This window comes from Phymastichus coffea, unplaced genomic scaffold (genome assembly GCF_024137745.1).
Source record: "Phymastichus coffea isolate CEN01 unplaced genomic scaffold, Cenicafe_Pcof_1.1 PCOF00047, whole genome shotgun sequence".
In the NCBI taxonomy this organism is placed as follows: domain Eukaryota; kingdom Metazoa; phylum Arthropoda; class Insecta; order Hymenoptera; family Eulophidae; genus Phymastichus; species Phymastichus coffea.
The window spans coordinates 1,101,723-1,387,214 of NW_026706858.1; the positions used below are offsets into that span (position 1 = coordinate 1,101,723).

Here is a 285,492-nt window from a genome sequence, read left to right on the forward strand (position 1 = left end):
AGAATATCACGTAAAAGAAGATGCTTCCTTGTTCTCTTGTCTTACTTTGACATCAATCGCCACATCGTCTTTTCTGCTTTATCAGGCGCTTTTGCAAAATTTCAGCTATCCGTCATCGATGCTAAGCATCTGCTATTCAATACGGAAAAAAAATATGTATACAAAAAAAGAAAAAAAAAGAATTTCGCCTCATTAGGTTTCCAAGGAAAGCAATTAAAACGTGCACTATCGCCTCGTTGCGAAGATTAACGTCTTATAAGAAAAACCCGATGAACCGTCTAGCGAATGCGCTCGTATTATTAATCACGATTAAAAAGTTTCCGTGCTAAAGGAAAGATAAATCAACTCGCTTTGTCTAACTTGACTGCAGGGTTTTGATGCTTAAATACCTTTCTAGCAGAAATGCGCTAGCACTAGCAGGAGAGGATAATATATTGATCTAAAGTTTCACGAAATGAAACAGCTCTATAGATAATATTTATTGCTGGATGAACTATCATATTAGATCGACTTTCATCTACTCGATAACTATACTGGTATGCGCCACATATTTCATTTCACAACATTTAATAAAAGAATTTGGATAAAAGGAGAGGTCTCATATATTCTTTCATGACGATGAATAATCACGATTTGAAGATGATTTTTGCTAAAATCGTATATATCGTTGCAGCATTACATCAACTTCCATTTTTTCTTTTTAGTTTGTTTAGCCATCAAAAACTTCCATTTTTATACATGTTTTACTTTCAATAGTTTACAATCGTGGAATACTGTAATTGATCCTGGCGTCATTGCAATGAAAAATTGACAGGACAGTGAACAATCTTGAAATAAGAAATATTTGAGATTTTTCATATAAAACACATCGCCGAAAAGCAGTTTTTAGGTATATGTACATTGCGAGCACTTTTTAATAGCAAGAAAAAGCGATGAAAAACAAAAAGCTTTTTCAACCTGATCTTTCATTCAATCGCTATCAACTACGAAGCCATCGAATAAATACGTTTTTGCTTTTGCTTTTACGAACATATTGTTATTCATTACATCCATTGCTTTACTTTTACAAGGCAAATAATGATTATGTCACAAAATAAAATAGCATTTTACAAATTTATAACTCATATACATTTAATGTCTTACCTGCATCATATAACTGTGCAGATTTTATTTTCATTGGTAAGACATTTACTTTTTTCTTAGATACAAAATACATAATTTTGCTAAATATATCTATCGTCACTTTCATTGCTCTTTATATTGGCATTTTTTCTTGTTGTACGTTATATTTCGCGGAAATTTCCGTTAGTATTTGAAACAAGGTTATTGAAAGTTCACAAAGGAAACAACAATATGCAAATAAAATAATGACTAAAAATATATACTGAAAACGTATTTATGAAAAATGGGCCAATCTCGTGTACAATTGGACTTATGCCGTGGTTCATATCCTCTGATTTCTCGCATTGAAAACATACATCGGAAACTCTTATACCATTACTAATTGATTCTAGATTTTTTTATAAATCCTTTTCTTTGTCAGAGCAGTCTTCTGTGAAATGATTTAATAGTTTTTATTATAAAGCTATCTTAAATATAAAACTTCACATTCGTTGAATAAATGATTGAAAAAATATAGCAAAATACCAATTTTTGAATCCAATGCTGAAAGTAACCGAATCAATCACAGATTTCAAATATTTAATAACGCGTAGGCAATATATCATTACACAAAATAAATTTCAAAACGAAATTTACGAACCTAAAATTTATTTGTCTTGAAAGTACACTTTCCATGATTACTATTATAAATTATTTCACAATATAAAACAAAAAAAAAACTGTTAATACATTTTTCTATCAATTCTTTGGAATCATAGCCTTTTTGTAATAAAATTACTTAAAATTTAATTTTTCAAAATATATCTCTTAAATAATATAGAACTTTTTAGTTCATGCTACTTCTGCACAACAAGCAGTATAACTTGGAGGCATTAAATAACCTAGGTCATGAAGAAAAAAGAAAGTTTTGATGCAACAAAATGTTTTATATATATTATAAAAGTCTTATTTCAGACTCTTATAGAGAATTTTTTTTAAATATGCGACAATTTTTTATGCGATTAAATAGAACAACATAATCAAAAATGTTAAATATATATGCGACAATTTTTTATGCGATTAAATAGAACAACATAATCAAAAATGTTAAATATATAACTACTACACATACAAATGAATTAGTAACAAAAAATGGTAAGTTCATAATATTAGATATTAAAAATTATTATTTTATAAACTTCCTTCTAAAATAGTAGTAGTTACCGTATAAAGCGATATAGAAAATAAGACTATTTCAATTATATGCATAATTCAATCTAAATTAAGATAAACAGAACATTTTTTCACGTTTTTAAAAACAAAAAAGTAAAAAAATAATACCAATTATTCTAAATTTATCAAAAATTAACTTTATTAACTATCGTTTTACATGTTTGAGCATAGCTATTTATTCAGAGTAACAACATGTGCATACGTAAAACCAAAAACTCCGATATCGTAATTAATTATATGTTAGGTACAAAAATGAGTACATTATTTAAAAATAGAAATGCAACATAAAATTAAATATAAAGTCATTTGCTATCTGATATTACAATCAGGTATTGTTAGTTTTAATATTATACATTCATTTTTGTACTTAACGTTTAATTTATTGTGATATCTACTCGAACATGTGAAACATTGTACAATAAAGATATAATTTTTTGATGCAATCAAATCTTTTATTCATCGAGAGTATTGATAAAATATTTTTATACTTATAAATTATAGTAGAATAAAGGGACTTGTAGAATAAAGAAGTTGGTTCAACATTAGTATAGTCATCCACCTTGAATTAAGACGATTAATTTAATGATTTGTTGAATTATTATTATTTTTTATTGATCAAAATCATAAAATTTCAAAAGAAATATTAACCCATTACTAGTGGAATATCGTTTTTTTTTTCAAACTTCAATCATTTCTTTTCCTACGCGGAGTACGTTTGAAAATGAAATGATATTTTTATTCAAGTTCCTACTCATTTTTTATTTTTTATCAATATAAACATGTTTTTTCTGTATCGATTTAAACTGAGAATTGTCTAAAAGTGATCGAATGCTAATGCCTTTATCCTACTTATATTTCTTAACACATCAAAATTTCTAATATGAAAAATCTTCTATTAATATTAATACAATTGAGACTAATTAATTTGTTAATTACTATTAATATTAATAGTAGTTAATGAATTCATAATAATAAATAAACTAATTACTATTAATCTATCATTACAATTAAGACTTTATTTAGTGAAATATTTGTTTATCTTAACTTATGCGTGCTGGAACTTGGGCTTGCTGCATTATTTTTAGTGTCTTAATTGTTCTCAGTGAAATACCCATCGTCTTTTTGTCTTGCTTTGCTGCTAATGTTCTCCATTTTGATATGATTTTTCTCATATTGGCTCTTTGTGCTTTTCTTATTTTGTATAATCTATATTCATGAAACACTGTATAACAGCAAAGTATAAATCCTACCAATATTATCAGACCACTGAATATTCTGAAAATAATTTAGTTGATTAAAGATTTAAAATTCTTGATATTTAATTATACAGTATAACCTACATTTACCTTGAAAGCTTGATTATCACGTGTAAATATTTTATTTTCTTTACAAAGTCACTCGGTAGAATGGTTACTTGATCAATCCATCCGACCGGTAACATCGCTTCAGGGAAATTTGCCATTAGTCTGTACTTTGACAGTTTTGTTAATGCAAAATTGTATTGCATTCGAAACTGCGTACGTATTGGCCAACCAGTTAGTGGATCAAAGTCAATAGTTGTCAAATGTTTCTCCTTTATTTGGATACACATAAATCAAACTGCTGTCACTCTATGAAGAATAAAAATAGTAAATAAATAATTATTTTTACCTTTACTGGTTTAAGGCCCTTAACAGAATTAATGAAATATGGATCAGCAGCATAGAAATGAGGATTAGAAGCTACGTAAGCATTTGAGAGGCATTTCCATACTTCGAATACACCATTTTTATGACAACGATCGGGCGCTAAGCAAAAACATTTATCTTCAGGATTCGTCTGCGAGTTAGTTCCCAGACTAGTTGTATATCGAAATAATTTTAGACCTGCAAACGATTTGGAATCTTAATACCAAAGTTGAATCCACACTTGGTTTCTCGTACCGGCGAATTGGACTTCAGAATCGTAGCTGTAAGTAAGTCTTCGACAGAAGAATGTATTAGTTACGTATATATTTTTCCTTTTATTAATGAACGGATGAAATAGTGTCCCATCAGTGCCGATAAATGCATCACATTTATCATCATCCCAAACAGACATATTCTTCATGTCATTAAACTCTATGAGGTCGCCGACTTCCATTATGTTCCTAATTCCTCGTCGTATGCGTGTTTTTCCACTGTAAGTATCTGTTAAATTCAACTAAGAAGAACAAGGAATCACATCTAAACGTTCTTATGAAATATGTCATTTAATTACTTTTAAATAATTACATAACCCCACATAGAGTACTTATATACATCATCTGATGCTTTGATTGTTTGATATTTGACATAATTTTCCTTTATATCATTGCAGGCTGATTTTGCCAAAAAATCGTCAATTCCGCTGCAATCGACCGCGAAACCATCGAACAAATAATCCTTGACTTTGGCTCTCACGAATACACTCTGCGGATTATTTACGATTCCATCTACTACTTTTGCTAAATAAAAAGCAGATTATAAATTTACAGTATAATAGATATTAGACAAATAAAAATAGATGCTACTTTAGAATTGAATTATTTACTTGTAACTGGGATTAGATGAGGTTTGGTTATTAAAAAATAGTTTGGTATACCTAGCGAAACAAAATGACCTAAAGTCAATTCGTCATCATCAGAAAGACATCTACTCTTTTCATCATTAAAGAAGAATGTATTTTTCACCGAGTAGGTCAGCGTATCATCAGTTTCGTGATCTTCTATGTTCGTTTTTTCTTGCCATACGCTAAACTCATATTTTGTTCAAGAAAAAGACACAACAAACAATCATGAAAATTAAACGATCCGAAAAAATGCACAACTTACTCATAAACATATGGTCCAACTTCTTTTAATGTTGGCTTGTCACCTTTAGCAATTTCTTCTGGATTTGTCACATTGAATAAATAAACATGAAACTCGTATGTTGATTTCCTCCACATTTTTCTCATAAACCAACCTTTTTTTAGAGCAGAGTGCTAAATCATTTGAAAGACAAGTTTAATGATGCACGTAGGTTGATGTTTACTGTAATAAAATCAGCGTTCGATAATAAATATTACAAACCTTCTGAATGAGCGATTCAAGAATTATAGGAAAAATAACAGTCAGAAAAACAATACTGAAGATTATCGAAGAGACACCGTTGATCCCGATTTTTCGATGACGCGCTGATAGACCATCTTTCCCGAAGATGTATTTCACTGTATCAATAAAATTGTGATACTTTGCTTTTACCTGTGCCATAAGTTCGTTCGGCATAGTTAATTAATTGGAATATATAACAACTGATTCTACTCTTGATCAGTGTTTATTATATTAAGGTTTATTTATATATGTTTAGAAAATGTCTAGTTTAACAATCAAACTAGCTTCACACCTCGAAACAATTGTAATTCGAAATATGATATCTGATTTGCCTTTTTATTTTTCAAATAGAAAACGTTCTGCGCACGACCAGCACTTCGGTGTGCCGTACGCAGCAGTGAAAACTGTATTGAAGGAACTCAACGCATTATTATTGATCAAAGACTTGAAAACGGCAATGAAAATACTTATAGCATTATTAAAAGTTTGATATATGTAAATACAGCCATCGTAACATTCGATTATTGTGAAAAAATTGAAAAATAGGCTAAGCTGTTCCGAGTCTATGCAATTGTAATTCTTGAAGAAAAAAGATAAAGATTGTACACATCTTTATGTGTATGCGCGTGTAAACCAAGCTGCAAATGAGAAGTACAGACTTTAAACTTGTTTTGTTCGGCGTGCGAAGGTAACTTAGAAAATTTCATAAATATGTAATGAAGATTCGATTCGCTGCTCGGTTGTTTCAGCTTTTCGGGTCGATACGTTGAAATGTGTTTGCAAGTTAGCGAAAAGTACGGGGCTTTTCGTCAGAGTCAGTTTGGGCGCGTTTACAGGGGCAGCACAATCCGGTAATAAATAATTGCAATGAAATGACACAAAGATGTTGAAGCGTATGTTGGCCGCGACGATTAATTCATACGCAGCATGCTTGGATGGAAACCGCAAAGCGAGCTGCAGCCGCAGAGTATCAGGGGCAGTTTCTGACAGAGAGAGAGAGAGAGAGAGAGAGAGAGAGAGAGAGAGAGAGAACGAGTAGATGGATAGATGAAGCCACGAGGTGGTAGCTCCGGCATAACTAATCTCCATCTTAGGCAAGTCTGCGGGAGATTTGCATAGTTCCGTATATCTGAAGCTTCGCTCACTCCGGAGACGTTGAAAGTGCGCTTTGTCTCTCTTTTATTCTCATTCGTGTTCGTGCGGTGCGCGCGCTGACTGCCACCTTGTCTTTCATTATCGGCTTAGACGCACTTCGCTTTCTCTCACTCCCCCCTCCTTCCCAGGATATCGAACGGAAAGTTTCGAGGAGATTGAAAATGCGCTTTTCATAGTTATTACGCTAGGCGAGCTTTGAGCTTTTGTTAGAGGGAAGGCGGCGACGTCGGTTAGGTGAAAGCGCGCTCGCCGATCAATCGGCGGGATTAGGCTGAGCTTCTTTCCCTGGCCTGTGAGTTCCGCAGTCGATGCTTATTTTCTCGCCGACCAGCATAAAGACAGGAAACGCGGTTTCGCCAGGCGCACGGTCAAAGGTGCGATGCGCTTCTCCCGAGCGTGACTTGCCTCTATTGATTGGAAAACTTTCAATGTTGAAATATAGTATACATTGATTTTTTGTTTGCCCCTATATAGTTAGGGTAAGTGTATAGCCAACTTTTTCGCCAGTAATGGAAGGAGTCAAATGAGTTTACAGCATATTTCTTTCAATCTAGCTGAAATTTCGTTTTGACAATGTCATCGAGTTCGTAAGGATGAAAAGGAAAGCCGACGTAAATTGACGTACAGAGAAGGCAATTGATAAGCTCGCTAACACGGCCGGTATCGAGTTTCCAACAATATAAATCGGTGCCCTACAAGTAAAAACTGTTCACTGAGCATGATAAACTGCAAGCTTGATTGTCTCGACTGGGCATTTTGCTCCATGTATTATAGTAATAGCGGAAACAATTTTCACGGTATGCATCGACTTTTTAAACCACCTATGTTATACGTGTATTCATGCAATAAATACAAATATAAATCTTTATCATAAATAAATTTAATTACTCCAACGATAATTTGCATTGCAATCACGTCATATAATTGAGTAAATGTTCAGAAATGTAATTAGGCATGTGATGACATTACCACTGTGAGAAATTCAGATGACGAGATACTCTATTTTTTTCCATAAAACATAGATTCACAAAACTGTTATTATTAAATTAACTATCATAACGTCGACTAAATTATTGATATTTGAAAAATCGATAATGCGGTATTGCTGGTATGCTACTGATTAGCACATGGTACTTCCTCAATTACCATCATAAGGTAATCAGACAATACTAGAAATAACAGATTGAATTATCAAATAAATGTGATTGTGATGTAATGCAATTTGGATTAACGATATTTAAAAATAAATAGCCGTCGCGCCAAATTGAAATTCAAAAGAGCCCATGTTTCATTTTCCGTTCTATTTCCGCTTTCCTGCATTCGGCATAAGACATGGGTCATGGAGTTGGGGTAATCTGTGGCAGCAGCAGTAGTAGGCTAGGCCAAAGATTAGAGCTGCAAGTGCAAACGAACGGGAAATAGCCTCGCACGTCGAGAGAGCGAAAGAGAGAAAGAGAGAGAGAGAGAAGCATATTAGTTGCGTGCCTCCCGAATGAAGTTTTTCGTGTTGCGTCTCTCCGCACGAAAAGACGCTACACAACTCGGACGAAAAACGCATCGTGCGTGACGTCGGAGAAAGCCTAACTACTCGTCGTGGTCGTATCTGTTATTTTGCTTGTGGACTGTGTAGACTTGCTTACGCGCACGACGGACGACTGCATTGCCAGCGAAGATCCCTTGGCCTCCGCTGTGGATTTTGCCGTCTTGTCCCCGACCCGTCTGCAAAACGAAGCTCAAAATGCCAATGGTAAGTCAACTCAACCTGTCCTCCACAATTTTAGCCACTCCTTGGCCTTCTGATCTCTACGAATGTTTTGCTAATGCTAATGAGATTGTGTGATTTGCTCGCGCAAGTAACGTGTGCCCAGGGTGCGGTTAGTCAATTTTTTCAAAGAGTGCTCTGCTGATTGATAGTCTTGTTATTGTGATCTTGAGCTGTTCACAAGCTTCTTAGTGATATACTCTCATTTTGCTTATAGTGTGACATTTGTATGAGATACAATAATCAATGTTATGTATTCATTGAAAGAGTGGAGTATTGTTTATTAATTCAATTGATTGTTCCAGAGCAATCATGTACCTTTGGAAGACGTGTCAGCTGGTCGAGGACAAGGTGGCGGAGGGTCTCCACAAAATTGTCAGAAAGTTTTTATCCAACGAGATTATGGCGAGGGCACTATGGTTAAATTCCAAACTAGGTTTCCTTCTGAACTTGGTGAACGGGTATGTTTCTACTATCCTGTTGTTTAGTGCAACTAAATTCTACATTAATCATTAGATTTAAGAACTGATATTGAATTTGCTCAGGGCAGGTATGATCAATAGATTTGTTGATTAAAATGCAGATATTTTAATTAGCAAGTCTATGATAACTATTATGAAATCAAAAAGTTATGCCGTCATGTATCATAATTTTGTTGAATAAATTAAATTAAATTAATTCAAAGATAAAAGGATTTTGATGAATATAATTAGCTGTAGAGAATGTGGAGCTTGTAGAGATATCAGGTTGTATAATCACAAGTTGTAATGAACAATATGATGTTTTTGCAGTTGGACCGTCAGTCTTTTGAATATACAATCAATCAATTAAATACATACTTTGCTGAGGCAGAAAGAGCCAGCTGTTCAACTTATTGTGAGGGTTGTTTAGCTTGCTTGACAGGATACCTCATATATATATGCACGGAGACCCACTACGAAAAGTGTCTACGTAAGGTTGCCAAATTTGTGAGTGAACAAAACGACAGAGTTTACAGGCCTCGCGGGCTTTTATTGACTGATCCAACGACAAGAGGCCTCAGGTTAATAGAAATCTCGGTGCTTGACAGGCCCGCGTCGTGACTGCATATTAGCCGATCTACTGAGATCTTCATGTGACCTTAACGCATCTGCCGTTTTTTTAAAAAAATATAATGAAAACAAAATGTTAAAAAAAAAGAAGATAAGTAATCCACACCTTCGCGCCTAGGGCTATGTGGTGTCTCTGTTTTACGAGACATCATGAGCACCGTGATTCAAAATTGTCGATATGTCTATGCAAAGTGTCGCAAGTATTATGCGGTGTGCGCGAGAAAACCGAACGATATCGACACTCGTGAATAAAATGCGTTCGTTTTTTCTTTGCAGCATGGTGGTCACTTTGTTTGAATCATCTCAAGTACCTGAAAGTGGATTTTAAAACAAAAATATAGCTGATGCTTTCTCAATATTAGATATATTTCTTGATTCTATTTGTAGATAGAATAGCTTAGAGTCTTGTTATATAAAATTATCTGAACGTAATATGATGTGACTAAACTATAAAATTATAATGGTCCTACTTAGTTATGACTCATACATGTGTTATCGCTATCTATAATTATCTCGATGCTATTATATCTTTGCTTTTTCATAAAGATTTTAGTTCAAGCAAAATGTTCATTAAAACATAAAATATTTTATCGCTTATAAAACCAAGAAAATCTAATATGTCAATGAACTTAGTTAATATGAATTTATTTGTTTTGTTATTTGCATATTATATTTTTATTTGTGGTTAATAATGTAATAAAGCTAAAAAGACTAATTAAAAATTCAGGAACTTTTGAAATAAAAAATATTGTGGCTACCATGTTTGAGTGATGGATAATCCTAAGCTGCAACAAAACCTACTACGTATGTACCAGTGGTGACAAAGAAGTTCTGCATGACTGAGCCAATTCTATTCAATAAGCAATTTGTAAGCTAAGTCAACAGATCTTCCATAATTTTATGTTCGCAGATTTTTAACAAATAAGCAAAATCAAAATATAATATTGAATATCAGGAATTCTCTCATGTTATTGAAGTGAATGAATTCATGTATCTTACAAACTGTTAAGAATGCTGTTTCTTTGCTGCCACTGCTTCTTACATTTACTTTTAATTCAAAGCTGTAGAAAAAAGTACAGATATGCTAATTTTGCATTTATATTACAAATTATGTTTCAGATATATACAGTAGTAAGCATTTTTAGTTTTGTAAAAATTTGTCACTGTGTATAGAAATGACACTGCATTTTATCTTATTTTTTATACAATGCTATCAACAGATTGCTGCTTAGTATTTAATAATGTTTTGCATATTACAGTCGAATTGTATCATACTTCCAGATGTTATCTTCCGTCACCCTCACTTCTCTGTTGCTTACAGAACAAAGACAATGTTAGCGTCATTACGTGACTAAGGTGCAGTTTTAAAATCTATCAAATAAACTCAAGAAACATTTTTTTCTATATACAATGAATTGAATGGTGTGTGATAAGTTTGCGACTGGATTAGTTATCAAATAAATATTTTCTTTACATTTTGTTAGATGATCCACGGGTCGGCTAGAAATCTACTGTTATATTACGATTCGAGAAGGGAATGGAAAACATAATATTAGCTTGTGAGTTGATTGAAAATATTTATTCAACGATCGATCATTCAGTTACGTGGTGGATAGAAATATTTCATTTAAACATGAATTTTGTTAGATTTTGTCACCAAAAAATGCATATAAATTGAAATAGTAACATGTATTAGACTAAGTATATTTATATTTACTATTATTATTGCTATTACTGTCATGATATATTATTAAAGCGAAATTGTTTTTTTATGGTAGCCTACAAAACTTCGTAGCTTGCTTCAAGCGATTTCGACCAGTTTGCCAAGATTTTGTTAAACAATAAGCTTGTTGATTTAAACATTTTTGGAAAATACTTTATTTTTTATCCAAATGAACGTTAATCCTTTGAAATTTTTACTTCGGTTTGCATTTACGTTGCCAAACTTTTAATATAATTAAAAATCTTACGTTTGTTTACAACAAAGAAATGGTAATGATATTATCTATGGAAAAAAGTATATTGAATAGCCCCGGAGCTCTGTAAATAATTGACTGTAAAAGTACCTGATATGTCTTATTTTGCATTGCTGTAATCTTGGCTGAGTGCACACTTTTCCGCAGTGGTGCTCTAATTCCTGACGATAACAGATCGAGGCAATTGGTGCGTGCAAGCTCGCGATAACGAGAGAAAATGTCTTGAAGCTAGGCTAATGATAATGTCCTTGCGAGATGAAAGTGTATGAGGTACATAAAGCGTGTCAGGCAAAAAAAATCTAACTATGCAGAGATTAAGGAAGTGGAAAAAATCATAACAATGCGTCACTGCCGTGGACTGAAATGGAAAATTTCACATATTCGTATTTGTATCTTTTTCGTTTCGTTGTTTTATTTGTAAGCCTCATTCATTTTCATTATTCATTCTCGTCGACTGTTATATGGAGTCACAAAAGGTATAAACACTATAACATGCGTTTTCTCTGTGTGCTGGAGACTGTGCAAAAACAAGAAAAAAAAACAAAAAAATAAATGAGTACTGTGAAACAAAAGCGCCCGGTGTATGGATTCAAAGACAAAATTAAAATGCAGATAAAAAAGTGAGGTAATTAAAAAAAAGATGAATCGAAAAATTGTTATATACTTCATTTACTAGTAGGACCAAATATCTTCAAAGTTAAAAATAACTGTAAGCGATTACCGGCGTTCGAATGTAATTTCTAAGTGTTTTATTAATAAAATCGACGCAAGTCTGATAAACTTGCTTCAATCATCTTTAATTGGAGCGTTGAATCATTGAAAGATTTTTCCTTGAAAACTTCCTAGTATTATTATGTATAGATAATCGAGAACTTGAATGTATGATTAATCAATCACATAATCGCATTTAAATACACAGAAAAGAACAAATAAGTAGTTTTTTTTTAAGGTGGAAGAATCTTATAAAGTAAAGGACATTACTGATTTACAGACGTTGATACCTGTAAATGAAAATAGAAAAAAAAATCAATTGACAAAGCGCTCAAGTTAGGAATGATAGGGATTATTATACTAAAGTTTTCTTTTATTACTCATCTTAATAATAATGAATTTGCTGAAACACATTGAATGTTTAAAAATATACACGTATATCGTTAATTACACGAGATATCAACGTCGTTATAGTACAGAATTTGTCTGAAAAATCGAGGCTTACGAAGAGCTTTAAACAATTTTATTAATGTTTTTGTTTTGCAGAGATAAAAATAACTCGTTACGCGTACTTTCTCTTAGAAAATACAACGAGGATAAGGGATCGACAAGGACAGTTTTACATCGAAATTGTATTTTTTATTGAGTCTCCTCTCGCTGCAAGTGGCACGCACCTAGTGTTGTATCTTTAGTTTTAATGCCATCTAAAAGTAAACCAAGACTCGATCGATCGGCTGTTTGTTAAATCTCTTTTGCATCGACTGTTTTGTGTTTTTTTAATTGACCAAGCAGAATGTTATTTTGTACAATAAACTTGAACTACGTATTGCGTACTTTCATTGTTGCTTTTTCTCATAAAAATCAATCTGGTTGCGTAGAAACGATTGCCTCGTTAAGATGATTTTTATGATTGCTCAATTTCATTGTACAACTACGTTCCCTTTGCACGTTAATTTTACATTCACGAATAGCATGATGTGCGCACTTTCATTGCAATAATTCTACGAGTCCATAGTAATCATTTGCCGGCGGCTGTGTAATACATAATATTCGACACACATAAGTTCTCTCTCCTACGATATTTTTTTTCAAATTATACAAATAGATTGTCGAAATTCGAATTCTACGTCCACTTTTATTTTCGTTTTTGTTTCTCTTGACACACACACGCGCACACATACAGCGCACAGCCACATTATTTTAATTATTACTACCTTACGTTTTTTTGCTTTACTTTTATTGTTGTGACAATTAGTTTAGTTTTTTTTTGCTTACACTCTATGTTAGATGCACACTCACACTCGATAGGTATCCTGGAAAAAGTCGAAAAAATAGCGCGCGCTATACCTTGTTATTAGTTATAAACTTTGAAATGACGAAAATCTGGTATTCTTATATAACTTTTGATTTCACGGTGTCGGTAAAGTTTTTGCGTTATGCCAAAAAATAAACGTTGCCACTGTGACAGTTCAGTAGCTCTCTATGGAATATCCAATTTTCATGGTTTTTCAACTAGCTCAGGCATTATACCACCCATTTAATCAATATTTTCAGCTATGCGAAGTTCTTTTTAAAATCTAAGAATGTTTTACGTATGCTTTCTGGTTTTATAAGTATTTTTTGTAAATTCCATTTTGCACGATTTGTTAAGTACTGGAACGGACATCGGCAGGTATATACGGTATTATCACTCAAACTCTTATTTAATAATCCATTTCAAATCCGAAAAATAAAAGGAAAACTTTGAAGAGATCTATTCCATTCCGCATGGTTTAATTCACAATCCGCGGCCTTTTGATGCATCAACTTTGAAAACATTTCAGGCAAAAGCGTCCGACTCCTACTTCGCTTCTCATCAAATAATTGATCGCGTTTTTTTTCTGTTTAGTTTTTCCACTTTGATTAATGAAAGGAACCGAATAAAGAGATGAAAAAGAACTTAACACGACTAGACAGTGAGGCTACGAGTAAAGAACGAAGACAAATTCTTTCATGAATTTGGCGTATCAAATATCCGCATTATTAAATGCAAGTGCTGGGCAATGCAAAATTAATTATGGAAATTGTACTTGTGCTTATCGAGACATCCGGCGCCTTTCATCAACAGAGCTGGAAGAAAAAAACAAGATTCAATCCTGATAAACATCTGTCATAAAATACATATCCATAACAACGAACGGAGAATTAGAAAAAATAAAGATATATATGTATGCTATGTTTGTATGTATAACAATGTACACGCGGCATTATAATAATACTCATTTTGATTGAACAGCTTGCGTCGTCGTGGTCGCAATGAAAAAAGGGAAGGGACGAATGAAAGCGGGCGAGGGAGGAGCGAAGAAAGGGAAAAAATTTGTTGTGCTTGCGAAGTAATCTGTCGCGTCACTCGGGAATGCTCTCGAGGGTCGACGAGGTCAGTCGTCATATGAGCAGGCACAGCTTGTTGCGGCTCTTTCTCTCGGGTACGAGCGCCTTGCTGCTGGCGGTGGTGGCGGCGGCGGCAGCAGAGCCCTTGCCCGACTCCGGATTCTGACTGCAGCTGGCGCCGGCGCAGGCCGGCGGACTGCTCGCCGCGTCTTCGGAATTGCTGCGCGAGTAGAGCGACCGACTCAGTCGGCTGCGCATGCCCTTGCTCAAGCTGCGCCCGCCCTTGCGCAGCGAGGCGAAGCGCCCGAGCGCTGACTTGACGCCGTCCTGCGATTGCTGCTGTCAAAAACCGACACAGGGTCACAAACACGCAGGCACGCAAGCGCGCTGATTGATCGCTTGTTTATTCGCTCGGCTTTGCGCCCCTTGCTTCACGCAAATCAAGGACGCCTTTTTGAATAATTCGCCACTCTGGCTCATTTGTCCCGCGCCGCGGCGCTGTTCTCGCCCTCGGCACTTGGCTCGCTCGTCGATCGATCGATCGATCGATCGATGGATCGACCGAAACTGAATCGCTCGCGAAAGCTGGTGCCGCGCGCCAAGCGAGCGAGCAATCAAAGCAGATTAGGCGCGCCCAAGCGCGCTCCTTTTCGTTTGGCCGAGAGAAGAGCTGAACGGGCGCGGAGCCGATGAGCCAGTCATCTCTCCCGAAGTGCCAGAGCACGTGTGGATAAAGGAACCCATCGCTCCGAGCAAAAACATGCATTTTCCATTAAATTTTGGTCGCATAGCCTCGGTAAGCATAACGAGCATGCGACAACGTCTCCCGCGAGTCATGACACCTGACCGTCGCGTACCCGTAGGAAAAGCGCGCAGATAATGGCATTACAGCGCTCGTTTCGAGTGAAAGTACCCTCGTAAAAGGCGAGTCGACGCGGACGACAAAGTGAGAAATTCTGGGGAACAGTCAACGGGGAGAAAACTCACCGCGTCCTTTTTATCCGCTTGAGCGCAGTTTAGGGTAGTGACCGTGAACTCGATGTCTTTTGGCTCGATGGACACGAACTCCTCGACGGGCTCCTCGATGGTGTCCCTATCGATCCAGGTGAGTCCCATCTCAACCTTCTCCGCCAAGTCCTGCCAGTGCTGCCGGTTCTCCATAGTGCCTTCATACAGTGGTTTCATCCAAGGGAAGGTCTCGGCCATCACCTTGTACAGGGGCAGGCAGATGAAGTCGATGAAGTCGACCTGCATCTGCGGCAACTCGTCTCTCTTCTCGCGATCCATCATCGCCACGGGCTGCTGATTGAGTTGCAGTCGTTCGAGGTCACCCTGATCGAAGAATTCATCCGCCACCAACTTGGCGACTCGATGTTGAATCTCCCAAGGCTTTGCGATTGCGCTAACGTCGCACGCCGTCATCATCATACCGCACAGCACTGAAAAGGAAGCACACAGCACGCGGCCGGCTGATCGCATCGTATGCTCGTTCTACTTGCGATAGCGAAGCCGCGCGCTCGCGAGACACCGGCTGAGCTCAGTTTTCACCTCGAACTCGCCTGCGAGAATACTCTTTTCGCTTACTTTATCTTTCAGATACCAATGATGTTTCGGCTTCAAAAGTGAACTAATGATGCGCGGACTATCGATTGCTTTTTGCAAAGAAGAAATATGTGTTGGAAATTTCTATTCCGTCGATCCACTTTGATTAATCGCGTTATTCGAACTGGCGCGTAAATATCAAAAAGTAAGATAAATTTGTAGCTTTGTAGTCTTGCGAGTAAAATCGACGTGACAAATTTTCAAGCTAATAAGCTGCGCGAAACGCTTTTCCGTCACGACAAGAACAGCTTGATCGTGTTTCAAACAGGTGTACATTGCCGCTTTCAAAAAGCTTCGACAGTTTCAAAGTAATACCGTTCGCAACTCTGGCGAAGCGCGCGCCACGCCGTAAACTCGTCAATCTAAAGCGAACAAAGTGTATCTTAATGGCAATGGTACAGAATTGGAAAAATAAGAAAGTTAGTCGATAGGAACTAAAGTTGGTGGAATTGTATTTACAAGGCGATTCGGACGAAAGTTTCAGCGATCGCGCTTTTTGTCAATTGGAGTTGGTATTGGCAAAAATGGTAGTAAGGAAGGCAGGTGACGGCAGGACTTTTATGAAAAAGCTCTGGCCAGCTAGAATATACTCACGTTCCTTCTTCTCCTCGCTTTGCCAGTCGAATTCGCCCTCGTCGATGAGCTTCATGAAAAAGTTTTTCTTCTTGAAGTAAACGGCAAGGTCGGTGGACAGTATCGAGTTCTCGACGACTCGCATCACTTTACGATAATCCTCCATCGGCAGATTTTGAAAGATATTGTTGCTGTCGGAGTTGAGAATCATCACGCACTGATCAAAGTGATGATGCTCCATGGTGCTGGTGGAGTAAAGTATGGCCAGGGGCGACTCGGTTTTCATCTGGAAGGCGTTATTGGTGCCGCGATGATCGAGGTCGTGACAGAGACAGGCGACTAGTAATCCGAGTATCTCGATGTCCGTCATGAATTGTTCCATCTTGCCGGTCTTCAGCATGGCGAACATCGTTTGGGCGACGTTGAGCGCGTGCCGCCAGTTATGATACTTGACCGGTCTGTAACATCGCGTTTTCTCCTATTGATTTCTCATTTTTCGTTCGCGCGAATAAATATTTATTAGCGCACAAGGCTCAGACTCAAATCAATACTCTCTCTCTCTCTCTCTCTCTCCTTCTGCCGCTCTGACGGGATATTTTCAATGTGATATTAGTATCGATTTCGTGGTGAATGCCAACGCGTAATCCGATTACAGATCTCTAGACGCCGTCAATTGTGCATGACTATCGGCATTACATTGAATAATCGCAAAGCTCGTCAGCTTTGCAATCACACGACTCTCAATGGAGTTCCCTTATTTTTCAGTTTAGCACGGTTGCCACCGATTCGAGGAAATTTCATCTGACGCGTAAGGCTTGTTAATAAATGAAACTGAAAGCCGATTTTGTCGATATTTAGATTTATTTTCATTGTCACACGTGAGATGTTTTTCCGAGTCCCCTTTTTCCTCCGACCCCAAAGCTTTTTCTCCCGGCCCCTCTAGCGAATCTTAAGTAATTTATGGACAACCCGTAAGCGAACCTTATTTAGTATGAAAAATGTTTGTACGTATCGTGCAATTTCGCTATTGTTTTTTCGAGCAATATATTTATGAGATGCAGCTCGTTATATTGATCGGGTATCGAGACGCAATAAATCTCTCGGCGAATAATAAGCAAACGATATAATTAAAATAAAAATAACGACCGTTATTTAAATGGGAGTACTGGTCATATCTGACATTTTGATATTCATGCCCGACTAACTTTCAGCAGTTCTCGTGCAGAAGCTATTGATTTTTCCGGGCTAAAACATTCCACATGTAGCAAAAACGAACCGTACGGAAAATTATAATGTTAACGTAGTGAAAAAAAGTGGATAAAGTGGTTTTCATGCCAAGTGACCATTTCGCTTCCACTTTTTCAAACTGCCTCGTCGAGCGTTTTTATCTTTGTCCATCTCGCAATCAAAAAATATTTTTATTCCATCGGGAGAGAGAAAAAAAATTGCAACTCACCTGTAATTCTTTTTGACGCTGAGTATCCACCTACAGAGGACGTCGTACGGTATGTGAAACTTGTTGATCAGATTGCAGGTCCTGAACATACGAATGGTGGCTTTGCATGTGTCGTCGTCGGTGAGATCGAAGTCAATGAAGGTAAAGCTGTACAGATTGTACAGCTCGGCTGGGGCGATCTCGTCGGACATGAGTTTCTGTGCATCGTCGTTGGAAGCGGTCGCGTGGTAACTGAGGCATTCAAGGGCGACCTTTTGCTTGGCCATGAGCTTGCAGGCGGACTCGTACATCTGAGTGTTGTGAATGCCCAGGCCGCAAAATATGGCGAATGCTTCGAATATGGTGACGTCCGAATCTGTGAAGGAGAAACCGTTGTCCTTGTTTATCAGCTGGGCCACTCCGATCACCTGGCGCTGCCCGTTCACTATCGGCATGCACAGGATACTCCGCGTCGGCTCGCTGCCCACCTTTCAACCAACATTTTCGAGTAAGCATACCGGTTATCGCACACTACACGCAAGCTCAATTTTCAAATCCATATATAGATATATATTTGAACAACTGCTCTTTTGCGATAAGAGACTCAATTATGACAAGCATTCCATATTGATCGACTCTTCGAAGCTTTCATTGCTCGAGCTCGAGCTCTCGATGCTGTCAATCTTCAATGGCGCTTGTTTCAAAGCTTCGTCGATGAAATATTCCGCAACGGGAAAACCTACCTGAAAAACTTGCCGCTTGGACCAGGTAGCAACGTCGCCGATATTGAGGATTTGGCCAGTGGCAGCGACGTAGCGCGCTATTTGCCCCAGCGGACTCTTAAGGTTGCCCGTAGTTGGTCTGTATATCTTGGCCTCTTGTGTGCCATTCTCCATCTCGAATACCATTGTGAACTTGGTGTCTTCACCCGACTGTAATCAATGAAGAACGAGAGCGAATTCTAGTTAGATTAATTTGAAATAGGCTCGCGCGCGAGAAAATCGTCGAGGTCGATTAACTTACATGCTGTTCTAGTATGTCCTCCATGTCGATGTTGTTGCTCTGAACGTTGAAATAGTTTCGTTAATGCGTTTCTAAAGTCGAAAGAAAAATGGAATACGTACTTCTCTCCTTGACAGGGGTTTTCTTGACTCCTGAATGGACTTCCCCGGCCTCTGAACGATCTTCTCTAAGTGTCCCTGCAAAGAGGAAGAGGAGATGACTAAAAAATATGTGGAGAGAGAGAGAGAGAGCGCGTAGAGTCGGTGGTGGCTGGCTGAAATATTGAACAATGAACAAACGAAATTACCGCTTCGCCGCAGTCGAGGTCAAGCAGATAGACAGCGCAGCGTTCGCACTTAAGAAGCTCCTTAGCCTCGGTCATAATCTTGGTAACGAGGCACTCGAGGTTGTTCTGTTCCTCGAAGATGCTCCTCGCCAAGTTTAGTAAAATCTGATTGCGACGGTACTCCAGTACCGACAGCTCGAACAGCTGAGCGTTCTGGATGCCGATGCCACAGAACGTCAGGTAGCGTTGGAATATCTCGACGTCGTGATCAGTGAATTCGTGGCTGTCATTCGTCTTGTTGATTATCTGCGCGACGCCGATCACGTCGCCCTCGTAATTGCAGATCGGCATCGACAGGATCAACGTCGTCTTGTAACCGGTGCGCCGGTCGATCTCGCTGTTGAAACGCGGATCCTGCAGGTTGGCACCTTGCGTTAACTTCCATTCGGTCTTTTCCGCTTACGTTTATTTTAATCCTCGTACTGATGATCTAGGTCAATAACTTTTACGAGATTGTCGACACATTACAAAGAGAATCAAGAGATATCGCGTTAGAATCAGCAAGCATTGAAGGAAAATCCGTGAGTTGTCATTTTACTCGAGAAATAATCCAAAGTTACGTGGAATTTAGTTTTCTTTTTGCGCTTTATCGCTGATTAGAGAGAAAGCCGATTTTGCTGAGCTGGTTGGTCAATGCCAAGTTAACAAATGGTCTGTCTTCGCTGGCGGCACGAAACGCAGTTACAGTCGTTGCACTCGTCCGCCGCGCGCGCCAACCTAAGTAGTACATGAGCGCCAAGACTAATCGGCTTTCCTTCTTTCTCTCTCTCTTGGCCCTTGATTCGGTTAAAAATTCCTCCGAGTGTGCATGAGAGACTCCATTTCCTGCGCTCTTTCGAAAATAAATAAAAGCAATCAAGTACGCTCAAAGCGAGCGTGCCGTTCCTTTTCTTTCTCTTTTCCAACCGGAATTAATTTGGTCTCCATGCTTCCACGTGCTCGCAAACGCCACTCGGACTAACAAGATTGAGCTCAAGATTAAGATCGGGATTTATCGTCGAAATTCCGCGACAAAGTCCACTGCCTCGCTTGGCCTTGTTTGTTCCCATTTTTCCTCTGTCTTTTCTCCTATTTGCGAGCTGTGATGTTATGTAAATTGGGTTAATTAAATGGAAATCCCGAGACACCCCAGTCGAGTAAAAATCCGCGCGTAATGAAGGCTCGCGTTAGCGTGGCCGGGCGTAGCAATCGCGCGACGTTTTGAACGAGACACGATAAACAACAGCGGCACATCGAGCATCCATCACGCGGAATCCAATATATGGCAGCGAGGCGGCAGCTCGAAGGCAACTCGTCGTGAGCGTAAGTTTTTTTGTTCGCTCTCTCTCCGATGGATGCGCTCGAGATAGCATAGCGAGAAATATAAATTTATCAAGAGTGAGTTCGCGTTTATTCTCTTCTATGTCGCGTGTACGTGTCAGCACAGGCCAGCAGGAGGAAGGGAGAAGAAGTTATCGGCCTGTTTCGGTATCTCCTGACTTTAACAGATTTTATTTGCGCGGCAACAGCTGGCGCATTGGTATTGGCAATATGGGTAATTGGCAGCAATGCAGCCATTATAGGTATGATTCTAGGTACGCGCTGTTGACGGAGTTGAAGAAAGGCGCTGTATTAACGTTCTTTGAGTATGGTTGTTTGAGCTTATAACTGGTGCTCCGCGACATGCTTCGAATTCTACGGCGCACCAGCGCCAAAGTGTTCTCAAAGTAAACTTGGTTAACTTTTGCAAATTGGCGCAAGCGAGAGCAGGGCCGTCAGGATTTTGCTGGAATAATTAAACGCGGCACCGAACTCCGTCGACTCCGAAGCGAGAACGCCGTAATCTTTCGTTTGTTCACGATAAGCCGTCGTCCTACGAGTTTATCGCTAAAAGTATCTCGCTCCGGAGGATTGATTGTCGAGCGTTAACATGTTGGCGTCTAGCATTCCATCTGCAAGATCGACGACCGGGAGCTCTCGTTAGCACGGAAAGCTCGCAGGGTAGCTCATCGATTTCACTGGCTGAATCGATTGTAACAAACCTTGTAAGCATCCTTGATGTTGATGATCTTCTTGGTTTGCGCAACGTATCCGGCGATGCCGACGCCGAAGGGTATCCGAATCTCCTCGCTCCTGGCTCGCTGCACGGCCTCCTCGAACTCCGTGTCCTGCGTGACGTCGAACAGCTTGGCCGTCAGATACCTGTCGTCCGCGGTGCCTTTGGCCAGGAACAGGCTACCGCGATCCGCGTGCGTTAGCAGGCTCACGTTCACGAGGATCTTGTGGCAGAGCACGTTGATGTCCAGCTCGTTGGCGACGTCGCGAATCAGCTCCATGAACAGGTCGTTCTCGCCGAGCCTCGTCAGCTCCTCCCTGCGGTCCAGCAGCGTGCTCGACGATCTATGAGCCATAGATAGACGTGCGCACCCACGTGTTTTGCCGTCGTTGCTGCATTTGCCACAGGCCACACACATACGTGCGAAAAGGGGGAAACGCGTCTGTTCGTGTTTGCAGTGTGCAGCCGCGCCGTGCGCGCTCTCGTGTTTTTCTGTTGCGGACGGGAACGGATGTTATCGCGGCGAGAAAGAGAGAGAGAGCGCACGCGAATCCGGGGTTTTGTTGATTTTTCCTGTTTGCGATACATTTTCCAGGGGAGCAAACGCGTCAAATATTTGACGAGGTTATTCGACAAGTGCTTTTTTTCACGTGTACTTTATCCTCAGTAGTCGACGACTCGATCTCGTCGCGCGTGGCTGGCTTTCTTTTCGTGACTGCGGACGAAAATTCGTGCTGGGTTCGATAAAAAATGAAGGCAACAAATGGGACGGTGCAGAGCATTAATGGGTTCAGCAAGGCGACGAGCATTTACCTGCTGGGACTACGACTGTGTTTGATGGGCGAGTTGGAGGCGAGCCATGATTGGAATAGGTCAGACGTAATGCTGTTCCGTTTGCCGCGATTGTGTGGGTCGTCGGGTTGAAGATTCGACGTTATGTTCCTCGTCGTCGGCTCAAGGCAGCATGTTTGCAGGCGCAGCTTCAACTCAGTGCTCGCGTTCTCGCGGATCCACGCCTCCGCTCGTACTGGATTCGCTTCTAGGTACCTGCGTGTTCAAATTTTTTTATGCTTTATTTAATGCTCAGCTGTAGACATTTTCACGAGCATGCCGTGGTGATTATGTTCGTTGTACATTTATCCGGCATGAATGTTTTCAAAGTATGAATTTTGTATTGGATATGAAAATTTGATAGATGTGAAGAAGGATGCCTTTACAATTTAGATGAAAGATTTTATCAGACGTGAACCTTATTGGAAGGAAATAGTACTTTCTACTCGCGCGCGATGGATTTTTGTTAGTGGAAACGAAGAGGTTCATAAGACTACCTTGGATATTTATCGACTTTTTGAGGATATTCAAGTTTTGTGTAATATAACAACAATGTCATGATACATTGATACGCACTAATTTAATAATTTTATTATTAAGTGAACTTCAACAAACGAATCTTTCAAAAAAGTATTTATTTGAAAAATTATGATATTTATATTGAAAAATTCAATCATTTCTATGATGATAAATAAGCAATTAGATTTTCCTAAACTAGCTTAACTTAACTCGCTTCAGAACATAAATTCCTTTGTAAAAGTTGATCTTACTTACGAGAAGTTTGCTTTTCTCATATCCGCGCACGAGTTGAAATTCAAATCGAAACTTCAAGCGGAAGAAGTATAAAATGGAAACTGTGCCATAAATGAAAAATTTTATTTCTGTCTATGCACGCATACACAAATTGGTATTCCTCTCAATCTCGAGGGCGAGGAGGTTTCGTGAAAAATAAAAAAAAGCAAGAGACGTAACGAAAGATAAGAAGTGCTGACCTGCCGATTTTTTCCATATCGATATCATCGTCCTCGGGTATAGGCTCGTGACAAGAATGACTCTTGAGCCGAGTAGGTATCCTGTCGGCGTCAATCTTGTTGGCCGAGCTTGCGGGCGTTTTTGATTCTTCCTGCCAGCGACACGACTCCTGCTCGACTCCCCCGCCGACTACTCGCTGCTGCTGTATGTTCATCACCTTCAAGGACGTTGGCATGGCCGAGATTTTCATTGTTTCCGTGCTGCTCTGGACGTTGTTGTTCTCGAGGCATGCCTAACACGCGTGGCAAGTCAAACAAGAAAAAAAAACGCAGGTTGTCGCTGCAGGCTTCTACTTTCGTTCGCCACGTTGTGGAAGATATCAATCTCCAGAATATTCTCGACTCTTACAACTCGCGCAAAGTCAAAGTGTCTCTTTAGGATGGTCTTTTATTTTTTAATTTCCAAGAGTTGCAGTAAAATCACTTTATTCACGAATATGTACACTGCTTAACCTAGATAGGCAGCAATTTTTGTCTTTTTGTAATTAAATCCTTTAACGGCAGAGAAGTTAATTTTATCGGAAGGAAATCTATATTTTGTATTTCAAGGTAGAAAAATCCGAAAATTGCACAAGCATCGATTTTGCTAAAGCTAAAGGTTTCGCTTCGGTTAACGAGGATAATATTGCAAAATTAAAGGTTGTGTAAAAACTTCGAATTCAATACGGATTACAAAAGCCGACCAATTTATCGCTTGTTTCGATCAGCTCAAAAGCCAATTTTGCAACGCTTCCATTATCCTTCAATATTCAAATGAAGCAGCAATTTTTCTCTCTGTAATCTGCTTTCTTCAGCGGAGGGCTAGACCATTATTTCCGAGTGTTAATCAGACTCTTCGAAGCGTCAAGAGAGTTAAACAGGAAGCGAGTGATTACACGGACAAAGAGAAAAAAAATATTTGAGCTGAACCTGATCCATCGGTGGCGGCACGGAGTCCTCGTCCAGCTCGTCCCCTGACTCCATATCATCTGCTCGTTCTCGCCATGGAGTTGGTTGCTCGACTCGTTACCCTATCATCGGCCGAGACGTGTCGCCGCCGACTCGACTATCCTACCCTCCGCCTCCCTCCTCATTATGCACCGCCGCGTGTCTGCCGCCGCCGCTGTTATCTGGACTACGGAACAAAGGCAAAAAAAATTAACAGTCATTGATTTCATATTCCAGACTCGTTGGTTGTGGTTTTGAAGTGACTGTAACCGATATCACCTGGATCTTTTGTACGTTCGCGAAAAATAATGGCGATTGTTGATTAAGGCATTCCGCTATTCAAACGCGTTGCACCTTGCGCGACTCACTGGTGATTAACGAGAGAAATTTCGCAACTCTCGGGCTCTCATCGCTGGTGGCTTAGTTGAAACAGTTCTCGATTGCAATGGGAGCTTTTGAAACGTGCGAAGCTCCCAACGATCAACATTTCTCATTAAAACTTTTCACCGAAAAAACTACGCATCGCAAGTCCTTTTTTCTGCAAGAATACAATGAGTTGTTGCGTTGGAGAGGCATGTTAATGATTTCCCGACGGGCAGCAGTAGCAGCAGCAGCATCAATTTCAGCGCTTTAGTACTTGTGTATTTTCGCAAACCAGAGGTTTTTCGGTAAAGATATTAGCGCACTTTTCCGTTAAAAAACAACCAGTGGCTCGAAAAATATACGTCCGTGTGTATCAAATCTTAAACGTTCTATAAATAAATATTTCGATAGCGAGTGGCCGTTCAAAAACTGCATAGCGTAGACATTCCTCTTCCCTCTCTCTCTCTCTCTCTCTCTCTCTCTCTCTCTCTCTCTCTCTCTTTTTCTCTGACGTAAATAATTTTTCATTAATTGTAGAGAAAAGTCTGTTGCATGTACGTAGATACAGACAACTAACACAGCATATCAACGCTCGTCCAAGTCAGAGAGTGAGAAGTTTTTTATCGGTTTTTTCCGCGGAACGAATGACGCATGCGAGGGCTTGCACGTCTCTGTTTTGTACCTCGTGCGAGCTAGCCACTTTGTAAGCTGGATTTTGTCCCAGCGAAACGATGCAGAGGGGAAAGAGAGAAAGAGATAAATATGATAAATCAAGCATCCATAGTAGTTTGTCGTGTAGGGTAGTAGGTCAGAGGGGCCGCTAAAAGCGAGGAGACGAAGAAGAAAAGAAAAGCTTAATTGGCAACAGTTTCACCCTATTCTCGCTTAGCATTAGTCAATGACAAAATCGTCCGTTGGCATTTATTTGTCCCTATCTCACCGCTAGCTCGGCTTCGTCCGACCGAAAGTTTATAGTTTAAGGAGGAGCGTCGCTTCGTACCAGCACTTCCGTCCTATTGACAGCAATGCGAGTCTGGCGGCTAACAAGCTTTAACCGAACAAATGAGCTTGCGGCCGAGCTTAGCTGGCCGCTCAATTCATTTTTGTCCGCTGGCGCCGCCTGCCGAGAAATTGGCCTGTGTTATACTAGGAAATCGTACGAATAACCGCAGCGCCAGTCTACTTGCTTAAGTGGAATAGGTCGCTGCTATAGTCCGACTTACGCGCACTTTTATACGTTCGATAGATTCACGTAGTCGCGCGGACAAAATACGCGTAGCTGCCTGTCGGGGCAAATAACTGTACGTTGTAAAAGTCGACAATGAGTGGACGAGATGAGGGACGAAGCAGGTAATTAGTCGGCAAACTAACGAGCGTGCTTGTGTATGTAATCCAGCCAAGTGGCCACTGCGAGTCACTCTTAAACGCCTCGAGTGACTTTGTTGCCGTCACGCGCGACGACTTGTCTCTCTCTTTTTCTCTGCTCTTTCTAATGTGCCCGGATGAAATGCCATTCTAACGAGTAGTATCGCGCGCGCTCTTTTATAGATGTTCGATCTCGTCTCTCGATCGCGATGTAAATACGATGCTTCCAGCTTTTGCCGGAGCTTTCTGTTATGACTTTTTTTATCGATCGCGCAAAGCGCAACTAAAAGATTAAGCCTTTATTAAAGCCGCTAGTCGCCAATATCCGTTTTAGCACCTGGATTCGCGGTTTAATTAACACGAGTGAAAGCGAAGCGGGAGAGGTGAGCTCGCTCTAATTAAAAATTGATTGAGGGAAAAAGCTGAATTCTCTTGTTTACGATGGAGCTTGTGCGGCTCGACGGCGTGCTCGTGCAACGAAACAAATAAATAATGCACGCACGGGTCGCAGCGCTAATTAAGCCTGAGCGATATCGAGGCTTAGACCAACGGCAAACGCGGTTCCGTAATCTTGGCAATTATTCAAACGCTTTGGGGATGCCGGCTGTGCAAAAATGGCAAACTTTCCGGCGGAGTATCGATTGCTCGGCTCCCGAGTAATTAAACGTCGCGCAAAGTGGTCTTTTCATCGGCGCCGAGTGAGAGAGACGAACGCCCGCCCGTTGGAGGTGCCTGCCGTACCGTAGCTAATCGATGAAGATGACACGAGGCGACGCCGGGCGCCGTTGTCTCAACATTGTGACATGACTCCCGGGCGTCGAGCTTTCAATCACTCACACTCGCGTCGCACGACAACCAAATGAAAATGATACAGCGGATGAGAGAGCGCGCGGCCGATCGATCGATCAGTGCGGCCAGCTATTTCAATGTGTTTTTTGAAAAAGCAGCGCCAGGTGCTTGTTGGCGCGGCACAATGTGCATCAATCTTTCCCGCTCGTCGGCCTCTTGCATAATTCTCCTCGGCACTTTACATTGGAAAACAGATTCGATGCATGCGCTCGCGACAGTGAGCTTATGCTTTTGAAAGCTTTTCCGCAAGTCAATAAAAAAACCGTGAATTTTTATATATTTGTTTAATGACGCTGTATGGCGTTTTAAAAAGACGTATCGAGTAAACGATTCCGCCCTTTCTTCCTTTTACTGTGATTACGCACGCTTTAAGGCGTTTTTCTATTCTCTTTATATTATTCATTTACGTGATGACTTTTCCGCGGACTTTGAAATGGAGTCCGGAAAATTAGTCCTCAATTTGACATTAATCTCCGTGGCAACTGCGATCGATTATTTTAGCACGCGTGCGCGCACTATAATGTCGATCGTCTTTATCCGATGACAGATAAAGCAAATTGCGTTTGATGGTGTTCAATCTTCTTACAAGCTTGGGCAGCGAGCGAGGACCGAAGCTACAAATTCATCGTTGGCAAGTTCGCCAAGAACCGTCAATACCCAGGCCGTCTTCAGGCTGGGAGCTGGAAGTCTCGAACGGCGAAAAAGAGGGAATTTGATCTTGCAGATACTGTAAGTGCAGCGTCAGCGCGGCAGCCTAGTCAGAGCGCGATAGAGTAATCCCAGCCAACTATGAATTTTATATACTCGTGCAGAGAGAGAGAGAGAGAGCTTGATTTCCTCGGCGGAGACTTAACTGTGAAACAGTCCCTTGGGAAATGTATCGGTAATTGCTTGCCTCCTCCCAACCTCCCTATTGTGTGTAATGCGACCACTTGATTGAAAACGCCGATCGTGTGTGTTGGCTGTGTCCGAGTGGATCGATTAAGGAACCATACACGATTTATTTTTAACGCGGATAGAAATTTCCTAGATGTATGAAACTCATATTATCTGCAAGACCAAGCTGAAAATTAATATTATTCACACGGCAGCCAGCGGGGGACGTAACTTTGAACGTAACCGTGCACACGCGCGTCACTCTTCGTATTCAACTTCTCTCTCTCTCTCTCTCTCTCTCTCTCTCTCTCTCTCTCTCTCTCTCTCTCTCCCTCACCATGAGACTACGCGGACTTTCATACTTAGCAGGGGTTTTTACTGTGCATAAGCCCAGGCCCACTAGTAAGGACAACAGCTTGAATATACTGTTCCCAGGGTGACCACGGTAACTGGGACTGGGTGTTATTTCAGGTTGTAGGGGCTCATCTCTAGAACTCTTTGTCATTGACTATTCGTAGTCTCCCGTCGATGGGTGAGTTTAAGAGGACGGTACGTAACCCTCCTCGGAACCGTAACCTTCTCCAGTATGGCTAAAGGAGACTAGCTAGGGGCTGACTCCCCAACCGTCTAGAACTATTTGACTTGATTGTTCCACTGTATTCTCATCCTGGCCGCATTGTCTTCACTGCATTTAAATTGAACTGCTCCATGGGACTGTCAAATCTTCCACTTCTGTGACTGAGAAAAACTCTATCTCTAGACTTACTGTGATAGGTCTTCGACCAAATTCTCTTTGTATTGCCTTGATTTAATAAAATGTTTTACATAACAAGCTTTTGCTATCTGACAATGCGCAAGCAGTTGTTTATACGAAAGTTAGTTTTATCGCACTTGTTCGTACAAAAATATCTATAACATATATTCTTTTATTTTTTACCACTGGTAAAATAAGGGTTACGATCAATCTATCTCTCTCTTTCTCTCTTTGTCATTAATATTCCAAATTCGGTCAATTCCCCGATGGTGCGAAGGCTGATTGTCGAACAGTTGCTTCCTAGAATATTATGTGATCACTCTAGATCCCATACAAATTCTCTTTATTTATCACCAACAGAAACTTACTGCTCGTAACTTCGTAATTTATGGCGAGTATTAAACTTACTTTTTTATTCAATATTCAGATATTCGTACGCAAGCAGCTGGTAGTTATCAAACGTACGATCGTTAACTTGTTACTGCTTCTCTTGCGATGAGTGCCAATTTTTTTTCGCGCCACGATAGTTTCTTTCCCTTCACTATCCGTAAAAAGCCGAGCCGACGTTATCAAATACGTACTATGGGTTTGCCAATTTCCAGGTCGTGGTGTGCATACTACTTTTTTGTCCAGCGAGGCCGAAATTAGCATGTTAGCGACCGAGCCACCGCTGGAAAAATGCTACTTTCAGACCACTGGGCAAAAAACAAATATATGTCGTATCAATGATTAATGCAATGAGGTAATAGTTGAGCTAGCCACGTAACTACGATATAGTTTAAAGTTTGTTATAGAACAAGCATTGATGCGATATCTCGAATTTACTGTAATAGCTGGGCTAAAAATCAAGAATTCCATCGAAACTTGGTCGAAACTCCAATTTGAGTTTTTGAAACTTGCGCGCAGGCAATTGCAATACCATGATCCTTCAAAAAAAGAACTTCTATCCCTCGTTCGTGCTAGTTCTGCCGACAAGCCTTCCAACCATGCCCGTCAATTGCCGCTATAGAGTCCTCTCGCGCGAATTTATATTTTTAACAGGAGACGACCATCGCCGCTGCCACTACTGTTGCTGCTCACGCACGCGATAGAAAGATCTGGCGATTTTCGAATCGCGAATATAAAGCTGAGCAATGATCGACGACACTGTTTACCCAGTTATGACTTGAAAGCAATCTCGCGGGACTCGTATCGGCTGCGATTAGCCGATCGCGTGCTGCACCTGCAAATTTATTATTGATTCGCGTGTGCTTTACCTCTTTCCGCATAAGTGAGACTTGTATCTATAAAAATACTCTTCGAGTACGTTCCGAGTGGCATTTTTCTTCTCGATAATTGCACGCCTAATTGATCGCGAACATTTGCATGAGCAAACTGGAAAGTGGTGTCGAGCTCGCGGGGGGTAGGAGCGGACGAGGCAAATGAAAGGACTCGCCGCAAAGGCTATAAATAATGTGCGCCTAAAATCAAGAGGAAGCGCTGTCCTCCTCTACCTCTTTCACTGTCACAACTCACCGCGCGTAATCTTGCCAGCGGCTTTAAAGCATGCAAATGCACGCAGGGTTCTCATTTCCACGGACGTTAACTAAATATACTGGTTTTGGGAATTCCAGGCTCCGCTACCATTTACCAGCTTCATTTGGAATATAACTTGTTACTGCAAAATGGTCTTGCGGAGTTTCGTAACGAATGCTTTTAGATGAAAGTCGAAAAGCAAGCAAGAAAGGGAATCTGTGAAAATTGCAGTTTGACCGTGCAATAGCGGCATCCGGATGAATTTGATTGACGATAATGCGCTATGCTTTCACCGTGCGGTCCTTTATTCTGCACGTGGGCACGCGGGAATACAGAAAGAAATATACGTATATAGGATCCAGCATACAGAGCTCGACTCACTTTCGAGAGGCGGCTTTATCTGAAAAGCTGTAAAACGTGAGTGTTCCAGCGCCAGCAAAAATGGTATTTCAAAAGCGAATATGCATATATACAGGTAAGACTTTGTGCACCGTTCGCAGCTTCACTTGATTAATTTTTTCCCTTTTTTCTTCCTATATCTCTTTCTTTGGTCTCTTCAACGTCCATGATTCAAGTTTACTTTTCATACTTTTCGACGTAACACTCGCTCGCGAGGTATTCCAGAATAGCCGAGATGCCCGTATAATCAAGTAGTATAGGTCAAGATTAGATCGACCCTCCGCGAACACGTCTGCCTTTGAAAACTGTTCTCAGCAAACTGGTGCAATCAAAAATACTAGGCTCGCGCTGGGTCTAGCATCAGTGATTCGTGTTATCGGACATTTTAAATCCAATTTTAAAACGTATAAAAGGAGCGAAGAGAGGCTACGTGAAATCAGCGCATCGAACACGACGAATTCCTCGTTGGCTCGGGAATGCCTGCAGAGAGAGAAAGAGAGAGAGGGCGAGTGCTGAGAGTGGGCAGCGTTTCGCGTGAACGAGGGCAGCGAGTGAAAGAGAGGAAGGCGAGAAAGCGTACCAGAACAAGGGCTCGAAGAAGAGAGAGCGAATAGGCTTGTCTTTTCTCGTCGCTAAGACGCTGCGGCGCCGGACTGCTCATCTCCCGTTCTCTTAATAAAGCCGACACGAGGCTAGGAATGTCCCTCGCGTGCCTCGTCCTCGTTAGCTCGGCGCTGTTGTTTCCGCGTGCCGCAGCGCGCGCGCGCCAGTCGACGAGTATCGAATTTTTCGCGCCGGGAGCAGCACGGCGAACATTTGTTTTGAATGCCTCGCGCGCAACGACAGCCAGGGGGAATGACGAACTTTCGCCGAGGGATCGTTAGCCTCTGGCGGGACGTTTCGCCGAGAAACGGAAAAACCGAAATCCGAGTGAGATTAAGCAAAGAGAACAGAAAAACATAAGCCAACCTTATGACTGGCGCTCGTTTCTTCTTGTGCGGCAAAGCAATCGGCTACTGTTCCTGCGGCTGCGGCTGCTGCTGTGTTGCCTTATCGAAACCAAGACGGCGCCCGGCTGAACACGAGAGGACCAGGCTTCGCTTGAACGAGGTCGCGTGCTCGCACTGTACTCTCGACGCGCGTACACGCGATGCGAATAAGAGGATGCGCGCGCGAGGGATCGAGAGCGAGAGTGAAGGAGAGCAGGGCGACGCTCGACAGCTGCAAGCTCACTGAACGAGCAAGCCGCCAGGCGCACTTGTCATCCGAGCTTGCGCCGCCGACTCCGCCGCGGGCTTTCCCTCGGCTGCTTCTCCCTCTACCCTCTCGCTATACCGCTTCTCCACTATTGCAAGCTCGCGCGCCTCTCCCACCGACTTTTCCGTACGCTATGCGCGCCAACAGCTTCGTACGAGCTTTCGACGAACTTCTTCCGCGCTGAAATTCGTTTGACAATTTTTTTTCAGTAAAATATTAAATTGTTTCGGGCGATGGAGGTTGCGGGTTGGAAAGTCGGCATAAGAGCGCGAGCCAGTGAGAGGGAGTGCTGCTAAGCTCCCGCCGGCACACTAACACAGTGCCGGCCTGGTGGTAGTTGGTTGGGGGCAGTCGGGGAGATCGATAGCAGCAGAGCGTACACTCGGCGGTGGTGGTGGGCTCACTCTCTCTCTCTCTCTCTCGCTATAGCAGTACCCCGGACGTAGCATCCAACCTCTCTTTCCCCTTTCGGCGGCTTTTGCACATCTACTCCCCCTCCCCCCAGAACCAATCGCTCTCCATGTGCGTATGCTCTGTTTTCCTTTTTTCTCTTTCTTGTGCCCACGCGCGCAACTTTATTGAATGATGAGGCTCCGATGATTGATCATTATTGTTGCAAGTGGTTTTCCTGCATTTTTCATGAGATCGCTCGAACGATTGTGAGCATTGATTTCGGTGAACTGACTTTTGATACCATTCGGTGATCCGGCTCACAGAGAGATTTCTTTTTTTCAATTTTCTTACGGGGGGTCGTTATAACTTTCTTTTTTCCTTTTGTTTTGTCTTTTCTACTAGTTGCGTGATGAAATCATAATTATGCCAAGTTTTTGGTACCAAAGTTTCAATTTGAGTGCAAAATTTTTCTCGATGTCGAAATTACAGAAAAAGGAAAAAGTTTTGAGAGAGCGACAGTTCTTTTTAAAGGGAAAAAGGGATAAAAAGACATTAAATTCCTTGGAAATATCAACGGGCAAAGAGAGAAAGAGAGAGAGAGAGAGAGAGAGAGAGAGAGAGAGAGAGAGAGAGAGAGAGAGAGAGAGAGAGAGAAGTCAAACGGTTCCCTATTCCCGAGGGCTGAAAATGAAACGTCAATTTGAGAGGGATAGCAAGAATTTGAGGGAGCCCGTTGGATATCTCTTTGCGTTTCACTGGACGGCGACGTCCGCATGTTTTCACCTTTCTAGTTGCCATCGAGAAAGCTCCGACTTTTCGGCACTGACCCATTTAGCAAGCAGTATGACGGTGCTGAGATCGTCGGCGCTTACACCAAAGTTAAAGGAAAATGAACCGAGCAAGCGTGGAGGATAAAAGAGAGATTATGTGAAATATTGACGCGGCTTTCGAAATATTTTAGGTATAGTGACGAGGAAGTTAAGCGCGCGCTTTGCCTTGCTCTTAATGCACAATGAATTTTAAAAGCGTCGTCAAGGATAATCGAGGAAATCGTACGCGGAACCTGAGTGAAGCGGAGAAGATAAAGAAAGAAGAAGAAACTAGAGTCGCAGGGGCAATAAAGCCGAATGCATTAAAGCACAATGGTACACGTGACGGTATGTAGCACCCTAGCAGCGGAAACAGCAGCTGCTGACCTCATGAAAACTTGACGATAAATTTGTTCTCCGGTATCGCTCGAGACAAGAGAGAAATCCACGCCGCCACGCCGATCAAACATTCATCGCGCGTGCAATAGATAGGAGAGAAAGGCGAGCAAAGCACGAGGCGTGCGCTAGAGTACAAGGCGAAGACTGCCCAGACGCGAATGCAGTGAATTGCTGTCATTTTTCCACGTAGTGCTCGGATTATGGTAATGCGCGCAGCTGTGGGAGTAGGAGGCCGCGCGAGCTTTTTCATGCACCACTAACTGGCATCATTCTTTCCGCACGCGATGAAAGAGGGCAAATTGCAGCGTTCCACCCCCCCCCTCTCCTCCTTCCCTCTCGAGCGCCTTTCGCAGCTCAAACAGAATAGTTAGGCGGGCTTTCGAGGCGCGATATCGCGCGCTGATTTTCGAAAAGCATCCAGTGACCCGAGCGCGGTGTTCTCGCGTTACGCTCTCCACAGACGGATTGATTAATGAACGGACCGACGACGAGCTCTTTGTGCTGGAAAATTGAGACAATGTCTGGAAAGTTGATTGATTGTAAAAGAGCCCTTGTTTTTCTCGGCAATATATACGTTTTGATTAATCATCTGACTCGCTTCCGCAAATGAAATTTCCCGTTTAATGTTCATCGCTATGTACGCGTTGCAAGGAAAAATAATATATATATATATATCTATATTCGTTCGTTACAAAGCTTCGGAACAACAAAATAATAAAGTACGCCTAGCGTAAGATGGCGACAAGCTGATTGTAAATCCGCTGTCGAGTTGTTTCTTTTTATGGACCGATGTGCTGATAGGTGAAACCGCCGATGGCTTTAATAAGTTATCATAGCCCATGGCGTGCTCCAGTCGCCCACGCTATTGCTTTAAAAGTTCGCCGACAGGAGGAAAAAAGTGCAACGTTCAACGAGCATTACTTACCGATGGAAAGTTTGATAAAGTGCTCGAGCAATCATTTCCCAGCCTTTATTGCAAATACTGTCACGTGCACTTTTTGCGTTCGAAAATAATATATCTTTGAATCCAACCCGAACCCCCATGCAAAGAATCTGAAAGTAATTCACTTTTATTTTTGTCAGTGCTTCATTGCTGAAAGTATACTTATATTGATATATTTTTATGAGTAAAATCTCGAATATGAATTCTTTATTTTGAATATTGTATGACATTGAATTACAGTCTCGCCATTCGTAATTTACAATAAATGGCAGTCCTCTCCTTTGATGCACTTATTGTCAAGAAGTAGATAGCCATCGCTGCATTGGCATTTCGGCTCGCCACATATCTGTAAAATATGTATAACGTGTTAAATTATTTTGTCTTTCTTTCTGCGTTGTAATTAAATTGATTGAATGGTATAGAAAAAGCAAAGTATACTCGTATGAGGCACACGAAATGCACTTTAGAGCATCTGGGTGGACATATCAAACTGCAAGTACGATATGTTTGATTTACCGGACAAACAATCGGAGCCATTCCGGTTATTTCTTCACCTGGTAACATTTATTGAGATTCGGTAAAACCTACTGCAATAAATCTGTGCTACTGATGGTTTATAGCAACGAACTACTTACTTTCGATATTCTGTATGACACTGACGGTAATCAAGAGCAAGAGATACAGCCAAATAATTTTAAACATTTTAATTTTCTTTTGCGAGATACTAGACGTATGTGGTATCAGAAAAACTTGTATACTCCAACAGACAGTCTCTCATTAAGGCAATGACTTCATCCAAAGTCACCGTGGCAGATAGCACTGTTTTACAACGACTAACAACGAAAGTATTTAGCGTCTTCTTAAGATATCTGTGCAGAGTGTTATTGCATGTGTCATTGTTGGTACGGGTTTTTTTCCTCGTGTACATTATCATAACCAGTTTTACAAAGTTCACTTTTTAAACGCACTAAGAAAATATCTCTGATTGTGAAAACGAGACAAGGTAGGAAAGAATAATTAGACTTACATAAGAAAAAAAAATAACTCACTGTTTATGAATACCACGGTGTACGTTTAATATTCAAAGTTAAAAATATTCCGATTAACAATGTAAACTTTCCCACAACATATTCGTAGTCTATTGAAGCTGAATTTAGAAAACGGCTTCATCTGATTGAAGCTGACAGTTTCATTTTTCTGCACACGTGTGTGTGCTTAACCCACATTTTAAACATTCACTCCAGATGATCGCTCAGCTCTCGGCAAGAGAGGACCTTTAAACGACCATTAGAAATCACATCGCGTATTGGAAAAATCCGGTGAAGTCTCTTGTTGCGCGGAAACAAAAGAAACGAGCGGCGCGAGCCTGGAGTGTCTTTGGAAAATTATACACAGCGTGGGCGAACGAAACAAAGGAGCCGAGTCTTAATCTTTTTTCCTCTTTTGGACCCCTTTCGCTTTTCTTTCACTTTATCTCACGGAGTAATGTACTTTGAACCTCGACTGACATGCCAGCAGCTGGTTTGATCTGTCATTTATAATCCTTTCTACGTATACGCGCGACATATGCCATAAATCCGCTCTATTTTACGGTTTCAAAGCATGAAATAGTTATTAAATGAGCCAGATAAATATAATGCCTGTGGTTGATTGTATAAGATGTTCACCTAACTGATCTATTTTCAACAATGTATTTTAATTATTCCAGATCGGTTAAACAATTATCAAGATATATTCGACATTCTTTATGATTTGAAGACTTTCTTTAAGAAATCACAAGCTTCAATAAAATTTTGTTGACAACTATTTATTGTCACGCATTTATGACCTTTAAAAGCGTAAAATACACTGCAAGTACGACCTGGAACGTAGTTCTAAAAAAGAAAAGGGAATTCAATATATCTTAAATAAGGATGTACATACAACATATTATTTATTAGAGTACTGAATATTAGCACGCTTTTGTCGTAGTTTAAAGTATACATGCCAACGAGCATATGGAATAAGTTTAATTAAATTAACTAATCATCGATGTTCAGCTATTTGAATTGATTGCATGTTATTACTAATTGAATAATATTTAAAATACAGATTATCCGCTATAGAAACAATAATTATTTGTACTAGGATTTTTAAACGCATGAAGACAGCTTACACGTAACAGACTCTTTATTTCTTATTTGGAGTTTTTGCGAATGAAATCAAATAGAATCATAATTGTTCCAAAAATAATAAGCTTCAAAGCTACGATCGTAAACAATTAATAAAAAAGTTCACATATGTAATTTTTGTTATCAAAGCTCATGCAGACAAAGAATATTATGACTTACCATTTGCTTCAATTATTTTACTGAAAGATACAGTAAGAGTCTAATTATAAGATTCGTAATATTTTACTCGTATAAAAGAAATAATTCAGTCGCAGAACTTGCCGTTTTAATAGCCCATTTAGTCAAAATATTCAGTATTCCACAACTTGCGTTAGCTGATAAGGAATGTTTTGTAGATATATAAACAATACTTAACTTGTATTTTTCTTCAATTTTCTTGTTTGATAATAGCCATAATTAATTTTGAAGGTAACATTAGCTATAAGTTGTTTTTTAAGCAGCTTTCATTACAAAGTTCTTTAAAAGAATTGATTGAACATTCAAAATATACTTTAGTTTTAATTATACTCTTAAAATCAGATTCTCTATATACTAAAATACAAGAATGATAATTTTTAGAAATTTTCTAGAATATGAGGTTTCATTGTTTAATTATTCTTTATTTTTCTATATATAATTTGACGTTGATCTCCGAAAATTCGACGAAATTTCTAAGACGTACCATATTTCTTCATAATTTACGTGAAAGTTAATGAAACTTACCAAATATTCAGTGAACAAAGTTTAACGACGTTTAATTGAAAACAATAAGCATAAATTTAAAAATGTTATTTTATTCAATGGATTAACAGTCTTGAGGTTTAATGCATCTTTTAGATCTTTTTGACTTTAAAATATAACCGGGAGAACAATAACAGCCAGGTTTTTCAACCTGCGAATTGTAAAAAGTGAGACTTAGATCGCTTATGCATAACTTGTTCTTACGTATCATTTTACTTACAATGGATTGACAGGTCAGCGTTGCACGTTCTACGCGTAACACTATACACGCTGCGGGACATCCAGAAACAGTCTGAGCATACGTGTGGTTAGCAGGGCACTTCGGTGTGCTTGCTTCATCTGATATTAAATATTATAAATATTAACTGATGAATAAGAAAACTTATTTAACAATTGAATTATAACATACTCACTTATAACAATTAAATGACTGACAACCAACGTTGCAAAATACAAGAAAAACATTTTCGTTATCGCGGTTGGGGTGTTGCTTTAGAAGTGAATCGAATCAGCACAAGGTTTTTAGTAAGAACACTCTCATATTGTGAGTGACGTATTTTGATTAATAACGTAAATTTTCCTTATTTGCTTCCGTCTTATGATACGGTAAAAGTTTATCTTATTCTCTCTTTTCTCAAATAACAAATGCAAATAACAATAGTAACGTAGACTGGAATTATTCAAATTTCTTTTTTCAAATTAGCACTTTTAAATTGTAATTTGTTGAATAACAACAATTAAACATTAATAATTGATTACATGTTTTCATCGTATATTTCTTCATAAAACATAAATAAAAATATTTCTTTTTCGTAAAATTACTACAAATGAATTATTATGATATTTCTACATGCACGTATTTTAAAATATCAATAGAATGATTTATAAAAATAAATAATAATTATTGAAAGATTTTAGAACACGATTTCATCAGATTTATTGATTTGATCTATAAAGTTTTATTAGTATGTATTAATTTTTTTATTTGTTTTTTTAATATACAATTAATAGATTTGCACGTTTGTATAAAATTATTTTTGGTCAATGTTCAACAGTCTTCTCTTTTAATGCAATCATTTCCTTTCCTAAAGAAACTATTATTACAAATGTAGGTAAACGGTAAACATATCCTGTAATATATAGAAGTGCAAAGTAATTATGATATTTGTATGTTGTGTGATGTAATACATATCACTTACTGCGAGGTAAAATCTAGGTATTGGTTGTCCACAAATTGTCGAATATGGATCTCCACAGGGAGTACGAGTTTGATGAGGTCGGCATCCATCGTTGCCTGCATTAATTTAATAAAGAGATTTCATAGGAAATATTTAGCATCGTACACACTTTACTTGTAGTATTTAAGAATTAAAAAGTTTACTTGTAGAATTTAATTAAATACCACTATATATTTCTATGTAAATTAGTGATTTGCTAGAAACTTCATTAAACTATTATTACCCAAGCAACACTCAGGACACATAGCACTAAATTGACGATTGAATCACTATCAAAACGGAAAAAGAAAACATCGTATATTTTCTTTTTGCGATTCCAATTGTTTTGCGAAGTTATTTAAACAAAATAAACAAAATGTTGCGATTTCAAAAAACTGATCATGCCAATCGATTCTACAAGAAAAACACATCTAAAACCTCTATACCATTTTTCCGTCAGATTCTATTTTGTTAGTGTATTATCATAATAAACAATGACATCTCAAACAGAGATGCTGTACTTCGTGTTATTCCAAGCTGAATCTACGCTAGGTATCACCAAACTAACTACAAGACCACTTTCCACACGATAAAAAAAACCGTGTTTATCTTATTACGATTCTAATTGTTTATACGAAATTATATAACTAAATTATAATAAACTTTCCACTTTCAAGAAACTGGTGATACCAATCGATTCTATGCAGAAAAACAAGTAGAAAATCTTTTTAAAATTTTTTTATATAACTATAAATCGGTTAAAAAAATCATGCCCAAATGTCTCATGCTATTGGTTAGAATGAAATCTTGATTTCCAAATAAAGCTGAATATTTGATATTCTGACGATAATACACTAACAAAATAGAATCTGACGGAAAAATGGTACAAAGGTTTTCGATGTGTTTTTTTTTGTCGAATCGTTTGGCGTTATCAGTTTATTGAAATCGTCATTGTTTATTTTATTTAAATAATTTCACAAAACAATTAGAATAGTTAAAAGAAAAAAACACGGGTAAATTTATTTCGTTTTAACAGTGATTTAATGGTTAGCTTGGTGCTATCTGGCCTGGATTTTGCTTGCGTAATAATGGGTTAAAAAAAGCACGTACCTTGTAGCATAGAATATGCATTAATATATATTGAGATTGTTTAAGATGCTGTTATCAAGAACTTTAGATATTATTAAATACAAGAAATACTTATATCTTCTAAATAAAATGAAAAATGTTTCTTTCCATCTTGTTAGCAGATAAGATTATTTGGAATTTGATTCATCATGTCATACTAGCTTAAACTACAAATAAATAATAAAGAAAGTAAATCCCAATTTACAACGTCGAAAGTGGATCGTTACGGAGTAGAACCTCTGATTATGATATTCGAATATAAATTATTCCCAAGTTTTAATTCAAAGAACAAATCTTTGACCATTTGTGTTGATTTAAATACTTTACACTTTTGTCTTTAGGCGATATAAAAATATAACAAGATCATATTTAATTCAGTATAGCATTAAAATTATTTCATATACATTAAGTATTATTATTATTATATTTTACAATATTTATATAATTATTATTCAATAGATTATTACTTACTAATAAACGCTACATCTATATTTTTAAAATATAAATCTACCTTTGAGTAATACGTATTGCCAATTTCTAAATATAATAATGAAATTTATAAGGTTTATTATGTAATATAATCTCTTATATAATTTATCGTTTTCAAAGGTATTTTGTGGATCCACTTTGTTTTCAGTGTATTCAAATGATGTGGCGAAATGTACTTGTTCTCCACAAATCACAGTAAAATTTATGTGTATAATATATAGAATTTCTACAGATAATAATTATCTGCATAAATATTATACAAATAACATATTGTATTATATAATATAATACATAATACTGTAATATTATCTATTACAGTATAATATATCGTCAGTTTTTATAAATAGATGTAAAATAGTTTATAAATAGTTGAAAAATATTAATACATTTAGAAAAATATAACTTTTTCGATAATATATATTTATGAGCAACTAAAATAAAATTTTTACAAAGTCGTTAAGTTTAATAGATAAATGTAGACTGTGTTTCATATATAAAAAATTTAATAAAAACAGGAGATTTTTATTTGATTGAAAGTTGTATAATATAAACGGAACTAGAAAACTTTTATCACGAATAATTGCAAATTACAAGTTTTGAGAAATACAAAGTATAAGAAAATATATTTTATTTAAAATATTGCAAGTAAAATGTGTAATGCAAAGCAATGAAATAAAATAAAGAGAGATCTAATTTAATTTTATTCAAAAAGTAATGTATAATGTAATATTATTTTTCAAATGTAATTAAATACTTATGAATAGAGAAAATATTGACCATTAATACCACAAGAGAGAAAGAAAATGTTCAATATCATTGCAGTATTACTTTACAAATGAATTAAGATGTGAAACGATAATTATATATAAATAGCTGAATTGCTTCACATGACACACGTTAATCAATTAAATGATTTTTCCTTATTTTCTTTTTGTTTTGTGAAACGAAATGATATATTTTAGCATCCATTACCTAATTAGTTGCATGTAGAATATTATACGCTAAGAAGTATTACTTTTCTTATATTTAATCGCTACTTACCTTGTATTACAGTTTCGACTCAATAAAAAAACAAAATATGAAGAAATACGACATTTGTAGTATTGAAAATTAAATGAAAATAATTTTACCATTTAGAAAAAATACGAAGTGCGAAAATAACTTTGATTATACACATTTCTCTCATATTTCCGAAGTTGTATTTAAAATTTTATATATCTATACTATCTAGTTTTTTTTTGAATGGTATTATGTTAACATCATTTCAGAATATTCGTTATCATTGAAATTATTTCATTAATCATTGCTGAATTCATTGTTTTTTATAACACATATTTTTCTTAGATATATACGATTAAATAATATAATGATATATAATATCTCGTAATATAATAATTGCAAGAACTAATAGTTGATTGAAAAAATATTTATTTCGAACATGAATATTTACAGCGTTATGATTAGATTGAAGATTGGAGGTAATATCGAACATTTGTAAGATATAATTTATGAATTTGAAAAAACTGAAAATTGAATTTTGAATTTCAGCTGTAGTTTTTTGAAACATTAAGACACGTTAATACTTTCTACGAAGAATGGTTCATTTAGAATACATGATAAAAGCAATTTTTCAGTTCTTACTCGAAGTTCAAAAGAATTTTAATGGTACGACAGGGAATACTAATACATGAAATGAAAGAGGCAAATGTAAATACAACCTTACGTATACGTATTTATAATGGATTGAAATTCTAGGATTAATTTATCACAGCTCTGATTAATAGAAGTGAAATTGCTTTAAAACCAAAACGACTCGTACAAATACAACGGTAATAGGAGGCTTAATTTTTCACGGCATTTGACACGAAGCATGCACGGACAGCGTAAATATTTTAAGAAAAACCAGGAAAAGAGAAAAAAGAGGAATAAATAAACGCGGAAAGAAGAAATAGCTCATTAGCGTATACATAATGACTTGGTAGAGAGCGGCAGAAATATTCTGTGATAATAAACAAAAATAAAAGAAGACGGCGTGGATAAGCGTATGCGTACCACGTCACGCCACCGGTATTAGCAGGCAAACAGGCAAGCGAAACGCGTGCTAGCGTGACACGCCAATTTTTTGCTCGAGCGAGCATCTAATTCGCAAATCATACAATTATCTTGGGAGGAGGGGGGGGGGGGGCGCAGCTGGCAGTGGTAGTTGCGTACCGTGTGCTCGGTATGCGAATGGTCCCTTACCGCTGGCTGCCGCGAGATTAAAGCTTAGAGGCTGTCGTCCGAGTCATAGAAGCGCTGATACTGGCGCGGCTTCTCGAAGGAATCGTACTCGCGGCCCGAAGAGTTCACCAGGGTTGGCTCCGTGCGTCGCCTCAGGGCCAGATAAATCAGCAGTGGGCAGTAGGCTACGTTCGCCAGACCAGCAGCGCGCATTACCCATGGGAAACCGACGCTCCGCACCAGCTCGCCGCTCGCTATCGGACCTGTGGACGTGACGAAACTGCTTTACTGGTTGGCCACTCTAACATGTCATGGACACACTTATCCACACAGATCAGCGCTGTCAATGTAACGTTGCTAGTTGCTAGAGCGGATACTTTATTTCTCCAATGCGTTTATTTGCTGATAAATTTGCTCATCTCGGACATTTCATTTCGTCTTTTCATATCTTGTATGCTTTTCTCTGTTATTATTGAATATCGCGGAATGAATTATAAATAGTTATACGAAAGATATTTCTATGATGAAAAGCTTAGCTTAGATACATTCGCAAATTGATAACTTAATTGCTCTCTTAAAGCTGTTGTTTCAGCACGTTTAATTATTTCAAGTCTTCACAAATGTACGAGCTCATTGAACAATTATCGAATCAGCAGGCAACGTATTATTTATTCAACCAAATAGTATAAATGAGTCAGCATAAACGCACAAGAACAAATGAACGGTAATGAGAGTCAGTGCCCGGCAACGATAATCTAGCGAGGTAAGTAGTACAAGCGCGTAACTGATCAGACGTGTCTCTCGCGGGTCGAAGCGACAGACTCACCTAGAGAATAAGCCAGACTGACGGCAATCTGCTGGATGGAGTAGACTGGTCCGTAGCCGCCAGTTTGATCGACCAGCGAAGCGAGCAGCGGCACGAGCGCCGCATCCGCCACGCCGATACCCAATCCAAGGCCTAAATGCGGGATGATCAGCTGGGACATGTTGCTCGCCGCGGGTATCACGGTTGCGCTCAAGCCTACTAACAGCATTGCCAACACTGCCGTTTTATACCGGCCGTAGTAGTAGGCTATCATGCCGAAGAAATTCGTGCCGACCAGGTAGCCCACGCTGTCCGGGATGAATGCCGCGCCCAGCTGCCATTTCTGAGAGAAAAGTTTTGCTCTGTTGCAAGCTCTCTCTAGGTCCAGCACGTTTGCTTCGAAAGATATTTCCTTCCTTGGCAAGCATGCGCTACATCGTCGAGTTACGGATTTGTTTCATGAAATAGTAATGATTAATAACCTTCGCCTTGATGTGGGTCCTGAGCCAGATGGGCAAGCAAGGCTCTAAAATAGCCATGGGTGTTGTTGAGAACCATATGGCTCCCGCAATTATAAGAATGCGAGTGTCGAGTAAGAGGTACATCCAGCTTGACTGTTCGCCTTCGCCCTTCTGCAACAGAAGTGAGCTAGCGCGCTTTACAATTTGCCTCGAGCCATGCGCGTAATCCGAATGGCGTAGCGCTCACCTGCGTCACTGGATCGAAGTCCAACGCGAACAACTGAAGTCCTGTGAGATACACCTCAAAAATATTTAATTGCGAAACGAGACTATCTCGGTTCTTTACTTTGTTTTTCTCGACATGAAATTCCCAGGAATAAGCCAAATAAAAAATTTATCTCTGAACTCTGTTTCTTAGACGTATGAATCCGCGAGCGAAAAAAAAAGAAAAAAAAAGCCAGGAAAAGAGATCAGCAGCGGCTAAAAACGGTTAATCCGCTGGAAAAGCTGCGTTAATAATTGATTACCAACGAAGCGTAAAACATTCAGCGCCCAGAGCGAGTGAAACACGAACCTATGAGTAACACGATGAGAGCTGCCACGAGCAAGAACGGCGCCATTTTGCCCTCGAGGTCGTACAGTACCGAGCCAATGGGGTAACCAGCTAAAACTCCCAGGGCGATGCTGCCGAGGACGAAGCCCATGACTTTCGAGCGTTTATCTTCCTCGGGATACTGGAAAGCCACCAGCGACATTCCCGAGACGCCGATACACGCTGATGATACACCTTGAATGCTGCGCGCCAAGAATAGCGTTTCGTACGTCGTTCCCACGGCAAACACTGCGCACAATGTTTGAAAAATTGTCGTTATATCAAGGAAATAATCAATAGACTGTCATTTGCTGGCAATCGCCGCAAGCCATTTTGATAAATAATCGTTTGCTATATCGTTGCCAATTTTCCCCTCGTTTCTCGTCAATTTCACAAGTTCATAATCATTCGCGTGTACACGTGCACGTGGCGAAGCTTAAATAGTTTTTTAAGTGTTCTCTAGCCATTCTACATAATTCTGCAAATTCACCAGCTGCTAAATTACACTCGTCGTCAATTCTATGTACCGTTGAAATTACGACCACATCTGCATAATGGATAAAACCGCTATTCATATGCATCTGACGCTGCAATTACACATTTTCCAGTCAGAATAGCCCAAAAATTTAGTACGCTGACATTTTGCTGAAGGTCGCGTATGCCCGGAGTAACAGCACAAAGTAAAATACTTACGCAGAGCAGCCAGCAGTAGGCTCAGATTGCCAAGTAACAAAGGTTTGGCGTAACCGAAAGTGCCAGTAAGAATGCCAACGGCGGGGTTGAGAAAGAGCTGCACGAAAGCCTTGGAGCTGAGCAGTAAACCCACCCGGCCGTTTTCATCCTCCTCGCCGTTGAGACTCGAGTTGCCCTCGAGGGTGTAGAGATAGTCCGGTATTATCGGCACTAAAATTTCGAACACACACACGACAACTACAGCGACCTCGGATTTCTCCATTCCAGTGAAGGGAAAATGGAGAGCCGCTTGAATTTTATTACGAAGCCCCGCCGCACTCGACGCGCAGTCATGGGGAATTTTTTTTAAAAGCGCCCGCACGCCTTCTCCTATAATTATTCTCGTTAAAGGATTTAAGTGCTCCGCGAGCGCGCCAGCGAGGAAGACATTTTTTTAGTTCCATTACTTTTCTTTTTCAATTAGTTAGTCCTCTTTATGGTAAAGCTGCAAGCTTGTCTTGGTCGCGTCATACGTATGCGTGTAATGGGACTGTACTGCGCGATGTGAAATTGAACTGGTCCGTAATGTTTTAGTAAAGGAAAGCTGATTAAATGCTAAGCTTTTTCAGGGAAAACTTAAGAGCGTCCGAGTTGGCATGTAATTATGAAAGGGAATTGGCATGAGAGCCATTCAGACGTATAAAGCGCAGCTGGAGCAAATGCTCAGCTCGGCCTTGTTCGTTCATTTGGGAGTACTGAGCTCCAGAGAAGACGGAGAAAAAGGAAACGCGAGTCAGCGAGCTGCAAGCTAAGAACAAACGAGGGAGGGGCAACTGACAGCGCAGTATCCTCGGCGCGGAAATCCGGACTTACCGACGACTGTAAGGAGGATGTTGTCGAGCAACAGGCTGAAGTAGACCGTCGTCACTAGCAGGAATCTTGAGTTTTCCATCAGCTCGTACATGGCCAAAAAGAGTAACTAATTGCTGACTGCCGACCGGAGAGCGAAAGTGATTTTCGATATGAAAAATACAGCTGGCTTGCGTCTAACGAATGCTAAGTCGTCGCATGGGGCACACAAAGGACGGTCGAGCGAAAGTGTCATCCTGTACTGGAAACCGATCGGTTCGCCACTCTAACTTTATATCCTGCGCTGAGCGTGGCGATGGCGTCCCTCGGCTGAAGGCGCGCATGCGTGCGATCGCTCATTTCACGACTGCCTGCACTTTTCGATTTCTTCGCGCCTCGATCACGCGTGCCACACGCCCAGCAGTGGCAGCGTCTGCCGGCTTATCTGCCAGCGACAGACTTAGTTCCGGAGCTCATGGACTGGAAATAATAATCGTGCGAGCTCTCTTACTGGCTGGAGGCTTATCTCAGCGATACACCTCTCTCCTTGCTCCTTTCTTTAACAGCGGCACAGCAGACCAAAGACAGCTCCCACGAAGAATCCATTATGCCGCTCTCTAACTGCGTGCCAACCAACTACACCTGCGCCCCGATCGACTCTCCGCTTTTTCCTTTTTTCTTTTATTTTAGTCTCCCTCTGCTCTGCGCTCGCGCTCCAGCAAATTCGATCGATTACGTCGACCCGATGTATTCGATTTTCCGCTAATTAAGCTCGATTATTGCCCTTTCGCACTGCCGCATGAATGTTGTGCTTGCACCGACGATAAATGCGTCAACCACATAGGTAAAAAAAGCCTTAATCGAGAGAGAGCTTTCAATTAAAAATGCCGATAAGCTGGAAGTGTGGCTAGGATACGTTAAATAGTTAAAGCTTATCAAGCGAAAAGATGATTTATGTATCATCATTATAGCTCGACAGTTTACATTGGATGGCTTTCTTTTTGAGAATTAACGTTATTTTTTTAACAATTCTGCGCAGCTATCCTATATACACGTTATATACACAATTAATATCATTTTTCATATGATGATTTCATAATAATCAGATATTGATTTTCAAAAGTACCAAATATATCAAAAATTTTTTGCAGTGTTCAAAAAATTTAATCTTTCTAAAAATATCACGCATGTTTGATCGAAAAATTTCATGTCTTCCAATAGAATGAACATTCATCAAATAAACTTCTTATGTTTCTTATGATAACATTAATGAGGTTTACTTAATATTATTTTTATATATTAATCAATCCACCTATAATATAGCCCTGGATCTATCAGTTCAGATTAGAGTGAGATTATTTATTCAGTCATTCCGTTCAACACATATATTGATATTCCATCCAAACTGAGTAATTGAGTAAACTTGTGAAAGTGGTTAAAGTATTGAGTATGATAGATTTAAAATATAATAATCAACTTCATAATCGTAATGTTCCTAGTGATTGAAGTAAAGTAACAATATAATAACCAATCGATCATTAAATAAAATATGAATTACTTTAAAGTTAGACGTATCGAACTTATCTTCGATTTTGCTTGTTTGAATTTGAACAGCTACAACATAAACGACTAGATTCATTTCCAAAGAGCGGCAGTGTTCCACTTATTTCTGTACAGAACAGTCGTAGTCTCGTAGTCTTTTTGTTCGAGTATGCGAGCCGGCAGAGGCAGTCTCAAAATAAGTTATCTTCTCGAAACAAATCTTCAGAATTGGTCATAGAATTGGACTTGGTCCTTAAGAAACTAATCAGCGAAACAATCGAGAGCAACGACAAGTCAGTTGGTCTTTCGGAAAGTGCTTAGAAGCGGGTAATCCTGTTGTAGTCGTGAATCTCGTCCTCCTCGCGTATGCTGGTGTGAGTCGGCGTTAATTTGGGACTGGGGCTCCTGAGGGGTGGGAAGTGCTCGTCAGGCCCTAGGCGCCGGGGAGAGATTCGATCCTGAACGTAGACCTCGGTCTCGATGGGCCGGTTGTTGCGGGCGTTGGGATTGCTGGTCGGTTGCTGCTGCTCTCCTCGTCCGCTGACTTTCCGGTTGATGCTGCCAGCCAATCCTCGGGCTTTCCGCAGCAGAGATCTGGGCAGTGCGTAGCGGGCTTCTTGAGCGGCCGGCCCTTCCAGTGGCTCCTCGCTCTTGACCACCGATTGGATACGGCTAACCTTCGACAGATAGGTCCCGGATCAATGTTTGACTTGCCTCGAGTGCGTGCGTGCGCGAGTCGTTCGTGAGCTGCGTGCTGCTCGTTCGCGCTCGGTCCGCGCCAAGTTGAGGCTGAGAGCGAGTGCGCCGCGCAGCCCAAGTCGCGTGACTGGATTTTTCTGGCGAGTGCTCGTGCGAACGGCAGTGAGCGCTAGTTTCTCTTCGTTAGCGCGTAAATTAGTCAGGCGAGCAAGAGAAAAAGCGCACCCGGGCAGCGTCCGGCCCGGGAGCCAAACAGCTGCGTAGCTGCAGGCACATATGAGCGCGACGCGGCTCCGTGTGTACTCACGTTCGGGTCGTCGACGTAGAGTCGTGGTATGACGTAAGCCTGCTCGAGCTCCCTCATTTCCGGCCGAAATCCGTAATTGTTGTAGCCAGGCGTGCGCCTCGGCTCAGGACTGCGCTGGTTGCGTCGGCCTCTCGCGCTGCCAGGCTGCTTGTTCGGGCTGGTGCTGCCGTAGTAATTGGCCGACGGCGGCTGCTGCTGCACGTACTCGTAGAACGGCTGACGAGACTGCAAATCCAACGCCTTTACAATGGGAGCACGTCGCTTCCGTTAGCACCTCGTCAAACTTGCCTGCCCCCGCCACCGAAGGCATCGCGATAGCATCTAATTAGCCAGCGCGCGCTAATGGACTTTTGCTATAAGCTTGCCCGCGTTATTGCAAGCTTGCTTGTGCACACGCGCCGAAGCTCGCGCGCACGATCAATTTCTCTGCTGATCATCGCGTGCGTGCTGTTGCGACTGGGGCGTCATTGTTTTCTTTTCTTCAAACTAGCAATTAGTGGTTTTCATCTGAACGCGTTCTGCGTACCCGTCGCACCGCCATCATTCATTCGGTTTGCTAATCTAGACAAGCTAGGATGAGTATTTCAACTGTCGACATATTTGGAGCGACAAATGAAACTGAACGCGACAATGGATGAGCGTATGTTCAATTATAATTTGGTATAAGTAATTATCGGAACATTTATATCAATTGACATTTCGATCAAATACAGCAGCGAGCACAATAGCGTCATATCGCGTCAACGAATGAACGGAAAGAGAAAGACGAAACGAGATTTGATGCCACAAAGAGAGAGAGAGAGAGAGAGGGGGGGGGGCGGTGGCGCCGATAATTTGCTGGTCGGAGTCTGCTATCTCGTTGAAATTTTTGCCTCGGCAGCACGGACGCGTATACGTGCGTACGCGATATGCAAAACAGCATCGTGCACTCAGCAGCACAATAAACTTGTCCCACTCGGGTGTAGCAACACGCGGTGGCTCGAAAATGCGAAACGCTATCTCGAGCACCGGAGGCGCTGGGTCACCTATCGCGTTGAGTTTCGTCGCAAGACTCTTTCTCGCATCGAATTCCGATGCCGCGGGTTCGACGAGAATTTCGCGCTCGTGCGAAGACAGCCGGGGTATACGATGACGATGTACCGTGAGTCGTATACGCGATCGCGGAAACGCGATTCGGCCAAGTATTCGCTCCGTGGAGCAGCGAGCGTTGATCGTAGGCAGGAGCGGCGGGCGCGCACCGGTGCTCTTGGGAACTGGCGCGCGCGCGCGCGCGCTCACTCGCCATCTAATTGCAAATAGATCCGGTAGCGCGCGAGGCATCAAGCCACTTCGCGAAAGCTTAACGAAGGCAATTTCGGCGCGCGAGCGAGCCTCGTGGGCGCTCTCTCGCGGGTGCGAGTTGCCCGCGGAGCGGCCGACGATCCGCATTACCTGACGCGCTGCATTATTCATCCTTGGATCCGGCAGGTCGGCCACCTCGAAACGGCCCATGAAATCCTTGTCGCCGGTTCGTGAATAATGCGACAGCATGAAGTAAGTGCGCGGCACGAGGATACCGACGATGATGAGGCAGGCGGTGCCGAGGATGCCGTAGCAGACGATCACGTCTCGCTGCTCGGCCGACATCAGGAAGAAGCAGGTCAGCCAGACCGCCCAGGTCATCAGCAAGCCTATCGCCGTGCCGAAGAAGCACATGCCCTCACGGTAGTTGCGCGGGATGTGCGCGATGAAGCAGCACGTCACGAACAACACCACCAGCAGGAATATGTCGTAGCCTGTGGACGGGCGAGGCGGCGAACCGCCGGCCTGTCGTTAACTCTGCCAGTGATCAGGTTACTGCGGTGAACTCACCCAAGAGAGCGATGTACACGGGTCCCCGCATAACGCGAGCCGCGTCGTTGGTGCTCAGCGCGAAGTACATGGTGGAAATGGCGATCTCGACGCCCGCCATGAAGAGCAACATGCAGCCCTGCAGGTAGCCGTTGATGTGGCTGGTGAAGCTGGGACTACAGCTAGTGAAGGCGAGGAACAAGGCTCTGGTCAGCATCACCGAGAAGGCCAGACCGAACGACAAGCTCGACACGTAAATCTTCCTCGCGTTCAGATGCTGTGCGCCCATAACCTTGTCCTCTAAGCAGAACGGCACAATGCTCTGCAGCATGAGGACCGTCGCGACTATGAGCACAAGCGTCATCAGGGGATTGCCGTCCAGTATCTCCTCGACGAAGTAGCGATAGACGATGAAGGCCCCGGCGCAGGCGCATGCCAGCGTGCCGCAGCTGACGATAGTCAGGAAGATCGGCACCCAGACATTGGGCTTTAGGTTGTGTAACGTCGAGTTGTCCCCGTAGTCGTCGTCGTCGTATTCGTCCTCGTCGTGCGAGCGGATCTGAAAGTTGATGCACATGTCGCATCTCGAGGCGAGCTTCTTCACGCACAAACGTGGCATTCTGTGCATCTCTCTCTCTGGCATCACTCGGTAGCGCGCGCTCGTCGCGTCGATCATGTAGCTGGCTATCTCCACCACTGCGTCCCCTAGCTTTCGGGCTATGATGTACCTGCGAACATTTGCGAAAAACAAAAGTCCATGAGAGAGAGGGAGAGACTTTCGTTAAAATTATAGAAGAGAATGCGGTTATTGAATTCCGATAAGGGGAGTCTGGATTGTTGAGGAGCATGGGATCAGCCGTTAGAATATCGGTGAACTACGTCAGCATTGCGCCGACTGTAGCTACAATGATTGCGTCGAGACTTATTTGTCGCTACTTACTTGGTCGAGTGCGACTTAGCAGGTACTCGAAGTATTTCATAGAGATGCGCATTGCTGATGGAGGCTCTCTCGGGCAGGCTGAATCGTGGTAAGACGCAACCCGTTGTTCCGTAAGGACAACTCTTGGTTTGCAAGTCGAGCATAGATTTGGCAATCTCGACTATGGCCTTGCCCACACTCAGCAGATGGGGCGAGTGCAGTATTGTGCTTACGGATATTTCCGACATGTCGAGCTCCGGCCCGAGGTCCACTTGGAACTGCTCGGGTTTCACCACGAACGAGCTTTCTGGTATCAAGTCTGCGAATTGCAGTTAATCGAACTTTCATCGTCAAGCGCCGCTGCAAGGCCTATGATTATCTTTGAAAATGACGCGCAGAGAGCTCACCGTCCACGTGCGAGTTGTCGACCGGTAGGATGATCCAAATTTTCTTATCGTCGTGGTCGCCAATCTGCTCTTCGTCGAGCCAAGCGGATACGTCGTCGTAGTCGCCAATGGCGACGACGACGAGGTCGGTGGCGTTGCCGTCGGGCTCGTGCATCTTATCGCTCTTGACGCAAATGCCCGCCTCCTTGCTGGCGTCGAGAAATCGATCGAGCAGCCGACGCGAGCTGCTCAGTACCAGATCGACGACTGAGTATCGGCTCGCGATAAAGTCTACGAGCACGTCGATCAGCGGCCGCGACAGGTTAGCCGAGGCATAGGTGTTCACCGGGATTATGTCCAAGTTGCGTAGTGGCTCGAGCACCTCCGAGTAGCGCTCCGGCGCTAAAATGCCAAGGTCATAGTGCGCCGAGCAGTCCATTTCCATTGCCGACAGCAGGGCCTGCTTGTACACCGAGATACGGTCGTTGCACGTGTCGTACAGTCGCATACCTTCAACATGCGTGCCGCTTTCTTACAAGTTCGCGCATCGCGAAAGGTACGCCCGGTGTAGCCGTGAGCTATCAAAGCTGGGCAGCTGAGTGCCGAGTGCCGACCTACTCCAAATTACTTACCTATCGTCACTCCGGGTACGTATCCCAGCTTGTTGAGAGATTGCGCGACGAACATCGCCGTGGCTACCTCCTGGATGCTTTTTGGCGATGAAATATTGCATTCGGGCCCGTAGTCTGTGTCGACGAACACTGCGGAGGCAAAGATGCACCGTCGGTCAATCGCCGCGCAATCACGCGCCACCGTGCCTACGCGGGCGAACAACCCGAAGCTTTTGGAGCTTACCTGAAAGGACGGCATCGCCGCTCACCTCCACCACCGAGTGGTTCTTCGAGCAGACTAGGTCTTCGATGGCTAAAGCGAGCCCGAAGAACGAGAGCAGCACTAGCTGCCAAGTGCCTGGCAGATTCATGCTTCTCTCCTCGTGACAGATGCTGCCACAAGCGACAAAGCCAAAGCCCGACTTCTCTCTAGAGCGGCGCGCGTGTTTAGTCGATATCCACGAGGAGACCGGAGAGAGATGGCAACCCCCTCGATCACCGCACGTGGCTTCGGCAGCACATCGTACTACCGCGCAACTTCTTCATTTTTTCGTTCACCGATGCACTCGCCAATTCGACGATTCGTCGTCAATTCTCCGTTTTGGCTCCACATCGATCGACAACGACAACCATCAATCTAGAGTCTGACTCAACTCGAGACACGGCTCTTCGAGTCAACTGCAAAAAAGTGTGTCAATTTAAAGCGGAAAGCCCCTGAAGTGTGAGCGCGAAAACAAAGCAGCGTGAGCTGCAAAGCAATAAAACCGAAATAAATTGGCGTGAAGGGGCACGGTGTACGTGTAGCTGGCCCTCTCTCAACTCGACCGCTGCAATATTCCGAGGCTCGTCCGCATATCACACGCTCACTCTGGTAGCCGGTTCCGCGTGCTCTATCGTCTCAGTCACCTTCCATATCCCGCTTTGGCGGGCGTCCAGCTGGAACGGGGCAACGTCGTCGCCGTTGCTCGAAACTCTCTCTTTCTCTCTTTGGGGAGAAAGAGAGGAGAGAGATAAAAAAAGAAGCTCGGCACTCGGCTCGCTCCGGTCGCAGGTGATGGTCGACTGCATTAGCGAAGCCATATTCCTCTCCAGGCCGCGTCCTAGCGTCTTAAACGAATTATAGCTTGGTAGTCACGTTGGATTGCGAGCGAAAAGGGGGCGCTTTAATTGACAGCCGCACCCTACCACGGCTGCCACCACCGCTACTCTTGCTCGATGCATAAGGGGCAAATCAGTTGCGCAATCGACCGCGATCGCTGTTGTTAAGGCCAAGATTGAAAAGAGCTCTCAATCTTGGCCTCTCGAGTGCTCTATTTTTCTTTCTTTTTTCTCTTTTTTTTTCTTTCTCGTAGAAGACTGAGAAGACCGACAGCGTGCCCGAGTGTTTATTACAGCTCTTTCACAAACGTGCCTTTGGCGTCTTTCAAAAGAGCAAAGCTTGCTAGGAAGTTCTCGAACCAATAGTTACAGTTTTCACGTTTTATCGGAGAGAGTAGATGATCGCATATGCATTGGAAATTCTTTTGATCCCCCGCGGATACTCTGTTTTTTCAATCATCTTCACTTTTTGCTCGTTCACCGCAAGTATTTAGTGAGAGCGAATTCATTTCTCCTGACAAAAATTCAACTTTCACGGAGCGCTTATTTTCAAAAAGGAGAAGAAGATGAGCGAACCAAAGGGTGTTGCCACGAGCTCACGTTAGATGCATTTCAATTAAAACAATTTCCTTTTTCGTTATCATCTTCACATATTGACGTTAGCAGCGGAGTTCACGTTTGTAGAACCATCTATTCAAGCGGACGAATCTGTCGAGAAAATAAAACAAATCTGTAAAGAAAAAGAAGAGAGACTAAGCTTCGAATTTCTCAAATCAACTCATCTCCTTAATCTTTCTTGAGTATTACCAAACGACATTGTTCAGATCTGATGGGGTTCTCGTTCGCCTTCACGAACTATAAAAATGCAATTCTTAAGTAATCTGTTTAAAAACAATCTATCAACGTTTTTACATTTGTGCGTGCGGGTTTTGCGTCTTCCTTCAAGTGTAATGAATGCACATTTCATTAATTAAACGTACTTATGTGCACTTTTCAATGTTTTCCGCGCGTTTTAATTTATGCGCGTACTTAATGCAACACACGCGCGCTCGCGTGGAGAAAGGCTCGTAAATAATAAATTAGGACGATGCTCGTCTCGTCTAAAATATAAATCAGTCGCGGACTATGTAGTAAGAAAGCACGCGAGAGCAGAAAATAAAAGATAAAGCGTAAACGTATAATTTGTATCCAATTTTCTGCGTATATTGGTACATATCTCGCGAAAAAAGAGAGAATGAAATCTTTTATTTGATTAATAAAATCAACGAGATGGACTCTTGCACGCGAGTCGCACTAACTTTAAAATTATTATTCCGTTAAATCAATTCGTATCGGTAGAGTTATAGCACAGCATGAATACATTCACCTCTCGTCCATTACTCAGGTTACCATCAGGCATTTACTCATATCTAACTCGTGGCTACGTTATTAATTCGCACGAGCGAGTACAATAGAGTAATCACGTCCATTTAACTCGACCGGCAGAGAATATTCACGCACTCATTATCGGCCCAGGCGTTTCGCTCATTTTCCAATTTCCCCCTCGTCACCCGTTATCGGATTAATTTGCAGCTTGCACGCGGTCTCGCGCTGGCTCGTACGTCGCTGGTCGTAAACTCGCGCGCGTTGCTTTTGTTTGCCTTCTTCATAGGCAAAAACGCGCAATCACAAATTTAACGCGAGTGAGGTAAATATAGCGGTTGTCATGGTGTACAAGGGACACTTGGCGCTGGCAATTGCCAGGGCTGACGCATATTGTTAAACTACTCAGCTCGAACGAGGCTCGTTGCGCACGGCTCTACGCTTAATGCATAATTGCACGCATAATAGCGTCGAGCTTGACTCTCTATCTTTCCGGTAATGTGTGTGTACCCGCGCCTGTGTGTACGATAACACCGATGCGGACCGACTTCTACTCTTCCGCATCTCGCTGCTCTCCGCTCTATGGCAATCGCGCACGCGTTCGACCGAGTTTTGCGGTCGGCGTAGTCAGTGTATGCGCGCGCCTGGGCGCCAGCGTTTATTTTGAAATGTACCTTGTTTCGGCTCGACGTGCGGCTTGATACGTCGGCGTGTAAATGTTACGCAAATGCCTCCACATATATTCTTTTAGCACGAGTGGACAAGATGAGAGATCATGTTTTAGCATGGATCGCGAATTCGATATTTTATCGATACCCGTTTAGAAAAGTTTTTGTGCTTGGCAAAATACGTTCGTTGGAACCCACTGTGGATGCTGCACTTGAATGCGCCCTGTAATTGATCGAGTAAGCACATTGAAAAGACGTTTTCTGATAGGATGCATCTTCTCGAAGACTTCCGATAAGATTGCGAATTGCGAAAGGAACTTGTACCTTTCGTGCGACGGTCTCCTTTCAAGTTTTTTCCTATGCTCACTCAATTACTTTTATTGAGAATGTCATGCATTAGACTATTTTGTTCGAACATCAATTTTTAGTCAGTCAGAAAGAAGTTTGAAAATATTCTTCATTACTGTACAACGGTAACATATTAAATCACAAGTAATACTATGTAGCATCTGCATCAAATTCAACTTTAACCATTAGAAGAAAGCCATCTTATTAAAATTGTCTAGAGAAACCATTGAGTGATTAAAATAACTTGTAACATTAGTAATCCGGAGTCGTCAATAACATATTGTTGTCAATAAAGATGCCTTTCTTTATCAATACAAAAAGATTGGAGAAAAAAGTTCTTCTTAAGCCAATCCTCTTGTCAGATCCCCTTATAATAAGAACAAATCTCTTTATGACAAGACGAAATTTTCTCTCGAGAGGATATTTTTCAAAGCGTCCAAATTTTTAGATCATTATTGATAGTACGCCAATTGGATTAATCTTCTGAATGATGTTCCTTGATTGCTAATTAAAATAATAAACGCTAATCGCTTTTCGAAAGCACTTCAACGACAGATAGTTCATTGCTTATTTCAAAAACAGATGGATTGAACAATGAAGGTAACACTTATTTCGTAATAAAAATGTATTAGATACAAGTAAAAAATCCGCCATTGGTACGCAACAAACTCGCGCACAATAAAGGAGGAGAGGTAGCTTTCGCAATCGCGAGCAGCATCGAAAAAGGGTAGGTGTATGAAGTTGGTGGCGGGCAGTGCTGGGCGTATGGCAGGGCATCGAGGTCAATATTGTAAGCCTCGGCCACACAGTGGCACGCGCATGTACGCAGCGCGCGGCACACAGACAGGTGCAAAGTCAGCGAGACGCGGTGTCGACAAAGGGGGTCGCTCTCGTTAATGGCATTTACAATCGAATCTGCTCTCTCGATATATGCCTGCGCGCTCTGTGCAAGTGTGAGTCCATTAGGGTCTGCCCATCACGCAGCTATGGACTTTGGCGAACGTCTCGGCGTAGAGGAGCTTGCACGTGGCGGCGTTATTGTCGAACGACATCTCCCCCACCTTCGCCTCCGGATTCACCGCGACCTGCAAATTATCGCCCAGCGTATGTATTGATCAATCTCGATGCGTGCCTATCGCTCTGCTCATTAACGAACTCGTTAATTACACTCGGCGCCGATCAAATGGCCCAGCGCGAGCTGGCGCTTTATAACCGAGGTATCAACGATACAAATTATAATACGGTTCATCTCCTGCTTGCCATTTGGTTTTTCATTGGTATAGCCTTTATCGCTCTCGTTATTCGCAGGTACGAAATCACAAATAGCAATATCGAAATGCAACCATGTTAACCGAAAGACCACCTTGATTATTATCATCATTATCAATAAAGATCTATGAACATCATCTCGGGAGTGAAGGGTTGCTTGATTGGATTACGGAACGTTAATTGATTATAAATAAGCCTTGAATGGCCACTCGAGCAATATCAATCGCAATAAACAAGAATAGCGCGAAATCAAATTAATTATCCGCGCGGGCAATAACGTCAGAACGCTCGCGCTCTCCTATAGGTGAAATGAATCATCGGTGGCGTGCAAACATTATCGGGCGAAGTTGGCTCAGTTACGCCGAGTATAGCAGCCCATTAGTGGCGGTGCGTAAAAATTACCTTGAGCGTGTAGGATCCCGGAGCAAGCTCTGTTATGTCGATCCACTGGCAGTCGATGTTGTGCCGGTAAATATCACTACAATTCACCGAAATTCCCTGGTCGCCGTAATGCGCGCATCTGTACCTGCACGTAAGCGCCAACAAAATTGGGTCAAACGCTCGCTTTTAACGAGATGAAGGATTTTGCCTTCTTGCTGAGGCACATATATACGCTCACCTAGGCCATATACCTGGTAAGCACTGATTATCCTCAAGGCAAAAGGAAGCCTTGTGACCCTCGGCCACGCGCCTGCCCTTCGAATCGATGATGTCGAATGTCGCGAATACCTCCATCGAGTGGTAGTGCCTTTGACATGTGTTTTCTTTCTTTTCACCTCGTTTCATCAGTGGAACCGTTCGTGCTGTAGCGGTTCTTTTTAATTAATAGCGTGCATGTATAAGACTAAAGCATTCGTGCGGATGCATAATTATTCCTGAATAAAAATGGAAGTTCTGCGCGTTTTTTAGAGCGTAGAGTAGTACGCTATTTCCATCGCTTTTTGTCGTTAATGAAGTGCACTCGATGATAAATTTAGTTAATAACAGTCGAATTGTTGAAAATGTTGATTCATTATTACTTGGAACAAAGCCATTTGAATCTCATGAGTATAAAATTAGCGTTATAACGAGCGATCCGCACGATAATAAAGTGTTAGTAACATGAGCGTATAATTTCGAACAACTTCCATATGTCGCCCAGCCAAGCAGGCAACGCTCAAAAAGTCCGGTAGTAACGATCTTGTTTACGTTTACCTTTTTTCTACATCTTGGAAAGTTTCGCGGAAGCTGCATTTTCGAGTTATCAATGCCACTAGAATTCGAACTCTCGATAATAATGGAAGCGAGCTACTCGAATGCAGTTCGAAACTGTGCTGGAGGAAAACTTTGGCAAAGAGCAATTAATAAGGCTCCCTCTTCGCGGCAACGAAAAAGCAGCTTCACGAGCACTCGCGACGCATGCATCAGGCTCGCAGGACAAAAAACCAAACTCAGCAGTAGCAGCAGCAGCATGCAACTCTCGAGTGAAAATGTGCTTGATCCAGATTTCGCAGCTAGCGCCATAAAATGCAGTGCGCGAAAAAGCCAAGAACACGTGCACCGCGTTGTAACCACGTACGTACATATGACACATGTGCCATTCCCAGAGGTGTTTCGGAAGCGCGGGTCGGAAGTCGGCCGAGCCCAAATTCAGCACCCTCGCGGTGAAACGCAGCAGCCTTCGGCTTTCCCAATGCCAATCTCGGTTTTCGCGCTGCGACCGATATGCCTGCGATGCCACGCAGTTTTCCTCCATGGCGCACTGCAAATTATACAATGGACGGTCTTCCAGGTGGGCAGTGCGCTCCAGCTCAGTGTGGTCCAATACCAAGTCGGCGATGCGTTGAGTGCACGTCACTCCGGCGACGTTCTCGCCCACCCCTGTCAGCCATAAATTTTCCAAGTTAAACTTCGCTACCTCGTTTTTCTACTTTACGGCTGGCGATGCTCGACACGCGCGTTGTCCCGCTAGGAAAGCTGAAATTTTTATCCTTAGTCGGAGTTTCATGACTTCATAGTGAGGATATAAGTTCCTTTTTCTTTCTATCCAGATGAAAAGTTGTGTTATTCCATGTTCCACTGCAGTGTAGATTTTGAACGAGCGTCTTTAACTGTATAAATTAGAACTTTGCATAAATTTCATTTATCACAGCGATACTAAAATTGACAATGAATTTAATCGAGAAGCATTTTGAAAGCATTCCCCACTATCTGACGAATGCGAGACAGGAATTCGAAGATAAAATACCATTGATTTTCGGTAATCCAACGCAGAGCATAGCAATTGATTTTCGACAAACAGGCAAAATTTCAATTAAAACGGTAGCAGCAGCTGTAAGCTCGCGTGTTTTTCACATCCTCAAAAACTCGAAATTTCGCGCAAAAAATACGTGCACAGCAAAGGGTCGTAATGTAATGAAAGTGCGTCAATGCAAAGTACGCTTGGTTCGTTTCGCAAAGCCATGCGACTCAGTTTGCCAACGTCACTCGTCAGTCACTGTCACGCGGGAAAAAATCGACAAGCCATCAAGAGAGATTAGCAACAAACCAGGACAATCAAGTACGGTGTCATGGCTGCACTCGGCGAGCTGTCTCTCATCGCCACGGCAATTAATCCCACTGGCGGCCATGGGGACGCGCGCCGCGCCGAAGACGTTGCTCTGATAGGCCTGGGCAGCGAATCCAAGTCCCAGCTGTCTGCAGACCACGGCGGCTTCCCGCAGAGACCAGCCGTCGCCGCAAACTGCAGCCCAATCTGTCGACAAAATGCCAGAGAGCCAGGCACGTGAGTCGTAAAAATCCGGCAGCCCGTACTCACCCGAGTCGGCAAATCTCAGCTCGACACGGCCTTGACGAAAGCTACCGGCGACGAGTCTCAGTGCTACACCGCCGCGGGGACTGTCCCCTATCCGGCTCTTGCGCTTTGTCTGGTTAAAGCTCACGTTCGACGCGCGGCCCTCAATCGTCGTCTTGCCGTCGCTATCGTCCTCGCAGCTCACGCCAGCCGCCTCGCTGGCTTTGCAGTGAACTTGGCCCCAGCCGTTGAAGCGACATCGCGCCAGCTCGCGTTCATTGCCCTCGCACAGCAGATTCGTCATCCAGTAGCGTCCTGCGCCGAAGCTCTGTTTCTTAACCATGTGTCACTCGTATTTTGCCGGTGTACGGATGGAAAATGTGCCACGCAGCTCGGAATGCACAATCATGTTTTCACCGAGATGTGATTGCCTGCGGAAATATTGACCAACTCGGCGACGGAAACTCCTTCGGCTAATGTATTCAGCAACGAAATAATTGATTCTCCGTCATTTGAATTTCGTGAAAGAGAACCAACCAGCCGGGATTGAGAGCTCAGATTCAATTTGTAGAGTAATTAAACAGTTTCTGCATTGATTCTCAATTAATCGCTTCGTATAGACTGACTCTCGAGCGCTCGGCGCAAGAATTCGCGCATTCGGAAGCATTAAGTTGTTATGCTTATCGTACAATGAATACCTATTGACAAATATGTCACTGAATGCTCGAATCAGAATTTGCTGCTTCATTTTGTCAAATATCGTCAACATCTAAAGAAAGCATTTCTTTCAAACGTGATATTACCATTTCTCCTATTTTTTTCTATTCATTCGCCGTACTATGATGACATAAGGTAAATCTATAATTGGACAAGTACTTATTCACTGTATTAAATTGAATACTCGGAAAAGTAATTTTCTCAAATAATCTCAGCGTGAAAATCCGGTTGCTGAATAAATTTTCTTCTTTCCAAATAAAAATTACTTTTCATGAGAAGAATTGTAATACGCATGGCTGATTAAGTTTCCTCCGGAAAATGTAATATTAAAATGTAACGAATGCTAATGGAAATAGCGGAGTAGAGCGCTGCTTCGAAAAATTCATATTTCCACGGAGCGCGCGGCAATCTTATCGTTCAAGATTCGCGTGTAATAAGCAATTTAACTTTACTTCTTGCCTGTCCGAAAAAGGCGTCGTAGGTAGGCTTGGCTCTGCCAGAAGTGTATCCGAGCTGCTTGCAGACGACCCTTGCTTCCATCTCGTCCCACTCGTCGTCGCATACATTGCCCCATCTGCCCTTGTGTAGGATCTCCACGTTGCCTGCGCGCACACAAATATGTTCGTCGTTCGACACTTGTTCGCTATGTGCGGCAGTTTTCAATGGATGCTGAACTGCCAACTGCATGCGAAGAAGAAAAAGCTTGCGCAGGAACTGATCGATGCATCTTGACGACAGCTAACCAATTTGAGCACATGCTCACAGACAGTAGCGTGCATACGCGAAGAAGCAAGAAGCGGAGCAAGAGGAGGAGAGACCGAGTGGAGAGGAGAGGAAAGAAAGGCTAATCTCAGCGAGCAAGTGAATAGCTCGCTCCGCTGACCCCCTTTTAATTGCTCGTCCGCTCGCTCGATGCATACTGCGTTCATTTGTGCTCGTATGCGTATTTAGCTTCTTTTTCACCATTGACGGACAAAATAGCTTTTCCTTTCCTCCCGAACAAGGTCGAGACTCGTTCCCTCGGCCTGGCCTCCCTTTCTCGATGGCGCGAAAACTCAGAGTCACGACAATGTTCAACGCGATGCGATTCCCTTTGGTGCGACGGCAAAACAAGGAGAGCGCCGTGATTTCCGGACAGATCGACATTTACTCTGACATCGCGCGAGCGACCGAGGCAAGCGAGTAATTGTAGTATCGAAACAAACGGGCTGACTCGTCTATATTCCCTTTGAGCCGCGCCCCTCGTCGTTAATAATTCGCCAGCGCCGGGACCTGTATTATATTGTCTTTGAGCGCAAGCAAGAAAAACAGCCGAAGAGGAGTTTGGCGCACGGAGAGTCGGGCAAATTCGTGCATAATGAAGCACGTGGAGCCGAAAATTGACGAGCTGGCGGGGCAGAGAGAGAGAGAGAGAGAGAGAGTCGCGCGGGCGTAGACATTCGCCGGTCAAACTGCGCGTCCCGTTACACAAATCCAGCCCAATAAAAGTCCCTTGCTAGCTCGACACAGATATACTAGTCTCGCGGCCATGGAGGCGAGCGAGATCGATCGATCCCGTCCGGGAGCTTACGTAAGGGGCTCTCTCTTCGCTCTGCTCTGTAGTCTGGAAAATATCTCCGTCGAGAGAGCTAAGTAGTCAACGCGATTGTCATCTGCGCGCGAGAAAGAGGAAATATTCGTACCTTCTGCAGGTCTCTCGCCGCCTACCAGCTTGATCGCGCCGTCCTGCTTCTTCAAGCGGCGATAATCTTTCTTCAAGGCGAAGTGCTTGGCCTGCAGGAATACGCGACGTAACTCTGACTTTGACATTGTCTCCACGAGTTCCTCTGCGGCCGTTGCGCTGACGAGCAGCGTGCATAGCAGAATCTTCATTGGAGCTTTCATTCTTTCAACAGGCCTGTTTCCTACGGTATAATTGACTGCTACGCTGCGTACAGTTGTTGCGGCACTTTCAATGATTATCGGGTCAATCGTTCTTACAGTTGACTTGCTCGCTCATTTGATTTGTTATTATGCCTTTTATGATTTTCTTTATCATCGCTGGATTTAGCTCAGCCGTACCTAGACTACTGCATTTATCACGCGGCGGAGCGCCACGGACAAGTTATAAATTTCGCCTGACACATCAATATTGTTCGTTCAGGGTTAGCTTGCTTTGGCGATATCTTACTTTTTAAATAATTTCTGATTGAATCGCAAATTGTTGGATTATTATGGGACAGACTATTATCCAAATAAAGGACCCCCACTGATGGAACACAATTACTACTGATACGTTTGACCGTATAATGATAAGGTTTCGTATTAAGAATGAAATTTTTTGTACGTATTCAAACGTTTGCATTGAAAACACATGTAATCTCTGTTCAACGTCAATTTGGCGTGAGTAAATAATTATTATAATTGTCTCGTGAGGTATACTGAATGTAATCTTTCATTTTGCGATTACGCGCGTTGTTATTGAATTACCGTAACACTTTGCTGGAATTTAGTAATAGGCATTCCACTAGTATAGTACTAACAATTTATCGATTTCAAACGCTTCATTGCGCTTTAGAATGTGAAAAATTTTCAATTTGTCGTAAAACACTCACGTACTCCAACCCCTTTTAAACGTCACAGCAGCGCAATTCAGTTCTTCTATTCTTTCATCTCTGCCTTCACAATTTATGGAAATTTTACTTGGGCAAGCTAGATTTATTCCCAATAAGCAGGGGCTATTGAAGTTCTGAAGGGAAGTTTCTCGAAAAAATATTAATTTTTCAAAGGATAAAGATTCTAAATGTCATAATCCAACAAGCTGCAGTAGCACGCGACGCGAGATTTATTTTACTTTGTAAAAACATGTGCTCAAAGGTTACATCAAGTCTTCGAGTATTTCACGATAACGTAGAAGATATTGCAAAGTGTGCAGAAGTCAAATTTTGTAATTGGAATGATTGTTGGGTGACAAAACGGCAGTGCGTGGCTTACCTCAGCAGTAGCGAAAAAAAGGAAAAAGAAAGTCGGCTGGCAAACGATCGGCAGTGCAGTGAGGACGGAGTCAGTTAGCGGTAATCACTGCCGATCTGCTTACACCAGCAGTTAGTTGACGCGTGCGCGCTCTCGCGATGATTACGAAAGAAGCGGTCACTGCATCTCGCGGTCGCGAAACTGGCACTCGGCGCGCACTCGCCGCGATACTTAATAAGCCAGTAGTGCGACGCGTACGTGAGCCGATTCGTCATCGGCGTCAGCGCGAGAAGGAGGATCTGTCATGCTCGCTCGTTCTCGTTCTCCGGAGACTGCGAGGGTGGATTAGATCTTTCTTCTGGACGCGCTCGTGGAAGGGAGACAACTGCGTGACCTCACGCTCGCTTGGCGGAGTATTCATTGGTCGCGCGCGCGAAAATGGCAATGCGCTCGTAACCAGAGCTTTCAGCCGCCGCGCTGCGCTATATGCATTTCCTTGCGGCGAGTCCCTCTCAACTTGTCACGCTCCGCGCTCTGACGAAAGCGATCGCTCGTTCTTGCTCTCTAGTTTGCGACACTCACTTCACTCGACTGTTTTTTCTTTTGTTATTCGAGTCAACTTGACGTTCTACGAGTGTTATACTCTGCGAAAACTTGCTAATCGACTCACTACTCGGCGCAACTTTGTTTGCTTTTCATTTGATTGCCCGCGTCAGTTCTATTTCGCCAATTTTCGTTTGCCACTGTAATTATCATAATTTTTCTACTTCACGAAGTTTAATTGGAGTCAATATTGCCAATAAAGGTGAAAAATATTAAGTTTGCACACAAAAGGAAAGATAAAAGTATTAAAACGGTCAAAGACTCGCGAGATTGTTGCTGTTGCATCTGTGTGTGCGTATCTGTGGTTTTTTTTTCAACGACGTACCACAAGTTTCTCTCGGCAACAGCAATTGTCTTTCTCCTTCTGTTTCCCTCTGCAAAAGTTTGCTTTGTACACGTGTACACGATCGCAAAGATAATGTTTATCATTGTTCTTTTTCATCGCCTTATGTAGGTCACGTCTCTTTCTCTCACTAAAGCCAAACACGCTTACACACGCGAGAGATAGAAAGAGTGAGAGAGAGAGAGAGAGGGGGGGAGAGAGAGGGAGCAAATACGCGAAAATTCCTTTTGTATCCCCGATCAATTATTCTTCGTTTATCGGCCGTTTGTAAATTGAAGAAAAAAAACGAGAAAGCAAGCAAGGAGAAAGCTTCCGACGCAGCAGCCGACACACGTAAAGTACACAACGTTAAGTTGACGCTGTCATTGCAGCACGCAACAAGCGCATAAATAAATCTCTTTATTTACAATTCCACTCTCTCTCCTGCGAAGCAGTGGGCAATCCGCTCTCTCTCTCTCTCTCACTGAAATGAAAAGAGAAGAGTGAGACAAAAAGCGAAAGCTCCCGGGCTATAAAGGGACTGACGCTGCTTCTGCTGAAAAATTAATCCGCTCGCAGTCCATAAAACTTTATCCTGGCAGCTCGCGAGAGCCAATATTTTCGTTTTCAGACCCGTAAAAATGTACGAGCGTTACATTTCTCATTGGCTGTCCGCGCTCTGTCTGCTCGTTCTCGGCTAATGCGGCTCGTGACGGTTGATATAGCGTTGCGTAAGCTCCTCTCTGATATTTGCACGCACGCCAATTTACAACGCTCAATCACGCCCGTTTTTCGAATCTCGACGCGTCCCTGACACGCGTGCACGCCTCATCGGGATTTCTGATTTTTTTTTCTGCTTCGCCCTACTGAAATTATATCTGACTCAATTTGCACGCGGGAAGCAGGAGGAAAAAAATTGATCTAGAAACCAAGTTGCTGTTGCGGCCTTCTTCGGCGAGCTGCCGAGGCGAGCCCAACCCGTGCGCCGATGGCTTTGGCAGAAATTGCGTTTCGTTGTAAACGAGTTACCGCTCGAGTAGATTTCCACACGCGTGCGTATACTTTTAGAAGGCAGTATTTTCGAGCACGCATTGCCCTCGAATCATTCATTCGAGCCGCCGCCGTTGACGGTGTGAACGAATAAATCGCGCACAGCAACGAGAGCTACATCAGCCAGATAAATCTCGGCTCGCATTGTTCTCGTTAATTATCTCACGGCGATCCGTACTGGATATGATGAACGGCACCGGCGCGAAATATCCTGGTGGTCTTTCACGCGCTCAAAGTTTATCGGGCTGATCTCTTCTGTCGTTCTCTTTCCTTGTCGCTCGAATCCTTGTGCAACAGACGTGAGGCCAAGTCTATCCCCGAGCTCTTGAGACGGAATATCTCACTCTTGAGCTTCTTCCAAGTTCGACGAGCGCGTCGAACGTGTCTTGCGACCTCGCTGAATCCAGTTCTAGTGCGGGACTGAGCTTTTGTCCGCGGACAATGCTCGCCGCTCCGATCTTAGCCTGATCTTGTCCATGTTCCTTATTGCTGCTCGTTGAATCCTGTTGACATATTGCTGGAGGATGACGGGCAGCACTGCTTTGCCTGGAGTACCCGAAAGCTTCACAAAAATCACGTATTCACTCAGCTTCATCAAATACCGACAATTTTTTATATTGAAAAACACAAAACTTTTTTTTTGTTAACGACTATAAACTTATAACTTACTTCACTTTAAAGATGTTTCTTGCTCAAATTAAGAAATTCAAAACAGTATTCCAAATTATCAAATACAATAAATGTATTTGTATCTCAGCCAATTACCAGATTACGTTTATACTAATTTTACAATATCGATTAATGAACCCGTGACTCAGTTGATATAAATTTAACCTTCGCGAGCGTTGTTGTCTCTTTTTATTACATAAAATAAACGTAATAATTTATGGCCTTGTCTAAGTGTTCGTAATGTCATTTTGCTCGAAAATCAAATGCCAATCTCGTTTAAAGAATATTGAACGTAATACAAAATTGAATGAAAAATTATTCAGACCAATTAATAATTGAAATTGAACTAATTTATTTAAACATGTTTTGTAGGCTTGATAGGTGACTATTTTATATTTCAATATCAATATTGATTGCCAAATAAATATTTAAAGAAACGCGTTTAAATTATTTATCACGACGGCAAAGATAAATACGAATCTTAAAAGTGCAAGTGTTCTAAAAAAGCATAAGTTTGTTCGACGGTATGCGTGAACTTCTCAAGATTCTGGCGCTTTTTCTAGTCCACAGTACGAACTTGGTGGTTTCGTCGGCAGATGTAGCGACCAGTCAGCTAGACTACGAGATGGCAGTCGGCAGGGATCTACGCGTAGATCTACGGAATCAGTGGAGAACTGCCGACTGTGTCGAACGTACGCTTGCCAAGTGCCGGGCCGACTCGCTTGATACCCCCTCCCTTACCGCTCGCGAGCTCGTTTACTCCATGCCGGCAAGGAAGTTTCTGCTCCGATTTACGATCGAATCGCGTGTTGACCAGCACTCTCAGCAGCTCGAAAGCGGCGTAACAGCAAAAGCCAGGTTTTCCCAAGCCAGTCTCCTCGACAGTTGAGATTCGCGCAAAAGATGAAACGTGTGTGAGTGTATCCCGCGGGTTGTCGCCGTGCGTAACGTTTGTGCGCTGCCTGTGATCCCGACTCGGAGGTATCCATCCCACCCACACAGTCGCGCGCCGATCACACAGTCGAGCGCAATTGCGCGCACACACGTACAGTCGCAGTCGCGCGCCTCTTTCTCCTCTCTTTATTGCGTGGGGAGCGAGTGAGTGGCGGCCAAGGTACACGACGACGCGCATAGTAGTGTGCCGCACGTCGAGCAGTCCGATACGTCTGCGCCGCTCTTTCTATCGTTCTCCCTCTCGCTCTCTCTCTCTCTCTCTCTTTCTCTTCGAGGAGTGTTGCTCTCCGAGTTAGTCGCTTCCTCGTGCTGTGCAGTCCCCGCGCGAGTGTGTAATCTGTGCACGATCGTCAGTCGTGAGAGCGCCAAATCACGACGGCGTAACCGGACATTCCGGCGACCGGGGAGAGAAGCAAGTTGCAGCAGCAGCGTGGACGGTGTTTCGGAGCGGCGGAGCAGAGTCGGAGCTGCAGCAGCAGCAGTGGAGAGTAAGTATCTGCCGCGTCGTCGCCGTCGGCCATTGTGCTCTCGGTCTCCTGCCAACGGCGCCGCAACTCTCTCTCTCTCTCTCTCTCTCTCACTCTCTCGCTCGCTCGCTCGCACGCTCTTCGTGTGTCCCGTCTGTCTGTCTGTCCAACTGTGTGTGCGTGAACACGTCCTCTGCTCTCGGAAGGAAGGAGAGAGCGAGCGTACACGATACTCTCTCTTTCTCTCGCTCTCGCGCAGGGACTCGTGTATGTTAGGTATAATCAGCATTTACGCCCACTCCAGCGGATAACAGCAGCGACGGCGGAACAACCTTTTGTACATATAAATAATCGATCACGTGTACGGAACTATCTACTCGGGGCTTTAATGATCAGGTGGTGGCGGCGGCAGTGGTCGGCTAGCGACGCGGAATTCCTTGACAGCGGCGTGGCGGAGGAGAGGCGCTGAAATTTCACCGCAGGGGGGAATTGACCCCCGACGAGAGCGAGCGAGCGAGCGAGAGAGCTTCCGGGAAGTGCAATTGCGAGGGGTCCTAGTGCTACAGCAGCGGCTCTCCTGCGGTAATTAATTGATTGGCCAACGGTCCTCTGCTCGAGGAGAGATTCCGCCGACAGCATCTTCGTGGCTGCAATTCTCGCCCCGCTGCTTTGATTCAAAGGTCGTTCGATCGGGGGCTAGGGGACGCTGCCACCAGCAGCGCCCGTTGTCGCGTCTCGTGGACCGATGTTCGGAGACGCGATGTTTCCCATTCAAATGTTTTGCTGCTGGAGCCGTAGGGGGAGAGGAGCGCGAGCGATCCGCGTACGCGAGTTATTGTTGGCGCGCACTGACTCATCGATTTTCCCGAAAAAGGGGACTCCATTAACGATCCTAACTATGTTTGGGAAAGCGTCGGAATTCTTGTATGGCCGCGCCGATGTGTACTCGATTAGCCGTCGGCGCACACGTAGCGCTCGTTTGGTCTAGCGAACACGTGCGGCCTGCAAAAACGAAAGAAAATCAAAAAGTAGCGCCCGCGCGAGCGAGAGAGCGCGGAAAAGCCCGGCGAAAGGGTTTATTGCCTGGCTCTAATATTTGCCTTTTGCTCGCACCAACTAAAAGCTTTTTGATCTCGCGGGTTTTCGGCTGCGAGTTCGGATTTCAAAGTGGTGCATGCACTCTTTGCCAAGTGAAACTTCACTTGTGAAGCCGCGGGCGCGCTAATGGCTTTCCCCGAGGATTCCGAATTCTTCGAGCTGCAAACTTATGAGTGGGCTCTCCTCTTGTCATCTAACTTTTGGATCGATTTACATCGTGCCGTGCGATTCCGTCTTTCAAGCTGTCGAGCAAGAGCAAACTTTTGCCACTTTGCTCACGGTCGCGGACAATCCGAGCGTTGACTTTGACACGTCGGCTCGATTGATATTGAAATCTCGCTCGTTCGCCGCCGCGAACGAGATACGACCCCGGATAAATTCGCCGCTAACTGTACCGACTCATGTGCAAGCGCGTCGATCGCAGCCGACTCTTTTATTCGTTTTTCCGCGCACAGACGCGACGACGCGAGTCGTTAATTTATATATATAATGCGCCATCTATTACCAGCGCACAAAGGAGAAGAAGAGGGTACGTTGTTCGCGACAAACTGCGAAGAGCCCGATAAAGCGTAATTGCAGCTTTGTGCCTTTTTCTGCGCGTGAAAGCCAAACGCCAGACCTTTTTTTTAACAAACCGGGAACAAAGGCAACGCTCATGAAAACTTGACGAGGAGCCGAGAGCACGAGCGAACTTTTATAATTACTGGCCGCGCCGAATCAATAGTGTAAATATCGAATTGACGGTACGACGTTCCTCCTTGCGGTCGTCTGGCCAAGTCAGTAGACTGAAGCTCACCGCGCATCGCATCTCTCCGCACGGAGCTTCGAGCCTCGCTCGCAAGTGCAAAGTAGGCGCTCGTTTTTTGACGAAAAAGTTGTCGCTTTCGGGACGCCGCCAGCTGACATTCCAGACAACTCGTTGCAGCAGCAGCAGCTCGTTAGCGATGCGCACTGTCGCACATGGCTTTGATAATCGTCGTCTGCTGCACACACGCGCGCTCGTGTTGTAATGGGCTATTAGCCTTGCGAAATATAACGATCCTTCCGAGTATAGTTTTTCGCGAACATGTTGCGTCAGCAGCACCAACTGCGGAACAATACTCATTACACAGAAGCAGCCGGGCCCGGTACGTCGAAAGCTCAGTCGAGCGACGACAATTAACTTTCACTCTCTCTCTCTCTCTCTCTCTCTCTACACTCATCGCCCCGTAAAAATTTAACGAGATCCGCAAATCGAAGTTTACATTGTCTTATTCGAGCGCTTTTGCTGCAAGCCATTCTTTCTGTCCTTTCGCGAGCTAATTGACTCGCCAGCTCTATGAGCTTCGGTCAATAAAGTCGCGCGCGCGTTTCTACACGACCAGTTTTTCGCCAGATATAAAATCCAGTCTCACCGCCTCCCCCCGCCCGAAATCTCGCTGGTTCGACAAGGCATACGCGCGCGGACATACCACAGGCTATATTTAGGTGTACGTTAGAAAGGCTCAAAGGAATATACATCACCCTCGTCAGCGGACAAAAAACAAATCCTGCTCAACCGGCAAAAATATCCAATGAGACGTTTTTCTGCTGTTTCTTCATCCTTTTTTCCTTGACGCGGCGCTCGCGCGGACGAAAGAGAAAAAGGACGAAATTCGGCATAAAGCGATTACGCTCTTGCCGAAGCGCGAAGAAAGGAACCGAAGGGCTCTCTCTCTCTCTCTCTCTCTCTCTCTCTCTCTCTCTCTCTCTCTCTCTCTCTCTCTCTCTCTCTCTTTCTTTCTCTGCGTTATCTCCAAGCTCGCACCTGTCCCCGTAAACTGGTTTTCCAACATCAAATGCGCCAGCGCAAGAATCTCAATCTCTCTCTCTCTCTGCCCCTATAGCTTAGTGCTTCCTTATCTCCGCGGTTCTGCGGGCGACGCGCTGTTTTGCCTTCGTTAGCGCACTTCTCGCTGCTCCGCGACCAATGTTACGCGGAAGGTCCTCGATTCACGATGAAAACACTTTTCGCCTGATCTACAACCGGACCTCGCTCTCTCCTGTATTCGTCGGACCTCTCCTCACTCTTCTGATTTTCTCCACGCACACTGATTTTCCAACGTCCGCGCGTGACAATTCGCATAACCGATCCTCTCTCTCGCACTCGAAAACACTGATCAATCACTTCGCTCGACTAGGCATTCGATCGTTGGAATTAATGATAGCAGCCTTCCAATACGTACGATCCAAGTTGCGACGCGGCAAAAGCCAAGCAATCTGTAAAAGCGAGAACGTGGAATTTTGATGTTGTAGGTCAGGCAGCCGGAGCAGATCAAGCCAAGATGAATCGCCTGAGCAGGTCGTGCAAGTTCAGCTCGGCATCCGGCCACCGGAGGCCTTGAGCCGCCGCAAGAGATTAGGCAGCAGCATTGTGGTCTGAGCGTGCAGGCGGCGACAGCAGCACAGAAGAATAGCCGGCGTCCGCGAGGTAGCCGAGCCGAGCCGAACCGAGCCCAGCCCAGAGCGAAGCAAGCCGGAGAAGGAAGCGCAACGGCGAGGCAATAGTGCTCGGGGCCGTTTGGCAGATGGGAGAGGCTCTGGCCGGGCCAGCAGCGGCCGGCACCACTCACACTCGGCCGCGCAATCACCATCAAGCTGGAATTGATGGAGTTGGAGAACATCGTAGCCAATACCGTATACCTCAAAGCGAGAGAAGGTCAGACGCCGGCATCTCCTCGCCGTCATCCCAGCCCTACACACATCGCCCCTTTATCAAAGCTCCCTAGATCGCGCACCCCGATAAACCCCTGCTGCGGAGGAATCAGAGGCTGGAGATGCTTGCCTTACAGCGAGAACGGCAAGTTCTGCTCGGACTTGTATTCGCGAGTCGAGCCACGCCGATGAGCTTTCGTTTGCGCGCCGAAATGAATATTCAGCGCCAGCCGTGGCAGCGAGCTTCTCGACGACATTGCTGCTGCGAGGCATGGCCGCGCGCGGACGAGAAACGACGAGGGTCAGCCTGTGATTCGACGACGGCGGCCTTTGATCGAGTGCGCGAACTATTTGCCTCGGCGTGCGCGGCTAATGAGGCAATAAAGAAACGATGTTTGCACAACTGAGCTAATAACCTCTCTCACGATCATCAATGCGAATCGAGCGCTACGCGAATTTTTCAATCTTATCGCGCGGCTAATTGCTCGCGATAAGGTATTAATCGCGCGCCAATCCGTATCCGTCCGTATAGATGCCCTCCGTGATTTTTTATGCTCTCTCTTTCTCTCCATGGAAATGCGCTCGTTTGGCACTGTGCTGAGTAAATTAACAAAGAGCCAATCGATCTGTCGATTAATAATAGTCGAGAACAAAAGAATATTTGGATGGGAAAAATCGAGGCCAATTTGTCAATTAGCAAGCGGCGGGCGAACACGAGAAAGAGAGAGAGAGAGAGAGAGAGAGAACCATGTGCGAGCGCTACTCTCGTCGGTCTAATGGAATTCCGCAGAAAATCAAACAAATGCGCGCGAGCTGCGCACACGTATATATAGCCGCAAGTGCGCGGCTCGAGTACAGAATATTTCATGGCAGACCGTTACTTCTGGAACAGCCGTGTGTGCGTGTGCGTGTGTGTGTGTGTGTGCGCGCGCGTGTGGATATGTATCGACTTACTGGCGTAATGGACGACTCGACGAAAGTGAATTAATGACGATTTAATGACCTGGAAGCTCGGCGTATACACCCACCACTCTGCCAAATTGAATCCCCGGGGATTCGAGTGGACGGGCGCTTTTTTTCGGAATAGACCATCAGCGACTTCGCTGGAAAATTGCGTTATGGATAATTTGATACGTTCGGCAGTAGGGACGGCGGTCCCGAGATTTTTTCGCGGATAAACAAGACGAATTACCTGCGCGGCGTAATGGCGAGATGGGCAAAATTATTCGTCCATTAGGTAGATTGGAGCGACCGTGCGTTTGCTTCGACTTCGCTTGCTATTTTAATTGCTGCTTTTACCTTCGACAATTACGATCGACAAGCAAAATAGTCGTCACTTATGAAAATAATGCGCAAGTGCCGAGCAATTAATTTTTTTCTGTGTAATTGGATGAGCGCAGCGCGCGACATAAATACGAAATAGTCATTTCGTAATGAAAGAGTGATAATTATTTTGCCTAAAAAACCGAAGGCTGTCAATTGTTTTAGAGGGATCCGTCGACTAAAACCAACGCTCGGGATTTCTGCTCGGGATTTCTGCTCGGGATTTTTGCTTGGAATGAATTTCCATCTGCGAAGGTTCGTTTGCAAGGTAATGGTCAGGCATCATGTCACTTAGAATTAGCCGCTAATAGAAAAAACACTTGAGCGACGAAAATCAATTGCGTGTACTGTCGGGTTATAAATAGAAATTGGTGTGTTGTGCTCCAGTGTGGTCAAAGAAAGTCACACCTGCGGTAAACACACGTCTTACCAACCAATAAACTGTCGAACGCGAATACCCGATGAGAAAAAAAGAAATAATCGAGAAAGAACATTTATCCCGAAACAAACATTTCGCTCTCACGACACCGACTCTCATTGTCATCGTCGCCCATGTTTCTGCTGCACAAGTCGGAAAAGAGGCAATAACGAGCGACGTTCTATCTTAATTCGCGCCGATTGAAACTGGATTTCACGCGCAGGGGATAAAACTAAGATGGAGCGCACGTGGTGCGCTGGAAAAAACGAAACGCGGAAGTAACGTCGAGGGCAAAGAGAGTAACGCGTGCAAGGGGAAAATGGCCAAACAGGGACGTCCTTGGGACTCGAGCCGCGGCATAGGAGAACAAAATGAAATTTAATATAAATATTTCCTCGTTCGCACTGATGCTGCGACGCTCGACTCAAGCATATTGAAAATTACACACGATGCTTGTTCGGAGCCTCATTTACGCAGCTCGACAGTGCAAATCGACCTCCTCTTCCGGCAGGCAATGTCAACTTGGCAAACGTCATCGACGCGTGTGCTCGATCAGCAACATTGAGGAATTTCGTAAATTGTCGACGGATCATTCGAATTAGCGTGACATGGAAAAGTAAAGCTGCCCGCCGTCGACTTTTTTTCTAATTAAATTCTTTGGTATGTTTGAAGGGGAGGAAAAAACGCGTGGTTTGGCCGCAACGCCATTTCGAGGATGATAGAGAGGGCTGCAAAGAAATTCCATTAGTGAGCTCGGGATTTTAAACGCTCCGATGAAATTTCATTTGGAGCGAGCGGCTTTTCATTCGGCAGAAAGAAAAAAAAATTCGTCCCAATCGATCTAGATTGAAAGATATATATGTATAGCAATTGAAGCAATGAAATGTCAAAGAACCGCGACAATTAAATTGTCGCGCTTAGTAAGACCAAAAGAAAGTGGATCGCGTCGTTCATTAAATTTCCCGAGCCGCGCTCGATGCACTCGCATCATTTTTCCTCAGCACTTGCTGCAGCAGCAGTAACTGAGCGAGGGAGAGAGAGAGAGAGAGAGAGAGAGAGAGGAAAGGCAATGCGACGTATTACGCAGCTCGTAATATCGCATGCCGACGAGTCGCGGCTCGAGCTACGCCGGGAGCATTATGCATTTTGCCGCGACGACGAGCACGTGCTGATTTTGATAAGTGACTACTGCCGCCGCCGACGACGACGATAACGACGTAGTCGCAATGACACTGTGTATTGATCGGGCGAGATCGATTGCGGTCAATTATTTTATGGTTGTGCCTATAGTCGCAGTCATCTTCTTCGTTACGATCTCGTTATTATTTGATTTTTACGGCTCGTCGATTTGCCCGCTGTTGTAAGGAGCTTGGCAATTGAGCATCCGCACTGGAATACAAAGTCGTTCCGGTTATGAGATCGAGCAGTTGTAAAACAGAGAGCGAAGCTTGTGTATTTGCATATTTATCGAGGTGAAAAAGTGAGCCTCGCAACACGAGTCAGCTCGCTTCGCCTGCGTAAATTCTGTGTTGGCATTGTCGAATCCACTGATTTGCATGACATTCGATTGCGCCAAGTATTATTTATCACGTGACGAGTGCTCGCGACTCGAATATCGAGCGTGATTGTAAAAAAAACACGTATAACGTTTGTACTGATTTTCATATCATTGACTTGCACCGATCCAATGAAAAAAAAAAAAAAAAATTCGCGAAACTAGAGAGTTACGTCCGAGAACGAGCGCGAGCGACGTTATCGCGTTGCCAAATTAACATTAATCATCGTCGTAAGGATTTAATTGGAGTGCCGTCCTCACGGAGCGCGAGATAAAACCGCGAACGGCGAAGGCAGCGCGCACGGTCGCGCGCGTGCTCACTGATGCGCCTGGCAACGAAGCGCTAAATGCGCCTGATCCCCGCTTCGGACGCCAAGATAATGATCTTCGGGAGGGAGGCTTGTTCTGCGTGCGCGCGCGCTCTCTCTCTCTCTCTCTCTCTCTCTCAGCGATAATGCGGAGAAAGAAATGAAACGTTCTTGTGATCGGCGATAATGAAAGCGCGCCGGCTAATTGCAGCGAGAATTTGTTGTTGTTGGCGTGACGCTTCGCGCGCGCTTATGCACGGACGTGGGAGAGAGATAAGCGAGGAAGAGAGAGAGAGTGTGAGCAGCAAGTTCGGTCGAATAGGCACGCGATGTACTGTAATTGGAATGACAATTATCGCCGCCGCGATTCTGTTCGCTCTTCCGTCGAGATTACGGCTCGCCGAACATCTGTACCCCGTCCCTCGCACTGCTCCTCCGCCCTCGTTTTTCAACCAACTCGGGGCGAGTGAATTGCGGCGTAACCGTTTTTATGTGTATGCTTGCAGGTGGTGGTGACAGCAACAAGGGCAAGAGTAAAAAATGGCGCAAGATTCTTCAGTTCCCGCACATATCACAGTGTATCGGACTCAAAGATAAGCTCGGTAAGTCAGTCAAGCTCGTTTGCTTTACTCACAGCGCCAGGTCGATTGTACGCACGGCTCTGTTTCTAAGCGCACGTAATTAGTCACGGCAATAGCGTGCACTTCTTTCCTTTGCTGAGAGGAATGGATAAGTCTCGAAGAAGGACCAACTTCCCCCTTTGATCAATCATCCTCGCGGTTACTTATCGTCGTCTTAAAGCCAAGTCAAACGGGGGTCACGAGTGATGACGCACGAGCTAGGATTGGGATGGGCAAATGGATGTCACTTTTGCTAGGATTCGCTGAGGACATGCACAAATCAATTTCCATCGATATAGGACGTGGACAAATTTTACCTTTAACGAACGCGGGCGCTATTTTATTCCAAATATACCAGCAATTCATCTAAAATCGGCAATTGCTTTTCCGTTAAATTATATAAAGTTGCGACGAAATGCATCTCCGCTTGCTCGTCTTATTGATTTTCGATTATCTCGGAGAAGAAACTTTGCAAGTTTTATGTTTTACCACAGTCAGCTGAGCTTGAAAATCTTAGCAAACTTCTGTGTGCTACCTTATAGATTGTAATCGAGTTAGCGTTCTGCAGTGCTCTTTTATTTTTTGCATCGAATAGGCGACAGCGGCGATAGAGTCACTCGATTTGCGTGCATAACATTATCGATTGCAACTGGCTATATTTGAAAGTCCCACGCTTGCAGTATTTCATTGAGTAGACGTCGACTGATAGAGTTGTATTTAGCGCAAAAATTAATATTTATTTCCATCGGCTTCACCAGCAATTTACTTTTTATTGACCATTCTAAATGATGTAGCTATGCGAGATAAGATAAGATTAGATTTATAGTGACGTATTATTTACGCGAATCTCGACAATGCCAGAGTAGCGCTATTGCTGGAAGCTGGGAGTTCGAAAGCAGTTTTTCTTTTATTTTTTCGAGAATTTAATTGAGTTAGCGCCGCGACTCGATCAACAATATCCGTGAAAAGGAGGTCAAGTGTATTGAATAACAATAAAAGTGCAGATTGTAAAGTTGCCGGAATCCAATTAGATTTTTAGCACTCTAGGGTGTACTGCAGAGTAGATACGTATTGTACTCGTCTGGCATTTGCGCCCATTTCCTATGAGCAAGCACGAGCGCGAGAGAGACGGAGAGAAGCTGCGCGAATGCGTCGGCAGTGGCGACGAGAGTAAATCTGTCAAAGCAAGGCTCGGGCGTTAATGCGAAAAACGTCGGCTGCAAACAAGTCGGCGACGTTGGCTGCGTGCGTCTTTTAGCTGCGCGAGCAATGGACGATGGCGTGTCGATCCGAACTTTGGCGAGGCTCGCAAATGGTGTACGCGCGAAGAAATGGATCAAGGCGAATAATGAAAATTGATCGAGAAAGGTTATCAGCTCGCGCCTTGAACTCGATTGATAAATAAAAAGAAAGAGGAACGAACGGGAGAGGAGGAGGTGGCGCATCCCTTTGAGGCTGCGAGCGCGGATGCGCTTGTCGCGACTGGATTACGAGTCTGTTGCCCATTATATCGATTGATTTCCGGGCGCGCGGCGGTGCCCGAGAGCATATCTGCGAGTGGCGCGCAGCATTGGTTTTATTCGGCCGATCGATCGCCCGCAGCCGAGATTATCTTCACGAATCGCTTGGTTCGCGAGCTCGCACGCTAGCGCGCCTTCTTCTCCTCACCGTCTCTCTCTCTCTCTCTCTCTCTCTCTCTCTCTCTCTCTCTCTCTCTCTCTCTCTCTCTCTCTCTCTCTCTCTCTCTCTCTCTCTCTCGGATCGATACGATTACGCGCGCGCGACCACGATCTATTTTCGAGTCGGGATCATTATAACGCTATAATTGGCAAACTATAGCGCCGCCACGGCAGCCTTCAATCGAGCCGCTCACATCGCGTTCGCTAATTCAAATGTCTATAATTAAATGGCAGATAAAGCGCGCGAGTTGCCCACCGAGAGACGAAAAATTCAATTTTCCGGGGGCGTAAGTAGGCCAGAGAAATAACGCCAGCTGTACCTGTAAGCTAATTGTTCGCGGAATAAGGCTTCCAGGGGACCAGCCCCCGCTGCCCTCCCTAGTTTCATTCACGCGATAAATAAATTTCAAGTTGGTCCGCTTAGAGAGAGAGAGAGAGAGAGAGAAAGAGAGAGAGAGAGAGAGAGAGAGAGAGACGCCGATGATTATAACTCGGCTGTGCTGGGAACTTTAGCCGTTAGGAGCGCGTGTAACGCGTTTTCTGAAACTCGACAAAACTTTCTCGCTGCCGCTGAACGACGCCACGACTGCAGGGGAATTCAATTGTAAGGTGTAGCTACGGGAATTTGCTTGACGGGCGCGAGCGTGCGAGGAAAAAAGCCGAGAAGAGCAGTGGCCTCGTCGTTTCGGCGCAGTTGGCTGAAACGTCGCTCGACCTAACGAGCTTTCGCGGGATTACAGGACCAACATAATGAGAGCCAGCGCTCTGCTCCGCTCGCGCGCATCGATCGCTGATAAGGGGATTAGCCCGCGCGCGGGAGATCGAGTCGCAAGTGCTTTTATGAGCGGACTTGGCTTTTATTCTCCGCCTTTCTCTCCCTCCGAGGGCGATTTCGCGCTTCGCAAAATTTCCAACGAGCGACGACGGCGTCGCGAAAACTCGACCGACCGAGCTTCTTTCTCAGAGTTCTTCCTTTGCTCCGAGACGAGACTATTTCAGCAGCTTCCACTGAAATACAGTTGATTTTCGCAGCCAATCTTCCAGCTCGCAAACGTAAAAAGCGCATCGTTACGTGAGCGTTAAGGCGAAAATTTATAGAAGCCGTTGCCTGCGTTGCGTCGCGTCCCAGTTGGCAGGGTAAACAAGAGGGCGTCAGAGAGAGCATCGCGATCGACCTGCTTGATATCTCACCGAGAATAGAAGCGTAAGGCTCGATCGGAATGCCACCCGATGACTGCGCGATTCGGGTGTTGCGTGTTACTTGTCTGCGTCATCCTGTTTGCTCAGAGACAATCTGCTATCGATGATCACTTCTGCTCGAATTATACCTTTTCCGATCAATTTATTTTCCTACTTTTTCTCTCTTTTTTGACAAGCTGTCGGTCTTTGGAATTATTTTGCGCAGGCAGGCTCGTTTATTGATTGTTTACTCAGCGACCTCGCATTGTTATCGACAAAAGCGAGGTCGCGCGCGCGCGCACGTATATATTCTTATCCAAGTTAAAAATCATATCTCCTGCCACGTAAGTCACACATGATAAGGGACAATTTGCAGTTGGAATCGGGAAAAAGAGTCGGAGCGAGACGAGCAGCACCAAGTTGGCTGTCTACTAGAGTTGTCGCAGGTCACGGATCAGATTTAGCGGAAAGGCTCGCGACGCAGTGACGTGGTGTAGGTAATTAGGCATCTGTCGCGCGCGCGATAATTAAAGCCATGCGGGTGCCTCGCAATACATGACTAACGAAATAAGTAGCGAGAGAATGACAACTGGTAACGACGTTAGTCAATACCCAAGGAGTTTAGTCGTTAGCCGGGTCGCTGGCTCGCAAGAGCAGCAATTAGCGTGTCTTCCGAAATACCGTGGGCCTCGGCTGCACTCGCCTCGGGAAGCAGCCTCTGAAGTGGTGTGTTTGCGCGCTGTTTCAGACATCCGATACGGCTATGTGGTCGACCAGCAGCCGATCGGCCGACTGCTGTTCAGGCAGTACTGCCAGGACAAGAAGCCGGCCTACCACCGTTACAATCTCTTCCTCGACGCCATCGAGAAGTACGAGGTGGAGATGGACGAGAACCGCACGGAGTTGGCCAAGCGTGTCTTCGACCAGTTCCTCAAGCACGACGACTCCGGCGTGGTTGACATACTCAACAACGCCCTTATCGCCCAGTGCGAGGAGAGGCTCGGCAGTGCCGGCAAGGAGATCTTCGCCGACGTCGCACAGATCGTCAAGAACTTTTTGGCCAGCGAGCCCTTTGCCTCATTCCTCACGTCTTTCTACTTCTACAGGTAACTACAGTGATCCGTCGAGAAACGGACGCCGCGCGACACCTGCTATTCGTAGCGATTTCGCCCGTACCAACTTGGCTTATCGATGATAAGTACTTCGCGGAGCTGCAAGTTTTTATAACTGCGCCAATTTTTAGTGGCGTCGAATGCTTGGTCTATTGAAAAGATTGAAAAGCGGAATCGGGGGGACAAAATAGCAAAGTTTTATATAGGAATCCTTTCTCGCTCCTTGAACCTTTGCCTACGTAACTAAATGTTGTTTCGAGGGAAATGTAGGTACATATATATCCATGCAAGTTTCTACGCGTAGAGCTCACGTCATTCTTTTGATTGTTATTAATCTCATTTCGCAGTGTTGCGTAAACTCGGCGGCATTGGTACAGAACAGCACTGCGCGGGGGAAAAGACGTCTTGGCGTGTGAAAGGATAAAAAGTGGCATTTGAACAAACACGAGGAAAAAGTAATTTCATGCTCTTCGGAGCGCGCGAGAAACGACATTCATTAAAGCAACTTTATTAAAAGGTCGGAGGGGCACGAGCAAAGGAACGCTAACCGGCTTGCGTGCTTTCGGTTGGCAGGTATTTGCAGTGGAAGTGGTTGGAGGCGCAGCCAATAACGTACAAGACATTCCGCATGTACCGAGTGCTGGGTAAGGGCGGCTTCGGCGAAGTGTGCGCCTGTCAAGTGCGCGCCACCGGCAAGATGTACGCCTGCAAGAAGCTGGAGAAGAAGCGGATAAAAAAGCGCAAGGGCGAGGCAATGGTGCTGGTCGAAAAGAGCATCCTGCAGAAGATCAACTCGAAATTCGTGGTCTCGTTGGCCTACGCTTACGAGACCAAGGATGCGCTGTGCCTCGTGCTGACTATCATGAACGGCGGCGACCTCAAGTTCCACATCTATAACATGGGCGGCGAGCCTGGCTTCGACATCAACAGGGCGAGGTGAGCAACGGATATGCGTTCAAAGTTTGCCTCGCGCCATTGTGCGCCCATCCTCGGCAGAAGGGGCATCGCGCTCTCGCTGCTGCTTTATTGCTGCCCGCGAGCTTGGAATTTGATTATAAGTTTGACAAACTGTAATAATGCCATCGTAAACCGCCCGTGCAATATTCATTCACGCGCTACTCTATGGACTAGATTTTCAATTTGCATTGAAAGTATGCTTCTGAATATTAATTAGCCTCCTTTTTCTCGCTGCTGCTACTGCTGCTTCTTATTGCGCTCGCTTTTTCACCTGGCGCACTAGCAGTTTTCAGACTCTGCGATTTTCAAATTGCCGCGCCGCCTTCATTCATCTGATCACTCGTTTCCTACATTTCGCGCATTCTCTTTCACCTCGACGATAAACTTGCGAATAACTGTCAAAGTACATAGCCAAACGCCAATATAACAACCGACGTCGTTAAGTGATTAGTAGCTAAATTTTTTAGTTTCAAGGACTCTCCGATTAGACACTCGTTATCATTGCCGCGATGACACGTTCGCGCTGAAATGTTTTCGGAATAATTACCGCACTCCGTCATTTCTTGCGCGAGTGTGAATAATAAAGTTTTGGTGAGCAGGTTTCTCGACCTCGACGGTTTTCCATGATTCTGTCGCATCTCGTTGCCAGCTAAGCGCAGCCTAGACCTCGATGGGCGCCGCCAAGATTTTTTGCGCTTACTTTGAGCGCTTTCTTTTTAATATTTCCCAGGCTTCAATTGAATGAGATTAGCCAAGAGGAAGAGCTAAAGAAAGCGCGTCTCGCGCGCGTTTTCGCTGCTTTCGCTAAGCTAACTGTTATTTTTTGGCGCAGGTTTTACGCGGCAGAGGTTGCCTGCGGACTGGAGCACCTGCACCAACAAGGCATAGTGTACCGAGACTGCAAGCCAGAGAACATACTTCTGGACGACCACGGCCACGTGCGTATCTCGGATCTGGGTCTGGCCGTGGAAATCACCGAGGGGGACATGGTCAGAGGTCGAGTCGGCACGGTGGGCTACATGGCGCCGGAGGTGATCGACAACGAGAAGTACACTTTTTCGCCCGACTGGTTTAGCTTCGGCTGTCTCATCTACGAGATGATCGAGGGCCAGGCACCTTTCCGCGCACGTAAGGAAAAGGTGAAGCGAGAGGAGGTCGACCGACGAGTCAAAGAGGACCAAGAAAAGTACTCGCACAAGTTCAGCGACGACGCCAAGAGTCTCTGCCAGCAGCTGCTGAAGAAGAACCCGAAGAACCGACTAGGCTGCAAGTGCGGCAGGCACGGCGCAAAGGAGGTGAAGATGCATCAGTTCTTCCAGTGTTTGAACTGGAAGAGGGTGGAGGCAGGCATGTGGGAGCCACCCTTCATTCCCGACGTGAGTACTGTTTGCACTTGCCGGGCTGCGTGCACGCTCGCCATTCAATTTGCTTTTATCTTGCTTCGGACGAGCGGCGTTTGTAACTTTTTTCATTTGTCGCGCTCGCATGCGCAGCCCCACGCGGTCTACGCCAAGGACGTGCTGGATATCGAGCAATTTTCCACAGTGAAGGGCGTCAATTTGGACGCGCAGGACGACACGTTTTACAGCAAATTCAATACAGGAAGCGTGTCCATACCATGGCAGACCGAGGTAAGCGAAGTAACGTATTAGGAATCGGAAATATTTCTAGCTATCGTCCCGACGTTTTTCCAGTTTTTCTCGTACTTCTATTATCAATTTCTGCTGCTACGTCAATTGCTGCTGACTTTATCAATCATATGACAGTCTTCGAATTTCCAATATCAAAGTAGCTTACGCACGAGTGCTACTTTCAAATTTGTTGATTTGGCAAACTGACGTCCAACGAGTGCCTCGACATCGGCAGTTCGAAAATAATTTTTCCTTTCTCGCCGATTAATTTTGTCGAACAACCTGCGTACATATCCTTTTCGTGCCACAAAGCGCCTTATCACGCAAATATTGCGGACGAACGCGATAACAAAAAGCGAAGAGAAAGCCTTTTCAATTGCAATCCGTACCAACAGTCGCTCACCCAGCCAAGAGCGCGAGATGACATGCGTTGCCATTTTCGTTTTTTTGCCGGTTGTGTTTCAGATGATAGAGACCGAGTGCTTCAAGGAGCTCAACGTGTTCGGCCCGAACAATACGCCCACCCCAGATCTGCTGATAAACCATCCGCCGCCCAACAATGAGAACCGAGGCTGCTTTCCCTTCCGCAGAAAGGTACCCGTTTTTAATGAAAAACTCGTCGTCGCGCACCAACACATCGTTCACAATCTCCTGCGAGTTATAAGCTCCGACGGGCGTGCATTGTTGAGAGCACACTTTTCAGATTCTTTAATATCCGAGCCACTGCTTCTGCTGCGTAATCGCGAAAAATTCGCTTTGTGTGTTTTCGCGGTATCCGCCATTTCCGCGGCTCGCGCGCTACATGTTCTGTTTCAAACTCTCTGCTCGCTAGTGTTGGCACCAACGTTCAGGTGTGAATTCCCACGTGATCGTTCAATTGGTAAGCAAACGCACGGCCGCTGCTCCAATTCAAATAACTTGGAAATGTTCCGATATCGTGAACAATTTAATCGTTGCAATATTTATACATAGTTGCGTATTCCAAAATGAAATAGTTTTGTACGTGACTGCACTGCCGTGTGTTGCGAATCTCGAGGGACTCGGGTGAAACTTGGGATAACTAAAGTTTTTGAATTACCTGTATTATCATGCCCGTATTTAGCTACACGGAAATTCCTAATTGCGACAGTTCGAATTAGCAAAATGAGTAAATTAGCAAAGTTCGTTTATTTCCCTGAACTTGCAAATGCAGTATAATACGAAGCTGTTTTCTTCTCGTTCCACGAGAGCCTCGCGAATTAAACGTTCTGGATTGGTGTTTCGCTTCTCGAGCCCGTGATTAGACAATAAAGTCGATTAAGTGCAGGAGTGTCGAAGAAAATCAACGAAAAATGTGTCGAATGTTGCAGAAGAAGCAGAGCGCGCGAACCCGTGAGATTCCGCTATCAGAGTGCCATTTGCTAGAACTATCACAAAGCCAAAGCTCGGAGATGCCGCTCAGCTGATCCAGGATGAACTCGGCCAACAACGGCAACGCAGTGATGACGGCGACGACTGCGACGATAACGGAGGAGTCGTCAGCGCCTCCAAGGCAGCTCTGCTGCGGCAATCTACGCCGCCACCTCGCCTGGAACTCGGACAAGCCCGACGACGCCTGATTGCTTCCGTAGTCACTCGACAACGGGCCAATGTGTCTCGTGATTACTGGAACGAGCTGAGCTCTCAACCGCAAACAGATAGGCCGAGAGAGAGATTGACACAGAGCGAGAGAGTGGAGGGGAAATTCCTTTTTTATTTTGCCTGTATTCTCTTTTTATTCATGCTAACGACACTTGTTGTTTTTTTTTTGTTTTTTAATACTGAGAACGAAGAATCAAAGATTGGAGCACAAATAGTCAAGTTATATACAAGCTTTGGATATTCGTGTGCGCGCGCGTTGTATATCCTTCTCGATGCCCCAGGTGACATTTTTGCATTTTTTTTCCTAAATTTTGCGTAAAAACATTTTAAAGATAAATATTATTGTTCGTGCGATCTGACGCGACATTGTTATCCCAAGTAAAACAGGGCTAAACAATTTAGAACAAATTACGTCTTAAGCGGGAGAAGTTGGTTTAGTCTAAATAAAAAAAAAGCGTTCTTGTTACGATAAACCAAGATCCTCGGGGATTGGAATAATAAATACTTACTTACTGTCGAGGCATTGTGAGCGCGACATTAATTAAGGTCGAGAATGTACCTCTTGATACAAAAATATCGTTGTCGTCGCTGTTCTTTTTTTAAATATACATTATTCGAAAAATTCCCATTTTATATACGTATATGCATACATATATGCGATGTATAGGACATGCACGAATAATTTTGCAAAATTTTGAGTGCAATACTATATTAACAGTTTATACTTCATAAGCTAAGAACAAAAATAATGAGATTATTTTATGTAACGTATTTTTATCGATATTTTACCACTATATAATGAACTACATCATATTACCACGGTAAATTGATAAACTTTGTTTAAATTGTGTCCTCAAGTGACCGTAAAGTCATTTCATTGAAGAAAGAAAGCACGATAATTAGTCGAAAATTAGTGAACAAAGGCGATGTCAGCTGTGCAGGGTGCCTGTCGTTTATCCCACAACTGAAATTAGTTTTATCAGTGTGTAACGCGGACTACGTGTACGGTACATCTCTTAATACAAAGCAAATTTCTTCATTTTCGTAATGTTTTATTCGAGGTCGCTACGTATTTCGCTAGACTAGCTCATTTCGTAATGCTATTTTTGCCGAATACGTACCTATCTACGTCTCTCAGTAGTCATTTTTTATAAGATACGATCTTTTTTGTGATGACGCGAGAAAAGCTCAAAAGGATAATTTCGTTTACACTCGGATACTCGCGTCTAAAACTTTTCTAAATATATATTCAAAATTTACAAGTACATAAGTAGTGAACAAAAAACAATTTGTCAAAATTGCACCCGTCCGTTAGGAAATACAGAAACCTCGCGTTTTTTTCGCGGCTCATGCAATTTATCGTGAAATATAACAGAGATCACTTACAAGCGGACGAGACAAAAATTCTGGGAGCGCACGTTTTCTTACTTCGGCTCATGGCACAAGTTAAACGAAAAAAAATAACAATGTTTACGTATAAGCAACTGCAATTATAGTAACTTAATGAACAAAAAAAAATTACCACACTAAGAAAACAAGAAAAAGAGATGAAAGAATGAAGGGATTTGGCGACTGGCGTTTAAAATGAAAAATTACTCCTCGTTCTCGTTTGATTTTATATAAATATATATCTTATAGATTTGTACGCCTTGTACAAGATAAAAATGTGTGTTCATCCTACTTGTATAACCGTGTAATAAGCTGATTTCAATATTCGTTAATGTGTCGCGAAGATGGTCGAGCACCGTTGAGAGGTTTTTACTCGTGAACTTCCTGCTTTCGTATGGTTTACATTTTATTTTTATTCTCCTCGGGAGTGATAATGGAAGTGTTACACAAGGTTAATACATTCTTTTTCTAGAAGCTATGGTAACTGATAAAAGTCAATGCTGCAAGAACGTACAAAAGAATATCGAATTATTCATATTTTTTGAAAATGCAATTTGATATATTTCAATTGAGTATGTGTTCATAAATAAGTGTTGTACGCTATGTAAATTAATCTTTCCCGCACAGACAAACATAAAAGTATGTATTTTTCATGAAATCTTAACAAAAACAAAAAAAACACGTAATTTTAAATTGATATGATCGAAAATCCATGATACTGCCTGGATACACTCATTAGCAGTAAAAATAATTCATTTGATTTATATCAATTCGTGGCAGTTCTTTGTGATAATTAAATTGAACAGCTAGAATATTTAGCGATTGAGAAAAAAAGTACAGAAGTTGATGTGTTGAACAATGTTTATAAAGCGCAAATCTAAACCATATGTAATATTAAACGTACGTATGTTCTCCTCATTTATAACAACCTCATCGTCAACAACAGAAAGCTGCGACAATCCCAGGAAGCTATCATATTCCAGTACCTCTTGTAATGTAGTCTTGTTGTGCAAATATGCGCCTGGTATAGCCACTGTAAATTATCATAATCACAGTTTTGAGCGAGAGGAGGAGTGCGAAAGAGCAAGAGCGATAAACTGATCTTTGTACACAAAAGCCTGTTCTTCCAAAAGTGAAAAAAAGCGCTGCGTATGCAAGTCAGTGAGAGAGTGAGAAAGAGAGAGAGAGAGAGAGAGAGAGAGAAAGAGAGAGAGAGGGAGAGAGAAAATGAATGAGCAACGAGCTCTCCGACAACTTATCGAATCTCATTAAAAGAATCTACGTAAACGACTGGACAATTTTTCTCCGTTTATTAGTGTAAATCAACAGGTGCGTAACTTGCAAATACGTAAAGCGCATGCGAACATGTTATTTTTTCTACGCTCGTCGTCTTCAATTGAATTCAACCTTCGTTTTTTTCCAACGTCAAAGTATGAACTTCGTAAAGTTTCTTCGCCAACTCGTTAATATGTCACGCAAAGTAAAAAAAAGGAGAAAAAAAGAGAAGCTTAATGTTCACATTATCGTAAAGCTGTCTTGCTTTCACATCAACTGTATAAGTGAGTGTTTAAGCCCTTACTGATTAATAAATTTGCTTTCTACTTGGACAACGCCGTCAACAATATCGGTTGCTGCTGAACTTTTATCGCAATTGATTTTTTTTATAATTTGTTAAGAAATATTTGTATAGATGTAACGGAACCGTCGATAAATATTTGTTTTTTTACTAATTTTAGTTTAAAAATCTCTTTTTACGATCGAAAGTACACGTGTTTAGTGGACTGATGATGAGTTGTCGAAAGTGCACGGATACTTATTCTTACAAATAAGCTTCCGAGACGACGTAATCGTTACAACGGCACATCTAAGTACTTTACAAACGACATTCCTTAGTGTATTAATAGTATTGAATGTTCTGCAACGTCATGTTATCTTTGATGTAATTTCTATTCCTGACAAGCAAGCCTAAGGAATTTTATAATTATTGAGAAGAAAAATATGTTTTGTAGTATTTAGTTTTTATATCTTTGAATAGTGATGTTTCATCAGTCAATTGAAATTATTGTTTTGAAATTCATCTCTTTATTTTACGTTTTGATGTTGATTTTATGGAATTCAATATCGAATAATATGTAAAAAAGAATACCTCATTACTTTGAAAGTATTTAGACGTGTCGAAATTTTCGCAAAGGGCTCAATTTGTACCATTCCACCAAAATGTCTGTTGCGTTTTAAATGCCAATGTGTGATTGTGAAAAAATGTTATGGTAAACTTTAACGATATTTATTTTCCCATTTGTTTAACTTTAAATCAACAGAGTGACAACAAAAATGCAAAAAGCGAACGTGAGAAAGATTGTGTGCGGGTGGTGCATAGTATTATAGTTGATGACGTGTGATTTTAATAAAAAATGAACATGAAATTGCTTAAAACATAAATAAATGATTGAAAATTCCTCGACTTGAAAATAATTTAAAATCCTTATAAAATATTGAAACTCGATCAACACTGAAACTCGAATGACGGTAAAAAATCGATATGGAAGAGCATGTGAAATAAATGAAGCTGCATGAAATGCAATGTGTATGAGTATTCAATTAAAAACTTTTCATATAGACTTCATAATATATTTGTAGATTATATATATTTGTACATGAAAATATAAACACATACACATATAACATTCAAAATATGCTTTTCTATTTATTTCATCAACAAGGAACTCGAAATTCAATTCGTTGATAAGCAAATGCTATATATTTCTTGAGGTTTTTTGCGTACATTTTTTTTCTATCACATTATTATACTTCAGCTTGTTATTGAACGATACTGTCAAAAATACATTTCATTCTCTCATGAAGTACTGAACGTAAAAATTGGTATCCATTACTGGAAGAACAATAAATTTGCTAGATGTTTACAATTATGTACATATTGTCACAGGTCATTTATTCAATTTTTCTTTCAAGTTCTCAGCTTCTAAACTACAGTAATCTCCGTGAGTTAATCTCAAAATCTTGTACACGCACAATCTATTTTTTTTAAATTGTGCATACTTGATTAGATATTTCTGTAGTCATGATTTATGCACGTATTACAGATTTCTTTGACAATTTTTATGTATGTACAGCAATTTATTTGTATTCTCAGAATTAATCTATCAGATGAAATAATTTCAATCGAGTAGCATTTTAATATTTTCACCATTAGAACGAATTGTAACTTAAATATGAAAAATTTATTATCCGACACATTATGCACACAAAGTGATACGATTTCAAATTTTTAAATTTTTAACGACGTTTATTTAATTTTATAGCAGTTTCTTTGATAAGTTCTTGAAATTTTGATATGATAAACATGTGCTTTGTGTCGCTCTCTTACTCTATATAAAAGCAATTCTCTAGATGCTTTCACACCTAACATATTCGGGAGCAAATATATAATTTTACAATGAAAAAAAGATTTGACACAGAAATCGAGTAAAATGTGATTCGCCTAAATTCATACTAACGGAAACGTAAAAATTGGTTACAATTCTTAGCAATCATCAATTGAGCACACCATTTACAGTTATATATGAAAAATCAGTCAAAGCCTTATTGTCTTTGAGTTTCAAAAATGGCTTGCTTCGTGTTCAACTGTTCATTGAAAATGAAACCTTCCATTTTGTTTTATTTATTCGTAAAATCGTAAAATATTTTAACTGCAAGCTTTGTCCATAATACATTCAGACAATTATTGCCTCCAAAATTATTGGCAAATAAATACAGCGGAAATTTTAACTGTTCAGTCTATTGCTTTTATGCGCCATCTAGCATTTTCCTTTAATGCATATAAGGATTTTACAGCACAAAAGCTTTGTTCTACAGACATTTGAGTGTGTTTAGCGTAGTGTTTGGTCCGATAGAAATTCGCTAGCACCGTGAGATATGTTCCTCCAAACGATGTTCTTGATCTATTGTCCATATCTACACCGATACTTTCCGAGTTACGATTATATTTGCAATGTATATAGACGGGTTTCGATAGTGAAGAATGTCACAATTTTTATCATTCTGCAATTTACTGCTGGCTACATGTTAACTGTATACAGATGCGGTGAAAACAAAAGTTTACGTGACTTCATATTAAGAACTAACAAAATATTATGCGTAACAAAAACTTCACGCAGAAATTCCAAGAATAACACATTGTGCGGTTTACAGTATCATATATATAAATTGAAATAAATTATAGCTCAAATTATAAAATTAAATGAAAAATTGTTCAATATTTAACTAATGATTTTAACGGAAATATATAGTAATACTTAATTATTGTGAAATTTGCGTCATAATAGTCATTCAGAGTATAAATTTCATCAAACAGGATTTTCTATAACTGAAAACAAAGCATAACGCTTGTTTTTAGAAATAATGAGAAATACAGATTGAAATAATCGTGATTAACAGTTCAGTAATCAAAAAGATATTACAAGAAAAACAAGTATGTTGAAACATTTACAGCATAAGCAATCGATTAAGATAGATCGTTGCAACGAAATACATATCAATACACGTCCTTATCTGTCTTCAAATGTCATTACCTTATCTGTCTCCAAAATACCTAAAATATATACACAAGCTGACTCTCGTTCAAAATATTTCCTATTTTTGTTTGATAGCAACAATATCATTGTAATATAATTATGCGCCAATCCAGCGTTTCAAAAATATACTTGTGTATTATAAAACAAATCTAAGTAAAACTAAATGCAATTAGATTTCAGCCTCCTGAATTATAATGAATATTAACATCTTTTATTTTACGATTAGAGAATATGGCAGTAGTCAAGAGTTTTGTTAAATCTAGCAACCATTTACCTTAAAAAAGCACGTTATCGCGTATTTTTCCCGAATGCTGTAGTCGATAAAGTACTTTAATAAACTTAGTTGTGTAGTTACATAAATTACTGAATGTATTTGCCCACAATGATTTAATTCATAAAGTTAACAGAGTATCCAAGATTTTTTAGATGTTTCAATATAACCGTTATAATAAATACTTAACACGCGTAGAATAGTGAATTATGTATAATTGAAATGTAGCTATTAGCAAATAATAGCAAACCTCTTGACTTTGCAATAACTAAATGCAAAACTTAATTGTATGATTGTATGTTAAAAATTACGATCTAGCGCGGTCTTTCAGTTCCTTCTATTCGTTACTAGTAGGTTCGTATATTTATATTCTTCGGTTCAGTGACGTAAAATCACATAGAGAACAACATCATTGAACGATCAATTGGAACACCAAAAATATGAATTACGCCACTTTCACATACTTGTAGTAGAAAACAATTCTACTTCTAGGATATTAGACCGATAACATTTTCAAAAATTAATGACTTTGACGCAAGGTCAACAACGTCATTTTCCACGACAAATATGTATCTCGTAGCGCAATCATTTCTTATTACTTGGATTTATCGATCAACAAAATCCAGTCTTAGCATAACATTGCTGATTTCAGTGAATGATTGTTGCAACTTTCAATTCCTCGCAAAAATATTTCATCATTCGATGTAATATCATAATAAAATAAAATGTTTGAATGCTAAGACCGGATGAATAAACGAATACCCTTACAATTATTAATGAGATATACGTAGAAGTTCGTTTGCTCGACAAAGCCGTCAAACTTGATTTAAAAAATAATCTATTGTTTCTATTTGTTTCCTTGTTATTATGAGTCGTCCATTTGTAATGTGCTGTTGATTTCCAATGCATTCAATTCACTTGCTATAGGTTCCGGCGAGTATTTATATTCTTTCACATAAAACATTGGCAACAAAATGTTGATTATGACGTTGCCATACGCCGATAATATCTTAGGCCGATGTTTAAAGCTGTGCAGGCTTTGGCTTGCCCACGACCAAAATGATCTTTTGCAAAAATTTGGTAAAGTTTACTGAAATCAAATATAGCTAATCAGTTGTATTACTCATAGATGAATATCAATATCTTTAAGTCTATTAATATTAGTTAGAAGGACAAAGTTACCATAGTATTAAAAATTATAATTATTTTAGTTATATAAAAATTAATAATTAGCTAGAAATTTACACAATACTACCGATCCTGAATTCATAATATACACGTTTTGTTATAAAATTTGCTAATTTGATATTAAGTTCTTTTTCAAACTGTTGATTGATTAAATTACATAAATATAACATTTGTTTGTGTTGTGATGCTGCTGTCTGGTACGACATGATTAAACTAAAGATTTAATAATGATAAAAATAAAAATGAATGGAATATCTTCATTTTAAAAAGTAATCTATTTTGAAAATTGTACGACTCACGAAAGCATCCGTGTATATATATGGATACTTCAACACTTGCATGCAGTAAATCGTTTAAATTTGAGAAAATGAATTAGTATCTATTAGAATGTGTGATAAAGAATAAGTATAATTAACATGCTTGACATGGAGGAGTAAAATTGAAGCGTGTTTTGAACCTGATTTTTCGGCCCAACGACAACCATCATCTTCTGCAAAAATATAGTAACACCGCCTGTAGAAATAAAAAAATTAGAAAAGGAAACAAAAAAGAAAAATTTAGTAAAAAACGTCGTTTCTGTCTGGTCGGCTGTCGCGTTCGATGACATGAGAGCTGTTCTGTAAATGTTTATTATTATAATGTGCTTACCGACACCTTTCTGGAAGAATTTTGGTTTGTTTTTCCAAGCGATGAAGGCAAAATAGACAGGTACCGAAGACAGAATCATCAGACATCCATAGCCTACGAATAAGTATATAAAGTATCAGTAATTTGCATTTCCATTATTTATAAATTCGGGTCTCTACCTGTCTCTACCGGACTGGCGTACATAGGTACAACAGTGACGAACAGCGTACAGAGGATGTAGACAATGGGGAAGGCAAGATTAACCTTGATGGGCCTTGGTAAATTCGGCTGTACCCATCTCAGCCATGGCACACAAAGTACCGAGGCACCAATGCTCAACTGTAAAAAGATCAAGTTGCGTTGCAATTATTTTCAATGTCGCAATTAGTATACTGCAGTTTTTCCTACCCAGCAAGCAAATCCAACGTAGTTAATAAGAGCCACAATGTCCGAAGAACACAGATACATCATCGATAGAAGAGCCTGAAATATTTATCAGGATATTAATTTTGATAAAAAGAACATCGCGCTAGCCGATAATACAAAATCTAGACGCCTCACTCGCGTAATTCTACTCGTAACGCGCGATTATTATTCTCTCTAACCTGATTAAAACATTTAACTCTCGCTGTAGCGCGATATAATGGTCCTGTGGGAGTGGCGTCGCCAGAACAAAATTCGTGGCTAACATTAAAAATTTACCATGCAGATCACAGCCGGTGTGGGTGTCATTCTCGAGGTCTGTATCATCGTGAGGATCTCAGGCATCTGTCCCTGGCAGGCGCCAGCGTAGAACAATCTTGAAGAAGTTAGCAGGATACCGTTTACGGCTCCGAACGTTGACAAGGCCACGAATACTGGTATCGTCCAGGCCAGCGGACCGAATAGCCGATTGGCGAAGGTCTGCGGGTGTAACGGAATAAATTATTTCGCGAAACTTTACACAGCAAAGAAATCAAAGAAGTTTATGAATGGCTTGTCTTTGGAAATGCATCAATTCAGCAACCTCAATAGTAAACTACGAAAACTAACTGATAATGCGTTACGAGCCGAGAACAATGGACCCTCTCTGTAATTTTCCAGCCAACGCATCTGCACGTCTAAGAAAACACCAGCAACTTTCGCTGTCGATGTGGCCAAAAAAAAGTGAATTACTTACAACTGCGACGGCTTCGCTGCTTAAAACTTCCTGGGGGCTCAACGTCGTGTAGAAAGCAACGTTGGTGAAAACGTAGACAATGGTGACCAATGTGCATGAGATGTAAATGGCTCTCGGCAGGTTTCTATAGCGAGTAAATCGTTATTGTTGAACGACCGTAAACCGAAACAATTTTTGCGACATAATAATAATTAGATGTCACTATTACTTCACTGGATCCTTCAGTTCTTCGACGATGAAGTTCAAGTAATTCCAGCCGTTGTAGGCAAACAGTCCCGAATAAAAACTCAACGCTATGTCCGTGACTTCCGGTGCAGTTTTTGCCGGGGCCTCATAATGATCAAACGTGAAAAATTGCATCTGCCCTGAAAGCAAGTGATTGAAACTGGCATGAAGATCGAGGCAAAGGTTTGTCCATTGAGGGAGAAGATGTAGGTAGAGGTGGGCATTGTGCGAGGAAGAAGTCGCGCACTCGTGTCGGAATGAATCAATTGAGGAAGCCGAGAGTCGTCTTTACGCGAGTGAACGGCATATTGTGTGTGGTTCGCACGCTGTTGCGACGCATGTTTAACCACCTTTCTGATTGGACAAATTGTCTCGTCCGGCACTCTCAGAAATACAGACTGCTCGCGCGCGTGCGGCTGATCTACTTTTGCCGCATAGCTTTTGCCCAAGATGTCTGGCATAGCACGTCAACTCACCCATAGCCAGCTGGTAGATTCCTGTGCCGATGATTATGAACAGAGCGAGTAGCTTGGCATAGGTGAACACGTCCTGTACTCTCGTTGCCCACTTCACATCCCAGCAGTTGACGAAAGCCAGGATACCTGCAATCGATCGCATCAAAACATTGATCAAATTAGTTTTCCTGCTTTCGGTGATATCGAGTTTTTAAAATTACACGGCTGGCCAGTTCATTTTGGCAGCTTACTTCGAGTGTCGTTTCGAACGTTCACATTACACTCTACTTCTTATTCGGGTAGATACCTTGCGTAATTGAGCTTGGTTGTTCGACTTTTCATCACCGCGAATGAAATGATATAGTAAAAGGACTCTTTCACTTGTGATTACGTTTAAAAAGCATATTAGAATCTTATGCTTCTTTTCGTCAGAGAGAATCCTCGAAAATGCCTACGCGCACCGGTAGGGCACCGTTGATTCATCGAAATTGCACATTCATAATAATGAGGTAAAATCCACGAAGACGATAGGTAATGATCGGTGCCAATATTATACGGTACGCGAGAGACAGCGAGAAAGAGAGAGAGAGAGAGAGAGAGAGAGAGAGAAGAAATTGTGCTTAGTGGCCCTCGACAATGGGTCACTCAAACGGCCAATTGAGAATAGGCAGCAGTTCCTTTTGTGCAGATAAGCGCGCGGGCAACCTTGATTTTTGTTAGAAATTGGACGCAATTAGAGAGACAGAACTGCCGACTAGGAGTCTTCGTTCGTGCGCACGTGTATGAAACATGGAGGCGGCGGCAGCACTTTTATGCGCATGTGATTACTTTTTCATTCTTTTTTTTCTTGTTCATGTCCGGGGGCTCTAATTTGGAGTTAAAGACGAGATGTAGGCGAATTTTTAATTATATTTACAAATACTTTCATTGCATGCCATTTTTATTGATTCGGATCGGTGAAATGTTTTTCTGAATATAAAAATGACAATAATCTCAATTTAGCAAAACGATCTGAACCAGTTGTGATAAGTTAAGGTTGATCTTGACTTGAGTAAAAGTATATCATTTTGATTCAAACTGCATTCAAGTTTACTCGCAAAGGTCTTTCAAAAACCTAATGTATTAAAAAAAGAGAGAGTGAAATAAAACAACGGAGTATCTCGGATTTTTCAACGTCTTGTGGTCTCTCGATCTCGTAATTAACATTTTTCAAGTTATTTCCCCGTCGACACGCACCGATATTGCGCCAAGAAAACGAGACTGAAAGAGAATGTGTCATTATGCTGCAAGCCTTGGGCATAATCGATTGCAAGAACTTTGAAAGCTTTTCTCCTCTTTTTTTTCCTTTTATTTTCTTCCGACGATTGCGTCACGAATATCCATTTAAGCCAAGACTTCAATTCGAACGCATGAATTAAATAACGGGCCCACGGTAATCAATGGGTAACTGATGGAAAAAAGCTCATAAATCTGTTTCTACTTTACTTATTGGGAATTCATTGCTGATTACGCGACTGCGAGGGATTTACCTTCAAGTAGTTAGCACTTTCATAAGAGGGTCGAATTTCCTCATAACGTCCGAGGAAGTCGAAGAATTTTCTGTTAGGGGAGACAATGTAATTCCAGAGGAAATTGTCACTTTTTTTTCTCGTAGCCATCGTAGAGAAAATCTCTCCGCTCCCGACAGATACATTCCTCTTATTTTCTACAGCTTCTCGAGTTTCAAAGAATCAAATCGTCTTTAATGGATCACCTGTGCAAGTTGATGTTTACTACAACTTCGTTCACGCTTTTATTAAAGTTTTATCTCAGCCGATTTCAGATCAATTCATCGGAGGTTCGAGTATTATTTTATAATAGCTTAAATGTGTATTTCCTTGCTTCAATGATGAATGATTAAGTCCAGTAAAATTGAAAAATTCGAATGAATAACGATCAAAGTATTACATGTATTTGAAACATCACGAATGTAAAATGTCGAGAATGCGGGCAAATTACAGTCAAAGAAAGCACGATGCATATATCACGTGCCGATCAAGAAAATATACGAAGGTAGCGTGTTTAGTTTGTAGGTATCCGCAGCGAAATTTCACCTTCAGGTTGCGTCAGTCAACTTTTTTCCGTATTCAGCATTGTATTCACGCGCGCGCGCTAATTTTTTTATTCGTCCGCGTAAACAGAAATTGTACTGCTAATGACATGTGCGTGTTTTTGCTTGCTATTATATTTCCCTGGAGAGCCATTGATGTAAAAACTCGCGTGCAACATCAGCCTTACGGGCTAAGATATACTAGTTGTAATCTGGCCGATTGAGAAAGATTTTTGAACGATTAACACGGTGAGCCCCCTAACCACCTAAGCAAATAAAAATGACTAAGATGAATAAAAGAAGACGATCTGACGTGGCTGCGAATGATTAGGAGAATTGTTATCTTCCCGATGATCGATCGGTCTAAGGAAATTGTGTAGCCACAAAGGATTACTTTCTACTCCTATTTGTGTGGTCGTGTGAACTTCCGATACTTTTTCTGTAAAGATATATCGTTTGACTTGTTGATTTTCATAATATTAACTAGGAAAAAAATGTTCGGAGACTCACATTATGAACTAGCACTTGGGTAAAGAATGTGTCAGCTTATCTGAAACTAGGATATTAACGAAAAAGCAATTTCGAAAATGAATCATTCTGAAAATTAGATAAAATCAGTGTTTACTGAAATAGAAAGTGACCTTAATTAAGCTAAAATGTAGCGTATTTTCTCCGATGAATGAAAAACTGTAAAGTCGATAACTTAGTTGTCCGACGTAGGCGTTGAACAAGTACTGTACTGAGGAAGAGTTCACTGTAATTTATGCTTCTTTGGCACCAAAACGACTTCTCGAGTGATTAAAAATGTCTGTTCTAAGCAAGTTCTGACGACAGTGCGTTTTTGTTCATTTATAAAAGTATTTCACAGATGACCATCGTATTATATCAATTAAGTTTCGTCTAGGAAATACCGCTTTGAACCTTTACAAGCTTACGGATCGATGAGTAACTGCTTCCAAAGCCGTAACGCGGGATGAGTTTCAGTTTGAGAATCTAGGGTAGTTACTTTGAATATAGAGTTAGACTTTTAATTGCAACAAGGCTCGAATAGCCATCAAACTGTAATAAGGCATGTTTAAAAAAATTTGCATGTTCGCACATGACGCATCGGGAATTATTTGAGGGACGACGCGCGATTTATGATGCAAACTATAAAAAGTGTTGCGAGGCGCAGATAAATTTTACTTGAGGCTGCGAAAAGTATGGTACAAGGAGGATGACGAGAAAAAAAGAAGTTTTCCGAGAAGCGGAAAGCGCTAGACGTTCATTATACTCGTTGAGACCAGATCAAAAAGAATTTATTGACCTTCATTGCCGGATCAAAAGTTATTATTAACGAAAAGAGGTCGTTATCGAATGCAAAGTGTCAATATTATTGCTGCAAAATTTTCTCGAGTTTAAATACTACGACGGAACTCACACCGATATGGTACCCAAATTGACAAATATTTTTTTTCAATGCCAATGTCTCGCAAAAATGCCATAATTTCGTCAAATATCTGAGTAGTTGTGCATGTGTGTGTTTTTATAAGAAAAACCGACACTTTCTCAAACGGAAGAAAAACCCTATTGAAACTCACAAATGCAGCAAACAGCAAGCATCCTAGCAGCATCGTCAGGTGGTGTGCAGGATCCTTCGAAGAATGGCTTGAGCACGTATTTGCTGAATGTGAGCGCTACAATAGCTTGACTGCACGGTCGTACGATCATGCATTCTATCCAGAGCCGAACGAACGCGAGGAACGGGCCAAAGGTTTCCATGATGTAGGCGTAGTCTGCCCCGGATTTCCGAATCATGCAGCCCAACTCGGCGTAGCAGTAGGCGCCCACCTGCAAATGTAAATGCCTATGAGCCAGTTGCTATGATCGATGAGTGATACATAGAGTATTGTAGAGATTGAGGCTTTTAATTTAGCCTTTTTCGTGGAAATTTGTTGAGTCTGCAAAATAACGACAAAGCGACGGTAGAAATAGTGGCTTATGCGTTTTTGCTTGGATATGTAATAAGAAATACGAGATGATGGTGTAATTCACTTGTTTTGAAAAGGACCAGTTGAATTTTTATTTTTTTAAATTAAAGAAAAATTAGACCTCGAGAACGTTTGATTGAAAAATCAACTGTGCAATGTAAATTCAGTTGTCAAATATATTTATCATATTGGAAGAAACTCACCATGGAAAAAATTCCGGAGATGGTCCATACGATCAAACTCATGTTGACGCTTCCAGTGTACTTGAGCACACCAGTAGGGCTGACGAAGATGCCGGAACCAATGATCGAGCCGACGATCACGGTGACCCCATTCAACAGGGTCATTTTCGCCTCCAGTTTAATCTCGTCGCCTGTGCCCACCTGGTCGAATGCGTCTGGCGCTTCGCCATCCTTTATGCTGCCTTTCGTGCTGCCGGACTTGGACATTCTGAAAATCCAGTTCAAATGCGCTCGTTGTATAATTTACGCATTCGGTAGACAACTGTCTGCCTTGAGCAACAATTTATTGTACAATTCTTTCACAAGAAATACATATTGTTTAATTCATTTCGTTGGAATTAAATTGTAGGCGTAGCTTAGCTATGTTCGTTAAATCGATATATTTCACGGATGAAACTTTCTAACAAATGTGGTAGAATTGTCAGATCGATTGAAAGAAATTAGGAATTAGCGCGCAGACAACTATAAATTCTCGCACTATGTTTTATCCACCCACGAGGATCTACTGCATCCCCTTGATTTCCTCTTCCATTGAATAATGCAATGTTAACCTTCGTGCCAAATGGTACGTACACACACACACACATACACACATACTGCGCTTTACCACTCGTTAATCTAAAAGGTACGACAGCAACTGATCGACCCACTTCTTTCTCCCTCATCTCGCTAAAGTCCCGTGATATTTTTCTCTTGCGCGCTGTTGCATCAATCGAGATTTTTCAACCCGTGCGCGTAAGCGAAATCAACCTCGGTTTCTCATTGAGCCCACCGCATATGGCAGAAAATATCGCAAGCAACGAGAAGCAGAAGACCGAGTGCGTCTTTATCTTGGCTCAAGACCTCAGGATTTATTGCGCGCGATCCCTCGAGAAATCGTCGCGTAATGCAGCCTCTATTCCTCACTCTTTCTTCGTACTTTTACGAGTAATTAAAGGATACGCATCGATTATTCGCATTATTTATGAGCTTCCGATCGAAGACAAGATAAATTGCATTCAGAAGACACGAATTCACAAGGTGAGGATCGCTGGATTTCTCCTCGTGCGCGTGCCATTGTCTATAGATCGTAAAAGGAAAAAATAACCGCTAACGTAGATGCGTTCATCTCGGATATATACGCTACTCTCTCTTTCTGCGAGTTTTTTTTTTCTTCGGGATTCCGCTGCTTCGTGCGAGACAACAAAAAAGGAGAGCCGAGCGAGACTGTCTTCGTCACCGAGAAGACAACATTTCGTCGGAGACTAATCGCTAGAAAATTAAATCGGAGAACCAGAAAATGACATGAGACTACGATGATTTATATTCTTAAGTGCAGCTGTAGCGATATCTTTAGTCATTATCAGCTAATGTAGATAAGCAAATGAAACGCATTCCATCACGACTAAGTTCGATAATTTTATTATTACATATAACCGAAAACATAGAATTTAAAAATCCATTAAAGATTTTGCTGCACCTTTCATTGAACAGAGCCATCGAAATGATTTTAAAAGACTGCATTAATTTAAATACTTAATTATTCGACCCTGTGAATACACTTTTAATTTTGGGACTATCAAACTGCAAGATATTCTTTCATCTGTTAGAAATATCAAAGGCCGATACAGTACCTTGCCAAGGGTAGTGTACGTTCTCAGATTTCCTGTCCCGCATTCGTACTGCTTCGAGGGTCCGTAGTGCAACTTATGGAACTGTAATATAGTATATCGCTCTGTGCTGATTTTCTTGTAAAACCAAGTTTTCCGCATTGACGACGAAACAAAACAAAAATGTTGCAAAGATGAGTTACGCAACTCGATCGCAGTATAATTCAAATCAAATCAGTTTACAATTGGAGCTTTAGTTGTCGAGTTCACGTCGCCGAGAGAACAATTATAAGCTTGTTTCCTCGGCGACGCAGATCGAAGTTGTAACTTCGTTGTAAAATACGATGATGCTTACACATTGTACGGAATGTTCGAGGGAGCACGTAAAATTTTATTGATTAAACATTTGTCGTAATGTTCGCGATTAAAATGCCTAATATCTTTTAATTGAAAACGCAGTTCCTTGAAAAATCCTTGATTATTCGGAAAGAGAAGTTTGCTAATCGATAGTACTTTAAGCGGATGGAAAAGAAACTTTGCAAACGGGCAATTCACTTGTGCAAAGCCGGAAGTCAATCGTCACGAGAGCGACACCCACGCAGAAAATTAGTCGCTAATTTTCCACAATAGATGGTAAGCTATAACTATTGCTTGCTCACCTTGCATGCGTCTAAAGGGCTTCGCCCTTCTCGTTCCCTGAATGGGCAGGCTAACAGTCGTTGTATCATATCGATTGGTTTGCCGAAGCGCCGATGCACAAACGGCCAAAGACTACGATAAGTCGTGTGTTTATGCGTTGTCTCTCTGCCAAGGGTGCGCGAGTGGTTCTCGTCGAGGGTTGCTATCGTCAAACAACAGGTAAAGGTTGCCTCATCAAGTAGCGCGAGTCAACGTATGCGGTAAAAAATGTCGCGCCTAGCAAAATTGTGCCTTCATCATGTGGACATTCTCGCTTCCGAAATGTTTGTTCTTGCGGCACGTGATAAAGATACTCCACTCAGAGAAAGAGAGAGAGAGAGAGAGAGAGAGAGAGAGAGAGAGAGAGAGAGAGAGAGAAAGGCAATTTAGGCAACGCGCATGTAACGACGATACGACGAATCTTTATAACAAAGCTACTTGTTGCTCTTTTTTTCCTCCAAAGTGAGAAACTTCAGATGGCATCTCTCGCCGGGGACTTGTCAAGATCTCCTTGATGAACTCCGTTTAAAGTCTCCGCTCGAGTGAGCGAGAGGAAAAGGCTGAGGAGCGAAGAACGTGCCTCGTTAGCCGGCGACAAAGACGGGCCCTCGTGTTCCGGCTACTTTGCTTGCGATTCGTATCGCCCCCCGTGGCGGCGCTCGTGCAGCGCACACCCGCTGCAGAAATCAATAGCCGCCGCAACTGCACCACGTGGCTCCGCGAACATTTTCGCAACCCCACGTTCGCACGCTCCGAAGCATCGATCGCGGATATCGACTAGTACGAGGCTCAATCGAGTCCTGATTTCACGCGCTGGCCCGAATTCCCTGTCGTCGACCGCAGCTCAATCTGACGGAACACCGAGATTTATGCAAATCGCCAACACGCCAACTAGTTTCCGGGTCGGGTGCGCGTTGCAGTCAGCGGCAAACGACAGCAATTTGCCGAGCTCGTGCGTGTGCACGCCGAAGCAGCCTGACCTCGTCGAATAAGTGAAACCGGAGCAAAACGGAGCAGCACCGAGAGGAGCGCGGCGACTACCCCCATGAAGTTGCCCAGGGAAAAGGGAAAGCGGCGTACCTCTGATTCGTCTGGACGCTTGTGGTCAATAAACAGCAGCAGCAGCAATAGCAGCAACGACTGCACGATCGCTGGATCAAACGAACACACGCACTCCTACGGTCCGGCGCAGAGCGCGTACATTCTAACCGGCGGCAGTGGACAAATGAAAAAGGCGGACGGCGTGGCGTGCGAGCAGCTTTGTACGTGCGCTTGGCGCGCTCGCTATAGTCTGAATGAGCGGTGTGTGCTCTTGCTGTGCGCCTCTTCCACACGACTATGGCTCCCCTCTCTCTCTCTCTCAACCATCGCTCTTTTTCTCTCCCTCTGCGCTTGCGATCGATGCGCTCTCGTCTGTTCACTCGGCTGAACCCACTACCCGAGGTAAGTCCGACATTGTTGCTCCACGAACACTCCGATCCGACAGCACTGACATATGCTTCATGGGGGTGCACAGCTCGGAGCCACCCACTGTTGAAACTATATAACCTCTGTTAATTAACCCGTTCCTCCTCCGAATCTGATTTTCCTTTTCTCAGAGCAGATACATTTTATCGAAATCACCTAGTGCTGGCAAACATTCCGCGAGAAAAAGACTTCTCGTGCATCGTTTGCCAAGATTCAATCGTTGCTTGACAATCGCAGAATCCAAGAGAGCACTCATCGCTGCGGTATGACGTTTCGATACGAATTTTTGTTCGTTGCGCTGATCGCAACTGTCACAACATTTTATTGCGCACAACACACATTTCAAAGCGATCGCGCGTTCCTTGCACAACACTTGCAACTGCACCGGAGAGTTGCTTATCTTGATCTAGCGAGCTCGCACAAGGGTACCAGCACACCTGCTGTGTATTCTCGTGTGTGTGCGTGCCGCCGAGAAAACCAAGTAGAGGGCCGCACAAAGGGAGCGACCATGAAAAGACTCGCAAGGCGAACGCTACGTCAGATTGAATTACGAGAACCGCTTAGGTCCTCGCCAGGTGCACGAAAACTTTGCCTCGACTGTTTCCTTTGAAAATCCCATGGCAGTTGACGAACGTACGCTTGCTAAGCGTAAGTCGACAGTGAGTTTGGATGTGTTTTCGATCACAGATTCCAAGAGATAATCGCACGGTCAAGCGCATTTTTATTCAGCTTGAACAAGAGAAAATAATGCAAGAAGCTGCTAATTCTCTATTCGATGCAATAAAAAGCTAACATTACTTGTTATGCGACGATCAGGTGTACTTTTTGGCTGGATTCTGTGAGTTGCGAACGCGCAACGAACGACTTTCACAGCTCGCCTGGGAACGTCAGAAAAGAACATCGGACGGGAGTCCAGTTTGTCCGTGGCGAACCGCCAAGAGCGCGAGAGAGATCAAAGGTACAGGCCAGCTGCGAAGCAAGGGCCGCGGACGAGTGCAGTTGCGCGCGCGGCCCCTCTGCCTAGTGACGTCAAGCGATCAATAGCCGTAGCAAAGCGATTATTCGACGTCACGAGCCACGTCCTTGCTGGCCTTGACGCGGCAGCAGCCGCACCACCGCGCACGATCTAGAGCAGAGGTGTGCCCGCGCGTGTTCTCGCGGAACAGAGTTATTTACCTCTGGCTGCTCCTTTGCAGATGGGTCGATCGATCGTCGCGATCGCCGCGCGACCAATAAAACGTGTACGCCGTTCGAGGTAGGCAAGTAGTCGCGGAATAAGAACGGTCAGCCGAGGCTGCTGTGCGATAGATCGCATCGACGACCGACGCCAGCCTCGGTTTGTCGATTCACCAGCGATTTGGCGATCCTGAAAAAGTCGATGATGATTCGGGAACGATCGATGTTCGCTGACGAAAGCATCCGTTGCAAGCGTTCATGGGGGTACTTGTCTTTCCTTCGTCTCTGCCCAGCTACGACGCGGAACGTGAGCTTATCTGGTATTGCCGAAAATCAACGATGATTACGACCAATTTTACATAGTGGCGCTCGTCTGACAGGCAGAGACGCGAGTATCTAAAAACTTTTCTCGCGTACTTGCATAATTGCTCGTCTTTAACCGACGTTTGTTCGGTGTGATTTTGTTCTCTTGATCAACGGCACTGCATTTGCTCGCGATACAATGAATGGAATTGAAATTTAGCAAGACGTTAAAATGAGACTACGACCATTTAAAGTGAATTTTCATTGCAGTGAGATGAAGGGTTTTGAAAAGTGAATGACATATGCCTAACATGTAAATAATATTGTAATACGTAAAAAGTATCTTCTACTTGATGAATAGAGGATGAAATTTATGAAAATCATTAATATAACTTTGGGAATTTTATTTATTCATTGACTTATACATAACTTTGCAATTGATAAGTGCAAAATATCCGATCTGTGATCCAAACCTCAGCTGTCGCTTATTAATGAAGTACATACCAAGATAATCATTGATTCAACTTGACCAGTAGTAACAACCAATAACGGTCAGGCATCAGTATTTATTAACAGAAAATAAGTCCCCGAACCGACTAGCACGTTTGGAAATGCGCAAATAACCGTCATCGCAATCCAAAATATCGACTAAACGATTTCGCCCGGCCGCAGTATCGATTCGAATCGCTCTCGGACGAATTTCCTCAGCCGGCAAGTCAGTTTCCCGCAGCACTGCGCGCACGACCATCATTGCGCAGCAGCGTACTGGCTATATGAGCACATATAATATCTATCGCACTCGCCGCGCTTTGAAAAAAAGGCCGAGCCTGCGCTCGAGCCTCGAGAGCGAGCGAGAGAGCAGAACCCAACCGCACATACTACACTTTTGTTATTGCGGCGTCCATATCAATTCCCGTAGTGTTATCAGTGTGTGCATGAGCACCGACAATTGTTCTGATCGCGACAGCTTTGCATTTCACGATTAGTAAGCAGCTGGCAAACAAGAAGAGGAGGCGGCGAATGACGGGTAAATAATTATTGCAATGCACGCCTTTCTAATGCTCAGCGTGATTCGGAGCGCGCACAGTATATGTGATATATACATGGCGCTTGCATGTCACTTTATTCACCTTCGAGTATTCAACTAACTCCTGTTTGTATGCGTTTTCAGAGCCATAGGCGTGACAGTGTTGTTCGTACGAACAGTCGACGGGGAAGTTGAAGCGCGCTATTCACTCCTCGTCGTCGCATTTGACGGGCGCTTTTTGCCTATTATTCAATAATGTTGACTCTTACCGAGTCCGAGGGAAGGAGACATGCACCTGGAGCTAAACGTCAGAAGACCATCAAGAAAAGAGCAAAAAGTCAGAAGAAAGCAATGCTCGCCGTAGAAAAGGAGGTTGAGGAAAAGGAAACCTCGATGAAGGAAGAGTTGCAGATTCATGAGCTCATGCCAGTCCAGTACAAACCTGAAGAACATGAAAATCAGCTAGCTACAGCTGAAGTTACTTTCGAGCAAGCTACTGTTAGCGAGCAGGATTGTCACTCGATGGCCTCTATTTCCTGCATGGATGGTGTGTCGAATAGCAATAAGTTTGTTATTATAACTCTGTTGGAGCCAGAAGCCCAAGGGATCACCAGTGACGAATTACTGCATACTGAGGAGATAGTGGCTGAAGATGACAAAAACAAGAACACAAAGTTACAAAAGAAGGTGATATTTTTGCATAAACTTGAACCTGAGGCTACAACTACCATTGAAACCACTACAGCACCAGAGCCTACAAACCTTATAGAGATTAAGGATAATTCTAAAGAATTTGATGGTCAATTAATGACAATAAACTTCAGTGATTTTTCATCAATGGATGGTAAAGAGCAGAAGGATATTAGTTGTTGGATTAAAAAGTTTTCTGCTCTCCAATTACTGTACACAGAATCTGGTAAACCTTATGTTAAATGTCCATCGTGTACAGCAATGTTTTTTAAAGTCTCATCATTTGAAAAACATGTGTCAATTCACTTACGAAAAGAAGAAGAACAACTCATCTGCAAATTTTGCAAGTATAACAATGAAGACCCTAATCAAATATTCAATCATTTGAATTTGCATCAAGACCAATGCGAAGTTTGTAATATGAATCTAACACGCAAAAATAGCTTTAAAAAACATTGGGAGTTTTCTGAGATGCAAATGACATTTACTGCAAAAAGGGACAGATGGGGTAGGTATGTCTGTGTTTATTGTAAGCTGGGTTTTGATCTGTGTCACCAACTTCAGAAGCATTGGTTTAAGCATTTCTGTAACTCTTCAAAAACCTCTCAGTGCAATAACTGTGGAGCTCTTTTTGACAATGATGAAGCTTTACAAAATCATGTATGTTTAAAATGTCCGGTTTGCCCTAAAATTCTTGATAGCGTACATAGACTAAGATCGCACTGTCGCTATGAAAAACATTATGTGTACTGTCAAATATGCACTTACGAGTTTATTTTATCAGTAGATCTTGATAAACATATGGAATTACATAAAAAAGTCTACAATCCCCATAAAGACTATGCCCATTGCTTAGAATCTGAGGATGGATCATCTTTCCAATGTGAAATTTGTGGAAAAATATATCATACAATGTCTTGTTTAGTACTGCATATTAACGATGACCATAAAATTCAAGACACAAGCAGAAACATTGGTGACAATGATAATGAGCTTGCAAGAATTACTTTACCTGAAGTGAAAGATGGAGCTTCTTATGATATAATTACTACTTTGAGTAAAGAAGACTTAAAATGTGGAGTTGACTTTGAAAGAGCATGTGAAGAAGTTTTAGAAGTTCAAACTGTTGAGCGGACAGATGAAAAATCAGTCGATTCAGAAAATATTGAAGGTGACAATCAATGTCAACCAGTTGCACTGTGTTGGAATAGATATTCAATTACCGAACAGTCAGCTGTTTCAAAAGAGACTTAGAATTTTGATGTTTTGTTAAATTTTTAGTTTGTTTTATTTTTCATTTTATTTCTTACTAGTTTGTGTAGCTATATTAAAGCAAAGACAATAAAATTTCATTCTTTGCTTTAATAAATGCAACTGCAGTAATGGGATCTGTGCATGTTTAAGACTGTAAAAAAGAGCTTTTGAAACATGTGAATTATTGGCGTTGAAAAAGCATGTTAATATTGTTTTTACAACGCTGAAGTTCCTATATAAATGTTTATATAAATGTGTAAACAGTAAATCAGTAACATCGATTAGGCAATAGATAAAATCATTTCGACATTCAAAAGTTATTTATTTTACTTCTTTCATAGAAAATAAATCACATGGTTTTGAAAAGTGAATGTATAGAACCCAATTGGGCGATGACAGAGTACAAACGTATAATTGTACTCAAACCAAATGAACAAAGCATATGTACATATTTGATATAAATATGCAAGATCAAGAAACTTGATAAAATTGTTCGTACCATATTATGTATAAATATATTACTTATAAAGTTCTTTTATCATAAATTTTCCATTGGATGTTTGGAAAATGAATGACAGAACAGCTCTTTCTGTAATGCACACCCTTATTATGCAGGCATGTTAGTTGCCTGGAAAAATATGGTTTTGTTTTTCGTAGTTGAATTTGCACTTGCATTACATTTATATTTATGTCTACTTGCATAGCCCACAACTTTTTCTTTTTGAATTGCCAATGAAAAAATAAATAAATATATCTTATCTTGTAAAATGTGTTCATTTTTCCCACTTAATGGAAGTGTCTTGTAAAAAATAAAAAATAGTCACTATATACATATATATCAATTTTTATTTAAACAATATTTGCTTCAGTTTATAATACAATGTTTTTCAATAGTCATGCAACTCTCAACATTCATACAGCGCATGTAATTTTACTTAAGAAACTAGCATAAAAATACAGCCGTCTTGGTATGTCACATGCACTCTAACTTACAGTCGCCAAAGAACATTTTTCTACATAGCGTGTTCATTCTCTTTCTTTTAGCCAAAATGCCGTTTGACAGTCTTGATACAGTCGAGATTGATTTTCATATTCAAAACAAGGAAAAGCATTGCACTTAATGTTATTTTAATAATCTTTTAATGCTTTAGATATTGCCTCGATTACAAAATTGATTTTTAATAACAGTAAAATTTTGTTTGTACATGTAAACTAATTAGCACTAATTCCTGTACACTTAATTTATTACAAATATCATTAACGGTTCTTTAAAGTTTCAGAAAAAAATCTACCGAAACTCTAAAAGTAAAATATCACCATACAATTTTAAGAAGTTTAAAAACTTATTACAATAAATTCCGCACTGTTTTCAAATTATACTGATTGAGCAACGGCAATGATAATTAACAGTTTAATTTAAAAAATGCAGATCTTCAATAATAAAACTAAATTATAACTTGTATAAATAAAGGCTTCTGTTTGTTCGCAATTGCAAGACGAGTATATCGTGGATTGAGAAAATACTGCACTTTAACGGCAAATTGCATTTTAAAGAAGCTTGCGTTTCAAAAGTCTATCACGCGCGTTTCCTTTAATACATCATCCACTACTCCAACTTTTCCATTATAGACTAGATTAAGCTGAATACACTGTTAATGAAAAATAATGTGCTTAGTTTTACGATGACCACGTGAAGTTCATTAAAAAATTTTAAGTATTGTAAAACCTTTTTTTTATATGCTATACGAATTCTGGAATGATTATTGTGTATATTTAATTTTTTCGTTCATTTAATTATATAATATTCAAATTAATATAATTATTCCAATCAATGCAATCAGCTTTCATTTATGATCATACGTTAGCCAAGTTTTCTAGAGAATTCATATATAAGTAATTGAATTTGAAGAAAACAGTTTATATATTTTTACGAATCATTAATTAATTAATCACTGCCTCGATTGAATCTAATTTTTAATTATATTATATCCATGTAGCAATGAAGCAGTGCTGAATATTACCTATTTCGGTTAATTTATTGAAAGAGATTCTATAAAATACATTTAATATAATATCATTCATAATGAATTAAATCTGAATAGAAAACATTTATTTTACAAAAATAGGAAATAATTTAAAGCACTGATGTAGAAATTAAAATTTTACAAAAAGAGAAATTTCAAAAAAAGAAAAGTTTGAATGGATTATTTGAAACGAATATAAGATGACTGTACTTCTTGTTATCATTATCTCTTATTTAAAATTTACACTTATTTTTTACAACTATATCTTTCACCGATTTTAATTGCTCCTTTATATTATTATAGTCGTTGTCGACTCTAACTTGGCATAAAACTATGTAGAAATATATACAAATCGTCGAAGCACGAGTATTGAAAATGTAATTATCTGTTTGAATTTAGTGTTATGAATTATCAACTAATCATGCAAAATTGCTTTCTTGAAAATTTGAATCGATTTTACAAAGGTCATGAAATCGCACTATCAAATTTAGTAACTCTTACCAATACAGAAGACTCGCGATTCACGTCAGTAGCTTTGTATATTAATTAAAAAATCTGCCTCCCTTGCATAATAAAAAATGTTTCGACATTCGATAAGTAACTATATTTACAAAATCTATACAATCTCGCGCCGTGATTTCCTCAACTTCGTCGTTTTATCTTTGTACAGATCACTTTTGGCTCTTCTCCTCCGCGACTATCGACTACTGAACAATGTTGTTAAAAAAACTATTTTAGAAGGTATAATTTTAAACGAAACGTTATTTATCCGATTGTGCTCAAATCAATCATTAAATTAGTTTCTGTTCGATATATCTACGTATACTATCGGTTACGTATATCATCAAGATCAGGGGGAGAAGTCTAAAGTTTATTCAGTCTTGTACCACGAGATTAATGGACCTAAGTACCAGGAATGACAATAAAACAAAAGTATAAAAGAACAGAATGAAAGAAAAGCGATACTCCGTACGAAGGAGACCATAAATGACAGAAGAGTCACTCGACGGTTCGAGAAACGCGTGATGAGTATGTGAACTTGCAAAGTTCAAAGGCCTAAATGAGACTCGTTCTCTCCATGATTCACCGTTAAATGCACGTTGACTCCGGATGCTGACTGCTGGATTTTCGAGACTTTTTGGGCTCCTTGATGGTGAGTTCTTGTGAGGGCCGACGGGGACTCCCAAGAGTTACCAAGGCCGAGGCTACCGCAAGGCCGGCGCTCTGACCCGCTGGAGTATACGGCTCACCGCCTGTCGGCAGTCTGACTAGTAATGATAAAACTGCTGCTCTGTTGCCACAGCAAGGTTCGAGAGCTATTGGACTTGGAGCATCCTGGAAAATGTATTGATTAACAATACATTATCATTGAATTAAAGTGTTTCTGTATAAAAAGTTCAAAATATGTGAACAAACTAACTTTTTTCTTTTTCTTTTTTCGAGTATTATTAGCTTCAGTATCACTGTTATCAGTTTCGGTAGTACTTATGTCCCGTCTCTCAATTTCTACAAGCACTTGGCTGAACGCACGATTAGCCATTTGTTGCATTTCGACAAATAATCGTTGTCTTCGCCGATACATATCATACTTTTGTTTAATTTTCCAGAGAACCGCAGCTACCAGCAACAAAGCTAGGAAGCACCTGTAAAACATATCATGCCTAAATTAGAAGTGATTGGACTGACTGAATGATGATTGAAGTCGATAACTAATCTAATCTAATATTGAAACGATTAAAAAAAAATGATGAAATTGATTTGCAAGGCACTTACGTAGAAAAAGTTATAAAAAACTGCTGCAAATTGAGCTTAGAATACTGGGAAAACGAGATTTGGATCCACAGCGGTGGCTGGAAGTCATAAACGTAAACAAAGAAAGTTGTCAGAGTATTGTTGTCCTCGTTTCCGAAATTGTAGTCCGCTTTGCTGAAACGATGCTTATACGTCAAATTAGTACAGTTAGCTCCAAGAAGTAAGGGTTTTTCTGGACTGTTTGACCTCTTGATGGTTATATTCATTCTGGCGATGACGGAACACGTTATAGAAAAGTCAGCGTCTACGTCAGGTTTTGGTGGAGAGTTCTTAAAGTTTATCGCTCGATAGTGTCGGTCTTCCTTTTTACTTAAATTGAACGTAAATTGATAATCTATAGCTAGATCGTCTAGAAGGAAAAAAATATACAGATGAGTTATATAATACAGGTACAAATATATAGCGTCGTGTGGTTGTACTAACAAAAACATGATCCTCCATGTGTTGGATCACCATGATAAAGTCCACTCACATCGCACCTTTCACAGTGATCACCTATAATACCTTTCGTTGTACAGAAACATTTTCCAGTCTCACTAGTACAGTTAGTGGCTTGCTCATTACACGAGCAAGCTATAAACAAAAAATGAAAATAGATGAATATTCTAATATTTACTATTTTGTTTAATTAATAACAATGTAAAAAACTGACGTTGACATGTAGCTCCATTCAGTGGATTACCATAAAAGCCATGTTTACATCTTTCACAGTGAAGTCCTTGCGTCAGATCATTACACGGTTGAATGCACTCGCTGCTATTGGGATAGCACGTGCTATGACCGTTGCATTGACAAGCTAAATAAACAAGAATTCATGAATTAAGTTGCGCTCAAAAAATAAATCTACAAGAACTTACATGGGCATTCGGTAAAGTACCATCTATCGAGAGGACAGCTCTCTGGACTTCTATGACTCGGCTGTCGAGCACCTCCCGGCAAACATTTTCCTCGACCAGTACCTGAGCCATCGTCGCACCACCCACACGCAGGATCTGCTCGGCAGTTGGCACAAGAGTTGTGCGAAATACACCACTCGTTGGGATTTCTCGTGTTGCGACACTTTTCATGTGCTGTCGTCCACTCGCGACATTGTCCGTAAGGAAAGCTTGCCGGGTAAGCATTTTTGTCAACACACCTTTCTTCATTTTGACACCAGATGCACTCGGTCTCGGTGCAATTGCGACACGAAGTGTACTCCACGCAAGGACTACGACAGATATCCACCGGCGAGCGTTGCGGCGGAATAGTATTGTTTGCGTTTGCCTTGAACACATATTGGCATAATTTCACTTTATAATATTTTTCTTTCAAACAATCTGATAAAAATTGATAGATTTTGGACGAATACCGAAAGCGGTCTATGGGTAAACTTCGGTGACACTTACAATAGCGATTTCGGAAAGTGGTTTGCATCTATCAGAGCCCGACCATGACCAGATGCAATTGGGATTACTGGAGCACGCCTGGCACGTGTGCAGCATGTAACACTCGACACCGCTATGTGCATCACACATCTCGAGCTTGGTGATTCCGGTAAGGGAGGGGGCGTTGGCAATATTCCTGCAGACCTCATACGAGCAGCTCTTGCCACACCACACACAGTTGTAGGACGTCTGCACGCAAGCTACGCAATCGGCCAGCTGCTTGCATAGCTCCTTGTGCGAAGTCATGCCACGGGGTGGTATGTCATCCATACAACGCATATAACGATCGTCATTATAGTCGTCGGACAGGATGACGTTCCGTAAGTTTGCCGTAATCGGTAGACATTCGCTTTTCTTCTTGTCCCACACGCATTTAAGGCCTATTTTGGAGTTCAAGCATTGACTATGATTGCGCAAATGCTCGCAGGTGCCTGGCGTATACCTGTTAAAAATACCCAATCGTACGACATCTTTGGTTATAGCGCTCAAAGTGCCAAGTTAAATGTTAATCTTACCTGAGCATGTCCGAGAGCATCTGTCCATCGAATCCACCATAAATATACATTGACTTTCCAAACACAGTAGCACTGTGTCCGTACCGCGACAGGTCGGCCATCTCCTTAGGCATATTGTACGGTCTCCATGTATCACAAAGAACATCGTAAGCAATTGTATCCGCGGAATAACATCTTGCGCCGTACGAGTGAAGTGTATCGTTATGCGTGTTTCCACCAAATATCAGCATGAGTGATTTGCTGACAAACGCAGCCGTATGGAAGAATCTTGCCGATGGCGCTGATGTTAGCAACCTCCACTCTCGTGGCCGATTCGGATGATAAGAATATAGACGGTTAGTAAGGACCTGAGTGGCTAAGGATTCCGAGACGTAGCCTCCGTACACGTAAATGAGATTAGTGTCGGGATCGTGAGCTGAACTGTGACCGTAGCCGCCTTTTACTGGGAAACCGTAGGTCTCGACAATCTGCCACTCGCGTGCACCAAAATAGTACTCTTGGACGGTATTTAGGTAGCCATAGTGCGGCGAGTGACCGAATATCACCACCATTTTCTCCTTTTTGTCATGGCTCTGTACTAAATTAGCAGTGTGGCCGGCAACCTACAACAATGAAAATAATTTTTTGTATCACATCGTAATAAAGTCATATAATCGATTATTTTGAAAAACCAAAATGTTTTCCTCGATCCCAAATGCATCTCAAGATTTATTTTCTCGCTTTAGAATATCTTTGTCGAGTACATAATTCGTGTAATCAATTGGATAATACAGAAGTTACATCCTGCACAAAAGCTTCAAAGCAATTATATAAACGACTGATCTTTTTTTATCGGTTGCGTAAATGAATCGTTATATATTGATATAGTTAGGCATTAATTGCACTATAAGAAAATCACTCTGTAATTGCGTATGAACTAGTCGATTGAGTAATAAATACGAAATTGTGGTGAGCGTGTGTATGTGCAACAGACTGTCGCTTACTATGTGTCATTGAAAAGGGCACGTCGTTATTATCAGTCAACTCTAAAATTATTGTGAAATCAAGATTTTTAGTTAAGATTGAGATATAAAAAGTTAATCAACCTTAAGAGGTCCACACATGGTTTTGTTGATACAGTTATCGTGCACGGTGACGTTCTCCCAAAGCTTAGCTGACACGTCGAAAGCCCAGATCTCGTTAGTGACCGTTGAATTCTCGATCACACCGCCGTACATATAGATCTTGTCGCCGAAGAGAACGCACGAGTGACCGTAGCGTGGCAGTGGTTGGCGACCGGAGACTATCGGAGTCTCCCACACGTTACCATTGTAGTCGTAGACGTAGATCATCTTCGCTCGATGAAAGCTCTCGCCGCCAACAATGTAGAGCGAGTCCTGCCAAACGATTGCACAGTGGCTCGCTGAGCCATCAGGAGCCAGGTCGTTATAGTTGATCGCGTCCCAATAGCCCTGCTCGCTCGTTTGATTGCAGTCCGCTCCTGAAACATGTCGCGGAAATTACGCTCATGTCTTTTCGGAAAAGCTCAAGCGAAACGACTGCTTGAAGGATGCAGCATAAGCTCTTGAGGAGAGTGCTAATCTGCAACGTTCGAGTGACATTTGGCGCCTTTAAAAGAGGAAAGTCTTGCGCTTCGCAAGCTCTCGAACTCTCATACTATGCCATCACCAACTGCTGCACATGCTCTCGCAAGTCGAGAAGTCCACACCGCCTACACTGTACTTTTCGCAGCACTCGAAAATAGCGCTATTCCAGAAGGCACGCGTATTTTATCCCAGCTCGCAAGTGGTGCTTGTATGTACCGTACGCGCGACGACGGCGACAGAAAGAGCGAGAGAGCAAGAGGCGGGGAGGGAAGGAGAAGTGCACGCATGTAAAAGCAGAAAAACGAGTCGTAAGATGTGCATGCGCGCTTGCTGCTCGCCCAAAGTCAGCTATACGACGACGCGCAAGCATATTTCAGAAACTTTCGGGAAAGAGCGTCAAAAAAGATAGATAAAAAAAGAAGGAAACTCCCCGGATTTTTTGTCGCGACGGTGAGCGATGCGCTGCAAATCTGAACTGCAGTTGCCGAGAGATTCTAATTGTCACCCATTGCCGTTCTCGTTTCTACGCGCGGAGCTCTGTTTCTCTTGCTTTTCGCCGGGCTTGTCAATGACCTCTTGATATACCCCAGTTGCAACAGGCTATGGTTTCTTTTCGCACAACAACGCCAGCTTGAAAAAGGCGGTTTCAGACCGCTCGGTTTTTATCGACAAGCGGTAATGTTCCTTTTACGTGCACGACTGCCGAAATCAGTCGTTAAGCGCTTACTCTTTCCGGCAAAACTAAACAAATGCAGTTAAATACTTTAAGCGCGTAAATTGCTTGTGCAGATTTTAAACGCTTCCGGACTATACATTGTGCAGCACTCGATTGTCCATTGTACAATAAATGTTTATCTTGCTTTTAAACAGGGTTCATTCGACAGGATATAGTGAAAGAAAAAAGATAACGTATGCTGAAAAGAGGACAATATGATTTGTTTCCGAGAAAATGCATTTGCGTTGGCTTTCAAAGCGATATTTAGCACGCGCAACCATTTAAAATTCATGCAGACAGGCGAGACAAATGACTAACGTTAGAAGTGCCGTGTCTAATAAAGTAGATAATAAAATTATGGATGCCGCGAATAAGATACATGGACGTTTGAGAAATTAGCGACGCCGTTGGCAATTTGATTGGTCGGTGACGTCAATGGGCGTTCGCATGATTGGCAAAGCCATACGTACCTCTGTATCCGGCCTCGCAGTCGCACCGGTGTCCCTGATGATTGCACCTGCCCTGGCCCTTGTGGGCCGAACAGTTGTTGGGACAGACTGGAACGTCGCAGGCCTCGCCCATCCACGTGGCGTCGCACGTGCACACGCCCTCGATGCAGACTCCATGTCCCGAACAGTCCACGTGCGAATCTCTGTGTGCGTGCGAATGTCGTTGGTCATTGAAATGGTGAGCAGGCCGCGCCGTAAATCACAAGGCGAGCGAGGGCGAAGGTCATCGACATCGATGTTCAAGAAAACGCGCGCGCTACGAGCCGAGCAAGCGACAGACATCGAGGAGGGCTTATGAGTCAGAAGCAGAAACGAAAGAGAGAAGGCCGCGTATAGTAACCGGCGACCACTGCGAGTGTATAAGACGACCGGGTTGCATTGGTTCTTTCTTTGTCCACATCTCTCTCTCTCTCTCTCTCTCTCTCTATCTCTCTCTTTCTCTCTCTCTCTCATTCTCTCTCACTCTCTCTTGGTTGTACGATGCGCAAAAAAGAAATTCCAATTCGAATCGTGTACGCGAGACGCGCGAAAGAAAGAGCCTCCCTTCCTCTCATTGTCTTTTCGATCGATCCGATAATTAAACGTTCACGTGTTTCGCGGAAAGTTGCGACGTGCCTCGCGTGCTTAGTATGCGCAACGTGGACTTTAGAGAGCTAGGACAAACGTTTGCACGAGTGATGGAGAGACAGACAATCAAGTTTCGAAGTGGACTAGCTAAAACGCGCTTGCGCGACCAGCGTCGATCACGTATCCTGGAATTCGCCTCGATGAATCTTTGTTATGCGCATCGATTGGAATGAGTCGTTAACGAAGTGGTTGCTCGCCCAAAGTCTCGCGAATATCTCCAATAGCTGCAGTAATCATCTCTGAATTTAGAAATTTGGGTAGGTTATCGAAAAACTTTTAGATGATTTTTTAAATGCCTTTGGCTGATTGTGTAATGTCACTAAAAAGACTCGGCTTAACAAATCTATGAAATTCTTAAAATTGAAACGTAATAGTCTGTCTGCAGAACCTCCAGAATAAAAAAAGGAAAAGAAAAAAATGTTTAAACATGCTTCAAAAACGAAAGCAGAATGAATAAGAAGTATGGATTGTGGAATCAACATAGTCAACTGTCAACAGTGTGGATTTTTCGCTGATCGATTCGCCCACTTGGAATATTCAATGCGAAACATCGTCTGAATCGCATTAACGTGGCGACGTACACGTCCGAGACGAGTGAGATAAAGAGAGATTCTCGCTTGGAGAAAAGAACATACCCCTTGTCGACGAAACCTCGCAAGTGCGCAGAGACCGAGAGTCAAGACCGAGAGAGGAGAGGCTCACCTGCTAGGACAAGCGTTGATTTTGTACGTGATATTGAAGCCGCTCATGTTGTAAGCCACATCCGAGTAAAAGTGCAGCAGGGCGCTGCCCGAGCGCGCGATAACTTCGGGCACCCGTCTGATGTGGTAGTCGTCCTTGTGCATGAGGCCCGTGAAGACGCCAAGCAACGGCGCCTCCACGCTGTCGCCGTCGAAGATGTACAAGTGATCCCAGCCGCACTCCGTCGCGAACTCCTCGATGTGCATGCGTATGCTCGAATTGGCACGGCTCTCGATCAGCCACGAGCACTTCACGTCCGTGGTGTAGTTGCCCACGCCGTCATGGATGCTGCCCGATGGCTCCGATAACCTGTCCGCATGTACGTATGCATGCATGATAGTGTCAAGAACGGGATAATCTTGGCGATCGTATTGATTACATCCCATCCCTCTTTTTTATTAATTTAATCGTATGCCTCATCTCTGCCAATGCGTCACCAGTCTTTTCCAATTAAACCTTCAATTTTCACTTGCTTGTCTGCATTAACTATGCGCTGACTGACAAATTCATTGATCAGATTTGAACTGAAGATCTTGCGAGTATTTTCGATACGTTTATCGGGTATTAAAGTGTGTAAACCACTACAGGTAACATGCGTCTTTGGTAAAATGTAGCAAGCGATTGTTAAGTCTTAGCTCCAATCTTCGTTCAATTACACAATGATCCAAATTGCAAAGAATTGTAATGCAGCATAGTATTTTTATTTTTTTTCATAAATTTGGAATATTCAAGTTGAAAGTCGCTGGTGTGTACCCTGCATCAAGTAACAAGTGGTTGAAGATCAATTGTAAAAACACTAAAAACTTAGAAAACTTGGAGAGATGAGTCAATATTATAAATTGATAAACATTTAAGCTCAAGCTACTCAACGAGTTTGTTTTTTTCACCATATATTTTATAATATTGAAGCGCAATCCGATTAGCGAGTTTGGTGAATGACAAGAAAACGAAGCTCGATTTTGTCACCTCGTAAATGATCGACAATTATATTACCGTTTTAACCTAACTTTAAGAATTCACATTTTTTTAGTGGATTGCAATAATACATGGATTGTTTGATTAGGAAGTGGTTTGAAAGTGCAATTCTTGCATTGTGTTTTATAAGATAAAATTGTCACATTATTGGCCAACATTTCTTCATTCAGAACATGTTTACGTTCACTTATTATCCATTTATTGCCTTAAAACCATTAATTAGGAATTCTATTTATTTAGGATAGCACTATAATTACTATGTGTGAGAAAGGTCACATTCGGAATGTCGAAAATTGAATTGAACCTACAACGCAATTTTAGAAAGTCTGGCGAATTCCGCATAGCTGAATGAGCGCTGTGTAGGATAGGCGCGCATGCAGATACTTTGCAACCGTCGGGAATATTTTACGATTGAACAATGCTGGAACGAGCGCGAGCATGCGGGGAGAGATCGACGCGACAGCGTCATCGACGAGGAGGAGGCTATGATCGGCCTAATTAGCCCGATCATGTGCGCGTCGAATTCAACGGCGACCAACTCCGAAGCGAGTGACAGCCCGCGCATATAACGCACGAGTTTTGGTTACTCGCGTGTGAACGGCCTTTTTTTATTCTCTCTCGTTGATTAAGCGAATTTCGGGAAAGTTACCTGTGTTTTCTCTGACAACATTGACTCGACCTCTTCTTCCGGGCAATCAAATAACCAAAGGTCGAAAGTTTGCGTAACAGGGCCGGGTAAGGTCGTTCAATTTCCGAGGGTCATTAAGGAATTCATACTTGAAAACATAACGGAAGGTTGAATCGCGTGAAAACTTATATGCGGCTGTCGAGATAATAAGCGTGGCGTTGCGCAACGCCGAAGAGACTACACCTACAGTGGAAAAAGTAGGTGAATCGTTGATTGTATATGAATTTCAAATGGCCCTTCGCTGATAGGCATCGCTCATTTTCGATCGTCGTCGCGCGTACGCCGCCTAATGGCATTAGCGACCCACACAAAGCCTCTGTGTACGGGACTACTTTCTGCATTACGCGCAGCCCTGCTTGATATCGTTTCATGAACCGTGGACGGCGGACAACGAAAATTGCCTGATTAACAATTTTATCGCGCGGACCCTCGGGCAAATAACTTTTCGATCAGTCTTATTTAATAAAACTAAGAACGCGAGGCGACCTTTACATAACATCGATCCCGAACCTGAGCCGACTTTATAATTTTCAATGTCGAAAGCTCGAAAATTTTTCCCTTTTCGCCGATAAAAACTGCAACTCACTATAGTTTTATTCGAAAAAACTGACGGTCGTCTGGATGCACTCGGTCGGGACAGTTTTTCTTTTACAATTACAAGGCTTGTCATCGATCACAAATATAGCGTCATGCTAGGCTCCATTAGCTCTCGTAAATATTACTCGTTTATTATTAACGGCTTGAAAAATTCAATCGGCGTTTCTGGCCGAAGCGAAAACGGACCGATACAGAGCTCTAACCAGGCGGAAAAATCGATATTAGAAACATTAATGCACACAAAACTGCATTGTTTTTGCAGCGGCTCGAGAGCCAATTAAAACCCGAGCGCAAAAGCTATACGCACGGCTGACCGACTCGACGAGAACCAGTTTTACGCACGCGCGCGCGCGAGTCATACTTTTTTTTCTTTTGTCGAAAAATCGAAATTCCTCTCTAAGGAAGAGGAAAGAAAAAAAAACGTTGCAGGCAGCGTTCGCGTTCGGAATAATTATCATCCGAAAAATTTTTATAGGTACGTAGGCTAGAACCGAGCATCGCGGGCGCAACGGCGCGAGGTCTTTACCGTTACAAGTCACGACATGCGTGTCACTGAATGGCTATCGTGGGACAACTCTTGCAGTGCTATTTATATTAATTCATCGTCATCGAGCGCATAAAGGTATGCAGCGACGGTTCGATCGGCTGACTGCACCGGCGAGATATGCATCTTGCGTGCGAGGATCAGCCGCCAGGCTCAGGCTCACGCGTACAGCGATCTTTTTTACTTCTTCCACTCCACTCTTTTCCTGTTTCGCGACTAAATTGGCCAAGCATTTCAATTTGCATTTTAAAGTCGAGTAAACTGTGAAAAAGACATTTTATTGATTCAGATAGACCGAATTGCTTGCTCTTCGGGGTGGCTCGATGGCAACAATGTTTTCGTAATGGTCTTTGAGTTTATTGTTCGAATCAAGTTTTAATGAGGCATCTGTGGAGAACAATTTTTCATTGCTCATTTGGCTTTCATGACAAAGTTTTTTCCGCGCCAAGGCTAATGCTACTCGCGTTTGAGAACAATATTTGTAACTAAATGCTTGAATTATTTAAATACTTCTATAAATTTCAAAGACAAGCCAAGTCAGCTTTCTAAATATTAATAAGCTATCTCTTGTTATCAAAATTTTTCATAAAGATAATTCTGTGACAAGCCACCAATTAATTTCAACAGTATGTTTCTTACATTTATTTACAAATGCTATTATCTAAAAGATATGACACAGTATATAAAAATTTGTTCAAGCAAAATATTCTTTGAAGGATTAGTAAAACTACAAGTAATTAGCTTGTGCAAATAATGTAAATACAGACAGGGTCAAGTGCGCATGTATACAATATTAAAAATATTTCCCTTCTTTCCATCATTACAAAATTAATCATGTATACAATATTCTTTAATTGTATAGAATTAACCTCAATAAAATTGTTGTTATGAAATAAATTATGCAAAGAAGAGTCTTCAATAGCTAGTTTATCAACTAATATTGAATTCAATTCATGATAGCCATACTTAGCAGGTTGAACTTCATCGGTTCACCGTTATCTCTTATTGATAAGTTTCAGAAGCTAAGATTCATGCCTAGAGACATGCTGTGTTTGCATACAGCAAATCTCAATGGCTTGCTATATAAGCAACTCACATTGGAGGAGAGAGCCCCTCTTGATACAGATATACAGCAAGAAGCACTGTTAACCTCAACAAAAACACTACATGTAGACTGTCAGGTGAAAGCACTGCAGACATACTTTATCAGATGAGATTGCAGATCAACCGACTTGACCGGGAACGAGGGGGTAAAAAAGGCAGAGACGAGGCGGTTGTAAAAGTACAAAGCGTACGCGACGATCCTGCTGACTGACCTGACTTTGCTGGCGCAGTATTGACAATTGGGTCCTTGCCAACCCTCCCTGCACAGGCAGCTGCCATTGACGCAGTGCCCATTGAAACAGTTGTCCGGCTCGTGGCACGTGGAGGAGGCATTGGCAACGGTGGCCAGTGGGCCCTGCGGCGACGAAGAAGAGGCAGTAGCGGCCGCTGCGGCGGCCAATTGCGAGCTCTCGAGGGGCGCGGCGCAACGAAGAAGCGTCGCCCAGATGACGGCCAACAGTGCCAGCCGCGAGAGAGCATCGTCTCCGCCTCGGCCTCGTTTCCGCCGGTACTTGGATTTAAACAGGAACAAAAACATCCGCGCTGCCTCTGCCATTTTGCTCGACTCCCATCTCTCTCCGAGCTCTATCTGACGAAGATATCAGTGCAACCTCTCCTAGCAGTGACGTCCCGGCACGATGATCGGCGACATCGACCAGCTCCGGCTTGGCTGCTTCATTGCGCGCGCCCTTTGCTCTCGCAACGTAACTCAAGACTACGAGCGGTTTCTACACACTGTTTGCACCACGCTTGTTATGCAGTTGTTCGAGACGAGGCGCTCACTTGCTGTTACTCTCAATTCTGCCGACGACTGCCTGACACGCACACTCGCGATCTCTCTCACCACTCTGACTTCGCACTCCGTCTATGCGTTTGGCTGACTGTCTCGTCACATCTCTCGGCCAGTACACTTATGCTGCACCAGGTGTCTGAGTGTGTGTGCGTCCTGAGTTCGTTGAGCATGGAACAGCCAGATTTTAGATGACGGCTGCAAGAACCAGAACGGAGCAGACGATGTTTGGAGAGGGAGCCACCTCCTAGAGCAGGTGGCGCTGCTAATTGGCCCCGGGCCCATTTTGGGATTTCAAAGTCAAATAAAAAATCTTGAGAATGACCAAGTAACTTTAGTAATTCTTGCAAATTATGCGATCCCTCATTTAATTTTATTCTTTTTTTATTCCTGCATCTTGCCCAAACTATTGACGTTAATCTACTTCCAACCACATAGTACAGCTTTGCAGATAAGAAAACGAGGTAATTTTCGTTGCATAATGAGTCTTGCGTGATGCGCTTTTTTATGAAGAATTATTTAAGTGAAAGCAGTATGGAATGAAAACAGGAATGACTCTAAACGCAATCTTCTTTGAACGAGGGTGTCAAAATCCGTGTAATCTTTTTTTCAACAGAATTACATCAACTGTAAATACATCGAATACACAGTTACCCCGCATAGAATTCCAAATTGTTCACGAACGACTATTCGAGAACACAAATGTACTATTGAAATTGAGAATCGAACGATTTATTACAAATTTTTTTGTGCCAGAACAAAAAGCTTGTTTTTTTACCAACTATGGTTCGGATTGTCACGACTGTGGATTGGATTCGCTTATTTATCAACACTCACTGCACACAACAAATTTAAAATTGAATCGGCGAGATGTCGCTGGTAGTCTTGAATTTAAAATCGGCAAAACAAACGAATGATCCGCCGCGCAGGAGATCGCGCAGTGAAAGTAAACCGCCAAGACTTTTTTCATTCGAATAAAAAGTGCCTTCTAGGCGTTATTCCTCGATTCTTCCACGTTCTCAAACTTTTCTCGATGCTCAAATCCCTGTAGACTAAGATACGTGCAAATCACTCGCCAATCGAAAGCACATTTTGTTTTCCTCGTAGTCGCTTACGGCGGAGTCGAAAGTACGCAAGCGCTAAAGCTATGCGATCGATCTGCCAGTACGAGTAAGCAGCAGCGCAACGGCAGCCCGCCTACCCCTCCTCCCTCCTGTGCTGGTCGCACGGCATGGCATATGTAACCTCGGCAATGGGAGAGAGGCCAGTCGACGCCAAGAAAGCCGACGGGTGTGTAGTCTCCGTCAGTCGTTATCGAGTCCGCGACGGCAACACGTGCTGCCGTTGTTGCCGTTCAGCTGCGCTCATTGGCCTCTAACCGCAACAGCTGTCGTCGTCCCTAAGTACGTAGAATTCTGCTGGTTTTTTGGCAACTCGTCGTCCTCAGACTGCTCGGCCAAGTTTACCCACGCCTCTTCCCTCTCCCGCTGCGCGCACACAGCAGGTATGTGCTTACCTTTCTATCGGCGCACTAGTCAGTAGGCGGCCCGTGCAGCGCACGCTTGTGACGTCAAGCGTTTCCGGAGGCTCGCGCGCTGATAAAGTGGATCGAGAGCCGCGTGATGCTCCGAGTTTGTGTCTGCCCTCCTTGCTGCATCGGTCGGTTCGTCTCTCACAGACGTGTTAATTTCTTTCTTTTATTTTTAATATTGTTTTGTTTTGCTTTTTTATGCGTTCGTAACTAACGCTTCTTGTTTGCTTTGTTTACATTTCGTAAAATCAAAGCAAGGGTCGTTGAACGTTTGCGTAGCAGATAAGCGGGATTTTTTCTTTTCGAAATCGATTTCCGAAGTTTTTCGCCTGTTGCGTTGGCGTTTACATTGCTTTGTCGTTGCAGGCGGTACTTGAAACTTGAGTGAACCGGCTGACCGTAAAATTTGAGTCGTCATACTTTTGCGGCCGGTTCATTCACCCTGTGCACTTCGCTGACGTCGTTGTGTTGTCTAAAGTGTAGTTTTTTCCGATTATTAATCTTAGAAATGTTTTTGGTTGTTTGATTTGTAGATCCATGAAAGTCTGAGCGATAGTGGACAACTGACAAATTAAAAAACCCTTCGTCATGGAAAAAGTGAACGGAGTGAGCAACAATCTCTCGACAGATAATCTCAAGAAAAACCCGGAAGACATCAGGATTGGTGGAGTCGAAGGGTAAGTTATCGCGCCCACTTGTTTGGTTTGCGTATGAGATGAGAGGCAAAAGGAACTGTATGTAATTTGTAAGCATTTCGAGCGGTGGATAGAGAAAAGCAAATGTTTGAATAGATGACCGACGGCGCTTTTATCTGTACAAATGTTCCTTCACAATGATTCTGTCTGATATCGTCTTGGAAAATTACGTTATTCGAATTTTCTCCTTACACGATAACATGACTCGTCTCCACCTAACTTTTGTCCTCATTCATACGGAAAATCTGTTAATCTCCCGCTATCAGATTGACCACATTATTCCAAATATTTAGAAGCTTTTGTTCACGCCTTATTTGTTTTCTGCTGAAAAAGTTTGTGGTTGTGAAGTTTCCACTAAATGCCATCACGTTTTCTGAGATGGAAAGCCGTAGTATCTAAAAATAAATACAAGATAGAATAATTCGCACGATGGTGCTTCAGTGCGGTAGTGCGTGGGGGCTTATCAAAAGTGCGCGAGAGCACATGTGAAAGAGAGGAAAAGAGAGAGAGAGGAACGATTTCAATGGCAACGTAATTGGCAATGACACTTGGCTCGTATTATAACGGTATCGCACGAGTCGCCGGATTAGTTGCCTACCCCCTCCCCCACCCCTCTCTGTAATCCACCGTAATCGAGCTGACGATGTAATCTCGTCGTGAACTCAGGCAAATCGCTTATCGTACCACTGATTGATGCCAGAGTTCGCGCCGAAAATACTTGATAAGCATGCTCACTACACAAACTTCTTTTTTTATTTCGTCGTACATTATAACGTACGCATATTATTTATCTGAACGTCGAAATAGTTGAACAATCATATCCACTCGTCAAATTATGTATACTTGATGTTTCCGCGTACTTGAGCTTTGCTGTATCTCGACTTTCTGCGTAATTTTTTGCAAAATCTCTTACCCATAAATATTCCTTTTTTGCTCAATTAAAGCAAATACTTGACGACTAACGCGCTTTGATAATTTTAAAATGCTACTCATTTGTATTGTAGTTTATCATTTGTAAGTAGTGAAAAAATAAAAAAATGAATCAGCCTGCGTTATTTGAAATTGTCTCTGGATATCGCAGGGAACGAGGAGTAATTTCTCATTAATAAATCTTACATAAACGCTGTTTACATAAAATAACAATAATAATTTCAAGAACTGCTTCTTGGCCTCTGAACCTTACGATTGTAAGGCCTGAATGTCGTCATCAACCGGGAGATTCGCGTGGTACTCAACAAATCGATAAAACATTATTTATGTTGGATTGCACGGCGCCGTAAAGCACAATTGGAATAAAACGTGATTACGAGCCCGAGGTGATACTCGGTCTTTAACCTCTTTTTAATAAGTGCTAAGGATAAAAGTGTGCAATTGAGATATCACTTTGTTTCTCGACATGTGACTTGCTAAAGATGATGAAGGAAAATGAATCAGAATTGATAAATGAATTGGTTGATTGTAAAAATTAAAGGCCTACAGTGAAGTATGAGAAATCGACTTTGAATCGAGGAAAATACAGCGTTAGGCCCATGAAATAGTGCATAGTGTTTCTATCTTTATATTAAGAGATGTTTTCATTTGAAGATAGAAATTTATAAACGGTAATATGATCTGTTCTTCAGAGGCAGGCATGTGGAGAAAGATAAACGTAAACATTTTTATTCAAATTATTAATATTTGAATAATTTTATTTGTCTTAATAGGCACAGGCACTCGATTTATTGATTAACAAACATGAATTTGTTAAGCATTTCATTCGCTCGATTTTTTGAATTTCGCGAAGGATCAACAAAAAATGTAATGTCTTTTATTGAATCGGAAGGAAAACAAAAAGTTAAATTTTCTATTTCAGAGGATCCACACATTCGACGCTATTCGTGGTGGATGGACGAGGCAACAAATTATCGGAAGTTCGAGGGCCACACACGAATCACTGGGTAAAGCACCGTTACGTTATTTAATCAAGCGCTAGAGTTAACGGCACTAGCGCAAACTACGCACCATCCTTCAATTTCAACTGCACAAACGTAGATGAACGCCAAATTAAATTGTTCGTCCATACTCGAGAAAAGTAAAATACAGCGCCTTGACACACTGAATCACTCCGTAATACGCGTTGTAATAATCTTATCTTCTGAACTCTGACCGATACACAATACACTAGTTTTTTTTTGTAGTTGGGGAAGGATTTAGCAATATTTGAATACGAATTATGTCATTTACGCGAGGTTGTTTGAAGAAGTGTAACATTAAAAAACCTTGATTTGTGAGAAAAATAAATTTCAAAACGGTGTAGGTTTGTGATAATATATAAAAAGAGTCGAATGATCGTGTGTCTTATCAAGCTACTTGAAGCGTAGGAATTTATTCAAACGAGTTCGTAGATAAGCGCTGAGTACTAATCAACTGCATTCGAGCCTCACTTGTTTAGACGAAGAAATACAAGTTGACAATTTTTTGAACTCTTGTGCATTTCAATGCAATCTAATCGATGCAGGCTACCACTTCTAATCAAAAGTATTTTCGATTACCATCGCGTTCATTTTGTGTTAATTATGCAGCTCAGCTAAGTGTCTAGACTTTGAGTTAAACGATAAGATCATTCTATCAAAACAAGTCTAATTCAAAATCTCGATCAATCGCGACAACATGAGGCAACTGAAAAAATTCAAATTCAATTGCCTGTACCGTCAGTAATATACGCGTTCACGATTGCCACATTATTTATTCCGAATGTTCGAGTAAATAATCGGGAAAAGATCACGTCGCACAGGTGATATCGCTAGGTTTGAAATAGCATATCGCGCTTAATAGCCGAACAGGGAGCGTACAGCATTAATCGTAGGGGGAGAGCTGGAACCAATGGATATTGCAGGTCAAGTGGAACACTCCCTTTTATTTAAACGATCATTAATTTTCAAACTCTATTATTTTTGTCAGGTAGTCTTTAACATAAATTTCTTAATAATCCCAAAAATGAAATAAATATTATTACAGTAAAATACAATTTGAAAAATACAATTTGGTTTTCGGTAGTGAAATCATAAAATTTGTACCTTTTTAATGTTATAAATAAATCATTAAATATCAACATCGAACAATTAAGTTTCAATCTTTAATATTTTGAAGGTACTATAACAATTATTCGTTATCAACTTTTACTGAATAATTTTGTAGTTAGCAATAAGCACTTAAGATAAGGTGTGACGAGCATAGGTTTTCCCAATAAAAGACAATTTTAATTTTGAAACTACTGTGAAAATTGAAAAGAATTTATTGATGCTATTAGTATTATTTAATACATTATAATCACGGTAACATATATTTATAACTATTTTCAGTTGACTCAATGGTAAATTTATATTGAAACTTAAAATTATGATTATTTATTTGAACAAGTAACGCTCGGGAATGACTGGAAATTAATATCGCTACTCGAAAAGATTAATTACCGTAGGATTAGTTTGCTCATTAATTATGGATTCTCGATGAATTTCGTTTTTGTCGAAATATCGACAAGTTCTTTGTCAATAGTGCATTAAAGGCAACTCTGTTCATTGGATCCGACTTTCCGTTACTACATATGGCTATAAGTATACGGGGCCAGGAAAAATCGTCTCGCGTACAATTTGACAATTGAGAGTCGGGTAAAAAGAGATCCGATTGGCGAATCTGCAGCGAGACACTTGCGCAACAATTGCCTTCTGGACAATTGGAGTCGACGCGGTCAGATCTATCCAATCAATGATGTATGACGAGAGCGTCACTCGTTAATGTGAGCATTATGAAAGCAACGCAACTCTTTCTTTACTTTTGAAACGTTGCAGGTCCTAGGAATCGAAGGCACCGCGGAAAGGATTAACGATATGATTGTCAGGTCCAAACAGGAGCTTGAAATACCCTTGTCTGTACCTTATGACATTGTGGTGAGTATTAGCCTGATAAATCACCTATTGACGCACATACGGATCGGAGGACGATTCCGCTGCATGCGGGGCGATTCCTCATCCGGCTAGAGTAATCAATCTTTACGCGCAAGCCCTTGCCTCGGTGAATTTCCCTCTCGAGCGATGCCTGGCTTTTAATCAGGGCTGCATCGCCCACGATTAAAGTGCTTCGCCGTTGCGCGACTTACAATTCGAAATTGACCCAGTACATTTCCCGCGTGCTCTTCTGTCTTCTTCTGCTTGGAAGCCAAGTCTACCCTCGAGCTCTTCGCCGAAGAGGTTCGCTCTCGATATTTCATCGCAATAAGCGGACGCACGATCGACCAATGTTGACGATATAATTTGTTCGTTACCCCCAACGCGCACGATCCGCCACGAATAGGAAGCAAGAAAGAACGGTCGATCTGCCGCGGAACGAGAAGACTTAATGGGCGAGTGACGGAGGAGCTAATCAATCGTGCGCTGCGCGAGCTAACGACGCACTATTTGCAAATGTCGTCAAGCGGATTCGAAAGCTCAATCGCGTCGGGTGATAAATCAATGATTATTGGAGACGCGCCGATGGAGGAATTGTGCAAGTAGCGAGCTCGCCGCCGCCGTTACGCGAACTGAAGAAGATTCTCGTCGGGTGTTCGACTGCGCGTCGGGGCGCACATGCCATTGCGCTGCGCTGCCGGCAAGTGGCATTAAAGCGGCGTAAATCATCATTTCCTACTCTCGGGCGCAGGCCCGCATGTGTCGCTGCTGCTTCTTCGTGCTCGCGCCACACGAGCAAGGCGCACGTGGCGAACTCGCGTGACGCGCGGCGTCGCGTAGACTCCACGCGGTGCTCGCATAGGCATTCAACTTTTCTCTTCTCGCGCTCTTGCCGTGCGTCGTCACTTTCATTCGACTCAATCGCCACTCGCTCCGATGTCTTCAATGGTCAAAAGACGATAGCACGTAATGATTTATTTCGACTCGCAGTGCACTTAGAAAACGTTTGTCATCATGGGATACGGTAATCGTTAGTCTTGGCGATTGGGCTCGATCGACAGCTTTTTAATGCAATACCATTTACTTACGTAATCTCCAAGTGCAGAGATACGTCTGAGCGCCGTTTGCTTTTGCTGAAATGTATGCCGCTGCAGTAATTAGTGATTGATCGTAACTGGGACATCAGCGTCGCTCCAAATAATAAGAACTCTGTCATCGCACGTGAGCGCAACTCATTAATATTCCTCGAAGACAACGTATCTCGGAGTTGCCCCCTCGCGCTACTCCCGCGACAAGCTACAAGCGATCCGCGTAAGAGGCACACGAGTCTACGAAGAGGACTTTTGAAATGTAGGGCCTGAACTTGAGTGGCTGCGAGGAGGAGAAGAGCAACAGACTGTTAGCTGACACGCTGCACCGGCTCTACCCAACATCTGCGCGCCAATACGAGGTCGGCTCGGACACACTTGGCAGCCTGAAAACAGCAGTGCGCAACGGTGGCGTCGTGCTGATATCCGGTACAGGAAGCAACTGCCTGCTCATCGACAACGACGGCAAATCTTACGGCTGCGGTGGTTGGGGACACATGCTTGGCGACGAGGGCAGCGGTAAGCGCTCTCTGCCCCATTATTACTCGCCGATTGATTCTGCCGCGCGACTCGCCTTGGCCCATCGGACCTGCCTGCCACCAACTATTTCGTTCACCTGTCTCATCGACGTTTTTATGTCAAGCCCAGTTTCTGTTTTCCGTGACGTGACCCCTAACTTTCAATTTGTTTCGCGAGCACGCCACATCGCCTTCTCGCCCTCTCGCCCGAAGGAATTCACAATAAAGATCGGTCGTTTATCATCGGAAAACTGCTTTGAAGCGCTTGCGAGTCCAGCTGCTCGCTTTTTCCGGCGCGGATTGCCCATTCCGCGCATCGTTAAACGGGAGAGACTCGCGGGACAATGAGAGATCGTATCGCAACTTCATACATCGTCGATTGTGCATGATCGTGAAACCGAAACGAAGTGTAATATTGCCACACCTGATTTCATCAGAATGCCGTCTTCGCTTTTTCGCAAGCTCGACGAAAAAACAAATTGAAATCGAGCGCGATCACGCTCTGCTCGCGCAATGACTACCTTTTCGTTCGGGAATCCAGATAGGATAAAATACTACTTTTCTGTCGAATCGCAGCATACTGGCTGGCGCACAGGGCGTGCAAGTACGTGTTCGACGACTTGGATGGTTTGCAGAAGGCACCCAAGCCCATAAGCTACGTATGGCCGGCAATGCAACAGTACTTCGAAGTCAAAGACCAACAGAGCATGCTACCGCATCTGCACGCCGACTTCAATAAGTGTAAATTCGCCTCGTTCACTAAGGAGTTGGCCATCGGCTGTGACAGAAACGATCCTCTTTGCCTTGAACTCTTTTATCAGGCTGGCGTGCAGCTTGCTAAATTTGTGTCTGCGGTTTCCGGAAAAGCACACATGGTACGATGCACGTTTTTCTCATTTTTTCGCGGAACCCTGACGTCCTGAATATTAATAATCTTTGTATTTTTTTTTTTTTTTTCAATATACTCTATCCAGCCTAACTGTTCACGTCACTCGAACTAGACCTTCTTTAATGGCTATGGATAATTTTTATTGAACAATTCGGCCCAAAATTTCAATTGGATGCTTTCGTATTTTAATTCTAGTTCATACTTCCATTCAAACAATGCGCAATGATCCATAGAAGCATTGACTCAATTCGACTTACATTTTTCATGCCAAAGTTACGATTGAACTTTTTGATGTCATAAATACTCTTTTTGAGCGTCCCAAGTTTATTTTGCTCAATAAAATATCGTAAAAGCGTTTGTAAAAACTGTTTGCCCTTTGCAATTTACAGGAAATGAAACTAGAAAAAGGCGGACTGAAAGTGATATGCGTGGGCTCGGTGTGGAAGTCCTGGTGCTATTTAAAACCCGGTTTCATCACGGAGATCCACGACCACTGCTCCGTCGACGAGCTAACGTTGGTGCGCCTCACCACATCAGCGGCACTCGGTTCATGTTACATCGCCGCCGACAAGATCGACTGCATGACCATGAACAAGACCTACCAGAACAACGTCGAGGAGTTCTTCCACTACAAGCGCGAAAATTTGCCCCCGGCTACTCCCAACAATTGCCTCGCCTACAAACTCGCCGCTGGCTATAAAAACGGTGTCGACCAGAGCATTGAAATCAGATAATCCACGCGTAAACGATTTCCGCAATGTTTTCTATTGGTTTGTTTTTGTCGTATTTATAACAAAAATAAAAATCCTGAGTTTTGATTATTAGACGGCCGAACTGCCCGACTATGACGCTTTCTGAATTGAATTTTCATTTTGATGACATCGAGTTTTGAGCGCTGCATCCTCGAAAAGTGACGGCATCAATTCTCTTGACTGGATACTGCTTTTTTGTCGCTTCTCAATGATTTTTACCTTATTTAAATTCATTTAGAAAGCTCGTGTGCTGTATCGGCTAGAACATATTAAGAAATTCCTAGTTGTATAATATGCCTCGGAGAAAGCTTCAGATCAATGCGTAAAGTCTGATTCGTACAAAACTGTTATGACAAGATGAAAGATGAAAAGTAGAAGTCAATATTTTTATATAAATATATAAATATATGTATATACATATACACATTTTTTAGCAAGAATTTTTGAAACAAAATTCTTAAAATAATTGATTTGTCAATTTTTTGTTGTGTTGACTATCTTTTTATTGTATTTTAAAGTTGAGCGTTCTTATTAAAATTGTACGTATATTCCAGATAAACCTGTATATTTATTACTTCACACATATCGTTATCATTATCGAAATTAGTTCATGTAAAAAACAAAAGCCACATCTTCTGCATCTATGTTCATTTAAAAACAATGTTCAAATTAACAAGTAGTAACCTTTACGAATAAAACCAAAAAAAAATGTTTGGAATATATAGCGCAATAAAATTTGTCGTAAACTGGACCGTATCGGTTGTTTGCACCATAATTAAAGGTGTATTTTACAGCGTTATTTTTATCTTTTCTGTGATGTTTCTTTCTATATCGTTATTACTAACTCTTGCGCTATTTTTTATTTTACTTGGAGCATTTGCTCCACCAACTCGCGATTGACTCACATGAAGAAAACTAACAAACGCTCAACTCATTGCTTAATATAAACGTTGAATAAATAGAAAAAAATGTTTAAAATACACTGAATAAGGTAAATTTATGAAAAAAAATATTTTATTATTATATCACATGTGTATAATGTTAAGTTTATGTTACAGGCGGATCATTTCATAATAAAATCGATTCTAAACAAGTGGATTAATGGCGTAAGCATCTATCTTTTAACTAATATACATAGTTTACATAATAATGCAGAAATAATTGCACTTAGGAATATAACAATGATTACTAATATTATAACATAAAGATAAATTCACAAAATTTACAATAAACTATTCTACTTTCAAATAATATAAAACATAACATTACTATAATAATTAGTTTCTATATCAAAATATGTTTGTCAAGTTTTGAAGTTTCAATATTTTATTTTATACTAACATAAAAAACAAAAGTTTTTGTTAAATTTCAATAAGGTACGAATATGTTTAATTACACATAATCCTATACATATAATAATAAAAATTGTTGTGTAACCACGATATTCACAGTATTTTCGTATATACATTAAAAAACAACTCTATATTACGTACATTCAATAGTCTACAAATCGCTAACAAATTTAATAAGCCCCGAAATCTATTCGTAATATAATGTATAATGAAATAAAAATTGAGGAATATAAAATTTATTATTATATCCTTTTTAAAAAGATATTCGGAAATGCAGAATATTGCTGTTGAGTTAGAGTTTTCTAATTTTTAATCGCAATCTTTCATGAAACTTAATGTTTTAAATCAAATATTTCGATTAATAATGGCTCGACATCAGACGGATTTACATTCAAATAAACTCCAACTACTTCCTCATTCAATCTGTGCAAATCTGATATTTTTTGAATTAGCTTCATAAAAGTTGATTTAGCTTCACATCCGGGATATATACTCTCTAAATACCTTCTGAGTAGGTAATAATATGAATTCTGAAATGAAAAATCAAATTATAACTTATAAAACCAACGATAGAAATCTTTACATGAAATCAAATTAACCTGTTCCAGTTTAATTACGTCTTTATGAACAACTCTTGGCCGATCAGGAGAAAATAGAGTTATAGCACAAAGAATTAAAATAATATTTTCGTCTCGCCAGCGGGAATCGAATGTTCTGACAAATCTTGCGTGTTCAGCATATAAATTTCCTTTAACTTTTTTTAATATTTCTGCTTTGATATTTGATATTCTATCTTGGCTATGAGGAATTTTCCAGCTATCTTTATCAGGATCGTAGTTGATAGCTGAACGTAACATCATCATTTCGGTACAACCACCCTTTAACAATGCAAGTTGATCTTCTTGACACATGTTTTTGAAAGCATTGATTTTCTTTGACATTTTAATCAGTCTTCGAATAGCTATAGCAGTTAAATTTATAACATCAAGTAATGCCGGGTCTGCGTGGTCGGGATTCGCCTTAGAAAAAATAAAATATTTATTTTAAAGCCAGATCTCCATTTCTTTTTTCGGTTTAATTTTTTTACTTAAAAAGATAGTTTTCATTACCTTAAATTTACATTCTTCACCTATCAAATTTGTAATATCGTCATCTAATGGAGCTAAAAGTGCTTTATTTGCAACTATAAGTTCATTTAATTTGGCCCTCTCAGCATCATTTAACTCTCTGCTATAATGACTACCACCAAAGCTTGAGTAAGCAGAAAACTCTAATTTTATAGCTTCACATAGGATTGATTCAATTGAATTTGCAGTTATTGGTATCCTGCAAATGTAAAATTAAAGTATTAGTAGTATTATTTAAAAATAAAAAATTAATTTTGATCAATGATTATCCACCTTTCTACATCTTGTAAAACATCCCTAGTAACTTCATCAGTAATATCATGCCATTCACTGGTTGTAGGAATATCATTTCTTTGATTTAGTTCTTCTTTTCTATGCGTTGTAATAAGATTTGTTAGAATAGGATTTTCGACGTGACCTCGATTACTGTCAATTACATTCTTGTTAAGATTACTAGAAATTTTATTGTCAAGATATCTCTCAGGATGTGAATTAGTTTTCACAGTTTCTTGAATTCGAGAACTTACTGTTTTATCTTCTTCTAAATACTGCAATATTTGAGGGTCAGAAGCAAGCTTACTAATGATTTCTGGATCTTTTATAAATTTAGTAAACAAACTCTGGTCCTGAATAATAACATTAGCAATAACATTTGGATTAGTAACTAGTTTAGCAACTAATTCTGGATCATGTATCATCTTTGTAACTAGATCAGTTCTATTTATACAGTTTTCTTTTGATTTCTGGCACATTATTGCTTCTTCTGAACAATGTATAGGCACACTTGGAACAGTTTCTTCTATTTCATTACTTGACAAACACTCATTCAAATCATTATGAGACTTTTCTTCTTCTGGCAGCTTATACATAGTATAAGCTGGTGGACTCTTTTCTAATTTTGAACAATTCGGTGAAGATACAGATGAATTGATGGAACGTAAACAATATCGATTTGAAGATTTCAATACTGATTCATTAACTTTGTTCGATTGACCTTTACTCTCAATACTCTCTTTAGCACTAGAATAAAAATTCACTTGACTTGGACAGTCCACTTGACTTGGAGAACCTTTCGGAATATCTATGTCCACTGCTTCATATGTAACAGATTGACTGTGTTGAGTAAAATTGAGAATAGAATTACGCGATGAATCTTTTAACATTTCTAAAGTCTTACTACTAGCAATGTCGCAATTTTGAGGGGGGCTTGAAGGGCTTGGAACACAAGCAGCTGCAACTGGACTTAAACTATCGACTGTAGATTGCTTGTTGGCATCAAGGTCAGCATACTTTTTGTCTGATTCCCAAAAGTATGATTCAGACATAACAGAAGCTACTGAAGCAACAGATGGTATAGAAGTAGAATCATCAAAATTAGGATCGTCTAAACTTTCTTTTTTTGCCTTTACTGCTTTATAATTTTCTTTACATGGTCTTTTCTTTGCTCGGTTTTGTTCAATTTTCTGTCTTTTTAAAACTTTGTCTTCATCAGACATTATATATTCCTTTTTCATGCCAATTCGAAAGCATTTATCCAACCTACATTTTTGACAAAAACGTCTTGTAACTGGTGTTATACTGCAATTTTCAGAAAAAGGACAGCGAAACTCCTGAAACGAATAAAACAATTATATTACACCAAATTTATTCTCAAATAATAAAGTATTTGAAGTTTATAACAGTATGTGCTTATAAAATTTTTAGCAATCATACTCAAAACTTATGGAATATAAAATGGAATATTTGGAGATACATAAAATATTTGACCCTCATCTAGTATCACTCATCAAGTGTGCATATCTTACTTTACATAAAATAATGGCCTGCTGCAAAGTAAATGAAAGTAAAAACAATTCTTAATTATTAAATAATACCTTATTCTTCAAAGCATTTCTCCTAAAAAAAGCTTTACAACTCTCGCAGGAGACAGCATTAAAATTGTAGCCAAGTGCTCTGTCTCCACAAACTCCACAAATCTTATTGGCCTCTCTAGCCGCTTGGTCATCTTCCATATTCCCCATAGTTAGCTTTCAAGATAGATACTCATTGATATATCTTTTTTCAGCAAATCTTGATGAGCCAGATTCCGTTGAGTTTCTATGAGTCAACCAAAGATAACTTAAGTGACTGGCACTAGTAGGTAGTGAACCAAAACATAACAGTTCAGCCATACACACTGACGTAATAACTTAAAGTGCAAAGGTAGATTACGTCCAATGAATCCGTTCAATTGACGGTTATTTATTAACACTCAAGGAGTGCCTTAAGAAGAACTTCTTTTCAGTTTCATTCATAATACTATTAGTAGTTTCACTCACTTTGTCGACAGTCATTAGGTCACTAGTTTGCTTTTGGTCTTTAAATGCATCATGTTATTGTTGTTGTTACACATTGCTTTTCTCTGCATGTTTATCTCTTATTTCCTTCCCATATCCCCATTGTCGTCCATATCAGCTGGTGACAATTGAGCGCTTTATATGTTTTACTCTGCCCGGATATTATTCGCGACCCGCGAAGTTCAAAATTCGAATTACTTTTGAGGATTAGGCATCAATGACACAAAATGAGGTCAACTCAAGGGCTTGTTTTAGCAAGTTGTGTCCCCGCACTTTGCAAGAAAAAAATCATTCGATATGATCGATGCTGAATTGTCGAAAATAATTTTGATTTTGAACTTGATGGATTTCAAATTAATAATTATATCAATTAGTCTACCTTATCTCAAGTCGGTATGCTCTTCATGGAAAATCCTACATATATATCTATGCGTGCGTATGTGTGTTTATGCTGGAGATTTTACTGGAAAGACCCGCGAAGTTCAAAATACGAATTATTTTTAACAATTGAGCATTAATGACACCAAACGAGGTTAAGTTAATGGAGTTTTTTTTGGCAAATTGCGGGGCACAACCAACATGAATTCATTGATATCATTATGTCGTTAAGTTCACATAAACTATAAATAATCTATAAATATAGTTTCCTTATAGAATTTTGAACAGATTGAACAATATTTTGAGGCAGACAAAACAAACCTATAAAATTTGTTAATTTTTCCTAATCTATAATTAGTAAAAAGTCAAATAATACAGGATTGATGATGCACGCACTATCTTAGCAAGTCATATTTTTCGGATGTTGAACGACTCGGATATAAATAAGTCACATTTAGCATACATTAAAAATTCACAGTTCGATATCGAAATAAAATTTTACGTTTTTCAAGATTTATTCGTGCCGATTACCAAGTATCCTTGCTCGCATAAACTTTCAGACGAGTTGATCAATCTTTAATACTGAGGATTTAAAGGAAGAAACGAATCTCTTTTCAGTAATTTTGTCACAGCATCTCCGTGGTCAGGAAGTTATTGAAGCGCGCGATCAAATTATTTTTAGGTCCGATCTATCTTTTTCTCGTTTAATCGGCGCCCTATCTCTTTTTCTCGGTCTATCTTACTCTATGCACTTTCTATCCATTAGCCCATAAAGAATCTCCATGCCATGTGTGTATGTGTGTGTGTGTGTGTATCGCTGATTTTTAGCCTTGTATGACGACGATCATGTTCGAATTCTATACGCGCACACACTCACCTCACTAACACACGGCACGCGTCACTTTTCAAATCTGAAACTAAGGGGAATGCAGTCATTAATTTATACGTATAAATGCCGATTCTAGCGGAGGCTTTTTACGAAGCGAACCATCTCGACTTAAAAAATAGTTGATGCGCGAAAGGATGAAACAGTTTGCCACGTTTTTCGATAACTGATGATGTAACTATCATAAGTACAATCACGTGACACTGTAATTCGAAGATACTCGTTTAAATGTGCCTGTACCAAACGGATTAAACCCAAAAGTCCGACTGTAATTTAGATAAAAGTCTCACGCGTGTCAACGATAATCGTCTAATTCGCTCTTTATATCAAGCATAGACGAGTGTAGGATATATACATATAGATAAACGAGTTTATGTATTAATTAAACTCGAGCAAAAGCGACAAAGATTGATAAGGTGTATACGTCGAGGTTGCGCGTTCTCTTTCTGGAAATCTCTTCCTTTTTCATTGTATTACTCACTTGCTCTCGCTCGGCTCGTTTGATAAAACTCACGGCAGACAGGACACAGATCTCGGCTTCGAAGAAAAAGCGAAACGTTTTATCAGTGTCATTTTCTCTTCTCTTTCGCTACTCTCGGTTTACGCGACTTTTTGTCTCTTTAATAACGGCTAACTGCATTATGCGATCTCATTGTTTGCTCGCGACGCGATTAGATTGCTCCGATTAATTATGCATGACGTAACAGTTTTGATAAAACCTTCCTTAAATGTAACAAAAAAAACATAAAAATTATGTGATTAGCAAATGTCGTGATTGGCTACTTCTATATCAATATTCATTAAGCAATTTAGATAATTTTCGTAGAATATCAAATTCAATTAGCTGTCAAGCAATCAATCAACATTCTTCTATGAATCCTCAATTGCCAAAAGTCTCCATCCGTTCTAGAAAGCAAACTCATGTTAAAAAAAACTTGAAACATCGATCAAAATTCTAGATACGCGTTATTCTTTTGTCAAATGGGTAGGAGGATGAAAATAAAAAGAAAACAATAAGCAGTGTATCGATTACAAAGTTCAGGAAAGAAGATTTAATTACAGGATGATAAACCATTTTTGGGTGAAGAGTGTTGGAAAATGAAGAAAAACAGGCAAGCCCCCCTGAGTTGGTCGGGTGCGCGATGATATTTACGAGGCGCTCTTGAAAGGGTTGTCAATTGAGGCAAGTAAAAGGGTAGAGAAGAGAAAAACAAAGAGCCTACACATGGCGAAGCCGAAGGTACAAGGTAGACTCTCTCTCTCTCTCTCTTTCTCTATCGCGGCTACAGTGCACACACACGTACGCGTACGGGCACACGTACGTATCTCCCTCTACTCACCGTCGCCGTTGGGCTGGCTTTAAGCATCCCCTGTTCCGCTGGGCTGGAATCGATATCTCTGCGCGCAGCCCTGACGCAGTTTATATTTAGAATTTACGCTTTACATCCAAGGCTACTTCTCTCTCTCTCTCTCTCACACACACACACATACTCTCCACCTCACCATCCATGAGTGCGTGTGTGATACGCGTTCCCAGAGTGTTATGGTGATTAGCAAGCCGATTACATTTGCCAAGTTTACGCGCCAACGGTGTTCTGTCCCGGCGTTACTGGCGCTGTGAACACAAATTCGCTATTGAAGGATGAGTTGATCGCGATTTATCGTCATCTGTCGCACTGACGTTTCGCGTGGCTTCTATTTCGCTTTGTCGCGTGATTCACACACGTCACAACTTTCCTTAGAAACTGGCCGTGAGCAGCGGTAAATCTTTCTACCAAGGAGACACTTCGCGCAGGGTGGTTTCGATCAATGCCTCCGACGAGACACAGATGCGAGTTTTCACGCGCTGGGATAGAGATTCAATTAACGAAATTGTGCGTTCGATGGAAATCAGTTATAGTGCGCAGCGCGCGAGTCGATGAGAAGCACGCCTACGCGGCAAAAAGCGGCTTATTGAAGCTCGGGTAAGTGCGATAGAGCTGCTGATCCCGGCGATTTTCCGCGTGGACGAGTTGCAATTCGCGGCGTGATGCATATTCATACGTACGGCAGTCTTGCATTTCTATCGCAAGCTTGCCATACAGAGCGTACATACATATATCTGGCTTATCTCTATCACGCGTGTCCCTATTGTTGTCGACCTGTTTGTCCGACATACCTTTCACCCTCGCGAGCATATGGTACTGTAGCTGACAAACTTTAGCACGTACAGGTGTTGTGCATTCAAATATACTACACGCAAAACTGGACAACGTCTGATAGCATGTGATCAGTTTCGCTCGACAGAGAGAGAGAGAGAGAGAGAGAGAGAGAGAGAGAGAGAGAGAGGGAGACAGAGACTTCATCGAAAGCTGCCCGTTAATGCGACGTTAGCGGAGACGCGCGTGTCTTTCCTCCCGGAGAATATAGCTTACTTTCGCCTTTCCGCTAAGCCTCCTCCGCTGGCTGTGCGGACAAGCGAGAGGACGTCGGCAGCTTTTCGCCGGGGCGACCAAGCGAGAGCCTGCCCTCTAAGGAATTACAAGCGAGAATTTGCAGTCGCTTTTCTGCTGATGAATCTCAGCTGTAAACAATGCCTGCTAGCGCGTCGGACGGACTCTTTCATGGCCGTGCACGGCTTTTCCCTTTTACGGCTAAGGCGCTTTTCGGCTTCCTGGCATTTACCGGCGCAGATTATGCTCTATTATTCGCGAGCAATCGCCACGCACGCGGCTGCTCAGCTTTCTGCATTGGCCAGCAGTCGTGCGTCGGGATCTCGCTGCTTCTCGAATATGCATTCCAATGGCCATTATCCAGTTTCCAATTACCGTCTCGTCGAAAGCGTTTTGCCGAGTGCGTCGATCATTTTTATTTAAGCTAAAATGTATAAAGTTATCTCACATCATACGTATTCACTATTCGGACTGAATTCTGCAGAAACCAATGGATTTTCCAAGTTGTCGCTGCTTTTCAAATCAAAATTATTTCCACTTGGTTAATGAGTATTTTCCGAGGTTGGGGCTTTTCGAAGTTACGAGACTTTTGAAAGCAAATTAGAGCATGTCAATTTGCGTCGTTTCATTGCAAAAGTAATGAAATTGAAAGGTCCAAGCGAGATTACCAGTTTTCATAAATAAACAGGTATAGACCATAGGCAGCACGCCATTATTTCCGGCTTAGCCCGTAAGTAGCATTGAACGAAGATAGGGAGAAATATCAGCTGTACAGGACGAAAATAACAAAAAGAAAAAAACAGTTTTTTTTTTTGGATTCTTTTTTGGCACAGACGAGCAGACAAAGCAGCAGATAAGCGTAAAATGTGTAGAGATAACAGGGCTAGATGGCGAGATAACGATCGTCGTAACGAGACACGCTCGCTTTAAAAGCCAATCGTTGAGAAAGACAGAGAAAGAGAAAACCCTCATCGATGTCTGTGCGCCTGTGTCTGCGTGTAGCAGTGGGCCGTAGTGTATCGATTGGCTAGCGGCAGCAGGGCTACAGGTGGCTTCCTGGCGCAAGCGCTCGCTAGACCCACGTTACATCGCCACCAGTGTACGCGATTACTCGATATTTCATTTTCCACCCCCTTCCCTTGTTTTTCACCACTGATCCTTGACATACATGCGCGCTACGCAGATTTCCTTTTTTTTTATCGCCGAGTGCTCTTTACGCTTCGACGACGAATTAACGAATTCGCGTCTTTCATTTTTCCAATAAAAAAAAAAAAAAAAACAGAAGGTCGACGAAGCTGCGATGCAGATGAACGCGACCCGGCAGAGCAACTTCATAGTTGAAGATTTAGCGCGTCTGTGTTTTTCCGTCGAATGACTACCGTAGATAAGCTCAATCGATCGATTTCCGTCCGATCAACGATACTTGAAACTCCTTTCTTGCCACTGCATAACGAGCTACTTATCACCCACCCACCGCATCCACATAAACTCTAATCTGCCGCGAAACTTTTTCCCCTGAGAAAGATAAGCGGCTAGAGAGCAAAAGTTTCTTTAGTAAAAAGACTCTTTTGTTTCATCTCGTTCCTCCTCTTCTTTTTTTAGTTTCAAGGCTGAAAATAATTTAAAATGACCTGGACAATGTTTGTTGTTCGAAAGCTTCCATCTAGCACGGTTTGCGGTCGAGATGTTTCCAATATCGACGATGCACAAGCATTTGTACTTGTTGCCTCGCGCCATACCACGTGCAACTGCACATTCGGGACAAGCCAACCAAAAAAAAACCCCAAATATTTGCTTTTTCGATGTGTTTCCTTCAAACTTGAAAAGTTAAAACCAATCACTGCCCACGAGAACATTAATAAGGTTAACAATAAGATTAGATAGAAATCGACCTTCGCCTAATCCCTCCGCTCTCTCCTTACGAGTCTGAGACCAACTGGTCAACTTTTAATTTCAACTGTTCAACTGCAAAAACAAGCCACGGCTCGATCGGACGACATTGAAAACTCGCCGAGCCAAGCTTGTTTTCTCGGTAGTCGGGACCGAGAGACGGAATTTTCCGCAAAACTCTTTGACGTATCTGCTCCTACACGAGCACACACACGCACACGTTTTTCCTTGAAATTTCTCTCCTTCGGTTCCGCGATTGTTCTAAGTCCTCAGAAGCGACATGATACTTATTTTTATTATGTGTCAACGAGAAAAATTATTTCAAATGATAAAGAGTCTAGCATAAAGTGCTGCTTCGAAAATTCAACCCAATGTCAGCAGTGTCATTTGTTATATGATGCTTGTATCTCGAAGGAGAAAAGCTTTAATCAAACGATATTCATTTCTGACATTCATTAGGATTTGAAAACTGTCTCTTTAGAAAAAAACTATTGTTTCAAAGCTACATTTTCTTAACGAGTAGACGTGCAAACTAAGCTATATTTTATTTGATGGATCACATTTATCAGAGAACTATTTGATGCTATTGAATAGTTAGCTCGATAATTCAGAAATCCCATAGCGAATCTCTGGGGGTATGAAATATCGGCGTCTAACAAAATAGCCGTCAGCTTAACTTCAAAAGCGACGAGCGCCCCACATTTATTCACGACGACAACGTGGACGTGAATGTACCTGTCTTTCTACGCAGCTTTGCTCTCTCTCTTTCTCTGTCGCTCTTGCCGCCACGTTTTATGTGCTAAGCGAGCTCGGCGCCTTCGCTGCTGATCCGCACTCTATACGTTGGCCCACGGCCCATGTAAAAATTAACCGGAGGCTTAGTTCTTTATCTGCCTAGGTATATAGACGCACGGAGCTTCCAAGCTCACTTTATAGATCAATATACACGTGGCGTAGACACACGCGCGCACTCTCTCGTTTCTTTCAGCCTCTGATTCCGAGCAAAAGGAAAAAGGGAGCGCTCCCTCTTGCTTTTCTTCTCTTTACTCCGCTTGCTCCCACATTCTCGCTTACTCATCTGCGATGTCTTCAGAAAAAAGGAATTTTCTTACCGAAATTTCTACCGACGCGGGCGAAGAAGATTCCTTTCTCGTCGCCTCGGATTTTCCCGGCTCGTTGAACTTTTACTTTAGCCACGGTTATAACGAACCGCCATACCGGAGTGGAGATTCTTTTCTACCCTGTTATCGGACACTTGTAAAAGTTTTACCGCCGGCCATTTTGCATAATTTCACCTCGAGTGAAAGTAGACCTTTTTGCCCACATTCGTATGCGCATATTGAAACGAAATCCATGGAAAATGCCCATTCGATGACCGCGAAAGTTCGCTTTTAAATTTGTTAAATCACTCCGACCCAGAGGGGAAATAGCTGAGAGGAAATTCGAGGGCGCTGGAGTAAGTTAAGTCTAATCCACGTTAAAAGAAACCCACACTTCTTTGGAAGCTAATTCTTCACTGTAGAATTTCGTATATCACGAATTCCTTTACAAAAGAGTAATAAAAAAAATTCTATGCGTATGTAGTCCTGCTGCTGATATTTCCTTTCCAGCGAACTGACATTACTTTTAAAAAAAATAAATGGTGCTTTGAGGCATTCGCGTATATGCAGGTCCAACTAACAACTATCCGTTGCTTGGGAAATAGAAAAAATATTTTGATGGATAAAGATACTTGGATTGAATGGCCAGCTTGGATTGTTGAATACAAGTTTCGGAAATGATCAATACGACGCAGCTGGTGGCAACAATATTAATTAAGTTTATGCGATTGCGAGTCACAACTAATTATGCGCCACAATTCATTAAGCTACCTGCTATTTTTCCTGCTGACAAATACTTGATGAAGCGGGTGTTCTTAATTTCCTTTTTCTCTCCCGCTCGCTCAGCCTCTATCCACGTTGAGCCACAATTAGCCAGTAAAGCTAGCCTCTAAGCCGCTTTTAGTTTCCGCACGAATCTACTAACTTATTAGTGGGCAAAACAAATATTTTTAATCTAGATTTGCAAAATATTTAATAGTGGTTTTTAAGAGTCGACTTTAACCGCGTGTATATTTCTAAACTTCAGCGTGCGTTTTTCAGCAGCAACGCCCGAGAGAAAATGGGACTCGGTTATTATTTACCAGATATCGGCTTTTTTCTTTTTCTTTTTTGTTTTTCGTTTTATCCGCTAGTAAACGTCTCATAATAGCCAGGAATATACACAGGAGCATAAGAATATACAGAAACGCTCGACAATCAAATCATTTGACTGCATACTTCAGATTTTCTCCAATATCAAGATCGTTCTATTAGCATCTTGTTTCTGAGCTCATTACGAGGTACAGCGATGGAAACCGAATCGAAGGAACACATAGAAATGAGGAAAAAATATTGATTTGCTTCTCTTTGGCTCAGCATCAATCTTGCTAATAAACTTTTTCTTGTCCCTCCTTCTAACTTTCATGCGTAATTTTCCAAGAGTTTCTCGCCCAAGATACACTTTTTCTATATTTATTGCAGTACCGAGCAAGAGGTGTAAGAGGTCACAAACAGAAGGGGAGCGGAAAGGAGAGTAACGAGGCAACTTACACTTCGATGCTTTTCATCAATCTTGATAAGGCTCCTAATTGGATTGATTGAGCGGAATTTCATTACAGTCAGAATTTCGTTCACTGACAATAAATCAAAACTAGGCGACTGCAAGTACAACCTTTCCAATTAATCTTTTACGATACGCAGTGGGTTCTGCGTTCACTCTTTTTACGGACATTTAGTCATGGAACACTACCTTTGTTTCGTCTTTGTTTTTTCTTTTCTACGTCTGAGCGGACTTTTCAGTTGGACCAGTCAATAGTTGAAAAGAGCATTTTCCATTACTGCAGTAGGTACGGCTACGCTATTTTTTACTTTCTGATTAAAGTTCACGCAATGCAAAGAGTAAAAGTCGAGATATTCTGAATAATATTGATCGTTCGACTAGCAAATCAATGCTTCTTTATTAAAAAATATTCATTGATTCACAGCAATTATGATTATGCGCTTGCACTGACAGTGTGCATTTGGTATACAAACAATGTAACGAAATTTCCCTCGAAATCATATATTCGCGTATTTTCCACTGCCGGTAAACAAAAATTCATAATCGCATTTAGGACTGGAGCTTGAAAACTCGTATGCGAAAGACGATAGCGCGATATTTTCCCACAAACATTCCAAATCTACGTGAGCAAGTAACAGTCCAATAATTCAGTAAAAGCTCTCGAGCGACATTAGAAGACAGAAACAAACGAAAAATTAAGTGAAAAAGCAAATGCAAGGTAGTACGATTGGTAAAAATCGAGCAAAACGCGATGACATCGTGCCAGTGGCAGCAGAAGCAAGAGCGAGCGGGATGACCCACATCGCGCTCGAGATAGTGGATTCAGGATAAAACGGGTTGGAGGGTCGGGGCTAGAGCAAAAGAGCACATGTGCTTGCGAGATGCTAAGGAGCGTGCACAGTGGCGCTGTTGCTCTCAGTCCGTCGGAGTCTGCGCGAGGCGCGCGCTGGCTATGGTTGGCTGCTCGGCGCGAGCGCACCGCCGACTCGTCTATATCCATCTCTCTCCCTCGGCGACGGGAATGAGAGAGAGAGGCTCCCGCAGCTCGCCGACAATGACAGTCCTGCCGCAACACCAAAACGCGCTACACAAACGTGAGTACCACTCTCTCCCTCTTCGACTTTGTTCACTCACACACCTACATTCGCAGTCCACCACCAGTTTTCCCTTTTTTCACACTTGACATACTTGTACCTGGCTGTTTCTACCTATGATTAGTGTTTTTGAATAAAACTTGACGACGACCGTTATTTTTCCTACACACGCGCGCGCGCACATACGCACACATACACAAATATATTTCGCGAGCGGATGCAAAACTTGGTGCGCTTTTAGCGCGGGCTCCTCGCAAGCTTGCGTATATGAATTTTGCGCCGCGAGTTTTGGACGCAACTTGCTTTGAATTTCATAGATAAAAGCCAACTTATATAGTAGCCCCTTGGCTTGCTTTTCACGTCTCAGACATTTGAATGAGTACACAAACTGAGAGCGCTCTTGGTTGCTATTCAACTCGACGTTCTTGCGTTTTCACGAGAATTCAATTATATCACCGTCGGCGATTTTTAAAACGAATGGAATGGAGAGCGAAGAAATAAAAAATGTCAGTGATGGAGATCAACGTGCCGAGCGACCGATAATAGAGTCCAGCTCTCTGCTGGTATTTGCAATCGAGTTCTTTATCTCTCTTTCTCCCTCTCCCTCTCATGATGTATAATTCCATCGGTGCGACGTTGAAAAATAAAAGATCACTACCGATAAAAGTGTCGAATCCGCCGCTGCCGTCATTCGTGTGAACGAAGAGGAATGGTCGCTCTGTCTTTCGATTTTCATTTATCCACTCGCCATTTTCCGCGCAAACAGCGCGAATTTCTATTTATTATTTCTGCGCTTATCGCTTCAAACTGATTTAGCCAAGTTATTTAACAATGATAGATTCTTCGAAACAGTTTATATGTCCGACTGATATTTTAAATTAAAATGATGGATTGCCGAAAAAACCGCCTCATCACTTTGCAACTTTCTCGCGCGCGCGCGCGCGCGCACACGCATACAAGTACACGTCGACGGAATATGAAATTGAATTTGACGTTCTTGCAAAGACGTTACCCGTTGGATAGCTTAATTGGCGGGTCTCTTGCGTAACAGTGGGGTATTATGTCAAGTTAGCGAGCTAATAAACCGATAACCTTGTGCTATTCGAATTTACACCTGAATTTCGGACAATCGACTGACAGTGCTATCTGATTGTTTTGCTCATTTCATTATTTATTCACTAGTCCACTTTCCCAAGACCATTTAACTCGTTGTTTTCGTTGGCAATTAATACAAGTGCACTTCGCATAATTACTTTAATGTTATGTTGGTCGAGTGGGGCTTCACTCGAGCGACTCAACTGGAATGTGCTTATTCAGCAATTTTTCCGTAAGTTTTGACAAGCTCTATTGATTTTTAGTTATGTAGGTCAACGCTAAATTCACTATTGATTGCATTATTGTATCAACCCTTATATGGTTCGACAATTCCATTACCAAAAACGATATTTCAAAGAACGGAAAAGAAGCTGTTTTCGTTTCAAAACTTTTTCCAGAATTCAAGCTTCTATTCCGAGTTTGTCCGGGTAATAACAGTAAGCACGTTTATTTTTTTCGCAGCGTAGTGCTGGTTCTATGTAGGTCATAAATTCATTCAGTTACCCCCGTTAATATATTACTCGAGGCAAAATATTGCCAGGAACTAAATATTTTCAAATAAAAAATATCGAATGAGGTGGATGAGAAATTGCAATCTCTGTTGTCACGTCATTGTATTACAATTTTTAGCACTGCGGTATAGGTGCAAGAATGAAAAAGAGATGACGATAGCATCTTCCATTTTTGCCCGGGCAATACCATTACCCGGGGGAGGACGGAGTAAAGAGAGTCGACTCGCCTAATGGTCATCAAATCAATTATTCAGGTTGACTAATGTTTCGACAAATAACGTGGTGAATCATCAGACACACGATAGCCCATTTGTAAGAGAAAGGGCAAAAAATTTTTTCCGGAGCTGGATTATCTGTAGAATACACTTCGCGTGTAAAAAGTGTTCGCGGACTCGGCTTCATTCATTACGCTCGAGGGTTAGAGACCAGTGGGCCAACCAGCTTGAAAGAGTTTTTTTATATTTCTTTTGAAGACCACATTTTTTTCGGACTCGTTAGTTTTTCATCCAAAAGCTTATAACGCTACCTAGGGCAATTAATTATCAAATACATAGTGTTTTATTGTTTAAGAATATAAAGAAATTTCTACGAATAATTCGATGTGCGTTGAGGTTGCCGTGCTACATTGAATAATAAATCGGTGAAAATGGAAGTACGTACTTTTGCGACGAGCCAGTTAAATTATTGGCCATAAAGCTGTATCGGCGCGCGGCCAACTTTCAACGTCCAACGCTAGCAGTAAGGTATATACCAAGATCAACGCGTGTCCACGTCAATAGTCTTCCGTAAATTAATAAAATACCATAATACAGGAAAATTTTTAATGTGTCACGATGATGATTAGCTGCGGAATCCAATAAAATGTTGGACCCTCAAAAGAAAGAAAAAAGAAATTCAATTCGCACCATTCGCAGTTATTACGCAGAAAAGACCACGCTCACTTTCAATTTGGAATGCAGATGAGAAAAGCGGACAGGTGTAAACAAACATAAAAAGAATTGAGCCCAGACCGTAGCGGCCATGGTCAGTTGTATTTACTTGGTGTATTCTCGTTATCACTTTGACCTGCGAAATTCCAGTCTACATTTTCCTTATTCACTACGTCTGCCTCAATTTGCATTCTACCATACAAACACAAAGCTCCCGAGTTTTTTCGCCCTGGGAGAATTTTTTTCACAGTCGGATTAAAGTTATCTTTGTAGAAAAGTTTCAACGACGTTATCCTCTCTCTACTATTATTTTTCGAAGAATTGGCGTGGATTTGCCGTATTATCAAACTTACAATAGAGCTCATTCATGAAAGCGAAACAGGAAATTACAAAGCTCAACGCAACGTCGCGCTTGAATCGATGCAGCACTGCACAGCAGAAGCTAGTAGCAAGAGTGAATGGCGCATAAGAATTTGCCTGCTGGTCTAATTCCAGCAGCTACGCGTACGTTACTCGCTGAGATTTAATTAGTCGACTGTCAGGAGTTCCGCTGAAAATTCACGTCGTAGACTTTAGAAATTGATAGCCGTTGCTTCAGGTTCAAACTTACTCCTAGATAAAATACATGCACCTTCGACCAAGATAATTTTCTTGCATTCATATATCTTCGATATTTTATTTTTAATTTCTTACCAGTCTATTGTACTGATTGTACTATTTTACTAAAGTATACGGCTTGTATGAGAAAACTTATTTATTGGAAGCAGAGAGATACATTTTTTTCTAAACAGCTAGAAAATATAGTTCATTTACTTGAAATTTTTAAGTGGTATTTTACTTTTACCTATTTTTGTACTCGATATTACGAATGCGATCTTTTTTTCCTACAATACGCTGAATTCTTTTAATTAACATGGTAATTAAATTTTTCTCCATCGGCGAATATTGAATACAGCTTTGCGTTCATTAAAATTATACGATATACGCGTTACACCTTCCATGAATTTCATGAACACCGATGGCATACTCGTGAAAAGCTTTTTGTAGGAAATGTCGTCAATTCGACGTTCACAATGTCGATGTCAAACATCATAAAAGCAGAAATATTGCTTAACGATTTTCAAACATCTAGTTGGCTATACCAAACTTGTGATACTCGAGTACTAAATAATTAAAGCGCTGTTCCCTATAACAACGGTTCCAAAATTTGAAAACAGAATTCATTAAACGTTCACGTGCAAGACAGCGTTAATAGTTTAGCACAGAATAAAGGCGATACTGGAAAAGAGTTGGAAATCGGCTATTAAAATTGTTAGAACTAAAAGCAATAGCTCCGTCGCTGCGCAGAAATAATCGGCTCTAGAACTTTGCTCGAATTTAGCGTGAATCATATGGGAATATAATCGACCATCTACATGATTTTCAACTACAGTACTAAAACTGCCAATTTAGTATGCTCTCTGTTAAATTTTTCAAACTCTTATCAATGATTGAAGATATCTGTGGATTAAAAAATTGAACAAAACGAAAATTTTTTCTCACTTAAGCTCTTTTTAAACATCCACAGCTTAAGTTAATATCTTTTTAATCCACAAATTTTTCAAAAAGAAAGAAAACTTCTCAACGCAAGATTCTCTGTCTCTCTCTCTCTCTCTCTCTCTCTCTCTCTCTCTCTCTCTCGCTCTCTCTCTCTCTCTCTCTAATTTTCAATTCTAAAATTCTTTTAATAAGCTTTTAGGAAGAAAAAACTTTAAGAAAAATGAATATAGATTTACTTAAGAGTTATTCTGCAGTTAGGGATCCTCCTTCAGTATCTTTGGCACATGAAGGTAAAAATGAACTTGGTAAAAAAATCAGTCAGAAAATCTTGTTTGTTAGTTGGAGCATCTTTTTATTTTTGTTATTTAAAAAGTTTGTTGTTTGTTTTCGTGTTTTTTGCTTAATGACTGTGAGCAAAAAATCTTGGAGATATTGTGACAAAGAAAGAGAGAGGTGCAAAAGAAAGGTACACGCGAGAAGGTATAAAAAAATTATAATTATCTTCGACAAAAGCATTCTTTATAGAAGAGTTGGCTCTTTGTATTCCTCCCGCGGACGCACCAACAATTCTTCTCGGTACTATATAGTTGTTATTACGAAGTATTAAAAATAAAATTAACTGCAAATAAAACTCAAGTAAAGAATTCATCAAAGAAATAGTTATGTAATATGTAATGAAACAACGTTAGCAATTCTGTGTGAAGGTTTCCCATTTGTGGACGCTATTGACTTGGTAATAACATAATCCTTTGATGAAACGCACTGAGTTTCCATGATAAATAAACACTTTGAAATATCGATCCACTGTAAATAAACGAGCGAATTGGAATACGCGCAGGGTGTAGTGTTGCACAGAGATTACACTGTGCTTTCAACAGACTGTTTTATACGACTTTTATTTTACTAATTACATCCATCCCCTACATTTTCACTGTGTCCTAAAATATTTTTCATTTTAAATTTGAACCAAAGTTGCGTATACGAAAAGTGGGTCATAAATTTGATATCATCTAGGTAATTTCCATATCGGTAAAAGCACGATAAAATTATGATATTTTTTATTAGTAATAACAAACAAATGCATATGAACAATTAAATTGTTTATATTTTTCGTGGCCTCCGATGTCCCTTCACATTTCCGATGATTATCAGTTTAGCTATAAAACATATATAATACTAAGTGCAACATCGCATTATGTTCAAATCGTTAAGGTAATATGCATTAAAAATGAATAATCCGAGTAAGATAACGTCACATTTACGTGTACGCGTATTAGAGCAGTACAACAGACAACAGAGGTGCAATTAAACATGTTTTATAGGAGAGTTAATTGACGCGCACATTAACTTAAATTGAGGTAGTTACGAAAAACAATTTGGCAGTCTAAAAATATCCGAGTCGCACACTAGCAACCGTAGCATTGAACTGCTGTCAGAAAAGAGAAGAACAATCGTTACATTTTATCCGAGTAGTTAGGCCTAGCGAGTTGAAAGCGAAGCCCGGTCAACGGGATTCTGCAGTGAGTTTCCGGCTTTAAGTAGATGCGCTCCGGGACAGGCCAGCCGGCCAGCTTTGCTCAACACCGCTGGCAGCGGTGCTCGGCCCTTTGATTCGGTTCGCTTTGATGAACTAAACGTTGATTATACAATACGAGCCGCCTCACAATGAAATATAGATGTGACGTTTATTGCTGCTCAGTAGATGACGTTACAACGAGCAATTTACCTTTGCTTTGTCGACGCAGGAGAAAAAAATGGGAAAATCCAATATAAACAATTTCTGGAAAAAAAGAGCGAGCGTAAAAATTTCAATGACGGGACGGGCGTATTGGAGAACGACAAATTCAATAGAAAAAGTGACTTCGAATGAAACGCAATTCCGTTCAGTCAATAAAACTTCAGAGCTGAAAAGCGTCTTTAACGCATATCGAATATTCCGTTTATCGGGCTCGGAAAATGAATCAAAAACGGGATAAAAATTCGGATTTTCCGTTATTTTCGACGAAAGAAATGATAAACAACGAGAACGCGGCGGAATTTTCCGATTAAGGAGGAAACGCTATGTGATGCGCTGCTGGTTATTTGATTCAATTAGTTCTCGGCTATTCGTGGAATTTTCTCTAGAGGCTTGGGAAGAGGAAGCTACGTGAGTGTTGATCGGCCCTCTGAGCTTTCGTATGATAATTCGATTATCCCGATGTGACGATGTTTCCTTCTGATATTTGTCGACAAAATAACGATAATGTTCGTGTTTCGCTTTCATGGCATCCCATAATCTTTTATTTGATTGCATATTTTTACGGCCATACATTTCTCACATTGTGCTCATATCAACATTGTTTATTCAATTTTGTGAATCCTCGTACATGAAAAACAAATAACAATAAAATTAAAAGTTTTATTATTATTTTAAGCTTACTGGCAACTATGTAGAAAGTTATTATAGAAAATCCTATCTTCATTTCAAACAAACTTTTAGACACAAATACGTGAATTCACTCTTGAAACTAATTAATCATAATGTTCAACGATATCAACATGTTCAGGATACATTTATATGATTTATCAGAGTGAGATGCATTGAGGTGTGGCTTACATTGAAAGTTTTGCAATGTAAAGCGAATTTCGTGTTTAGCGAAGTACAAAAAAAGAGGTGCTAGTTACACGGGAAAGAGAGCATATCGATGCAGTTGCTTGGCAATCGATGCAGATCTTGAACATTACGTAAAAAGCGCATTTGTGACATTGGATTACAATAAATCCCGTCTAAGTGTTTTGCTTAATGCCCCGAAGCTTTTGAATATGCGACGTTTCGTTTGAATGCAGAGCACTTGTGCTTATTTGTTTTCTGTTTTTTTTTTCGGCATCGCGCGATGACAAAACGACCACTCTGCAGCTTACTCTAATGCTGAAAGAAAAAAAAAAGAAAGGAAAAGAGGAAAAGAAGAATAAAACAACAATGAATATTTGTCTGAAATGCTAATTGTCTTTAAAGGCTTGATAAATTCCACAGCACGTAAACAAACACGTCGACGGCATTTAGAGCGTGTTCTATACAAGTTTCCACTGTATTTGCATTTTTCGGAACTCTGAATAAATACACTCGCGAGTGGATCTCTCATTTTTATCAACTGTTTGTCCTGGCACCACAATCCCGAGATAAATTCAATTAATTAACTTGAGCAAACTGAGCCTCGTCGGCGTCGCTGGAACTTTTAGCCTCCGGCAAAATCAATATGCCACGTCGTCGAGTAACGATCTTGCCCCGAAACTCATCGCGGATTATCCACGTGTCGCGAATTCCTGGCCCGCCAATGGTGACCTCAATATCCGACGGCCCAAAGAATAGTTTGTTATCGGAACTTACCGAATCTTGAATGTCATGCATTGTGGAAATGAACGCTAATAATCTTTTATTGCTGAGTAGAAGAACATTTTGATAGTATTTCAACGCTTTAACGCGTCGGACTTTGCAAACTCAGTTGTCGAACGCTAAAATTACGTTTTCAGCCTGCGGTATCACTTTTACGTGGCTATTGGAAAATTCCTCTCGGCGAGAGAAACAAGAATGTAGTTTCAATCTCATAAAAGTAACAGTATAAACAAAGTTTTCAACTCTCTTGACTGGCTTGAGAATTCCAGTCTAATGGATTTAAAACCGCAAGATTATCGAAGCTGCGCGAACTTCCTCAAGTTTTATCCTTTTGAAATATTTGCATTGCTCATTAACTTTCAACTGGAAAACTAGATTACTCCATCATACGAAGTATGGATAATATTTTCATTTGTAAAATTAATTTCCAGCGTTCTTTTTCATCTCCGTCGACTGTGTAAGAAAAGCGTTTTTAAAGATTGATATAGCAAGAAACATGACAAACGATGTTGGATAATCGACAACGAGTTAGTCGATCGCGACGCGCAAGTCGAACTGAAGTCAAAGTAGCGAGAGCAACGGCAAGCAGACGTCTAATATCGCAGTCGAGCAGGCGCAGGCCAGGCCAGTAATCAAGCAGCGCGTTGAGATTACAGCATTCCGTCGTGCGAGCGCGTGACTGGTGGCGGCGACGATACACATCCTATACAGCGCGTATAACTCGCTCTCTCGGCTCTCTGAGCTTTGAAGGGGATCTAGCCTCATTAATTAGCGCAACTCTCCAGTTCTGCTCAGTAATTACAATTAGCAACTTAATTAATCGCTGCTGGCATCCGACGAGTCCGCGACATTTTTCCGGCATTTTATTCATTGTTCACACGCCGTTAGTTCTCTTTTCTCCTCTGACGTAGCTACGACGGCGCTGCGATTCGCACGATGACGGAGCCGCTGTCTGGCAGCGCATTGATGCAGTCTAGAGGTACTCGAAGAGAGCTCTTGCGTTGCGCACGAGCGCGAGCTGGCGGTGTCGAGTGTGCTTGTGGCCTGGGTTCTCGTTACACGGCTGAAACTGAGCTTAACCCTTAAAAATCGCGCGCGCTATCATCAAGTACTCCGACCGGGCATACGTGCGCTCTCTGTGCGCTTGATACCAAACCAGCCTCCCTGTGTTCAAAACTGTTTCCAACGTTTCGTCCAGTTTTATCCTTTATTCTTTCGGATACGCGGAGCTCGATTGTTTGACTCTCTCAATATTTTTGTTATTTAAGTTACCGAGGCTTCGTGCAGAATATCGTATAAGCGTGCGAAATGCTTCGTTTTATTTTTAACCAAAAAATACTAGTATTTTTTTAATGGGAAATTGGACATATACCGTTAGAATTGTATAGAAATGTAGTAGTGTAGGAAGAACGACGATGTCAAATGATATTAGTTTTGTTATTTTCAACGAAAATTCCATGAAAACGTTCCCATGCAAAAGCGATTCGACAAAAAAAACAAGAAAAATCGCAAATAAAATTCCGCTCCCATCGTTCCCGTAGAAAAAGTGTAGCAGCCACGAACGAACAAGTTAGCGCAAAACTAGATATGAAAAAGCGACCATACGCGTAAACTCCAACTGGCGAGAGAGAAAGAAAGAGAGAGAAAACAGGGTGGTGCGCAGTAGAACAAGTAGTATAGCTCGATGTGCCGGCAGCCGACGCACAGTGTGGAAAAGTGCACATAATGCTTTCATTGTGTTCGGCCAGTCGAACAGCAGTTTTGCCCCGATATAGTCTCACGCGCGTGTCCGACTCGATAAGAGCCTCTTTGTCTCTCACTCTTGCCGCCAGGTGCGCAGACCAAGCAAAAGAGAAAGAGCAGTTGTAATTAATTAGAGGGGATTTATATTTGCTGCTCGTATTTCTCGATACTTGGCCCGAGAGAGCAACCTTGGCGTATATTGAATCGAGATAGAAAGAGAGCAGTTTTATTTCGTAGCTTATTTTTTTGCTTTTTGATGAGATATTCTATCAAGGAACGCCGAATAGGAGGATAAAATATAATGGGCTTTGAGTGTGATGATGGGCTTTCAAGCGACCTTATCGCCCAAGTTTCCGCCGAAGAAATGCCCGGAATTTCGAGGGACTGCTACTTCGTCGAGCCGTGTCGACCCCCGAGATCACACGACTAAATATAACGTCTACTCTGATTTAGATAAAGTTGGTCCATTAACACACTCGGAACGAGACGATTTAGTATATCTTCCGAGAGACTTTTTGTTCTTACGACTTATTCATTTTTATTAAGTCGACGAATGGTTTGAGGAACATTGATAATTTGTTTTCATCACACTATTCTATAAAATAACATTTCGCTGCTAGATTTACAACCGAACTAATACATTTTCTCTGACATTTCATTTGGTCTGGATACGGATCGTGCATCAAGCCAGAGAAGTTTAATTTTAGTTGGAAATGTCACATACCGGAGTAAACGGAGTAAATAAATTAATAGGAATAAACGTAATGTCATAATATGCTCACGTGCATACGCAAATAACCTTCGTTGAACATTCATCAAGTAATTCTGCAAACAAATATTATTGTATAAAATCCATCAACATAGGCCACTCTTTAGATGGAGAGCAGCGATTACCACGATAAAAGTGGCTGCTCGTTAGTAGAAGCGGATCCATAAACAAAAACGAGATTATCGGTTCTCGAAACCATAAAAGTGCGTACGCACTCTCTCTCTCTCTCTCTCTCTCTCTCTCTCTCTCTCTCTCTCTCTCTCTCTCTCTCTCTCGTCCTTCCGAATTCCATCGTCGCTCACATAAAATCAATGCTCGTGTGCTCACTCGCATGGACCATTAAAAAGCGACCACAAGAAAACAATATACCAGCGACGTGCATGCATGTCGTCTTCGTTGTCTCTATGATTTTGGGATACATTCCACGCGCCCGTGCTTTATTCTCGAAGGCTGCTTCTCTCTCGCACACTGTACATATCGATCGATCGCTACTGCTGCCGCCGCCGCTACTGCACACGTATATAAAACGTGACGTCAATCGCGCGCGCTTCTCCGACTTTGGCTTCCGACATGTCGCGCAGATTTGCGAACGCGAAATGATATTGTGCTACTTTGATCCGAGCGTGCATTATTCAATCAAACTTTTACTTGTCTAAACATATTTATTCATTCTTCTCAACAACTAAATCGCCTCGCTTATTCAGTAGCACAATTGGACATGTCGATGCGTCTGATGCCAATGCGAGATTTTATTATTGCCAAGGAAATGAAAATACACAGTAAATGTCGAACAGACGTTATACGAGCATCCACTTTTGCAAAATTCGATAAAGGATTCGTATTACAAATTCATTGAAAATAAATTTGGAATGTTTCCCTCATTTAACTCAATTATTTGTACATATATTTAGTTAAATATTTCTTTTAAGTAAAAGCTTAACAGAATGTGATGTGATTATTTCAATATTCGATCATCATACAATATTTGTTTCAGATAAAGCTCTTTAATAATACATCGGCGTTGTCTATCATTTTTCCTAGTAAACACTAAATAAATGTTTAACGATCAAACCGTATTTATTAATAACAAAAAATTTTACGTATTGAAAGACTTAACTGAAAAAATATCGAATCGAACAGCAACTCTTATAGGCGTCATCTCCGTACAAATAATCATAGATAGAGAGGCAGAGAGAAAGATAGAATTGTAGCGTAGTATCGACTGCCTCGCTCAAGTTTACCTCGAGAAGAAACTTTAAAAATTAATTTCCAATGTTTGATCTTGGTTCACGAGACGTCGTCTCGCAGTACAACTCCTGTGCGTTTACGTCCATCGGGAATGAGTTTATTTTTCCTCCTGATATCTATTAAAACTTTCAGCCACTTCGTTTCACTCGTGGCCGCGTTATATCCATTAAAAAACTCGAGTCAGTAATTGAAAAAACGACTTTATATCCATCTTCATGGTTTTTTTCTTTCCTCCTCGTGAAACATTTGTCAACATCCGGAAATTTCTCGCTTATTTTCATTCAATTTGCATACCACGTGGCAAGTCATTTTCTCATCTTATCTGAAAAACAAAGTGAAAGTTTGTCGCCAATGAGCGAGACGCAATGGAATTACACGACAGTTGAAATATCGCCCGCACGCACGAACTCGGTTAATTGTATCCGAAGTCAAGGACGGCCTATTGTTTTCACTCGAGCGAGATTGCCAATATATGAGAGAGCGAAATGCGTAGTGGACGGGTGTTGTGTTTTTTTGCCTCTCCGCCTCTCCTCGGTTAATAGACCCTCGTCAGGCGTCCGATTGTTCTCTCGTCAAGCGCCCTTTCTGCCCCGAAAACGCCACAAAAAAGAAAACTCGAGCACGGCCGAGCTTCAAAAGCTACCATTATTGCTCTTTCTCCACGCGTCTTGCGCTTTCATTTTCGGTTGCCAGCTCGCTTCTCAGTCTCTCTCTCTCTCTCTCTCTCTCTCTCTCTCTGTTCTATTGATCCTCGGGAAATCGTACGATTCAAAAGGCCAATTCGCTCAAGCTCTAGAGAGAAAAGGCACATGTACAGACACAGGCACGCAACCAGCTTTAAATTTAATTTCGAGTTTTCCTCTTCCCATACGCTATCTCTCGTATTTTTTAGGATCGCGTAAAACTCGAGCGGAGTTTTAAAAAAAAACTTCCATTTTAGTAAATGGCAAGTTTAACTCGAGATATAAAGCGTAATCGAGGCAAACTTCTCTCCATCATTTCTCCTGTAAGATTATTGTATTTGACAGCGCGGCGTCGACGAAGCCGCGCTACGGAAGCGAAAGAGTTTCTACTCTGTGGCAACAGGTGGCGAAGGACAACCAATGAGAGACGAGGAAAGAAAGGAAGACGCGCTAATGGAGAAATAAAGTTATACGTGGGCGAAAGAAACACGCTTAATCCTCAGTTACAAATTTTACCTAATTACAGGTAGATAGTCGGAGAAACCCGAGAGTAAAGGCTCGTCTACCGTCTTTTTTTTTCGTCAACTGCGAGCGAAGATGATTCACGAGGACTAATGGATTGTCATTAAACAAGGACATATAGCGAGGGATAAGAAAGCTTTTAATTTGAATGTTTCTATTGAAATACCACTTTTCGTTCGAGCTCATTTGCTACGTCAACTATGTGTGTCGCTGACACATTTGACCCCTCATTTGTGATATTAGTTCGTATTGAGTTTGCTTATGGGCAAACAAATTGTAACCGAGGCTTTGCGACGATAAATACGATAAATGGACTTTTTATCATGCATTGTGTCGAAGAAAATATATTGCAATAGCTCTGATTGGCATCGAGCCACGTTTCTCGACTATAATTTGAATGTTCGTTGAATCAAGTAATCTGAAATAGATGTCAAAGAAATACTTGCTCTCGACAGCTGAATGCCATTCATGTTCATTTTCAACGAAAGGCAAAGCCAGCGTGAATACTGACCTACAAAATGTGAATCACAGTATGCCCTGTATGAAGTTGAACGATGACAGCGATTAAGCGACATGCAGTCGTGCGAACTGTAAAGCAGTAAACTGTTGCTCGCCGGAGAGAGAACAATGCGCAGCGGCGCCTACTTATCCCAACTAAATATTCTCTCAGCGCAGGTGTAAGCGAAAGAGATGAGAACTGGCGATAGACCGAGCTACGCATAATACAACAAAGTTTACCTCTCTCGCTCTCACATGCCACTCAGGCAGAAAGATCACGCGATTATCCGAGGACGGCAATTCGAATTTATGTACTTGCAACGAGAGAGACAGTGGGAACGCTATAGCTAATTAGCTACAAAATTTTTCCTAATTTAATCTCTCGGTATCTCATTTAACTTGGAATTAACTTCCATGGAGTTCGAATGAGTGGATCTCTCGAATTGGTCGCACGTGAAAGACAAGCACGAGAGGCCGAGAGAAACCGGGTATAGTTTGCGCGCTGATAGTTGAATCGACTCGTGGACGTGCTTTTTTTTCTTCTTCGACATTCACGTAAGCAATTAAACGATCGATAATTGTACGAGCGCGGCATGTACAAATGATCGATTTAGATGGTGGTTGTAAAAACAGAGAATCTAGACAATCAAGCGTGAAAACTTTCTGCTCCTTTCAACGCGAATTTCCAGCAGAATTAACGAGAAATCGTTAAAAGCGAACATCTCACGAGATTCGTAAACGCGAGCGTGAATTCTCTTCGTTATGACCGTTGAGTTCTTGAAAACATTTCTCGTTTCATTCTCATGGAATTTCAATGAAATAATATCGCTTATTTTATGTTTGTTTTGAAACAGGCGCGACCTATTCAACGAAAAAGAATCGTGCAACATTATTTACACATTTGAAATAATAAGGGAATTCCATTTTGAGTTTTATGAGCGCTTTTATCGGGTAAAAAATATTTGCTTCATATTATACAGTATCAATAAAAACAAGCATATCACGGAAGGTTCTTTCGGGTTGATGAATGCATTCAAAAAATATACTGTACGTATGTTGGTCAACATAATAAAAACACGTACACGAAGTATTCAAGATAACTCGCGAGCTCGTTTTCCCGTAAAAAATGCATCGAGTCAGAAATGTTTTAATTAAACCTCTGTCCCTGTCACTGACAGTATAGCAGCGCGCTAAAATCCATTGAGGTCGTTCGCAACAGTTGGTTTTCGGCCTACCGGTGGCTAGCATGCGTGCGTCGTGGACTTGCACGAGCCCGACCTACTTTTCTGACCCAGTTTCTGCCTACGCCCTGCACTCTCGGTCTCCCCCCCACTCAATCTCGCTGTTGCCGAAGGACGCCAACAGGTAGCCGCCTACGTGCTCGTCGTTTCATATAAATAGACGCAACAGACCAAGATCATCCCCCAGCCATACGGCACATAGGACCACGCGTTGAAAGAAAGCTCAACAGGAGAAATCTTTCCATCTTTAACTTGCCTCTCCCCACCGCACAGACAAGCACAATACCAGGCTTTTTCTTTCCCCCGCGTTACACTTTTATTGACCTCCCTTTTGTTCAGTCTTTTCGGATGCTGACGCTCTTTCCTCCTTGAGCTACTGATGCTGCTGTCGTAGCAAACTTGCAACTGATAAGCAAGATATCGTAGAAATTGAATACTTTATCAGATTCGTTTCGTTTCTCGATCGCAATAAATAGTCGGCGAATATTGCAACGTTTCCCAAACGTTGTTGAATATAAAACTTTCAAATATCTCGGGTTGTTTGAAAAATTATTGAAAAAATGTATGTCCTGCCTAGATATTGGTAGTATCTCGAAAACGAGGACTCATTCAATGTGAAGCACTCGCGGTTATAGACCAGTGCAAAAAAAGAAGAACAGCCACGATTTTTCGAATTTTCCGAATACCTTTCGCTTACGCGATACTCACGGAGATGAAGCATGGAACACGAACAATTTACAAATGCAACCGTTAATTAGGAGAGCCGCAACGCGAAATGAAGCTATGGAAAAACACACGTGGTGAGGCACCAGCGGGGTATTTAATAAAGTTTTTAAAGCGAGGAATGCGGTTAATTTAGCTGGCAATCTGACCAAAGTAGCCGTGGAATGCGAACGGGAGTACAGCTCCATCGGGAGAATCCGATGCTGCCGCGGAATTTTTTTGCAGCGCGCTCGCGCTGTACACTCGTTCGCTGCTGCGCGCGTAAAAATTTTACGCCTAGTTTTATAAGCCATCGAGTAAAATAATTTCCCTTGCCTTCGCGCATCCGCGTCGATGCGGCTCGCTTATACACGCCGGTTTTTATCAAGGATCATGACTTTTATTTTGCGCACTTTCGCGTGCACACGTAAGCAAACGGGATGCTTTAAATAATTCCCACAGCGAAACGATAACTTCTTGCTTTTGCGAGCCAGCATAAAGTGGGTCAATCCCTAGAGTTTTTCGTCGTACCAAATAAAAAAAACCATTAAAGTGTCCGCGTTCTTGATGCTGGTTCGCGCAACAAAGTAACATTACCGACTGCGCACCGATTTATGCATTCGATTCAGGAAACTTCTTTGATCAATATCTCCTTGTAGTCGGATTATGGCGCATAAAGAAAGTCGTGCGTGCATCTGTGAATATTTCTTGTTTTTCTTTTCTCGTTGCTTTTGTTACTCAATTTTTCGCGGAATATCTCGATACCTTTCGACTTTCTTTGAAGGATTGGGAATTCCATGGAAAACTCAGTTTGTCTGACCATTCGTACTTTACTCTACTTTTGCGTATCTTTGCTTTTGCCGAGTTGTATAATGCCGAGAATTTTTATAAAATTTAAAAACTAAAAAGAGATGCATTAAAGGTTGATGAAAATTCTCTCACGTTCATTTCTTTCAACTTAAATTAAACTTTTTATTTTCTGTGCTGGATTATAAAGTAAAATTGTTATTAAATTATGCAAGGAAAGAGCTGTTGCATCGCATTTTTCATTTATTTCCATAAAATGGTAATCGGAAATTTGGTAAGACAAATTTAAAACAAATTGCAGAAAATTATGCCTTTCACTGCAAAAGGTCGTTTCCGATAAAAACATTTTTGTATTCTATTTTAACGATACAAATCAAAAGCTAGAATTTGTTTCGTCCGATTGTTAGAAAATTGACAAGGCAATTGTCAGCCAGCCAAGACGTCACTTAACCTCTGAATATATACAGGCAGGAAAGAGTGGCTCGTGTTTCTTAGGGTGGCATCGAGTATAACGAGTCGCTTGTCTGCAAAGACTAGAGGAAGATGCACTCAGACGAGGGAGAAAGGCTTTTCACGCGAGAACGCAACCTACTTATGGTTGGCGACGTCGATCGGGAATGGGAAAAAAGAGCCGTTCCAGCGAACAATGTTCTTTTTTTTTCGAATGCACAGCGCCTGTGTACCGACCGTGTGTTGATTGAAAAGAGGTCGGCCGAAGGAAAATATATAATTTCACAGTAATGAGTATTTGCTCAAGAAAACACAAGCGCATCTGGAAGAAAAAATTTCAATCAGGTCGCTGACTCACACGCTGTTGTTCTGTATTTAAAATTTTCTCTTTTCTCTCTCGTTAGTTAAATATAGCTCTAACTATTTTCGTAAACGAGCATACGATCGATTTTTCGACAAAATAGCTACACGGTTAATCTTTTATCGGTACACGCGTGGATGTTTAAAACCATCGTCGACAGTCCTATTAAAAATTCAAACCGTCGAGTACCCGAACCAATAAAATATGAATAACCCCATTTTGTACTTGCAAAAATCGAAGAGCAAGCGAGGAAAAACAAGTAGAAATGTCTAGGTGTTACGGTTGTGTTGTTAAGAATTGGGTGTGTCATCGTTGTGAAAATTTAATGGACGACAATTCGGGGTCCAATGAAGCCACTGCGTGTCCTGCTGTCAGTATCCTCGATGAGTCTACGCGTCATATATCACTTGCCATTACGTTATTTATTCATATATGACTCGATCATATTCGGTTCAGTCAATACGCCGCTAAATAAAAGATTACTTATGCCAGAGAAACTTTTTCTGACGCGCCCAGACGGAGAGAGATCGCGGCCATTTAGCAGGAAGCAGCTTCCCGCTTTTACTATTCATGCATCCACTAAAAGATGCGATGGTTGGCTAGAGACACACGCGCATGCATACGTACAATACACAGAAGCTTTCCACACTGAAGACGTTGTTTACTTTAGTTATCGATCGTGCGCTCATCGCGGAATGAGCGTTTTCTCATTTCGTGCCCACTAAAAAGCCATTCATTTTTAATGATGAAATTTTGCGTTCAGATGATTACCATTGTTCATTATTCATCAGCTTCATTCTGCTTTCCAAGAAGCTTTTCTACTATATTTCCTTAACAGTTAGGATTCATAAATGTGAGTTCTCAAAGTTAAGTAGAACAAACAGAATTTAGTCAAGCACGAGCGCGTTTAATAACACAGCTTCAAAAAGAGCTTTCTCTCTCTCTCTCGCTCTCTCTCTCTCTCTCGCTCTCTCTCTCTCTCTCTCTCTCTCCGACACGAATAACTGACTTAAACTTCAAACCATCTTATTACCATCTTATTTTCCAATCTTCTTCCTTCTCGGGACCGAGTCAAAAGTTAAAGCTTTAATCAAGGGTAACACACCTTTTCAGCTGAAGGTGCAACTGTGCACCAATCATTTATCTCCGACATTCCTTCGCACTTGCTCTTCATCTTCGCTCATGCCAATAATGGAGTGAGTCAACAAAAAAGTAATTAATTCACTGGCTTTGGGCAACTCATAGTTCGTTAAATTTTCATCGAGGACGTTTACATTTGTCAAGTAGGATCGTTACGCTTCACTATATTGTAACGCGGCTACTTTCCCTCGCTCACTCGAACGTACGCTTTCGATTCTCTCGCTCTGAAAAGAAAACTACACTCTAATCGAGTACAGCATTACGGACGACTTTTTTTGTTGTGAATGTGTGACCTTGGCAGGATGTGAAATTGAAAGACAAGTAGTACGGAGCCACTGCTTTTGTGAACGATAAAAGACTGATTTAAAAAAATTTTTTGCGTTGTTGCGAGTTGACAAATTAAAAAATTCAAGTAAAACTCGACCATGTGCGTGCTATACGCAACACCTGCTCTCGCAATCCGGACAAAAATATAAATCCTGTTCATCCATAAATGTATCTCGTATGTATTTTTCATGTTGACATTTTTACATATCTTTTATCATATTCGCCGGCGTGCTCAGCGGGATTGGGTGAAAAAAAGTGGTATTCCACCTACGCGACACCTACATCAAGCGAGAGAGCGAACGAGCGGCGGCACGAAAAAACTCGCATAAATATTTCTCCTCGATTTTTTTGGCATTGTACGCGCCGTGAGGCGTTATTCAGAGACACGCGAAATTGAATCTAGAAGGGCATTTTCTTTTGTTATTCTCTGCGTATTTTTCGTTGGTTTTCGCTGAGCGCGAGAGCAACAAGTTACGAGCAGAGAGACAGCAGCCCACTTTTTCATTTATCCTCCCTGTCGCTGCCCCAGCCTTTTTATTTTTACGCGAACTTGGAACTTGCAGCTCTGAATGCCATTGTCGAGTTTTCGGAAGTGCTTTGTTCGCGGCGCTGCTTTTTGCGCCAAAGTTCCAAGCAGTAGTGTATAGTTATAGCGCACGAGGTGGGTGGATAGCAATTTGAAATCAAAACTAACGAAATGGTGCGGGATGGGAATTTAATTGCAGTGACCTGAAATTGCGGCAATCCTACTCTCGTAAACGACATAAATGAATTATACGTAGACAAGTGAACTCATTGTCCTGCTTGCGCTCGTAAGGGCTGGAAAGAGACCTGATTATTATTGGCATTGATTGACGAAGATGTAGACCTGCTTGCATCGTCGCTCTTGTAATCTGAACATCGAAAATCACGTGCCCCCCACCGCGAGAACGCAGAACAAAGATGCAATTTCCATTGACCTAGAAAGAATGGAGCTTGCGAAAGACACGCGAACGAGATCGAGTACCCCGCAGAACTCGCGAGTTAATATGTTCTTTTGTGGATTTTTAATCCAAGCCAGATACTCCCCCCCAGGCCCGCTTCTATAGCTCAATGTGGGTCAGAGCACGCGTAACGCTTAAGTTTAATTATCGTCTGCGCAAATTCATTCGGCAATCGCAAATCCAAGTCGAACGTGATATTCGCAGTAGAAATATTGTGCTAGAGGTAAAATTGAATTCACATACAAAACCAACACATTGTTATATCAATAATTGAAACAATTAACGATCAATCGACAGTTTCTATGAAACGTTATCTCAAACAATACTCAGCCCCATTGTCCTGCTGGGTATTTTTCACTCTTTCCTTTTGTTGGTGTCGAGTCGGCACGCCAGCAGGATTTACGACCATCGTAAGCACGAGGCTAATGAAAAGGGGACTCCGATGGAATGATTAATCGCCGGGATTTTAGGGCTAAAGCGAAGAAAAGGAAAAGGTTAAGCGTTACCTGCGTGGAGGCGCGCTTTGAATCACGTACGTGGCGTACATTCATCCCCGGATCTGCGTCGTCGTCGGCGTCGACGTTGCGCCGCTGCCGGAGGCGGCTGTCTCGGCCAAATCGGATTTCATGGGCCGCTCACGAGCTAACCTCAATTACGAGGCTAATATTCGTCGCTTACTCAGCCGTCATGTAATACATTTTGTCGTCATTCTTCAAACCCACTGAACACAGCCTGGGCTTTCTCAGCAGATCCCCGCTGTCGGCTTGTTCCAGCTGCTCCGCTCTACCATTGTCTTCCTTGTACTTTTCTCGTAGGATATTCGTGGCGGATATTCTCGGAAATTTAATTAGTGCATGGCAAATACGGGATGTTTCGTGATGTCTCGAGCTTGTTGGCTTTTTGCGCGTAAATTAATAGCGCGAGAAGCCGGTTTATCCCAGTGAAGCTTGAAAAACGCTCGCGTGTCCTATTCAATCCTGCCTTGTAATTGTTAGGATTTATCGCGCGTCTTCTGCCATTGTTTGCTTGCCGTTATTTCATTATTCATTCGATTTGAAATAATAATATAAAGCTAGAGCAACGAAAAGCTGCTACTGGCGTTTGCGGACGAATAAAACAGAGTGATGGAACGACACTCACACGATAATGAAACTAACGAAGATCGCATTGCCGGACAGTTGCAGCAATTGCAGTAGCTGTCGGGCGAAATGTAATTTTTTAAGTTGGAAAAACGTCTCTTTGACGCAAACACAGCGTCAATTCCATTTTCATGGCAGTTTTTAGAAAGTCTTTGTACTATTTTTACGTGGCAAGGGTACGTTATGCAAACGATCAACGAAGTTATTAATCAACATTGTTGCTACGAGTTAACACATCGATTTGCTGGAGCGTTGGCGAGAAAATTCTATGATATTAGCAAAAAAAACGTTAGAATTGACGTATAGTCTCGCGGGCAAGTTAGCAGAAGCCTTCTCGCTTGGTCGCTGTCTTTGACTAGAAAAAATGCCCATTTTCAGTACAAATAGAGCTTTGAGCGAGGGACTGCGTAATTTAGAACAAACGAAGCGACTCTCATTAAAAACTTCTTTTTCCGACCGCAGTGAGAAATGGCCATTAGAGACAAATCTAAAAGCCGAGAGAGACGAAGAGTATCTACGCTTGAATTATGCATGCGCGAACGGCCATTAAATATCGCTAACGGTTCTGTGCGAATGTGCAAGATTGCAATTTCATAACGCATCCCAGCTCGAACTCAATTACTCCGTACCTGCGCGACTCGAGTACTCCCAATGTTTTATCTCTGACCCTGTCAGGTTGGCGAATCGTTTGAGCTTCTCATAGATTCGGCCATGCGGACAAAGTTCCATTCCCCAACCCATTACTATCCGTCTGCTGTTTGATTTTATGAGGCAAAAATTCTCATTGAAAGCGCGTTTTAACTGGGTCGATGCTTACGAAACTTACTGAGTCTCGACTGGTTCGTGTCGCCAAGAAAATGTAATCGACTACGGAAAGCCACGTCGCAGAGCAACGAGCAGATCTAACATTAGAGTTTTCAATTGATTTTATAGTAATATGGATACTCGTGCAACAACCTAGTAATGATCGAGAGAAGTATAAGAGTTCCGTTTCAAAAGCTAACTGCTTTCAGATGCCGTAAGTCATTAAGATTGTAGTGGTCCCGAAGCTGCCTTGTTTTCGATCACTGGAAGCAAGATTTACAGCGGTATCTAGTTCCAAAGAATCATTAGCACACGCGATATAATTTGTCAAAAGCAATCCCAAAACACCGAGCGAGCAAACAAGATTAACAGCCCGAGTGCGTAGGTGTTGCGTAGGTCAACTTCAACGCGTCAAGTTAAACTCCGGCGTAACTATTATAAACAAATTTGTAGCATCGCTAGGCGTGCCGATGCGCTCTCGTTTGTTTGACGCGCGAGTTAGCGAAGGCAGTCAGAGAATGAAATTGCTGGGTCCGCGGGCCTGGAAAATGCTGCAGAACTCGCTCTGCGCGATCGATTAGTCGCTGAGTCGTAAGCGTACGTACTTGGAGCAAAGTTTGCGTCGAAGCGAACTTGGATTTTACGTAGTCGCGCTTGTGAACGAGGATAAGGAGCAGAGAGACAAGCTGGAAACGTGACGAGATCCCAGTGTTGCGGCACGACGATGACGCTTCGCGGACTTTTCGGGAATATCGCCGACGATGGCTTAGCGCGCACTGTCAATCGATAGAGCAAACTGTTGATTTTGAATACCCGGACGCTCGACGCGAGCTTGCAATCAAGTCTCGTGGAACATAATCTTTTCCAAAGATGGCTAAATCCTCTGACGATCAGCAAACGACGGCACGCGGCGATTTGCTCGTTTTACACTGTCAGGATCAATTTGCAATCATCATCGCGCACCCGGCCACGCGCAATCAGTTTTTTCATCGAAAAGCTCTCATAAACGTGCATAGAATATCGTTCAACGAAATGCGCTGATAGCTCGACCATCAGAATAATTAAAGCTGCCATCAAATTGATAGAATATCAATTCATTTGCGCCCGATATCACAATATTACTTGGAAATTAATCGTAGTTCGCAGCTTTCTAGATTAAACGCGACGCGGCATACCCGTAATACGTTCATGTCGACAGAACAGCCATGCCATGATTTCCAATAGCGGCGGAAAATTTTATCGTCACTATTAACCAGTGTGTGTAAATACAATTTACATGATCGTAGAATTACAACGAGCGCTCGACATTACAATCGATGTAATCAAATTTGGACTGGCCAAAGCCTGACGAAACAATGGCACATATTGTGCGGTAATTATAAATACAGAAACACACGATTGCATTTTGTTTATGAGTATTTCGTAGAATCGTGTTGCCGCTCTAATTGAAATATTATTTAATCCTGCGTCATTATGAAGCATCGTACATGGGGCGTGCTAAATTTATGCGTATTATTATGTAAAATCCATTTCCCATCAAAGGCCAATGATCCCATGCAAACTACCTGAATGCTGAATAAGACGGATTAATATTTTATTACGCGTGGCATTATTGAATATCAAATTCCTACACAGACAAAAAAAAAGAAAGTAGAGAATAAGAACGAACGTCTTGTTCTCTCAGCGCTATGTAAGTGAAAAAAAATGTTACGAGCGGTGCGCAGTGAGTGATCGAGAAAGTAAAAGAGAGAGAAAAAACAAGTGAAAGGGCGACTTTGTATAGATATAACAAAAAATAAAGCGGAAGAAAAATGGAGGACTGTGACAAAGGGTCTCCGAAATTACTGACAGCTGGAAAAATATATAAAACAATACTTCTCTTCAGTTGATCGATGTATATCTGAAGTCGATTGAGTAATTTTTACAATATTTAATCACCGGGCTTCCTATACATTATTAAGCTCAGCGAAAATTAGCTTCAGATTTACGACCCGACAAAGTTGATCCTCGTGAGAACAACAATCACGTGATGCTGATTTCTGTCTGTCTCTGTCTCTCTCTCTCTCTTTCTCTTAAGACTCACGTGTAAATGACACACTAGATTTGGGCTACTTGTTGAATACTCAGCTGGATTTAAAAATGGGTCGTGGCGCACTTTTTTCCGCCTGCATGCGAAGATTCATCCGTCATACACACGCGAAGCCTTCGATTAAATGTCTGCCTCTGACACGTGAAAAACTTCTTTCTCTCTTTTCAATCTTTTATTTCACGAAAGCCGTTAATTAATTTCCTCGCAGCGATATTAATCATTGCTGTATGCGAGGAATATCGATAAATCCATTGTAGTATCGCATTCCATACCGGCTTTCCTATTCGTTTCTGTTTTTTAATCATATTTCTTTTATATCACCTAGGTTATCTCTCTTTTTTATGTATACAAACGTATACATACGTGCAGAGTCTCATGAATATACGCTGATGGTTATGACTGTCTGCTACGGAGATAACAGCCAGTGCCGGTACGAGGCTTCATTTTCGTAGTTGTGCAATTTCGTGCATCTACGTCCTCGTTTACATGTCAAAAATCCATGCATTCACACATCGCTAAAGTCAAAACCATCCAAACCACTAGAGAGAGGTCAAGCGTTCTAATATTTTGCTGCGGCTGCAACTGAAGCTTTCTGTATGCATATCTTTCTGCTCCCCGACAACATAATACAGCAACACCATTCCTTGCCCGCCACCTTTTTTCTGATAAATCCGTTTCGTCGCGAGTGGTGGGTCGCAAAGAAAAATGAAAACAGAAAAAGGACGGTATTGCGGCAAAATTACCTTTTGCAGGACAGCAAACATGACTTTCGCTTATTGATTAGCGTAAGTGATGAAGACGAAGAACAAAATGAAGGGGATTCCGGCCCAAGAGGTAATGAGAAAACATTGCTGACTTATTTGTACTTCTTAGCTCTTGCGGAAGAGGGTTTGAACATTAATTTCAGAAATAAGCCCGTACAATCTTTTAGCAACCTTCAAAACCAACGTTTCGAGAGCTTGGAGAAATTCGGCAATTTTATGAGAATTCTAATTTCAATTTCCATGCAAATCCTGACAGCCCAATGATTCTGTATACTTTTTTGAAAAAGAGTAAAATATAACAATGTTTTCATAATGTTTCGCGTGTGATTGAATAACTTGCGAATTTCGCGTGTAATCTGATTACGCGGAAAGGTACAAGCATTTATTATTATATCAGCGTTTATTTAAGCTAATACAGAAAATTCTAGATTAAAATTGCATTTGTAAATAATTTACTCATCAACTTTACAAATATTCCGGAAGAACGATTGCAATTTACCGCTCAGTACACTAATAAATTCAATGCCCTTGGAAATTTATTCGCGATCCGCCATACAGATTGGCTCTGCAGAGAAAGCTTTTGTTAAAGCACACTGGAATGCCATTACAAGCGGAGCTTCCGTCAAAGCTCACGATTTGAATGAAACAAATTTACATTTTTTTTTTTCTCTTTTGAGAATTGCACGGCGGAGAACAGTCTGTTAGTCGCGAAAACCACGCTCATCTCCAACACAAAGCGCGAACTGCGTACACTCGCAAACTCGCGATATATATAGCGAGCAGTGCAGTCGTTTGAAAATCATCTACCGCAAGAGTGAAATAATCTCGATTGACTTTCCTCGCGTTTATGCAACCGAGATAGAAAATACCGTTCGGGGAAGCGATGAATATTTGATGTGAAAAATATTCGCGGTATCGCATGCTTATCGATCGGCCGAAACACGCGCACGCAGGGACGAGAGGGGGGAGGACGATCCTTCCAGCGGCGGAAGCGAAAGCACGGGCTTTGCTGTGGGCTATGGGTACACAAGCAAGGCTCTAATGGCGTTAGGCCTGCTGTATCTTGCGTTGCTGCATAGGCAGATACTTCCGAGTGGATTGGCTGAGAGCGAGGCTCTAGTAAATGAATTCTTGCAGCGTGGAAAATCGATGATCAACCACAGACGTGACTCTAGTAGAATAAACCGGTGGATCGCACCAAACCGGGGAGCGGGATCAGTGTAAACCAAGGCTCTGGGCCGTTAATTAGCGAGTTGGGCTTCCGCGCTATCGATTTGCATTCTTGCGCGTTAATTACAAAATACTCGCGAGCGATAAGCCGCTTGGCTGAATGTTTACCGCGTACGGATTACACGGCGATGATGATGATCAGTCGTCGCCGGCGACGCGAGCTTATTTGTGCTTATACTGCTGCGGCAATTAGAGCAATTTCACGAGGAGCTGCTGCAGGCTTCGTCTTTGGTTATCGAGCAAGCGATATGTGCGCTCCGCCACCTGGCTTTGCATAATTTTCGGCCAAGTTTGCCGAGGATGCTTGTCAGCTTTCCCGGGCGAACCACTGAGACTGCTAGTTTAATGCCGACTGAAGCCTCGAATGCACTTGTGTTTTGAATTTCATCTGCCGCCGTTCGCCGCATCGCGGCTGACTATACGCTGCTGTTTCTACTTGCAAAGTCCTATTGAACGACAGACCTTCTGAAGAGCCAATTAAACGCGATCTCTCAAAGAAACGACTATCACCTTTCATGCTTTTTAAAAATAATCTTCAATCGAAGTATCGAAGATATTAGAACACGGTCTTTGAAACTTCTCTTTGTACGTATATTTTCGATACTATTCCAACAGAAAAAATTACTATCTTTAGCTCGTTTCTCAAAATGAATACGTTTTTCTCGGGATATTTATGATTCAATAATAACAAATATTCTTGAATATCAAGGTTTATTGGTTGAAGTACCGTAAATTTAGTTGGAATATCTTCTGGTTGAAATTCAAACTGACCAAACCATAGCGGAAGCCCCGAATAAATTAGATCCGCTGCGAAACTGTGTATCCGACAAATATTTTGTTAAATTTGGTGCGCTAGCTTATAAATTGAAATTGCGAGCCACGAAGGAAAATAGAGTTGGAGCGCGTGAGCACGCACGCGCGCACACTTGCTGGCAGTTGGCGCGAGCGAGCTCGTTTTCCATTTTCATGCAAATTTCCCTCAGTCGATTTACAAAAGGCAGATCTCTCTTCGATGTTGCGGTTAAAGCGCCTAGCTCGCGCTCGCTTGACGTGCAAAGCCTCGATACGAGCCTTTTTCACGCTCGACATAGCAAACAATACGTATAAACGTGAGTGAAAGCATCAACTAAGTTGTCCAACTGCGCATTGTCTGCTCGTATAAATGAAAATGCGCTTCACGCCACGTCAAGCTTGAATCGCAAAGTGTTTCTGCCGCCCGCTGTGCATTGGTGTGCGCGCGTGTAATTTTATTTTTTTCGAAAAACTTCGTACTTTTTTCGCTGTTTCACAATGGGCTTTCACGCTCTCCCGCACGAAAACACAACTTCCTCGCCCGGAAACGTATATCACGTTGAGATCGTCAGATCGAACGTCACACGAGCGAACGCACACTCGCTCTCGATACAGCGAAAGAAGAGCGAAAGGGAAACTCATTAGACCTAACAGATTCTCCAGTTTTTTCTTTAGTACAAACTCCCCTCGCACGGTCTCCCCAAAAAGGAAAACAATCACGAACGCACTTTAAAGCTCTCTCGTTGGCCCCCTCTGTTGCGGTCATCCCTCTCGTACGATTTTCCGTGTCGGTGAGAAAATAAATAACCATTAGCCCAGAAGGCCAGGCGACCGTGAGCAGTCGTTTCGACCGAATTGCGGCATGCAAATGATGCTTCTTTTCGGGAAACTTGTCTCTGCGCGCTTGCGTGCACGCTGTCGAGGTTTAATTCTCGAAGCTGCTATCAAAATACCTATGTGTGATGAGATATCGACATGCTCACCTACATATCGCACCGCTGCTAGCCAACGCTCGCCGGTGCTCGCAGGCTGTGTTAATGCACTTTATATTCTATTCAAAACTTGAGTGAACTTTTCGAGCATTCAATTGCCATGGCTATTAATGCTTGACCTCGCAATATCGAAGTACTGCCGATAAGAAAAGCTCCTTTTCAGACATGCACGAGACAGCGCCATTATGAATGATTAAAACCAGTAACGCTATTGTGAATGAATTGCTCTGATCGCTTAGCATAAAGTAATCGTACGTGTATCTTGAGATTGCTGAAACTTGCTCTAGTCTTCAATCTTGGTAATCCGTTAGCTCTCAAGGTGTTGTAGCCGAGAAAAGGTATTCGCGCAAACTGTATATTCAAAAATGCAAAACAGTATGTTTATTCAAGCAGCCGAGCTGCAAAATACCCAACAACTTAAAGCATCCTTCTCAACTCGCTGCCAACTCTAATCCTGCGATATCAAATCATTAAAATAATTTTGAGAATTCTCGTCGCAAACTTAGCCTCTTTCTCTCTCTCTCTGCATCTCCTCGCGCTCGTTCAAAAATATAGGCCAACTCTCTCTGCACAGCGGTGAAAATTATGCGTTTGAAACGCAGAATGCGAACGCTTTAACTCGCACGCTTTACTGAGCGTAAACATTTGGCCGACGGCTGTGTATACGCGCGCACGGGGGTTCGTAGGTCGTTTGCGTCCGCGCGCACGGCTCGTCGACGCGATCCAATTCCACGCGCGATCAACGCCATCTTTTGCGATCGATTGGCCGTCCAGCAGCCTGACGGTAGAACGTGTATTTCAGCCTCTTTGTGAGTGCTACCGTAGCAGTGGGTTAATCCACACGTATCTTGGTGAATAATTCGAAAGGTAACTCTTCGACTGACGAGCACAGATACGAGAATCGCATTCTTTTTGATGTACGGAGGAATACATGTTCGGTTTGACTGCTGAGTTCCGAGTTCATTGATGTCGGTTGGTGAAGAATGTGCTCGAGTCTATCGATTTACGGATTTAGATTGGTGGAATGGCATTGTCAAGAGGGAGCTTGTGCGCGCTGTCAATATTCCGAGGAGATCTGTCGAGAGCGCGCTGCAATTTCAAACAAACTTAACGTGGCAATGGAGCGTGAGAGAGCGTTTCGGTTGATCTTGGCTGTGTGAAACGCAGTATGCAGCGCTGTAGTCGTCGGTTTCAGTAGGCAATCTGTTTACCGTTAACAAACATTTGCCGATTGAAGAGCTGCTGATGCACCGTGATGAAAGCCAAGGGTAACGCAATATTGATTTTCCCGTTATCGTCATTACATTATACTCTCGCTAAAGCTCAAGTTGGGCCCGGGCGGGATGGTTCATTTTCCAAAATTACGCACGATATTCGATATATGGTAATTATGAGCTCGCTCATCGCAATTTATGCGTCGTAGTGTGCGATTAAGCGCTCGCAAGCTGCCCGAGTGCGCTTGGCAAACACGCTCGAAATTAATTTTTGTCGTTCGCGCACATTTCCAAATGATCGCGCAGTAGGACGAACGTTTCCACATATCGAAAGCAGAGAAGGTCGTGCGGCGTTCGCTCTGCGATGCTGCACTCTTGGTAGGACGAACTTTCGACCGAGTTAGCCCGAAAATGAGTCACACGTGCAAACAACAAAGAGGGCGTCGAACGCCTCGAGAGAAGGCCTGCCTGCACTCGGGTCCTCCACTAAGTAAGCACGTAACTCGTCGGGGCACGAAGCCAGACGATGCTCTGCTCTCTCCCGGTTAACCGGGTCTGTTTACGCGTGCGCAATCGACGCGCCGCGTGTAAAGCAATACTTTCTGCATTGCCGTTGCCTGTTGCGCGTATCTGCCGCGCGCTCCGTGTTATTGTCGCCTCGCGCCGCTCGTAGCTCGTTGTTATTACAACAGCAAGTCGATTAAGAAGCAGGAAGCTAAAGCAACAAATAAAAGAACGCTCCGATTAGGTTGCCATGGAAATGCAAAAACCCGAGCAACAGCCGCAGTATCGCGTCGTTAGCCTAATTGCCTCGTCGGCCACCTTGATTTTGCTATTTTATTGCGCCTGCCATTGACTATTACGGTTGTGCTCCCCGCGGGCACAACTCGCGCGCGATTTTCGCTACGAGGTTCACGACGCGAGGTGTCGTCGGGCAGGCAAAAGAGCGTTGACGATGGCAGTTACGTGCTTGTCAAACCGAACGTGGCTATGTAACGTGGAGCGTGCGATAAGGCCGGCAAGGCTGCCGTTCATCCATCCGACCGATCCGCGCTGGCGAAAATCTTCGCTCGGAGCTCTGGCCCGCGGATACGTACGAGCGAATGTAGCTGGCCCTGCTCGAAGCGAACAGTTTCATCAATCGCACATCAATTAGCCGAAAATACGAGCAGCGCGCGTCCTATCAATCAAGCATTTGGTCGAAACAGTGAAAGCAGCATCAATTTGTTTTGCCCCTGCAGGAAATCCAATCAATCGGCTTCTGATAAAAAAATATGATCCGCCGGGCGCGCGCTTCCGCGAAATTAAATGAAAAACAAAAGGCCGGGCGTAATTGAGGCGTCGGCGATGAATGAAAAAGCAGGGAGAGGCGGAGTTGGCCGGCTAATGCAATAAGCCGAGCACGCGCAGCCCGCGGATGCCCGGCGATAAAAGAGAGCCGAGGCGCTTAGCGGTGCACGGCGTCGAATTTGCCGATAAACGAAAAACGCAATTACCCGAGCCGTTAAGAGGGACCGCTGACGCTAGAGCCGCGTAGTCTTGCGCGCGCGGAAATAGGTCGGCCGCGCGTACGTACAACTTTGCCGTGTACACGGGGCAGCACGTGCAACTTTTGCATTGTGCGCGGCAAGGCAAAGAGAAAGAGCTGCCAGGCGATAAACAAGAGCCGCAAGTTATTCGCGAAATGGCGCCCGAGCCTTTCCGTTCGCCGGGGCTTTTGACTGACAGCTTACACTCGAGACTTGGAGAATTGCTTTTTCAGACTGCGACGGAGATTGAGTGGCTTTCAGAGCGACGAGGCGAGCGTTTAAGTGCGTTATATCGCGCGCGCGACCTCGCGAGCTCTCTTTTATTGTTGCTGCGAGAATGCAATAAGCGCGCACAAAGAACATAGTTCAGTGCGAATAGTGCCCCACGAACGCCACGTCAACAATCTATCGAAACACCCGCGACCCCCGCGCTCTTCCTCCAGCCGTCCAAATTATTACCATACACAATACCGGTTCCACCCGGCTCTACCATTTTCACCATTCGATGTCTAATTTAAACGTAAAAAATTACAAGCACCAGCGACGCTCCAAAGTTAATTACACCGTCTGGCGACGGAAACTATTTCAGCAACAGCCAATAAAAGTACGGGGCACGTGTATGGACAAAGGAAAGGAAAAAAATGGGCTTTGCGATCGGCGAGCCGTGTATATTGAACAGCGGTCACCATTAGGGTTTGCCAGCCGTGCTCACGGCAAACGACGCGACGCCGCCACCGCTGCAATTTAGGACAAAACGACCTTTCAGCGACGAAGCAAACTCAATAAGCGCTTGATGGCGGCCGCATAATTATATTGGTAAATATTTGCGTGTGGCTTTTTCGCAAAATACCGCTGGCCGTCGTGCGCGCGGGCGCTCTCTTTTTGATTGCCTACATTCTCGTGGCGAGGAACGTGATTTTGCATTTTTCATGCTGGCCGCTTGCCTCCCCCTACTTACGAGCGTCGCAATATTCAACAGCGAAGCTTTTTATTTATTCGCTTTCAGTTTTCCATGACTAAATGAATACCGAAGCGCTGCCCTCTCTTGGCTGGGGATTCATTTTTTATTTGGCATTGAGCCCCGGAAATACGACACGGAGATACAATTTTTATCGTGACATTTGCCGTCCATTTGGATTAGCCAAGAGCTGTATTTCGGGGATTCTTCGTAAACTTAGAGAATTATTAGACAACTCACAATTGAATCTACTTACTAGATTACGCACATGAATTATAAAGGTGAGCAAAAATGATAAACAGGTCGAAACTTTGCGATTAATTAATCATGAGCACGTGTCGATAATCGATACACACAGATTGAGCTCGCGTCAACTCCGATAGAATGTGATAATAAGAGAAAAAGACGAAGAGAGGAGTTGTCGAGCAGCTGCAGCCACACCGCCGCAAAACCTATTGCATCGCCGCAGCGGACAAACGTAGAAATATTCGGGCGGGCGAAAGGGGCGCCTTTGCAAAGCGAGCAGTGTGCGCGACGTTCGCGCTCGCATATAATTGACGTATCGCTGGCGACGCAAGCGTGCGCGTGCCCTCGGAACAAAGCAAGTGATATATTTTTCGTAGAGCTCCGACATTGGCGGCGCTGGCAGCGGCGTAGCTCGGAGCAATTACAAAAGGTTTGCGGGCGTCTTCCGCACAACTTGTCTCGCAGAGCACGAAGCCCGCTGCTATTTACGCGATCCGCCGGGGTACACGGCCGCTCGTGCAGTATATATGCCGCACGCTCGGTTGAGCGCCGGGGAAACTGCAGCGGCGTAATAATCGACGAAGGCGACCGTGCGCGAGAGAGACGCAGGCGTTTTATGTGCCAGGCGGCTTGATATTTCATCTGTTCTTCGCCTCTTTCGCCTCTTTCTTTTTCTTCAACGACGCCGCTCCTTTACACGCTGCGATCATCAGGAACTCTATCCGAACAGCCTGGAAACTGCGATCTCGCCCTCTCTCTTTTTCTCTCTATTATTCTTGGACGCGCTTCGTTTATTGCGACATTACTGACCAAGCTTCTACGCCGACTGTACCGGTTTTCCTCCGTAACCTATATTCTCTATAAGTTTATCGCACTGCAATCTTTCCGTCGGATAAATTAAAACTTGACGGCTTGTAATTTATAGTGACCGAGCTGATTACGTGTTTCGAAAGGTGGCAGTAGCGACGGCAGGTAAGCAGCTTAATTGTTATAATTCGAAAGTTTCTTAAAAAAACATTTCATCATTTTTCTCCTTGCAAGTTGCCGACACGGCATTATGCGAGTGAATTCATTTGCTCGGCGAAAGCAGCAATTTTTACACGTTGTCGGGTCGCAAATTTAAGCTCTTTGCGCTCTGCTGAAAACAGTAAATGTGGCGGGGCTGCTAAGCCGAGTGCCGGCGCGGAGCATTAAGGAACGCATGCGAACACTTTGACGTGAGAACGGGGGACGAAATGAAAAATGGAAGGGCGAACAATGGCGCACTTCCGTATCCGCGAGTCGGACAAGAGCCAAGGTGACAAGGATGATAGCAAAACCGTGCGCGCAAACTGGGCCAAGAAGCGCCTTTGTCCGCTCGAGAAAACCACGCGCTCGGCGTGACCGCCTGTCCGCCTCTAACGAGACTGACGCGGCTTTGCCGAGTGAATTTCACGCAACGCGATAATCGAACGGCTCGTCGACGATAGGACGATTATCTCGCGCGCGTTCCCTGAACATCCGACCTGCGGCATTGGCGCGAGCTGCTCGACACGATACACGCGCTGAGCGAACTTTTAATTGAGGCCAGGACTCTTCGCGCACCGATAAAACGCGTGCTCGCGCTGCGCCACCGAGTGCACTCGTAGATATGCAACAATGGGCGTCTACATTGTTTGGAGGCGAATGCGAGAAGAGCTCGACAATGGCTCTGCGCCTTGGGACGAGGCGCCGACCGTCCTGTGCTTTTCCTCCTCTTCTTAGCTCGCGCTGCTTCATTGTCGATACGCATAATGGAAACTCCAGATATTTCATACACGCTGTCGTTTCTTTCGCTCCTCTGTAAGGCACGCGATATGAAGTTTTCTTTAATGAAGTCTAGTCCGGAAAGCTCTCTAAAGTTTCTCTTCTCTAGATCCATCTACCAAACTAGCTCGCTTGTTTTCCCAGTCCATTTGTGTAATTGCGATTTCCAGTGAGCTCCTTTTTTAGTTGACCCTCCTAATGCATCGCGAGCCTTATTTTTCTCGCGTTCAACCATTTCGCCCCTGCTTTTTCAATGGCGAGTAAGACGAATGGATCGTTTAATCTTAAATTTATGGCTGAACAAAACAAAGAAAGAGTTTAATCTGATAAGGTGGTCTGGAGAATAAATTAATTGAAAATCGCGCCAATTTATCACTCACATGCAGACATCGATGTCGAGAATCTAATCAGCCTGATTAATTGGTATTCCACTTTAATCAAAGGCTAATTTGCCGTCGGCTGCAGCAGTGAATTCTAACAAGCTAAACCGAAAATGAAGTGGTGGCTGAGCGTCGGCTGCGCATTCGCCGCGAGAAGACAAATACGAGTACAGAGAAGCCGCGAGCCGATCTTGAGCAGCCGTGGGCTGAGCGTAATCACGGCTCGCTTTGATGTCGAGGGATCTGCAGGGTTGGCTTGATCTCCGACCAAATTAGTCTTCAAAAGCGCTACGAGACTGCATTTCGTTACAGCGAGGGCATCAAGGTTTTTATCGGTAGCGCGGCATCGGCGTCGCAATGAGCTCGCGCTAACTTCGTTCATTAAAGACCTGGAATGACGTTAGTTGATGAAGCAACCGGAGGCTCGCGAAAAATTAAACGTACAGCTTATAGATGGTTGTGAAGAGTAGTACTGGCCGCCAGCAGTATTAGATGACAGTTTTAAAGAGAATCAAATAAAAAGGCGCCCGAGAGCCAAGAGTAAATTGAATTCGACGGCTGCAAATTGTGCACGCTGCGAAAGCGAATCCCAACTTTGGCAGAGAGCCATTAATCATTGGAGAGCCTTTATCGTACTTGCGCTGACATTTGTTGTGCGCTGAGAAGAGTAACGAGCACACAAGTAGTACAGATATATTCAGAGGACAGATCGAGATAACTTACTTAATTAAGTTTCATCTTAATCTGTCTTCGATATTTAAAACTTTCTCATCATTTTAGCGGCTATTTCTATCTGAATGTCTCCTTTATTTTTGGTCTTAGCGTTTACAGATATTTCACCATTAAACTCAACACTTTTGCTGAATCCAGCGGCACTGCCCGATTCGTTGCTTGCTGAACCCCAAGTATTTACGCCATTGTCAACTTATCAACTTCTCCGAGCTCGGATAACTCATCGTGTCCGCTAAATACTCCATTTAATTTCACTGCTAACTTGCTATTTATTTTTAGTCAAAAATACATAACCTTACAAATATTGTAATCCAGTAGAGGATTTAGTATCCTATATACTACTTTGGATTATTTCTAACTAACTTAAAAACTAAAAGAAAATAAAAACTAAGAGTTTGTAAAAAATTGAATGATTGTTAAAACTCCTTTGTTCACTAGAATTTGATTATATATTGTCTAGCTGTACCGAAGTACATCATTGATGCCTTATTATTTCTTGCGTACGAGGTTCTTTCTATGGTACTAAGTCTTGCCGGGCATGTGAGGCCGATGGCACATGTACCATTCTTTTACCAAATTCGAATGCTGCATCCATTACGCTTAAGACTCCCGTGTTTTCATGGTCGTCACCTTTTCCCGAAAGCTCACTGTCAGTAGCACCTCTTACAAATAAAAATACCCAAATATGACATTCGTTCTTAATTCCGATCATTGGATATGTAAAAACCAAAATTTAGACATATGTACTTACGCCTTCATCATTATTACCGACTTCGTACTTACAGGTAGTCACATAAACGAAAGCACGTTGATTTTCACATCAACTACTTTAAAAATTATAAAAAAGTTTAGCTATCACTCCTTCATAATACGACTGTTTTATGTTCGGTTTTCGTTGGAATAGTATTTGTAAAACTACCTATGAGTAATATTTTGAATGTTATTGAACATAGATAAAATAATAATGATTCATCTTTTCTTTCGAGTGGACGAACAACTGTTTACCGGTCCTCGCTCAAAACGAACATACCAAGCTGAAGCTCATCATTGCGAATAATTCTTACACGTTGAATAATTGGATAGCCGTGATCAGGCTACAGCCTCAATCTGTCGACATTCTAGCCAATGAGCGAGGACGAGTCGTCAAAATTAAAATGCAGCGCCACACATCGAATCATTGTTAATTGTCACGCGCTCGGGGATAATAAGCATTATCCATGCGGACAGCAAGAGCCGTCAACGCGTCGTATCAGCGCCGAGGCACGTTGCAATTGTTTCTCCTGGAGCGGCAGGAAACGCGCGTCCGCGGTCGCGCGGTGCGCGCGCTTGCCCGAGCGACGGCCAAATTAGCCGCGAGATTCGATCGCACGCGCAGCTACGTGTCCGCCCGTAAAACAACGCGCGCGATCTCCGTTTTACGCGCCACCGTGTCACAGCGCAGCACCGAAGTAAATAATTCAGCGCTGCCGAGCATTACGGGCGCTCAATTTAACCCAACCCGACCCTCCGTTCCCTTCCCCCCCCCCCCCAATATGGGCGCGCGCTCGCTGCTCGCATCCGCTTTAAAATTGATACGTCCCGTCGTCCATTCGAGCGTTATTCGTAGCTATCAAAATCACATTACACATAGTCGCTACAAATGCTCATGCAAAAAATTGCAGTGCGCGCTACGAAGGCATTCGAGTATTTGCATTGAGTATTTTCACCAGTTCTTTGCCGAATTGTTGATTAGCGACCGAACGTTTCAGAGTGTTTCAGCAGATTACAAAACAAATATTTTATGTAGAATACTTTGGACCAATTATTTTCCAATCGAATTTTCTGTAGAAAGTTTACACGTTCTGCAGCATCAGCAGTATCTTCTTTTCTAACAAATACTATTTCACGTTTCCTGTACGATGAAGAAAACATCGCGTTAAATAAACAAAATTTGAACATTCTTGAAGGATCGATTTTTGTACAAAATAAATCCGGGATACTGTTCAATGATTTCTTCGATTGCAAATGGCCAGATTTTAACGTTAAAATTATTTTGAAACAGTAAGAGAGACAAGTACCGATCTCTCCGTCGTAGAAGTTTATAGCAGAAGCACTACAATCATGTTAATTCCCAAAGCACAGCAGCATCTAAGCAACGAAGCGTACGGACTCGGTAGCAGTAACGAGCTACGTCCATTGCTCTAACAGAAGGCTGGGAGCAATTCATCCATCCAGATATGGATCCACGTATGGGAATACAAGTTCCCTCCGTTACATCCACATTCGGCTTCCCTTCGCTACCCATTATACGGTATTAACAGTAATACCAGAAACCACTAACGCTCTTACGCGACCTTGCGCTGTAACACTAACGAACCGAAACGCGATGCATTTCCGGAGCACGATCAACCTAAATGTAGGTCAATTACGACGAGAAGAAAAAGATTTTCTTCCCTTTTTCTCGCTCAGCAGTGCGCAAAGTCTCAGTGTGGCAACACGCTCACACTGACCATCCTTTGCATCGAACATGATTTCGGGTAATTAAAGGTTTGCAATCGAAAAACATATTTGAATTCAATCTCTGGCTTCAATACGCGTATAGGAGATTGGTTTTGAATTCGATAGACATTCCTGGCAAGCTAATGAAAACCAACATTGAATGCTGTAGGCAAAACTCATCGCAGAGCTAACTTACATTTTTTATCCACAAATGAGGACACTATCTCGCGTTTCCGTTGTCAGTTAATAAGTAAGAACAGCTGCGATACGTAAACGCCGAGCCAGCTATTGGATGCTTCATAGTTATCGTCTATGTGTTATGTCTTTTCCTTTTTAAATATTCACACACTAGTGCGTTGTTTAATTTTTATTTCTACTCCAGTTGAGCAGCTCTTAAATACTGGCTATTGTTGAAGCTTGAGATGTTGCCGGAGACCGACCTACAAGCCAAGAGATCGTGCTTTACGAGCAGCTTTACGATTCGACCAAGTGTCAAGCTGAGATGTACTGATGCATGTCTTCCGTTTCTTTTGTTTAAGTACATTGAATAATTTTCTAAATTTTAGATACATTGCAGTAAATGTATAAACTTAAAAGTAAAAGATTTATTGTGACGATATATTAATCGAGAATAAGATCCACATACGGATGATGAAAATTTACGAAAATATTCCTACTATCGTGATAACTTTATTTTGCAGTCTGTAAGTCGAAATCATAGTTAACTTATTATAATAGAGAAATAAATAGTTTTCATATTTTTAGCGTATTCGCTGTTTATTCTAAACGGGGTGTATATTATATCATAAAATGTCAAGCAAAGTATAATGAAAGCTTAAATAGACTTAACTTTCTGTGATATTAAATGCAAAATTAAGGAAGAATATTTTCTGTAATATTTATGAATGAACAGTCTTTATTACAATAGAAAACAATCTTAATACACTAATAAATTAACAATCGCATAACTTAAAAATTAAGTTGCATCATCAGTTGCGTGCATATGTTATCAGCAAATCCCAAAATAATTGCAGAAGAAATATAATTTTGTTTAATTGAACTTCAAACATGCCATGAAAAGCACTCTAATTGAAAATATAATTATATTAGATAAGAAACGCAGTTCAAAAAAAAGTAATTATTTCATTATAATTGTAATTATATATGGGACTTACTGCTTGCAAAAGTGAATTACAAATATTAGTTACTTGTACGTAGTATTATTTTTTCAATATCCTCTGTTCCCATTGTCATATTTTTCATTATATCCATCGTCTCTCCGATTAGATTTTTCATCAGGAGTCACGTAATATACGGCTAAACGAGTTTCATTCAGATTGCTGTAAAAAATACAAAAAAATAGATCGATCTGAGATGTTTTCTTTTTCAGAAGTCTATTATTTTTTATAGTATTCTAAACTCTATTAAATAAACGCGCATCACGTAAAAACAGTACTGTAAAAATTTGCTTTTGAGTGTCATAAATGAGAAAAAACGTAAAACTAAATAATTATAAATAAAATTAATGACCACCTTTGCATTTCTAGTAATCTTATATGCGATGAATGAATAGCCGACATCGTACTGTGAAAAAATAAATTGCAGATGCCGTCTGCATTATAATTCATATGTGCATCTCGCAAATTAAATCTCCATCTGTGGGTATGCTTAAAAAAGAATGTAAGAGTTTACTCGTACATGAATTCGTATTCAAGTAGAAGCATTGAAAAGATACATTGTCGACATGGACGAAAACATGATTACAACTGGTAAAAAAAGATGTCATCATGTGCGTATGAGGCAAACAGGAAGGAAAGCGTAAACCACGCAAAAAAATGAGTTTGCCGCTCGTCGCGCACCTGCTCTACCTGTCTCATTTGATTTGTTGCATATCACTCCCGACGCAGCTGTAAGTTTCTTGATCATCCGACGCCAATTCTCAGTCTCGCGGGACTTTAACGAGTTTTTCCTAAGAAGCTAAGGAATATTAAGAGTCTGTTTCGTCATTCCGCGTGAAGTTGCAAGTCGTCCCTTCTCGATTGACGCAATCTCGTTTTTCGTTCAATTCCACGTGGATTTCATTGCCGCAAGCTCCCCGTGAGTAAACAAGGTCAGCAGCGGCGAGGTATCGCATTTCATTGCCAGCATTTTATTCTCTGGCGCTGCTTGGAGCTTTGATCGAATGATTCGTGTAAAGCAAAATGTGATTAGTTATTGACTTTGACCTGACTTGAAGCGGGAAAAAAACTTTATCTTGAGATTTCCATCTCGACCTAACGAGATTTGCTGACTTTGATGATTATCTACTTTTACCTACACGGAAACTCAACTCGCTTGATAATTAAATCCGTATAAGCTAATAAAGCACTTTATATTCGTACAGTTATACGAATTCTATAAGATTTTCACGACATACGCAAGGTCCGAAACAAAATTGCGAAAGTGCGGTAATAAAAGCGTCTTGTGTACTTGTAAAAAAACTAACTCCACCTTTACGATTCAACTCGAAAACCCGGCCACATAAAAGTATACTTTAAAAAAAAGTTGTATACTCGAGCTCCCGTACCCTGCGCAAAAGGATACCTGAACAACGCAAAGAGAACACGTTAAAAAAAATCCCGACGAACTTGCGCACGTGAGATCCTTTTGATTATTAACAAAGCATCAGCAAGCTACTTGGGTATAATAAACTGTCATCGCTCACACATATAATTCGAAAATTAAGAGCTGCAAAGTTGTTCCCCCATTATCCGAACTTTCTATTCAACGAATTCCATTATCTGTTAGATAGAGCTTTACGTAAATATTTATCAAAGATTAATTAGCAACGAGGCCTGGCTCGTTATTTTATAATGAGTTTGATTAGCAGGATCAGCGGGAAAGAAGAGTGTATAGAGTAGACAAAAAAGGAGAAGCGAATCGGAGATTTGCCGAGGATATCGAACGACGTGTTTGTTCCATCTGTCAGATATAAATTCCCATCCGCCTGGCTTTGTAAATCTTTCCTCATCCTCTGAAATAGTATCGAGATGACGCGCGGGCACGTGAGCGAGAAAGAGGGAGAGAATGAAAGAGAGAGAGAGAGAGAGAGATAGACAGACGCATCAGGGTAGATATAGGTTGCTACGAACGACCCTTATTCTCGCGCGAGAGCTTATTTGCCGTGTGGAGAGCAGGCGCGTGCTTCGGCTGCTTTGTTTATCGTGGGAATCTGTTTGTTAAACCGACCATTCGATTGTGTTATTTGATCTGCGCAATGGATACGTGTATTCTTTCGCCCCGGAGATAAACACGAATAGTCTTTATTGAAACTGCTGTTCGGCTTCGTTATACTTGATGAAAATCGTCTTCTCTCTCTCTCTCTCGCTCTCTCTCTCTCTCTCTCTATGTACGCTTCGCAGGATTCTCGAAGTGGATCGTTATGTTTTCGAATAAGATGCAACGCAAACATTTCCTTTGCATAATCGTATCATTTTCATTGTATTTCATGCGCTGGCTGTAAATTATGTAATGCCAACTTAGCTGCCGGGTAGCAGACGCCAGGAAACAGAGATACTTTATCAGATTATAAGTTTATTTATTACATAACGAAACGAGAAATTTCAGCGTTTTATCGAGCCTCGCTTATCCGCTTATCCATGGTATAGTTATCATTTTGCATTGATGTTTCTAAAGCCGAGGTGACGTATTTAATCGGATTTCAAGGATATTGTTACTCATATTTGAATATTTGCGATACATTGGCCTATACTTGTAGGATTATGTAACGAGTATTTGAATACACGAGAAAACGTAAATAAAAATAGAATATCCCGGGTAGCCGCGAGTAAATTTGAATAAAAAAACCATGCTACGTACATTGTTCGAAGGTGTATATAATAAATGATCTCTCATTGAATATCCCTGCAAAATCACAAGGGTTCCTTAAAAAAGTTTGCGATCGATCATCTCCGTCTTCATTTTTCTCTGGCTCCAGATAAGGGATAGCGATAATAATCAGTATCTTTTCAGCGAGCCGCGCAGACGGATGGATCGTTCTTTAGTAACAGGTGGCTTGATAGAAATTTAATGGCGCTCGTCTCACTTGCTCGCTCCGCTAAGCTTTCTTCCTTTTTATCTTTTTCTGAAAGTTAGCGTCAAATGCGAGCTTCCATTCCCTTTGTCGCGTACGCATCCATTATGGTTTCGATCAAATGACTACTGTGCAAGCTTAATTCTGAATCAAAGCTCCACAATCTCGTCTGTTTGACCTACATTGTTAACATCGCCAAGCTCTCGCGAGTCTATACAAATGAGCGCTCTGGAACGCAATTACGCCGAGCGTATAATAATCGTAAGCTAAAAATACGATGGGACTTTATGAGGTGAAGGTCTGTTTATTTTCCCTTTTTTTCATTGGTCGCGTGAAATTATGAAATACGCCCCATTAAGGTCGCAGCCGCGCGACCCACGGAGCTTTTATTCCTCTCAATAAAACTGCCTTTACGACCTTTTTATCTGTAGACGTACAACTGCTCGATTTACGAGTCAACTAATTTGTTTGCTTTAAACAGCTCCGGGGGACGGAGACATTCAGGAAGAGGCCAAACGACGATCCAAAGCGTCGTGAGAAACGTAACGTTTCGTTGAGGCGCGATGACGTCTAAAAATGGGACGTTATTGTGCGCGCACGCGGCCGCGGACGCGCTGCTAAGCCCATTCCATTATTCAAGGCGCCCGCCCGAGAAAACGTACGGCTGAGATAAATGAGGGACCCGGATTTTCTCGGACTTTGCCGCACGAGAGTACTCTTGTATTTTCCCTACTCCTTGTTTTTTGCGGCTTGCGTTCTCATTATATACATGTTCTCTTTGCGGTACCAAGCGCGCGAAATTTCCGGCCCTCTAAATTTCAACTTTTCGTCATTAAGCCTGATTTATCGAGCGAAAAACTTGAGCAAATGTTGCCTCGCTGCTTGGCCGCCGTGCGCATACAGCTTCATGACTTCATTGAGCGTTAAAACGCGGCAACGCTCGGGGCATAAAATCGACCGCTCGTCGGAATAATTAATATCTCTCGTTTCAATACAATTCTAAATGAATCAGCTTCGATCTAAAATCCTGCCTCGATGATCGACGAAGCCGCGAAGGTCGAGAAAAAGCTTTCAAGCGGAGGAAACTACCAAGTTCATAATTCATCTGGCGCTGGACGTTTGCCAGTCGCGATTGAAAGAGAGAGAGAGAGAGAGAGAGAGGGAGAACGAGAGAGAAGCGACATTGACTTGCCGCTCGGTAAATTGAATACGTCTGACAAGACTTAAAGACTCGCGCGCGCGCGTACACACACATACACACACAAGGGAAGCTAATTAACCTGAGTTGCGAATATGCAAATGAAATGAAGGTATAAGCCAAGCGCGCGCGACGGTGCGTCAAATCAATTTGATTTGACATGTTTGCCGTGTAGCGCGTCCGTCAAACGTTCAAATTGATTTCGCTCGGTTTGCGCTGTGTGCACAACGAGCAGTCCAGACGTCAATCGCCAAAAATCAATGGCGTGTTCGTACAGCCTGTCGTGGAATCGATAAACACGAGAAAGCTCTTCTATGCTCGTGACTCGTGCGCCACACAGACTAGCCACCGTCTTGTCAAGAAGTCCGCACACAGCTCAGATTAATCCTGCTATTTGGCCAGTCAACTTAGTTGCACTTTATCAACCGGTCTTATTGGATTTGGATGAAGTGACTTGACATCAAACCATGTTCGAGACACCGATTAATAACGCTCCGCCGATCCATCTAAACACGCAACTACTTCCCCCAAGAAAATGCTGTCCCGCACTCTAGGGATATTAGCCAAAAAACAACCTCTCTATACTAACAATAGCCTCCTTCTTTTATCTGTTTGCTACACTAATACCACATTTTACTTTCTTAATACTACTTCATCTTTATTGCTTCAGATTTATAAATAATTAATCGATAATGATTGAACGATACAATCAGGAAATTAAATTTTTGACTATTCTAAAATGACACGTCTTACCTGAAAAAAATTCGAATTAATTATTACCACGAACGACGATGGCATTTCCTTCGGGTAAGCGTAAGATTGATTAATGAAATAAACAAACACGATCGAAACAAGTGAATAAACAATTGACAGCACCCGAATATAAAATAAGATGTTGCATCGTAGTAGATGTCACCCATAGAGAGACCAACTCCCTTGAATGTGATAAATGTGTCCGATTAGAACTAACTTATACTACTTATATTAGACAAGTGAAAATGTTGCTTGGTAATCTTCGGTGGCAAGTGCGATGCCGATATAGAGGTGAACGTAAAATTAAAATGTATCACAGTCGTTGTGACGCCCACACACTCGCATAAAAAGAATCATTTGAAAAGAAGAAAAAAACAAAAGGAAGACACGATTAGAAAATTTTGAGAAAAGAATATGCTAGACACTTGTTTTATTTTTTGTTTACTCCGCACGTAAAATGCCTGTGTGTCTGTGTTGTTTTGCAGGTCAGCCAGAGCCTTGCCATGCGATGTCGCTGCAGAGCCCCAGACTTCGACACTACAGGTCGAATACCGCATTCAAGCACATGTTGTCTTTTTCATTTTGCCATTCTTTCTCCTCCTTTTCCGTTACTTGCATCTCTTTGTAGCTTGTTTCTCTTCTTCTCTCTGCTTGCTGTTATCCTCCACTTTGTCACACGCTCTTGCCTGGACTCTTTAGACAGGACTTGTACATTTCCATTCTATACGCCATGGAGATCATAGATATCGCGTACACGTACTGCAGCCGGTTGTTTACATATACTTAGAATGAATTTCATTTGTTCGGCGTTGCTTGCGCAAAACTCGTTCGACATTCCTATTACTACGGAAAATTACTCATCAAAATTTCCGCTAATATACATTACATAATAATCACCTTTAATTGTCTAACACGAGCATATACATCACGAGCCACTGAAATTGCGAAAAGGTACAGAGCGTTTGATGAATGTCGATCCGTGTGCATTAAACCTTCCCAATTAATTAGCAGAATCACGCACGCTCGTGTAATTCTTCTGCTTTTCGCGCCATTGCCTCTATCCGTTGAAAACGAGTAGCTTCTGCTCGTATAAGCTATCCACGTTATTTTCACGGACTAAAGCATGAGAAAGCACATTCATTGATGAATTGCAAATTCAGCTGGAGCATGGCTCGTCTCATAACGTCTGTCACTTGTGAGCTCAACTTTCAGAACGCACGCGCACTTTCTCACTTAGCTACACTTAAGCTGACAGCTCTTCTTGCCAGTTCTAGATCTCTTGCTCCTCTTGTTTAAAAGCGAACAAGAAAAAAACTGAACAGTTGCTTCTCCTCAACGAGAGTCTTCAAAAGTCAACGCTGCGATGCACGTTATACTAACGTTGGTGTTTTGTACGCATTACAGAGCCAGCATGACGGCGATTTGTTTCGTCTGCAACCTGCCGATCCTCAGCCACCAGGTTGGTCTGGTATGGCAAGGTGGCAATGGCTGGGACGACATCGTACGCGAACAAGTCGAGGAGTCGACCCTCAAGCAACGGCTGGGTAAGTGTTTTATCTGGATGCTCGATCAAAACTACAAATATTCGGAATATCTCGGGGCTCGAGCGAACTTTACTAAAGTATCTGCCGGCGCATTTTTCACTTAGCTTCCAGCCGCAAAATCCCTGCCGCCAAGCGTTCTTTTAATGTACTTCGTATTTGTTGCCCGTCCGCTCGCTCCGCTCGGCATTCTTCGCGCGGAAGCGACCATTAAGTCACCGTGGAAAGTTTGCCGTGAGCTTATTTTCAGTGGCGTGTCTCCCGAGATACGAGTGCATGCCCAGCCCGGGGTATTAATGAAGAGATCTACCGTGACCTCGGTGAGAAATGGCCGAGCGTTGGCACGTGGTGCGTCGTGGAAATTGATAATGGTCGCAGAGCTGAATAAGGGGCTGTCCCTGGTGCCGTGAGCTTGATGTTTTTTATGAATCGCAAGGCATACATTTGACCCAAGCTCGTTAATCATTGCCATGGAAGAGATTTATTCACCGAGAATCTCGTGTCATCGAGCATTCTAGCGTGCAAACAAAAAATAAATGCAGCTCGCAAATCCACGGCATCCATTTTTGATTCGAGCAAGCGGAAAGTTGGTGCTTCTTACGAGGAGAAATGGGTTACTAGCTTGGTATGCACGATATGTACATTCGCGGTATTACAGCCGAGAAAATTACACTTTTAGCCATTTTAAAAGTATTTTGAGAACGTCGTGAAAATTATTTTTATCCTACAAATAGAGCGCAGTGCTTCTATCTGGCATTTAATCTCGATCCCAATTATAACGAGTATGAAATTGCAACCGTTGCAGGCACAGGTCGGAGGGACTCGGCCGCGCAGATCTCGCCGCCGAACGAGCTGCAGGAGCAGTCGCCGATAACGCAAGGTCGTCGGCGTCGCTCATCGCTCGCCCAGCTGACGGACATCCTTCGCGAGTGGGGTGGCGGCGGCAGCAGCAGCAGCAGCAGCACGACAAAGCAGGGCGGCAGCACGCGCAGCAACAAGTTAAGCCGTCGCGAGACTCTCGCCGACATCGCCAAGTCATTGCCGTGGTCGCGCCAGACGACCACCGAGGGACACGTGAATCCTCGCAAGAGACGTGAAAGCTCGGTCGACAGCGGCATCAGGAGCTCGGTGTCCAACAAGTCCAGACGGGATTCGGCTATCAGCGACTTCAAGAGCGACTTGGCCAGGTTCTGGAGCAAGAAGGATTCGCAGCCGCAGGCGCAGGCACCACCGACAGTCATCTCGCCTACACCTCGACGCGGTGAGCTCGAAAAATCCCTGGCTCTGCATCATGCGGACTGTGCCAAGTAATAACGCTGACTACGAGACTCCGCGCGGAGAAGTCAATTGAATACCGCTGCAGCTCTAGCGACCGATAATGGGGACTTTCTTTTATCTGTTTTTAAGCTCTCTTAGGTGCAGCAGGCAATTAGACCGAGCTCGTTATCCGCGTGGATATTCATGAGTAAATCTTGGTCGGCAGAATAATGGCCTAACTAATCTTGATTTTCGGGAGTCTCAGCACGATTATTACAAATTGCTGATGCGTACAAGTCTTGATTAGACAAGTATCAAACAGATTTCCACACCAATTGATACTTTCATGTTTCTTCGAATGAAGCTTAATCTCTACTATTTATCTTTCATTTAACGCGGCTCACTTTTCCACTGCCAACCCAGAAAATTAATACTGTCGAATATTCTCTTTTTCTTGTATCAGGAGCACCAAATGAACCTGAAAGTGATATCAATTGGTGATGACAATTAAAAGTCCAAATTTTGTTTACGATTTGATTTATTATATGTTGAAATTATGCATTCAGGATTAACATAATGGTTAAAGAAAAAATATAATGTGATTGTATTTCAGGCTCAGGAGAATCAAAGACCTCGCGACGAGGCTCAGGCGAGAGCGCGAGGTCCGCGAGGCGGGACTCGGTAATCGGCCCGGGTGGCGAGCGGGTGCATAACTGCCGACATCACAGGCGTCGTAAGTCGCAACAGTCGGTCGACTTAAACCAGAGTAGCTGCGGGGCTGTCGCAGCTAAGTACTACAGAAATGATCAGCGACCCAGTGCCTCTAGTACCGACAGCGCCACTAGCAATGCCGTTAGGTGGGATATTGATTTTTTTCCTGTCTACTCCTCCGTTGATAAGTACGATAAGCTCGCTGGGGAAGCTTTTCCGTCTCAAATATCTAGTTAAGGCAATGCAGTTTTGTGGGACGTATCAGTCGAGACGGATTTTACTTAATATTTCGAATTTGTCAGTCCATCCGAAAGAATGCATCTGTACTTAAATGTTTACTAAAATAGTTGCATAAATGTCTATTTTGCGATATTCGAGGGTTTCACTTGATAACTGCAAAAAATATAGGTAAACTATATCATAATTTCAGAGAACATTTGGAAGCTCAGAGAAGCAAGGAAGAAAGATCAAGCAGTTTCGATTCAAAAACAGGTCCCACGACGGCATCAACAACGACAACGGCGGGCACAACGGTATCGACGTCGACGTCAATAAGCCCAGCTACGAGATCCACGATGGGTTCAACGTCGATACCGGCAACAACAGCAGCCAGATCGGCGATGGTGTCGACGGCAGTGAGTACAACGTGCACGAGTCGAGACACTAAACACTTGACTCTTGAGCCAACGGTTCACCCGCCGATTGTCGTATCGTCGGTCACACCGCCGAGCGTTTCTCCCGTGGCCACGGTCAACAATCTGCCTCTACCTGGAACCTCACCGTCGGGTGGCTCGAGTCCTGTTGGCTCACCAAATATCAGTGGCACACCCTCGCACCCTTTGCTCACTACGCGCAGAGACTCGACTACTCAGGTCTGACTCGTTCTTGATATTTCTACTTGAACTTTTAAACGCGCCGATAACGTAGGGATTCGTTGTCTTAATTTCGATAACTAATCATTTTCTTTTTCTTTTCAGTGTTATTACAAAACTAGAGAAGCATCGCCGAATAAACTAAGATTGACAAGACAAGCGACAGCAATAGACGAATCACTACCACCACCAGGCCGAAGGGGCAGTCAACCTACTTTGTCGCCGGATCCCGACGATGGAGGTAAATTCAATTTCAAAGAAAAATCTTTCGTATTGACCTACTTTGCTCTTACAACTTATTTGATTGTTCGGAGGTCGTAAGGCAAGGAGAGATTCTTTGAGCCCTGATTCTGCATCGTACCCGCGACGTCGTGAATCTAGGAGTCACTTGAGTCCTGACAGGAGAGGAGACTCTGAGAGGAGAGACGTAAGCCCTTTGAGGTCAAGGAAAGGCAGACTGAGAAGACAATCGACGTCAATTGCCGGACGACCGCCGAGGTTCACTACAATTTTTCATCACTATTCAGGTGTTCTGAATGTGTTATTATTACTTGTTTTCTTCTTTCTCGACAGATCTCCTGATAGCTCGTCATGCTCGTCGCGAGATCCCAGCCCATGTGGTCGGCCGCCCAGTACAACTCAACACGCACCTGTGATACGAAGACAATCAACGACAGAGGAGATTTTGATAGCACGGGGCTTTCGTCGGCAAAGTACCACCGAGGAGATGATTCGTTGTCGAAACTTTCGTAGGCAAAGCTCTCAAAGCGACGATCAGGTACTAAGGGTATATATTCCAATGACTGTCGTGCTCAGGATCATGGCTTTTTATACTACCTATATTTTTAGTTCTTTTTATTTTAGTAAAATATTGTTGGTAAATAGAATATTACGTGCAGTGTAAATATTCATGATTAACTCGTTAATTATACCATCTTAACATTTTTGTAAACTATGATTAAAAATGGTTCTATGAAACATTTGTGAAGATTGAAAAACATGATTTTAGTGTTATTAGCAAACGTTTCATTTGCATTATCGAGTCCATTTTTCAAAACTTACTTTAAAAATTTTGTCAGTGCTGTTTATCATACGATTGATGTAAATAATTATTGAACTTATAATTTGTTTATTTCCAAAGTCATTGACACAGGAAATATCAGACTAAGTTGATGATTTTCTCGTAGGTACAAAGATATCGCGGTCGTCGAGACAGTTCGGCGCAGATAACAGATGGTACATTTGCATCTATGACAGTCGAGACATCCAGTACATTTTTCGACACTAGCACGCAGACCGGTAAGATGAAAAATAATTGATTTGCATAATGGGATCGAAAAACGGTAGAGGAGTGGGGCGATCCATTGATAATAATATATAGAAGAGTTGCAGTAGAAGGAGAGAAAAAGAGAGAGGTTTCGAAAGTTGGCGCCGAGTGAATGTTGGTGGGAAACGAGGGATGAAAGTTGATAGGGTTGGCCGCTGGCGCGCTATAGGAGGGTAAACACTCGAAGAACGCTTGCGCTGCTTGGACTGTCGAGTAGAGTCGAGTCGAGTGGTGAGCCGCTTTTGCCTTCGGCGTGCATCCACGAGGTAGCGCTTGCAGCCGTTCGTTGATAAATTCCTCGACTGATACTCGCTGGTCTGCTCGAGGCAAAGCAGCAGCAGCAACTCAGTCACTCAGTACATTCTGTCCGCGAGAGCGAGACAACAGGCGACTACGGCTACGAAGGCTTCACGGCGACTACGGACTGCTTTCGTGAAACGAGGGAAAAATAATTTGGTGGTGGTGGTCGGCGAGTGAGTGCGAGATATAAACAAAAGCTCGTGCGTTGCCCCGATGAGTGTAGATATGTGCTGCTGTTAATGCTTTCACTGCCGCTACTGCTGCTACTACTGTTGACAAAAATGAGGCGACGAAGGTAATTCAGGCCTAAGTCTTGCGAGTAATCTTGTCAAGGTCGGTATGTGTGCCAAGGTTAGATTGATCCATTCTAGGCTTTGCTCATTTCTGCCTCTCTCTCTCTCTCTCTCTCTCTCTCTCTCTCTCTCTCTTTCTCGCTCTATCTCGCTCACTCTCTTTCTCTCTATCGTTATCTCTCTTTTCATTGCTATCGAAGTGCGAGAGGAAAAAATAAAGCGAGCGCGAGTGCTATCGATCGAGAAGGCATGCAAGCAAGAACCCACCCATCCGCGAAAGAGGACACAACCACTTGTAGAGAAAGGATTAACAGACATATAGACAGCGCAAGAGAGAGAGAGAGAGAGAGAGAGAGAAAGTGAGCGAGAGCCGGCTTATCGCGTGTCGAGACACCGTTTCTTACGAGCCAGCCACCCACTTATCACCCACCACGATATGTTTCATTCATTAGCTGTGAATTTTGTTGACGTGGGCGAGCCAAATTATCCCGTCTGTGTTTACTCTCGAGCGCGATGTATTGACTATTTTCGCATGAACATGCGACTTTCTATTTTGAACTCGTTATTGGTATACCGGCACCGATTATCGATTAGTTTCCCTATCGATGCACGCATCCACATATAAGCTCTTTCATATCCGTTAAACAAAAAATAAATAGACGACGTAAGGTTTTCTTCCCATTTGCACTTCATTAACATCCCAGCTAGTGCGCTTTCTTCATTACGTTAGTCTCTGCATCGGATAGCATTCAATTGAAATCTGGATCCCGAAAATACTCATGCTAATGAAGCTAGACGAGCCACAATAAGATCGGAATGTTATATGTTTGAAGATTTCTCTTCTGGTAAATTAACCAGCAGCGTGTTTTTCTTCGCTTCTCCTACCCGAAACGCGTTATTCACTACGAGAAACTAATGAGGATTCCACAGTCCTTGAAAACCATTCATTCTACCTGCTAATAAAATGCACGCAATTATTTCTCTTCGGTCGAGCCGAATGGGAGAGAGTTAGAAAAAGAGGAAAATCTTCCCTTTTAATTTCTTCCATACTTCGAAATCAATAAATCGTCACAGCTAACGCGACTCAAAGTACCGTCGAGGTGACGATTAATCGTAGGAAAAACGTCGCTTCGCTTGTCTCTTTACATTGATAATCTGATCGCGTGGCCATGCTCATTTATCATTTCACTGATGTACAGATCCTTTCCGTTGCTTCTGCTGCTGACGCTAGCGCGCGAGCGCTTTCACTACTCTCGGTCGTCGCTGACGAATTAGCGTACCGTCCATCGGATTCCCATTGGTCCCGGGAGCTGCGATGCGAGACATGAATCAACTCTACACCGTATTTACACTGTCGTATACACACTCGCCGGCTATCGATTGCTTTGGTGATCGGTTTTATATAACGAAGCAACGCGGCACTCGACTGCACTTGTTACAAAAGCTTTTGCCTATGGGAGGGCGAGGGACAAGGAAAAAAAAGACCATTTGTTTGCATTTTATTTCTTTTTCGTATGGCGACTGATGAAGTGTAATGGAAATCGGGACTGGCAGAGCGAGTGTGTCGAGGACACACTCGTTGTGCCATGGAGGCCGATTGCAAGTGACGTGATTACTCGCACTGCATAACCCCGAATCTTCGGCCCATTAAGGCCGCTCGATATGTTCCCCGGCAATTTTCAAACAATCGTCTGGTCGTTCCTGATGAACTTCCGGAACTCTGGCTCGCTTGCTCGCATACGGAAGAATTGATGGCCGGCCATTTGTTTGTATTATAAAGGAAAACGAGCCATGTACGGACGAATCTCGACGGCGGACAAACGCGCCCATATAATAGCCGACCGTCAATCACACGCGCGCAATCAAGCTTCCACGAATGTAAGGGTCAATAGCCAGGGCATAGAGCACCATTGATTTTCCAACGATGTGAAAAGAACCGAGTGAAAAATAGAATCTCGCTGCCCGAGTGGCGCGCGCGAGCAAGAGAGCTAAGACACTTATGGATACGGCAGTGGAGGCGAACGAGGAATAGGTTGCGTGCGCGAACTCTCAATGCCAAATTCAATTGCCGAATCAATCGAATTAGCGATCCAATCCCTGCTTAATACCTCCCATACGGCTAATACGATTTTAATCGAATAACAAATTCTTTTCCCCTTTCGCCTGTTGACGGACCGAAACTCTCAAGGATATGCTAGCTTTCTTTTTTTCCGCCTCAGAAATTCACGAGGGTCGTAAAGTTGCTTATTTGCTCGGAATTGACGGACTTCTTATTGACGTGCTTCACGCGAGGAAAAAATAATTCTGTTGCTGTGTTTGCATATCGATGGGCAAAGACGGAAAGAAAACAAAACTAGAAAGAGCTTCACGCGAACACTCAAGTGGAAAGTTGGCCAGTCTGACCGAACTCTGATTTGCTCCACTGAAAATCGAATGATCTGGCTTTCAAGCTTACCTGAGCTGGCACTCGACAAATCTAAATAGTTTATGGAGGTTACGCTTGATCAACTGGGTGAAATTCTCGTAGCCTTGGATCAGCTTGCACTGGGTAACTTTTCGCTCCGAAAATAAAAACAGAGAAAAAAAAAAAAAAAAAGAGCGATCCTTCTCGCTCGAGCTATTGAGTTATCGTCGAGTGCCGAGCGCCGTTATGCATAAAAAGTGAAAACTTAAAAGTTTGAGCTGCGGCGCACGCGATTGAGTTACAAATGGAATCTGCATGGTCGTTATCAGCCATGGAAATTGATTCGCGCCTTGAACTCGAATCCTTTTAGGAACCAAGCACACCTCGCGGCTTTAATGTGCACTGCCTTCTCTTTTACTCTCTCTCTCTCTCTCTCTCTCTCTCTCTCTCTCTCTCTCTCTCTCTCTCTCTCTCTCTCTCTCTCTCTCTCTCTCTCTCTCTCTCTCTCTCTCTCTCTCTCTCTCTCTCTCTCTCTCTCTCTCTCTCTCTCTCTGTCACTCCTTTTCTTCCCGCTTGTGAATTACGCTTTTCGCTTCGTTTGTCGGCAACACATTCTACTGCGCGAGTGCTTTTTTCAATTAAGCTGAAAAAAATTTGCGAGTCAAACGGTCTGCCGCGCCTGCATGGCTCGAATAAACACAATGCTCTATTATCGAGTGCCTTCCTTCTTTTCTCTCTCGTGTTCTTTTTTCGGGGAGACTCGGCAGCAGCGAAATAAACAAAAAAATAGCGAAAAGCCTCACTTGAAAGATTAGACTTGCTAAATAGAAGGCGATAAAACATCGGGGCGCGAGCCCGCACGAAATTTTCGTAATCTCTCCGAGGTAAATTTTTTACCTGACCCTTGCCGTCCTACGCGCATGTTTGTACGTGTCTCTTCGGCAAGCACTAATACTATTTTTTACCTTTGTTTCGTATGGCCCACATGAAGATAAGTAATAAATGGGACGAAGCAAGAGAGTGAAAGCGCGAGAGGGAAATTGGTATGTATATGTATATATAGAGGATTATCCGTTATCGCCGGACCGATATAATCAGTTAATGGAAAAACTTTTCTTGCGAGCTCTACCTTCTTGGACTTTTGTCATCAATATTGATTATGGAAGCTCGCTCGACAGTATACACTGACGTTGCGCGACACGTATCATTCCTCCTCTCTTTTTTTTATAATTCAAAGGCGCGCGCTCGCCAGCGATAATTGAGATAGCAGTTCGCGCGAAGGCGCCGCGTGCCTATCGATTTCTCCATGTAAAACGAAGAAATAACACTGCGTTGTCGTTCACCGTGGTAAATAGCCGTCGCTTGCAGAAAACTGCCACTCATAAAATAATGCTTCATGTAGAGAGGCGGGCGCGCAATGACCTATAACATCTCCGCGTATAATCACGAAAATTCCTCATTCTTGCAATGGAGCGCCCGTAAACGAATCGACGCGATAAATTCCATAATAATGATATTCGTCGCCCTCTCTCTCTCTCTCTCTTCGGTTAGAACGTCGTGTCGGAACTCATATCAAAATTCTTGCTGTACGCGCAAGAATGCGAGCGTGAGAGCGAGAAGGAGAGAAAGGGAGAGCCACACCCTCGGTGGAGTCGTCTTCTCGCACAGCCTATACTCATGAATTAGTCAACTTGTTTACTCTCGTGCACGCGATCGGCGATCTACGTCTATTTACCTTGTGGCTGCGGTGGACAACAGTTTTGGAAGCGCGATAAAAGTATCTCACCCTTGCCGTTCCATGACAGTTCAATTATCGTCGAGATCCGCATCACGCGACACCGAAACATTCACTAAAATCGTCGCTCTGTTTACAAGGGTGACGCGGATAAAAATAGTTTATCGTCACGTGAGACTGCTTATAACTAAGTTGCTCCTCTAGCTCCTTTATATCCTTCGTTTTCGCGCAGTTGGGCCGAAAACCGCAATCAAAGTGGATCGAGTCTAAGCTTGAGCCCATACATCATCGTCACACGTCCGTATATTTACACGGGAGATATAGTCATTGGAAATCGATGCTCGTCTCTCTCTCTCTCTCTCTCTCTCTCTCCCTCTCTCTCTCTCTCTCTCTTTCTCTCTTCTTGCTTCACTCTCACTCTTTATTTGTTCCCATTTATTATGAACGAGAAGAACGTGCGCTGAATATATTATTGATCGACAACCGCGCTCGGGAAGTTAAATTTCATATATATTTCGTCGCTCTTGCTCCCCATCTCTATTGCAGTAAAAAATTGATGCGATCCAATTTTTTTTTCCTTCGCTCTGTCTTTCTCGATACGAGAGCGGCTCGGTTTCGACGTCTAGCTCTAGTTATACGCCACATGGGACTTCATTATACCGACCAATCCATTTTCGTAGAATAAAGACACGTTTGTTATGCAATCTATCGAAAGCCCCATGAACTTCCCAGAATACACGCTAACACGAAAAAATGAAAATAAAGAATAAGTAACGCATTTCGAAGAAGTGTTTGTTTGCCGATTAGATATTTATACGAACACGCACTTGAGCAGCAATTAGAAGCGTAATAAATGACTTAGCGAGGCAAATGAGAATGCAGTCATTTCCCCAGGTAGCTGTTCTAATTGCGCATCCTACTGAATGAAGAGGCGGTAGCGATCACGTAATCCATTGTATTTTGTTGTGGCACGAGTGCCAAATCGGTGGAAAATCAACTGGTATAACGATGGCAGCGATGACGAAGCTCGGCCTCGTAGGCCGCACTACGCGCAGAAATATTATCGTATTCGTGTCATTGTCATCGAGACGCGACATGTGCATGCCTTACACGCTGGACTTGGAATGTGTGTGCTTGCAGATCCATCGCCGCTTTACGACAACAACCACTACCACGAGGAGTGCCTAAAATGTAACAGCTGCGGCCTCAACCTCACGGGACCCAATCAAAAGCGGGCACGCAGGTACATAAGCACACATACGTACACTCGCACATCTGCTCGCTCGCTCGCTCTGCCGCTCACTTTCGTGGCCAAATTTCTTATATCACCCGCGCGACCGCTCTCCAGTGGATCATAGCTTGATTCCTGAAAAAAAAACTCAAGACTGCGCCATCTCATTCGTCTTTCTCGCTTGCTTACGCAGGTTCAAAAATCAAATACTTTGCGACCTGCACTTTGCCGACGTGGCGCTGATGGAGTGTTCGGACTTTATGCAACAGTTGCGCAGCTTTAAGCCACAAAGTTTAGGCTGCGCAGTTGCCCGAAGAAAGTCGTCGACCACTTTGATATTCCCGCTTCCACCGCAGGCTTGCACAGGTACGTTAATCCTCTCTCGTGTGCTACGATTCAATTCCGCCCGCTCGCGCTCGTTAATGATAATGACACGGCCGAGCCTCGCAAATTGTTCAAATGAAAACTAAAAGCAACTGTAATAACGCAATTAAAACTGGCACCTTTTGATTGTTTTCATCGCTCTTATTGTTTATCATTCGGCTTTAAGGAGACCGACCTCCCACTTATTTTTCCCGCTCTCAATTTTCTCGTGAAAGAGAGAGAGGGACAGACAGACAGACAGACAGACAGAAAAAATTGAGGACATGAAGATTTGAATAATATTCCGATCCTTTCTGAATTTTCATAAAATGAAAGAGCGGTGATCTCTCTACGAGACTATTTCTATATCCAAGTAGAATAACTCGTTTTTGGTCAGCCGCCTGCTGAATTCGACTTTAAATCTACGGCCCTTACTCGACGGAAAAAAAACTCTCTCATAATATTTTCAATAAACTTTAATAACAAGAAAATTCTTTTTAAGCAAGGTCTTGTTAGTAATGTAATGCTCGTACGAGTATTACATTACTAACAAGACCTTTCATAAAAAGCCATCTTAAAAGTTAGAAAGCAGCATATAATTACATTGACATCGGCATTCAAGTAGAAATCTAATAAGAAGTAGAACTGAAAAGAAGAGGGGCAAAGAGAAAGGTAGCAGAGCGCGATGAGCTACAGGTGGTTCGTCAGTCATCGATTTTCCTCGCGAGTTCTTCCCACGAGCAAAGCGAGCAAGTCTGGCAGACTTCATTTACAAATCTCAGGCGGCAGCTCGACGACGACGACGACGACGGCGGCAGCGGTACGCGAAAGAAGAACGAGCCGTTTGGCGGAACACTCTAAGTTCGAATACCAAGCCCTCATCGACAATTAGCTTGGTGTTCTACCTTACAGTGATTCGACTGCGGCACCACCTCGACCACCCACGCCAATTCTCCGCCTATACTCGCTTTCGCTTTGCGCTCGTATGCTTGCCAGTTAATGTTATTCGGCAAACCGAGTGGCAGGCGCTTTTTCCTTGGTGTTATTTTTGTATATAGGCTGAAATATTTACTCCCCAGAACGTTGCTTTTGCGTGGATTCTTCTTCGACTGCAACTGATTTTATCGCGAGATAAGGCTTTTGTTCCGTATATCGTGGTTTTGCATAGTCTCCTACAGTCACAGCGCTTTCAGATGCACTTAAAACTTGTTTGTTATTCTTCGCACGGTAATTTACTTTCTGTCGGAATTCCCTTTATAAAAATGCTAATTGATTTTCTTTCCTTTTGTCTAATGCCAGAAGAATAACTTAGTGAAATTACTTTGGTAGCTCTGGACTTTTTCCTGCAACAAATAATGAGATTGGTTCAATAAAACTAGATACTACCGTCGTATTTTCCGTATTTTCTTGTTCATTTTTATTTTGTCGCGGAAAGCAGTGCTGTTATGAGAAAGAAATTCATCGGAATGAAAACTCTGCTGCGTTATTTTTACTAAACTATGTCATCATATTCGAATTTGGAAATGTGAAAGCAACGTTTAATCAAATCATTAAAAGTGCTTCGACTTGGAAACATAGTTGTTCTTTTTTTCAGCTCTTTGTATAAATTATTTTCTTCGTTGCTCCACTCGACGGTGAAAATGAAGTAATTCCTTTGAGACTGAAATAAAACCAAGCTAACGTTTCCAATAAGTAGCCAACCTTGATGTTAAATAATAGATATCTATTATTGAAATTGATAACAAAAGGATAATATGATACGAACAATAATTTAGGAGTCTTTTCAAGTTGACAAAATTTAATTTTTTTTATTGAAAATATCAAATTGAATGTTTCTTTCTGTGGATAATTATAAAAAATTTTTCGATTCCCGAAGAATGCCATGTTTCCATCGATTTTTTTAATTAAACTATATTGTAAATAGTAGATTTATATTTAAATAAGGCCTTGTACGAATATCATAGCGATCCATATTGCGTCTTACAACATTTCTCATCCATTTGAAAACAGTTAAACTCAAGTCTAAAATTCACGCTGGAAAAAATAAGGATATTTGCTTTCCAGATGAATTTTGCACAGAGTACCCGCACAATCTAATAGCAACGCCGGGCTACTGGATCGAGTGTTCGCGCCAACAGATGAACACCGACACGATTTACGATGAGAGCGAGAGCGACCGCGACGGCACGGACGGCGAGCCACAGGAACGCGATCAGGACGAGCAGTCGTCGTCGATCAGGCTCACTAGTAACCGTAACGACTGTCTGGTCGAGGAAAATGAGGTGGATAGCGACGAGGCGCCGAGAAAGAAGTCTGCCATCGAGGAGCAGTGGGAGAAGCATCAAGCTTTCGAGCTCACGTCCGTCGAGCAAGAGACCTACGAAAAGTACTTCTACGGCACCGAGCATTGGAATTACTTCACGAACGACGAGGATCTCGGCCCGGTCATTCTCAGCATCAAGCAGGAGTCGCTGAACGGAAGGGATCAGTTTCGCATACTCGTCCGAGCCATCAGCTACACGGTGCACGGACTCATACCAGCCAGTTGTGTGTTCGCCGATAGGTGAGCTTCCTTTCCTCTTTTTTTTCAAGTTTTAACGTGCTTTTTTGACAAGCCTCCCCACTGTTAACCCATTTTTTTACTGGGCTAGAAAAATTATCGGCTGAGTTTTTTCAGTAAAACAAACAACGCGAAGCTGCTTCTTTCACTTACATCCTACATTTGCGGAGCGCTTCTTTTTTTTTCTTTTTTCTCTGCTTATCGTTGCCGATGACCACATAATGAACGAAGACAAATAAACAAAGCTCGTTACCGTGAAATTCTAAATTGATTTGAAGTATGTTCGGCTAAGCGCATTCCAGGGCGCACGTTAATTGAGACGAATAAGCGCATGGCCAGATGTATGCAGCAAACGAGGAATTGAAAGCGCTTGTTGTTGTTGTTAATTGGATAAGGTACAACCGTGAGGAAGTTGTGAGAAGTTTAGGCAAGGAGGTGAACATAAATCCACCTCTGACGCTGGGCCAGCTGCCGGACACGCCGGAGGAGCTGCTGAAACTTGACCAAGTGTTCATCAAGTCGGAGCTGAAGGTCGGCGTGATTTACGTACAGGAGGGACAGTACTCGGAGGAGGCGATCCTCGACAACAATGAAAACTCGGTAGCCTTTCAAGAATTCCTCTCGGTCATGGGCGACACCGTGCGCCTCAAGAACTTCGACAAGTATAAAGGCGGCCTCGACACCGTGCACGACCTCACCGGCCTCTACTCCGTCTACACCAACTGGCGCGGCATCGAAATTATGTTTCACGTGTCAACCCTACTGCCATACGAAAAGCACGACGCTCAGAAGGTAATCTTTGTCCGCTTTCTCTGTTTGTTCGTAAAACTGCGCGCGATGGTGCGCGAGAAAGAAAAAAAACAAAAAAAATTGGCAGGGCGCAATGAAACGAACGAGGTTACTCTCTCTCTCTCTCCCTCTCTCTCTCTTTCACAGCTGCAACGGAAGAGGCACATAGGCAACGACATCGTCTGTGTGGTGTTTCTTGAGGCTGACAACACGTCCTTCAGCCCGGCCTGCATAAAATCGCACTTTCTGCACACGTTTATCGTGGTGCGCGTGAGCCCGCGAATTAAGAGGAAAATCACGCGTTACGAGGTCTCGGTCGTCACGAAGGACGAGGTCGGCGCCTACAAACCCTATCTCTGGGAACAAAGTGTTTTTGAGAAAGGTAAGAAGAGTAAGACAAACTAAATACGGTAAATCGGATCAAATTAACCGAATAATTTCGATGCGGTAAAGGTCCGATGTTTCGCGAGTGGATAATTACGAAAATTGTGAACGGCGAGCGAGCGAGTTACTCCGCGCCAAAGTTCGCTCGAATGCAGGAGAGGACCAGGAGCCAAATGTTGGAAGACATCGTAGCTAATTTACAGAATCACGCTGAGACTGGACAAATACCTAAACCTTATCGGTGCGTTGTTATTTGGCGAAAACGATACGCTTGACGAATTGACTGATCGGTGTCGTTTTACAGGCGAGGCTCTTGGAGGCCAATCGGTCACATGAGGCCGTCCTCGCCTCTACTGGACTCGGTGAGAGACCAGTTCGAAGACTACGACCAGCTCGCCAAGGACTTTACCCGCGTATTTTTGAATAGTCCTGAAAATTTAGCCCTCAACGCGAACCTCTTCGACGTATCGTTCTTGGTACCTGGTCAACAAAAACAAAAAGTTCGATTTATTGGCGTGCGTGCCATATTAGGCGTTAGAAGCCGGTATGTCTTCGCTGTCCGCGCTCAACGGCAATCGACTATGGCTAGACTCACCTTCTTCCCTTGCGCAGGGTGTTTCAAGAGATGCTTTACGGAATTCAAGCCGGATTCGGAAGTCCGCAGGTGCCAGTGGCGGAACTGCTGTCGAGGCCGGCGCCCACGCTGCTCAGCCCGCAAAAACCCAAGAGCTCCAATTTTCTGCAGGTGCCGGACGTCGAGAGTCCTAGGTGAGTGAAGCATTTATCGAATTTTCTACTCACTCGTTGTTATTCAACGATACAACGCTAGCTTATAAGAATAATAAAGAAATGCCATTTCTATTCATGGTATTCTTCCCAAAGGTGAGATTGACGCTCACCTTCAAATTTTTATATACATACATATATATATATATATATATATATATATATATATATATATATATATTTATAATTACATATATCTGTTCAATGTTACTTTTTATATACGGCACATCCATGTCTCCTATATATCCTCACCGCACCGCATGCTACTCTTTCAAAAATTTGTATTCGTACGTTGTATTTTTTCATATTTTTAGATCGATCACCAAGTATTTCCAACTCTGTTTTACAAGTTTATTGGTGTTGTTCCATTTTCCTTTTATTCTAAATTTTGCACTGAATTTTCGAAAATTCAGCATGTGCATTATGAAATTTTTATACCTCTTTTGATGAATCTTGATATTGTTCATAGATCAGTGGTTTCTCTGGTACAAATTTTTTGTTCAACTTTCTGTTTTTTTTTATATATTTTTTTTATTATCTCAATCATATATTGGAGTTGGCACATTTTTTTTTAAAATATCGTACGTATACACTTTCTTTCGTCGATAACGATCGCATCGTCCGAGATTGAGGCGACGTGTATTCGCTGTAAATATATCGACAAATAGTGAAATTGTTATTGTTGAAAAGCAACAGAGGCAACAGATACAAATTAAAGAAAGAAGCGAGCATGCGTGATTTTCTGTTTGGCTCCGAAATCCCTAATGTGCCGTCCAGCGGTTTCTGTGAGATACTGGTTCTGATGTGTCTAGGCCTAAAAGCGTGCCCTCGTCGCCGATGGTTAAGCGAGCTTTCTCGCGCCTCGGCACCATCACCGCCAGCTGGGGTCGCAGCATGCGCAAGCACAGCAGCAATACATTGTCCAGCGACGATCGCAAGCGCTGGGCGAGCTCCCAAGACTGCAGCAGTACGTACAAGCGTGCATACATATGTATTATTCACGTATATTTGTGGGCAACCTGCGTAGTGCTTTTTGCTCTGTCCTATACAGATAAGGAGATGAAGGACCGGGACAAGTTAGCGGTGCCGAGACTCAGCGTGTGCGCCGACGCGCAAAAGGTCGACCGCACCAAATTAGCTCAGACCGAGGTAAATAATTGGCGTTCGAGGTTTCTATTTCTAATCGACTTGTCGGGATCAGCTGCAATATTCAGTCGGCCCGCGGCTGACGCGCGACGCGCTCATCTATACGCGGCTGCGGCTGTTGGCTTTAAAGCTCGATCGCGAGTAGACCGGTTCCGTTTGACCTACTTTCGAGCGCCGATCCAATGTTCATCCGCGAATCCGCGAGCAACTGGCACGCGTTGAATTGCTTGTGTTGCAGTTCGATATAATAGAATTCGACCCGGACACGTTCCGCATCCTTCTGGACTACCTGCACACGGGCTCGTGTCCGCTGACCTGCAGCAACATCCCCGGGCTGATCTGCGCGGCCGAGCACTACGACCTCCCGGAATTGCTGCAGGCGTGCTTCCATCACGCCAAGCAGTTCCTGCGCATCGAGATCGTGGGCGTGATGCTGTGCGCCCTGGAGAACTACTACTGGCGTTACACCTCGGCCTCGGAGCTCGTCAACATGATTCTCGCCTTCGTGGAGACCCGAGCTTTTCAACTCTTTCAAAGCCCGGACTTCCTCACGCTCAGCGAGTCCATGGTACAGATGATCATGGGTCGTAGTCTCGAGGTCGTGGAGATCAAGAAGTTCGAAGCGATGATTAACTGGGCCACCAACAGGACCAAGACCATGACATCCGCGGTCGACGCCAACGCTGAGTTCAAGAACATCATGGACAGGCTCAGCAGGGATCTCAAGCTCTATAGGATCACGCCGCAGGAGCTCATCAAGGTTCGATCGGACAGTTGAGTTTGACTTTCAGATTTTTTTTGGGATCCTAATGATTCAGAACGAAACTGTTGCTTGCAGATTGTGCTACCCTCCAAATCGATCAAAAATGAAAAAATTCTGGAAACTCTGATGTTCCAAGCCAACTCGGGCATTTACAGGAACGTTGATAACTATCTTGAGGCCTACCACAACAGAGTAAAACATCAAGAGAGCTTCGATGGCCGTTTGTAAGCGTAGATTCTACTACGAAGTATCTCCATTGGCTTGGCACGAGAACGACATAACAAATACCACATCCTATAACTGTGTCGCTCGCAGAAACTCAATAAATTATTCGAAAGCTTGTCAAAAATATTTTCTGCTAGGCTAACTAAACAATATGTATGAATTTCCGAAGCTAGTATAAAACTTGGAAGTCGCCGACAAGTCTGAATATAAATAGAACATGCATAAACAAATATAAATTAAGAGAACATATATATATTTAGACGCAGAAAGAAATGCACAATCCAATAGGCGTCAGGTTAAAATGTGCGACTCGCGACTACAGACTAGGACAAGCGCTCTTTTTAGTACTCCATAGTAGTACTTTAGTCAGGCGCTTGGCTTAACTTGTAGTGTAACTTATTAAATTTTTAGATTTAAGGTCAGCAGCAAAAAGTTAAGTATAGATGTATGTATTTGGAATTTGATCTGCTATGAAGTACTGGTGTGCTCATAGCTTTTTCTAACAGTGACGCGTTGTTTTTCTCAAAATTGAATGATTTCACCATCCAATTTTAGTAAGTGACTCGTAGTTAGGATCGGTTTTGTGAATAAATATTCCGTTGTAATCAAGCGAACGCCAGTACTCGATAAATACGACCGAACATGACAATCTGTGCGATAAACAAAAGAAAAAGCTCACAATAAAGCAAAGTACGATATTGCGAGAGACAAAGGCATTAATACATGAATAGCTTATAAATATATTGAATATAATACTAGTCATAAAATATTGGTAATAATGGTATTATTATGCTAATTAGAATTGAAAGAATCCATGTTGAATGTTGAATGAAGGAGAAAAAAAACAAAATTTGAAGTCTGTTCTGTTTTTTTATCGTAGATTTTATATCTTCAATACTCTAAGTCGCAGATTCTAAATGAAATGAACAAAAAATGCTACAAGTAATTGTGTAATAGTTTGAGTGGAAATAAGCGATGCTGAATAATGTCGGCTGATTGAGATTCAGATGTATTCAGAACATTAATATCACAACGTGTGATCTCCCTAAAAGTTACGATGGAGTGTTGTCGTTAAAACTTCGGCGCGTTGGATCCACGATATTAAACGTATTGTCGAGTGGTTAAATATTAATCCACTCGCGTGATGTATTTTGACAAATAAACATATCGGGAAACTCGGCGAATAGAACGTTTGTACAAATTTACTTTTTGTGTTGCAATCAAATTCAACCTGTATCGCTCCCTGTAATGCCTTGGATAAATAAATTGAGTTCAAGTATGATATAAAACTATAAACACATATGTCTCGAAGTACAATGAAAGTATAAGTGTAGAGGCGTGACTTCACTCGACGAATGATAAATGTTCTATTGGCCGGGTTCCTTCTCAAAATAAAAGTCGACAAAAACATTGTAATCTTTATAGAACTTTGAGCAAAGATACGATATTTTTTACAAAGCCACGCACTCCGTTTTATCACTGTCGACATTGTATGGACAAAAAGCACTTAGACTCACTGCAAAGTATCGAAGATTGTAGCCTTTGTCTACTTTACGATTGAGACGTCAAGGAGAACAAATAAGCAGAAAACCAAACTATCCCGTGTATCTCGATCCTCAGCTGTTTTGTGAAGCAGGCTTCGCGAGTGAAACAAACAAAATAATGTAATTATTGAAAAAAAATGAAGTGTAGAATTTCAAGAAATTCCTCAATGGGCGTTCGCCAAAGCTGTTAAGTGTCTTAACTGTTCGGGCCAACAGCTGGACAATGCTACTGAATGATTTCTAATTGTCTTCGACATTTTTATACAACATTAGACAGCAAATTTATATCGACTTTTTAGATTTCCTAGCTAAAATGTGAATATTTTTTACACGAACAAAACATATATTTCTTATCGTTCATGTTACCACATTAGTTGACACTGATTAGTTAGAATTTATTGATTTATCGGATATGGACGTAATGATATGCAGTTATTTGATTAAATTGCGCTGATTCAGCGGATTCCTACAATATGAATAACATGCAATGCAGGCATTGCGAATCGAGATGATAACAATTAAAATATAGAAACTAATTAAGCTGTGGAAATAGAAGCGATTCCGTTTCCAAAGATCTCCTCTGTAAATAAATAATGTTGGTTTGTCCAGCTGTTGTCATCTACTGTTCAACTGTACATGTCCTATGCTAAAGATATACATAAAACATACATTACAAAACTTAAACTGATGAAGAGAAGTAGGGAAAAAATAAAGCGAAAGACAACATATATATTAATATAAGGAAAAAAAATTCGTGCACCGCGATATATTAAATATGCATAAACATATCGTGCATAGACCGAACTTTCGAACCACGTAGTGGGCTAAGACGAGTGTTGAGAGCTCACCAATGACAAAGTTTTTATGAAAAATTTGATGAAAATTACGTATCTATGTAATTGTTGAACAAGCCTTTTTGTCAAAATTTTCATTGTTTCTCTTTTGATATTGATCAAACAAAATTAATCGAAATGTTCAACAACAGGAACTGATATGTCTCGCGAATAATACGCACATTCATCATATTAACTAACATTTTAAACATACAAATCACGCAAAACAGTACATATAAGTTAAAAAATTAACATTTATACGCGTGAATTATGCATATTTATTTATTGACGATAATTTATTTATTGACGCATTCGTCACTTAAAACAAATAAAACCATTTTTCCTGGGCTTTACTTTTCTGAGATTAATGTATTACTAACTTGTCATTACGCCAAGTCATATCAATAAGTATTTTAAACATTTTATTAGAAAAAAACTTACAAATTGACAAACCGTTGTACATACTACTGAAAAATCGCATAACCGATTACGTAATAGTTGTTAAAATCTTCACTGTGAACTCTCAACATATAAACAGCTGCGTCGTCTCTCAAATCATCGTTGTTAATGTTGTTACATCGTTGTTGTTGCAAATCCACAACATCATGCGAGGACTAGCGACATTAATTGTTTGAAATAAAAGAAATGATCGCATGATTTAGCAAAATGAGAACGCTGGATCGCATCTGCGTGTGCGTTATGTCGTATGCAATTTTGAGAATTATTCTTGTACGTGTTTCAACAAGAGAAAATCGTGTGAGTTTACAAGTGTATATGATTAATTACGTAAGAATCCAATTTATCTTGCAAAGTCGTTGTAAATGAACTATCGTATCTTTTACTTCGAAAAATAAACATTTCATGCCTTCATACTCTTACTGACAACTGAAATACTGCTTTTGTAAATAAACGATTGATAAATTTAATCAATAATACATGTTTTCCACAGAATTCCAAGCATGCTGGTCAAAAATTGCGTTAACCGTCTTCACGCATTTTATACAAATACATGTTCATCTTGTAATATGAAATTTCCATACGTACTTTTAATTAAATTCTTCCCTTACGTTATCGTCATGATATAAATATATTTGTCATAAGCGTTTATTATTGATACTCATTTTCAATATTGTTAAATTGAGCTAAGGTATGAAAAAAAAAATTCCTTGTACTTCTATCACGGCATGCACGAGATCGAGATCTCGGCACTCGTCGTGCTAACGCTACTCTTGCGTGGTTATTAACGGAAAAAAAAACAAATGAACTCAAACATGCTGCGAATGAACAAATAAATGACAAATGATTTTATTGTATATGAAGCTACTGTGATGTTACTGTTGAATATGAAAAAATATATATCTATATACATATGACAAAAAATATTAATCACTAGTTTTTAGTTTGATTTAAATTTATTTCCATGATTTTAAGTTTGATTCAATACTCAAGAATTCGAATCGTCTAACCATTCGACTGGATAAATTTTACATTGTTTTTGTATTTATATTTACAATCAATTATTCTGTTCATCAATCAAGGTAAGTAAACGAAATTTACTTACGTTTTCATTTTTTTTTATATAAAAGCACATTTATTTACAATTATATACTATTGGTAAGTCCCTGTACAATTCATCAATCACGTACTGATGATTGGCATAACAATCTTCTAGTTGACCTGCTTAATTTAGATTTGAAAAAATCTAGTCACTGTATTAAAATGTCATTTTCTAGCAATCGAAGCCAAAACTTCTTAATTCATGATAAAAGCCAGTGGCAGTCTCTTAAAAAAATGCTCATTACACAATATTTTTTACAAATTTGTACATCCACATATTTAGTCAAATCACTTCTGGAATTCTTCAATGGATCGCACCACAAGGTCATACTTTTATTTATTGTCTGATTAGCATTCATTCACCACTTTGCCCGAACACTCCAATCTTTAGGTGTCCAATGCAGACACTTTGGATCTATTCTAATCTTTCTCTTTTCCATAGTTGATCGATGTTGACCAATGATATCTCTGAAAAAAATTATAAAAATTTATCATTACTTCCATAGTATCCAATATTTGTTAATAACAAATATTGTATTTAATAATAATTTTAAATAAATATTTAATAAATAAATAAATAAATAAATAAATAAATAAATAAATAAATAAATAAATAAATATATATATATATATATATATATATATACACATATATATAAATATTAAATAAATAAATTATTAAATAAATAAACACTGTATTTATAACAAAATTAATGATTTAACATAATAAGGACAAGTTAGAAAAACATACTTATTTAATATAACTATGTACTGTCCTTTATGATAATTAATTAAGTTAAGATTTTGTAATGTAAAGATCACATCTTCCTTTTTAATGGAGGTAAGTTCGCAGATTTCATTGATTGTAATCTGTGGTTTTTCATTATCTAATTGAGGTTTGACATTAAGTAAAATGTCCAATATAGTATGCGCCCAGTAACTTCGATAAGACAGTAATCCTAAATCGGAAAGTGGCTTTTCCGGAGAACCCGTTTTTCCTTCAAATTTTGACAATTCGTATGAAAACTCTATAAGTAATTTCCCGTAACCTTTCCTTTGATATTGTGGCATTGTTAAAATACATGCTACATTATAATCCTCTGTTGACTCCTTTTCTTTTGAAAAATATCCAACCATGTGATACCCATGGTTATCAAATTCTGTCATCACATAAAAAAGAAATGGATCTGTATCATAATACAGTGTTTTGTGATCTAGAAACAACTTTGCTAGTAGACACAAATTTTGTGCATAAATTTTGTTTTTCCTTCCATCAATTTCAAAAACTGATATTGATCCTTTTCGATAAATTTCATTTCCAGGAGGATGTCGTAAATTGCATTTTGCTAAATGTCTCTCCAAACACTTACGACTCTTACGATATTTGAGACAAAATTCACATATGTATATACAAGCTAAATTAACCATTTCTTGTGGATATGGACTGAAGTACCATGGTCTTATTCTGTGCCGGCCAAGTTCAATAAGTTCTACATTTTTCATCCTTGTAACAACATCATCATGATGATGAGCAACTAAAGATCCTGTTGACCTAGGACCAGATGGAGTATTTGGAGTTGCTCCATCTTGTGAGTCTTCATTATCAACAAATGTGCCCTTTCTTTTTCTTGCCATTTTCTTTTGCAGTGCTGCTTGTAATACTGCTGATCCATTGACAGGTTCATTATGTACTATACTAGGACTTTGCGGTCTACTAGGTATTTGCTTTTTTGGAGTAGCTGCTCCAGTGCCTGGTGCCGTTGCTCCATCTCGCCTTGGAAACTGAACTTTTCGAGTATCTAGACAGTCTTCTGAGACCCACTCGTCCAGTCTTTTGTTGACTATTTAATGATGAGGAGATGGAAACATTATTAGATGTGATTAAAACAATCTTTCCAAATTGTCGTTTTCATATACTTACAATCTACATAATGTATGTAGTAGTATTTTAAACCTTGCTGTTCTTTCATACTGACAATTTCGGCCAGAGCTAAAAGTTTAAAATATGTATTATTTACATACATTTATCCTAACCTATAAAATATAAATATAATGTCAATTAGTTTCAAAACATTAAATTGTCACATATAAAAAACATTATTAAAAAAGTAACCTGCTGAATTTTTTTAGTTCACTGGAAAAATGACTCAAAACATTATAATATCTATGTAATGAAAATGAATTAATGAACTATCAATGTAAAAGCAAAATATTTTTAAAACAAATTGGAAACTTTAAAATAGTTATTTACATAAAATACTATAATATATTTAAATAATTTTTGTTTAACTTACGCCAATCGTCGGTACCGCTCATTCGCACTGGTAAACGACATCCTTCTACTAATGAGTTCTGAAAGTTAGGTTAAAAATATTTGTTATCAAATTTTTCACTAATTGTACTCCTTTCACTATGACCATGAGACAGAATTTTATTCGCGAAAACTTAATCTTACCACTGAATCACATATAGTCTCTTTATCGTCGTGTTCTGTGATCATTTCAATCGAAAATTTCAAAATATCGCTTACAACCATCAAGATTGTTTTGAAGCGCTCGCACTACTGCAAAAGGAAACTAGCGCCGCCACTTTAGTTTTTCGCGCTTATTTTGACGATTTGACTGAATGATTTGAGATTTGAATATCAATAATAGTACATTAACTTTTGTAGTGGCAATATTTTTAAATAAAAATAAACTAGATATATGAATTATGAATTTCATTTATTGAGTATACTGAAAATAGGCAAACTTTTCTTTTGTCTCGTTTATTGTTAGTTATTATATGACTGAATGTATAGAAAAAGCAATAAAAAAAAGTCAAATACTAGTAATGCAAAGAAAATTTCTTCTATTTAAAGCTTCTTTGAACAAAAGAACTTATACAAAATAATATAACTTTGGAAGGTAGTTCAATAATAAAGCCTTTTTTACAGAAAACTATTTTACACGTATTTTAATAACAATATAGCAATAACAATAATTTACAAGATTAATAGCTGCCTTAATATTAATGAGAAACCAATTGCTTTTTGACAATGGGTTCCTCTAATCAATGTACAAGGAGTATTTTCGAACTTGACTCATACGAAGCTATGAATATGATAAGAGTTTCTTTCATAGAAAAAAAAGTCTACATTGAAGGTATAAAAATTGTACTTATACAAAATGTTCAAACTAAAAAAACCATTAATTACGAAAGCAAATTTTCAAAATCCAAAAGTGAACACAATAAATTACTTAATGTTACATTCTCCCTTTTTTTTAAGCACGTAAACACTTTGGATCTATTCTGATTGTTCTCTTTTCCATGGCAGTACGGTGTTGCTCTATGATTTCTCTGGAAAAATTAATATTTAATAAATTAATTATGCCCAGTATAGCATTCCAAGAGAGGCAATAAATAATAAACACATACTTATTTAAAAGAATACACTGTCCTTTATGATGATAAACTAAATTAAGATTTGTCAATGTAGACATAACATCTTCTTTTTTTATGGAAGTAAGTTCACAAATTTCGTTTATAGTGATTTGTGGTTTTTCATTTCTAGTTTGCAATTTGAGGTTAATTAATATATCTAATATCGTGTGCGTCCAATAACTTCGATAGGACAACAAGCCTAAATCTGAAAGTGGTTTTTCGGGAGACCCAGTTTTCCCTTCAAATTTTGAAAGTTCATAAGAAAATTCTATCAGTAACTTGCCGTAACCTTTTCTTTGATATTGAGGCAGTGTGAGAATGCATGCTACATTATAATCTTCCGTTGACTCCTTTTCTTTAGAAAAATAACCTACTATGTGGAATCCTCTATCATCAAATTCAGTCATCACATAAAAAAGAAACGGTTCTGTATCATAATATAGCGTTTTATGATCCAAAAACAGTTTTGCTAGAAGACAAAGATTTTGTGCATAAATTCTGTTTTTCCTTCCATCTATCTTAAAAACTGATAATGAGTCTTTTCTATAAATTTCAATACCAGGTGGATGTCGCAAATTACATTTCGCTAAGTGTCTTTCTAAACATTTACGACTTTTACAATATTTCAGGCAAAACTCACATATGTATATGCATGGCAAGTTGACCATTTCTTGGGGATATGGACTGAAATACCATGGTTTTATCCTGTGCTTGCCTATTTCAATAAGTTCTACATTTTTCATTCTTGTAACAACATCATCATGATGATCAACTAAAGAACCTGTCGATCTAGGACCAGATGGAGGGTTCTGCATTTTTGCATCTTGAGAATCTTCATTTTCTGGAACAGTACTTTTTCTTTTTCTTGCTGCTTTCTTTTGTAGTGCAGCTTGTAAGACAGTTGTTCCATTAATTTGCTCACTACTTGTGATGCTTGGACTTTGCGGTCTACTAGATATTTGTCTTTTTGGAGTAACTGCTCCAGTCCCTGGTGCTGTTGTTGTTCCATCTCGTCCTGGGAATTGAACTTTTCGTGTATCTAAATAATCTTCTGTGACCCATTTGTCTAACCTTTTGTTGACTGAAAATTTTATAAAGTGTAAATATTCTTGTTGAAAATTAATTTGAATAAAATATTATTTTATTGAATATATTTTTACACACACACACACGCGCGCACGCCCGCACACACACACACATATTGCTTATGAATACTCACAGTCTACAAAGTGAACATAGTAGCATTTTACACCTTGATCTTCTTTTACACTGATAATTTCGGCCAGAGCTACAAAAGTACATAGCAATTTATATTATTTTAATATTTGAAATTGGATTTTGCTTAAAAAAATAATCTTCCTGAAAATATATCCTAAATAAAGGGTATTTCTTGTAGTTGAACTTATAACAATTATTTAATCACTGAATAGCATGAATCCTTAAAGTGATGTTGTAAAAAATAATGAAAAAAAAAAAAAACTGTATGCATGTCACGGAACTTTGTCAAAGAAAAATCACTGCATTACAAAAAAATAAAATAAGGATAAGCATAAAACTATAAAATTAGTGAATACGTGGTATAAACTAGCAAAAAAAATTGACAAATACTCACGCCAGTCGTCCGTTCCATTTGCTCGAACGGGCAAACGACATCCTTCGACAAGGGAATTCTAAAAGTGAGGTTAGCATTATTCTTTATGAGTTTACACAAACAACAAATAGTGTCGTCAATAAACGATGGTAAATATTTGATAGTAGTAACCAAATCTTACTACTGAATCGCATATTGCATCTTTATCGTCGTGTTTCTCAATCATTTCAGTCGAAGTTGCCGGAATAACACTTCCTAACCAAAATTGTTTTGAAGCGCTCACTGGCGCTCGCAGCACTGATGCCACTGATCGCCGGACCGGACCCCGGGATTAGCATCAGCGCACCTAGCGTGAGGTTAGGTATTTTTGCGCTTTTTTCAAATTAAATGTCAAAGTCTGTAAGGAATAGTTTAACGTGTTGAACTAGTTGTTTTTAGTTATTTTTCTGCATGGTGTGCAGAAAATTCGTATCATTCACCCACATTTCTCGTGGAAAGAAGCCTGAAACTGCACGCGCTTGACCAACGTTATTGTTAGATTTAAGCTCTGCAATTCAAAATATATCAATTTCAGAAGAATAATTTTTAGATGAAAGTTGTTTCTTAAACAATTATCTAGAATAATGTTTGCTAAAGTACCACTCTAGATACGTTAGTTTACTTTTAAATTAAGAAAAAGCACGAAGTCTTCAAAATCATTTCATATTATATTTAATTTACAAATACAATAATGATTTTCGAATGGTATCTAGACGGACTTTTTTTGGAAAAAACGAATGTTGAAATAATACACAATGAGCCGTTTTACCCAAGCAACAATCTTCATGCGTCCGGGAATCATCTTCGTTGTACTGTCATATCTGCGGATCATCGATATGTCTGTAACTTTGTGATCTTTTTTTATACGTAGAAACTTGAAGAAGCTGCGCCCATTTATTTGAACGTACGATATTTCTATGTAATTATAGGCTGCTTTTGTCAAATATATAAAAATATATGACTGGTTGAAATGGAAATTGTTTGTAATCTAAGCATTATAAGGTTATCGTAATATTACTAAATCAAAGCTAAGATTAAACCATTTTGAAAGAAAAAAATTTATAGACAATATCAAACCGTTCTAAGTAATCTGTTCCAAATTTTGTGACATTAAAATATCATAAAATAATTAGCCACTTTTCTAAAAAAAGTATTTTGTTAAACATTTTATCTACAAATTTGAATATAATATTTGTATAATTTTTTTTCTTTCGAAATAGTTGGATCTTAGTTTTTATTTGGTAATATTATGGTAATATATAATTCTTATATAACAAGCTATTTTCATTATAAGAGTCATATATATTTTCACATATTTAATATAAATAAAAATAAAAACAGAAAGATCGAGCATGAATGAGCGCGGTTTCTTACATATAGTTTTAGATATAAAAAGAGATTTCAAAGTTATAGCTGCGAAGGTTATAGGCAAACAGTGACCCCCGATGTAACTCTCCTTGTTAGTCGATAACCAATAGAGCGTTAGCAGGTATGTCGTTGCAGTGAGAATGTAGATAGTCGTTAGTATTTATTGCAATAAACATTGGTGTTTTCTGTCAACTACATCTTCAAAATCTGTACAAGACTAGCGCAATGAAGTAAAGAGGTAGAAAAGGATAACGTATTTCATCTACGCTTTGTAAATCTAGCAACTATCGGCGGTATCACTGCAACCACGTGTCCATTAATAAGGTCGGAAATCCTCCGCACAACGTAATGGACGATTCCCACACGCGTAAAGATTGACACTTGGGCAAAGCCGCTTGATGCGTAGCATTTCAGTATTTTCTTTCCATATTTAGTTATGCAATTTGAATAATAATAATTTTAGTAGAAATATTGTTTTAGATAAAAGTTATTCTTCACTTTAAATAAATTAGTTTACTAGTAAAAAGAAAACGCACCGAATCTTCAAAATCATATGATGAATTTATAAATAAAATAACGATTTTTGAACAGTACCATCCTAGACATTTTTGTTGATAATCTGTTAAGGAATAACTTTTATCTAAATCTTTTTCCGATAAAATTATTTTTTAAACCGCAAAAGCTAAATATGAGAAAAAATGCTAAGATTCAAGTATAGTTGTATATCGTTGATTCGCTTTACCAAATTAACGTGTATCACTATTAAATGAACGATAGATTATTATTGTTGTAAATTTTTTTCGCCGTGATCAAACTTTCTATAGCTTGCGTGGAAAAATAATGTGTGTAACGTGCGCCGCTTAAACTGTGTGCTTGATCGTGTATCGTGTACCTTATCCACAATATCTCAATAGATTTATTTTGAAATTCTTGGAACTGGAAATAGAGGATGTTAACCGCTCGCAATTATAAAATTCTTGTCAGTTTTGATTAATTAGAATTAATTATATTTGAAAAAAATATTGATACAAAATATTCATAACTATAATTATTTTGATAATTCAGCGGATATTTTCGTTTTTGCTTTTCTTATCGTATGTCAATGTAACGGCCTTTCAGTCCCGATGAAGGGACATGAAGAATTTGCCAAAAATTATATCCAGTCATGGTAATGCAGGGATCACTGTACTTACATTTGTCGATTAACTTTTTAATACTAAATTATTTTGTTCTGTATTTACTTTATTTACTTGCATTTTTCTATTCGCAGTTACAATCTTGTATTGATCAAAACATTATCTTTTAAATTGATTGCAATTATTAAGATAAAACTTTTGTATAAACGTATCTATCTATAGTTTTTATTTGTATCGATGTATAGTACAGATACTGTCTCAAAACAAATGTCCATAAATGAAATTTGGAATTCTAGCTCTTACAGAACTGTTAAGTAAAGTAACTATAGGTTTTATTTGACTTTCCGATGGAATTTCAAATCAAACTTCCGTCAACTTTCGCAGCAAGTATGAGAATACCAAAGCGTGTATGTAATTTTCCAATGGCCTGGAGCTGTTAATATTATTCGAATGGAAAATAATTGAGCGACAGTTTCGCATTCGAAATTTGGTTATTGGCAAGTCGATTAAAACTCGAAATATCAATGGGATCAGTATTCTTATTAGTTTGTTAATTGAACCAAATAACATAATAGACGTTAGTTGCTAAACGTTCATCGCTGACAAAGAGATGTAAAGCGGCAGAATTGCATCGGTGTCGGATAAGCAGCGCACGTAAAGCCAATAATGAATGTCGGGTCCTTATCTGAGGCGGGCCTGGCAACACGTGCCCACTGGCAAGAAACAGCCAAGGAAAAAAAGCTTTCGGGTGGTTGGATATCGCGGAGGTCCATTAATCTTGAGGGCAAGCAGCGAGCAAGGTATAAGTAGAGCCGGGGTGGAATTTGGGAGCTCGGTCTCGCTGCTTACGGTCCTGGCAGGCAGGGGTCTGAACCGTCGCGTGTGGGGGCTCGCATGTGTGCGCGACGTACGCGGCAAGGGCGTGGCCGTGCGGCTGGCCAATCGCGAGCGAGCGAAATCGAAGAGAGAGAGAGAGTAAAAATTTTAGCGGCCGTGTCAAACGTCGAGGAGCGAGCGTAAGGGGATCAGCGCTGATCTCGGCTTACATTTTCTCTCTCTCGCTTCCGTGCGCGCCGCGGCCTTAGGGCGCGCGAGCGTGTGTGAGCACTTTTTCCTTCCTGACAGCCGCCAGCGCCACCCCCTCCTCCTCCTCCTCCTCCTCCTCCTCCTCGCCATCCGCTTGCCACCCACCACCATAGACTTTCGTCCCCGAGCGCGAAGAAGCCTTTCTTGGGATTTGCCCTCGTCAATCTCATCTCTGCTCGCGCGATTCCTTTGCGAGCCGGCATCTCTCCTCCTTAGGCGTACCCCACTCGCGCGCACACTAGACTTTTTCTTATTATTCTTCTTGGCCCTCCTCGCTGTATGCCAATTTTTGCCGAGCGAGCGCACCCTCGTGTCCTGATCGACTTATCACTCATCCTTTAACGGAACCAACAAACTACTTTTTATTTGCTGCTTGCAGCAGCACTCCATCGGATAATTTATCCTTATTTACTGTGCTCTCGACAAATCGGATAGTTCTTACGAGGGCGCTCATTATATCGCGCTGAAATTGCATTTGCTTTGAGCGCAGCTGTATTTGGCGGCGCTCATCAACAGCATCGATACGTGCTGGCTTGCACCTAACATTGCTGCAGATATTTCGGAAGGCCGTGTTCATTGTTGCGAAAGTGTGTTTTATCGAGCAATCAAGCAGACGGATTCCCGGCCGTAAATCGCGGCAGATAGCTAGGCAGATTTTTCCGCTGGATAATTATTTGTCGCAACGTGTGTGCCGCGGCAAGGAGGAGAGAGGAGAGGAGTATCCCAGGCATTAGGTTGTCTGCCTACGTAGCAACGGCAGCAGGAGAGCACGGAGGGCGTCCTGAAAATTGCGCACCTCGGAGAGTCTGCATTTAATAGCCTCGCTCTCTCGCGGCAACGGAGGCCCTGCCATTAGGAATCCCACAAGGCCTCGTCGCCCGGGCTGCTTCTCCCGAGACTGCGGTCTAACTTTGCCCCCGTGCAATTTATGCGCGCCACACTGCGCCAAGCCTGCCTGCCTCTCCGCTCCCTCCCCAAGAGCTGACTGCGCTAAAATCATTAGAAACAAGCAAGTGTGTGCTGCGCCGCCAGCCCCACTCTCTGCTCTCTCTCTCTCTCTCTCTCTCTCCTCTCTCTCTCTCCTCTCTCTCTCTCCTCTCTCCTCTCTCCTCTCTCTCTCTCTCTCTCTCTCTCTCTCTCCTCTCTCTCTCTCTCTCTCTCTCTCTCTCTCTCTCTCTCTCCTTCTCGTGCTTCTATGCTGCCTCGGCTGCTGCGCAGAATCCTTTCGCGAGCTTAGATGTGGGCCGAGCGCTACCCGGAAATCAATAGCAACACGTATGGACGCCTCGCGGCCCTCTGCGACACCCTGCCCCGCTCGCACGCACGTCCGCCCACAGCTCGACCGATACTACTCGCGACCCGCTGGTCCATGCAGACGCGCAGCTGCAAACAAAGCGAACGCGTATGCACTCTCGCGTGCGCGGGTACAAGACTAAATTAGTCAGGAAGAAGTCGACCTTCGCGCGCCGCGTCTAAATTTGCAAGCGTGGCTCCACACAAAAGCTCTCTCTCTCTCGCGTGCGTGCGTGCGCTTCTCTCTCTCTCTCTCTCTCTCTCATCTCCTCTCTCCTCCGCGCAAGCTTCAAAGAGAGGCTGGAGGAAAAAAAGAACGCGCGAGCTGCACGTGAAATTGTCGTGCTCCCTTTCGCGGCGCCGGCCGGCTGCTTAAAATTCATAAGGCGCTCTGTTTACTCGCTAAAGATACGCGTTTTATCCCTTCGCGTAAAATACCAAGCGCGCGCGACTTTTCTTTTCCCTTTTTCTCTCTTGTCTAGAGCCGAGAGACCACGTTTATGCTTTACACTCGTGGTGTGCTTTATCGCTGGGAATGAAATCATTGGCATCAAGTTTTCGTCTTGGCGCTCTTGGATAGTTTTTTTTCGGAATTGCGGGAGTAACTTGGATGCCGTAAACGTTGATTGAAGTCGTTAGCCTTGTAAATTTTCTGCCGGTACTGCTGACCCAACGTTTCTCCTTGATCACTGTTTACAAATGTTACAAAGTTTAGCTTAGTAGCCGTGTTATAAAAAACAAAACGAACGAATGAACAACTAGAAGCGAGAAAGTTTTCGGAGCTCAAAGTTTCGCGTCTTGAAAATTCATTACGCTTACGTATTCATAACTCTTGTGCACAACAGATAATTGAAATGAAGATGCAGGAGAGAAGGGTAACGAGGCAAAAACAAATGAACGTGTTTTGATTGCGCAAAACCTTTATTTCACATTTTAATCATTTTGCCGCATTTACCATTTCATTGCATTAAATATGTACATCCGAATAAATTATCATTGCATACAGAGCATTAAAAGTGTGTAAGATGTATATATAGCATTCATTGCGCTAATATGAAACAAATATGCGATTGGTTTTTGAGCAAATCTTTTGCAATGTCCCTTTGCAAGATTTAATCCCGAATAGTAGATGTCGAACCATTATTACTTGAAAATCGTATTGCTACATGTGTAAAAGCTTAAAAATTGCTTGAGTTACTTTAACTCATGCATACCAAAAAGTTATTTATAAAGCACCGCAGCATACGAGTAATAACACGAGTGGCGATGACTTAGCTATCGATTATGCAAAATTTCATCAATTGCTATCGATTATGCAAAATTTCATCAATTACACGTGTAATGACTTGTAGCGGCAAGTTAACTCCTATAGCTTCCCATTAGCAAAAGATAATCATCGCACGGTTCTTCTGGTAAGTCATAATGGCCGAGTAATTGGGGAGAGGGGGCAGCGTAGGGCTAATTAAGAGTAGCATTCGTTCGCAGAGCACAGCACATCAGCTTGCGTTTGTCAATTGTTGCCTGTGGCGCAGTCGAGCATGAGGAAAGCTCGCCATCAAGCTTGCGACAACAGCGCAAAGTAAAGCAGCGAGCGAGAAAGAGAGAGAAACTCGCTGGTGGTTTCTCGTTTCCCATTTGTCTTTGAGCACAGACGAGCGCCTGCCTGCCCGTTTAATCGTACTACGTTTACTTTTGCCCCGGAGATAAAACACACACATACACACCCAGACATTATCTCTGTCTCCACCCTCCGCTACTCCAAAGCAAAGCTTTGGTACTGCTGCGAAAGAGAGAGAATAATCAAATAAGATGTTTACTTCAGCGCCGCCTGCGCACCAAGTCGAGCGCTTCTTTTCGGTAGAGGCGAGGCTTTGCAACGGTCCAAGCGCGCTCTCGCGCAACTTCGACTGTCATCTGCTTGTCATTAGCTCTGATTAAGTTTTGCCATTTCGACAGCATAATCGACAAATGAAGAAAATTTTCCGGAGGCGCAGTTCCTTGTTCATCGAGGCTACGGCAGTCGGGTGTTCCGAGGAAAGCTTGACTTGGTTTTTGCAATTGACGAGGACATAAAGCGAGATTCGCAGGAGTTTGCATGCTCAAGTATGCTCATTACATTTGAATAGTTAGCTTCAAGTCCTGATGTCTGGAGAAGCAGAGGCGGCGCATTGCCGTGATTATGCACGGCTCTTTGTGCGGAACTGGCGGCTGGCGCACAAAAGCCCGGAGCTCGGCTGAGCGCGCATCTCAGTCGGCGTTGCCGATGCAAAGGTCAACCTGCTGAAAACTGGAAATTCACGCGCTAGAGGCGGCAAAACAGCCGGCGCGTCGACTATTAACTCATTAGCCCGGCCGGCTTCTTTGCATGATAATCGCGGCGCGCGTTTGAGCCGGCGCGCCGGAAGCTGCCTAGGCTTGGGAGGAGTTACGTGCAACTGACAGCGCTTAGAGGCAGCAGAGGGAGGAGGCGAGCCATTGTTTCGAGAGAGTAGAGCGCCAGAGGCAAAGAAGCGCCTATTTGGCACATGCGGCGGCAGCCGCGCCATCTTGCCACAAGCTCGGCCCCGACCAATGAGCGTCGGCCTTGTGGTCACCAGGGCTTTCAGCTCCCTCTCCCTCTAACTCGCGAGCGGCGCTACCCTTTAATTCTAATCAATTTAGCGGGCGGCGTAATGTGCAAAGGAGGAGCGTAAGTAACCTCTCGAGAGTGCAGCCTCCCTCCCCGTCCCCCGGCCCACGGCGTCCCGACCTACCTTGTACCTCCGCCGGCGCATCGTATCGCGAAATAATTAGAGGCGGACTAATCGGGCTGAGTTTACGGCCTCGTGTATTATGTATGGCCCGGCGCCAACCCTTTCTTTGAACCCCCCCCCCCCCTGCGGGGGATTAATTTCGTTACTTTCCACCACATCGAAACTGCAAACTTATTCGCAACTCCAACCAACCGCCGCGTCAAAGTAGATTCACGCAGACTGACGAGCAAAGTCGATTTATTTGTGCTTTTGATTGAACGCCAACTCGGCAGCTTACCTCTTACCTCCGCGTATATACGAAAGAGAGAGAGAGAGAGAGAGAGTGAGAGGTGGAAAGCATGATCCGCCCGCGCGATATTCCTTCCTCTTTTCGCGTCTGACGATGGGGGGAACAAGATATCGCTGCACGTGCTCACGTAGAGATCGGCAGAAGTAAATGCGATCAAGACACGAGCCGTCAAGTCGCTTAATTAACTCGCAGAGGGGCGTATCTTGCTTGACAACAACTCCAAGTCACCGGTCAACTGTTGACTTCGCAAACCTGTTCAGCATTTCATTATTTACAGACGTGCGTGCGCGGAAACTCGATCTTACAAGTATGTAGTCTAGTTGCGATGTACGACGCTTGTACAAATATTTGACGATAATCCAGGATGTAGTTTCAATTAGTTCGCAAGCTATCTATTGTCGATCAAATCTATATTAAGTCTATTATCGATTCCGGAATTATCAAATTTTTACAAAGATACTATTCATAGTCGTTCCGATTTCTTAGATATAAGTTAAAATATTTGCGGTGATTTTAAACGATTGTTTAAGATGTTTACAAAATATAATATTCAATGATAAAGAAATTCAAAGTACTGTTACTTATGCAAGAATATACAAGTATATGAATGAGATTATTTCTTTATTAGCAATGCAACTGGCTCATCGTTTTCCTAGCAAGCGAACGGGCCTACTAGTTTTTCCTTTCATTTTATTTCAATAATCATGCAGTAATGGATTTTTCTAGACAAAATATCATTTTTACTAAGAGTTGTAGGTAAAAAATACATATTCACAGCATCGTTATCTTTCACGAGATTTGGCATTGATATGTCCCAATGAGAGCTAATAAAAAAAATTACACGATGATGCACACGACGAGAAGAAGAATAATCCAGCTCGCACGCGTCGCTAAATTGAGAGCGCGGATAATGACTGCGGAGCCGAGCCAGCTCTTTTTTAATTGCGCCGATAAGTGCATACAAGCTCTCTCTCTTCTCTCTCTCTCTCCTCTCTCTCTCTCTCTCTCTCTCTCTCTCTCTCTCCTCTCTCCTCTCTCTCTCTCTCTCTCTCTCTCTCTCTCTCTCTCTCTCTCTCTCTCTCTCCCTCTCTTTCTGCATTCTGCAATTGGCTTCTTACCCCGATCGCGAGCGAGTTGTATTGTCACCTATGGCGCGAGATAATTCAAGTGTGTGCGCTCGTCAAATTAGCTGTGGGTACACTTCACTGCTTGGCAAAATTTTTCATCAGTTAATAAATAAAAAAAAAAAACGTTTGGCGAAGTGTTTATTTGTTCGCAGTGTAGCTCTTTTGCAGTGACGTTTTGCAATTTGATCAAGATATTGCGCATTCAGAAAAGTTGTTCAACTACAATTTTAATAAAAATGTATTATTTTTTTAAGTAATGTAACCTAAGATAATGCATTTATTTTTATAATACTGGGAACTATTAAAATGCAATAATCGACTTACTAGATTTTTATTGCAGTTATTTTTGAATAATCAAAGTTTGCAAAAAATATTCGTCGAAATTGCAGCGTCAATGAAAAAAAAAAATTCCATTGTAATTTTTTTCATTTGCCTTCCATTTCGTTTTTGCCCTTCGTAAACCGCAGTTTTTCATTCGATTTCGAGCTGCAATAGCTTGAAAATCTAATTAAAACCTCGTCGTTCGGATCATTCAATGGAGTTACTCGGCTCGTAATGAAAGTCACGAGCTCGGACGTTTTGTGCGAAAAAAAGCAACGGCAGCAGTAGTTTGCGGATCGAAGCACAAAACCAAGTACTCGGCTCTCCGTTCAATGGAGTCACTGGACTAAAATAATCCGCCGAGCTTGACGCATCGTCGTCGTCGTCGTCGACGTCGCGTAGAAAAAAATGACGAAGCTTTAATTGGCAGAACGCTCTTTCATTCGATTGAAGAGGGCTTCGTTATCGCGTATCCAATCGCGAAGCGGCGCGTTCCTCGAGAAAGTGCCACCAGGCGTAAAAGAAAAACTCGGCGAAAGAAAAAAAAGTGGCGCACTTGGACGATAATTACGCAAGCGCAATGCTTAGGACGAGCTTTTCAAAAGATCGCGCTTATTTTTCACGACCACGCTGCGGAAAGACACACGCGCGCCCTTTTAATTAGCAGCACTGCAAAATACCTGCCGCTTCTTTTTTCTCGCTTGCTCGCATGCGTCTCTCTTTTCTTCACTGTGGAGCGTTTATGCGCTTTTATTTTTATACCTTGTGAGGTTCTTTGGTCAACATCGTGGCGGTGCAAATTAACCCAGTTTTACAACTAGTTGCAGTTAAATACTTTTGCATGATATTTTTTTTAATTTCAGACGTTATTTGAGAGTCGTAATATTATTGTTAAAGGTTTATCTGCGTTTAGAATGGGACTTGATAGTTATTTTATAATCTAATATGTGATAATTACATATTCAGAGAGACTTCTGTATCGATTTACGATATTTCACACAATCAGCATTTTATTATTAATGGAGTTGAAATCGAATTGATATTTCGATAGCACTCACAAATATAATACGGGAATATTAAATGTACGGTGAAAGCGTTTTAGACATAGCGATGAAATGTTTTTGCTTTCGTAAAATACCCAAGATTTTGACAATCACTTGAAATTTATTAAATGGACAGTTAAAACTACTTTTCATTATCGAGTTTGTGATTATTTGGCAACTATTTGTCTAATGCGAGGAGCAACGTCGCAGCAAGCTCAGAAAAAAAGCGAAGGAACGAACGAGAAATAAAGTTTGACGGGTCTGAATAGAAGTCACACGAATTTCCTGCTTTTTCGCCATTGCGACAGGCAAAGCGAGTCTTTTTCCATGCAGCGAGGAGGGCAGGCAGCCTCTGGCAGAGCATAAATAGGAAATGAGATTGCTTTTCGATTAGAGCGGCCGGGCGGGCTGGCGCGTCTCCGGCGACGTGTCCGAAAGAAGAGCTGCCGCTGCACGGGGCGTCCCTCGGGCGCCACTGAAAAACGCCCGGCGCAAAAGCCGAGAGATAAGGCCGGCGGCAAACGATCGTCGCTTCCATTCGCGCGCCTCGCCCTCGCACGCGCATGTGAGGGGAAAATATAGGCGCGCATTCAATCTCTTCGCGGCTCCCTCTTTGCTATTTCGGAAAAGCGGACCCCCGTGGGCTATGTGCGAAAGGAAACGAGGGAGGCGCAGCCGCCGCCGCCGCTGCCGCCGCAGTCGCCGCCCGTCGGCTCGAGGGGACGTGAAAGCCACCGCCACGGCCGATAGTCGCCCCCCGGCCAAAAAGCACTTACGCGTGCACCCAACGCACTTTGTGCCGCGCAGCTTTCTTTTTGGATTTCCTTGCCTGCTCTCGCGACGAGGACGCGACGAGGGACTCCTTTTCCTTCTCCGGCCGGGAACGCCGGACGGATTTTTCCGTTTGATTTCCGAGGGATTCCGACGGAGCTCGGCTGTCGCGGAAACAAAGGTTAGCCGATGATTGCGCCGCGCTCCGTCATTTCTCCAGAAAGCGCCAAAGTCGAAGAGGCACGCAAGAAGGAAGGAAGGAAAAGTTTGGTGGCGCGATAAATCATGCATCGCCGAGCGAGCGCGAGCATCGAAACACGCGCGCAGTCATTTTGACTAAGCAACTTCTCCCGGCGACTGTGTAGATCTATAGCGGATATCTGCGCCCTCTCTCGCTCTCGCGTGCGTTCGCCTCGCTAGCACTGATATATTGCCTCCTGGCGCGCGCGCGCGCCCTAAAGCATCCCTTATGTAGCCGCCATCTTGAAGGACCCTCTATCCCCCGCCCACGTTCGAAAATCCCGTTAGAGTTATATGCCGGAGAAAAGAGAGAGAGAGAGAGAACGGCTCTGGGTTGGCGCCCATTTTGCCGCCCTTATCGCGGCCCACGTGTCTTTTTTTCCTTTAACACTCTCGATATCTCCTGGGAGAGTACACACGCCGACATTCTCGCTCCTTGCTCTATGCAAATGCTTCTATTATTATAATGCTTGCCTTAGCCTGGGCTTACATTAGAGGATTTCCTTTGTTTATCATAAACGCGGATTACCATCGCGCGTACGTCCCGCGATCAATCTCCGATACGCCCGCCGCGCTCCCGCATTTCATATTGCTCCTCGCCGTCTCTCTCTCCAGCTATATCGAGCTTAAATTTCGCCCGTATTATCATTCCTCGAGGCGACACTGCCCAGCGCGTCTCCCCCACGTTCAATCTTGACGCTTACTCGTCTACCATTTTTCGAACAAATCCTCGCCTTTCATTCCAAACATGTTTTTCACTGTGTCTTCACGAAAACTAAAGTACAAAATTAAATCACGAAGAACTTTGACGGTTGTATTTTCACAGCGTAGACACACTTTGCGCGTTGCCCATACACACACTGAAAGCGTAAAAACGACGTTTTTTTCCTTTTTCTTTTCTTTTCTCTTTTTTTTCTCAAGATGCACAGAAGCTCTTACTTTGAATAAATATTTCGTTTTCCACGAGTAAAACATTGCAATACAGTTTTTCAGTTGAACTGCAAATCCAAAAGATCAATCGAACAGAGCACTGTATATTTGAGCTTGAAATAAACAAAATAAAAAACAAAATAAAAAACAAAATAAATCATAGTGGAAGTTGGCAAAGACCTCAAAGTCAAGAGGACTATTAACGTACAATTCATATAAGGGGAAAGTCTTGAAGGTGTGCGCGGAAGCACAGAAGTGGTTACGCGCGAGCTGGTAAATCTCCATGCCGCCGACATTAAAATCCTGACGTCGGCTTGTTTTGGGCACGGCGTACACGATAAATCAAGCGGGCGCTCGTAAAAGACGCCTCTCTCGCTCTCCTGCAGCGAGTTATCCGCGGAATTCTCGCGTAGGCAATACAACGGCAAAAAGGCCATGCGCATTTTTCGGGCAGTAGTGTCGGCGCGGAGTTGGAGTTCCTCGCGCGTTCGGGATGTTCGGTTCGGAAGCCTAGCTGCTCTCGCTTTCTCTCGCTCGCACTCCACGTGCATTCTTGAGGGATTTGATTATGCAAAGCGAGCTCGCACAGAAGCTTTAGCTTTCCCTCCAACGACGACGACAACGACGACGACTTCTCGCTCTCGCGGTACGCTCGGCCAGATTGCTGTCTGTCATTTTAAAAGGTCCCTCTCCGCTCTCCTCTGCGCTGAGGTTTTTCACGGATTCTCCACTGCACACTGCTGCTGCTGCTGCTGCTGCTGCTGCTGCTGCTGCTACTACTAGCGTTCCCGCAAAAAAGATCCTGCAAGCATGCGATACAACTTTACGTTAATGTTCTGCGCATAATATTATGGAAGAAAGCATTGTACATCTAGACACAAACATAAGATGATTATAAGGCAGGCGAATTGTATTATTCTGGAACGCATTGCAGAGATCGTGAATGAAATTCCAAATGATTTCTAACGAAAAAAAAAGTATTTTGCTGCAGTACACACCAAGTTGCTCAGTTTATAATTGACACCATTCTCCGGGCGTATAAGACTTAGCATAAGAGAGAAGCATGAAAAAACATGAAGATCCATCCTGAAAACCAATAATGCATTCGAAAGCCGAGCACTCGAGGGCAGCGAAGTCAGTCAGATAATCTCGGGCAAAATGAAATGTCGGTTAAGAGAAAGCACTCGACGAGGCGACCTCGAGAGTTTGGGCTGTTTTGATTTGGCACTTCTGTCTCTCGCGCTGGAGTATAACGTTGTCGTGGCACCAAGGCGCCACGGAAAAATCGTTCTGGCTTCGGTGCCTCGCTGTATTGAAATTCAAATGAATCAACTTGGCGTAAATGGAGAATCGATCGGTCCGCGCGCGTTGTTTTCATTGGTAGCAAGAGCGCAGGTATACGGTGGCGTTGATTCTCAATTGTAGCGGATCCGCGAAAAAAAGAGCGAACCGAACGAGGGAGATGAGAGAGAGAGAGAGAGAGAGAGAGAGAGAGAGAGAGACAGCTGCGCGTGTATGCAAAAAAAGGGGTTTGCGCGTAGAGCGGGAATTAGAATATCCTCGTGGTCTCATTTGAATTTCAATCTCGAAGCTTTCCTTTATATCGTCCGACTACCTGGACTAGCGCGCGCTCGCGTCGAGGACAAAAAAGGGGCTTCGAACCCATTAAAAATTGGGCTACCTGCGCCGCGAAGCTCCACGCAATTTTCCGCCCCAGACCGAAGCAGCAGTAGCAGCCTTGGCACCTCATTAGAGCCGCGTCAAACGTCGATTCCAGGCCCCCGTCTCTCTCTCTCTCTCTCTCCTCTCTCTCTCTCTCTCTCCTCTCTCTCTCTCCTCTCTCTCTCCTCTCTCTCTCTCCTCTCTCTCTCTCTCTCTCCTCTCTCTACTACCAAAGACCCTTGGATGTTTCTGTAGTTAAACACTGTTTATGGCTCAGCCGACGTTCTATGAGCCCATATGCTGGCAAGCGGTTTGAAGTTTATTTTACATTTTATTAGTGGGCTTGACAGTAATTCTCAAACGGTTCATTGCTCGGTGTTTGCAAAAAAATCTTATTCAGTGTTACCGTGGCAAAAATTCTATCTTGCGGCCCAAATTTATTTCACTAAGTACGTTTCTTTCGTAAAATCATTATGGGATCCTAGATGCAATCTTTGCACCTGTACCGCGGGTATTATTGTACTCTGTTCGATATTTCTGCACAAAATTGAACCTCGTATCTATGCCTTGTCCACTTGCAAATTTTTCAAAATACAAATAACTGCACATGGGCAAAGCTCCGAGCATAATTAGCTCATGGAAAAAATCTAGCCGTAACACTTATAGTCATCAGCTCAAAGATGTTGAAGCCGTCATCGTAAAATTTCCATTACATGCATGAACAATTTATCAACAAACTCATCGTCATAAGCGCTGTCAAATCACATTATTCTTTTTAATTATAACAATGATTCACATGAGAAGGTTTCATTACAAAGAAAAATGTTTAAGACAACAAATCATCTAAAAATATTAATTTGGCAGATTAGTACTGTTTATGAAATTACTTTGTGGAATTCTTTCTAAAAACATTAAAATTCTAATTTTTAAACATTATCAATTTTGATCAGCAAATTATGACCGTTATAAAGGTGTATAAAAATTAAAAAAAAATGAATAAAAGATCGGCATATGAATTCACGCGATAAGTTATTTTTCCACGTAGTCTAGTATTTCTACACGATTATTCCAGTCTTTGAAATCTATTTGTCATTTTAAAAACTTCCACGAAACTACAAAACTACCGACGGGGAGAGAACGCAAACTTGCAGCGAAAGATGAGTGTACAAAGTGTGCGACCGTCACCCTAAAATTTACGGTGATGACATGATAAAAATTACAATGAATCTCCAGAGTTTTCTTGGTGAAATTTCATTGCTCTAAAAATAACAGATTTATCATCATAAAAGTTACGCAAGTTTCTTCATAACTGTATGTCTCTGCATTGCCGGTCAGTTACCGTGAGTTTTCCTACAAACTTCTGCGTATCATAATTGAGACAAAAACAAGAAAGTTGCAAAGCAAGCATAATGTATACGCCGGGCTTGTTACGCTATGGGCGAATCTTGCAGGAAACGGCGAGCTCGCGTGCGTTCGCTCGTGTCTAGTTGATAGGGCAAAGGGGTATCGAAATACCAAAGTCGGCGCGAACTCGCGAAATCGAATCGCGCCTCATTACGCTTCCGCGATAGACTGAAACGAGCCGCGGAATTAGCACTACTGCAGAGAGAAGCAGGTCTGCATGCTACTGCGACGCACGCATATTCAGGGTTCATACTAGTTATGGCTTTTGTCGGAATACATCGTATGTATGCTATTCATAGTAATGATGACGAGAGAGAAAGGATCTCCCTCGACTGTATAGTTGTGCTGTCACGTCTCACTTTTCTAACGCGTTGTTCGCGAGCAAAGCTCGCTTCGCGAAATAAAAGCTGCAAGTAGCCTTGTTTGGAGTTCCATCGAAATAAATAGTAAGAGGACTTATACATCTTGATTTTAATTCAAGTACCTTTCTGTCTCTCTCAATGCCTGCCTGCGAAGCGATATAGCTACTCACATAAGCACGCTGAAATCGTCAAAATGGAGCTTTGCTAGCGAGAGCTTTCCCGCGCTCACGCGAACTCGTATACGTTTCGTCATTATAACGTCGAATGTAATACTTGAGAGAAGCGAGGTAGTAGCGGCAGCAGCGTTAAGACGTTGCCGTACTCTCTCTCTCTCTCTCGTGCTCTCTTCCTCTCTCTCGGGTTGGGTATTATATTTATACTAGCTTACTCTCGCACAGCACTCCCTCGTCTTCGCTGCGGAACCACACAGTCTTTGCTACATTTTGCTATCCATATCGCATAACAGGCGCATGCACCGAGAATAAGATGGGAAGCCCCCAGGGCTCTTCTCTTCCGTCGCCTTCCATATATATATATATATATATATATATATACATTCACGCGCACACACACACATATGTAAGTGTATGCGTGTGTGTGCGTGCATGTGTACGTGTGTGTTTGTATGTATGCATATACGTAACTACAGTCAGGAGAACTCAGCGCAGAGAAGTACAATGTATAGCTGATAAAAGCGACGAGAAGCTTTTCGCAGTGACTCCTGATAAAACAAATGCCTGCGCGATTGGCCATTTTTTTTCTCTCCTCCGAGCGGCTCAATGACAATTCCAGCGAGATAAGGCGCTTCCACGTTTTTTCGCTGAGGGGTTGAAGGGAGGCTGGAGGGTGCGACAGATAACGAGAGAAATACATCCATTATCGCGCGCGGGGTGCGGGGTAACGAGCAACGGCAAGGAAGGAAAAGTTGTTGTTATATGTTGCCCTTGGGCCCTTGGGCAATGATTTAGTAGTCGGGCGATTTATCATGCCAGCTGAGCCAAGCTGACCCGCCTGTTTTGACCGCGAAAGGGCTCACCGGAAGGAGCACGCCTCGTGCCAAATTATCGCCGTGTCCGGCGCGCCGAGTCCTCGCTGGGACTACCCTTCGCGATCGCGCGCGCCGGGCAGGTATGCGCGTGCGGCCATCACCTGCGTACCGTGCGTACCTATCGCACGCTCGACAAACTGGATTCGGCCGACAAGCTCGCGCGTGCCCATGCGCCAAAAGGCTCGCCGTTATTATTTCCGTTTCGGCTAAACGCTACCTCGTCGAATTCGATACGAGAAGCTCGTGGACGTATGGTCGCGTGTGCCGTTCCGCGGTACCCTTGCGCGCATTACGATATCCGGTGCTCGCGACGCCGCGAGAGACTGCAAATTGATGAGCCAGACGCCCGAGCGTGCGACTTAAACTTTCACGTCGCCATGAAGGAGCGAGAAACAGAGATTAATTCGTTCCGATCGGTTTTGTCGGAGCCATTCGCGCGCCCGACAAAGAGGATCAATGTTGCACGACACTCGCCATTATTATTGCAACTCGTAACGTTTGATTGAATTCTTAAATGCTTCAATAGCTGATGTGCGACAGTCAATTTGTATCTGCCTCTGTAAGTAGCTTTTTTAATTATTCTCGCGTTTGGTAATTGAGTATTAGATTAACATTTCAGTTGGCGCATCGCTGACGAGCAATCCCGTAATTTTAGGTTTCAAAGGAGGAGAGCACGTAAATTATCTAAATGCCATCGAGCCAAAAAGTAAATTGAATTTTTCAAAAATTCGCAGGGAGGCCCTTAAAAATGAATAAGCCTCATGAGATGTTTTTCGTTTGGCTTCCATGTGAAGGCACAAAGAGTATAGATAAGCTATACAGCTGCTGCTGAAAATATTGATAATCCATTAAAAATAAATGATAATCCTCGCAGGGTAGGTGGAGTATGTAGGGAAATAATGATGGTGGCGTTGGAAGCAATGGCGAAGGCGGAGGAACGTATTTGCCGAAGGCACAGTCGGCTGAGCTTCGGAGCTGCTCGAGGGATGAGAGCACAGGCGGGTGAAAAGCTCGTCCAGGGATCGGCAGCAGTAGCAGCGGCAGCGCCAGCAGCAGCAGCACCAGCAGCAGTAGGAGCCGAGAGGAAGAGGCTTTAAGAGGGAGCGAGCAAGAGCTAGCGAGAGGGTGGTAGTGCGCACATGACACGTTATATATTGGGCATATATCCGGAGAAAAATAAGGAAAGTGCGGCTGGGCGGCAGAATGGAGCTTTGGAGCGAGGGACGTCTCTTTCTTCGACCCTTCTTTTCAGAAACGTGGCGTGTGCTCGCTCGCTCACTCGCTCTCGCGCGCGCCACCCTTGATATTAAAAATTTCAATATCCTGGCCCCAGGGGTGGAAAACACATAATGTATTCGGCTGACGTCCCGGCCATTCTATCGGCGAGAAAAACGTACAGTTTTTCGCTGGAATCGAATCCCACCTCCACCCTACAAAGTCTAGCCACCCCCCCCCGTCCCGCTTTCTCTCTCTCTCTCTCTCTCTCTCTCTCTCTTTCTACAACGACACAGACGCCAGCCTTTTTCCATGCCCAAGAGAGGAACGTTCCTTTGTCTCTTCCTCTTTCTCTCTTACTCTTTAACGATCGCTCATCCTTATGCTCGCGTGTGTCTTCCTTCCTCTCTGCCTGCCTGCGTGTGTCTATGGACTTTTTTGCCCGTACACAGACTTTCCGATGCGCTATCGCGGCGATTGCTTCTCTCTCTCTCTCTCTCTCTCTCTCTCTCTCTCTCCTCCCTTTTCCTTTCTTCTTTTTTCCAAAAAATGGTCGACGCTGATCGAACGGTATTGAGGAAGTACTACTCCCCCTTTTTTTCGATGCTTTGCAAATGTTTTCCTTTGTTACGAAAAAATAAACACTTGGTTTCGTTTGAGAAAATATCTATCTGCTATTATGTTAGATTCGAGTCGAATGGAATTCCATTTCAATCATTAATTTCTATAAAGCTCGTAATCTTATATAACTTGATTTTATGAAATATTGGTTCTAAATAAATACTAAGACGATGGGAAAATACTGTTTTATTTTTATGATTGATTTTGGTAAATCATAAGGATTGTTTTAAATCCAAAGTATATATATGATTATTTGTCACCGTACGTAAAAAAAAGATTAACTTCTTGTAACAAATTTGATAAAGAAGTCGATACTAACGTTTTAAAAAAAGAGTCAGGAGGCTGGATGTATTTTTTATTGACAGTTCAATGTGATTTTACGAAGAATAGGTTGCAACGAAGTAAATTCATTGAAGAATATAATTGAATCAAACTACGAAGGAATGGAAAATATCTAATCAAGCTCTATAATACGTATCTAGACACTCCAAGAAAGCAGACATATGGTATGGATTTACGAAATTGCGTAAAGTTAAACTCTTTTGTTATTACAATCCGTAGACTAAAAGTTGGCTTTAGCCAGCCGCTGGCCATTAATAATCCAATTGTTTTTGAGCAGCAAGCTCCATCGATAATTCATCGGAACGACGGTGCAAATTTCCAATGAGTCCAGCCTCTCTCGGTTGAATAACGGCGATCGAAAGGCATATAATTGAATGCAAAAAAAAGAAAAAGGAAAAGCGCGAGGCTAGGCGAAGGAAGCAGACAAGGCGAGCGGTAAAATGGAGACTCTGGAGAGTTTGTTTACGGTGGCAGTGCCTAAACAACTTAACGACCAAATTTATAGTTGGCATGCACGCCCACTTCTAGCAGCAGCGGCAGCAGCGGGTTACACCGTGCTATAGGAGTCGATGTAATTTATGGATGCCGTTCCCTTATCCATAGAATACGTACGCCGAGTAGCGTCCTTCCTATCGATCGACGCTTATATACACGACGACTCGACACAACGGGTGTCCGCGTTCGCGAGAGAAACCATTTCGTACGTGTGTATTGGGGAGCAGACCTAGCATTTGCATATCGAAATATTGACTAGGCTTCGATAACGAAGCCACGCGCGCTCACGCGAGATCGACCTTTTTTTCTTTTCCCTCGTAAAGGGGATGACTGAGAGAGAGAGAGAGAGAGAGAGGTAGAGGTAGAGACATGGGATGGAGACGATAAAACATTTGCATTTTTCGATGCCATTGGCGTCGCTTGAAAAATGACGGTTTTCGTATTGAATGTTTTGCGCGGAAATTGCTTCGCTTGGCAATAAAAACAACGCCAAGAATAATCGATTTCGTGTCCGACCGAAACTTGTTTACTCCACTGCGGAGGAGAGCACTCCGTAACTCGCAAGTTTACTTAAAAAATTGTGGAGTTAATGTGAAAGCATTGCCTTCATCAGCATGAGCCTTACAGCAATCAAAAGATCAGAGTGCCAAATGAAAATTTACTAGCTCGATTTAATCGAGAGAGAGTGAGAGGGACAGAATTTGAATCGAGGAATTTTTTTTTCTTACGAGCACAGGCTGAACGATATTCCGCAGTGGTAAGGAAATATGCAAATGCTCATTTAACTGCGTCGCTCAGCTGGCGATTTGCCGATGAAATTTATCGCTCCCCCTTTATACTTTTCAAGATCTCTCTTCTTATGGATTGACTTCGATTACGCCGGTCGCGCCGCGTTCGACCTCGTAAATTTCGATGAGAGAAGAGGAGCAACGTTACCGCTAATTATTTAGTCGGATACGCGTCTAATTAGCAAATCGAGCGTGAAACTGCCGACGTCGATAATTGTTCGTTTTTCTCCATTTGCACCGGGGTCGCTTTCTCTTTCTTCGGAACTTACTCTCACTTACTTACTTTCTTACTTCACGATACTTCTCTAAGGCGATCCACAAGCTAGTAATTTTCAGTTTCCAGCATTTCATGTTCAATTGACTGCTTGCGAACCATTCATTAATTTATGATTAGATCTAATTGATTATTATTGTTGACTTATATTGTTGTACTTGTCAGTATTTCCTCTAGAGCTTTTTCGAATTAACGTTAAAGTTCTCCGAATATACAACTTTATGAATTTTTCATGATACGTCCATGTACGTGGTATCGCGCGTCAGTGGTTATGCATTCATAATTTTGCCGCTTCCATTTCATCGGGATATATTCGACCTGGCACGTTGACCCGATGCGTAAGTGTATCGTGCATCGATGAAACCATCGTGCTTAGATACTTCTTTTGCGGAAAAAGCCGACGAGTATGATGCGTTGATAAACGTAAAATCTTTAAAAGCACTCTCGCCTCAATCAAGTTTTATATGAGACATTCGTGGATAGAAGGTTTTGACTGTTATCTAAAGCTCGGGAAGTCCCACAAGTTGGAATATTTTTTTGAAAAACGAGCGGCTTATCTATTTTCCAGGTGGAAAATGGATAAATAGATAGTAGGGCGAATTGGATGGCGGCACGGGAAGAGCAGAGGAGAGGAAGGCCGTTCTCGGAGACAGCCGTTAGCTATCGACTCGGCACGATCCGGCGTTGGCCCTTGTGCCTCGAGAAATGCTTGCTTAGCTTCCTTGCGTGCAAATCTTCTCTCCCCCGCCGCCGTTGTCGTCGTCGACAGTGGCGGCAGCGCTGTACACGTACATACGCTATCCGCTGGAGATTCGCTGGTATTGGTGCAGGCCCGAGGCCGCACAGCAGCAGGGGCAGAGGCAGTACACGTACGTACGTTATATTGATTTCTGTCCAGGCAGGAACGCGCGCGCGAGCGAGGAGGTCGAGGGCTGAGGCTAGAGAGGAGCAGGTAGGGGAGGCCGTGTCACATCCAAGCCGCAGCCTCCGAATAACAAGCACCGCGACGAGAGAGCGAGTTTCGTCCGGCGCGCGCTGCTGATGCTGCTGCTGCTGCTGCTGCTGCTGCTGCTGGAACCTCGATCGATTGGGCTTGTCCGTGTGCGTGAAAATGTTGCCATGGCGACCGAAGCTCACCCTCGCAGTCGATCCCCCTCCCCCTGACGCCGTCGTGGCACAACTACCGCTCCAACGCCATTGGCCGGCTCTCTGTCTCTCTCCACACGGACCTTGCTCATGGTCCATCCCCAATGCCAACGACTGGCTCCCCCACGAGTACACGGCAGAGAACACACCGAAGCGCCTGTCTGCCTGGCTACTCTTGGCTGTTTTCTCGGCTGCCGCGGCTCGTGCGGCCACCTTTGTGCCTACTGCGAATGTTTTACTTTCCGGTAAACTGCCGCGAAGAGACAATCGAGCGTCAAAACTCGCCAGAATTGGGCAACGGTCGTTAGCCCGATTACACGGTATTACGCATGTCAGCGCGTAAACCCAGCGGAAAGCCGTACATGCGGCTGGGGTGACTCTATCTCTCGCCCGCGCGTTGAAGTACGACGGAAAGCGGCGCAACGGCTGGCGAAGTCGTAAAATAATTTAACCCACTTTGCTACAGCGCCGTGGCAAAGTGGAAAATTAACGGAATGGCGAAAGTCTTTAAGAGATCCTCTCACTCTCGGTGGGTGAAGAGCGCGGCAAGGAGAGAGAGAGAGAGAGAGAGAGAGAGAGAGAGAGAGAGAGAGAGAGAGAGAGAGAAAGAGTGGAGCTGGGAAGGAGGTTGGTGGCACTGCTCTCTTTCTCTTATTCATTGAGTACTCGTCCCCCACCCCGCGCCAAGCAGCAGTTCCTTCATTGACTCTTTCTTTCTACTACGCCGCGACTACGTCACCAGCGCACGGCTCTTTCTCCGCTCTCTTTTTGCTCTAATTATGAATGAAAATGACGTCTCGAGCGACGAGCGCAAGCTGCCTCCCCACTGCAGCTCGCTCGTCTCTTCTTTTTTTCATCCTCTTCCGCGCTTCTCCTCCAGCTTCTTCTTTCCTCCGCGCTCTCTCATCTCGGCTAGTAGTTTAAGTTTTGCCTCCCCGCCCGCGCGACGACTCTCGTACACTTCTTTGGCCGGTCTGCTTTTTTCTCCGTTTCCCTTAGCCTCGCCCTTGGCAATTTCACTTTCGCGCGGTCTCAATTCAATCGAGCGACAATGCGAGGAGCGGCAAAAAGAGTAAACTTGAAATTATTGACTGATGGAACACTCGGCGCCCCCGAGTCGGAAACGCGATTAGGAGAAAGCGATTTCACATTGCAGAGAGAGAGAGAGAGAGAGAGAACACGCGAAGAAAAAGTTGAAGAGAGTTCACCCTCCCTAATCCTGCAGCGCCGTCGATTCGTGTCACACGCACTCATGCGAGCCCGCTTTGCGTGACGCGCGTGCTTTCTTTCGTATTATGAGAGAGCCGTGCCGAGAAATGGGATTACCTGCATCGACGATCAAGGGAATAAATATTTCAGACCTCTTCCCACTCGGCGTCAGACTCCTCTATAGCGATTAGTGCCTATGCGACGCGGCACACGCGAAGCCTTCACGGCACGACAAGTTTTACTGCCGTTCGCTTGATGTCTTTTTCGCGAGTTGCGCTCGTTTGCTCGGATTTCGCTATTAAGGCGGGATTTTAATTGCTAATACAGTTTTGTGCGATCGTTATACTCGCGCTTGTCTAATAGGGCTCTTACACGCAGCCTTTTATTTTACCAGCGGGCAAACGAGAGATCGTATTTTTCAGGGAACGTTCCGCACGTTTTCTGCCCCAGCCGCCTCGGTTCTCGGACTTTTTAGCGACAAACTCTCACCGGAACGCGTTAAATTGGACAGGGAGCGATGATACAGGACACTCGATTGATTTTTACCCTCGGCTGGGAACTGCGATTCTCGTCAGAACGGAAATCGCCCGCGGCGAGTTTCTCCCGCGACCACTCGAGCAACGAACGACATATTACGCAAACGAGCCGCGAGGACAATAAGGATTCGCGCAACAATTAAATGCTGAAAAAGTCACGCTGCGGGCGATACGCCGACTTGTAGCACGAGCGGTACAAGTCCGACTTCGGAACAAAAGTGGATATACACAGCAAACACGCCAGTTAAGGTCGGACAAAGAAAAGAGTCCTCGACGCGCGTCGTGCAGCTCTGCCAAAAAAGCGCGAAAGACCTGTCTGGCGGCGGCAGCACTCCATCTCGCAACTCTCCCAGCAGAGCCGGGGGTGGGCTTCGGCGGCTTTCAATTTTCGATGATTCTACCAAATTCGGCTGGCGAAGCGCGGCGTTGGTACAGAAGTGGGTGGCGGACGGTGGGGGAGCCGCCGATGTCCCCTGGGCCGTCGGCGTCGCCGTCGCCGTCCTCGTCGTAGTCGGCGGGGAGTCGTCGTGTGTGGGAGTAGGCGTGGCGTGTGCGGGGGTGGTCGCTGGCCAATCAGCTGCCTCCTCCGGTCCACCCCGCAGACTCGCTCGCTCGCACATACATATTGATCTCCGAGCACGAGCACGTAACTACGCAACCGCCGCAACGTCTCCACGTACATGAGGAGAGCGACCCATAGTCTCTCTCTCTCTCCCTCTGTGTTTCGCTCTCTGCGGCCATTTTACCTACATGCAGGACCTCGCTACGACAAACAACCAAGACAATCGACTTTTTTGACTCTTTCAGGCGCCCTCCATTGTCTGCTCCGTCACTTTCGCTTGGCTGCATTGTTCCCGCGGCCGCGACGTTTTGACGGGCATCAACTGCCGCGCACGAGCGCAACGCCTTTATTGCACGCTTTTAATTTCTCTGGCCGCGCGCGAGGCCGTCTCTCGCTGTGCTTTCAAGACGCACCGGGCGACGCACCCGCTCTCGATCCTAGCAGGCTGAAAGCCTTTCGATTGATCGAGCGTAAAGAGTCTTGAAATCCGCAACAAGTCGGCAGGAGAGAAATCGGAGAGCGAATTAATCTTTCGGCAGATATGCAAATATTTTTCTCCCTCTCGCTACCTCCTGCTTCTTGTCGCTTCGTCGTCGTCGTCGTCGTCGTCGCCGTCGTCGTCGGCGTCATCGTCGTCGTCGCCTTCGTCGTCGTAGTCGTCGCTGCGGTAATTTATGAGATAACGAGCGACGAAGGGGGGCAAGCTTCGGCTTCGTATAGCTATACGCAGCACGAGAGAGCGAGCGCGCGCAAATTCTTTGGAGAAACTTTCAACTCTTTCCTCATTTTCCGCGTAGTACTTGAATTATTCAGCAGACTCGCGGCGGCGCTTTTGTTTCTAGGCCAGGGTCACGCAAAGTACGATGAACTTTTTTACTTTCTCTCTTTCCTCGGCTTCCGCGCTCCCGCTCTCTTCTTTCTGAATTATGAACAAAACAAAAAAACTAGATCTCTCTTTCTCGCGCCTTGTTGTGGGAACGTCAAGGGGAGTCTGCGTCGCGCACGTATATACCCTCAACCAACTGATTTATAGCGCGAGAGAAGAACTGTAAGACGAAAACTGAAAGGGTTGGGCAACAATGGATACGCCTAGCACGGGGTCTTATCTCGAGTTTCTCTTTTCTATTCCACGGTGACAGGTAGCAAGTAACGGATCCGATGCTAATCAATTCGTGCACCTTCATAAATATTTAATTTCGAAAGACTGTAAATCACGCGCCGATCGATGACTTTTCTCTGTGGGCTCTCGCGAGCGCGGAGGGTGCGCATGCATACGCACAAAAAATCCATACAAATTGCGGACTCGCATATGGGTGTCGGGGTATATCTGCCTAGTTAGCGCGTGAATACATAAACGCACGTATGCATATGTTCGACACAAGTCACGGCGAGGAGAGAGAAAAAAAATCCGAGGGATGAGACGTGAGCCGCAGAGCCAGCATCCCATTGAGCTGGCTGAATGGACCATCGCCGCTTCGTTAACCAGTCTGTCGCGTTTTTTTTTCCCTCACTCACCGACGTCGCAACCCTTCTCAGCGTCGCTTTTTTTACTGCAATTTGAATACGCTGCGCGCGCGCGCGCGCACCCCGGGCCGCCGCATACATATGTATACTCGCGTAGGTTAAGACTTTTCTACCTGGATGGTTGTCGGTGCTCCCTTCCTCTTTTTTCATTCAATTTTCATGCGCGCGCGCGCGCCCCGCGGTGCACCGTGTATACGCGTGTTGCTTGACCAACTTCCCGCTCGCTCTCTCTCTCTCTCTCCCTCTCTCTCTCTTTCGCGATTTTACAATGCTGATTTTTGATTTATGCGCGTGCAAAATTGCAAATTCGCGTGGCGGCGCGATAGATAGATAGAGAGCGCTTCTAGAGGAAACAAAACTACGGAGCCCCCTTCTTTTTTTCGACTCGCTCGCGCGTCACACGTCGATGCTTTTTTTCCTTTCTGTCGTTGAACCAGCCGAGAGGGTGCGACGCGAGCATTGTGCCATCGGGTTTTCGAGTGATATCGATACCTTCGATGTGCCTACTCGCCCGGAATGAACTTTGCTTTTCTGCTGATCGTAAAGCGACGAGACACTTATCAATTATTGGACGTGTCGTGAATACACAATCGGCTGGAATTCGATAGGTCCGCCGATCCTTATGGCGAAACTCTTTTACTCCTTTTGTTTGTTCTCTGAATAAATTTCTTTAATGAATAAAAATAGCTGAGAAAAATGCAAGAGAGGAAAGCCTGCGGGGAACCATGGCGAGCGAGTAAACTGGGTCAAGTTTTGTGCGTGAATGGACCGAGAAACGAAATGTCAGAGCGCCACCGTCAAACGATCCCCTTTTCCTCTTCTCTTATTGTTAGGCGAATCTGCATAACAAAATCGCGCCCCGCTATGTAAGATCTGGCGAGCCCGCGCTCATAACGAGGCATTTTTTCCTTTTAAAGCATTCTCGCGCCGGCGCACGTACAAAAGAAAGCCGAAGCGTCTTAAATGAGCCCCGCTACTTGTTGCTCGCGCGCGCGCGCGCGCGAGAAACTTTAAGGAAGAAAAAAAAGGCGGCCCGGCAGGAGAACTCCTTTGTTTTCAGAGCGCGCGCGAGCAGGAGAGAGCAAATCGCAATTAAAAATGTAGTTCAAGGCTGACGCCTCGGGGCTGCTACTGCTGACGCCCCCTCCGAGTTTACTTTTACTTTATGAAGCGGCGGCGGCGGCGACGGCGGCGACGGCGGCGCAGCTTTTTCTTCCTCTCCTTCTTCGCTCGGCAAACTTCCTCGCTAGCGCGCGCGCCTCCTTTTACACTTCCGCGATCCTGACCTAAATATTCTTATTGCGTCAACGACCTTGGCGCTGCCTGCAGAGAGGGATTTCTCGGCTCGGCAACTTGCTCTCTCTCTCTCTCTCTCTCTCTCTCTCTCTCTCTCTCTCTCTCTCTCTCTCTCTTTTTTTGCTCCAAAGTTGATTCTACGGATTATGGGTACGTTGACTCGTGAGAAAATTCATTTATACTCGGCGAGATACGGGATTTTCACCAGCAGATCAATTGGGTATTAGACGAATTGTAAATGACGTATATAGAATTTTTTCAATCCGTTATCTATCCATTTAGCTTATTCGTTAATTCACGCAATTAAAATTTTCTCAACAAATATGAAATTCGATTTTCAATTAATTTCTGGAATATCGAATGAAGATACAATCGAAAATATGTTTGAAATGTATGAAGCTGTTCGTCAAATCCAATATTCCTTCACGCGGAGATAATGAATTCATACGGATTATCATTCTACCCAAATTTATTTGTTAAATCTTCGTGTTAATTAGCTTTAATTTTGCGTCATTCTTTTTCACTCGTTTATTTTCGAACGCCTCCTTCGATATTCAGATTAGCGCAAATCTCCGCGAGCTCGGAGATACTTGTGTCATCCACTTGATGTCGGAAAAGTCATGCCTATCCAACGCGATCTCCCTCGCGCTCGAGTCCGTTGGAGGAAAAAAACCGTTCAGTGAAGGCAGGCAGTATATATCGAAATGCTTGTCACATCCCCGCTGGCGCGCGGCATCACTGAGAAGAGTGTCTCTCTCTCTCTCCCCGAGCGTGCAGGTATAGACTTTCCGGGACTACGTGCTACCTGCTTTGCTCGGGAGCCCTTTGACAGAGATTTTTCGTAAAAGGGTCGATTCTCTCACCTGTGCGCTCTCCGCTGAGTCGCTCGCGCAGCGCACAATGGGGCCAAAACAACATTATTGGCTTTTCAAAGTGGTATTTACCGAAAATAAGCAATCCGCCTGTAACTAGGGTGCAGGGGGATAATCGCACGCAGGCACACACACAACTCAGCATTAGCGAGTTCTAATGATGCTGGCTGTCACTGAGCCAGGATCATCGGCGGGAGGCAAAATGGAGAGAAGAGCTAACAAGCGCGCAGCCACAGGGAGTCGCCAGAGAGAGAGAGAGAGAGAGAGAGAGAGAGAGAGAGAGAATGTGCAATCAAGCTTGGGCAGTCACGGATAGATAGATAGCGGCAGCAGTAGTAGTGGTAGAGGTAGTTGCGAAGGCTTTGTTTCCGGCAGTCTCGCGCGGCAGCGGCAGCCTCTCCATCTGTCTCCTCGAGCAAATGGAGCCCAGGAAGTTGGAAGACTGCGCGGGGGAGCCGCGCGCGGCTTCATTTGTTTCAAAGGGAGCTTTCCAGGAAGGTAAGTTGCCGTGGCAACGCCCGAGAGGGGATGTTGTCGGTTTAAGGAGGAGGCTTTCTCATCCTCCTCCCTCTCCTCCCCGACTGCTCACCCTCTTGCTTATGGCTTTTGACTGCTGGGATATGCAGGACAACGCTTCGGCTCACTGGAATTTATTGGTTCCTCCTCCTCCTCCTCCTCCCGCGCGATCCCAACAAAGCTGCCGCTGCCGCCTGCCTGCTTCTTTTTCCTCGCTCGCAGGCAATATCTGCCTTTGCCTCTCTGCCTCGCGGCGCCGCCAGCGTCGCCCGCGTCGCCCGCGTCGCCCGCGTCGCCGTAGATTTTAATCACTGTAGCGCGCGCCGCGCTCACACGCCAAATTCCGGGCGCAAACTTAGCGGCTCATTTTCCCTCGCTGCCGCTGTTGCTACTGCTGCGAGATATTTTGCAGAGTCGATGCCTGGCCCGCGGGCGTCACACTGCCGCACCGAAGCCACTTATTACCCGATTTTAGTCGATGCAGGGGCGCTGCCGCGGCGCCGACATCCGCGTGCCCATGCTAATGCGAAAAATGCGCGAGAGACAATAAAAGGCGCCGCCGCTACGAAGCAGTCGAAGGAAAGAATGCTGGTCGTTGTTTTGCCCGCGAGCGAGCAGCTCTCGAATTTAATTTGCAGCATAGCTAAGCAAAGCCCAAGGCTGCGCGACACCCCATTCCCGCAACGCCAGTCAATATAAGGACTCGGATGCGAGGCACTCGCGAAAGACAGCCATGGCGCTCTCGCCCCCTCGTCGCTACGAGCGTCTGTCACCTCCTTTCTTCCCCCCTTATCTCGTTACTCTCCAGAGGGCCGAGATAACGCGCGAAAAAGCCGGGCAGAGCTCGCTGCCGATTTTTGCGCCAAAGTGCGCATCGAGCGAGAGCCCAATTAGCGCGGCGCTCAGCGGATTTCAGCTCTAGCGGTGGCAGCGCCAGCTCGTTCGACGAGCGAACGGAATTTCCATCGGGTCCAAAGTTCTCGCTCTACACAGTTACAGCCAAGCCAAGAGGGATTGAGAGCGTGCTGCACGTACGCGGTTGGCTGGGCTTGCCAAAAGCAGACGCCGCCCGTGCTCGCACGTACAGAGACTGCGACGACTTTGAATCGCGGCGTCTTCGCCGAGCAGCCAGAGAGGGAAGCAGCTCGCGCGCCAATTTGCGCCAATTTACGTACATACGCTCTCACTCTGCTCCCCTTGGAAATCCCGGGCGAGAGTCTCCCTGAGACGACCTCCGGGCTACGTGAGACGACGAGCGCATTGTTCTTTATATCCAGCATTATTATTTCCCTTTGCCGAGCGAACGAGAAATACAATATTTGCCGGCCGGATGTTGTGCCGCTGTTCTGCCTCCCTTTCGCCGAGCGGCCCTTTCAACATTTCCGAATTCTGCGTTTTATTGCTTCGTACTGCTCGTTTCTTCGGCTAGCTGGCCCCTAACTCCAATCGGATGACGCGCTGCTGATATTCGTTATTGACGCGCACGAACAAATGTAGCTCGCAAGAGAAAGCGCTACGTCGTTTCACGAGCGAAAAAACAAAGCGTGCATCGACATCGGCGCTGATCAATTCGGAGCTCGAGCCGGCACGCAAGTGGAGAGCAGCCGAGCGCGAAATATGAAGTAGCTTATTTATTTATGGAAATGAGATCGGCTCAAGCCTCCCCGTTAATTTGTCTTTAAGCATCGGTCAATCGTTCGCCGGGAATTAACCAGGCAGGGTGACTGCGTGAAAAACGAGCTCCTCGGAAGACTGCACCGCCCATAAATCAGCCGTCGTGGCGGGCACACGACGTGCCACCGAAAAACTCGCGTACGCGTCCATCCCTCTCGACCGATAAAGCTCTTTCATGCGTTTATTTGGGCCTCGGCCCTTCCGGCTGTCGCGTGTGTTGTCTGCTGCCCGACAGCGCTAGAACCGGACTGCTGCCGGTCAGTAGGTCCCCCATCCGAGAAACCGGATTTTTATAGCCGATCACTCCTACTTTCGTGCAAACCTAACGCGTCGCTATGATTTATCGCTTTTTCCGAGCAAATTTCGAAGCCAACGCCCAGTCTACTGACCGCTCAACCTGTCCGCTCGTGTTCTCTGCTCCGGCAGTCAAGTGTCCGACGGAAGCTGGTTTTGGTCATCGATGCGAACGCAAGGCTTTGTTACGGGGCTTGTTATGAATTTCAAATTGTCACGGCGAGTTTTCATTAATGCAGATTTGTCACCCCCTCGATTCACCAACAATCTGCGGATCATTATCCGCATTTAATACCTAGAAGTGGATTTCTATTCGTTCTACCTAGTTCGTTCTACATAGTTAACACGCAGACTTTTCTTCGAGCGTTTCACTCTCATAGCTGGAAATTTTTCAGTTCTCGGACAAGAGCGATTTCTTCAAATTAGCTGTTAACATTAAATTATCTGACTTGCTATGGCCAACTCGTCAAACATTTGAAACGTCATCCGTCTATAGAATGATCGATTATATAACTATGTTAGCACAGTTTCCTTTCGGTTATCGGGTTTCTGCTAAATATTTTCAATTCCGTTACGATATTTGACGTGAAATCCTGTCGCTGGATATTTCACAAATCAAACAGTTGATATAAGATAGAAAATAAAATTAGTTTCTTGGAATAGCATTATTTTACTGCCGATTCGCTTACCAATTACTGTCAATAATTAACAAAAAATAAAACCGAATTTTCTTCAAAAATAAATCACAGCGCACATTACCTATAAATACTTGCCAATAAGTCCGCGTAATTACCGCTCTCCTGAACAATGTAAAAGCAATTGTTCGTGCTTCATCTAATCAGCGATAAGTGAGGTAAAATGCCGCGTGACAACAAATTTGACACGACACGCCAGAGTGGCCTCATTGTCTCGCACGCGGAAATCACGTTATTCACGGTCAAGTGAGCGTACCGGCTGACCAGCGGTCAACTGCTTCTCGGTAGGAGGTACGAAACGTCGCCGCGCCGAGACTCGTTCTCTCGACCCTTTACGCTCTCTGTCACTCTCGCACAATTGAGCCGTCGTATGCGCGCAACGCAGGGGTGGAGAGACTGACCTTTTCAAAATGGCTCCGCGCCATTTTTCATCGCAGCGCCCTACGCTCTATCCCTTCAACGCGACCACCGCCGCTCCGATCAGACGTTCGATGGCTATCGGTAAACGCGTCATCCAAGTGGATGGCCTTATTTCACTCTGTTTTGCAGTTTTCGTAAAAGTTCGTGTAACGTTGAGAGAATCACAAGGAACACGGGTATAAAGGGTAAGTGACAGCCATGAGAAATGGGTGGAATTCCGATCAGAACTACTTGTAAGTGGTTCTCATTTCGCTTATTACAATCCGAACGATCGAATAAAATGTTACAACGCTAGTGTAGTTTTCGTAGTGGCGCGGCACAGACATTTTTACGCCCGCGCGAGTATGACATGAAAGCGCTTTACCGGCGCTGTAAACTAAGTGCGCGCATCGCCCCGAAAATACGGCGTAATTGAAAATTATCCGCGTAACTTGGCGAGGGCCCATCAATAAACTCTCGTCGTCGGCAGTGGTGGCGCATAAAAATCCGAGCCGCGCGGCGTCGCTCGTAAAAATTCGCTGCTGAAGCGTCGCGAAAGTGCGTATACGTATATGTAATAGACACGCCGATGGTTCCTTAAGAGGAGACTGTTTAATCCGGTAGCCGCGTGCCCGAGAGGCCATTAAAGGACGCGGTGCGCTCGCAAAATAAAAGAGCGGCTTTATCATCGGCAATAAGGTAACTTTGGCGGCTGAAGGGCCTCCAGCGCAAATACAAGTTTTTATCGATATCCACGCGTGCGTTATTGCTTTCTTCGCGATATTACTTTCGCATTACGCGCGAAAATGCCATTATGCGCGACGGCCCGCGCGAAGTGCTGCTGCTGCTGCTGCTGCTGCTGCCGCCGCCCGCTGCCGCTGCTTAAAGAATGCCAGCGCCAGAAGAGAGGATAATGGACGGCTTTTTGTTCGTCAGGATGTGCGTGTGATTTATTGCGAGGAATGGCTCTTCGTGCATTCTGATAGCTTCGCTCTTATGAAAGCTTTACGAGTTGTAGTCTGGCGCTCTTTGCATAATAAGTGCAACGAGATGTGTTCCATGAAATTCGGCTTGAAACATTGAAAAGGTGTTGTAGCTTCTTGCCGTGAATCACTGATTACGTTTGTCTTTCGTATTTCAATCGGACTTAGGCAGGAGTTTCAGAATGACGTTTCAATTTCGAGCAATTGTAGAAAATAAATTATGTTTATTTTCTAAAATTAGCTCTTCTTGGTACAATCATTTATCTTAATAATTTACCATTAATCTTTGTCTATGATAGAAAATTAATTGCAAACGCTCAAGTTGCTTTACAAAGTTTTTCAAGATATTGCTCTACGAAATGGCATTGTCGCTATTTGATATTCATGCTGTTTCATCGTTTGTCACTTCTTTAATTAAAAATGAAGGCTCGCAATAGTATCTGCGTAATAATATATGGCAGTTTGTCAGATATAAAAAACAGTAAATATCCATTACAACGTTTCATCCTTTCATCGACTGCAAGGTGCCGAACTTCACAAACTTTTTATTTAAAAAAATATACATAATTATTACATATCGACTGATCATAGCCATCAAAACTTTACAACGGATATTTACTTACTTTTTTCCGATCTGAAAAACGTTGCCCACGTCAGATCAACAAATCGATGATCGATCGAAATACATTTGACTTTTTCAACACTTGCAAGAGTGCCGCTTAACTCGGTCGAATTGAGAATATCAACGCTACACAAAAATTTTTAAAATTATATTTTTCATCAAACTACATATAGATTTAAAGAATTCAGTCTTTCATGATAAGAACATAATTTGATGAATGTTTGAAGGCGAAAAGACATGTAAGCGTTTTACAAATGCAGAAGTGAACTTGTTACTCATTTTTTAAAAAGTAAGCTATACTTCAAGTCTTTTTAATTTAAGCATAGTTTTAGAATAGAAAAAGTTAAATGCATACGTTCAAGTAAGATGACAATTTATTAGAAAAAGGTAGTGTTATAAAGATTTTCTTCTGGAATTGTTATTTTTATTTTTATTTTTATTTTTATTTTTAATGCTATTTTGTTATTAACAAAGTAAATAAGAAAGTTAAAACGTTATAAACAATTTAAAAAATGCAAGTGTTAATTGAAAACACTTATTTATTTGGTGCATTAAAAATGAAATAACTACCTTATGAATATAAAACTTATACTGATAACCATGGGATTTAAATTCAGTATGGAAGTAAAATAGATAAATATAAAATTATATGATAGTATTTTTGAGCTGTAGAATGAAAGTCGAATACAAAATCGAACTCACCGTCGGACAAATAGAAGATCCGGAAGCGCACCTAGCGACTCATCTCCCGGAAAAACCAGTGTGAGTCAGCGGGAACCAGCAGAGTATGCGTGACAAGTGTGAGTGTCTTTTGCAGAAAAAGAGAGAGACAGAGAGAGACAGAGAGAGAGAGAGAGAGAGAGAGAGAGATGTTGCCAAGGCAGTGTCGTACGGTAGACTAAGGCAAAAGAGCGAAAAGGGTTAAACATATTCAGGAATATGAGACTACAGGGCCTCTGTATGTATACGTGTATAAGTGCGCGTGTCGTCGACGAATGGGCCCCAGGTGGGGTCCCCTCTCTTTTTCTCTCTTCACTTCCTGCTCTGCATGCATTTGTATATCCACCGCGTGTCGCGAGCGCGAGGGGCTGTGCCAAGCGACGCTTGATGGATGATTAGAAATTAATTTATGCGAGCTGAAGCTATTTTTCATCCTTTTTTACTCGTTTGCCCGTTCGCCGCTCTCCAAATTGTGTGTACGAATCCGAGCTTAAGCTTCATTTCCTGCGCTCGCATTAGCATAAAGAGACTTTCATAAAAAATGCCACTTTGGCCTTTATGATTAAAACCGCTCGGGGAGGGAGTGCTGCTTGAATTATCCATCAAAATACGCAGCATCTAGTGTTCATTTCGCGATTTCTACCGAAAACCTTGACTAAATTTTACATTTCGCTGCGACTGGCAACAATACTTGCGCCCGTAACTCAAACAATATAAACTCTGGAAGTTTGCTCGGCAAGAGCAAGAGAAAATATATAAATGGCACTGGCGAACCGTCATAATTCAAAACGGCGTATCTATTTTAAAAAAAATGCACGAACAATCACATTACATCTTCATAAAATACACGTCTGCGCGAATAGAAAAGAGAAGCAACGCGGCAAAGCAGCTTTCGTAAAGCGTAACTAAACATAAGCATGTATATGGGGATGTTTCTCAATAAAAAGTCGGCCGAAGTCGCAATGACAGTTTGGGAAGCCGTCAGCGGTATTTACGTATACCTGCGCCGGATCCCAATAGAATGGGGTGATCCCGTCTGCTCTCTGATCCGCGAGTAGTCTATAATGTGTCGGTCTGGGCTAATGCGATTTTCATATGCGTCGTGGCGTCGAGCACCCGATAATTAATGATCGACTCTCGACGCTCGCGGACGATTATTCCAGCGAAATGGCAATTGTGCGGCACTGGTGCGGTAGCGCGGCGTAGCTCGAGGCCACGAATTGCATCGAGTGCTCGTTACATCGCGAATGCCCGCGCGGACTGGTAAGTGTCAATCTCGCAGCCAATCGATAACTCGTTTTCACGGCGCTCGTTATCGCTCGACATTTGAATGTTCGCTTGGCAGCGCGTCCTCGAAAAGTCAGCTCGAGGCGTAACGGAACGTCGAGGTGCCAGGCAGATGGCTCGCGGGACTCTTAGTTAAGACGTCAGGCCGCGATTTCCGCGCGACAATGCGGTCAGCCATGCATGCCAGTTTCGCACCTCTCTGCGATCTTTATCTTGGAGAGTACTCGATGGGCCCCCGATCCTAGACCCTGATAGCCCCGAGGGCTCTTCACGCAAATCGGCAACTCTTCTATCGCCGGAAGCCTGATTTTATTTTTTCACGTTGCTCTAACCAGTAGACGCGGAGAAAAAGAGCGAGGGGGACCCAGTTAAATCCTAATTATAACGATTGTACGACGGGTTACGCTTCACAATTCCCGTTTTCGAGCTTATCGATGGATTACATTTTTTCCTTCGTCCTACGAGTTTTTATTCGATTGTTCCGGTTCGCGACTTGCTGACCAAAATTAAAATTTCCAAATGGATCACCGTGTCACCGTTGACAAAAGATGTCCGAAATTAATAAATAATATGCACGTGAAATTTGCGTTCGATAAGAGTGTTGCATTCAAGAAGATACGTGAGCCATCGAGAGGTTGAGAGCATGTGCGTGCGCGCGCGGCACTTTCGACCCTCCATTAGTCAAAAAGCATCGGGACCTTTGAAAAATACTGATTACTTTAATGGGCATAATGTAGAATGGCCCGCGGGCGCGGGACTGGGTGTTAGGTTTTTCTCGATCGCACAATACGTGAGTATACAAATAGCGACGAGCATAGTGGCAGCAAGGCGCACCCCCCTCGAGATACCTAGTTACGTGTAGGGCAGCCCACCGTGAGAGAGAATATTCAAATCTCCGCAACAACCCTTTTTCACTCTCTTTCGAGATGTGACGCCCCGACCCTTCGATCAGATTCAATGGGCATCGATATTCAAATTTATTTGAGGAAGGTGTGTGTGTGTGCTGCGCCTCTCTGTCCCTTACGGCCGGAGAACCGTTGCCGTTGCTGGATCAAGTTTTATATTTTTTATTGGGGTCGGGATATATATTCATCTATATTGTGCGCTTGAGAGAGAGAGAGAGAGAGAGAGAGAGAGAGAGAGAAAGAGATACGGAAGGAACAAAAAATTTGCATCTTTTTCACTTGGTACGTTCCTATTTTTCCGGTGAGCCTTCAGCTATTTTTCTCTCGCACGGCGACGGAACTGGAACGGAAGTCAATGCTCTCGGCAGCTGCCGAGCACACAAGAGAGAGAGAGAGAGAGAGAGAGAGAGAGAACTGTATCGACGTCGATTCCATTGACAATCGACACACGACACCGCTTCCTCAAGAGGTGACCGCCTCTCCTACAGTTTCCGTGCTTCCTTCTACTTATCGGAGTCTTTTTTCTATACACCTCTTCGGCTACTTGCCGTTTCAAGTAGCCAAACGTTCGTCTTTTTCTCGTGAGAAGAAAAGCGTCGCAAAAAAATTGGAGATAGCATGTGTCAACAAAATCATACAACGATGAATTACATCTTGAGCGTAATTCATGGCGGTGTAGATTCATAGTATTGGGCAAAGACGAATCGGCGCTCAACGCGCTTTCCATACTAATTCCTTCATTCACAAGTTGGCTCATGAATAAACGAAGCAGCTTGATTAAATGTTCACAATTCATCAAGAGGCAGAAGCGAAAATCGTTAGTCCATCAATATTCAAGTACTCGGTGAGTTATACACTTGGCGCGCGGCGAGTAATATAATCAGTTTCTCAAAGAAGCTGACGCCCGTGGTGATATAGCGCGCGCGAAGGAAAAAGTCAAAGCGAGGAAGAAGAAAATAATGACTCTTACGAGTCGCGGCGGCGGTGGCGGCGGCGGCGGCGGCGGTAGTTCGTCGAGAAGGAGGAGGATGGGGAGGGGCGGCGCGGGTGGGTAGGGTGTCGTTCCGCGAAAGTAAGCGCGAGAGAAAACGGCGTCTACGGCCGTGACCCGGTTTTTTCCGAAGCAACAGGTACCTTCTAATTAAGAACACTTAAGAAAACTTCCCTCTTAAAGCTGACGCCTCCCTCTCTCCCGCTCCCGTGCTCTTTCTCTTTGGCCTTGCCGCGCTGCTGATAACGCCATTACGTTTTAATAAAGCTCAGCTCCAGCGCTTCCTTGCCGCGATAGCGGTCCTGCACCGAAGGCATACTTTGCGAGGCGCCGCGATGTAAATCTTGGTTGCGGCGGTTCCGCGGGCAGGGTAATCGTAAGGGCAAGGGTTTCTCGCTCGCTCTCTCGAGAGGAAGACGGGGTCGGTGGTCGGGGTCGGGGGGTCGGGGGGTCGAGGGGATCGGTGTGGCGCATACGTGGGTGGTGTCCCGGCGGCGGCCATTTTGAACGCATATATCGATTGTTTGGTGCTGGCTGGGCTAGCGCGAGCTTACTCCCCTTCGCTCGCCCGGCGTCAGCCCCGCCACCACTCTCGACTAGCTCGCTCTCGCGCTGCCTCTCTTCTCGCGGCAGCACGCGAAAAGAGCCTGGCCTAGTGCATTCTCCGTTAGAATGTGAGACGGGCGAAATTCAATAATGCACGAGGACGCCACCGCACGCCCGCTGAATATTTATCATCCGGGCGCCAGCCAGCCAGAGCGCTCTTTCTTTTCGGGCGCTCTTCTTCTCTCGCCGGAGCCACCTGCGCCGCGCGCCGAGCCAGCCAGCGAGCGAGCGAGGTCAGAGACCGGGGGAGGAGGGCAGCGAGCGCGCGCTAGCCCGCTACCCCTAAAATCGGCTTAGAACCGCCCCGCAGACTCGCAACCTAGCCAATCCTCGACAAGCCTGGCTCCTCGCTACGGCGCGCCGCTACCGCCGCCGCTGACCCTCGGCCGCCCTTCCCCCCGCCACTGCGCAGAATCCTGGATATGCCATGGCCGGACAGCACCGACCTGCGTATGCCGCTGTTATTGCCCCGGCGTGCGCGTGCCCTCGCTTTACTTTCAATTTTGATGGAAGGGGATCGCTTGATTGCCTTTTTCTCTTCTTCGCGGATCACTCGCCAACAGCTGCGCCTGCGAACTTGTCTTTGCCGAAATTCAATTTTCAGCTCCATCGTTGCTCCATTGCGTTGTTTCTTTCACTCGATTGACTTATGGGATTCCATTACACTTTGCTCTTATCGATTCTCCGCGTGCAAGCATTTCCAATACTTAAGCGAATCATCCGTCGCAGATTGACATCGTTAAACGTGAAGCCATTGCTTGTTTGCATTGTCTAGAGTAGTAAACTGAATCAGGAGTACCGATGAGATATAAAGCATAGAATGGAAACAAGTTATAAAATCATATTCTGATTTTCATGCATTGTTAAAACTCGTGCTTGACGAAAATGCCAACACACTCGGTCGATTAGGTGAGTGAACTTGGAAATGTTTCAAAGGGGGTACGAAAAAATGATTGCAAACTCGACTGCATACCGAATCAAAGTACTTTCGCAGTGTAGCGCGCCGCGCAAAGATTGAAATTTAAATAGCAAAGTAGCTTAAGAATCGAGCGGGCGTTAAACGATGCAACAGGGTAAAAATGCACTTACTGCTCGGAGGAAACCTGTAGCTTCGCGCGCTCTCGTTCGCAAGTCGTCGACTGCTTGAGAAAGAGTCACCAAAGTCGGCGGTTCATTATAAGTTTCGCCGGTGAAAGTGGCGTGGAGCGCGAGACTCATGCTTATAACGCGAGAGAAAAAAGAGAGAAAGAGGGGGAAGATTTAAGAAAGCTCCACGTCGATTTTGAGACTTTCCCTCTCTCTTGTGTCGCTCACGGGTAGAAATGATAGCACTTTCAAGGGGAACTTTTGCGCGAGGATAACTTCTTTTTCTTCCTCCCGTTTGTCCTTTTCTTCTCGTCATTATGATTATTATTATTTCCGCGACAGCTCGCTCGCTGGCGCACAGCCAACTGGGTGAAAAGTGCAAGTCGCGCGATTTACACCGTCTCCGAGCTCGCGACTTTTATTCAAATTATCCTCGTTTTCACTCGCGACGACGACGATACAGCCAAAGTAGTTTCTCGCGATTTAACCGTGCTCACTTTTTCTCTTTTATCGCTCGCGCGTGCGTTTGCAGACTCCGCGACGGAATAGCCTGATAAGTGTGGCGCCGAGTCACGCCAAGGAGCTTGCGGAGGAAAGCTCTCTCTCCCGGCGTGCGAAAAGAAAAAGATCGAAAGTACACTCTCCCTGTTGCGGCGTGATAATTACCCTGGCGGGTGAAAGTCGAGCGTTGACTTTCCGCCGGTAGTTGCGGCAACCCTGCTTTGCTCATTTGCCTTTCGCTCAACGACTCAACTTTCCCCGCTGCACTTTCTCCGCGCTTCGCTTTTGTTTGGCCAGCGGCAAGCTCGAGTGACGATTAATTGGATCAGTGCTTGCTGATTTTCCTCCTTTTTCTCCAGCGATCGGCTTAATTAACCGCGCGCTGATTTCCAATTAGCACTCGCGCTCTCACCAGCCCCTTAGTCGCGCAGTTCCAGCAGTCCCTCGAGCGCGGATGGTTGTCGATGGTGAAGGGGCCCGACGGCAAGGCCCCGTTCACACTGAACAGCGAGGTGGTCACTTGCGCGCGGCGGCCCAATCGATACGGTAGATGTCTGCGCGCGCAGCACCCCCCGAGCCGCTCGCTCTCTACCTACCCCTCGTGGGCTTTCGGTCTGCTCTGACAGAGGCCGCTAGCGGCTGCTTCTTTGCGCTCAACGACAACTGTCGACTGCCCTTCGCTGCGGCTACCTCTTTTTTCAGGGTCTGTACTTGGATGCAGGGCCCCACTGCTGCTTACCAATGCTTTGTACACTCGCAAACGTCGCATTCCGCGCGAGCCTTTCGTTCGTTAAAAATTCCCGTGCGAAAAAGTGTGTCCCTGTATTTTTCGATTGCGATGTTACGCGTTATTGAAATTACAAGCTCCAGAGTGAGCTCGAATTTCAACTGTCTGTGGAGTTGAAGAAAAGCTCCGTCATCCTACTTGCACGCGCGCCCAGCGGCTCATTGATAGTTCGACTCGGAAAACGGTGGAAGTGGTTGTTGCGAAATGAATACGAGAATACCCACGCATGTAAGATTTAACAAAGAATGATAAGCAAGTGCTACCTTGACGCAAACGATAGCACCAGACACGCCAACATTTTTACGGCCTCAATCAATGACATGCGAGCCTGATTACTCTCTTATGCGATGTTGCCCAGATAACGATACATATGATTGCCAAGTTTTAATGCTTCGCCATTTTTTCGTGTATTCTGCACTGATGTCGACCAGCTACTTTGCTTCGATTCAGATTCTACAACTTGCAACTTTGCTTGTTTTATTTATGCTTAATTGTTGCTTACATAGTCTTAAAGCTACCTTTGCTCTTTTTGCGAAATGCAAGGTTTCTTTGGCAACTCCGCATTCCAATGTTCACGATAGTTAACATTCTTGGCCAATAATTTTCTAAAGAACGATATAATTACAAAAAAATATTTTCAAATCATTTAAAAAAGTATTGTTTTTCTATCTTTTTTCGTTTGATTTTGGTCGCAAAAAAGCATTGACCTTCTACCGCATTTTTTAAGTTAGATGAAAATGAATAGCAAAACTGCCTGGACGTAGGCAACCCTTCAAACAGAGTAGTAGATTAGGTCATAGTTCATTCATGTACATAGTAAAAACGTCAATGCTCCCTCGTTCTATGTACTCTTTGTGCGACTTTCACGTTCGTGTACATTTTATTTAAAGGCATTCTCTCTCTGTCTGTCTGTCTGTCTGTCTCTCTCTCTCTCCCTCTGAGCCTCTCTCTCTCTCTCTCTCTCTCTCTCTCTTTGTTTTCTGTATTGCATATATTATAAAAAAAATCTTAAGAAAAAAAAATAACTACAGCAAAAATTTTTCATACTCAGTTGAGAAAGCCTCTTGATAACAACGCGCGTCACGGCATTCCAAGCGGAGCGTATTTGGCTGACAAGCGAGCGGCTCGATAAAAGCTCGGCGGTCGAAAAATGCGTCGGAGGTGCAGCCATCTGAAAGAGGTCTAGCGCTAGAGAAAAAAAGGCCCACGTGCAACTCTGTACAAACAGACTCGGCTTCGCGGTCGAGGAAAGACGTTAGAGGGAAAAAAAAGGAAAGAAAAGAAATACGAACGAAGTGAAAAAGAGGCTACATTTCCAGAGAGAGCGAGAGAGAGAGAGAGAGAGAGAGAGAGAGAGAGAGAGAGCGCGCGGTCCAGTTTTATCGTAATTGCCCGCTTTACGTAAGGATGTTTGCACATATGCGTTATCATGAAATACGGTGCTGTTTGTACAATTGTTTGCTCTCGTCGTCGTCTTAACGTGACCGCCTTCGCGAGTGCGAGCGAAGCGAGCTCGAGCCAGCTCTTTTTTTTCGGGGCTATTATTTTTGGCTGTACTTGCGTGTACTCTTCTCGATGATCCACGTCTGCGCGCGATAATAACGATATTACACGGGGATCAAGCAAAATGTCGCGCCCGAGTCGTAATGTTTCGCAACAGCGCTCGCCGCTCGCCAGCCGACGCTGTTGTCTATGTTTGCCGACTGCTAGCTTCTTTGGATTGAGGATAAATTTATTGAACTGACGAGGAGATTTCCTTTTATTTTCGTCGTTGCAGTGTCGCTATAACAACTGAGATTACGACTAATCAATTCGCCGCGAAGAATCCGCGTGAAATCCTAAGCAAACACAAAAACTGACGAAAGGGCGCGTTCAGCTGCGAATTGCGTCACACTAGCGATAATCGCATCGACGAAGCCTCCCCCCTTTGCCCGCGCGAAGATTGTCCAAGCAATTTACACTCTGTTTTTTTCATCCTCCTTTCAAATAAGAGGAAAGAGGAAAGCCAAGCAATCCCCCTCGGCTAATCCAGTTGCGCCTGGACCATCATGCGCGAGCGCGCGGGCATAATGGACGGCCGGATGACCCAGAAAGACGAGCCGGAAAAAAAGCGTTTTCCATCTTCGCTTCCGTCCGCGCCAGCTTCTTTATTCAATATTTTTTTCTGTGCCGCTCTCTTTCTCCTCTCGCTAAGGTCGATTCAGTTTTGTGCGTGCGCGTTTGCGCGAACGAATTGCCGGGCGTATCGTTTACAGTATAAGGCGATCGTTTACGCCCTTGCAGCTTTGCCTGGCTCTGCCTTCTTTTTATCTCGGGGGCTACATCTTTTTCTAATTATTGGCCCAATTTTTTCTTCGGCCTGTAACCAACTATTCCCGTTTTCTTCTTCTTTTTTTTTTTTTTTTTCGTTTTTTTCAATTTCTTCGTTTGAAATTTTAAATGGGTTTTTGTAGAATAAAATATGAATGATATGTCTGAAGAACTAAAAACTATCATAGAAAACATATTTCTTGTAATCTATAAAAAGACATATATGTAACAGTTATTTATAAATTAATTTTCACACTTATATTTTTCTTATTATAAATATGAAAATTGACTGAGCTGCCAAATAAATATTACATGTAGAAAAGAGTTTTGGATTTTAAGTTGAATTTTTGTGCGATAATAGTTAATAGTCCAGTTAAGAAAATTCAATTTAAGATAATTTCAATTTGCTTTATAGAACCTAGTTATTGTTAACGTACATTAATGGTCAGAATCATTGCTTAATCTAAATTATTAATCTAAATTTTAAAACAATATATTTGAAAAATTTTATTTTAATGCTATAAATAAGTCTATCAGAAAGTGGATCTGTCCAAGTATTTACACACAATGATTTTCCCCACAGAGATCTCAAAGCGCAACCCTTCAATCTCATGAAAAGAAAATTGCCGGACAGAAAAGGTAAACGCGTAAGAGACCTTTTTATCCGTTTTGTCAAGAATTGAGAAAGGGAGAGAGAGAGAGAGAGAGAGAGAGGGAATCCACTCGCCGATAGAATAGCCAGCGGATTTTTCTCAGAATCCATGCAGTGAGCGAAGAACTATGAAAAGGGTGAAGAGGCCCCGAAGCTCGGAAGCCCGGAAAAAATAGGAGGATCTATGAGATATCCCCACGAATAAAAAAATACTTGGCGGCCATCCCCCGACGCGATGGCCGATGGGAAAAAAAGACGGATTGGATCGCGTAAATCGAGGGCACGATGCACATTGAAACACACGTACGCGTACACACATGAGCGAACGAGCAAAAGCAGGTCAGCCATCGTAGAAAATCCGCGTTGCAGGTCCTTTCTCGACTCACCGAATCCTTTTTTTTCATTCGTCCCCTCCGGGCCCCGTGCACTTTTCGCAGCTGCGGGCCCCAGAGGGGACAAATCTTCTCTTGTCTTCTCGTTTTTTTATATGTACGTACGTATATCTCCGGTGGCCGATCATTTTTTACGAACCCTTTTTTCCTTGTAAGGGGCCCATCTACGAGCTGGGCTAGCTCCTTTTTGCGCAACTGCATGCGAGAGCCGAGCCGATCGCAGGGGATAGGACAGTTAATAGAGGGAGAGAGAAAGGCGAAGAGCGATAAGTCGTCGATCTCTCGAGAACAAAGATGTGTGCTCTCTCTCTCTCTCTCTCTCTCTCTCTCTCTCTCTCTCTCTCTGTTGCTCTCGCCGCTAGCTTCAAACTCCCTAATGCCCTTTCTCTCCATCGTCGTACTGTCTGGCCGCTCCCGCCTCTCTCTCCCTCGCTGTATAGGCCGCTAAGGCTAGTGAATGTCCTCAGCACTGACTATTTTCTATTTCGAGATACACACAAACCAGGTCTCACTGACGTTACTGCGAGTCTTCGAGTAAAAGGGGTCCTAAGGGAAGACTTTAACTGTATCATTTTTCTTCGAACGTCAACGTTCGATGCAATTAGTTTTACGAGTCTCATTGTTAGTTGTGAAAGAAAAACCGTTTTAATTTTTTTAATTTTTTTCATTCTTTTCTTAATTTCTAAAGTCAAAACAATGAGCTTCGGTTGCAACACTCTTGACTGTAGGCATTGATTTTAGCAGCGAAAAAATCAAGGTTTTCGACGGTGACGAGGAAAAGCAGACGGAGAACGGATGAGAGACAAGCTCGAAATAAAACGATCATGATTGCACTCGACGTGATCCATTGTTCAAATACAGGCGCGTCGTCCAGTCGAGATATGCAAATGGGCATTCACACCTGTTCAAACGTCCCGTGGAAAGACGCGAGTAGTGAGTATAAACGAGCCGTGCTAGTCTCGGTCGGCACCACGCGGAAAGACAGCGAGAGTCCGAGCTTGAGATAGGCATGGACGAGCGCGCGTCTCAATTCCTCAGGAGAGAACGGCAAAGGGGGTTAGGAGCTGGGCGGTGGGTAATGGCAATTAGGTAATGCTCGGGCGATTAGCATATCGGGCGGAGGTAGTCGGAGCGCTGGCAAGCAGCTGGTCGCGCGGAGCCAGGCACTCACGCGAGCCGAACAGAGAATGAGCGAGCGAGAAAGAGAGAGAGAGAGAGAGAGAGAGAGAGAGAGAGATCGAACAGGTGAGGTGGGCTCGGAGCATATCGTGACTGCTGGTCAGTTTGTTCGATAGTCGGTGCCAGGCCGCGCTCGGCAGGCCTTGGTGCCGAGCCGTGCCAGTGCCGGCCACGAGGCCAGCAGCACCGGTCAATACACGCCAACCTACCAAGCAACCACCCACTGCTGCTCGCTGCTTCTGCCACCGCCGTTGAGCCAGCAGCGCTACCCCGAGGCTCGTTAGCCCGATTGTCACGAGGGTCAGGCTCTCGCGCTCACCTATATAGCTCTCCGTGCCCTCGGCCCGTTGCTCTGGCTGTAACGCCGTGCCACGCGGTGCTGCCTTATACCGAGTGGTCGCCCACGGGCTGATTTCTTCGGGACGCAACGCTTGCCGCCGACTGCGCATCGCCTCGAGGACCGTCGACTTTTCAGGCCGCATTCGGATCAACTTTTCAACTTGGTCCGCTAAACAATTCACAGTTTCACGTGGCCACTTTGAGCTTGAAAGCTTTTTACGTGGAGCGAGGTGCCTGAAGGGCGCAACAGCTTTCCTGCGTTCGTCGGGACCGAGAGGTGCTTGAGCTATTTCAAGAGGTTGCTCTGTTTATCTGCATCGATTAGACGTTTCGGTCACTGCCGAGCGACCGGCGCGCCCACGCGGGAAGCGAGAGGGACGTGCGCGTGGCGGCAGGACAGAAAGATTTACTGGCGTTCTGGCTGGCAGCACGTGTGGAGGGAAGTGTGCACGCACGCATGCACGAGGAGAGGAAAAAGAAGTCGTCGCCGCGGCTAAGCCATTGCGGAGGGCGCCGCCGAATTTACACTTTTCAGTCGTCGTGGCGCACGATGGCGAGCCTGTCGCGACTGCTGCTGCTGCTGCTGCTGCTGCTGCTGCTGCAACGACGTGCGGTAAAACGCATGTACATTTTTTCCATCGGCTCAACGGCCATAGCTCTCTATTTTTGGCAGTGTTCGCTGGAGAGTGACAGAGCTCTTCTTCTACAGCTCTTTCCGAATCGTACGTCTCGCTCATACACTTTTATGGGCACTTGAGTAAATATAACGAAGTATTCCAAATAAATTAATAGTTCTTCTGATTTAAGTCTTTCTCATTAGCCGCTTCTTCGTAAAGATACTGACTTTTTTTATGCTTTAGCGTTTTAGTCGGTCCATTTAACATTTTTTTCAGCTGCAAAACGCTTCTGCAGGGTCAAATGAGAAGTCGCTTCCTAGCTCTACAGTTTTCATTTATTTACGCAGTCTTCTTCTCGTTGAAATCAAGTTGTTTTTATCATTATTAAGAACTTTTCAATACTAAAATTGGACTGAAAAGGGCAGAATAGTAAACGAGGCTAGAACAATCTCCAATTCAAGTTTAACATTGTTCCATTGACCTACGGTTTTGATCATTATTATCTTGTGCTCGATGTTAAGCGTTCATTCATGAAATCGTCGTTACAAGTCCAAATTTTCTATGCCAATGCAGTGTCCAGTGTTTTTATCGTACTTTTTAGTTGTCTGTATAGATATTTTTTTAAGGATTTTTTCTCATTATTTAACAGTCGTTGAGTAATGCTAATTTTTTAGAAAGAAAAAAATTCATATGCACTTTTAAGCAGTTGCCTATTATACCTAAGCTCAACTTATAACTAAAAAAGCTTATCGCTAAGAACAATCGACACGGTTTTATTGAATATTCATTAGTATATTCAAATAGTTTAAATAGCAGCAATAAATGGCATAATCTATATAAAAATATTGTTGCGCTTGAGAATGTGTATTGGAATTATGATTTGATTATTGCCATAAAAATTGGTACGAAAATATGTGATGAAACCGGCTATGTTCGATTTAAAGTGAAAACACGCGAAGTCCTTTTTTAATATATCTATTCTAAAACCGAATAAAATTAGAAATTTCAAGGTTCCCCGGAACATGACACACACACACAGAGTCGAAGGCAAAGTCAAAGTGAAGTCGCCCGGCCACTGCCCTCTCGGTCCCTCTCTCCTCACTGGCAGGACTCACGCGCTCTCTTAAAAATAGTGCTCCTGCTTGTCCAACCCCTGCAGCGGATGTTCCGAGGCTATTTTCGAGAGAGCGAAGCGAGCGCGATCTCGTTATTTACAGCGCCCACGTGGTGACGCGATTCTTTTTACTGGCTCTCCTTTATATTTCACTCTCTCGCGGCCCCTCTCATTCGAATCTCGGCCCCTACGACTAATTACGCGATGCTTGCACGAGCCGCGGATAGGCGAGAAAAACGTATACGAACATCTGGGAAGTCGGACGAGCAGGAAAAGTCGTGAGAAACTCCCTCGCGGCAAAACAATCGGGCACTTCTCGCTTCCCATCGGAATGCTCGTGAGAATTGCGCAAAAAATCGTATTATAAGCTCTGTTCGTTTTTTTCGCGACAGCGACGGAGAAAAAACCTCAACTAAGTGACCGGAACAGCGACCCCCCCCCCCCCCCCCCCCCTGCAAACATTGCAGGCATATCGATCGCGGACCCCAAAGTCCGAGATGGATGACGAAGCGCTCGCACCTATTGTACTTTCTCTCTGCCAGTCATTTGAATGTATGTGCACGCGTTCGCGACCCCTGCATTACGCGTAAATTGTATTATTTTTACCCCAAATGTATTTTCTCGGAGGAGAGGTCAACAGGTCGGGTGCGCGCCAAAAGTCATCCGAAGACCCCCTATGTCGAGGGACTCTGACACAAAAGCAGTGGTCATCGTCTCGCTCGTGAAATTATATGCACGAGCAAAGGGACGCACGCGACACGCTGTATATCATACACGAAATTACGTACGCGTGGACATCTGCGACGCGTGTGTGCACTTCTTATACGAGCCGCGCTAAATGCGCCCTTCAATTTTTAGCGTACCATTGTTCGCCTTGATTTTTAACACTGCGGGATGAGCCACGTTTGACCATTGTCCGTCCGCCCTACAGCTCGTCAAATTCGTTACTCGAATAATAAAACGCTTGTTACCAATGCTGCATTATAGCTCTTCCATCGCCTCAAAAGTTCTATTTATTTTCTATTTATAAAACCAAATTTTCACCGTGAATTGTAACGTAAAGATGAATGACACAGAAAAATTTGTTGGAACGATCAAATGTCTGTATCTATAGTAGTAACGAGGTTCTCAGCGCAAAAGAAGTGCAAAAAGAAAGATGATATTGAAGAAAAATAAATTTTTACTTAGTACTTGATAGGGCTTGTTGTGAGCCATCTCATTGTGCCCGAAAGTTTACCGCCCGTTTTTTTTCTGCAAACACATGAGCGTCGCGAGCACGCCGGCATAATAATTTCTCGCGTGATTTTAAAACCGTAAATTTTTTTCGCGGGACCAGACCAACAAGCATCATCTCCGACACTTGGCAGAAGAGCTTTATCTCGGTGCACCGGTGCTTCGGCATAACTAATTTTTTCCTCGCGTGCCCCTTTCTACTGTTTGGTCGAGGCGCAGAAAAACCAGTCGACAACGATCTCTGTGAGGCCGGTGATCGGTTATGATTTCACACCGATTACAATAAAGCGGCCATAAAAACTCGGCCGCGCGAGGGGACAGTTTTGCTAGGCGGAAAAAACTAGCCGTTCAAATAAGTATATAATCATTCGCCGAACCCTTTCTTTCTCCACGTTGTTTTTTTTTCGCTTTCACCTGAAAAACGCGCCACGCAAAGCATCTCGACTAACGGATAAAATCTAAATTAACTGAATTAAGGGTGCGTCCTTTATCCCCCCGGCAACCCTCTCGCTTTTCTTGCTTCGCTTTTTCCCCCCGTGCTTTCTTCTCGTTTTCGCGAGCTGCCCTTTTTTGCAGCTTCTCACGCGGATGTTTTTCCGTCGCGCGAGAACATTGTTGCTGGCTGGCGCGCGAGCGCGTCGTTGAAAGACCGATTTACGGTTATGAAATTACGCGCTTGGATATATCTGGAACTTGAGTTCGCGAGATTTATGATCGACGAGACTGCGAAAAAAGCGAGAAATCAAGTTTTTTTTTTTCTTTCGCTCGCGTGTAATCTTTGACGTCTCGTGAGATAGGGCTAGTTTAATCTTCGTGATTTACCATTGTGGTACTCGAGGAATTGTTTATTTCATTTTGTTTTCTCCGCTAATCGTACGAAATTCCTCGGCTGAAAACCATTGGAAACATACCGGAAAAAGAAAACAAGTTTTTTTCATCAGTCAAAACGTCGCATCGATCGTAACGGCATGTCATCGCGTCCGACATTAGCCTAATTGTTTCCATTCATTTGGCTTTGGGCAGCACTCAAATAACGTTTTTTCGTATTTGCGGGGGTCACTTTTTTACGAGCCTCGTACATGACAGAGAAAATGGCTGCGTAGCTGGTAAAGCAGCGCGAAGTATCAATAAGTCACGTCTCACCCTCGTGAATTCGGTAGTTTTTTCTCTTTTCTCTGGCGCAGATCGTATACGTATAGAGCTGTTTGTCCGTGTAATTTCGGGAAAATGCCCGTAGCCTTGGTGGCGGCTTTGGCTCACTAGTCCTCATAATACATTCAATTGATAGTCGAGCACAAGGCATAACTAACGTGCACGCGCATATGCATATAAAGAGAAAGAGAGAGAGAGAGAGAGAAACGGACAGACAGAGAGCGGCAGCCACCCTCTTTTTATCTGACCGTTTGACCATATGCACGACGCGCGACCATCCCATATGCAAAAGCAAGCAGCTTTTTCGATCGATTTCTCCTTCGGCTAGCTCTGCTCATTGCCGAGCTCGAATTACGCGCGAGTAATGACGCGAGCAGCTAAGCCCACGGGACAGCATGGTGAAAGAGACAAAGCCAGAGCGAGAGAGGAAGATGGATATTCACGCCGCCACCAAAAATTGCCTGCCTTCGGATTTTTCGTACAATGAGAGAGCAAGAGAGAGAAAGAGAGAGAGAGAGCAATGATGCCGCTGGCGTACAGCGCGCATCTTTGTGTATATACGTCTGTGTGTATTTACTGGGGCGACAGACTGGAGCAGAGAGAAAAGGAGACGGAAAGCATTGCGCTACGCTTCGACGACAATTAATTTAATAGGTTCGATAGCGCTCCTCAGTTATCCTGTCCCTCGATTTCTTTGCTTTTCCTATTTTTCCTAGGCTTGCTCTTACGGATTAGTCCTGACATTAACGCCAGGATTTATTTTCACGAATCACGTCGACGTTATTTTATACACCACTCGTCATTTTTACCAAATAGCCGACGCGAAGTCATGCACCATATAAATATCAAGACAGAAAAAAAAAATCCGGCCAGTGGCTATTTGCTTTCATCTCGATCACTCGATCGTTCGTGTCGTTCGTACACAATTTTTTAGGCATATTTTTGCGGGAGAATGGCATTCTCAAATTACGCGGCGGATTTCGGAAAAAAATGATTCTCTGTGTCCGCTTGATGGCCCCGCGAATGACTTTCCGCTCCGCTTCGCTTCGGGCGATTCAGCGAAAAACAGCACATTTATCAGCTGCCGGTCGCGAAAATCGCGTTTCCTCGGGCTCGGATTAATTACTCCGCTCCCACTTTCTTTCTCTCTCTTCCAGTGCCAGCTAGCCGACGCCGACTTTAATTAATCAACGCGCATTTTTACAAAGTGCACAAACGAAATGGACCCTTTGACTTCCCACTTTTTTTGTTAATACGCGCGTCACAAACTTCTGTCCCCTTATACCATTGACCTCCACGCAATTCCAATTACTTCGAACAAATATGAAAAAAATGCATTGTTTATGCTTAAGAGAGTTCGTTGAACTTGATCCGTAGAGGCAACAAATGAAATAATTGGCTAGCTTATCGTTGGCGTATCTGTCGACCTCCTTAGAAACTTCACTGAAAATCATAAATTATAAATGAACTATAAAGTATATACGTAAAATATTCATATCACAAATGTCAAACTTACATATTATAATGGCGATGAATTGCAGTCGATTGTATTTAATACGTTTGGATTGTTATTTGAATAGACTCTGCTCAAAGCCGGCATTAAAGGGTCAAAAATTGCATTATACATTGACAATAGCCGGAATAACGCTGACAAGAATAATAATGTGCAACTGAGTGTGATTATGTATAGTCAGATCTGTGTATAGCCATCCTCTGTAATAGATGTTATAATGTGATTACTTCGAGGTTAAAGTTTTACAATATTCGAACTTGTTAATCGATATCCACAATTACAAAATTAGGAAAAGATGTATTTCCGAAATCGGACCAGTGTAGTATATAAGTTGACTTGTGAAAACTGCGAGGCGGTTTACCGTTAAAGTCTCCAATCATCGAACACAAGAATAAGAACAATGAAAAATTATCCTGGTTGGTAATGCAACTAGGATAATGTAGAAATTCTTAATTTTTAGTGCTATTGTCAAAAGCGGTTGATTTCCAAAGTGATTCATATTTGGCGTAGAAATTATAAGTACATAAATTATACATCATTATTTTCAATAAAGTTTCTGAAGAGATTGACAGTTCCGCCAGCAAAGCGTAAATCAGTTAGGCGACACATTTTTTTGAGCATGAAGATAATTTTACACTTTGACCATTTGCGTTATGAATAATAGTGAAAGGCCCGGTTGAAAAGAAATTTATGAGAGAATCCTCTTGAGCAATTAACGCGTTATTTACTCGACGTGGACTCGTTTTGGAAAAAAACGAGCATAAAAGACGATTTTTTCTGCCTAAATTGATTTTTTGCACCGGCCAAGTCGGTTAGCCGGTAGCGATAGCACCGCAAACCTTTTTTTCTCGCTCTCACTGTGCCAAAGGGTTAGCAAAGATCTATGCTAAACAGGGGTGTGACTGAAAAAAATATTAATAGCCATCCAGCCCCCAGGGATACTCTGGGTTCGTCTTTTTTTCTTTTTTTTTTTCGAATGCATATTACGATGCCCCCTCTCTCTGGATATGTAAGATACACCGGCGATACATTGAAAGACCAACGATTTTCTCTGGTGGCGCGCCGATTTTCGCGTGATGTTAGGCAGCTGCGCAGCTACTTGGACGTTTTCTGCGAGATAGATGTATAATCGAAAGCTTAGCCCCTTCGCTCTCTCTTCGAGTATACATGATAATTCCTTTTTCCAGCTGGCAACGGGAGCGGTAATTATTATCGGGATCGCGCGAGCGAGGGCCAGATTTTATTATTAACCGCTCGAGCCGCTTCATTAATGCCGATGGTAATGGAGATGTTACAATCGTAGAAACTCGCGTGCACGGGCTGTAGACGTCGTTGAATAATTTTGCGACGCGAAGGCTGCGGCTATTATGCTGATGATTGGCTACATGAAATTCTAATTGGTCCTGTATCCATATGAAATCACTGGCGAACTGCTGACTTACGATAATTTATACGGATGGCTTACGCGTTCGAATATGGACTGTTTGCGCCTGTAGCATTTTGACGAAAAATTTTCATTGTCGCGTAACTGCCGTTGAACATCTGGGGTTTTTTTTACGGCATTGTTCGCTGTCGAAAATAAGTCTTGCAGTTAGCTTAGCGCCGGTCCACGCACAACTAGAAAAATAAGAAAACGAAATGAACGCGGCAATGGGTGCAAAAGTATCGTGCATTTAATAAATCGTGCCCGTGCAAATGCCGTATTCGTGATATTTATTGCGCAAAGCCTCTGAATCGTATGAATAGGCTTGGGATAAAGGACTGCGCGTGAAGCTACACAATGCGTGTGTATATAGCCGACGAACGCATCTCATCTGGCGATCTCGCGTCAGTCATCGCCAGCAGTGACGAAAGAGGCGGCAGCGGCGGCAACGGCGGCAGCCGATACAAATTCTATTAGGACGCGTCGACAAAGGGCTGACCATGTCGCCACGTGACGCAAGCCGAGCTGCTGCACGATGGCGACGAGGCGAGGCTGTCGTCGGCTCACCCCGGGCGAGATGCGGGATCGGCTCGCGGGGGTGGATGAGAAAAGGTGCGCGCCGACCTAACGGCGAACCCTTTTTCCCCGTTTGCGCAACACAAAACGCAGCACAGCTGCCGCCTGCGCCAGTATCCACGAATATGCACGGCTCGCCGCGTGTGCAGCCGACATAATACGCGCGCGCTGCTGTTGCCGCCGCCGCCTTTATTTTCGTGTGCTGCCTGACGCTCAGCGACGACAGTTCTGCTGGCGGTGAGTATAATGACCGATCACGAGCCTCGAGCACAAAAATGGAACGCTTTCATCGAGCACACATACGCTTCTCGTGCAAAAATCAAATTCCAGTTAATTTATGCGCTATATGGCCCTATTGTCTTAAAGCCTCAACAATGCCTCGCCGCCAAGAGAGAGAGAGAGAGAGAGAGAGAGAGCTCTGTGAGCTATTCACTCGCGCACAGCCCGGCATGTTGAAAAAAACCGACGATTCGTTTGACCGAAAAACATCGACAAAGCGTTACGTGTGCGCTCGTTGTGTTGTAGAACTTTTTGGGATGTACACCGGCAGAGAGAGAGAGAGAGAGAGAGAGAGATCGGCACACATTCGCCGCTGGAAGCCCTCTGTTATCCATCGAAACACTCACGAGCCTAGAAATCAGTCGACGACCGCGACGCGCGATCGCGTGATATCGTTGATAAATTTCCGGCAACTCGCTCTACATTATTTCCCCGGATTTACGCGAAAATTCAACGACATCGATGCACGCCACTGTCAAACGAAAGTTTTTTCGAGCTTTTTAATTCGACGAGGAATTCCTCGCGATCTCCGAGCGCGCATTCCGCAAATGTGGTTGACGGGCTTTTCAAGAAGGTGCCGATGTGCCATTCCTCGGAATGCCACGGGACAACTAACAAAAGACAATAAATATCGAAGAAAAATTTTGGCTAACAACAGAAAAGTCATTCCTGTGGTGACAAAATTTGAAAATATAATAATCTTACGCAAAAAATTGTCCTCGCGAGGAGCATAGTCTCGCGGCGAAGCGCTTTAAAAGCGTCGACAGAAGAAACAATAAATATCGCGTAGGAGCAAAGACGGTGCGCGAAAAAGTGACGGCCGCGATCGTACACGTATCGACTATTATCTATATTTTCGATGGCTGAGCTACGAGATGTCGGGCGAGCGAGTGCGCGGTCACACAGCTTTCTCACATGCATTGAATTTACGGGGTCTACGCGGGCCGCAAGAAGGAAAGCTACTCTCTCGCCAAGTGCCCCTTGCCCTATCTCTCTCTCTCTCTCTCTCCCTCTCTTTTATCCTGGCTCTCCTGCATTGTTGATATTTTCATTGCCGGTTACAGTCTGCAAGGAGGAGGATTCCTCGTGCTCGCGGCGCGTTAATTATGAGCGGCTTCCGGCGATCTAGATTTCATTCTTAGCTCGCAGCGGCGGGGGCCGGGAAATGATAATAGGAGCACATACGTGACCCGTGTGGTCAGTTCACACGAACTCTCTCTCTCCCTCTCTCTCTCTCGCGCGTTCGCGCGCGCGCGCGCACAATGAGCTGCAAGCCACACTCGCGGCTCCCACACTCAAGGAGTCTCTCACGCCCTCACATCCTTTCGTAGCTGCACACGAGAGAGCACCACTCAACGCTATCACGCAAGACGCACGCGTAGCGACGAGACCAGCGCACCGGCACTTCCGTATGGCAGCCGCTGACTTTTCTTCTCGCGGATACGCGCACACTCCTGCTAATTTCCAACCGTACGACAGTCGCCTCAGTCGCCCCTCTCTCTCTCTCTCTTTCTCGCGCGCGCGCGATCCCCATACCGCGGCTTTTCTCCGCCTGACTCGATCTCCTCGATTTTTCGCCTCTCCTTCTCTCATTCAACGGCGGCGCCGCGCGGATCGGCCCCCGGCACCCGCGCTCTCGTGAATTACAGGTGTCAAAGGATGAGATGTTTACGCGTAAAAATGAGGAAATTGCGGCTTTTCACTTTTCATTGTAATTGCGCGATTACGTTCCGCTTTGCGAAAAAAAATACACGCCGGTGAATGCAGCCAAGCGTTGGTGCTGTGCAAACGTTGCGATTGTCGCTGCCGTGCGCCGCCTCTATCTCGTCAAGCAACGTCGATAAATTTTTTGCTGCTCGATAAAGCGAAAAAAGCGCGAAAAAGCGAGCGGTAACGAATGGCGAGCGCATCGCGCAACGCAGGCAAGTTCGGTGCTCATTGCTCGTTACGAGGCGGCTGGCGCATAAGTACATACAGAGGAGAACTGGGCGGATGCTCGCTACCTGCTGCTAATGGTGAGAATGAACCGTCCGCGCGCCGCGATAAGCCTTTACGCGCGGGGCTCTCAATTGATACAGTTCTTCGCGCGTCATGGGAAAACGGCGCTGAACCGGCGAGAAACGACTGACCGGAACACACGACCTCTCTCTCTCTCTCTCTCTCTTGCTCCTCATTCGCGCAGACGACAGAGAAAAAAGCGCGAGCTGCTCCCGTTTTCATTAGCCATAATTGTCGCGCCGGCGCATTGCCAAGGTCGCTCCCCCTTTCCTCCTCCTACTCTCTGTCTCTCTCTGCTTCTTCTTCTTCCGGCATAGACGTTGGAGCTCGACCCCTCCGCCTTTTAATTCCTTGCACGCGCGCCTTCAATCAGTAGGCGGTATGTTTGGAGTTTGCGCCACCGTGCTCTCTGCGAGACTTTTCACGCGTAATTAGCCGTAAACCTGATTTTCATTCCATTGATAATTTGGTTTAATGAATGCGTCTTTTTTTCAAACGAAAAAAAAAATACATGAGCGTAACGGTGTAACCGCTCTGATAAGATATGTGGAACTATGTTACATCTTTGAGATGTTCATTTAACCTTAGATGGTATCTTTGATTCTGAAGTCAAATTGAACTGAGTCGCGATAAATTTGCTTTGTATGATTATTATTTGTCATGTTTTGATATGGGTTTTTACCCGTTTAATAAATGAAAAGAAAAAGAAAAGAATATTAAACCTACTGACTGAAGTTGAATACACGAATGATTTTGCGCGTAAATAGATACTTCGCGATATGATGGTTTGATCGGAAAGAAAAAGAAAGAATGAGATTTGGAAAACGCGTGGCTATATACTTCTGATATGAGTAGCAGGCAAGAGAGAAAAAATCGCACGAGCAGCGCGCATACAAGCATATAAGTACGTGCAATATATCGTTCGCAGCCTTGATGATTACTCGACGCGCGTTGTCGGCACAGGATGCGTCGGTTCTCAATTACTCTCTCTCTCTGGCTGCTTTGGCGCCTTTCTCATCGGGCGATTTCTAGCGTAGAACACGGACATTGTTGCGCGGCTGCTTTTTTCTCTCATTGTTCGTTCGTCGGCGGCGCAACGAGAGCGCGCCCGAGTAGCTGCATGTGTGCATAAATCGCTCGACTCGTCGCGGCGTGGTTACTTTATTAAGGGCATTCCTGACCTCGTGGCACGACCCGCGCGAGGCAAAAATCCACTCGCGAGAGAGCACCGAACGGGCGAGAGAAAGTCGGCGCTTCTGTGAGAAAACCGGGCGAGAGCGGCGGCGGCGGCGGCGGCGGCGGCGGCGGCGGCACATGGGTCCTGCGCTCTGTGCCCCCGCGGCGGCTTCTAACGCGCTGAGACTGTATTATGTGTGCGCGCACCCATAGGCCTCAGCTGTCAGACGCTATAACTGAATTACCTTTTCGACTTTGCCATTTTACGCTTGCTTTTTCCGTGTTCTATCACAATGCACATCTAGCCGCGCGTTTTCGCCTTTTTCTCCCCTCAATCTGTGGCCGTTCACATTTGATTCGTATTTACATGAATTTTGGGAGCGTTTTGTAGTTGGACGTTGCTTTCCAATATGCGTAATTGTAGAGATTTTTGCTGTCTCGCCGAAGCGTAACGCTATGTGGAGCTTTTATAGATCGACGTAAGATAAGGTAGCAGCGTCGAGTAACCGAAAGCAATGTCGGCCGCGAGCTACCGCGTGTAGTGAGATAATTATTGAGCCCAGAAGCTACGGCGATCTAGCCTGGTACAGCGAAGAAAAGGAACTGATAGGAACCTCATATTCCTCGATTAACTGTACGTAGACTGTATCACGAAATGAAGAAAATCGGTTGGCGCTATGCTGCACCTGGGGTACGTGTATCTTCAGACTCTGCGCACTCTGTGCGAGTTGCTGCTGCTGCTGCTGTTGCAGTGAAAGTCTAACGGTCCTGTGTAGCTCTATATATGAGCTGCCTTTTGAACCTACGGTGCAAAAGTACATAGGTTTTGCATTTGCCTGCCTACTCGCGCTCTCGATCCCGACGCTCTGTGTAAGAGGATAATTATTTTATAGAGCGTGCACACGTCTGACCCATTTCGACAAGTACCGTCGTGGGCTGCACATGCACATAATCAGCCCGCCATTTATTTGCCTTCGCTCATTGTAAATTATACATTTTACGGAATACCGCGGATCATTGCGCAAGTTGTAAATTGCCTCGGCAATGTGTTTTGCGTCAACCTCTCCCGATATTTCCAATGAATCTTTCGCCGAATCTTTTGCGCGAAGCCATCGACGAATCGGTGATAAATTAAAAACGCAAGCAATAAAAACATATTTATGACAAGCGCGTATGCAATATTTTGGGCCGAGGAGACACACCAGAAATTTTGAGTGAAAAAGCTGGAAAAGTATATGATATGTGCGCAGGTGCATGCACGGCGCGGACTCAACGCCAAGACACTGCATACACGCGCGTGTCGTGTCCGATAAGATAAGACAGCCGCAACAGCGTACACTCCTGACCCGACGATTGCGTCGTACAGCAAACGAGGAATGACAAAAAATAAAAAAGAAAAAACGCGGCCGGCTTTGTCCTCCCCGGTGCTTCTTTTTTTTCAAGGCACAGAAAGGCTGGACGCGCGCGCGTTTTGAAGTTAATCGCTGCGTCGCATCGGGTCTCTGCGCCGGACAGCCCTCATGCTCGCGCGAGCGAGCGCGCGACTATTGAAAAAGCGTTCATCTGATAGAATACGCAGCTTTGTTTTAAAAGTGGACCCACTCGAGAATCCGAAATGCCACGTGCAAGAGCGGAGCCTTTTCTACGTGATTTCGGCTGGTTTTTCCCTCCCCGGAACGGCCTCGCGAGAACAAGCGATTCGGTATCCGTGCGCGTAAGGTGTTTCTGGGAATCGTACTTTTTTGTTTTATCTGACAGTGGCGCGCGCGAGATTAATTCCTCTCTCGCGGCACCAAATCCGAAACGTCAGAAAATCCCGACCGCTGTTTCTCTCGGTGCGCGATAGCATTCGCAAATATCGTAAAGATAAGGTGCCCGCGCGGCCTCGGAAAAACGGAGCGTGCGTGCGCGCTTTTTTTCGTCAGTGCCATGGATGTACGCGGTTTTTTTTTTCGTAAGAGCGCGACAGCCGACGTACCCGTAGTGGCCCCGAAATCCGTTAGGCTGGACTTTTTTTTTTTATTCCGGCATCTTTGTCTCACTTTCCGCTAGCGCTGCCGGTCTCTCGCTCAATGTTGATTTTCAATTGAAACGAGATCTCCTCAAATAGCCGCCAGCAGCCCTACAGTGCGTATATGATCGAAGCACCGAGGGCATGGGAACTCGGGCGCGACTTTTTCCGAGCTTAATTTTTCTAGAGGATGTGTGTGCGCATAGAGGCTAGGCCAAATGTCGGTGTCGAATGACGAGAGAGAGAGAGAGAGGGAAAGAAGTACCGCTTGATCGAGTGGGATGTCGTAGATTTTTTACCAGCGCAGCGGGATACCTATCGAATTATCGAAATTCAATTTGCGCTCTTGCGTGATGAGTTTGGGGTTGCGGATGGGGTTTAATGGGAGACTGATTGCTCGTGACTGCGACGATCGAATGTTATTTATTGCCGTTTGTGCTGTGTGTTCCCGGTTAGGGGAAAGAGTTGGGGACTTTTTTTCTAAGCTCGAAGAAGTGCACGTTACATAAAAGACCAATCTTACCGAATTATTTGGAAACCTTGGCCTAAATACACGTTCTTCAAGCGAGTGATATTACTGAATGGTCAGCATACCTGCTTCAGATTCCATATCGATGGGTCATTTCAATTTATATTTTAAATAAACTTGATTGTGTAACTACTTATAAAAAATGTATATATGTATAAAGTCGAGCGGCTATTCTTTGGTTTGATTGAAGATTAGCTAGAAATGAAGCTCCAGTTGCTGTCAGTTATACTTTTCATCGAGTCACTTTGAGATAACTTATAATAAAATGTTGACTTTTCAATCAGTGATCCTTTGCGTACAAAGTTCTACGGTTATTGGAAAAATTTAGACATATCGATGGCGTGAATTGTCCCGAGAAATAGATTGACACAAAAGAGGCTGATCGCTCCACGACAATACGATTTATCCAAAATTCCAATTTTTTCAAACTTATCCAATAAAAAGTGTATAAATTTGTCATGAAAACGATGCGCGTCGGTGTCCAGAAAGACGTAAAAAAATAAAGAAACAGGGACGAAGTAAAGTACGTGGCATCGAAGAGAAAATAAATGGCCATATATAGATAGGAATAAAAGGAAGAGGATCGTCCACATAGGTGTCCGAATACAAAGCTAATCCTGAACAATTGTACAGGCGATCTTGGCGCGATATTAGGCCCGGCATAGGTGATAGACGGTCGCAGGGTGGTCCGCCTTCGCCTAATCCCCCTGAGGGCATTATAGGCGAACGTGCGCGCGCGCGCGCCGCGGCCCAGTGCACTCTCCGGCGACCATTGTCCTGCCACCGCTGGAAAAAACGCTCGCGCGAACGCGTGAGCAGGCATATTATAGGCGTGAAACGATCCGTAATTTGTCACGGGCGAAGCTTAAGACTCTGTTTCCCTGTCGCGCTGGCTCGGCTGGACGGCTGAAAACACATCGGAAAAGGAAAACAGCGCGCATCACGCGCCCAAGTATCCAAGTATATCGCCGCTCGCCTCATTTCCCCTCGGCCCTTCGGCTCCGCCGTGTCTTCTTGTTCTCTTTACGTAACGACATCTGAAAACTCGAACGGCGCCCGCGCTCGCATGCATCACGTAACCATACTTCGGCCCGAGATATTCGTTTCGCGAGCCGAGCCGGGCGGCATTTTTCAATCCTCCGGGAATCTTCCTTTCTCCGCTCGCGGTGAGCTGCGAGCGCCGAGCGAGCTGGGAATTCGCCTTTCGAATCGCGCGCCCGCAGCGGAGCGCCGCCACTCGAAGGGATTAATAATATCGCGAGTTGCGCGCCGGTTAATCCGGCCGAGAGCGCGCGGCCGCAGAAGCAGCTCCGGACCGCCTCGATCGAGCCAGCGACGAGTGCGCAGGCAAAAACTCGTCCGCTCGGCCGATCGAGCGCGCCGATCTCAACGTACCGCCGCAATGGCGCAATTATCCTTGCCGACTTTATCGGCGAACGCGGCCAGATATACGCAGGCGCACGCGGATCTCCCCGGATAATTAATAGAGAGAGGCGCGTCGAGCGACTGAACTTCCCGTTCCTGCGACTGAACATCCTTATCGCCGCAGCACTGCCACGAGTAAATAGTCAGAGAGCACTGGCCGCCGCCACTCTTCACCTGTTTGTCCCTTATCTGGACAAACAGCGTGTCTCGAACACTTCCTCTCTTTTTTTTTCGCTCTTCTCCAAACCGAGCGCTCGCGACTCGGCTGCCTACGGGCCGCGGCAAACAGTGACCGCTAAATCCACAACCCTCGTCTCGCGCGGTGCGGTCAAGTGAAATACGATCGCCAAGCAATAGGACAGTTATGGTGTAGGGCGCAACAAGTACAAATATGCCAAAATCCGAGCGGCGCGCACACACGCAGGCAGTGTGGCCAGTGGGGGCGGCCGGATGGCGGCTAACGGGATTAAACTGCCCTCCAGATTTTTGAATAGCGGACAAGCGGACCTGCCCTGGCACATTCCGTTCGAGGGATGTTTCCGATGCTCCTCGCACGGCCGTTCGGATCCGATTTCAGAGTGGCTGTTCTCGGCGCTCGATCGATAGGACAACGATATCGTCGATCGACGAGACGACAGGCCAGACTTTTTGTTTGCCAAGTCTTGCGAAGATTGAACAACGCGCGTACGGATCCTCGCGCACTTCAGGTTGCATGTCTGATTATTCGAGAATGGGCTTGCTGGAAAAAAGAGCAGCGAAAATTTAGCAACGGGGAAGAGAGCCGAAAGGTCGATTGCGTCAGCACTCACACGCGCGCAATGGACAGACGTGTATTATACGTGCGCGGAGCTGTTACAAGCGAGCTGGATGTGTGCGGATCGCGTGCCGTGTAAATATTGTTAATCACCGTGGGTGCTGCTCGCGCAGGCTCTTTCAATTTGGCGGCGGCGTTGCGCGCTCGACGTATATATCGGCGCTCGAGAGCCGCACAAATGAAATTTCCTCGAAACGGCTGCGCAGAGAGATTACACGAGGTTGCCGAGGGAGAGAGAGAGAGAGAAGTACGAGGCCATAAATCGCCGATCGCACGTCCCGCGGCTATCGATCTCCATTACTACGCTCACCTCTCGCTCTCGGCGGTCGCGGCGTCGGCGGCTCGGCGGCCCGTGCCACGAGCTGATTTGCCTGCCGCTCGACTCTCCGCCGCCGAGCGAGCGCGCGCTTGCTCGTGTGCACAGACGCGCGCGGCTTGAGAAACGCTCGGCGCGTCCGCTTTCTACGGGCGCTCATTTTCGCACCGCGGCGCGCTCTGCTGACCCTTCGATCTGCCTGTGCGGCACTGGCGATGTGGGTGCTCGGGAATCGGGTCAGATGTGCACTATTGATTCGATTTCTTCTTTCTGCCGTGTTTCTCCGGTGCGGAATAGTCGCTCGCCGCTCGCCGCTCGCCGCTCGCCGAGCAATCGACCTGCGCCGACGACGACGAGCCGAAATCGTTGTAATTAGATGCGCGCAAGGCTTTCGCCCAATGAATGGGACAGTGATTTAATAACGCGAGATGCCATCGCGAGATTTACGACTCATAAGTGGAGCGTTGAATCGCATTGAATTGAAAGGGTGCAGGTAACCGTAAACATGACGCGATATCGGCAGCCACGCGCCTTCCACAGTTATTGCGGATATCAGAAACTTGTTCAAGTTCAATGGTTTCCGCGAGGCAATATTCCGACGGTGCAGCACCTACGACCGAGTACAATCAATCTTCGAGCCGAAATCCCGCCGAATCACGGAGACACTCGAGCGTCAGTAAGGATCGCGGCGACACTCGCCAGCCGGGGAGAAACGAGGAAGCATCGCCGCAGCGATGAGGAATGATCGCTGGCGCACGGCAGCAAGCTGACCGTGAGGATGCGAGCCTCGGCAGCGTCGCGGCGCGCGCCGCTATCCGTTGTTCTTTCGACCTCTGCGATAAGTCGAGAATCATTTGTTAGCCGCGCGTTGGCATTGTGCTGGCGCGGCAGCAGGCAGCAGGCAGCGGGCAGCAGGCCGAAGGATCGATAGTCGCTCCGTGCGCGCTCGGCTTGGCACATTGTCTTGTCCTGGCCGCCGGGGAAAAGCGCGCGCGCGAGATAACGCGCACGGATTTTCGAGGCACGCGGCGCAAATTGAGGATCCTCGCCGAGGGATCGATCGGCGCCGCGGCCGCGCCTTCGCCTCGCTAGCTCGCTCGCGCCGCATAATTGCGGAGGAGGCGAGCCTTTCTTTATGACCAGGAGATGTGTTGAGCAAGCGCAGCGGCAGCTCCGCGCGAGCGGGAGGACGAAAGTAAGAGTGCGCAGCCGGTCGAAGCAAGAGCGCGGCATAAATACAATTGGCTCTTTTTGCTTGGCTCGCACCGCGCTCACGGCTCGCACTGGCCGCTCACGATCACGTGTGTCGGCGCTAATGTGTAACGGATCGCGCGCGACGTCACGGGGTCTCCGCTCGCGCGAGAGCGCGCTTCGTTTGCATTTTCGCGCGGATTCCGAACGACCCGCCAACAGCTATGCGCGCCGACCAAGGCTCTTTGCGACTTGTCGTGCACGACTTCTTCCTGCGCTTTCGGACACTTCGTGCCAAAATTTCCTCCTTTTCTTACCTCATGGGATTCCTTATGCTTCGTTTTTTTTTTTTTCTTTTTTCTTTTTTCTTTTTTACAGCTATTCGTTTGCGCTCGATATTTCGGTTTCTTTCCAGTCCAGCTCGACGAATAAACTCTCGATTGTCGTCGTACTCGTCCCACACACACGCGCACACTTTAGCTATCTTTCCCAATAATGCGCGAAACAATGTAAAGGGCGCACTGCTTCGCCTCCACATGCTCGCGAGGTGGTCGGCGCTCTAACAAAGGATTTCAACAGATCGGCGCATACACGTGGCATTAGGTGGCGAACGGAGAGCGCTATAAAAGAGTGCGCTCTCCGTCCCGTCTCGTCTGTCGCTCTCGAAAGAAGAAGAAACCGTGCCGTTGGAGCACGAATTGAACGTAAGCCGAAGCGTAAGAGGTGAGCACGAGATGTATAAATATAATGGAGCAAGAAAAGGAAAGAAAGGCTTTCGAAAATCGATGAAGCTCGGCGTTGCACGTCGCCATTATCGTGTCCGCGAACCGGGGGCCTAAATGCACAGATCGGCACATGGGAAAGGAAGGAGAGGCGCGAGAGAGCGCCAGGAGTAGGCAAGAAACAGAGAAGCGGGGCCGAAAAAATGAATTCGTGCGCATCCCGTGCCCACACGTCTAACTTTCACTTTGGCTTAGAGAGGCATGCTACATGCGGCACAGACAGCTGCACAGAGAGAGAGAGAGAGAGAGAGAGAGAGAGAGATGTACACCAGTCCTATACTCCCGCTCACTCGCTCCTTACTCCCACCCGCGCCCACTCCATTCTTATCTGTGCGCCGCCGCAAGAGCAAGGGGTTCCGCAATTCTCGAGTCCATTTGGCTATTTCTTTCCGAGCTACTTGCATTCGCTTAAAGGCCCTATAAATCCTCTTTTCTCTCTTCGTCGACCTACCAAACGGAGAAAGAGCCTCCTGCGCTCTCCTCTCCTCTGTTAATTGGACGAACAGCGTCGCTCGCAACTCTCGCTACCTTTCTTCTTTCCTCAAAACTGTACACAGCGCTCGAAATTGAATGCACGACAAAACTTGTCCCACTCGGCTAATTTTCGCAGCTCTGAAATCACATTCACACCCAACTAAAAAAGAGAAAAAGCGAGAAAAATGGTTTGCCAATACCTCCGCACAATAATCCAAAATTAATGACTCGGTAGTCGTATGATTTTCAACAGTTTTGATCATATCGATATTGATGAATAAACGCGCGAATTGCCAGCTATCGTGCGCGCAAACTTCTTGACAAGCGTACGCGCGCAGTGATGAATTTGTCATAATTCGGAGATGAAATCAGCGCTCTATTCGACTTGATACAGCCAGCTAGTGGTTTATTGATGTCATCGAGGCATATCGATGGTTGGCATTGAAGCCACTGACGAAGCCGCTAACGACGCCAACCTGCCCGTTGGCAGGTCCAGCCGAAAAAAAAAGAAGGCAATGTTCTCGCGAGCAGCATTTCTCGTCAAAGCAGCACTTTTGCGGCGGGAAGGCTTGAAGACAAATTCAGTTAATGCGGATGCTTATCCGCGCGACACTGACTAATTTATAATGGCGGTGGCGCGTGCAAGTGGCTATCCGGCGAAATGTTCGCGGGAAGCGGGATTTCCCCGCTGGCGAGCGGTCAAACGATGAGTATCGGTCGGGCTGCCAGCCGACATCGACTAATTGATTAATTGCGGAATTCCAAAGGTGTTTTTCGCGCCTCGCTAATTTATGACGAGGGGGCCGCGCTCGGCGTGCTGAAATTTACGATTTATCGATTGCACAAGTGTTTTCTGTAGGTTTTGCCGTTGCCGCCGCTCTCCGAGAAGAGAGAGCAAGAGAGCGGTGGGTGATGCCAGAGGTGAGAGCGGCGCGCTGCCACGGCCGTCGTGCTCGAGCTTTTCAGCATCCGTATCGCTCATTGCCTCTCTTCACGCGATCGACGTATCCGAAAATTCATCGCCGGCGATTATGGTTTATCGGCGAAGGATGCTCGTTACGATCGGAGAATAGTCATTATGACGCCGTGAAAAGCGAACAATAGAGGTGTTAAAGCCTATCAAATTGGCAGGTGGAGCATTACGCAAGCTCACTTTCATTCATGCGCACCGCTGACGAGCCGCCCCGAGGATTGGCGCACACGCGTTTTCTTCAACCTCTGCCATCGGAGTCTTCGTGTAGTTTTCGCAGCGGGGAAATTTATAGACGGCGACAGCAACGATAGTCTGCTGGCGGCGCGGAGTTGCGTCCTCGCAACGACGACGACGTTTGCGGCTTGGGCCGTAGCAACATCTGACCACTGGTTAGGTACACGTGGAAGGAGAGAGAGAGAGAGAGAATATGCATCGCTTTTGTCGCCGAGGAAAAATCGCGGCGAAACCGCTAAGAGTGCAATCCCGAATACCGCTGCGCCGGCGTCACGATCTTTCTCTCGAGAGAGCGAACGGGGGAGAGCGGGCGCGCTACCAGACACGGACACCGAGCGCTCCGCAATTTTCATTAAACATTGTGATTTCGCGTAATGCGCTTTGCCGATTCCGCTTTTTTCGCGGTGCGGTGCCGCTGCAGTAGCTTCCTACTTCTATTATTTGCCCGAGCGAGCCCGCGCGCAGCTCGGACAAAGGGTTGTCGAGGCCGCACGCGGCCGATGGCCAGTTCACGAGTCGAGCTCGATTGCCTTCTGCAAGGCCGGGAATGCTGATGCAAGTAAGTGTGACGACTAATAAATGTGCACGGCAGTCGAGGTCCGCAGGCTGGATGCGAGGATCCCCCACCAGCGAAGCGCGCAATCTCAATTCAAAAGGAGAGAGAGAGAGGGAGAGAGGTGAGTGCCTCGCGTGGCCCGAAAATCGCGCGCTGATTAGGAACCGTGGGCCCGCTGCTGGTCGTCGTTGTCGAGCGCGCGTGCGTGTCTCGGCGCGGCACTTGATCAGTGGCAGCCCAGCAGCGAGCTACCGAGCGCGGCGCACATAAATCGCAGCGAAGCTGCAGCAGCAGCAGATGCCTGCCTCGGCCTGTCTTTCTCCGAGCGGGCTTTTTAAAAGGCAACAGCCAGCGCGCGCGCGCGGCGACACACAACACGTTCGCTTAGGAGTCAGTCGTGAGCCGGCGATATATAGGGCAGCCGGCGGTGGCGGCTCTCACGCTTTCTGCGCGCCGCCGCTCGAGCTATTCATCTGCATGCTCTCGCTCTCCGCCGCATTGACCGCTACCGCGGCTGCTCTCGATTCCGGACTCGCGAGCGCGCCTACGGCTCACCCACCGCCGCCGCCGCCGCCGCCGTCGCTCTCGGTGTGCACCTACCTGCGATATAATTGCCCCTCCGCCGGAATATATATCTGCTCTCTCGCTGCACTTTCACTTTGGTCAATTTTTCTAGATTCGTCCTAATGATTTTCGCGCGACGCCGCCGCCGTCGCCGCCGTCACTTGCGCAATGGGCCTCCTGCCGCTGAAAAGCAATCCAGTGCGGATGCTGCTGCCGCCGTCGCTGCTCTTTGAATTGTTTCGTGCACGGAGAGCCGGCTTTATGTAATGGGCCATCGATCGGCCCATAGAGCTACGGCTATTTTTCTAATTGGAGAAAGTCGGCAAATAAAGTGATTAGAATACAGCCTGGGCCGCTGCTACTGTACATTTAGCGCTGACGACGACGTCATTCCGCCGAGGAAATTACAGCCATCGCGCGCGCGACGTTCCCCGAGCGCGCCATCGTGGCTCATTTGGCGGTTTATTGAAACGGTACACGCGCCGTAGCCATCGCCGAGGCTGCAGCGCTGACAGTTTTCCAAAGCGGCCGCAACAGTTTCGAACAGTCGTTTAGCGATCACTTTTATTAATCGTCTCGGCGGACTCGCAGCCTTTCGCATCATTAGCTGCTCTCGAAACGACCTAACGATTTTCGTTCGCCTCGTAACAGCTGATACCCGATAAATCATCGCGCAACGCCTTGCGTGGACCAGGTTTCAAGGGCAGGTAGACTATCCTGAGCAGAGGTGCGACGTCGGGCTCTGCGTGTACACAGGGCCTTCCGGTGTTGGCTGTTGTTTGTTCTGCGGTCGCACACGCGCGGGCACACAAGACAGAGAAGCGAGAAAGAGAGAGAGAGAGAGAGAGAGAGAGAGGGAAAAAGGGCCTCCCCGTAGCCAATCGATCAGCCATCGAGGCATCGTTTTTGCGCTGTCCATATGTCAGACGCATGTCCCAGCATCTCGAGCGAAGCTCTTCTTTTCGTGTGTGTGGCTTTTCCGTGCCGAGCTCTTTTGTTCGAACAGCGAGGATTGGCTTTTTTTCGCTCTATGACCGCGGTGAACAAGAAGAAGGATGTCTTCACACTGCATGTAGTAAGTATCTGGCGGCGGCGGCGGCTCGATGAAAAGCGACAAAGGCGTTACGTAAATTTAATTAGTTTACGAAGACGACGCTGTGCACGTGTCGATATCTCTCTCTCTCTCTCTCTCTCTCTCTCTCTTGGAAGAAAAAAAGGATGATTCGGTAGCATACGCATCATCCGGCTTTCGTATTACGATCGAGAGAGCCAAGAGAAAAAGGGTACGCGCAAACGGGGGAGGGCCAACAGATACATACGCAGAATGATGAGCACGATGATGATGCTGCGCGTGGATAAAGCGAGTGGGTGCGGGCGTCTAGAAAGTGAGCGAGAAGAGAGAGAGAGAGAGAGAGAGAGAGAGCGAGAGCGAGAAGGGGACCGGGGTCAGCTCGGTGCCGGTTTGAATAATTTTGACCACACCTCTTTACGGCAGAGCGCGCCCATATGAATACATACATTTAAATGTCGCCCCAACATCCACACAGGGACAAGTATTGTCCGACCGAAAGAAAAAACATTTTTTTTGTGCAGTCGATTTTTACGGGCTCAGCTTCCTTTTAATTGGCGCACGTGAGGTTCTTTCAAGGAGGACTCATAAACATTAGGAGATAGCTAGAGATCGAGCGACAGAGGATACATTGTCACGTAGGTCATTGTGTCAGTTTAGAGGTGGCTTTTGTCACGATGAGAATACACGAGCGGCTGACAGCTCTCCTCGTGTGAACTTGATTGACAGTGTCTACCGAAAGTATTTTCGCTATTCCCATCTGATTATTTTAAACTGTCTCCGATAATAATTCTAAATGAATTTCTTACTTGCCCACGGTTGAATAATTAGTTTGTGCAAGATATTTTGGAATGCGGAATTGGGGTTTCCAATAATCGAGACGTGTATGTTTTAAGATCATAAGAATTATATAATGCGCGTGCCCCTTTGGACAATTTAATGAGCGTCATTATTCTGCCGATACATTATTCATCGCATCGGATGCCAGGCCACGCTGAATTCTGACCAATGGCAAAACGCTACACTGGTTGAAATGGCGAAAAAACCAAGCCCATCAAGATAATGAAAAAAGAACGAGAGAGAGAGAGAGAGAGAGAGAGAGAGAGAGAGAGAGAGAGAGGTAGATGGAGCGATCCGTACAAAGAACGCCAGTTTCATCCTTATCTGGGAACAGCCAGCTTAAACTTGGAGTCTCGGCGATGATCGCAGGTACAAGCTGCCACGTACAAGGCAAGCCGATCGAGATCGCTATCCTCGCTCACGACGCTAATAATAAAGCTAATTGCCATTAGGCGCGCAGCGCAAGATAAGCTTTCGTTTTTTGCCTGTTTGCACCGATGCTCGTCGCCGTCGTCGCCGTCGTCGTCGACGTCGCCTCGTTAGCCTTGACATGCGTGTGTACCTTGCGCAACCGGCTGTCTTTCGACCGTTCGGGCGTGAAATTAGGCACATTGTAAAGCCGACTGCGTGACTCAGGCGCGCGTACGCGAGTCTTACGCCGAGCGTGGACACATTTCTTTTTAATACTTGCCTGTGTGGCATTGTGTAGGAGCTACCGCGAGGAAAAGCTTCCTCGCCGTTGCCAGCGATGTTGAGCTGTTTTGACCGAGGCGCGCGCGTCCATATTTATGCTGATTGCCGTAGAGCCGGGGACAAAACATGTCCGGTGTAGGATGACCCTATAGTCGGCTCTCGCGGGCGCGCGGCGCACCTTTTGTCGAGCGAAAGGTAGAGTGAGCGAGAGAGCAGAGCCGAGGTCTCTCTCCGGCGTCTTTGTCATTATATAACGCGCCATTGTGACCACACTTGCTCGCAGCTCGCTCGACGCGTCCCCGTCGCTATCGTCGTCGTCGTCGTCGTCGTCGTCGTCGTCGTCGTCGTCGTCTCGCCTGTGTGCGTGTGCCTTTGCATATTATTAAAATGACGATGATTGTCATTTTTGTCTCCCCCTACTTGGCTCGCGCGCGCGCCTCTCGGACTTGCAACCGAGCCAGCGAGCGTATGCGCGTAGCATCTTCTCTGATATGCAGGCAGGCAGTCTCCGAGGAGCTGCGCCTCTCTAGCGCGGAGATGCCAGCGCGCGAGCCCATTGTTATCGAGGCTGCACTTCGCCAGTCGTTAGCGATGCCAATTGTTCCTGTACACGCGGCCAATCGAAGCAGACCCACCGACGATAAACTCACTGTTCTAGCCGCCGAGAGGCCGGCATTTTCTCGCGCGCGAATATATGAAAATATCTCGTCGTCAGATCCCAATTAAAGTTTCCTCGCCACAACTTAGCCTTCGCTGACTTTCCGCTTTTACCGTTTAGCGGCAGTCTTGCTTTGTCGCGGGACGTGCCACCCGATAAATATTATTGAAGCAGACTTCAATGATGTGTGATGAACCAATGAAGAGTCTGCTCGAAATTACCACATTTCTTGGAATGCCTCGTTTCTTATCTACTTATCGCTCATGTATATTTATAATCATGTCTTAGAGCGCGTCATGACGAAAAAAAAAGAAAACCCAACCGCGCACCTTTCCTCGTACCCGATGATAAAGCCACTTGACCAAATCAATCTTTCGAAAGACGCGCTTATTTCCAGTTGAATTGAAACGAATACCAAATTAGTCGAGTTATGAATGATAAAGACTCTTTTCAATGTACACGCACACCTATCAAAATGAAACGAAAGAAGAAAAAGACAAACGGCTAGCCCCGGACCCAGCCCACTTCGGATCGTCGTGTACTCGTCTCGTCATCCACATCCGCGGCGGCGATTATCATCGACAAAAAAAAACCTCGCTTCTATCGCTCTTTTTCTGTTCGTTGAAAAGCCGAGAGGCGAGCCGAAAAAACAGCGGCCGCTTGGTCGCTAGGCGTCATCATCGATTTCGTGCACCTGCGCACCGATTGTTTTGACACGTGTGCGCGAGTGTCTGCTCTCGCGGCATTGTGCCACGCGCGACAAAAATGAAAAGCGAGGCTACGCCACCGCACGGGTGGCGCACAAGGTGTCCGCGCGTCGAGCATGCGGGTCTTTTTCGAGCGAAAAGTCCTTGCTTTCCGGAGTGCGCGCGTGTCGTCGTCGTTAACATCTCGGAATGAAAAATGTCGCGAGATCGACGCGACAAATGGCCGGCGAGTCTGGCGAGACGGTGAATCGAGCGCGGAGACGAGAATGACACGCGGACTGATTCAATTATCTGATACACCCCGCGGAGTGCGGCGGTTCCTCCTTCCTCGCTTCCCTTTTAATTCGATACTCATCTCTCTCTCTCTCTCTCTCTCTCTCTCTCTCTCTCTCTCTCCGTCGAAGGCACGCGCCGTGCACAGCCTTCTGGACTGCGCTTCGCGGCGCAATCAGACGACAATTAAAATGCCTATAGTCCGTAGATTCGGGACGCGATAAGAGATTTCTGTATCGTCCCCGCACGCCGATTACGACAGCGAGTCTCGCGAAGTGGGGGCAGAACACCGCCACGACGCCGCGGCCTGGAGAAAGTAATGGGTTTGCAATTATTTTGCGTAGGAGCCTCTCTCTCTCTCTCTCTCTCTCTCTCTCTCTCTCTCTCTCTCTCTCTCGTCGCGCGAAACACAATGGACGGCTCGGCGAGCGAGCAGCGGCATTTGCAAGTCTAATGCGCCTTCGAAAAGTTTGACGTTCTGCTTGTTCTCTCGCATCGTCTTCGTGTCTCTCTTTTTTTTTTGCTCGTCTCTGGCACAGTCGAGAGCACCGTCGTGTTTTCACGCGCGTCGACCGACCGTACGTTGCTTAGTAGTCGAAGCGAGCGATTAACACATCGACGGGCATAAACCACCAATAAACACTGGAATATATAAGCGCTGCGCCGCCGTAAAGAGATCCGGTTCGGTATTCGCTGCGAGTGGTCAGTCGCGCACGTGGGTCTGGGCCCGCATCACCCAAGCGCGTTGGACAGGTGAGGGCCAATGTGCGAGATAAATTCGATCTGGCCCCTATTACCGAGGGGGCGCACGCACGCATACGAGAGAGAGAGACAGTGCACGTTAACCGAGCAATTATGCAAATTAATACGTAGGTCCGTAGCACGCACACGCGCGCCTGAGTGGCTGGTTTTGCCACTACTATGCTTACGCTCGCGCACTCACTTTATTCGGTTTCAAGTGCACGTTAGCCTATCAATTTGGGAGTTCGCTTGGAAATCGTTAGACTCGCATACTTTTATTTATTGTAACGAACGACGCATCCAACTAAACATTTAATCCTTTAACGTGCTTTCGTGTAATCTTATACGCAATGCTTATTTGTTATAAAATAGAAAGTAAACGAGAAAATCTGGCTTAAACAGGTTTGAGGAAAAGTGGAAAAAGAAAGTAAAATAAAATTAAATAAGAGCTTCAAGTTGAAAAAACGATATTTTATAGACGTCAATAAAAAAAAAAGCGAAATCGATAAATTTTACGACAAAGGAAGAGAAGTTGCTAAAGAGAAAAGCACAATGAAAGGTCCAGTAATAAAGTCCAGAAGCAAACTACAAAGTCTCGTCACGGCAGAGAGCCGAGCAAGAATAAGAAGATACTAATCTCGTCTCTTCGGGCTCTTTATCCAGTGGCGCGCGCGGCACTTCTTACCTCACGTTCCAACCGAATTCAATTAAAGTTTTCATACGGGCTGTGTAAATTTCGCGAGCAGCTCCTTCCCCTTGGGCTGACTCGTGTAAAACGATTAGCAGCCGCGAGCTGTGTGTGTACGTATTTTCCGGGGATCGTGAAAGAGCGCAAGCGAGAGAGAAAAAAAGGTGCAGCAGCAGCGGCAGCAGCCGACCACTGAAGAGATTAAGGATCCCCCGGATGCCGCACGAAAAACTGATCCCCTACTTGCGTTGCAACGTAACGCGTGCGCGTGTGTGTGACTCGGGGCTGTGAGGAATCATCCGGACGACCGGATGCCTCGAGCGTTGGCCAGTATCTCTTTCCGTCATTGTCTTGCTTCCTTTTGTGTTCCATAAATTGCCTATTTTTCAAACTCAGTTTACCTTTTTTTTACCTTTGTCCACGCTGAATGCCGGCGCTGTTTTCTTTTTTTTATTCGGGTTTTCGTGCATTTCGAGTTACAACGATATACTAATTTTATTTCGACGAGTCTTCCAATTCTAACACATCAATCTTATTTCAATTACTGCACGTGACGACAACTAGAAAACAATTTTTTCCATTCTTCTGGAACCATTGTACACATTGGATGAAAACGATGCATTAATTGTTTACTTTTCCCAACTGACCGCATCAGTTCATA

General features: G+C 43.3%; 15 protein-coding genes across 45 annotated transcripts; 5 read left to right on the top strand and 10 right to left on the bottom strand.

Moving 5' to 3' along the window:
* Positions 1-3,374: 3,374 nt before the first annotated feature.
* Positions 3,375-5,599, bottom strand: LOC131665057 (sensory neuron membrane protein 1-like). The gene is made up of 8 exons (XM_058936655.1): positions 5,405-5,599; positions 5,165-5,316; positions 4,885-5,084; positions 4,587-4,798; positions 4,257-4,515; positions 3,985-4,199; positions 3,681-3,907; positions 3,375-3,609 (listed from the first exon to the last, which is right to left on the bottom strand). Exons 1-8 carry the CDS (start codon positions 5,597-5,599, stop codon positions 3,375-3,377), a joined length of 1,695 nt encoding a protein of 564 aa, XP_058792638.1.
* A 2,365-nt stretch (positions 5,600-7,964) lies between these two features.
* LOC131665191 (golgin subfamily A member 7) lies at positions 7,965-12,209 on the top strand. Its single transcript, XM_058936905.1, has 3 exons — positions 7,965-8,327; positions 8,648-8,803; positions 9,134-12,209. Exons 1-3 carry the CDS (start codon positions 8,319-8,321, stop codon positions 9,422-9,424), a joined length of 456 nt encoding a protein of 151 aa, XP_058792888.1. The 5' UTR covers positions 7,965-8,318; the 3' UTR covers positions 9,425-12,209.
* A 137-nt stretch (positions 12,210-12,346) lies between these two features.
* Positions 12,347-31,649, bottom strand: LOC131665190 (cGMP-specific 3',5'-cyclic phosphodiesterase-like). Of its 4 annotated transcripts, none has more exons than XM_058936904.1 (13): positions 31,363-31,649; positions 24,255-24,459; positions 23,307-23,578; positions 22,297-22,530; positions 21,470-21,800; positions 19,410-19,802; positions 19,225-19,299; positions 19,124-19,162; positions 18,844-19,032; positions 18,122-18,588; positions 16,687-17,123; positions 15,478-15,929; positions 12,347-14,829 (listed from the first exon to the last, which is right to left on the bottom strand). In XM_058936904.1, exons 2-13 carry the CDS (start codon positions 24,306-24,308, stop codon positions 14,545-14,547), a joined length of 3,228 nt encoding a protein of 1,075 aa, XP_058792887.1. In that variant the 5' UTR covers positions 24,309-24,459; positions 31,363-31,649; the 3' UTR covers positions 12,347-14,544. The 4 variants fall into 4 exon arrangements, with proteins under 4 accessions (XP_058792887.1, XP_058792885.1, XP_058792884.1 ...); XM_058936902.1 differs by having other exon boundaries at positions 21,470-21,827; positions 24,255-24,454; positions 31,363-31,648; XM_058936901.1 differs by having other exon boundaries at positions 21,470-21,827; positions 31,363-31,648.
* A 9,731-nt stretch (positions 31,650-41,380) lies between these two features.
* Positions 41,381-46,045, bottom strand: LOC131665036 (synaptic vesicular amine transporter). Of its 3 annotated transcripts, XM_058936629.1 has the most exons (8): positions 45,543-46,045; positions 44,691-44,900; positions 43,980-44,246; positions 43,653-43,693; positions 43,427-43,576; positions 43,169-43,287; positions 42,966-43,097; positions 41,381-42,402 (listed from the first exon to the last, which is right to left on the bottom strand). In XM_058936629.1, exons 1-8 carry the CDS (start codon positions 45,631-45,633, stop codon positions 42,204-42,206), a joined length of 1,209 nt encoding a protein of 402 aa, XP_058792612.1. In that variant the 5' UTR covers positions 45,634-46,045; the 3' UTR covers positions 41,381-42,203. The 3 variants fall into 3 exon arrangements, with proteins under 3 accessions (XP_058792612.1, XP_058792611.1, XP_058792613.1); XM_058936628.1 differs by having other exon boundaries at positions 42,966-43,287; XM_058936630.1 differs by lacking the exon at positions 44,691-44,900 and having other exon boundaries at positions 42,966-43,287.
* Positions 46,046-46,358: 313 nt separating this feature from the next.
* Positions 46,359-52,856, bottom strand: LOC131664995 (protein bride of sevenless). 5 transcript variants are annotated; one of them, XM_058936555.1, is made up of 9 exons: positions 52,719-52,856; positions 52,057-52,490; positions 51,834-51,962; positions 51,223-51,711; positions 50,837-51,134; positions 49,918-50,624; positions 49,498-49,841; positions 48,067-48,306; positions 46,361-47,737 (listed from the first exon to the last, which is right to left on the bottom strand). In XM_058936555.1, the coding sequence occupies exons 2-9, from the start codon at positions 52,181-52,183 to the stop codon at positions 47,378-47,380; spliced, it is 2,694 nt and encodes an 897-aa protein (XP_058792538.1). In that variant the 5' UTR covers positions 52,184-52,490; positions 52,719-52,856; the 3' UTR covers positions 46,361-47,377. The 5 variants fall into 5 exon arrangements, with proteins under 5 accessions (XP_058792540.1, XP_058792538.1, XP_058792537.1 ...); XM_058936554.1 differs by having other exon boundaries at positions 52,578-52,855; XM_058936557.1 differs by having other exon boundaries at positions 46,359-47,732; positions 52,057-52,855.
* A 3,065-nt stretch (positions 52,857-55,921) lies between these two features.
* LOC131665020 (lysyl oxidase homolog 2A) lies at positions 55,922-62,523 on the bottom strand. 4 transcript variants are annotated; one of them, XM_058936601.1, is made up of 8 exons: positions 61,730-62,523; positions 60,500-60,649; positions 59,355-59,645; positions 59,085-59,291; positions 58,120-58,417; positions 57,177-57,371; positions 56,960-57,083; positions 55,922-56,373 (listed from the first exon to the last, which is right to left on the bottom strand). In XM_058936601.1, the coding sequence occupies exons 1-8, from the start codon at positions 61,929-61,931 to the stop codon at positions 56,251-56,253; spliced, it is 1,590 nt and encodes a 529-aa protein (XP_058792584.1). In that variant the 5' UTR covers positions 61,932-62,523; the 3' UTR covers positions 55,922-56,250. The 4 variants fall into 4 exon arrangements, with proteins under 4 accessions (XP_058792584.1, XP_058792586.1, XP_058792587.1 ...); XM_058936603.1 differs by having other exon boundaries at positions 57,177-57,305; positions 61,730-62,522; XM_058936604.1 differs by having other exon boundaries at positions 60,500-60,728; positions 61,730-61,790.
* A 3,879-nt stretch (positions 62,524-66,402) lies between these two features.
* LOC131665141 (G protein-coupled receptor kinase 2) lies at positions 66,403-87,082 on the top strand. Its single transcript, XM_058936799.1, has 9 exons — positions 66,403-67,085; positions 70,437-70,839; positions 74,946-75,041; positions 78,666-79,023; positions 79,603-79,965; positions 80,819-81,362; positions 81,480-81,617; positions 82,083-82,211; positions 82,967-87,082. Exons 2-9 carry the CDS (start codon positions 70,788-70,790, stop codon positions 83,060-83,062), a joined length of 1,776 nt encoding a protein of 591 aa, XP_058792782.1. The 5' UTR covers positions 66,403-67,085; positions 70,437-70,787; the 3' UTR covers positions 83,063-87,082.
* A 204-nt stretch (positions 87,083-87,286) lies between these two features.
* On the bottom strand, positions 87,287-102,153 carry LOC131665142 (Y+L amino acid transporter 2). 6 transcript variants are annotated; one of them, XM_058936806.1, is made up of 13 exons: positions 101,977-102,153; positions 100,792-101,907; positions 97,406-97,652; positions 96,813-97,062; positions 93,165-93,290; positions 92,672-92,828; positions 92,464-92,587; positions 92,007-92,207; positions 91,713-91,787; positions 91,484-91,643; positions 91,326-91,418; positions 91,135-91,190; positions 87,287-90,579 (listed from the first exon to the last, which is right to left on the bottom strand). In XM_058936806.1, the coding sequence occupies exons 3-13, from the start codon at positions 97,649-97,651 to the stop codon at positions 90,577-90,579; spliced, it is 1,491 nt and encodes a 496-aa protein (XP_058792789.1). In that variant the 5' UTR covers position 97,652; positions 100,792-101,907; positions 101,977-102,153; the 3' UTR covers positions 87,287-90,576. The 6 variants fall into 6 exon arrangements, with proteins under 6 accessions (XP_058792789.1, XP_058792788.1, XP_058792784.1 ...); XM_058936805.1 differs by lacking the exon at positions 91,135-91,190; XM_058936801.1 differs by lacking the exon at positions 87,287-90,579 and having other exon boundaries at positions 90,590-91,190.
* A 1,356-nt stretch (positions 102,154-103,509) lies between these two features.
* On the top strand, positions 103,510-106,390 carry LOC131665023 (zinc finger protein 423-like). The gene is made up of 2 exons (XM_058936611.1): positions 103,510-103,684; positions 103,829-106,390. The coding sequence occupies exon 2, from the start codon at positions 103,940-103,942 to the stop codon at positions 105,626-105,628; it is 1,689 nt and encodes a 562-aa protein (XP_058792594.1). The 5' UTR covers positions 103,510-103,684; positions 103,829-103,939; the 3' UTR covers positions 105,629-106,390.
* Positions 106,391-106,477: 87 nt separating this feature from the next.
* Positions 106,478-120,498, bottom strand: LOC131665083 (attractin-like protein 1). Its single transcript, XM_058936686.1, has 12 exons — positions 119,702-120,498; positions 115,543-115,890; positions 114,175-114,356; positions 112,489-112,883; positions 111,404-112,005; positions 110,850-111,330; positions 110,322-110,727; positions 110,117-110,260; positions 109,888-110,037; positions 109,426-109,813; positions 109,073-109,295; positions 106,478-108,987 (listed from the first exon to the last, which is right to left on the bottom strand). The coding sequence occupies exons 1-12, from the start codon at positions 120,043-120,045 to the stop codon at positions 108,742-108,744; spliced, it is 3,909 nt and encodes a 1,302-aa protein (XP_058792669.1). The 5' UTR covers positions 120,046-120,498; the 3' UTR covers positions 106,478-108,741.
* Positions 120,499-121,516: 1,018 nt separating this feature from the next.
* LOC131664992 (N-acetyl-D-glucosamine kinase-like) lies at positions 121,517-130,218 on the top strand. 5 transcript variants are annotated; one of them, XM_058936548.1, is made up of 7 exons: positions 121,517-121,682; positions 122,344-122,487; positions 124,358-124,442; positions 126,333-126,431; positions 127,783-128,035; positions 128,611-128,909; positions 129,313-130,218. In XM_058936548.1, the coding sequence occupies exons 2-7, from the start codon at positions 122,399-122,401 to the stop codon at positions 129,655-129,657; spliced, it is 1,170 nt and encodes a 389-aa protein (XP_058792531.1). In that variant the 5' UTR covers positions 121,517-121,682; positions 122,344-122,398; the 3' UTR covers positions 129,658-130,218. The 5 variants fall into 5 exon arrangements, with proteins under 5 accessions (XP_058792531.1, XP_058792529.1, XP_058792530.1 ...); XM_058936546.1 differs by having other exon boundaries at positions 121,518-121,783; XM_058936547.1 differs by lacking the exon at positions 121,517-121,682 and adding an exon at positions 121,813-121,938.
* A 196-nt stretch (positions 130,219-130,414) lies between these two features.
* Positions 130,415-134,598, bottom strand: LOC131664991 (uncharacterized). Of its 4 annotated transcripts, none has more exons than XM_058936544.1 (6): positions 134,473-134,598; positions 134,029-134,251; positions 132,428-133,764; positions 132,137-132,353; positions 131,627-132,046; positions 130,415-131,557 (listed from the first exon to the last, which is right to left on the bottom strand). In XM_058936544.1, the coding sequence occupies exons 2-6, from the start codon at positions 134,173-134,175 to the stop codon at positions 131,360-131,362; spliced, it is 2,319 nt and encodes a 772-aa protein (XP_058792527.1). In that variant the 5' UTR covers positions 134,176-134,251; positions 134,473-134,598; the 3' UTR covers positions 130,415-131,359. The 4 variants fall into 4 exon arrangements, with proteins under 4 accessions (XP_058792527.1, XP_058792525.1, XP_058792528.1 ...); XM_058936542.1 differs by having other exon boundaries at positions 134,332-134,592; XM_058936545.1 differs by having other exon boundaries at positions 132,428-133,247; positions 133,332-133,764; positions 134,029-134,592.
* A 9,115-nt stretch (positions 134,599-143,713) lies between these two features.
* LOC131664988 (uncharacterized) lies at positions 143,714-208,309 on the top strand. Of its 7 annotated transcripts, none has more exons than XM_058936538.1 (22): positions 143,734-143,810; positions 186,373-186,430; positions 187,292-187,431; positions 188,234-188,689; positions 189,299-189,542; positions 189,827-190,268; positions 190,374-190,509; positions 190,583-190,766; positions 190,842-191,055; positions 191,456-191,567; positions 197,468-197,570; positions 197,752-197,924; positions 199,986-200,484; positions 200,877-201,273; positions 201,418-201,652; positions 201,724-201,895; positions 201,959-202,198; positions 202,267-202,422; positions 203,253-203,407; positions 203,492-203,589; positions 203,825-204,346; positions 204,425-208,309. In XM_058936538.1, the coding sequence occupies exons 1-22, from the start codon at positions 143,738-143,740 to the stop codon at positions 204,575-204,577; spliced, it is 4,962 nt and encodes a 1,653-aa protein (XP_058792521.1). In that variant the 5' UTR covers positions 143,734-143,737; the 3' UTR covers positions 204,578-208,309. The 7 variants fall into 7 exon arrangements, with proteins under 7 accessions (XP_058792520.1, XP_058792521.1, XP_058792522.1 ...); XM_058936539.1 differs by having other exon boundaries at positions 190,842-191,046; XM_058936536.1 differs by having other exon boundaries at positions 200,877-201,652; positions 203,825-204,359.
* Positions 208,310-208,402: 93 nt separating this feature from the next.
* Positions 208,403-211,054, bottom strand: LOC131665029 (histone acetyltransferase Tip60-like). Its single transcript, XM_058936618.1, has 5 exons — positions 210,964-211,054; positions 210,803-210,860; positions 210,430-210,498; positions 209,260-210,349; positions 208,403-208,976 (listed from the first exon to the last, which is right to left on the bottom strand). The coding sequence occupies exons 1-5, from the start codon at positions 211,042-211,044 to the stop codon at positions 208,868-208,870; spliced, it is 1,407 nt and encodes a 468-aa protein (XP_058792601.1). The 5' UTR covers positions 211,045-211,054; the 3' UTR covers positions 208,403-208,867.
* A 364-nt stretch (positions 211,055-211,418) lies between these two features.
* LOC131665019 (histone acetyltransferase Tip60-like) lies at positions 211,419-213,824 on the bottom strand. Its single transcript, XM_058936600.1, has 5 exons — positions 213,704-213,824; positions 213,544-213,601; positions 213,151-213,219; positions 211,926-213,012; positions 211,419-211,847 (listed from the first exon to the last, which is right to left on the bottom strand). The coding sequence occupies exons 1-5, from the start codon at positions 213,746-213,748 to the stop codon at positions 211,772-211,774; spliced, it is 1,335 nt and encodes a 444-aa protein (XP_058792583.1). The 5' UTR covers positions 213,749-213,824; the 3' UTR covers positions 211,419-211,771.
* Between the last annotated feature and the right edge of the window lie 71,668 nt (positions 213,825-285,492).

Excerpts from the sequence above, each read along its gene's own strand:
- LOC131664995 (XM_058936555.1), bottom strand. The coding sequence starts at position 52,183 with ATGAATCTGCCAGGCACTTGGCAGCTAGTGCTGCTCTCGTTCTTCGGG. Across the intron at positions 49,842-49,917 it reads CGTGTACATCGCTCTCTTGG|GCTACGACATATTCCTGCTG; the intron begins GTGAGTTCACCG and ends GCCCGTCCACAG. Across the intron at positions 47,738-48,066 it reads TCTACGTCGACGACCCGAAC|GTTAGCCGTATCCAATCGGT; the intron begins GTGAGTACACAC and ends TATCTGTCGAAG.
- LOC131665083 (XM_058936686.1), bottom strand. The coding sequence starts at position 120,045 with ATGGCAGAGGCAGCGCGGATGTTTTTGTTCCTGTTTAAATCCAAGTAC. Across the intron at positions 114,357-115,542 it reads ATCAACGCTTGTCCTAGCAG|AGATTCGCACGTGGACTGTT; the intron begins GTGAGCCTCTCC and ends GCACGCACACAG. Across the intron at positions 110,038-110,116 it reads GAATGGAGCTACATGTCAAC|CTTGCTCGTGTAATGAGCAA; the intron begins GTCAGTTTTTTA and ends TTTTGTTTATAG.
- LOC131665019 (XM_058936600.1), bottom strand. The coding sequence starts at position 213,748 with ATGATTGAGAAACACGACGATAAAGATGCAATATGCGATTCAGTA. Across the intron at positions 213,220-213,543 it reads AAATGGAACGGACGACTGGC|CTCTGGCCGAAATTATCAGT; the intron begins GTGAGTATTTGT and ends GTACTTTTGTAG. Across the intron at positions 211,848-211,925 it reads CAGTGTATTCTTTTAAATAA|AGAAATCATAGAGCAACACC; the intron begins GTATGTGTTTAT and ends TAATTTTTCCAG.
- LOC131665141 (XM_058936799.1), top strand. The coding sequence starts at position 70,788 with ATGGAGTTGGAGAACATCGTAGCCAATACCGTATACCTCAAAGCGAGA. Across the intron at positions 70,840-74,945 it reads ATACCTCAAAGCGAGAGAAG|GTGGTGGTGACAGCAACAAG; the intron begins GTCAGACGCCGG and ends GTATGCTTGCAG. Across the intron at positions 81,363-81,479 it reads AGCCACCCTTCATTCCCGAC|CCCCACGCGGTCTACGCCAA; the intron begins GTGAGTACTGTT and ends TCGCATGCGCAG.
- LOC131664988 (XM_058936533.1), top strand. The coding sequence starts at position 143,738 with ATGAGAGAGAGAGGCTCCCGCAGCTCGCCGACAATGACAGTCCTGCCG. Across the intron at positions 191,056-191,455 it reads GCGACGATCAGGTACTAAGG|GTACAAAGATATCGCGGTCG; the intron begins GTATATATTCCA and ends ATTTTCTCGTAG. Across the intron at positions 202,423-203,252 it reads CCGGACGTCGAGAGTCCTAG|GCCTAAAAGCGTGCCCTCGT; the intron begins GTGAGTGAAGCA and ends TGATGTGTCTAG.
- LOC131665191 (XM_058936905.1), top strand. Across the intron at positions 8,804-9,133 it reads CTTCTGAACTTGGTGAACGG|TTGGACCGTCAGTCTTTTGA; the intron begins GTATGTTTCTAC and ends ATGTTTTTGCAG.
- LOC131665020 (XM_058936601.1), bottom strand. The coding sequence starts at position 61,931 with ATGAAAGCTCCAATGAAGATTCTGCTATGCACGCTGCTCGTCAGCGCA. Across the intron at positions 58,418-59,084 it reads CACCGTACTTGATTGTCCTG|GGGTGGGCGAGAACGTCGCC; the intron begins GTTTGTTGCTAA and ends TATGGCTGACAG. Across the intron at positions 57,084-57,176 it reads TTACCAGGTATATGGCCTAG|GTACAGATGCGCGCATTACG; the intron begins GTGAGCGTATAT and ends GCTTACGTGCAG.
- LOC131665029 (XM_058936618.1), bottom strand. The coding sequence starts at position 211,044 with ATGGTTGTAAGCGATATTTTGAAATTTTCGATTGAAATGATCACAGAA. Across the intron at positions 210,861-210,963 it reads AGACTATATGTGATTCAGTG|AACTCATTAGTAGAAGGATG; the intron begins GTAAGATTAAGT and ends CCTAACTTTCAG. Across the intron at positions 210,350-210,429 it reads CTACATACATTATGTAGATT|TCAACAAAAGACTGGACGAG; the intron begins GTAAGTATATGA and ends ATCATTAAATAG.
- LOC131664991 (XM_058936544.1), bottom strand. The coding sequence starts at position 134,175 with ATGGGGAATATGGAAGATGACCAAGCGGCTAGAGAGGCCAATAAGATT. Across the intron at positions 132,354-132,427 it reads GTTTTACAAGATGTAGAAAG|GATACCAATAACTGCAAATT; the intron begins GTGGATAATCAT and ends TTACATTTGCAG. Across the intron at positions 132,047-132,136 it reads GTGAAGAATGTAAATTTAAG|GCGAATCCCGACCACGCAGA; the intron begins GTAATGAAAACT and ends ATTTTTTCTAAG.
- LOC131664992 (XM_058936548.1), top strand. The coding sequence starts at position 122,399 with ATGGAAAAAGTGAACGGAGTGAGCAACAATCTCTCGACAGATAATCTC. Across the intron at positions 126,432-127,782 it reads CTGTACCTTATGACATTGTG|GGCCTGAACTTGAGTGGCTG; the intron begins GTGAGTATTAGC and ends TTTGAAATGTAG. Across the intron at positions 128,910-129,312 it reads TTTCCGGAAAAGCACACATG|GAAATGAAACTAGAAAAAGG; the intron begins GTACGATGCACG and ends TGCAATTTACAG.
- LOC131665057 (XM_058936655.1), bottom strand. The coding sequence starts at position 5,599 with ATGCCGAACGAACTTATGGCACAGGTAAAAGCAAAGTATCACAATTTT. Across the intron at positions 5,085-5,164 it reads GTTGGACCATATGTTTATGA|CGTATGGCAAGAAAAAACGA; the intron begins GTAAGTTGTGCA and ends ATATGAGTTTAG. Across the intron at positions 3,908-3,984 it reads AGGGCCTTAAACCAGTAAAG|GAGAAACATTTGACAACTAT; the intron begins GTAAAAATAATT and ends ATCCAAATAAAG.
- LOC131665036 (XM_058936628.1), bottom strand. The coding sequence starts at position 45,633 with ATGTACGAGCTGATGGAAAACTCAAGATTCCTGCTAGTGACGACGGTC. Across the intron at positions 43,694-43,979 it reads TCTCATCGTGTTACTCATAG|GACTTCAGTTGTTCGCGTTG; the intron begins GTTCGTGTTTCA and ends TGTATCTCACAG. Across the intron at positions 43,577-43,652 it reads ACTTCGATCCAGTGACGCAG|AAGGGCGAAGGCGAACAGTC; the intron begins GTGAGCGCTACG and ends CTTCTGTTGCAG.
- LOC131665142 (XM_058936802.1), bottom strand. The coding sequence starts at position 97,651 with ATGTCCAAGTCCGGCAGCACGAAAGGCAGCATAAAGGATGGCGAAGCG. Across the intron at positions 97,063-97,405 it reads TCTCCGGAATTTTTTCCATG|GTGGGCGCCTACTGCTACGC; the intron begins GTGAGTTTCTTC and ends TTACATTTGCAG. Across the intron at positions 91,788-92,006 it reads CACCGGCTGTGATCTGCATG|GCTCTTCTATCGATGATGTA; the intron begins GTAAATTTTTAA and ends TAAATATTTCAG.
- LOC131665190 (XM_058936902.1), bottom strand. The coding sequence starts at position 24,308 with ATGGAGTCAGGGGACGAGCTGGACGAGGACTCCGTGCCGCCACCGATG. Across the intron at positions 19,163-19,224 it reads AACCCCTGTCAAGGAGAGAA|AGCAACAACATCGACATGGA; the intron begins GTACGTATTCCA and ends TTCAACGTTCAG. Across the intron at positions 15,930-16,686 it reads AAGCGAGGAGAAGAAGGAAC|TGCTGTGCGGTATGATGATG; the intron begins GTGAGTATATTC and ends CTTCCTTTTCAG.
- LOC131665023 (XM_058936611.1), top strand. The coding sequence starts at position 103,940 with ATGTTGACTCTTACCGAGTCCGAGGGAAGGAGACATGCACCTGGAGCT.